Source organism: Balaenoptera physalus, assembly GCF_965194825.1.
Source record: "Balaenoptera physalus genome assembly, chromosome: 21".
Taxonomy (NCBI): Eukaryota; Metazoa; Chordata; class Mammalia; order Artiodactyla; family Balaenopteridae; genus Balaenoptera; species Balaenoptera physalus.
Window position 1 is genome coordinate 27,292,114 of NC_138902.1, and position 245,106 is coordinate 27,537,219.

Here is a 245,106-nt window from a genome sequence, read left to right on the forward strand (position 1 = left end):
CATCCAATTGGAAACATAAACATAAAATTAGATTTGTAATTTGTGATACCAAAACTAAAAAATGATAGATGGATTTAAAGACTAAACAGGGGCTTCCTTGGTGGCGCAGTGGTTGAGAATCTGCCTACTAATGCAGGGGACACGGGTTCGAGCCCTGGTCTGGGAAGATCCCACATACCGCAGAGCAGCTAGGCCCATGAGCCACAATTACTGAGCCTGCGCGTCTGGAGCCTGTGCTCCGCAACAAGAGAGGCCGCGACAGTTAGAGGCCCGTGTACAGCGATGAAGAGTGGCCCCCGCTTGCCGCAACTAGAGAAAGCCCTCGCACAGAAACAAAGATCCAACACAGCCATAAATAAATAAATTAATAAATAAATAAATAAATAAATTTAAAGACTAAACAGACCAACAAAATTATAAAAGTTTTAGATGAAAATATAAAACACGTAATTTGCTGATTTGAGGCAGAGAAGGTCCATCTAAGGGGATATAAAACCCAGATGCCATGAAAAAAATTACTGAAAAATGTACTTGCTAAACATTTGTTGTATTTCTTAAAGAAAGGCACCATTAGCAAAACTAAAACACAAGCAAAGGATTAGAAGAAAATGTCTGCAGTATGTATAACACCCGAGAGCTTATTATCCAGAACATATTAAGATTCTACTATAGTAAGACAATAAGAAAAAGAACTCAATTTTCAAATACAGATGGCTAATAAAAACATTAGATGCCCATCCTCAATAGTAATAAAAAGAATAGGAATTGAAAGAGCATAATGAGATCCCCCCTCCCAGGTTGTAAAAATTGAATAGATTAGTCACATCCAGGACTGGTGGGTGGGAAGAAATGCGTAGGCTCATGGGCTCCCAAAGAAAGTAGAATTGGCTATAAATAGGAACAGCTTTGTTGAATTGGCAGCATTAATCAAAATTGCTAAATATCATGGCCTTTGGCTGAATAATTTCACTTTTATCTATGTATCTGTGTTATAGAAATACTCATGGGCACAAAGCTATTTGGATAAGGACAGTTATTGCAGCATTTTTTTGTAAAGGAGTTTTTTAAAACAACCAAAGTATCTATAAACAGGAGCAAAATTTAAACTATGGTGCATCTTTACTATGAAATACTTTATAGCTAGAAGGGTCGGGGACATGAAAGGGTATTTTTATTATTTTTATCATTCCCTGTCCTATATAATTCTGTGGTGGTTTAAAATATTTTTTAATGGATTAATTAATTTTGAAAAAAGTTCTTCTTGAAATAAAAGAAAACACAGGTGGAGTAGCTGAGTGCAACCCTCATTAATGTCAACTCTCTTCACATGTGTTGCCTTTCGGTCTCTTTTTCTCTAGTAAACAACCAGCAGACGCTTGTGGGAAAGAGCTGCTGAAGGATTCTGGGCTCTCCTTGTGTCTGAGGCTCCCAAGGATTCGAAATGTTCACGCCAGCCTGCATTCAGCTTTTAAGGACTCATTACCACTTTAGCTGTTTTCTTTTCATGGCTACTTCTACGGCAGCCACCTCCTCCTCCCGACTCCTTCAAAGGGTAGAACAGACCGTGTGTTCCCTCTCTCCGTGGAATGGGTTGCAACTCCGTCCATCTGGTTGTCTTGCCATCTTAGCTGTCTGTTATCAAGCCTATCAGGTAAGTCACAAAGTACTTGCCTCCAGTCTTGGGAGTTTCTGAGGAGTGACTTTATGGTCAAGAGGGCCCTGTCGGAAAGCTTTCACTTCTAGTGATTTCAACAGCTCATTTTAACTGGTAGCGAGCGTGAGGGTTCGACCCAGAGACAAGGGTGTCAGACAAAACCTGGATTAAGACTTCCCACCAGGGTTCGACCCAGAGACAAGGGTGTCAGACAAAACCTGGATTAAGACTTCCTACCAGTTTGCCTTTGGGCCGCCTCATCGATAAAATGGGGCCGAAACTAACCACACAGCCTCCCTTGTAGGTTTGATGTTGATACAAGGAACAAGAAACGCATGTTGAGGGTTTTATGCTCTGTGTGGAACACGGTAAGTTCCTAATTAGTATTACTTTCCAGAAACTGGTGGTAGAATGCAAAATTTAATAAGACGCATTTTTTGCCCTTGAACTCAGGAGAGTGCAGGAGAAAGACACACAACCAGATTCACCGCTAAGTCCTGCATTTTGTCGTAGCTGCTACCATGAAGTGTTTGTACTAGGGAAGCGCTTAGTCCAGCCCGGAGCAGGCGAGGTCTGAGCTGAGCCTTGTAGGGTGAGCTCGGCCAGGGGTTGGGGGTGGCGAGAGGGCAGGCAGGTGGTGGAAGGGGAAGGGGACTCTTGGCGGCTGAGGGGCCAGCGGGAGCAGCGGACCCCCGCGGTCGCTGGGCCGAGGGCGCAGGGAGCGTGCTGTTGGCGTGAAGGGCCGGAGGGCGAGCAGGTGGTGGGGCTGTAGATGCCTCCACCCCCCAACCCCGGGGCCGGAGAACTCTGGAGCAGGAGCCTTGCTGGAGAGCCTGTGAAGGGTTTTTAGTTGGGTTAGAGTTTTTTGACAGTTGCATTTGAAGATCAGTCTAATAGCTGGAGAAAGAATGGGTTGAGGCGCAAGAAGGAGGGGCAGGGAGACCAAGCAGGAGGCTGTGGCCCCTTGCTGATGACAGCCGGTAACATCGTGAGCGGAGCAGGGAGGGAGGGACGTTGGCAACGTGCGGCGACCTTGACGCAGAGGTGGCAGGGAGAGCCCGCAGGACGTGGGGGCGTGTGGAGTGAGGCAGAGGAGGTGTAGACGGAACGCCAGGCCCCAGCGCAAGAGCGAAAGCCAAGGTGTCAGTTTCTCGGAGTCCGGAGGGGCCCCTGATGCTGTTACTTGGATGTGTTTTCTGGTACAGTCCCTGCTGAACGCTTAATTGAGTCGTATGTAGGGCAATGGGACTTCTGAATAAAAGAGGAAGGAGAAATTTCTCCAAGACCTCCGCCAGGCACCGGGGAAGGAGCTGGCCTGCCGTGGGCCTCTCTGAAGGCAGAGCAGCTCCTTCCCCGGTGAAGCCCCAGGGCTCTCACGTCTCAGCTGCAAGAGAGACGCCGTGTCCAGCAGGTACAGGGCTGGCTGCAGAGCCGGGACAACCGAGGGCAGTGGTCTTGTTAGTGAGAGCAAGTGAGAGACCTGCTGGGAATGGAGAGAAACACTTAGGGGGCGCTTTTTACAGAGCATTATGGCTGTACTTGAGCTGGTGGGGAGAGCGCTGGTGACATTTGGGCAGCTACAGTTAAATGTGACCCCATCAGTACCTGCAGGATTGCGCGGGGCCTGCTTGAAGTTGGTAAATTGCGTGAAACGCCGAGCGTTGGGGGAACTCGATGAGGGGCTGCTATAATTGACATTTCACCCTCAGCCCTCGCGCTCGGCGCCGGGAAAAAGCGCAGCGCTTCACGGCTCCGCCAGGGGGCAGGAGAGGTTACATTACACAGAATTTAAAAAAAAAAGAAAAATCCCCAAACTTTCCCCCCAAATCTGTTCTTCCTCGTGAAACCGAATCCTCCAGCTGCGGCGTCCCAGGCGCCCGCCCCTCGCCCGCCGCCTCCCCCGGCGCCCCTGCCCTCGCCCGGCGCTTTCCGCGCGCCTCGGACCTGCTGTGCCCCGCACCTCTGCCCCACCCCTTGCCCTGAAGATGAAGGTCTGGCTGCTGCTGAGTCTTCTGCTGGTGCACGAAGCGCTGGAGGACGGTGAGTTACTCTGCGTGGGGGGGCCTACCCGGCTTGTGCCCTGACTTGATCCCGGACCCCCCCCCCCCCCCCAGCCCTCGTCGTCCTCCAGGTCTTCTTCTAACTTTAGACCTTCCGAGGCCCAGCCCTGGAGCCGCTCCCTACTCCGTGCACCTGCCCCCCGCCCCCGGAGGGTCTCCTTACCTCCCTCTCTCCACCTCCCCTGGGAGCCCCTGGGACGGTGGCAGCTGCTCTGACCCTTAGGATCCCCACCAGAAGCGTTCCTGCGCTCCTGGAAAGCTCTCGGCTGCCGGCAAACGGAACAACCCCAGGCAGCCCCTGGTCCAGCCCCCAGTGTCAACGTGTCGGTCTGGGAGGTGGCGCAGGGCGGCGGATCGTTGCCACCCCCGCGCGGCGTTCGCCCCGGGTCCGCTCGTGGGGGCGGGTGCCACCTAAACTGAGCCTTTTGCGAGATTCGAAGAGTCCTCTTCCCCATCTGCGGTCCTAGATTCGTTTCGTAAACCAGCGTGGGCTTGAATCCTGCGAGATGTGCCTATCTGGTCTAAGTCTTAGGCCAGATATTTCTGGGTATCAAACCTTCTCCAAACGACTCAAAACCCCACAGCTGTTACACTTCTTATCTGATTGGAGGGGGGAAGATGAAGGACATGGACTTTTGTGCACCATATGGGCCCTTGTGCCGCTGAACTTTTTTGAATGTGTGCCTGTCCTGGGCCCACCCTGTTGTGTAGACTCACAACCACAGGGCCAGACTTTATTGTGTGTGTGTGTGTGTGTGTGTGTGCATATTGTTGTATTTCTCTGTCTATTATCTATATTTCTGTTGGCATTTAACTGTTTGGTTGGCTCTATTATTTTTCGATTGGTGTTATTCGTGCAGTATATTTTGCATCTGTTACATCCTGCTATCCTGAAATCTCCCTTGGAATTCTGCTCTACAGTCACTATTTTTGCTGGTTTTGGTTGAAAAGCAGCTTTTGCTGTTACGCAACCTCCCGCTGGAGCCAGCTCCCCCTGGCTCACATCTTTTATCCACTACTCAGTCCTGACCAGTTCCTTCCTTCTTTCCCATGAAACTAGAAGCATTTGCCAGAAAAAGACCACATTCTGGTTTGCAAAGTCCAAAATGGTTGTGGGACTTCAAGTTGAATGTGAGGCTCCTTAAGCCTAGAGCCTTGCTGGATGAAGTGTAGTCAGTGCTTCTCCTGGGGAGGGGCGGGGAGGAACAGGTCCTCTTTGCCTAGAGAACAGTTGGCGTGAGTTGACGGTGTAAAATACAATAGTAAATTGCTCCTGGCAAGTCCTCGTATGTGATCGCTGAAGTGATGGAAATGTAGTATTTGGTATCACTTTTTGAATAGGGCAAGAGACGGTCAGACAAAATAATTTCAAGTGACCCATTCGCTTGGTTACACAGTTCACCCAAGATGCCTGCCGCAGGGGCTCGGGAGGCGGCCTCAGCCTCTGCCTCCTGAATCTCTCCCAGCTAATGTGTGCCCAGACCACGATTACAAACAGCTGCCTGAGTCAATTAGCATCTGTTTGTCAAATGTCATTTATACAAACAGTATAGATTTATGAGACAATCAGAAAGTTGAACACAGACTGAATATTTTTTTTTCAGACTGAATATTTTATAAGAAATAATTGATAAATTTTAGATGTGATAATAGCACTGTGGCTTTGTTTTTAAAAGTTAAAAAAGTAAAATATATAGTATAAACTATTTGTGAATAAAATATTGAACACGTAATTAGAAAAGTAAATCTGCTTCAGTAAAGTATATAAGTTTTTCTAAACCTATTAAGAATGTTTTCTCGGGTTTGAGTTATATCATGTGGCTGGCTGGGACCAGGAACTGAGAGTGGCTTAGGTGGGGTGCCCTTTCAGTGCCAGCCTCTGATTAACAAGTCGGAATATGGTGCATTCCTGGGTCATCCCAAAGCACGAACTGCAGACACCGGCCCGTGACTCAACTTCTCCCACTGCCTTTCCATCTTTCTGATCACTTCTAGGAGAGGCTTTCTAACAGTAAAAGAATTCCCTGTAAGCATATACTGGGTGTACATCTGCTCTAACCCAGCAAAGTTTGCCTGGCTTCATTCTAAAATGCTTTAAATTTTTAGAAGTAATGTTATTTCTTCTCATGAAGAGTGGGAGTTGGAAGGGCACGCCACTCTTGTGGCATGAAAGTGAGGCATGAAAACAGTTAATAAAAGGTCCAAGATGCCACTTAGAGCCAGACGTGGCTCATGGCACCTGATTTTCAGCATGTGTATGGAATACATGCCACTGTGTTTGTTGATACGGTGCTGCTATTTTTACATAAAAGAGTGTGCAACATCACAGGTCCTTACCAGCTTTTGTTATCTACATATTTTTACCCAGTGTTGAGAGCAAATGATGAAGTATAAATATTGATTTGTTACTGCTGTTTTGTCAATCTCACGCCAGACCCTTGATCAATACTAATTTGATCTTCAGTCTAACGTGGGCTTATTTTCGGTCCTGTGAAGGTTCCCTTTCTGGGGAGACTAAAGAGATTCATTATGATGTGAGGGCAAAACAGCCTGATCTCTAAGAAGGTAAGGGGAGTGACACTGAAAATGAGTCTCTAACCAGTACTCTGTGTCACTATTGTGACTCAGTTTATTCCTTGGAAAAAGGATAAAAATTAGTTCCGAAAACCTTATAATGAAAAAATTGTAAAAACTCTCATTGTTCACACATGCAAATAAATGAATGTTTTGAAGCATTTAGGATCTTGGTCTGTGTGTTTGACATACAAAATCATCTCTGATCCTTAGAGCTGAAAAAGAGGAAAGTTTAGGGGCAACAGAGAGACTGGCAGCGTGCCAGCCAGAGCAGTGAGAGAAGTTCTGAGGATTGATGGCTGCCCCTGAACAAGGTTGTAAAGCCCTGCCCTTGCGGTGCTCATAGTCTAATGGAGAGGACAGGTAACAAGTACAGATAGCATTTCAGGAACTGATAAGCGGCATGAAAAATCAATAATCAGGATGTATTAGTTTCCTAGAACTGCTGTAACCAAGCACAAACTAAGATACTACAAGTTCTTAGTTCTTGCACAGTTCTGGCGGATAGGAGTCAAATCAAGGTGTCAGCAGAGCCATGCTGCTGCTGGGACCCTGGGCCGAGTCCCTCCTTGCCTCTTTCTAGCTTTGGCTGGCGGCCGGCGATTCTTAGTGTTCCTTGGCTTACAGCTGTATCTCCCCAATCTCTGCCTCTGTTGTCACTTGGCCATCTTCTCCCTCTGTGTGTGTCTTCATCTGGCATTTTCCTCTGTGTGTGGGTCTCCGTATAAGGACACTGGCTTATTGGATTAGAGCCCATCCTAATGACCCCATCTTTTTTTTTTTTTAATTTTTATTGGAGTATAGTGTTTCTACTGTACAGCAGAGTGAATCAGCTATACATGTACATATATCCCCCCTTTTTTGGATTTCCTTTCCATTTAGGTCACCACAGAGCATTGAGTAGAGTTCCCTGTGCTATACAGTAGGTTCTCATTAGTTATCTATTTTATACATAGTATCAATAGTGTATATATGTCAATCCCAATCTCCCAATTCATCCCACCCCCCCTTTCCCCCTTGGTATCCATACCTAATGACCTCATCTTAACTTGATTATGTCTGCAAAGATCCTATTTCCAGATAAGGTTACATTCACCAGTTGCAGGGGTTAGGACTTCAATGTATCTTTTTGGAGACACAGCTGAACCTATGAGATAGGGTAAGAGGATGGAGAGGGCTGCCGAGGGCAGTGTGCGTGGGGTTTGGATAGGAGAGTCAGGGGCCAGCTGAGGGGGAGGAAGCAGGTGCTGCTTGTCTGAAAGAAGAGCCACGAAGCCAAGGGCATGAGCTTCAAGGTGTCCTGGTGGTCACTGTGGCTGAAGGAGCATGAGAAGTGAGACGGGAGTTGGCAATGCCCTGTCGGGTGTGGGAAGACTTCGGACTTTACTCTAAATTAGATGAAAGTCACTGGAGGGTCTCCAGCGGAGGAGTGCCCATGGTCTAATTTATATTTTCAAAGGTAGGTGTGCTTAGGTAGAAGCCAGGAGCCTGCATAGGGAGCTCTTTTAATAGTCTAGGTGAAAGTGGTTGCAGCAGATGTAGGGAGTAGAGCCTGGGTTCGGGGTCTGTTTTGAGGGCAAAGCCAAGAGGGTTTGCTGCTGGATTGGACGTGGCTTTGGAAAGAAAGAAGAGAATCCTGTGTGACTCAGAGGTTTATGTTCTGAGCAACTGGGTGAATAGAGTTGCCATTTGCCGATAAAGGGACACCGGGGAAGGAGCTGATTTGAAAGGGCATCTAGAGTTCAGTGTGGACGCGTCCAATTTGAGATGCCTCCTAGCCTTCCAAGTGGCAGTGCTGAGTAAGCGACAGAATATTCAGATCTGGATTTAGAGGCAAAGTGAGGACAGGAACAAGGCAGGTCTCAGCATATAAATGCTGTTAGTGCCAAGGGGACTGGCGAGGCCGCTTAGAGACGGAGAGGAGTTGCGAGGATTCAGCCCTTTGGACTCAGGCAGGAAAGGAAGATGAGGAAGGCTGCCAAACGGACCGAGAACTGAGACAGTGCCATGTCCTGGAAGCCAAGCGAATAAAGTGTTTCAAGAGAGCGTGGTCATTTTGCAGTATATATAAATATGGGATCATTATGTCGTTCACCTGAAACTAATATGTTAGTTGAGCTGTCAATTACATCTCAAAAAGCGTGATGAACTGTGTTCTGACGGACGCTTTGAAAAAAAAAAAATGTATCAATCTAAGGTCTTTATCCTGAAATAGAAGTATAATCTTAGAAGTTGCTCTTTTAAGAAAATGATACTTTAAGCAATGATATTGAGGGTATTTTGGAGTGGGGTTCCAGAGGGGGTAGGGAAAAGAGGCTCTCATCATTCTACATTTTTACCTCCCTACTGTCATTGCTTTCTCAACTTCTCATGTTTGTTCTTGGAAAAGTATATGTGTTCCTATGGGGTGTTTCATGAGGAATGGAAAAACGAGAGTGAGGTGTCCCAGTTTATACAACTGGTTAGGGGAACCCCTGAGCTACCCAGCAAATTTCTAGTGTGGATATTTAGATGATGCTGCTCTCAGGTCAGATCTTTCCCCTTAACTGCCCACGGAGAGAAAAAAGCGAACAGCTTCAGGTCTTTGATGTGAATGGCTGTGTTTACAGGGAATCCGCATCTAAGCAGCTGTCGGTGATTCTTCTAATGGATTTATTTTCTCCTCCCACACAGTCTGATCGAATTAGAGTGGTTAATAGTCAGGTCATCTTTATTGAATAAGCTTTGATTGCAATCGATCCCCAGCTGATGCTGGAGAATTACAGTCCTTTGCCCTATGTGCTTCTGGCTGTGCAACATTTACTCATTCATTTTGGAGATGTTTTTTGACCAGCATCTCTTCACTTGGGGATTGTAATGTATGCCTTGGAAAAGCATCTCCAGCCCTTCCAGGAAGGTTGTGCCCTCATCCCGGGCATCAAGTTCTGTTTGACTTGGAACTCCTTGTCAAAGCCCGTGACCTACCAAACAAAGAAACCACTTAGATAATGGTGCTGTGCCTGAGATTCATGCAAATAAAGTGAAATGCTGATCTTGAGTGAATTGAAAGCAGCAAGACGAACCAGAAAAGACTCTAGATCTGATTTTTCACTGCCGCCTTAGTAACCTTGGGTGAGCTACTTGGCATCTGTGGTCTCAATTTTCCACCTGTAAATTAGGAAAAATAATGAGCTGCTTTACCTCCATCACGAGTTGATCATGCAGATCACCTTGAGACATTACGAGACAACCCCAAAAACAAGCAGCACCTCGCTCGCGCTTACTTACTGTGGGTCAGACACTGGTCTCAGCATTTTAAACATATTAACTCGTTTAATCCCCACAGCAATCCATGAGATAGTCATTATTACCATATAATTCTCAATCTACAGATGAGGAAAGTAAGAGAGAGGGTAACTTCCCAAGGTCACACAGTTAGTAAGTCAACAATGACTTCAGGACCTAAAGTCTGTAACGACATTCAATGGTTTGTGAATTTTATCGTTTACTTCTCTATAAAATATGCTGTGCCGTAATCTCAAAAATGCAATGGTAATGGACTTTCACTTTTGTATATCTACATTGTAAATTCTTGTATTTTTTTAGGCCTTTGGAAAATAACTAATTTACTTAGCCCGAAGAGTCATTCTTTTAAAAAGATAGACATGGGATTTGGGAGTCGCTCAGTCCTAGGACTTGCCCGTGGGACCGCTGGTCTGGCTCCTTGAACTTTGTGTCATCACTGTCCAACCATGGACCAGTTCCATGGTCAGGCAGCTGGACCGACTGATGGGCCTATTCGGTCAAAAGGTCAAATGATTTTTCAGGAATAATAACACATATTGGAAGGCGTTAAATCCATAACTAGTCAATCGAATGTTCCTGAGTGGCATTGCCCCACGGGATCTGAGAGCTTAGAATCAGGCAAACTGCGTGGGCTGCCTAAATTCCCTAGGATTTACAAACAGTTGTTGTCATTTCCGATAGCCTGAATTCCTGTTCATGATGAAGAAAAAACACCAAATTAGACATCAATCCAGAGGTCCATGACTCTCACAGGCATAGTTTGACCGAAATGCTTGCAGGGCACAGATGACTTGGACAGCATCATGGTAGGCTTTTAATTTCTGCCTTAAGAAAAAGACAGTGACTTTTACCTGTTGTAACAATGAGGCTCATGCTTCACAATTGATGTTGCTGGATTAGAATATTTCTTTGGGTCTAATATGTTCCCAACGATTACAATGCTTTTCCTTCTGGGAGGTTGCGGAAATGTGTGCATGGGCACCCCTGCCCACCCCCATCTGTCATTAGAACCCTGGGTGTAAATAAACCAAATGTGCAGGGTCTGGGGAAGTCTTGACAAACAGCAGGTATTGGGACTCGCCTTGGAGACTAGGGCTCAAGGGCACAGCCCTGCTCCCTGGAAGGACTGAGAAAGCTCAGCAGGGCCCGTGACCCAGAGGAACCAGAGTAGAGGAAGGATGGGAGATAAGAAGAGACTCCGACCCCGGGAAAGGAGAGGTCACAAATGGACCTGGAGTCATGGAAACGCTCGCGGGGCTCAGGAGCGACGCAGCCACACCCAAAGAAGGCCGAGCGCCAAGGACTTGGTGTTGATACTGAGCTCACAGTGGGGTTGGTTCCAGAGTCTGGGCAGGGCTGAACCAAGAGTGGAGGCCAAATGGCTCCTGTTTCAAAGCGCAACACGCAAAAGAAGCCAAGTTCATCATTACACAGTTGAGTCCACGTCAGCTGAGTTTTTGGTACAGATCATCAGACTACGGCTCCATGAAACGCTCGCCAACTGCACACATACCATGTGAACAGCCCAGATCAAGACAGAACGGTCCTGGCAGTCCCTCTCCCGTCCCCTCCTGGGTCATCCCCATCCCTCGTAGGAAAACCACCGCCTGACTCCTCACCTCAGAGATTCAGACCTGAAGTTTCTAAAAAATCAAGTTTCTAACATTTATAAATCAGGAAACCTGCGCTTCTGCCATCCTGTGAGAAATCAGATCCTGTAACCCTGGACACTCGCTCGCTCCAGGCAGCTGTCCCTTTGGGAGGGCGTGGCCTCTCCAGGCCCACCTGGCTCACCTCATTTTGTCACCAGCCTGGCCTGCTGATGTAAGAGCTTGCAACACTTGCCTTTTTCTGTCTCTTGATCCCAATTTCAGTGTCTCTGTACTCTTGACCACCCGAGCCCTTTATACACCAAGGTAACATTAGGTAAATAAATACGAACATCAAAGAGGGAAAAAAATTTTCTCCTGATTTATCACATTTCCCCATTTTATACAAATGCCCTGTAATTCCCTCAACTGGCCAAGACTTGTGTAGTTATCTATTCAAAATATCTACAGGCTGTTGATCTGCATGTAGTGAAATGGGGGTCAGGAGACCTGAGTTTTACTTTCACATCCTGTCACTAGCCAGCTTTGTGCAATTTAACTTTTAAGGCCTCCTTTATTATTTTTTAAAATGTATAACATGAGGACCTTAAATGATCTCTCAGGATCCTGTAAGTCTGGACGTTTTATAATTCTGTGGGCTTATATCAGGGTCACCTTGGAGCTGATGCAGACAGTGGAGCAAATGAATTGCCAAGTCTCCTCCTCTTTGCTGGGTGGACACAGCATATGGCCATGTGGGCTGGGTGGACAGCTGAGATTTCTGGAACCCAGAGGTATTCCAAGGGCAGGGCAGCATCGTCTGTAGAGAAGGGAAAAACAGCAGTAAGAAAATGGACTTAAAGGTCATCAGTTCTTACCACCATTTGCCAGCAATTCTCAACAGTGTTGGTGATAAAATACTCCTCCCCCCAATGTATTTTGTTGGCTAAATTCTAAACCTTTGCTGAAGTTACCATTGAGTTGTAATAATGTATATGTATGCTTTAAATGCACACAGGGTTAGTACTTGTTTCTTCCTAAGCCTTGTATCCTGCATGGATGTTGTCCGCCCTGACACACACAGGCGCCACAGTACGTACTCATCTGGGAGAAAGTTTGTGATGGTTTGAAATCTTCTGAGTGTGCTTGCAGTGTAGTCTGTGTCTCCACTCCCTGGGGACTACATATTCCTGGGTTTAAACAATTGGTTCAAAATGAACAATGACAGCACTGAGATGGCAAGAACCAGAAACAGACCTTGAGAGGCTTCAGGTCCACCATTCTGGGTACCACCTTAGAGCTGGTGAGACTGAGTGTGAACCACAAGAAAAAGTTGTTTTGTTTGGGAAGTGCGAATGTTAGCTCATACGTGAGATATTTTGCTGAGTTTGAACAAAATCTTGGAAGCTGAAATTGATTCCCTTTCAGTTACTAATTGGTTTAAAGCTAAAGAATGAACCAAGAAAATAATGATCATTCCTGAAAATAACTTTGACATAGGAGGAGAGGGATATTAAAAACGATCTGTTTCAGGGGTTGAAGACTCTGGGTATGTTAACCACCAAAGCCCATTGTTCTCTCATGTTTGTACCAGTTGCTGGTCAACATCCTCCCAAGAACAAGCATCCAAAGGAGCCCGGAGAGAACAGAATCAAGCCTACCAACAAAAAGGTGAAACCCAAAATACATAAAATAAAGGACAGACACTCCGCTGATTCAACACCAAAGACGCAGTCTATAATGATGCAAATGATGGATAAAGGTCGCCTTCAGAAACCCGCTGCAACCCTGAGCCTGATGGCAGGGCAAACTCTAGAGCTTCGTTGTAAAGGGAATAAAATCAGATGGAGCTATCCCGCATACCTTGACACCTTAAAGGACACCCGCCTCAGGTAAGCCTTTTCTTTTACTTGTGTTGGGTCAAGGATTTGGTTTCATACCCTTGCTTAATATCACATTGTGTCTGACATCTACCATTTTACTTTAGCAGATTATAAAAATGGAAGCTCATTGAGCAAAAGCCATTGGTTTTATTGCTTCACGCAGTTAAAAAAAATTATTGCAAATCCTACCAACATTGTTTAAACAGTGAACTGTTAAAGGAAGCCGTATGACAGATAATTAAAACTGTGATGTATAGAGGTAGAGATTTAAGAATTCATACTGTAAAAAATAATGGACTCGATGCTTTATGTCATTTTTTAAGTAATTGTAATGAAAACTGACTAATGGGAGATTCCTATGAGCAACTTGACCAGAGATGAATTGCTTTTGACCTTTTCAACTTCTTCTGGATTTATTTTTACTTTTCCAAGTATATGGCTTTTATATTCAAAGGCATCCGTTGGTAAGAAGGCTAAAGATTCCTCATGTTTGAATGAGTACCTTCAGGAAAAGTGGTTAAGATGATGATTATGTAAACTATGAAAGGCAAGAAAGCAGAGCATGTTTTAGAGGGTGCCAGAAAGGGCCTATGGCGTTAGGGGGTGTTTTCCTGCGTATCTTTGGGGAAGCCCCCTAAACGCCCTCCCTCAGTTTCCTCTGGCAAAGAATGAAGGGGGTTGGTCTATGTGCTTCCTAAGATTCTTTCTAGACCTTTCTTCCTATGAAAGGTCAGGATATCCCGCATACGATTCTGGACAGAGAAACAGAGGAGATGGTCTGTTTGGGATGATTGGAACGGGGAGGAGAAAGAACGTGGATCTCAGGCATCCAGCCCAAATGCTGCATGTTCAAAAGAGAGTCATACTTCCACGCACACTCCACCTCCTTGGATCGTCATCTCCCTCAAGGACACCACCACCCACTCAGCTGCTCAGCCTGAAAACCGGGAGCATCCTTGCCTTCTCCCTCTCTCCCTCACTCCCCACATCCAATTGGTCACCAAGTTCAGTCACTTCAACTTCCTGTCCTCCCATTTTTATTGAAGTAGAGTTGATTTACAAGGTTGTGCCACTCTCTGCTGTACAGCAGATTGACTCAGTTATACACATAGAGACATTCTTTTTAAAAATTCTTTTCCGTTATGGTTTATCCCAAGAGATTGGATATAGTTGCCTGTGCTATACAGTAGGACCTTGTTGTTTATCCATTCTAAACGGAATAGTTTGCACCTACCAACCCCACACTCCCAGTGCATCCCTCTCTCTCCCCCCTCCCTCTTGGCAACCCTAAGTCTGATCTCTATATCTGTGAGTCTGTTTGTTTTGTAGATAGGTTCATTTGTGCCATATTTTAGATTCCACATATAAGTGATATCATATGGTATTTGTCTTTCTCTTTCTGACTTACTTCACTTAGTATGATGATCTCTAGTTGCATCCATGTTGCTGCAAATGGCATTATTTCTTTTTTTTATGGCTGAGTAGTATTCCATGGTATGTATTGTACCACATCTTCTTTATCCATTCATCTGTCGATGAGCATTTAGGTTGTTTCCATGTTTTGACTATTGTGAATAGTGCTGCTATGAACATAGGGGTGCATGTATCTTTTTGAATTGTAGTTTTGTCCGCATACATGCCCTGGAGTGGGATTGCTGGATCATATGGTAATTCTATTTTTAGTTTTCTGAGGAACCTCCATACTGTTTTCCATAGTGGCTGTACTAACATTCCCACCAACAGTGTAGGAGGGTTCCCTTTTCTCCAAGCACCCTCCAGCATTTGTTATTTGTAGACTTTTTAATGATAGCCATTCTGACCGGTGTGAGGTGATACCCCATTGTAGTTTTTTTTTTTTTTTTTTTTATAACATCTTTATTGGAGTATAATTGCTTTACAATGGTGTTGTTAGTTTCTGCTTTATAACAAAGTGAATCAGCTATACATATACATATATCCCCATATCTCCTCCCTCTTGTGTCTCCCTTCCACCCTCCCTATCCCACCCCTCTAGGTGGTCACAAAGCACTGAGCTGATCTCCCTGTGCTATGCAGCTGCTTCCCACTAGCTATCTATTTTACATTTGGTAGTATATATAAGTTCATGCCCATTGTAGTTTTGATTTGCATTTCCCTAATAGTGATGTTGAGCATCTTTTCATGTGCCTACTGGCCATCTTTATGTCTTCTTTGGAGAAATGTCTACTGTCTTCTGCCCATTTTTCAATTGGGTTGTTTGGTTTTTTTGCTGTTGAGTTGTGTGACCTGCTTGTATATTTTGGAGATTAAGCCCTTGTCAGTCACATCATTTGCAAATATTTTCTTCCATTCTGTAGGTTGGCTTTTCATTTTTTTTTTTTTTTTTTTAATGATTTCCTTTGCTGTGCAAAAGCTCATAAGTTTGATTAGGTCCCTTTTGTTCTTTTTATTTCTATTGCCTTGGGAGGCTGACCTAAGAAAACATTTGTACAATTTACATCAGAGAATGTTTTGCCTATGCTCTCTTCTAGGAGTTTTATGGTGTCATCTTATGTTTAAGTGTTTATGCCATTTTGAGTTTATTTTTCTGCATGGTGTGAAGGTGTGTTCTAACTTAATTGATATACATGCAGCTGTCCAACTTTCCCAGCACCACTTGCTGAAGAGACTATCTTTTTCCCATTTTATACTCTTGCCTCCTTTGCTGAAGATTAATTGACCATACGTGTGTGGGGTTTTTTCTGGGCTCTCTATTCTTTTCCATTGATCTGTATGTCTGTTTTTGTACCAGTACCACACTGTTTTGATTACTGTAGCTTTGTAGTATTGTCTGAAGTCTGGGAGACTTATGCCTCCTGCTTTGTTTTTTCCCTTAAGATTGTTTTGTCAATTCTGGATCTTTTATGATTCCATATAAATTTTTGGATTATTTGTTCTAGTTCTGTGAAAAATGCATGGGTAATTTGATGGGGATCACATTAAATCTGTAGATTGCTTTGGGTAGTATTGCTATTTTACCAATATCAATTCTTCTAATCCAAGAGAATGGGATATCTTTCCATTTCTTTGAATCCTCTTTAATTTCCTTTATTAATGTCTTATAATTCTCAGTGTATAAGTCTTTCACCTCCTTGGTCAGGTTTATTCCTACGTATTTTATTTTTGTGTGTGTGTGATTTTAAAAGGTATTGTTTTTTTACATTCCCTTTCTGATATTTCATAGTTAGTGTAAAGAAATGCAACCGATTTCTGAATGTTAATCTTGTATCCTAATACTTTGCTGAATTCATTTATTAGGTCTAGCAGTTTTTGTGTGGAGTCCTTAGGTTTTTCTGTGTATAGTATCATGTCATCTGCATATGGTGACAATTTTACCTCTTCCCTTCCAATTTGGATAACTTTTATTTCTTTTTCTTGTCTGATTGTTGTGTTGAATAGAAGTGGTGAGAGTGGGCATCCTTGTCTTGTTCCAGATTTTAGCAGGAAGGCTTTCAGCTTTTCACCATTGAGTATTATATTGGCTATGGGTTTGTCATAAATGGCTTTTATTATGTTGAGATATGTTTCCTCTATACCCACTTTGGTGAGAGATTTTTTTTTATCAAGAATAGATGTTGAATTTTGTCAAATGGTTTTTCTGCATCTATTGAGACAATCATGTGGTTTTTGACTTTTCTTTTGTTAATATGGTGTATTACATCGATTGATTTGTGTATGTTGAACCATCCTTGTGAACTTGGGATGAATCCCACTTGGTTGTGATGTATGATCTTTTCTATGTGTTGTTGGATTTGATTTGCTAATATTTTGTTGAGAATTTTTGCATCTATATTCATCAAAGATATTGACCTGTAATTTTCTTTTTTGGTGGTATCTTTATCTGATTTTGGTATCAGGGTGATGATAGCTTCAAAAATGTCTTTGGGAGTGTTCCATCCTCTTCAGTCTTTTGGAAGAGTTTGAGAAGAATTGGGATAAGTTCTTTGTATTTTTTTTTTTTTTTGTATATTTTGTAGAATTCACCTGTGAAGCCATCTAGTCCTGGACTTTTGTATGTAGGGAGGTTTTTTTTACTATTATTACACATTCCATTTCACTTACAGTGATTGCTCTGTTCAAATTATCTATTTCTTTTTGATTAAATTTTGGTGGGCTGTATATTTCTAGGAAGTTGTCCATTTCTTCTAGGTTGTCAAATTTGTTGGCATATAATTGTTCATAGTATTCTCTTAAGGTTTTTTGTATTTCTGCAGTATCAGTTGAGATTTCTCCTTTTTCATTTCTGATTTTGTTTATTTGGGTTCTCTCTCTTTTCTTCTTGGTGAGCCTGGCCAGAGGTTTGTCAATTTTGTTTACCCTTTCAAAAAACCAGCTCTTGTTTTTATTGATTTTTTTCTATTTTTTTTAATCTCTATTTTGTTTATTTCCTCCCTGTTCTTTATTATTTCTTTCCTTCTGCTGACTTTAGGTTTTGTTTGTTCTTTTTCTAACTCTTTTAAGTGGTAGGTTAGGTTGTTTATTTGAGATTTTTCTTGTTTTTTGAAGGCCTGTGTCACTGTGAACTTCCCTCTACGAACTGCTTTTGCTGCATCCATAGATTTTTTTTTTAAGATTTATTTTATTATTTATTTATTTATTTAATTTTTTTTTGGCTGTGCTGGGTCTCAGTTGTGGCACGTGAGATCTTTCATTGAGGTTTGAGGGCTCTTCGTTGCAGCATATGGGCTTCTCTCTAGTTGTGGCATGCAGGTTTTTCTCTTCTCTAGTTGTGGCAAGCAGGCTCCATGGCATGTGGGCTCTGTAGTTGTGGCACGTGGGTTCCAGAGTGCATGGGCTCTGTAGTTTGCGGCATGTGGGCTCTCAAGTTGAGGCACGCGAGCTCAGTAGTTGTGGCACGTGGGCTTAGTTGCCCTGCGGCATGTGGGATCTTAGTTCCCTGACCAGGGATCGAACCTGCATCCCCTGCACTGTGAGGCGGATTCTTTATCACTGGACCACCAGGGAAGTCCCATGTCTCAAGGTATTTTTTAATTTCCTTTTTGATTTCCTTGTTGACCCATTGGTTTTTTAGTAGCATGTTGTTTAGCCTCCAGGTAATCGTTTTTTTCTCATTTATTTTCCTGTTGTTGATTTCTAGTTTCATGCCATTGTGGTCAGAGAAGATTCTTGAAATACTTCAACTTTCTTTAGAGCCATAAACCTGTCCTCTTTCCATTGCTGGTGTTGCTATGCCAGTCCCAGGCACGTTACCCCTCATCACCACCAGTACTGCAGTAACCACACCCAGGCTTGTCCTCCTCCATCCTCCTCAATGAAGCTAGAGTGACGCTTAAAAAAGGCAGGTCTGATTGTGTCAATCCCCTGCTTAACACTCAGTGGGTCTCCATTGGTAAGGAAGTTCAACATCCTCACGCGACTCTTTGAGACTCTCCCTGATCACCCCTGGTGTCTAGATTAGTGTGTCTGCTTTCATTGGCCTGGGTTCCTGTGACATCGTCAAATGCACCAAGCTCTTGGAGCCTTAAAACTTGCTGCTTTCATGGTCTAGAGCACTCTGGGCCCCTCTTCAGCTGGCTGACTTCAGCCTCAGGGTCACTTTCTCTGGGAAGCTCGTGTCAGGCCTCCCTAGATTTGCATCCTCATGGCCCCTGGTGCATCCTTTTTTGAGCACTCTACATATTTGTAACTCCTTTTTTTTTTTTTTTTAATCTGTATTTTTCACCAGGACTTAGCTGAATGCTTCACATTTAGCTTTATCTACTGAATAACTGAATAACAGTCTTCCCCTTCTTGCTCACACATACCTTGGAGAATACATAATATATGCGTATAAGAAATATCTCTCTGTCTATCTAACCTCTTGTATTAAATCCTCTTTCACATTTTATTCTGAAGATACCCTTCTGGTTTCATGTGTTGTGACAGTGTATAGTTTTTTGCTGAAGGGTTATTGGGTTGGATGAGGAGTGGAAGGTGAGAGAATATGATAGTTTTTCCCATTTTCATCTCCATACTTGACGTGTATATGTGTATACGTGTGTGTAGCTATTGCTTGGAACAAATCTGGCAAGATTTACTACTGTTATCCTTTTAAATGACTTAATTTACCAAAGTCAACTTTACACACTTTTGTTTTTAAATGAGAATTGAGCTGATTTAACTTACTCTGAACAGTTAGTCTTTGACTTACACAAACTATCCTAAACCTAGATGATTTAGCCCTTGAATATTTCATATTTTCTAGGAGTATTTTCAAAGTTATATTAGCCAGAATCTGTTTGAAAATATCTTAAGGACTCAAAGTGAAGTAAATATGAATCTGAATCGAAGAGAAATATCCTGGAGCTGAAAAAAACAGTTTTGACTTAGCATTAAATAGGGATTCATTTCAAAGCACAGTTAGGGCTTTATAAGAAAGTAAAGACAGATGTGGGCCCCCAAGGACTTTATGGAAAAATGTGAAAAAAGATCTAGTCATAACTCTATATCAAACAACAACAACAAAAATCACAATTTCTTTGACACCAGAGATTCGACTAATTGGTTCTTGACATCTTTCCCGGAATGTGGTGCCTTTGGATAGAGAGGGATTCATCCTGTGTTTTCTTTTCCCATGGAATGAGTTCTTTCCAGTGCGCTGATGGGGTTCTGAAAGCCTGGTCATGTTAACCAATCCGGGTAGCTTTCTGGAACTAAGTTCGTATGCCTACCACGTTTGTCCACATGTAATCTTCTGACCAGAAGAGGGAGCATGTTATGGAACAGACAGGTTAGGCTGAGGCACAGCTAGGTTGGAATCCTAACCTGCAAAGTAGGTCTTTGATGAATAATTACCCTCGAACCCAGTGTCCTTGTCTGGAATATGGAAATAATATCATCTTTGGTAAATGCTGTCTGGCCGATGGTAAATGTTCAATAAATTGAACCTAATTGTTACTAGGCAGTGCATATTTCTCAAGTACAGTAATCCAAGTGATCTTTGGGGACAGTTCGTTCTGACCAGGACTCACATAAATCAGGGAACTGTGCACAGCCAACAGGGCTTCTGATATAGAGGAGCCAAGAAAGTTTGCACGTCCCTTTCCCACTTTCATTTAATTGAGCAATTCTTTGAAATCTGGGCCTGTGTTCCTCTTCTCCCATGAACGCATAAGCCCGTTGAGGGTAAATACCACATCTGATGGGTTCATCAGATTCCTAGCACCTAGAACAGTGCCGGACATGTACCAGAAATCAGGAAATATCGTTTGGTTTCCCCAGGGGCTTAGTGAGGATGACAGAGGTCGGTTTCCAGTCATGCTGGAACATTAAGATTGTTACACTTAGTGCCGACGTGTGTCCTGTTATGTGTGCACTGTCCTGGGTAGGTAGCGACAAAGCATGAGTATATTTTATATTGAGGATGCCAAGCCACTGGGATCCAGCCCGGTTACCTCAGGGCATTTGTTGCATGTTGACCTCAGGAGTCATTAGTCAGTTTTCCCCCTCTATCTTCTCCCTCTTTATCCACCCTGCCCCCTCTGTCTTTGCTTCTCTCTTTATCTTAGAATCCAGAGCCTGTCATGTCTACTAAACTCTTGAGTGCGTCCTAAGTAAGTTATTTTGCCCTCTGTTTTTCCTTCACTCCCAGTTGGAAACTTCCAACCGCAGACAAACCTGTTCACCTCCCTTCCCTTGTCGACACGTGGACCCAGAGCACAGCTGGAGGAAACCACACAGCTGGCCCGACGGGTGCCGTCAGTCTCTGGTCCCCTCATACGTGCCTGGCAAAGCTGAATCTGTTTCTCTAGTGAGCTCATGTTTTCTCTCTTCCTAAACCTCTGATCTTCTCCACCTCTCTCACTTCCAGTTAGTGCAGTTCTCACGCAATTCACTGAGAAATTGGAGCCCTAGAATTGCCTTAATGTCCTCATCACATTTCCTCCTTCCCTGCACTTATAGTTATAGTGGGGAAGGCTCTCTCCTCTTGATGAAGGCCAAAGCTGCATCTGTGCCCTGGATCTCATCCTTATAAGCCTTCCAGGAGCCTTAAGACATCCATTATTGCCTCCTTGTTCTGAGTCTTCAACCCCGCTTCTCGAAGAGTTCCTTTCCCTAAGCCTCCACATGAAGAAGGCCCGCCTTGGCCCCCACGTACCCTCCGGCCACCCTCCTCTCTCTTCTTACCTTCGCAGCCAAACCTCCTGGAGGGGCCTTTCTCTACACAACTGTCTCCACTTTCTTCTCCTGTTCACTCTTCAACCACTCCACCTGACTCCTGCGGAGGACTCCACGTGCATTTTATCACCAAGGTCAAGGTCGCTCAGTCCAGAGTCCTCCTTTCAACCCCCATGTGGCTGGCCCACCATGTCCATCCAGCAGAAGAGAATGCCCTCCTCTTGGCTTCCTCAACGCCATATTCTGCCCATTTTCTTTCACGTCACGGGCCCCTCCTTGGGGTTTCCTTCTCCGGCTCTGCATCCTCTCTTCTTCCAGACATTCGAAGTTGGTGCTGTGCCTCTTCTCCCCGCGTGCTGCCAGATCCCCCCATTTATCATAGATTAGGTTGCATGTTTTCTTCCGAGCTCTGGGTCCCCAACTGCCTGCTCACCTGCCTGGATCTTTCCTGAGGCTTCCTTGAAACATAACCGCCTATAACTGAGCTCCTGATCTTTCTCCACACCTGGCCATCTTCCTGTGTCCTTCAGTTCAGTGAACAGCATGAATTCCATCCCGTTGCCCTTGACCAGAGGCCTAGGAATCACCTTGGACGCTTCCCTTTTACTTCCGCATCCAACCAGTTCCCGTGCCCTAATGGTGCTACTGTTTCATTATTTCTGGAATCTTCCCGCCGCAGCAGCATCACCCCCAAGGCTCTCACTCACAGCAGGAATCACACAACTTGCCTTTGTGTACCCAATCTTGAACTTGACCTCAGTCTTACACATGGCAGTCAGATCTTTCGCAGAAGCACATCCGGCCACGTTGCTTTCCTACTTCAAGCCCTTCGGGAGAGCGATTCTGTTGCTCTTAGAATAAAGATGAAACTCCTGACACGGCCCACAAGCCTGTGCATAATCTGGCCCCTGCTTTTCCCTCTGCTTCCCTCCCCTTTCACTTCGCTCTCTTTTTGTCCACACTCCAGGCTCCACGGACTTTTTCTGATTCCCAGTTGTGCAAACACCTTCCTCCCTGGGGCCTTGGCCCATTTGGGTCCTTCTGCCTGTAATGCACGCACTGGATTAGCTGCTTACCATCCTTCAGATCCAGGCCTGTCACTTCCTCAGGGAGCCTTCCTTGCTCTCAGCCCCTGCCACTAGGCCCCAGTTACACATCCTCACTGGAGCCCTTATCACCAGCGGTGCAGTTACCATTTCCCTGACCATTTGATTTATGTTTGTGTCCCTTGCGAGGCTGTAAACTTGGCAAGGGCCGTGTCTGTTTATTTGCTGGTGCTTCCCTAGCAGCCAGTTCAGGGCCTGGCACCCTGTAACTCCTCCACAAGTATTTCAGTGAGACACTGAAGCCTAGAGGGGTGTGCCTAGGGGGTGTGTGGACACTGAGCCTAGAGTGGGTGTCAAGTCAGGCCCCTGTGATCGCGAGACCTGCGACTCTGGGGACAAGCTCTGAACTTTAGAGCCGAAAGGGACCTTAGCGGTTATCATGCTTAAGCCTCATCTTTGTAACAAATGAGGAAACGGACAAAGATGATAGATGGCTGGTCCAGAGCAACAAAGTGGTGGATGGCAGTGTGAGTCTAAACCCTGGCCTCTCGGTTCCCGAGGTTGAACTGCTGCCCTGCTCAAGTGCGCCAAGGCACGTCTGGTGGTAGCACTTAGACCGAAGGACACTCGTGGTTTAATGAAGTAGTAGCTTCAGAGAAGATAGATTTGTTGTCTACTTTTCTTTTTCTTCCTCCCTCCCTCCCTCCCTCCCTCCCTCCCTCCCTTCCTTCCTTCCTTCCTTCCTTTTTTAGCTCTTTGGATACTAGATTAACACATCTGATTTACAAAGTTAAGATTCAAAACAGAAACGAAAAGGATACACTTTTTCAGAGTGGTGCATTGATTTCTTGCTGGGATAGCTTCGAATTGAAAGTGATTGAAATTTCACATTGATTTAGGATAACTTTTTGGATATCAGAATGTTAAAACATTACACTGGGCTACTTAGAAAGGAGAACTCTGTCAGAGAACCACAGATCACGCCTCATCCTAAAAGGCGGACTTTGATCCCCCCAGAGGGTGGATGTGTGTTCCTCTGGGTCTCCTATTCTGCAGTGATTCCTTAGGATTGGCAAACGCAGGTCACTGGAAGGTCCACTAGATGGCAGCTTTGAGCTGTGCTACAATTGTCTTCCTTTCACCAGTAAAAGAAACATCTCAAATGTGGACCGATTGGTTAAAATAATTGCACACGTTGTGCTTTCACACAAGTTCTTTCATCCTTTTAGGCAACTCAGCAGTCACAGTTTCAAGTTATATCTTAAACAATAAAGAATTCAGTTTTCCAACAAACAAATAAAAAGAGGGGTGGGCATTTGTAATTATATGCCCACACCAGGATAAATGCATTGACTCTAAGTCCATCTGAGTTTGAGGAATGTGCTGAAGATTCTGTATTTCCAGGTGCTGAAACTGATTCAGATTTTAATTCCTGACTCAGTCCATCCCAATCACATAGATCTCCACTCTCTTTTGAGATCAGAAACAGCAAAGTTTTTTTTTGACAATAGTTGTTACCATTTTGCTCTGTTTTCTGACTCTTCTGCCTCACCCCTTCCTGCTCTCCTGCTTTCCATCCATCCTCCCACCTCTGTCCTCCCTTAATTAATTCTGTTCCTCTCTTCCAACAATTTTTTTTTTTTTTTGCATCTATGATGTTCAAGGTCCTGTGCTAGGTAGAAGCTGGAGATATGATAGTGAGCAAGATAGATACAACCGCTATACCCACAGAGCTTTTACTTTTTTGAGAAGACAGACTATTAAATAAGCAATTTTAATATGCAGCTGTGTGAGTGCCTTGCTAGCAGAAGTACAGGATCCAGGAGGAAAAAACTCAGGCTGATATGTGAGAGCTGAGAGTTAACCAGGTAACGAAGGAGCTAGGAAAGGAATATCAGAAAGTTCCAGAAGGAGGGGCCGGCACAAGGAGCTTCCTCTAGCTGAGAAAGAGTACAGCCCCTGGAGCACTGAGGGTGTGGAGTGGGGAAACAGGGTAGCTCTGGGCAGGGGAGGAGAAAGGAGGTGAGCAAGGAGAGAGGTTGCTGGAAGGTTAGCAGGAGTCAGACCAGGGAGGGCCTTGTCAGCCATACTGAGGAATTTAGAGTGAAATCTAAGGGCACTTGTGAGCCGTTGACTTAAAGCCTTTATAAATGGCACACTTAGAAAGTACAGAGGGCTACACTGCACAGTGTGAGGGCTACTACTCCTCACCGTCTTTAGGAAAAGACAGCATCACTTCCCAGCCTCAGGTGGACCCAATCTCCCTCCAAACACCCTGTACCTGTTTTCTACAAACTGGGTTCTACAGACATATCCTTGGACCTAACAATTTTTTCACCATATATATATATATATTTTCATTTTTGCTTTCATTTTGTTGATAGTATAAAAAACATTCATAGAAGAATGTTCTGGACTATATGATCAAACCTCTGGTTGAGCGATCAGCACCATCCATTTCCATCTTCTCTGGAAACATTTTGCTTCTTCAGTCTCAGCAGAACACACTCGCAGAGTTTAGAGCCGGGGAATTCTTGGCACAATATTGAGCCAAGGAAGAAAAGAAGAAGCAACTTAGAATCAGCGGCCTGGATGACGGCTGAAGTATAAATCAGTGCTGGGTAAGAACAGGGAGGCGCTGGAGATTTAAGCTAGACAGTCAGCAGTGTCACAGCAGTGAGAACAAGCTGGCTGATGTGCTCATAAAGACAGCCCGGGCTGCTCTCTGGAAAATCAGGTCCAGGCGTCGTCTTTCAGGATGTTTCTGTGGTGTCTGGTCGGACGTTAGCATTTTTCAATCAAGAGCTGGAAGTTCGGAGGAGGTGCACAGGAGATCTCTTTGACGGCTGGTTCCTCTGAAAACAATAAATAGCTTCTAGAGAGAAGGGAGGGCATCTGGGTGTCCGTTTGGCCGCAGTTGGCAGTGGTTTATCCACCCACAGACAGCACAAAGGGAGGGTGGGCTGAGGAAGCAGACAGTGGGCTCCAGGCCAATCTAGTCCTGCCTCCGGGAGGGGTGGTCTGGGGGCATTTCAAAAGAAAAAGAGAATGATGTTAGGAAGTGTTTGTAAACAGAAAAATCCCACTGTCAAGAAAGAATCTGCACAGACTTTGGTAAATACTGTCCTTCGTACTCCGGTGCTGTACTAAGGAAGAGGTCTTTATTTTTTTTCCTTCAATTTATTTTATTTTAGTTTGGTTTTTTTCCTTCAATTTATTTAATTTTATTATTCTACATTTGCCAAACATAATTTGATGTTTATGTTTGGTAAACACAAACTCTACCACTTTAACCATTTTTAAGTGTACCGTTCAGGGGCAGTGTGTACGTTCATATTGTTGTGCAGGTGTCTTTTTAATTCAAACTCACTTTCCTTCAAAGCTCATTTCACTTCATTTTCTGAGCAGGACAAACAAAGATGATGAGGTCCCATGAAAATCTTGGCACCCTCCCTTTGCTTTCCTACTTACCTGGAGGTGCCCTTTGGGTCCAATTTGCTGTGGGAGATTGAAAGTCTACCGCTTCAGCCAAACTCTGATATTTACCTTCAGATGGATGTCTACCCCCAGAAAACAGTGGGGTTCAAAATAAATGACTTATCCTGCCCTGAAGGTAGATCTCTCTCTTCCCAGACTCGGTGGCACCAGTGCCAGGCACGGCAACATCTCCCCAGAGATGGATTGGTGGGCATGGCAGGATGCAGGACGTCTCCAGGTGTACTAGATGTTCCGACAGTGTTCAGGTTGCAGAAAAACACGGCCTGTTCCATCCAGACATGAGTGGTGGGAGTGGGAGCAATTGTAGAACCAGACTTGTAGTTGTCAGGATAGAATGAGGTCATGCAAGTAAAGCATTGGCACACGCACTAAGCCATCTCAATAAAGGTGAGTTTTTTCAATCTCATGCAAACTCTAGACGTCCATGATGCCACGGAGTGCGTACTCGTATCCAGACGCGTGGTCCTGTGATACTCCAGCTGTCCTCAGTTTACTAGTCATCAAGGTGGGGAAATGGGTTGAAGTACATTATTCAGTTTGGGGGGGAAGTGTTTTCTGATCTTATTTTAAAAGAAACCAAAACATTCAATTTCTTGAGCGTTCTGGTTAAGTCCAGGTTTGATTATCCCAGATGTGCTGCACTGCATTAAAATACAGTAAGATGATGATTGTAAAGTCAAGTTAATGCATCAAACCGAAAACACTACAGGAATACCACAAATTATATGTGATGGTAATTTTGGAGACTGTTGCAAAATGCAACATTGTTTACAGTATACCATGAAGTGATTGCATGTATTTTATGAGTGAAACCCTGCCTTAAAAAACGTGTATAGATGTGAGTGAGGTCTGGGGTTTAACACGCAAAAGTGAAAATGGAAGTTGCCGTAGCATGATAATTTTCTGCCAAGTATCTAAATGGGCAAAATGTAAATAAAACCATTTTGTGAGGTATGTCAGAGGAGGAGGCAAGCAAAGAGGAATAAAGGATAAGATATGGGAAGTTTTATGTCCCCTGGTATACAGCTGTAGAGGGTGGTACTTTATAAGGAAAAGAAAAAAAACAGCAAAACTAAGATGTCAGAGCTTGGCCTCTAGTCTCTGGGCTTGGCTGCCTTAACAGAGACAACCACCCACAGAGGCAGGTGTGAAGTTGCTGCCCTTGGGAATCTGCAAGGTACATCCCACATTCCCGACCTGTTCGCTCTGCCCTGGGGCCTCAGGATCCTGCTATCTCCTCTTGTTTGATGCTTTAGTGATCAGATCCTCTGTTCAGATTGCCTTTGGTACTGGATCCTAATTTTGCCCTGAACTGTGCCTTTCAGAGCACGTGCTACTTACTGCCGGAAGCCCGGCTCGTAACCCCACCCACCGCTTAGCGCTCAGCTTCAATCCGGTGGCCCACCTGCCGCAAAGGGGAGATCACACAGCGCAAACTCACCCTTCCCTGTAACAGCCCTGCTCTTCTTTATGAACTTGACTTAGTCACTAGGACAAGGCAGGGGTGATGGACCCTGGGTACCAACCAAAGCTGATACAGGAGAACATGCTCTCGTGCACTTAGTTTACAGAGGTGGCTCACGGAATGGCCTGTGATGTGGCATCGGCTGCTGGGCATCGTGGAGGAAGAGGTTGAGGACAGGACGTATCTGTATAAAAGCGGATGGGGTGGCTGCAGGGTGTGTCACAACTTGAGATTAATAGGCCGAGTTATAGTTAGCCTAGTTTACACATAAAGACAGTCCACGAAGTCAGGAAGGTGTATGTGAAAAGAAAACCAGAAGTGGCCCTGACCACAAGCAGCTTATGAACTAGTGGAATAAATGACGTACATACCAGATACAGTTACAGCCTGTGGTCAAGTGTGAGTGTGCGGGGACGACGGGAGGGGAGAAGGCAGCTGTCAGCATGGGCTGGACAGGCAGGTTGATTCACTGAGTGATCGGTTACCTAACTGCAGGAGCCCAGGCCTTGAAGATAAGATGAGGAGATGCAGAAACAAGAGCCAAGGAGAAGAGCATAGACCTCCCCAAGGGCTGGTGCCACGCAGCCAGCTTGGGGACCAGCGATCTGGCCTGGACCCCGCATTTTATAAGGGATTAGGTTAGACCCCCCCAGAGGCTAGGGGCTTTCTCAAGTTTGTACAGCTTTTAGTGAAAGTAAATTAGACTTGAACTTAATTCCCAAGACCCCTCTAGTCTTTACACCAAGAAAGCTGTCTATTTCTTACGTTTCTGATGTTTGCTCAGAAGATATGCCATCCGAGTGGCCTCAGGATGAGTGGGCGCCTTGAATACATTGACAAGGTGGGAGATTTGGTGCATCACTCTCTGGGCTGTGAATCCACTGTGCCAGGTACGAATGAGGTCGGCCCACAGCCTCTGCATTCACTATTATAACTTGGCCACAATGCGCTCATTGTGGCCGAATGCCAGCCCATTAGTAACCCACAGCTTGTTTTCCTGACAAGGGTGGTGGAGGCTTGCTCCATTGTCTCCGGTCTCTCCTCTTCCTGGGCCTATTCTTCCCTGAAGGTGTGGCCGTGAGCATTCAGCTCAGCAGAGCTGGAAGATCTTTTTTCATGTGACCTCCTGCCAAAGAAGTGCTGATGGGCTTATTCTACACAGTGAAATTAGAATTACCAGAAATGTAATAATGGAAGTTGTTCACATAAATAACCCCTATACACAGAATCATATGGGGGCCAGGTTTAAATTTGACCTCACCAAAATTACATGACAACAGTGCTTTGCTTGTTATTTCTATGAGTTCTCTACATGGAGCTCACACCTCTGCTAAGTTATCTTTTGCCATCACCGCACACTTCCTCTACGTCACTCATTTGGTCAGGATTTGGCTATGTATTTGAAATAATAGACACATGCTTCCTTTCCAATGCACAGTGGGAAGCATGGCAGATTCTTTTCCAGGACTTCCCAAGGATTCCATTCCCAGCTCTGACTACTGGCTCTGTGACCTTGGGTGAGTCACTGGATCTCTGTGAAATGAGGGATTCAACCAGATGATCTCTAAGGTCCCTTCTGGTTCCAAAATGACCCTTGGAACTTGTACTTAATCTAACGTGAGTTAGATGATATGGGGGCCAAGGAGTTAGGACCCTTGGACAAGAATTCAACCCATGTGAATTCTATTCTATTCTGCACATGGTCACCTGTAACTGCTGTCTGCATCACATCATGCCATGTGAGTGACACAGGCAAGCGTGAGACGTGTTCCTGATTCCTGCTTAAGAAGGATCATTTCACTAGAGAAATATAATAGGAAGTTGAAAAGGTTACATACTAAGCAGTGTGTGTGTGTGTGTGTGTGTATACACACGCATATAGTGATAAAGGGATCAAGTGCAGAGTGAGAAGAAGCTTAGATCGGGGTGTACTAGGGCAACCCCAAAAGCACCTAAAATTTGTGAGCACGTATTCTGTGCCAGCATCTTTCCAGGATCTTGTACACTTATTAACTAACTTAATTCTCATAACAACCCTGGAAGGTAAGGACGATTAATCTCCCTGCCTCAGATGAGGAAACTGAGCACAGTAAAGTTAAATAACGTGTTCATGGTCACAGAGCCGGTAAGTAGTGGAGGCAGGATCGAACCAAGGAAATCTGACTCAGTGTATGCTCTTAACCACCATTTTACAAATACCACCAACCATAAAAGGTCTTCCCAAGAATAGAACTTGAAAGAATAATGAGGTTTAGGTCAGATGGAAAAAGAAGAGAGCCTTTCAGAGGTAAAGAGATGGCTGGAGGGCTGGGATGGAAACGAACGGACGTGTCTGGGTGGGTGAGGAGTTGGGCTGGATGGAGAGGAGGGTCCACGATGGAGGTGTTGGGAGAGCATAGGAGCCTTGGATTCCAGGCAAAGACGGTGGCATTCGATTCTGTGCACACTGGGAGCTGCTCGTGTTGTAAAGCTGGAGGAGATAATAAAATGCTTCTTAGGAAAGTAATCTGATGGTTTTGTAGAGCATCTGAAACATTCTTCTAGAAGGATCGATTAATAGGCTCATAGAACGTAAGGAATGGAAAAGAGACGTAGAGTCGATGTTGACATCAAGATCTAGATAAAACTGGAACATTCCCCACTTAGAGTGTTGACAGTGTGTCTTGAGATTTTCAGTGACCTCTTCCTTTTTTTTTTTTTTAACTGATCCATGGGGTTTCTAACTTTCTAAATTAAATGAGCACATATTACTTTGTCATAAGAGAAGAAAAATTGTAAGAAAAGCAAAACAAGTTAAACTGCTTAAAAAACTGCAGAATGGATGCTCTGCAAATGTATAATCAGGGATGGCTCATTGGTACTTTAAAAATCTGGAGGTGAGTTTTATATTGTGTTGCCTTTATAGCATGTGGCTATGCACATAATTCTCGGCGGCCTGACAGGGTTTTCTGTTTGGTTAACCTCTGGTATATCAGGCCTGGTGTGGGCTTGTGGTGTCAAAGGGATATCCACGCCTTGTTTTCTTAAGATCTGGGAAATCTCTGAAGGAGGAAGAGGAACTGTTCCTTTGTAAAGAAGCCAGATGGGTTGGCAAGAGAGGCAAAAAGGAGAGATGCCGCCAGCAGGCTGGAAGAGGTGGGGTGAGAAGAGAAAGGGAACATTCCAGTACAGTGGTCAGAGTGGGGTGGGTGTCCAGGAAAGGACATGGGGAATGAGAGAGAGGCTGGCAGGGCTGGAGGGACATCACGAATGTGAGCTCCTGTGAAGCAGTTGAAAAAGGCCTGCTATAACTTCTTTTTAAATAGCACAGAGGAATCTGGCATAAGTCATTGTAATAGAAAAGACCCAAGGCACATTTCATATACATTCACATAAGCTGTTGTTGGGATAGAAATACTGTAGTTATATTGCCCGGGTTTTGAGTAGGTCCTTGGATAGGATTCAGATATGCAGATAGATAGATAGATAGATAGATAGATAGATAGATAGATAGATAGATGTATTTCAGCTTAATTTCTGATATTGGAACTATATTCACTTTGAAGTTCCTCAGTTTACATATTTGGCTCTCTACTAGTTCCTCATACATATTTCTTTTCATCTTTTTTTTTTTTGGTCATAAACTGTGGAGCTTTGATATATTTTACCCAGGATTTGTACTCTGTTGATGTGGCTCCACTCCCAGCATATGGTGGAGCAATTATTTTCTGACACATTCTTAAAAGGAGCCTTTAGAGTAAACACAGGCCCTGTACACACACTTGAAACATGACAAGCAAATACTCACTAATCTTTATCTCCCTTGATGCTTGGCACCATTCCTTGTATGTAGTAGAAGCTAATAAATAATTTATGATTCTGAAATGAATGTTATTTGAATAAGGAGGATATTTGATTACATCTTTTTTTTTTGAAGCCATCTTTATTTTTTTAACATCTTTATTGGACTATAATTGCTTTACAATGGTGTGTTAGTTTCTGCTTTATAACAAAGTGAATCAGTTATACATATGTCCCCATATCTCTTCCCTCTTGCATCTCCCTCCCTCCCACCCTCCCTATCCCACCCCTCTAGGTGGTCACAAAGCACCGAGCTGATCTCCCTGTGCTATGCGACTGCTTCCCACTAGCTATCTATTTTACGTTTGGTAGTGTATATATGTCCATGCCACTGTCTCACTTTGTCCCAGCTTACCCTTCCCCCTCCCCATGTCCTCAAGTCCATTCTCTAGTAGGTCTGCATCTTTATTCCCGTCTTGCCTCTAGGTTCTTCTGACCATTTTTTTTCTTTTCTTTTCTTTTTTTTTTTAGATTCCATATATATGTGTTAATATATGGTATTTGTTTTTCTGACTTACTTCACTCTGTATGACAGTCTCTAGGTTTGATTACATCTTTTCACCTTCCTCCTTACCTTTCTGTTTTATGCAATGAAGTCATCACAGAGTCTCCCAAGGCAGAACATCTGGGATCATATAGTTGGGTGGCCCTAGGAAAGTCATTTAAATTGACCTTCAACTACTCCTCCTGGGACTCCAACACTGACTTGGGAAAGTTACCTAACCTCAGTTTGCTCACCTACGATGATGGGTATAATAATAGCACCTAACTCTCAGGGCTGTTCTGAGGATGAAATCAGTCCAAATGTGCAAAGGGCTTAAAACAGTACTTACCACGTGTTAAGCACTACTTAGATTTTAATTATGAGTCATAGTTTCGTCATCACCATCCCATGGGATTGAGAAAGAGTAACGTGTACCTTGGGTGCTGTCAGTTATAATGGTAATAACTGGTTGTTTTGCTGCCCTTGTTTCCTTCAACAACTTGCTGAATGGCTAATTGTCCATTTAAATAGAAAATGGGGTATCATGAATAATACTGAGCTAATTTAATCAGATCTTCCAGGTTTGAGGAGGTTTTTTGGGGGTGTGTGTGTGTGACAATATTTAACAAGATTTACAAGCTAGATAGAGGCACCATTTCTCAGTCAAAATTCCTTCCATTCATTTCATTTCGGTAGGATGGAAATCCGTGTCCTTTTCATTTACAAACATTCGTAACCTGAGTCTATATGACACTAGATTAGAAGCTCTACCACTTAGAGTTGGGAGACTTTGGATAAAGTACTTTGTAAGTTTCAGTGTCTTCATCATAAAAGGGGGAAAATAGTACCTCCATCCTAATGTGGTCGTGAGGCCTGTCACAGTAACAACATCTAAAATATATTGAGCTCTTACTCTGTGCCAGGCTGTGATCTAAGTCTTGAACGAACTTGAAGAGCTTAGCCTGATGCCCTCCATCAGTGTTAGGTTTTATTGTTGTTGTCACTAGGAGTCTGTAGGTGTAGCCAGACTGGAAGGCATGCACTCTAGATAAGGAGTCTGAAGGTCATGGTGGAGCTGGGATTTGAATCCTGTCAGTGTGGCTCCAAAGTCCATGATCTTATACCTCATGTGACTGCTGACTGTCACCACGGTCCTCTGGCCACCTGCCTTCCAGCCCAACCCTCTTTGTTACGAATTGAACCTGCCTTTGGTCTCCTTTCAGGAACCTCCTTCCCGGGGAACACACACCCTCTATTTGGTGCAGGTTGAAACTCTCTGTCTTGAAGCTTGTCCTGCTCACCCTCCTTGGAATGCCCAGGGCACTTTGCATGAAGGAACTTGAGAGCACGGAACTCTTCAGACATCATTGTGTCCCTGCCTCTCTCCTCCCGATACTCCCATTTCATTTGCACTAATTCACTATTTAGGGAACCAATGAACTGATTATCTTGGAACCCAGGGCTCACCTCCCACGCTTGTCTTATAGAGTCTGGGGGAAGGACAGGAGCGTGGATGACCCCAGCATTGTCACCTGGTCACTTCCCCAGGTGAGACGCACAGTGGGCCCTGACTTTGGCAGCCATCAGTCCCCTCCTCTGTGCCATCCCATGACATGGACCCCTCCAGAAAAGAGCAGGCTGGGCTACATACACGAAGTTTCCAGCCTCCACCGATGGGAACGGACGCTGTGTATGTGAAGGTCAGGGTAGCCCATTGGAAGACACACATACACACAGTTCTAAATTTTGGACAAATACTCTTTGAAACCTGGACTTGTCCATCAGAGTTCACTGTGGGTCAGGTCTGGAAGTGCTGGTTTGGAATAAAAATGTCTGGGGTCAGCTGATGTGCTGGGGTGTTCAGAGCTGCCTCCAATTAATGTAAATTCTGCTTAACTTTACTTTTTTGGGGGGGGCAATTTGTTGCAGCACCTCTTTTTATTTTATTTTTTTCAGAGTGATTCTCTAGTTTTTTTTTAATCTATTGAAGTATAGTTGGTTTACAATGTTGTGTTAATTTCTTCTGTATAGCAAGGTGACTCAGTTATACATATATATATATATTCTTTTTCATATTCTTTTCCATTATGGTTTATTCCAGGATATTGAATATAGTTCCCTGTGCTATACAGTAGGACCTTGTTGTTTATCCATTCTATGTATAATAGTTTGCCTCTGCTAATCCCAAACTCCCAATCCTTCCCTCTCCTACCCAGCCCCCCCTTGGCAACCACAAGTCTGTCCTCTATGTCTGTGAGTCTGTTTTTGTTGCAGCACCTTTTTTTTTCAAAGCTCCACTCAAACTTCACATCTTGCACTTCTTCCATCCCCAGGGATCTGTGAAGTAGTTACAGGAGGAGGGAGGGTCTACGGTTGAAGCATCTTGGGACCGGGCTCTGCAGGGCTCAGTGAATCCCCGTCTTCACCTCGTGGTGGAGACTCTACCCCCAGAGGCCTGAGGTCACGTCCCAACCCCTTGGGTAGCCTGCTGCTTGGACTATGTGAGCCCATTAGTAGAAATGGACATTTTAAATCCAGGCATTTAAACTGTAATCCTGCTAAATAATTTGTTTCCTGTTTTACATTGTTTACAGAGAAGAGGGGGTGGAAAAATCCAGAAATGTTTTCCAGTGCTTTTCCTTCCTTCCACCCCCAATCCTGCTAAAGATACAGCATGGTGGTGGGGTTAGCCCCAAGTGCTACATTTTTATGTGCGCAGTTTCTTTCCTGGTAGGAATGGCATCTTACAATTTCTATCACCACCGTGCTAGTACATGCTGGGCCCACAGAAGGTGCTCAATACATTTATTGATCACTTAATGATTTTGCACCCTGGGGTCTGAGCTCTATAGGGGATGTGGCCGGATGTTATGGTCCACCTGGGAAGACTTTCACCTTCATTTTCTGTCTACCTTTTCATCTTTTATCTGCTGAAATCAAGCTCCATCCTCACAACTGAAATTACTATTTTGGTTGCCAAAGACTTTCATTCTGCCAGATGAAGTGTGTGGGTATATGGTCATGAATCTCTCTGAAAGGCATTAACCATCAATTTCTTGAATCTTTCTCCTTGATGATCCCCTTTCCTGATTCTTCTTTCATTGCTGATTCTACTTTTCCCCTCCACCTACCTCTTCTTTTCCTATGCGCCCCCTGATTTGGCTCTAGATTTTGTCCTCAGCCTTCTCTTTCTTCTCTACACTTTTCCTTGTTGAGTTCATTCATTCCTTCAGCTCCTGCTTGTACCCACTGTAGACGATTCCCCCAGATACAAATCTAGAGCTGTTTTACCTCCTCTGTGCCCAGCCTGTATTTCCAATGACACCACACGACGTCCACACTTACTTGACCCACATTTTATCACAAATTCAAACTCTCCAGTAGTGAATCTGTTATTTGGTCACCCGCATCTCCTTTCTCTTCTCAGCTATTCCATCTTAGTCAGTTAAACCTCATTCTTTCCATCGCATGGAAACACAAGTCAAGTGGTCATTCTTCATGTGTCTTTCTTCCACCTCTTATACCCAGTCTGTCGTAAATCTTCCCCAAGAAAACAAGCCTTGTATTCACTTCCATTCCACCGCCAACACCCAGCCGGGCCCCAGTGCTTGCTGTTCACCCCAGTAACGGCCTCTCCCTCTTCCTCCTCCTCCTCCTGCCTCCCCCATGCCTGTTCTCTCCACTCGTACCCTGGCTAAGGTGGGCCTGGCGCTTCCCACCTCCAAAACCGAGGGCGGTCCCTGCTGCCTGGTGAGTAAAATGTGTACCCCTCTCGCCGTTCTCAACCACATGCCCTGTGACTCCGACCCCCTCCCTCCATCTCCTTCTGTAATTAATGGATTAAATCCCCAAATCATCACTGAGTGCCTTCTACCCACCATGCACTGGGGACACGGCAGTGACAGGAACAGAGCAGGTCCCTCCCAGCCCCGTGGGGCTGTGTGCTCCGGAGCCAGCAAGCTCGCTGTCTCTCAGCCCCTGCTGTCCCCCCACCTCCACCTTTCCAAGTCCAGCTTGTCCTGCCGCCGCCTCTAAGCTGCCTTCCACCTCTTCCACCCGTGGTGATGCACCCCTTCTCAGAGTTCCTCCTGCTCTTGCTCTGAGCATACTCTCTGATCTTTTCATGTATTTTAGTTTTAGCTCCCCAGCTGGATTGTAATATCCTTGAGGGCTACTGGGTTTTTGTTTTTTTTTTAATTATTTATTTTTGGCCGCATTGGGTCTTCGTTGCTGTGCGCGGGCTTTCTCTAGTTGCAGCGAGCAGGGGCTACTCTTCGTTGAAGTGCATGGGCTTCTCACTGCGGTGGCTTCTCTTGCGGAGCACGGGCTCTAGGTGCGCGGGCTTCAGTAGTTGTGGCTCATGGGCTCAGTAGTTGTGGCTCGTGGGCTCAGTAGTTGTGGCTCTCGGGCTCTAGAGCACAGGCTCAGTAGTTGTGGCGCACGGGCTTAGCTGCTCCACATGTGCGATCTTCCCGAACCAGGGCTCGAACCCGTGTCGCCTGCACTGGCAGGCGGATTCTTAACCACTGTGCCACCAGGGAAGTCCTGGGCTACTGGTTTTTATTTGCAGTGCTAGCCATCCCCAATGTTGGCTGTGCATATTTTTCATTGTTGTAGCAGTATTCACAATAACTACTACTAACCTGCAGTTATATGTAATTAAGATATAATTAGGAAAATACAGTGAACCAGGCATGGCATGAAGTACTTTGTATGCATTTTATCATCTAATGAATGCGTATTGGGTACACACTTAATTGAGTTAAGGAAGACAGTTTTGTTCAGCTGTTCTCCAGCTGTGGGTCTCAGGGGAGTCCCTTCTGCTTTCTGACACTCAGTTTCCTCATATGCAAAATTGGGAGCTGGATTCCTGCTTTTTAAGGTTCTTTCCAGTTCCAACACTGATGTTCAATTTCATTTCAGTCCCCTTGTTTCTAGAGAAACTTTATACTGTGCACAGATTTGTTGCTTAGAGAATATAAAACAAATAGGGCACTATTCCTGCCCCCAAAGTTTTCACCATCCATTGTAATAACAGGAAGCCAGAGGTATCAGAGGGGTGAGAGGACAGAGCCAATTACATCACTGGGAGAAAGCAGGGAGATTTCTGAGTTGGTTCTCATTAGAAGCTTCCTGAAGGAGGAGAGATTTCCGTTCATTTGAAAGGAGGCAGTGGAGGGAGTGGGAGTACAGAGCAACTCCTGGCAGAACTGGTGGGCAAAGCAGCTACTCAGCAGAGACCAGAACAGGCTGTGTTGATAGACCCACCAGCGAGCCACTCTGCTGTGTGCTAAATTTAAAGTGGTGACCGTGCTGGCGTTACTGCAACCCGTCACAGGAGGATCTCACCCACATCAGAAAAGTATGTGGATCCCAGAGGGGATCTGAGGTGCATCCTCAGGTTGAAACCATTTATTTTGGCATCCTCACACGCCAAGGCCACGGTCGTGGGGGTGGGGGGGGACATCCATCCCGAGGATGACACATCTGGGTTCCTCACATAATATAATACAATTAATTACCATGACAGTCGGCTAATACTAGTGTTTAATAATAATAAATATTTATCTCTCCTCATTTCAAAAAGGACCTGAAGGGGTTTGCAAATATATTCACATGCAACAAGATAAAAATACAAGAGATTAAAAAATGAGAAATTAAAAGTAGAAATAATAGTGTGAGGCCAGAGGAGACGTGCCCCAAAGCTCTAAATACTTGACCAGAGGTGGGTGCATGATAGGGGCTGCGCATCTCAGCAACCAATGCACTTTTTCCTGAAAGGGAAGTTTTTATTTTTCATAATGTAGCATCTCAAAGATTCCAAGCTTGTATTCAGAGCCTTATTCTTATTGATCAAAGAGGTTTTGCATCCTGGATAGTGCTATGTGCTTTCATTCCTGTTGACTGCTATTTAAATAAACTCATGAGAAACAAAAGCTGAAAGCAAGACGCCTGCCCAAGGCTTTGTGGCTGAACTTGTGAGGCTGCGTTGCAATGCACCAGTGATTTTACTTAAGGAAACCCCAGTCCTGAGGTTGAAGAGAATGTCTTCTCCTTAGAAAACGTGACTTCCTTCTAGGAAAGGCCTTTCTCTCTGCCTCCGCCATCTACCCCCGCCCCAACACACTTTTCCCCAAATACACTCTTTTATTAGTCAGGGCCATCTGAGAAAGGGCGCTCTGCCTGGAGCCGCTGGGGCTTTATCTGCGAGGATGATGGAGCAGGGAGAGATGGGCGCGAGGCCCCAGCCCCATCGCGACCCGGCTTTGCTCTTGTTGACAGTGTGAAGCAGCACGAACGCTACGGCCAGCTGACCCTGGTCAACTCCACTGCGGCCGACACGGGTGAATTCAGCTGCTGGGGGCAGCTCTGCAACGGCTACATCTGCAGGAGGGACGAGGCCAAAACGGGCTCCACCTACATCATTTTTACAGGTAAAAGGTTGGCTGCGTTAGTGGAACTCTTCAGACCTCTGGACTTAGGTCCATATTAAAGGTTCCCATTGTCTGCTGATCATCAAATAAGTACAATCAGAGCGCTCACTGTTTGCCAGGCTCTGGGCTCAATGCTTTACATCAATTATTTCATGTAAGTCTCACAAGAACCCTGAAGGGTCAGTACTAATATCATTTTTTTTTTTTCCCCCAGTGGGAAAGTTGAGGTTTAGAGAGATTAAGTAAGTCCTTCAGGTCAGACTGCAAGTAAGTGGCTGAACCAGGATTTGCACCCAGAACTGTCTGGTTCCAGAGTCTGTACCGCATTGTCCAATATGGTAGCCACTAGACATGTGTGAATTTAAATGTAAATGGGGATTAGTTAACATTAAAGCTAAAAGCTCAGTTCCTCGGTGGCACTTGCCACGCTTCAAGTGCTCCACTGGCACATGTGGCTGTAGCTGTCCTAATGGACAGTGGGGACAGAGGACCACCCATCATCACAGAAAGCTCTATTGCACAGCGTTGCTGTAGACTTTCGGTCACTGTGCTCTCAGAATCTCCGATGAGCTCCTTTCTGGAAGCTCCGTAGTCATAGGGTGCCTGGCTAAAGGCCTCCTCGCGTTTGTCTTTGTGAGTGCTATGAGCTGAGGTTTGGGGCAGTGTTCCCAACACCTGCAGCCTGTGTGGCTCCAATCCTGATGCCTGAATCCAAGTGAGGTGCCTGAAAATATGCAGACGTTCTCCCCTGCAGGGTCAGATCTGGGTTTGCCAGGTGGAACTTGCACTTGGAGAAACGGGCCCTGCAGAGTAGCTTGCCAGCCTCCTTCCTCTGCTGAGATCTCTAAATTTTAAACTTTGGAGGAAGACGTTCTCCAGCAAGGCTCAGAGGTCAGGAACAGCTTTCAGGAATCTTTCAAACGCTATGCCCTAGTGCCGCTGTTGTCCAAGGCATTTCAGGTGAAGCCAGGAGGCTTTCTTAGTGTCTGGGCAGGGGCTGCCGCAGTGACTTAGGTCTACAACTCAGATGACCTTAGGCTCTGGCCATTAATGAATGCTTTAGCAAAATCTCATACATTCTCCCCTCCTACCCAAAGAGCTCCCCTCTGGCAAGCAGGTGAGTGCTCTGCAATCCTGGAAACCCATGCCTCTCATTTCATTTCCACAATACCATGAGGAAGTAAGTAGGAACTACTTAATTATCTGTTTTAGAAATAATAATGCTGATGCTGAGACGCAACAGGGCAAGGTGATTTGTTCCACATTCCATGACTTCAGGTGGCAGAGTAAAGAGTCAAACCCCGTTTTTCTGATCCAGGATCCAATGTTCTTACTGCCTTAACCCACTTTTAAGACAAGGTGATGGACAGATTGACAGGCACACACGAGCTAGCATAAATGGTGTTGTCAGAATTGCTGACAGTTGTTCATGGGCCATCACTTCTGAGCCTCATTCTGGAATGTGCCACCCAGAAGTGCCCATGTGCCCTTAGTATGATACGACACCAGGAAGCAGCAGTGGAAAAGGCAACTAATGAAGACTAACAGAGCCTGTTGTTCTGGACAAGGACTGATACCATATTTCAAATTGCAGAATGAAAATTCTTTGCCGTGATTAGCACTGTCATGTCTTCCCCAAATAGTGGTTTTTGGAGCTGAGGTTTTGAACTGAAGACCTGCCTCGAGCAGACTATCTCACTAGGGTCATAGGTTCTCTGAGTTCTGGAGGTAGATCCTCTTTCTTAACTTACGGAAGCCCTTTTATGCATCAAAGGAAGGCTGAACAAAATCAATATTTATTTCAACCTTCAAGAAACCTGGATCAGGGACGTGACCTAAAGCGTTGTATCGTTTTCTTATTCCTCAGCGCTAGGAGTCCAGTTGGATTTTCGGTATAAGGTTTAGTGGTGTGTCTTTTCAGGCATTGGGTGGGTTTGGAAAACCAAGATGGGCTGTAATGGAGGCTATTGGCTCTGGAGTCTTTCAGAACATATGCTTCCCTACCACCCGCACAGAGAAACGTCTGGCATTCATTATGTTTTTATGTTTCCCAGGGTTTGATTGCAAACACTGTGAAGCTTCTTTTGACTGTGGTTAATTTGTGCAATTTTTGATTAAGCAACTGCCACATGTTATATTTAATCTGCATCCAGGAGGCTCTCAGAGGGTTTTTTCCCCCCTCTCTAACTTTATATTGAAGTATAATGTATACAAAGGGAAATACACACATCATGACTCTACAGCTCAGTGCATGATCCTCAAGGGAACTGCACATATGTAACCACTACCCAGATCAAGGAGGAGGAGATTACCAGCAGTAGGGCTTCTTCATAGTAAAAGGCATGGGCTCCAGTTTACAAATGTAGTGAAACCACATTAACAAGCGCTTTACCAAATGTGGAGTTTGTTATCATTTGGATTTTAGCTTATAGCCTATTAACTAATTTTTTTGAGTGGGGGGGGCATATGTGATCTATAATTTTAAATATAAACTTGAACATACCTTTTTTTGGTAGATGGAATCTACTGATGGCAAATATTTTTTTTATTTTAAAGGAAATTCAGTATTATTATTTTTCAAGTTACAATAATCAAATGAATTAATATTTTATGTAGTACATGCTTAATAAATGTCAAGTGATGAATAAATGAAAATTTGACAGATTTAATTTATAGATAATAATTTGTTTACTCATTCATATATTCTTCCTGCAGCCTTGCTTACTCCATTCACTTGGCAAAATACATATTTTTTTCTGTTTGTTAAAGCAACTGCTGTGGTCACTTCTTTCAAAGCATGGATTATAGTACAGGAAGTAAGACCTCATTTTTGTGTTCCGAAGTTCAGATTGTTCACTTCTTCTACTGGCTTTGCTCGTTGGTTCAGATTCCTCCATAAAACCTTAAAACAAAAGTTGTTTCTGAACCTGACAATCATACATTCCTTAAACGTGTTTGCTAAAAAGAGATCTTTAATACTATCTGCTCCAGATTCTCCTCTTTACAAATGGGGATGTTGAAGCACAGAGAGATGAAGTGACACATTCAAGGCCACACGGACTTATTCTGTGTGAACACAGGGCTGTTAGGTACGACGTTGATCAAGGTGCCCTTGCCTGAGCCTGAAAGTCAGTTTATCATGAAGTGGCACAAGTCACCCAGACTGATGGAAAGTCTTGCAAAAGATGGAGACTCAGGAAGCCATGATTCCATGTTACAGAAGCTGGCACTCAGAGCCAAAGAGCTCTTGGCCCGTGACGACATTTGCTACTGTGTCCAGGAATTCTGTCCCCAACCTAAAAAACAAACAAATCATACAACTGGGGCACAAAGGCTAGTGAAGAAAGCCAAGAATAATTGTTTCGGGAATATTGTAGGAAAACATGGGAGACAATTTAATACATGTTGAGGTGTGATTCAGGTCAAAGATTTCTCTTAGATATTAGTGTAATCTCTCACAGAATGATCCAGAAAACAAAGTATTTAATGTGCCGTGCCCAAAACAAAAAACAAAACCCCCCAAACCCAATCCAGAGTCCCTTGACTGTCCTGAGGAACGTATGGATAAACCAGTCCTCAGTTCTGTAAGATAAAAATGCCATCATCTAGAGCTTAAAGAACATGCAGAGTGATTTCAAAGGCAACAGGAGGAGTGTAAGCAAATGGCTGAAGGTCTGCAGCCGAGTGGCAGCCAAGCAGAGCCCAGAGCCTGAGACCAGCGGGTTCCTCATCTGTCCCTGCTTGATTCCCTTTCCACTGACCTTGCCAGGAACGAGTCCTCTGGGCTGTGAGGACACCAGCACCCTCACTGGGCCCATCTCAGAGAGGTTCTGCTGAGCCAGGAAATTCCTCCCAATGGGCAGATACTAAGCAAGGACTGTGGGGCTGACTTCTCTAGACACACGGCAGATTGTTCACAGGTGTTAAAACTGCTCTTAACACAAGGAAATCGGCCTCCTTCCCTGCTTCCTCAGTGGGACGATCCAATGGGCCTGATTTGGGCTTGAACTAATACCTATTTTGTTTCCTTTAAGAAGATGGGAGTAACATCCTTCTTCCAAAAAAGGAAAAAGCATTTTTAAAAATAGCCTTTTCAATTCAGAAGGACTCCACGATCCGAGTATATTGCCAATCCGCCCTCATCTTTGTGCCCTGAATATAAGAATCCCTTTAAGTGCTCTTACCTTGTTTCTCCAGAATAAATGAGCCTGTGTCTTTCCCTTTGCAGAGAAAGGAGAACTCTTTGTACCTTCTCCCAGTTACTTTGATGTCGTCTACTTGAACCCGGACAGACAGGCTGTGGTTCCTTGTCGAGTGACTGTCCTATCGGCCAAAGTCACGCTCCACAGGGAGTTTCCGGCCAAGGAGATCCAGGCCAACGGAACAGACATCGTTTACGATATGAAGAGAGGCTTTGTGTATCTGCAACCTCACTCCGACCACCAGGGGGTGGTCTACTGCAAGGCGGAGGTCAGGGGCAAGTCTCAGATCTCTGTCAAGTACCAGCTGCTCTATGCAGAAGGTAAGCCCGCTCCCCTCCGGGGCCGAGATTTGAGTCACTTCCAGCTGGTCAGCATCAGGTTCTGCTCTTCCCAATTATGGAGGGAAATTAGGCACAGAATGCTGTTCTTAAAGGCTCCTCTGCAGCAGCGCCATTTCTAGAACGTTCTACCTCCTTGCCCGTGACCCCAACCCAACTCCCCCCAACTCCCTTCTCTTCAAGTCCTTGCAACATTCACTCTGGTCCTGCCTCCGTGTGATTGATCATGGGGATCCCAGATCCCCATGTCACCCTCCTGTGCTCTCCAGCCTGAGCTTCGGGCACACGGTCAGCCAGCGAGCAGCTCTCCTACTACAGCACCACACGTCACCTCCCCTTCCTTGACAAGTGGTTCTCTCGGGCCTCCCTCCCCCGACTTGCAGGAGAGAAAGCACCCCCACCAGCCCTGTGAGGGAGGAGAGGAGGTAGCTCCTCTTCCTGCACTCTGGTCCCTCACTGATGACTGTTCCCGCTCTGAGGAACTCTGACATGAGCCCGGTGAGTGGTCTGCGTGTGGGGTGGAGTGGTCCTGCTCAGGGACCCTGTGATGGGGTGAGTGGCCCCAGAGCTAGCTGCTCTCTGAGATGAGAATTTAGGCTCCTTCATGCCCCTTGTTCTCAGCCGTGAGACTTATTCACAAGGCCACCATCTCCAACATTCTGCTACCAAATAACCCTCTCAGCCCTCCATTCACCACCCTCCACTGCAGCCATCTCTCTCCTCCATCACAGCCAAACTCCCTGAAAGAGCCCTCCCAGTCCCCATCCGTCCTCTTCCCTCCCACATGCTCCTCAGCTTTCTCCCCTAAGCTCCACCAAAGCAGCCTTGGCTAAAGGCCCTCCCAGGGCATTAAGTCCAGCAGACAAGTTTCTGTCGTTGTCCTTCTAGATTCTACTTCGCCTACATGAAACCCTCTCTCCCCGGTCCCATTTTTTTCCCCTGCTTTCCCCACGGCCTTCTCATTCTGCTTTGCCAGCTCTTTAATTTTTAAAAAAAAATTTTTATTGGAGTATAGTTGATTGACAATGTTGTATTAGTTTCAGGTGTACAGCAAAGTGAATCAGTTATACATATACATATATCCACTCTTTTTAAGATTCTTTTCCCATATAGGCCATTACAGAGTCCTGAGTAGAGTTCCCTGTGCTATACAGTAGATACTTATTAGTTATCTGTTTTATATATAGTAGTGTATATATCTCAATCCCAATCTCCCAATTTATCCCTCCCCTTGCTTTTCCCCTGGTAACCATAGGTTTGTTTTTTACATCTATGATTCTATTTCTGTTTTGTAAATAAGTTCATTTGTGCCCAGTTTTTAGATTCCACATATATAAGCGCTATCATATGATATTTGTCTTATCTGTGTCTGACTTACTTCACTCAGTATGACAATCTCTAGGTCCATCCATGTTGCTGCAAATGGCATTATTTTATTCTTTTTAATGGCTGAGTAACATTCCATTATATATATATGTGTATCACATCTTCTTTATCCATTCTTCTGTCGATGGACACTTATGTTGCTTCCATGTCTTGGCTATTGTAAATAGTGCTGCAATGAACATCAGGGTGCGTGTATCTTTTTGAATTATGGTTTTCTCTGGATATGTGCCCAGAAGTGCGATTGCTGGGTCATACAGTAGGTCTATAGTTTTTTAAGGAACCTCCACACTGTTCTCCATAGTGGTTGTACCAATTTACATTCCCACCAACAGTGTAGGAGGGTTTCTGTTTCTCCACACCCTCTCCAGCGTTTATTGTTTGTAGACTTTTTCATGATGGCCATTCTGACTGGTGTGAGGTGATACCTCATGGTAGTTTTGATTTGCATTTCTCTGATAATTAGTGATGTTGAGCATCTTTTTATGTGCTTTTTGGCCATCAGAATGTCTTCTTTGGAGAAATGTCTATTTAGATCTTCTGACCATTTTTTGATTGGGTTCTTTGTTTTTTGATATTGAGCTGCATGAGCTGTTTGTATATTTTGGAGATTAATCCCTTATCGGTCAATTCATTTACAAATATTTTCTCCCATTCTGTGGGTTGTTTTTTCATTTTGTTTATGATTTCCTTTGCTGCGCAAAAGCTTTGAAGTTTCATTAAGTCCCATTTATTTATTTTTGTTTTTATTTTTATTACTCTAGGAGGTGAATCAGAAAAGATCTTGCTGTGATTTATGTGAGAGTGTTCTGCCTATGCTCTCCTCTAAGAGTTATATAGTATCTGGCCTTACATTTAGGTCTCTAATCCATTTTGAGTTTATTTTTGTGTATGGTGTTAGGGAGTTTTCTAATTTCATTCTTTTACATGCACCTGTCCAGTTTTCCCAGCACCACTTATTGAAGAGACTGTCTTTTCTCCATTGCATATCCTTGCCTCCTTTGTCATAGATTAGGTTACCACAGGTGCTTCGGTTTATCTCTGGACCTTCTATCCTGTTCCATTGATCTATATTTCTGTTTTTTGTGCCAGTACCATATTGTTTTGATTACTGTAGCTTTCTATAGTCTGAAGTCAGGGAGCCTGATTCCTCCAGCTCCATTTTTCTTTCTCAAGATTGCTTTGGCTATTTGGGGTCTTTTGTGTTTCCATGCAGACTGTAAAATTTTTTTGTTCTAATTCTGTGAAAAATGCCATTGGTAATTTGATAGGGATTGCACTGAATCTGTAGATTGCTTTGGGTAGTATAATCATTTTGACAATGACGTGGTATATCTCTCCATCTGTTTGTGTCATCTTTGATTTCTTTCATCAGCATCTTACAGTTTTTTGAGTACAGGTCTTTGGCCTCCTTAGGTAGGTTTATTCCTAGGTATTTTATTCTTTTTGATGTGATGGTAAATGGGATTGTTTCCTTAATTTCTCTTTCTGATCTTTTGTTGTTAGTGTATAGGAAAGCAAGAGATTTCTGTGTATTAAATTTTGTACCCTGCAACTTTACCAAATTTACTGATGAGCTCTAGTAGTTTTCTGGTAGCGTCTTTAGGATTTTCTGCATATAGTATCATGTCATCTGCAAACAGTGATAGTTTTACTTCTTCTTTTCCAATTTGTATTCCTTTTATTTCTTTTTCTTTGATTGCCATGGCTAGGACTTCCAAAACTGTGCTGAATAAATGTGGCAAGAGTGGACATCCTTAACTTGTACCTGATCTTAGAGGAAATGCTTTCAGCTTTTCACTGTTGAGAATGATGTTAGCTGTGGGTTTGTCATATATGGCCTTTATTACATTGCAGTAGGTTCCCTCTATGCCCACTTTCTGGAGAGTTTATCATAAATGGGTGTTGAATTTTGTCAAAAGCTTTTTCTGCATCTGTTGAGATGATCATATCGTTTTTACTCTTCAGTTTGTTAATGTGGTGTATCATATCACATTGATTGCTTTGCATATATTGAAGAATCCTCACATCCCTGGGATAAATCCCATTTGATCATGGTGTATGATCCTCTTAATGTGTTGTTGGATTCGGTTTGCTAGTATTTTGTTGAGGATTTTTGCATCTATGTTCATCAGTGATATTGGCCTGTAATTTTCTTTTTTTGTGGTATCTTTGTCTGGTTTTGGTACCAGGGTGATGGTGGCCTCATAGAATGAGCTGAGCTGCCTCTCCCAGGTTTTAAATGTTGGGAGTTCCCCAAGGCACCTTCTTTGTCTGTCCTCATCCTCTTCCTGGGTGGTCTCAACCATAGCCATGCTCTGCTGCATATCTATTCACTAATCACTCCCAGGGGGATGTATGTGGCCCGGATCTGGGAGTGCCAGCTTCGTGTATCCAATTCTCTCCCTAACATCTGTGCTGAGATGCTTCACAGGCCCTTCCCTGAACTCTGGGCCTTCCTCCCAGGTCTGGTTCTCCAGCTTTCCTCACCCCAGTGATGGCACTGCAGTTCCAGGGTGCAGGAGCCCGAAACACTCCCGGCTCCTCCCAGTCCTTTTGACTTATTCCATCAAATCCCCCAAATTCTGCTGTTTCTCTCCATCCTACTGCAAAGAGTTCAACTATCATCATCTCTTCCTTGGGCCAATATGAATACCTTTCCATCTGGTCTTTTCTGTGCCCATGCTTTGTCCATCTTCCACACTGTAGCTGATTATAGCTCCAGTTAAAACAATTCAGTGGGTTTCTGCTTTTCCTAGAACCAAAGTCAAAACCTTCCACGTGGCCTGAAAGGTCTTCTTGCATGGCCGGCCTCTGCCCTCTCCCAGGCTTCCCCCACCTCCCCTCCGGGCCTGTCTGCTGGTGCCTCCCCTTTTTCCTTCAGATTTTAGTTCACACATCCCTTAAGGAAGCCTTTCCTGCTTCTCAGACCATCCTGAACCCCCCCAGCACTCTGGGCTTCTCCTTCAAGTTCTTGCCACAACTCAGGTTCTAAACCAACCACACAGTGACCTGCTGAGTGTCTGCCTCTCCCACTAGAATAGAGGCCCCGGGGCTCAGAGACCACGTCTGTCTGGTTCGCTGCCATAGCCTCCACTCCCAGCACGTTGCCTTGCTCAACGCTGCTGTCAAACTTACTCGAGTGGACTGAGCCTAATGAAGAATTTTGTCTCTGAAATGCTGTGAAGTAGAAACATCACGCGCCCTTCCTACAAATGTCTCTCCCTTTGGTAGATTCAGACTCTCTCCTCTACTTCCTGAGGCCGCACACCGTCCATCTTCACCCATCAGTGGCTCTCCCTCCAGGCTGCCTTCTCTCCCTTCTACTTGCTCTGCCCCCAATCCCCTTCTCCCTCTGCCTTTTTATTCCCTTCTTCTCCCTCTACCTTTTTATTCCCTTCTTCTCCCTCTACCTTTTTATTCCCTTCTTCTCCCTCTACCTTTTTATTCCCTTCTTCTCCCTCTACCTTTTTATTCCCTTCTTCTCCCTCTACCTTTTTATTCCCTTCACGTGAGCTCCTGGCAGACCTTCTGGGCTCTTCTCCTCATTACAAGTGTAATGCCTGGACCTGGGGACTTCTGGATGACCACCCCGTTCTGGACCCCCAAGGTAGAGAAAGAGGAGGTGTCAGAGGAAACCAGAAGTGGTGGAGAGGTTAGGCCCGATGCTAGCTGGGGAGCTGAAGAAAGGCAGGAATGTTCCATACCTGCCCAAAGAAGAGAACACGTCTGTTGGTTTGTCTCTGCCATGCCCCATGGATTTCATCTCATGTCCCCTGTCCCCTGCTCACTTCCAGTTCCCAGTGGTCCTCCATCAACAACCATCTTGGCATCTGCGAACAAAGTGAAGGGTGGGGATGACATCAGCATCCTCTGCACGGTCCTCGGGGAGCCGGATGTGGAGGTGGAATTCAGGTGGATCTACCCAGGGCAGAAGGTAAGCATACCCCCGCCTCAGCCAGCCGCCTTACTTGTTTTGTTCCCTACCCTCCCCCAACTCACTGATATGGACCATAACTTAAGACGTATGAGAGACGTGTGCAGCTATGGTAGGGCTAAGGCTCACTTGTTTTCTCCTAAGATGTTTCAGTATATTTACAAATGGCTTTTTTTTAAGTACAGGAAAAAAGTTACTGGGTTCCCTTAGGCAATTCAGTCAATGTACTCCATGTTATTTTTCTTCATGACCCTTAAGGAAGGGGACAGGGCATGAACAGGAAAGGAGGGCCTCCTTCCTTCACCCGCAACCTCAATCTTCAATCTTAATTCTGGGTCGACTGGAGGCCAGTCTAACCTCCTTCTGGAATCCTTCAGTATTCTCCCCTATAAAAGCTGGGCCCCAGGGCAAGGAGCTCTAAACAGACAACCACCAAGTTGGCATATAAACCCAGGCCTTCAAAAAGGTGCTGTGAGGCCGAGATAATCTTAAAATAGACTTCCCATAAAAACAACTCCAGCACATGTAGCCTCTGGGCCTGTTCTGCTCACAAAAATAAACAGCTTTGCTACCAACATGGAATAATCCCTTTGTTGCCAGAAGAGATTTGGCCTCCTAAGATGTACTCGGTAGCCAATACACTTCTGGTTTAAGGGCTGTGATTGGTGGAAAATAACTCCCCCTGGAGAATGGTACTTTTCTAGTACTAGGTACTTGTTTTTAAGAAGTGTTGTTCCATTTAGAAGACATTAATAATTTTCATTAGAGGTGGGTTTTTTTTACGTTGCTAATTATTAGCAGAAAGGGTATTAATTTAGTAATACTATAAATATTACAATTATTTTAAACTAATCCAGAAAACACTACTTATCACCAAAGTTGGATGAAGCATCTCAAAAGTGACCATCTCACTTTCTAGAAAGACGAAGTTAAGTCACCTAGGGTATCACGTTATCCATCCTCGGTACAACTTCTCTCCCACTGTAGTCCTACGGCACATTTGACTAATCTTATGTCTCCCTCTCCCAGTCTGAACAATTAGGAGCTCGTATTCATTTACACGGTGAGTGCTTCGGGCTTCTTTTTGACTTTAAGTTCTGTGAATAAGAACCCCTGCGCGAAAGGGTGAACGTGGGGAGTGTCAACAGGAGAGCAGCGGAAAGTTTTATCTGTATTCTTATGCCTAATACCAGTCCCACATTCTTGGAGTTCCAAAAGAATAAAATTTATATTAAGTAGAAACATTGATGAAAAGGGCAGAAAGAGAAAGCCAAACAGCATAATGAAATTCAAGACTCTGCTTGGAAAAAATGCAGCCTAAACTGACTAGACAGTGTGTCAGAGCTCCCATGAGCTGCGCATACCAAATAGTCTTTTTAGAAGCATGTGTTTTGCACTTTGAAAGGGATACTCAACAGTGGAGGATGAATGGGAGCTGTTTACAGCAGCTTGTGGTTTGTGCTTCAGCCCCCGCGGGTGTCGTTCAACAGGATGAAAGGCCCGTGACGATTCAAGACACTTGGCGGCTGATCCAGAGAGGACTGGGCCACACCACGAGGATCTCCCAGAGCGTTCTGATCCTTGAAGACTTTGAGACGGTTGACGCAGGTTATTACATTTGCACCTCTCAGAATCTCCGAGGACAGACCTCAGTAGCTACCACTGTGGAGTTTTCCTGACTTGGAAGACGAAGTATAAATGAATTGATGGAAAGCCCACTTGTGTACACAACCAGCTCCAGGGTTCTTTTGACGAGTGCTTTGCCAGAGGCTGATGTCAAGCGCCAAACCCCAGGCCCTGCCTTGTGAGTCAGACCCAGACCTCCAAACTAAAAGGAAGTCACCCGGTCTAATTATAGAAGTGTTAATTCTAACAGAAAGCATGTATTCTGACTGCTGACCTACGTATATGGGTTTCTAGTGTTTATACTAAGAAGGCCTATATGTAAACAACTTTATATAATCATTTCTATTAAACGAGCAAGTTTTTGTAAAAAACAAAAAATGGGCTAAGTGCTCGTTTTTTAAGTTGGCTTGAAGTACATCCAGAAGGATTTTTTTGGCAGCAATGTCTGAGTCAATACCTAATATTCTCTTTGATATAACAACCACAAAATATGAGAATCTAAAAACGGAGTAATATATAGTTCAACTATACATGAACTCTATTGTATGATATGAAGGTATCAAAAAATATGTAAACCTTTTAACTGCTGCACTCAAAAGTACTAGTTCTAGATAAGACATTCCATAAGAACCACAGCATGTGTTTTTAAAAGTTTAACTTTTGATGTAAAATAGATGCACAGATCAAGGAAGATTCAACTTCATTTAGGCTTTTTTTTTTTTTTTTACCATCTTCAAAAATATTTAGACTGTAGCTGTTCCAATTTTCTTACGTTATACAGCAGAACTTATTATTAAAACCAGTAAAAGTTTATTTCTCAAATACACATAGCTTTGAATATAGAAAAGAAAAGCTCTAAGTCTAGCTCTGTGAGCCAAATTTCAGCCCATGACCAATTTTGTGGTTGCACTGGAAATTCCTGGAAAATAGGTTAAGAGGAGACACGATGTCAATTCCTATGCTGCTATAAACTGGGTAACACCTTGGAGAGTGAAGTATGTCAGAGGATTCAATTCTTCTATTGAATATTCCAGCATTATTTATTCGATCAAAGTAAGATACTTTCCATCACTACAAACTGAGCACAACTACAGTTGTTTACACATCCGTATTTTTATGACGTGCCAACATTTTGCATCCTAAGTGATCACATTTGGTTTGAAGATAATTTTACAGTTCCGTGTTTTGTTTCCTATCTTCTCTCCTGTTGTCTCCCATTCTCTGAAGACATTTTACATTAATTGTGTAAGGATCATTTCCCCAGACACGTAAATGGCACGGAGCACAGCAGCGAACAGCACGAGGGTTACCACGTGCAGGGAATGGATGGCAAACCCAACTTTGGCTAAGGACATTGAGAACAACTTGGAAATGCGGGCAGAGAGATTCCAGGAGGTGGCAGTGAACCTACGTTCCCATTTATCAGAAACAAACATGGAAGGGTACACACATAATCAACGGTTGGAGGTTAAAAACTTCAGACACGATCACTAGTAAAACAAAAACAAAAACAAAACATGCATCATGAATATCAGTCTGCTTTGTAGTGTATATGTAAATGTCAACTCAAAGGTCCACCTCTAGTAGCCTGAATCTGTTCTTACTATAGGGCTTATTTGTACAGCCATCGAACGTCAGTAATGCTGATTAGTAAATACTGACAGCACAAGCTTGACACATGCAGGGAGACAAGAGAAAAAAGCCACAGTTCTTCCTTCCACCTCCCCCAAAGTATTAGAAGTGGGGGAGGTCATAAGTGAAGTTTCGAAAAGAAATTGAAATGCAAATTGGAGAAGAATTGTACAAGCCACATTCTTCTCTCATCAGCTGGTCATTCTGCTACCTTCCCAAGGACAGAAGGATTCCTCAAAGGTACGTGGAAGTCTAGCATTATCTCCAGAGACTGTTTTGTTCTATTATCAAGGTGCTCCTATTCATCCATAAGCACTGCGTCCTAGCTTTCTTAGTTCTGCTAGCCAATGACTCTTTTTCATTCTTTAATCTCTCTAGGATTTCCCAAAATTTGTACTATCGGATCCAGGCCTTGGTTTATTTGGAAAGTGGTTCAGCACCTTGAAGATGAGCTGGCTCTGGAAAAGCATATTCCTTGTCCCAGAGAAAAGTAGGAAGGAGGTAGAAGGTTTGCTTTTGTGGCTCTGGATGGGGGAGAAAGGAGAGGGGGGAATGGGGATAGTGGGAGAGAAGCAGCCAGTTGAAATCACTGAGGATAGCTCAGATCAAGATAAAAATAAGGCAGAAAGCAATCCATTGGTACTGCCCTTTCCTTATACAGATTTCTTTTTAAGCAAAATTAGGGTTCTACATTTGCTCCTAGCCTGAGAAAATGGATTGTAGTATTTTACGTCCACATGGGTAAGTTTAAAAAATCTAGCTAGTTTCAGGTGACATGGCTGAACACTGAAAGGCTGCCAACAAGTTACTCCAAAAGGATGCAAAGCATGAACAGAAGCGGGCAAGTCAGAGCTCTTTCTGTCTCTCCCTCTCCCCCCACGGCAAAGGGCTGAGCGGGGTTGGTGGTAAAGAATCCTAGTTCTAGCAACTATTGCTCGCTCTTCTATGGCTTTGGCAGAGATGCATACGCTGACTATTGTTCGATTAGCACATCTCCAGACAGACTCAGCATCAGACACGTGACACTCGGTTACATCCACTTCATTCACACATCCCCAGTCAGACCACAATGTAAATCACAAGAAGGTGTCTGTGGTGAAGAACGTTACAAAGGTTATATAAATCTTTATCATCTTAACAGGCCCCTGAGAGTTTTCCCCTTTACGCGTAGGTGAAAAAGGCAACGAACAAGATCTTCTCGTTCCGTAAGTGCTTTGTGCAACGGCGTCCACGGAGATCCATTCCGACCGCATCGCTGGGGGAGGGGTCTCCCGGACCGAGTCGGAAGCCTTCCTCCAGAGTTCTGGTCTTGTCTGGAAGGGGCCGGTTCGGGCCATGACTTTCCAGTTCTAGGGCAGGCTGTGCGTGTCAGCGAAGGTGGCTTCAGCCCCCCACTGCCACGATTGTGGGTGGGTCAGTACTGCAGAAACGCAGTCTGTCTCCAGCTCCCAGGAAGGTCATCTGGGCGAGATGCTGGGGCTGGGGAAGGAGCCGGAGTTCCGTGGCGACTGGAAGGGGATGGCGGGTGACGTGGGGGACCTCTTGGGGCTGCACAGGTCCCCGTTGTGCAGCTTCCACAGCAGCTCCTCGTTCTCCATGGAGAGGCGCTTGTTGACTTTGGACTCCTTCTCCAGCGACTCTTGCAAGACGGCCTGCTCCGTGGAAAGTTGCCTGGAAGACAAAAAAAAAAAAAAAAGCCAGAAATCCTGTGACTCTGAATTGCTTTTTTCTTTTTTTTTTAAAGGCTGAAAAAAATCTTACTATTTTAAATTTGAGAGCCCCAAATGATCTCTTTGGAATAAAAGGAGCTACCATGCGTGGGTACTGGGCTGGCAGAGAAACCCGGGAATTGTGACCTAGAGCCAAAGAGAAAGCTGCACTTTGGGGCAATTTCATAGTAGGGTGAGTGACGCTCCCACAGCTATGCTGCATGTCTTAAGACCCTCGTACGTGTTGGTGTGTTTCCTGTTTGGCCTTGTGGTGCTCTTTCTCTGAAAGGGAAGGGAAGGCTTGCCCGCTGAGGACTCAGCCTTTGGTCCAGGCCACTGTGGTAAAGGCACTAAATGCTACAATCGTATTTTTCCGGATAGAAATCAGAACCTCATTAACTACCCGCTTCTGTTGCATTTCCAGGAGGGGCATGGGTGGAGTGTGGTGAGACAGTAACACTCGATGTTCGAGGAAGGGAGGAGCTCGGGGAAAACAGGACCGTTTTATTTTTTACCTTGAAATTGCCATGTGCTTGTCCATCCGCGCTTTTAGTTCTTCATTCTCCTGCTGGAACCGCTTCAGTTTGTCCACCAGTGCTGCGTTGTTGTCCACCTTGGTGTCAACACGAGGACCAACATTTACACATTATAGATTACATAAAGCCCCTTGTTTCCCTAAGGTACCTTCCTGACACCAGCACGCACTGGAGAGACTTAATTCGGGAAAGTTGAATAGTATGTTGACTGGCTCTACACTGACGCGCAGCAAAACAGAGCACGTGGATCTCACTTTTTAAAGGTCTGCCAGGCCACGTGAAAATGGACAAACCCAGGGGGTTAGTGATTTGTTCAAGTTCACATGGTTTTAGAATTCCCAAGAATTGGTGCCCTGCCTTTGGCAACCCTGGGGGCTGTGCCTCTTTCAGTTTCAAGGTGATAAACACTGGCTGCCTAGCGGCCGTTTTCTTTATCAGAGGCACTACAGCTTCTTGTGGTAAATTCTGAAAGGAAAAAAGAATCCCACATTTGATGAAAATTCAGTTCGTGGCAATGTTTAATATGACTTTAATCATGGTCTCCCGGTTACTCTTCAGCGTTTACCTCCGAGTGGCCACATAAAGCAATCCACAAAGCTCTATAGAGCCTTAAAATAAACAAGTGACACCACAGAAAGCATTCCTCTTTAGTTGAACTAAAGATACGTTTGTTTGCCTATGGCTTGCCCAGGCTAAACTTTCAAACTGATCAGTTGACAGATTGAAGGATAAAAGCCCAGAAGACATTGAATCAGTTGATGAATTGCCAGTTACATCCCTGCTTACTTTCTAAAGGTAAGATTTTATTACTTGCTCGGAGGCAACATCACAGCTCTGTCAGAATTCATTCTAAGTCCCTGTCACTGCTGCCCGTGACTAAGCTACTGTCACTCTGGCTCTTAGTTTGCAGTCCTACTGTTCTTAACATCTTATTATCCAGAAAAAGCTTAGGCCAAGCCAACCAAATGAAATATCCAAAAAAAAAAATGTGACTAGCGTGTAAGAAAAAGGGGGCATTGGAATTTCCAGGAAGTATAAAGGAATTCAAGATAAAAACATGAGGTGGGAAAATCTGGAATTAAAGACTGTGGGTAGGAATTAGCCTTAAAATATTAATCTCATCCAATTCCTCATTTTACTGGAGAGGAAACTAGCCCTGGAAGTTCGCTCTTAGAGCTAATTATCAGCAGGGCTAGTTTTTACACTGAGAAAGCCTCCTTGCTTTCTAAGTGTCTTATTTTCAACAAAGGCCTGGAGCTTACAAATAAGGTAACAGTGGGTTTACCTGTCGCTGTATTAACCCCTTCTTCTGCATATACACCATGCCATGCTGACTAATCTCTTGGGCATGGCAAGGGACAGAAATACTTGTGGATCAACAAAGGTCAAGACATATGAGTAATTTTACAGCAGAGTCTGTTCTTACTGCACCTGATGGTTTGAAGAGTTTTGATGTGTGCATGGCATACGGGGCGCAACCAATTATTAACAGGATTATCTGAGTCACTGTTGATGGCCACATTGGCAGTCACGAGACCTGATACAACAGGATGACCTTCGGCAGGAACTGGTGTATATACTAGGTTGGGCCCATTAATAGACCATGAGTTCTTTCCTTCCTTTACAAAAACAAAACTTCCTGGTCATTCAAAGTGCCCATCTATCCACATGGGGGCTTAGCTCTTACCTCCCTTGATAGGTAATAGTCTCTAGAAGAAAACCAAACACCAAAACCCAAACAAACAAACTAATGATGAGTGACTTCCATGCCCCCCTACTGTCCAGGGCTGGTTTGGGTTTGAATTGAGGTACTTACTCAACACTGAGTCGCCCAGAATTAGGGGGAGAAGGGACAAGCAGTGCGAGGGGCCTGGCACTGTCACAAGTGGTGCACAAAGTACAGCAGTGGCTGGGAACACCTGTGCTGCCGCGGCAAACCCTGCAGGCTTGGCTAGACTTCCTGGCTCTCAGCAGTCGTGTTCCAGGGCTGGACCAAGGCTCACACAGCACTGGGCTCGCTGCTCACACACGCAGTCCTGGATGGACTCGTCACATGCTAACGTCTGCTAACGTCAGTTCTGTCCTAGAGGCCGCAAACTAAACTTTATTCATATTTTGCATAGTGCTGGCTACTTGTACAACCGGATTAATTTTATAAAAGGGCAATTCTTTTATCACAGTCTAATTCACACGAAGCAAGATGAAGAATTTAGATAGCAAGATTCAATTGCTCTGATGGAATTAATTTATGTACTCAACAGTTTTGAGCAAAAGAAACCCACCCAGAGGTGGTGGTATATTAAAGGACAGCTTTTACATTATTTAAAAATTCTTCTTATGCAGGTGGATATTCCCAGACTGCTGAAATGGGAGACACTTGCGTGTTGTCATTTTTCCAAACACTGAATGCTACCTTACACGTTCCTTGAAAAAAATGTTCTAGAAGGTAGCAATGAATAAGCCTTAAGCTGACATGGAAAAGAAAGTTTAACCTCTTCTACCTCTCCTGTGTTTCCTATCTTTAAATAGCAATTAAGACAATTCCACAGGTCTAGTTCAGAGGCCAGTTCCTGTGCCTCAGGTATTACCCCGTTTAAGGTTCTGAATGAAATGTACCAGTTTCTCCATTTTCATTAACTTGATGTCCTGTTGGTGCAGCTTCTCATTCTTGATCTCTAAAACAGCTTTCAGGCTTTCTAACTCTTGCTCCAGATACATGATCTGAGGGTTTTTCTGGAAAACACACAGCAGAATATGGCTGTGACTGATCATTTAACACAGTCACATGGTTCAAACTCTTAATATAAAGACATTTGATTAGATTTAGAAATTAAAGTAGCAAGAGACATCAACCTTCTTACAGCAGTTTCAAAGAAAGGTGAAAAGAAGGGTTAAGATATTTTTAACTTCAAAGTCTTTGGTCTTAAGAATGAAATAAAACATTTCACATTTGAAAACAAACATTTCACTGACTTATCAGTAACTTAATATGGAAAAAACATTGGTAGCACCAAATATTTTATTGGAAGTAAGATAAAAACCACAGCTTACAATACAAAACAGAACTCTGGCTAGAGAGTATGCAATTCCAAGTCTTGGACAGGTGTCTGGGGGGAGAAAGGGAACAATAGTTCTCTCTATCCAAAGTCAGTAACTCATGAGGAATGAACGGGCAGTGCGCTTACTGGGCTCTCTGGAAAACAAGAGGAATGGCAATCACGTGCTGAGTCTTTTGGACGTTCGCTACGATGGGACAAGGTTGGCCTGGCCATACTTCTAGAGCAGGATTAACACCCCATCATTTTGTGACACCCGAACACCTCCATGGCACAGAGCACGTGCACTACGAAAAGTCTATGCAAGATAAACACTATGTAAGGGGAGATCATCCTCTGAGAGCACGAGACCAGGGTGGATTTCCCAACTCCTTGCTTTAATTACTGAAATTCAAGTGAACCTTCCAAAATGCATGACACAAGCTAAAGGCACAAAATCTATTGATCTGGGGTTCAGCGAGGGAATTTCTCAGACAAGAGTCAGTGGTGTCGATCATCAAAACTATCCTCCCGGACAGTGGTTAACGCTCTGGAGCAACCCTCAGGGAGAATCCGGGAAGGTGCCCTTGGGGATCACTTAACCCTCTCACTTGGCAGAAGGAGACAGAATTCCACAGCTCAAGTGACCTACCTGCTCAGGGCCCGAAAGTGCTGGGGTGGCCACCAACTCCAGGGCTCTTCCAAAAACTTCCTACATCTCATATACTGTGATCCTTTTACATATGAATTTTTTAAACCATAAGAGAGCAAATTCCATCTTGCTGATTTTTAAAGTCAGAGCGCATGCAGCCTCCCTCCCACTGCACCTTTTCCTACTTCTCTGCCCACCTGGCCCTTTCTCCCTCACTCTCATACACGCTCTTTTCCCACAACCTGGGCAGGCTTAGGTGGGGTAAGGCATGAGCTAGTCCTGCTTTCCTCAACCTGTTTCCCTTCTGAACTTTTTCAGGAGCTTCTGCAGGATCAGGAAGCTCTTTAAAAGCTTTCCCTGAACCAAGATTTACACCCTGCATGGGAAGTCTATAGATTTCTTTTGCAATCGAATTTTTCTAAGAATCTTCCAGAATAGATAGATTTGAAATTTCATTGAATAGGAACCTCATCCAATTGCATTCAAATGTCTAGAGGGTCTCTCAATGACATATCAGCAAAAGAGCTCACTGAGGGACGCAGGTACTTCGAGAGTTGCGACAGGTCTTAAATGGCACAAAAGCTCTGCTTCTGCAGCCCCAGACACAAATACATGGAATGAAAAGACAGAAGCAGCACCCACCCCCCCCGCCAAAAAAAGTTGGGGGGATGCAGAGGAGTAAGGATACAAGTTGCAAGAGAAAGTTGAGTTTACCAGAGAAATTTGTCGTTTTCAAAAGTGAGGACTGGACTTCCCTGGTGGCACAGTGGTTAAGAATCCGCCTTCCAATGCAGGGGACACGGGTTCGAGCCCTGGTCCAGGAAGATCCCACATGCCACAGAGCAATTAAGCCCATGTGCCACAACTACTGAGCCTGCTTTAGAGCCTGCGAGCCACAACTACTGAAGCCCACGTGCCACAACTACTGAGCCCGCGCGCCTAGAGCCCGTGCTCCACAACAAGAGAAGCCACCTCCATGAGAAGCCCGCGCACCACAACGAAGAGTAGCCCCCGCTCGCCGCAGCTAGAGAAAGCCCATGCACAGCAACGAAGACCCAACACAGCCAAAAATAAACCAGTTTTTTAAAAAGTGAGGATTATTCATACAATGAAATATTGTTCAGCCATAAAAAGGAATGAAATGTCTGTACCTGCTACAATATGCACGAACCTTGAGAACATAAGCTGAGGCAAAGAAGCTGACACAAAAAGCCGCATATAGCACAATTTCATGTCAATGAAATCTCTAGAACAGGTACATGGATAGAAACAGAAGGGAGACTGGTGATCCCGTAGGGTTAGGGAGTTTGGGGGGGAAATGGGGAATGACCGCTAAAGGGTGCAGGGTGTCTTTTGGGGGAGGGGTGATAAAAGTGTTCTGTAATTAGATCCTGGTGACCAAGGTATAACCTGTGAACTGCTGAATTGTATATTTTACAAGGGTGAATATCGTGGTATGTAAATTATATCTCAATATAGCAAGTTAATTAAAAAATGAAGTCTTTACATAAACCCTTGACCCTAATTGATAGTTTTCCTGTCTTCCTGTAGGTATTAGCTTAGATCACTTGCAATATATTGGATTTCAGCTGTTATGTCAGTTTTTAGAATTAAAAAAAAAGACACCAGTAGCAGCCACTTTATATGGTTTAAAAATCATACTGCAAGATATGAAAAAGATTCCAAACCCATACTATTTCTCTAGCTACTGAACACTTAACTGACTCTAAAAGACAGCTAAGCAGAAGAAAAATTCATTAGTGATGGGGGAGCATACACAACTTACTAAATTTGCTTTCTCTCTTGATATTCTTTTTTGTTCTTCTGATTTCAACTTTTCATTTAAAGTGTCATTTTCACTCTTCAAACCATTGATTTGTTTCTAAAACACAAACAGTGAAATGTGGAACATAAGTAAACAAGCGGGCACCAGAAACATTGCAAATGTGCACAGAAACGTACCAAAACCACACAAGCCTCGAGAATGATGATGGGGGGGTGGGCAGGAGGGGTGGTGGTGATTGAGATTTACCTACCTCTAGTGATTCCTGCTTCTCGTAAAGCAAATCCTCAAGTGACTTCTTTTCCATTTCATGGCTTTTCTTGATCTCTGGAAGTGATATTTTTTTGAGTCAATAACATCCAACAAGATCACTGTATTCTACAGTCATTAAAGCACATGGATTCAACAGTTGATTATGAGGCACTGAGCCTACGTTACTTTATATTTGTATGGTACTTTTGTACAAATTAAACTACTTGTTCTCAAATTAGCCCATGAGGTGAGTAGGGCAGATAATTCCCATTTTATGAATGAGAACATAGAGGCCCAGAGAGGCCAAAAGACCTCAGGGAACAAAGAGCACGCCTGGGGGGAATGGGGATGGGGGCGGTCAGACACTGGCCTTCAGACTCCTGGGCAGGAGGCCCTGTGCTCTGTTCCAGTTGCCCTTCACGAACCAAATAGAAGTCTCAAATTAAACCCATCTCCAGCAGGAAGGAAGAAAAACAACGTTTACCCAACATCTACCCTGGGCCAGTCACTTTTACATGTTCTCATCTCTGACCTCACACAACAAGTCTGTTTTTCTGATGAGAAGGCCCTTGACAAAGTTCACAGGGTCAGTTCTCACCACATGTCCATATGTTTCTCTGTAGATGCAATGGGTTCGGTGTAACAACTTCAGCTACATGGGCACTTATCTTCTGTAAAAAATGGCTTCTTATTCTTTTATTTCAACCCTTCCAATCATGATGAAATAATAAAACACATCTTTTTATTCAACACATGCCATCTACATTTCACAGCAGTGCTGGTATGCAGAAGTGCCTGGCACGGATCCTTCACCATGGTCAGGGTATAAACTGACACTTTCAACTTCCCAGGATCTGAAGTGGTCAAGCACAACTATTACCAGAAGGGCCTTAAAGTTCCTTAAAAGTTCATTCTATTCCCTAAAAGGGGGACTTCCCTGGTGGCACGATGGTTAAGAATCTGCCTGCCAATGCAGGGGACACGGGTTCAAGCCCTGGTCCAGGAAGATCCCAAATGCCACAGAGCAACTGAGCCCGTGTGCCACAACTACTGAGCCTGTGCTCTAGAGCCCGCGAGCCACAACTACTGAGCCCACGTGCCACAACTACTGGAGCCCGTGCGCCTAGAGCCCGTGCTCCGCAACAAGAGAAGCCACCGCAATGAGAAGCCCACACACTGCAACAAAGAGTAGCCCCTGCTCACCACAACTAGAGAAAGCCCACGTGCAGCAATGAAGACCCAACACAGCCAAAAAATACATTAAAAAAAAAACAAAACAAAACTATATTTCCTAAAAGGCTGGCATTTGTAACAAACTATTATTTGCATCCTTAGGGGAAAGGGGATCTCCTCACAATGAACAATGCAAAAAGAAACCAAAAAACACTCCAAACTGAATACCACAGGGTATTCTCCAGAGGGGAAAGTTATGAATCATTTCCGTTTTAAAACATATCACGCTGTTCCACTAGCTCTTATTCTATTTCAATAGAAAAAAGCATTCTTGCCTGAAAGGGAGGTTTCATAGGCCTTCTTTAGCAAGTCTATTTTCTCTGAGTGGCTTGCTTCAATTTCCAACTTTGAGGTTTCATGGGCAGCACTTAAGTTGTCAAACTATAAGAAAAAAACCAAAACAAGACAATAGTTTACCAGTAAAAAGTCCTAAGGTGAATAATAAGCAGCAGCATTAGGAAATCCGACACATGAGCTTGCATTCAAGTCTAAGGCTACCAGACACACGTAAAGAACAACCCATTGGGGTCTGCCAGCCCCCATGCCCCACTCCACCCTGCCTCAGGAACACGACACGCAGCTCTCCAGGGTTCATAGGTGGAAAGGGCTGAGTCCACCATACGCAACGAGGATACGCTCCACGGTGACGGGACCATATAAGCTCTACGCCTGTCATGCTGGCCTCTACATTCTCGGTCCCTAGCACATGCCTGGCGTACAGTCGGCACTGTGTAAACATCAGCTAAATGAAAAACTGATTTTAAATGGGAACAAGGAAATTAAAGAGAGGTTTAGGATATACTATCAAGTGAAAAATACGAGTTATTAAACAAGAGCCATTTTCAAAAAGAAGAAGAAATGCAAGCCAATGTTTTAGCAGCACCAGAATGTTTGCAAAGGGATTATTTCTAGGTAGTAGGATAAAAGGATGTTTTATTTTATTTTTTAAAATATATCCGAAAAGAAACAAAAACGCTAATTTGAAAAGATACATGCACCCCAATGTTCATAGCATTATTTATAATTGTCAACATATGGAAGCAACCTAAATGTCCATCAACAGATGAACGGATAAAGAAAATGTGGTACACTATATATATATGGACCACTACTCAGCCATAAAAAAGAATGACATTTTCCATTTGCAGCAAAATGGATAGACTTGGAGAGCCATTATGCTAAGTGAAATAAAACGGAGAAAGACAAATACTGTATGATATCACTTATACGTGGAATTTAAAAAATACAACAAACCAGTGAACATAACAAAAAAGAAGCAGACTCACAGATATAGAGAACAAACTAGTGGTTACCAGTGTGGAGAGGGAAAGGGGAGGGGCAAGATAGGGGTAGAGGAGTAAGAGGTACAAACTATTAGGTATAAAACAAGCTACAAGGATAGTGTACAACATGGGGAGCACAGCCAATATTTTATAATAACTATAAATAGAGTTATAATCTTTAAAAACTGTGAATCACTATATCATACACCTGTAACATATAATCTGGTACAGCTATACTTCAATTAAAAAAATTTTTTTAAAGGGTTTTAAATTTTATCTTTTTTTCTTCTGATCTTTCGCTCAACGGATGGACATTGCTTTGATCATAAAAAAATTTAATTTAAACTTTTCATTTATTTAAATTTTAAAGAAGTTCATCAAGGGATGTCCAACAAAGAAAAGGTCATCAAAGGAAGGCCATCATCAGACAACTGTTAGAATTCAAATGAATAGCCATGGCCAAGCACATGCTCAGGTTCTGAAAGCACAGACCTGCTCCTGTAACTGAGTTTTGTACTTCTCTGCTTCTTCGATGTAGATATTCTGAAGCTTTTCACACTCCCCGGTGTAAAATTCTTTAAGCCGATTCTCCAGCTCTGTTATATCAGTCTGGTGCTGCTGGTTTAGCTTCTGGACAAATCCTTCATAAGCTATTTGCAACTCATTCCTGGCTTTTTCTAACTTCTCGCAGGTGGTTGAAGCAGTGACTGAAAAGAGATGGAAAAAGAAAAGGGAAAATGACACTTAACCTGCTAAATGTCCTAAATTCATAACATTCACACACAGATGTGATGACTCTGGAAGCATAAACACAGGGCTCTCAGAGTACTCGATTCTCTTAGGACCAGATTTTCAAACATAATAGTATAGACGTGAACGATAAAGGGGAATGAGAGGAAATGGTCTCTGGCAGCAAAAAGCCAATTGTCTATCAAGCATGAGAGAAGTCCTTGAGCAGAGCCAGGTTCCCAAGTGAAGAGCACCTTTTCACACGGTGACCAATCAGTGCAGCGGCTGTAACGAGAGGAGGCTCTGATTGGCCGAGGCATCTCTAAGGCGGGCCAGCCACTAGAGGAGGCAGCTGAGATGTAGAAGGAACGGGTAAGACCAGAGAGAAGCAATAAATAGACTTTAAGCTTGTACGCAGTTGGAGCGAATTTAGACTCGTTACTTCAAAAATACAGTAATAAAAACAAAATACTAGAATATATTGAACACAAATCACCAGAACATAAAAACTTTAGGAAAAGTACATTGAGGAGCTACAATATAATGTAAATACATTGAAAGGTTAACATTTTTAAAAGGCAAAGTAATTTGATAAACATACAATCAGAGCATCCTAACTCTTCAGTACCACTACCAAAAACAGAAGTACTAACAATACCTTGCAGAACTTGCACATAAACACATACCCACACACACTATAATAAATCCTGAAAGAAATGGGACAAAATATATGCAAATGAAGCAACCGACAAGGGATTAATCTCCAAAATATACAAACAGCTCATGCAGCTCAATATCAAAAGTACCCAAATAACCCAATCAAAAAATGGGCAGAAGGGGACTTCCCTGGTGGCGCAGTGGTTAAGAATCCACCTGCCAATGCAGGGGACACGGGTTTGAGCCCTGGTCTGGGAAGATCCCACATGCTTTGGAGCAACTAAGCCTGTGAGCCACAACTACTGAGCTTGCGCTCTAGAGCCCGTAAGCCACAACTACTGAGCAACTACTGAAGCCCATGCGCCTAGAGCCCAGTCTCTGCCACAAGAGAAGCCACTGCAATGAGAAGCACGCACAGCGCAACAAAGAGTAGCCCCCGCTCACCACAACTAAAGAAAGCCCACACGCAGCAACGAAGACCCAAGGCAGCCAAAAATAAAATAAATAATTAAAAAAAAAAAAACTAAATATAGAACTACCATATGACCCAGTAACCCCACTCCTGGGCATATACCTGGAGAAAACCACCATTCAAAAAGATACATGCACCCCAATGTTCATTGCAGCACTATTTACAATAGCCAAGACATGGAAGCAACCTAAGTGTCCATCAACAGAGGAATGGATAAAGAAGATGTGGTACATATATACAATGGAATATTACTCAGCAATAAGAAAGAATGACATAATGCCATCTGCAGCAACATGGATGGACCTAGAGATTGTCATACTGAGTGAAGTAAGTCAGACACAGAAAGATAAATATCATATGATATCACTTATATGTGGAATGTTAAAAAGAAAATGGGTACAAATGAACTTACAAAACGGAAGTAGAGTCACAGATGTAGAAAAAAAATCTATGGTTATCGGGATGGTGGGGGAAGGATAAATTGGGAGATTGGGACTGACATATACACACTACTATATGTAAAATAGATAACTAGTAAGAACCTGCTGTATAGCACAGGGGACTCTACCCAATACTCTGGAATGGCCTACATGGGAAAATAATCTAAAAAAGAGAGGATATATGTATATATATAACTGATTCACTCTGCTGTACACCGGAAACTAACACAACATTGTAAATCAACTATATGCCAATAAAAATTTTTTTAAAATCCTGAAAGAGCTCTATCATTTCTTGGGAAGCCTGACTTTGGACTTTTGCAGCCTTCCTGTACTGATGTTAGATATGGGGGAAAGGAGTGCTACTCTGTCTGTAAGGAGGATGCATGTTCTCAACACCCCAGAGTGCCCATGGGTTCATGCAAAATGGGTACTGGTAAGTCTGTTTATTATAAAGTAATCCTTATGTCTCGTTTGGTAAGGAATATGTATTTCTGGAGTAGTGGAAGGAAAAAGATTGTTTTAGGGAGGAGAAGAGGATAGTTTAGATCAATGATTATTCTGACCTAAGTAGTGGGAAATTGGCTGGCTCCTGGGATGAATTTCGGGCAATGACGTAGACTTGTTTTCTTGGGAATATGCCACATGGCAGTAGAAATACCAGCCCACACTTGTCCCATATCAGTATTCCTTCAGAAGTAAAATAAGTCATATTGAAATAATGACAAGCATAGTGTCTGCTAAAGAGAACCCTTAAAATTCAAATAAACCCACAAATGTTTACTGAACTAACAGTAAAGGCAAAAACAAAGCAAGAACTACTACCCTGATATCGAGGGTAAGAACTGTATTCCACGATGAGCAATGGGGAGCCGGCACAGTGCACCTTGGGAACTAGAACATTCCCAAGGCAGAAAAGTTGGGGAGAAGACTCAACAAGGCAGATGTAGGCGAGATTATAGAGATCATCAACATCACCGACAGCTCAGGCCTTTGGGACTCTGTTTGGGAAGTTATTTTTTTCTTTAAAAGAATTTATTAAAAGATGATGGCCAGGCCGATTGCTACAGAATACCCTCCTCATATCACTACTTATTTATCAAAGGAGGAAACAGTGATTCACGAAGGCAAATGTTAGCCAAAGAAGTAAACGTATTCGCTTCCACTGCCTTTCCAAAATAATACAAATAAAATTATAGGGCCACAAGCCTCCTTGTGCGAATTCCATGTTACAGCTCTATATGAAAGAAGGCAGTAGAAAACTATTTGCGAGCAGTCAATAAAGGAATCAAAATAGCTTTTCTAGTCAGAGAAATCTTGATTTCACACAGGTTTCTGACTTAATTCCCTCAGGATTTCAGATAACAGCAAAGTAAAAAACAAAACAAACAAAAAATTCTAGCTCATCTGAATGCTCATATTTGAGATAAAATGTCTAAGTGAACCAAAAACTAGAAGAGCTTCCGTGTGGAAGTTAGCAGTACGCTACACCTGCTGGATTTCAACACATCTTCTTATAATCAAAGACTGTCAGTCTGAATGTGTAACTGTATAACTTTAAAATCAAAAAGGATAGATGGAAATCCTCTCACATTGGCGGCCGGACAAGGTGTTTCCTCTTTTTTTTTTTTTTTTAAAGAAGCTTAAATAGTGTTTGATTTTGTTGGCCACTGTGCGGAGGTAAAGGGAGGACAGGAGGGAAGGAAGGGTACAGGGAAAAAAAAATGGGTCGGACGGGGGAGCAGTGGTTACTGCTGTTAGGACAACAGTCCCAGGGCAGGCCCGGCCCCAGGTGGTGACATCAGCCTGCAGCTGTGCAGGAACAGCTGGGCTGAAGTGATCCCTCACACAAATGGCTCTACTTTGAGTTAACGGGCCTGGGCTCCTGCGGAAGCACTTATCTGGCATAAAGACTCATGAAATACTTTTCTAAGGGACACACATGTCAACGCTGTATCAAGGGTTCTCAGTACCCCTGTTGGCTGGACACACTCGTGGGGAGAATCAGGGACGCCAGCCCGGGGCTGCAGTCCTGGACTTTTCCTTGTACTTATTTCAATTTAGGAGCGATTTCTATATCACCTGGGCTCTTACTCCTGTTCTCAGTTTTGTCTCTTCCTTGCTTATTCTCCAGAATTCCACTCACTCTCAGTCAATTAATCAAACACCCAAGACAGCCAAAATCAAACACGAATCTTTCAGAATTCGGACTAAGCAAGGAGTTTTCGCACAGTGTTAGGCGATACTGTTTTCATGAAGTTAGGGCACAGATGCAAAATCCACAGAGTACAAAGTAGTCTTTTGTCCTTGCTGTTGTAATCATTCTATTAGGCAATTTTTAAAAGCATGTCTGTGATAAAGGACACCAAAGAGACCACTGCCTGCAGAAAAATTGATGGATTATCATTTTTGTGCCCATATTGGTAAAATGCAGAAGCCCTCTCCAGCAATCTATTAATTAAAATGAGAAACAGAGTTTTCAGAATTAAGAAGCAAAAGAAAGAAACCAACTCATTTACAAGATCAGCCCTAAAACATAAGGCCACATTACAAGCTGGAAGTTGACATTTCAACCTGAGATGAACCAGGCCTTAGAAGAATTCGAGGCCAAGGACAGAACAGGAAAAACAGAGGGACACTCCCCTGACAATTTAAAACATGGATAAATAAGCAAGGGAAAAATATTTCAGAAGTGGTGAAATGCTTGAAATTTTTCCTTTTTGATTATTTGGATGACATCTACAGAAGGCCCAATGCCAGAATCAAATGTAACCTTGAGAAGAGAACTGGCTTCGTCCTGGGTCCTTCAGCAGTTTTCCCCAGGAGTGAAGTACAGCCATTACCTAATTGGTCCTGGTGGCCTTTCCTAAGAGGAAGAGGTCAGATTTTTATTATTTCCATCTCATGGAGACCAATTTCCCTTTGGTGACTGATAAATGTACTGTTTACAATGAAAAACATTACACAACCATGGCCCTAAATTGTTAGTATTCTTTTGAAACGATACACGGCTTTCTTAATTTTTATATCTGAGTAGCAGGTTTCATCATGAGACAACTGGAAATACTTTAATTCTCAGGAACATAAATAAATGTCTTAACAGAATAGAGCTAAATACTTAGTTTCAAATCTCAGCCACACCACTTACCTGCTATGTGATTTGAGCAAATGACTTAAGCTTTCTAAGCCTGAACTTCCTTATTTTTTTTTTTTTTTAAATTAATAGACTTTTACTTTTTTTTTAAGTATTTGTTTTTTTTTTTATTTATTTATGGCTGTGTTGGGTCTTCGTTTCTGTGCGAGGGCTTTCTCTAGTTGCGGCGAGCGGGGGCCACTCTTCATCGCGGTGCGCGGGCCTCTCACTATCGCGGCCTCTCCTTGCGGAGCACAGGCTCCAGACGCGCAGGCTCAGTAATTGTGGCTCACGGGTCCAGCTGCTCCGCGGCACGTGGGATCTTCCCAGACCAGGGCTCGAACCCGTGTCCCCTGCATTGGCAGGCAGACTCTCAACCACTGCGCCACCAGGGAAGCCCCCTTATTTTTAAAATGGTGCTAATATTAGTGCCTTCCCTGCAGGATTAAATAGAATATATGTGAAGTGCTTGGCCGGTGCCTGACCAGAGTTAAGTATGCAACAAATGTTACTGTTATTATTGCTAGCTTTGCCAAAGTCCACCTTCAAATGTGTCCGAAGAGTCCTAAAAGTCATGCTTGGGGGGAGGGGTGTCCATGACACAATGTGACAGTTACAAAGATGCACTGCTCGTCTGGTATTCAAAGAAGGTAAACACACACACACACACACACACACACACACACACACACACACACACACGGATAGGGTACACATCCACCCCAAAGCTTCACTTTCTAATACTACTGTTCTTGACATTATATGCAATAGAATTTCCCCAACTTTTAGGTAATTTTATCTAAATTGGACATAAAATATGAAAAGAGAAAAAAGAAAAAGAAAACTAGGGAGGTAAGGTCACTCAGAAGATCATGCAAAGTTTCACGATGCCATACAAGAGTTCATGACCGAAAGAAGAGACAAACAGGAAAGCAAGATGACTTCATTCCCCAGCTGTACACCCACACTCTCCCTAGACGCTTCCAGCAGGCCTGCTGTGGGTGCCAGCCCTTCCTTGAGCAGGGTTCCCTTCTCCGCACTATCCAGGAGGGCAATGAGGTGTCTGGTCCAGCCTCTCCTGCCTCCTCTGGGTCTCTCTCAGTCTCTCTCTCTGGCCACCTCACCTGCTTTTACTTCTGGGCACCCCTCCACTCCTTTCTTTAACAGCACACACTTGTCAGGGCAGACATGCTTTTTTAAAATCAACTTATAATTATGGAATAATTTTAGATTGATAGCAAAGGTACAAAGAGACAGTACCAAGAGTTCCTGTATACCCTTCACCTAGGTTCCCCAGATGTTACCATCTTATGTAAAGCCAGGACATTTGTCAATACGAAGGTTTTAACGTTGAAGCAATACTATTAACTCTACTACAGACTTTATTCCAATTTCACCAGTTTTTCTATTAATGCCCCCCCCTTTTTTAAGAATAAACTTTTTTAGAATAATTTTAGATTTTCATAAAACTCGTAAGGATAGAATAGTTCCCAGATACCTCTCTCCCAGTTTCCCCTAATGCTGATACCATATATTATGACAGGACATTTGTCGAAACTAAGAAATAATTTTACTGGCACATTATTATTAACTAAACTCCAAGCTTTGTCCTTTCTTTCTGTTCTAGGCTCCAACCCAAGATAGCGACCTGCATTTACTCATCACATTTCCTTCGTCTTCTCTAATCAGTGAATGTGTCTTTCCTTGCTTTTCATCATCTTGACAGTTTTGAAGTCAGGCATTTTACACAATGTCCCTCAACTTGGGTTTGTCTGACATTTTCTCTGCCTACTCCTCTGACCCAGAAATTCCACTGTTAAGAATATATGTGTGGGACATACTCCCACACATATAAAATGAGGGACATACGAAGCTATTCACTAGAGCATTTTTTGTAAGAGCAAAACATTACAAACAACCGAATGTCCACCATGAAGAAACTGGTTAAATTAATTATGGTATATCTATATAATGGAATAGTTTCCAAAAAATAATTTTACAGCTGTTTAAAAAAATATTGAGGAAGTTCTTTGTGTATTGATCTTTAAGAAATGCTAAGCAGAAAACAAGGTGCAGAACAGCATGTATAATACTCTGCCACCTGTGTATAAAAAGGAAGGGGAAACAAATATCTCTCTTACGTTACTTCTCCTGTACCCCAGCCCCAGAACCATAAATGGGGACATAACCTTCTATCATAGTAGCACGATTATTTCATAGTATTATTCTCTGAAGGGAAATCTGCTGGTGACACACTTCCAGGGCAAGAGATACCATGTTGGTTACTCTCTTAAACTGGGGTCTAATCTGCTACAAATTGGAGATAATACACCTGAACAAAGTAACCAAGAAGCCCTTTTTAAAAAGTAAAATGCTACTTTGTGGAGAGGCTGGTGCCCAAAGAACAACAGACGGGCAGGGACCTAGATTATCAACAACAAGCATTTCCAGCTTCTGCAGATCAGTTTCCTGATGCGCCAGGTAGGACTAAATACCACCTGCTCTGCTAACCTTCCAGTTTGGTGAGGATGAAGTGAAAGAGTGCTCTGTTATGTAGAGTGAGTCTTCACAGACGGTCTGTGGAATGATCATCTACTCAGAAAAGCCCCAGGTTTTGCTCCCCAAAGGTACTGCTTTTTCACAAGACCAAGAAATTTGGCAGACATGCGCGAGAGACAAAGGTCTCTTTCTGAATTTCGAAATTAGCTACAAATGGCTTTCAGATTGCTCTTGGGCATTATATGAATTGACAAGAACTGATTTCAAAAGGCTTCCACTAATCACAACTTACTAGGAATTTACTTTCACAAACCTCCAGCACCGTCAAATCCATTCTCCCATAAATAATACCACCTTCCCTTTAAAACTCAGTTCATACTTTACAAAGTGCTCTCATACTTATTATTCCATGTAATAGAATATAGTCATGTCTTGAGTTAATAACATAGGTATTATCTTAAATCTCACTTTACTAGACTATAGAGGGAACGGACGTGGCAGAACTGGGTCTAGAACTCAATCCGCTCAGCCCTTTTCAGTGCAGGTTCTATAGCACAGAACACGGAACCGGATCCGAGTGGCTGTTTTCTCAACTTGAGATGCATTAAGAGAGAAGTTCATGCATTCATACAATGGATGCCTCAGAATAATAGGGCTTAATTCTCTTGTGCAAGCTAGAGAGACTGCAAAGTAAGGCAGGTAAAAGAATGACCTTTTTTCTCCCTACACTGATTAGTCCTGATGAAATCTTATTCACATGTGGGATGACGGTCTGGTCCAGTCACAGATCTTAGTACAAAGGTGCCAGCTGGGCCTCCACAGAGCCCCGGGTTCTCCCTGCCAATAAAAGTCTGCAAAGGCTTTGCTGTTTTTCAGCTTAGTCACTGGCCAACAACATGCTGCAAAACAGATGCTCTCATAGTCACAACAGCAAACGTTCCATGGACCAATCAAAACACTTAGGCTGGAAAGTGGATCTGAGTCAAAAGCCTGGCTGAATAACCGGCATAAATGTTCTAAGCTTCAGGCCTGAGGAAAGCAAGTTAAGACTTTAAGGAAATCACATTTCAATCAAAAAAATAAATTTAATATTAATGAACAGGTGAGTCTGATACTATTCTGTGTCTCCTCCCTGATGATTCATTTTTAGGGGGCAAGGTTCAAAAGGGAAGGTCAAAGTTACAGGTAGGCAGGGACCTCCCTGGTGGTGCAGTGGTTAAGACTCCACGCTCCCAACGCAGGGGGCCCCAGTTTGATCCGTCCAGGAACTAGATCCCACACGCATGCCACAAGAGTTTGCATGCCACAACTAAGGAGCCGGCAAGCTGCAACTAAGGAGCCGGTGAGCCACAACTAAGGAGCCCTAGAGCTGCAACTGAGACCTGATGCAACCAAATTAATTAATTAATTAAAAAAACCCACCTGGGATTTATAAAAAACAAAACAAACAACAACAAAAAAAACCCAAAGTTACTGGTATGCCTATGATTTGGATGCCTATGTACAAGAATGGACTCAGTTCAGTTAGAGCTATTTGGTATTATTCTCTTACTCTGCTCACTTAAGTCTTAATGTATTTTTTACAATAAATGAACAACATTCTGGACAGCTAGTGTGCTGCCGAAGTGTGGCCCAGGCAGCACCTGCATCCGAGTCACCTGGATGATCATTACGAGTGGACTCCTCCATCCCAAGCCACCCGAGTCAGAACCGGGGATCTGCAGCTTTAATCTGGCCTATTTTATTACACAGTGAAGTCTAAGAACCACCGTTCTAGACAAATTACATTAAATCAGGAAAAACCGAACATATCAAAACTGGACACGGACAAGTGAGGAAAAAGACCAGGACAAGGAAGAAGACTCAACAGGCTTTCAGAACAGACACGCTTGGTAATATTGTGCATCTGTACAGGTGAAAGAACCCAACCTTTCACTTATAGAGACAGCCAGCCAAAGTCTAAATTTAGGACAGACAGGCAAGGATAGAAAAAGAACAAGCCAAGTTTAAGACGGAATCAACTCCATCTTTAATCAACTCAGTGAGATGAAGAATTGTTTTGGCATACGGTTGGTTTTCATTACATATTAATAGATTTTTCATTAAAGCCCACTTCAAAAATCACTTCTGGAATTCTGCAACTCAAAAGTGGCTTAACTGTAAAGAGTTTTAAAATTACTCTAAATATACAACCTTGTTAAACCACAACTGTACACAAAACTAGTGAAAGAATTAACACATTCCATAAAGGTGTGAAGGGAGGTTAGTTCACAGACACAGTCAAGTGTTGATTAGACAATGTGTACGCTGCTTTAGGCAGAGCCAAGTCACTTTTTCCGAGTACATAATAACAAGATATTTTAATCTAATAATACTTCTTGAACTCTTGACTTGAATAAAAAGATCCCAAAAGTAGTTATCAATGCAAACTAGTGTTCATATCAAATGATTCCCCCATCTTTCCAACAGTTTCACCACGGTTTCTTTTTTCATAATTAACAGGAGTTTGGTGGTCTGGCCATCCTAGGTTTTTATCCAGGTGCTTTGCTTTTCTAGCCTATTGACCTTAAGAAAGTTACATAACTTTTAAGCCTCAATTCTTCCCTCCCTCCCTCCCTTCCTATACAATGCAAACCAGTAGACTTAGAGATGAACACTGATGTTAGGAAAGAGTAGGCACCCAATAAATGTTGCTGCCATACCCATCATTTTTACATACAGAGGGCAAAATCGACTAGTCTTTTGAATCATTATTATGGGAATTCCAGGAATTTTTAGTGAATAAAGGGTTAAAATCTCATTTGTATCATGACATAGGAACAATCAGGACAAATGTATAAAAAGATGTGAGTTAGCTATTAACTCTGATGGCTAGAAAATAATTGTGAAATACAAACTACCTTTTTCTTTGTTAATTTAGACGAAAAAATGATTCCAATGATTAAGATTAATAAAAAAATACAGTAGGAACCCTAAAAGATCATAATTATGGCTCTCCATTACACCAACATGACCCTAAGAAAGAATCAGAATGACACATTTATTCCATATCTCAGAGGTCAAATGTTTGCTGTGGATTATGTAGAACATTAAATTGAACTGTCATTTATTCTGAGGGCTGACATTTTCAAAATGACCTGATTAACTGCGATTGTCAGGCACAATGTAAAATGTCTTCAAGAGAATTATAGCTCATCTTACTTTATTACTTATTTTTAACAGTTTATAGGAAAATATCTGTACAGAAACCATCAAGTAGAAGCACATTATAAGGGTAAAACCAACTTTCCCTAGCTACCATCCTCAGCAGTAAAATCATTCATTCATTCTCTGAAGTACTAAGCATCAGAAGTACTAACTGCCAGGCCCAAGGTACTAGCTGGTAGAGCTACAAAGATGAAGGACATACTGGCCTTGCCCTTGAAGTGCTCACAGCTCTGCACTGTGAAAAGAGGTCTATAAACAAATACCTATAAGAGCAAGGTACTTGAAGGGTATAGTAGAAGGTGCAGTTCACTTGTCTGAAGGATTTGGGTGAAACTGAATTGAAGACAAGGTATTTTAGCTAAGACTTTAAAAATAAGTAATGAGAAGAAGAAGGAGTTTGAGAGGCAAAAATAGAAAGATAGTGGGAAGAGGAGACAGCCTTTCAAACAGAGAGGAGGTACAAACGAGGCATGAATGAGCCTTTGCCTGGGACCTTGGGAGGGAAAAGGAGGTGTGCAGAGAGGGGAACGAGGGTCAGACACCATGAAGCTACACCAGAAGGTTACAGACACATCATACACGGTGCCTTTAGTATGCTTGGACTTCTTCCCAAAGCCAAAATGGAGTCACTTATGTTTGTTAAAGGTGTCCAGTAGAGGACACACATGAGATTTATTACATGTATAGTCCTGGTAGCACTTGGAGAAGAGAGAAGCAGGCCTGGAGGCAAGGTGACCTGTTGGGTGGCCACTGGGATATACTGCAGGTGAGAAATCACAGGACTTAAATTAGGACAGTAGCAGCCAGAATGCTGAAGAGAGATGGATCTGGGAGACATTCAGAACACAGACTGGTATCACGTGGAGGATGGAGGAAGAGGGTTATGACCTTAGTTGGCAGCCTGGGTGGGAAGTGAATAATAATCCAGTGCAGAAGGTGATGAACAGACTTTGAGGAATAGGTCTGAATGAGGAGACACTGCAGAGTATTCCGGAAGCAAGGGGCTAGGGAGTCAGGAAGGTCTCATTACACTGGACTGGCTCATCCAGAGGCAGCTCTTCACTGGGAAAAAAAGTATTTACAGCTTGGGAAGGAGGGGACTAGAAAAATAAATCTGTGAGTTGTCACCCTGTAGGTTGTAGTTGAAACCATGGGAATGGGTAAGGAAAACAGCCGACGATGAAAGCCTTACGATGACATTATTTAAGGGGTAAGTGAAATTATGCTACATCCACTCAAAAGGCATTACCATGATCATTAAACACGAGCGTATGAAGACCATGAGGCAAAATGGGAAAGTGCTTGACATAAGTTTAAAAATCAGAGTATCTACAATAAAATGGAAGGATCTCAAAAACATTATGTGTGAAAGAAGCCAGACACAAAGAGAATTTATTGTGTGTTTCCATTTACATGAAACTCTATTATAGAATGGACAAAACTAACCTCGAGTGATAAAAATAAGGTCAGTGTTTGCTTCTAGGGGAAGAGGGTCTACTGGAAACGTAACCTAAAGGTGTAGGTTACATGAGTGTGTGTGTTTGTCAAACTGATGGAACAATAAGCATCCCGCTGCATGTAAGTTATACCTTAATAATAATAATAATAATAATAAAAGAGTGCAAAGTGGTATATATTCATATAAACAAAGGAATATGCCAAAATATGGAGCTATGGGCTATTTACCCCTCACTCCACAATTTTCGTTAATTTTCACACATTGTTCTTCAATAAAAAGAAACTTTAGGGAATTCCCTGGCGGTCCAGTGGTTAGGACCCCATGCTTTCACTGCCGGGGGCCCAGGTTCGATTCCTGGTGGGGGAACTAAGATCCCACAAGCCACGTGGCACAGCCAAGAAAAAGAAAAGAAACTTTAAAACCTAAAATGCCCATAAATATTTATCAATTACCCGTGAAAATGGAAAGCATATATATATTTTTTCAGAGGAAGCAGGAATGGATCTCTGCAATTAAAGAGTTTACTGTCTGGGGACTTCCCTGGTGGTGCAGTGGTTAAGAATCCGCCTGCCAATGCAGGGGACATGGGTTCGAGTCCTGGTCCGGGAAGATCCCACATGCCGCGGAGCAACTAAGCCAGTGCACCACAACTACTGAGCCCACGTGCCACAGCTACTGAAGCCTGTGTGCCTAGAGCCTGTGCTCCGCAACAAGAGAAGCCACCGCAATGAGAAGCCCGCGCACCGCAACGAAGGGTAGCCCCCGCTTGCCGCAATTAGCGAAAGCCGGTGCACAGCAACAAAGACCCCCCCCCCAAAAAAAGAGAGTTTACTGTCTGAAGACAATAGGAAAACACAAGATATAGTATATACACAAATGCAAAATATCAAGGGCTCTCTGGAGCAAAGGGAGCCTCATGCTTTGGTTCTGAGGAGACTGAGAGGGGGTTTTTAAAGAGTTTTGTGCAGAAGCAAATGGTACGTTGTTCCACAAAGCAGGCGTGGCTCAGATGCAGATACACACAGGCTGTGCTGGAGGTAATAAGCTGGGTTAACCTGGGAGCAGAGGGCACCTGTCAGGAAACAAGTGAGACCACAGTGGGCAGGTCAGTCAGGGGAGGAGATCATCGGAGGCAGTGAGGTCTGACGATCAGAAGTGCAGACTCTACTTGGGTTTCAGTGCCCCTGAGCTGATGAGTTGTCCTTTATTCTTTGCAGTTCTTAGCAGTTTGGGAACCTTGCCTCAATTTTCATAGAGGAGGTAAAGAAAACTACTCAGTGGGAAAGCGACACCAACGATGTCCCATTATGTCAGAGGGGAAAGGTGGGTACTTTGATGGCACTGATGGTGGCGGCTCTCTTTTCTTGAGTTGCCTGTGATGGACCAATCACTATGCCAGTCACTTCACAGGTACTATCATCTTACTCAAACTCCAAAACAATCCAGCAAAATGCATATTAACTTCCTATCACCGGTGAGGAAACTGTGCTCAAAGAAGTCAGGTAACTGCTAACCAGGAGTGGAAGGGCAAAAACCCAGACGGTGGACTCCGCACCCCAAGCGCTTCTAACATATCAGGAAGGGATCCATCACGTCTCACCTTTCCATTTGTACGTGAAGAGCAAAAATAACCTGTCCTAAGGCATTTCTAATAATATTTAGTCGAATTACTACTCCTTTCTGCGGCAGAGTCTCTGCCCTCGCAAAATAGCAAATGCAGTTACTACACAGCTGTCGACTGCATGCATCTTAATAACTACTATTTAATAGCAGTTAATACTTGGTGGTAGACGCTTTGCAACAAGTCACCTCATGTAATCCTCGTGGCCACCCTTGAGGCAGACACTGCCGCCATTTTACAAAGAATGAAGTTGGGACAGAAGGCATGTGCTCTGTCACCCCTGCCCGAGGTCACCCAGCTACCTAAGATCTGAACCTGGACAGTATGACCACACGGTCTAACCGCTTTGTACCACTGCCTCACATTTTTAAACTGAGCTGTAAACTTTGCGGTGTGAACTTATTTCTATTGCAGCTCATGCACAATCAATCAAACCGGCAGCTCTGAGAACATTCTTCCCGGACTGTTCCATCAGAAGAAGGCTTCTCTCCCTTCCCCTCATGGAACCAAAAACCTTCCCCCAAATGCTCTACGCTGTTACGTGAACAATTAGATCTGATTCACCAGCAGTAATGCCACACTTCCTGAGAGTGTAGCCTTGGGTGACCGGATGATATGGCCGGGCCAACCACTTCATCCTGACACTCCGAGAGCAGCAGTGAAGCCACACCGGGGCACCGGCTCCTTATCACAGATGGGAAGGTGAGAGCGGGTGCAAACGGCTACAGCTATTTCCTGTCGGGCTAAGTAACCAACGGGAGGTGCTGAGTCCCTGGGTCCCGTTGAGATCACTGAATCGCGCTATCCACGGAAAGGTGGACAGAGGACTCCCCCATTCAAACTGACTGAATGAGCAAAGTGTTCCCTTGGCGTGTCTGCCTCGTCCTGGGGGGGCGGTGCTGAAACGTGAATCCCCAGGGAGGCTCCTCTCCACCTCTACCGGCTTAGAGCGAACCCTGAAACACACAAAGGAGACCTCTCTCCCGATCTGCTAACCCTATATCCATTACATTGCTTAAGGCGCAGACAAAAGCGAGTTAAGTTGGTCATCCGGGTAACCGAAAGGACACCAGTCACGTTCAGTAACCTGGCAGAGAGCCTTAAATGTCCCTGGGAGCCAGGCTGTTTCTTATCTGTGGTTTCCTTGAACTGTTTTCCTAGAACTCTCAAGTCTTTGGGGTCCTGAAGTTCCATCTGTCTTACAATTACTCTTCCCCAAAGAGTCCTTCCTAAGATCAGGAGAAAATGATGCCCAGGGCGAGGTATTAGGGCAAGTCAGGAGTCTGGCACTGCCCTGCATCGGGGAGTGAAAAGAGAAGAGGAATACAGAGGGAAGTCTTCACCCCACGTTCATGGCTACTTGATCTTTGCCCTGGCGTGGCAGGGGAGGGGGACTTAAGAGGGTTCAAGTCCAGCAAATTATACTGACAGTATTTAAACTCTGCTGTTGTCCAAAGAAAAACGAGCAGTTTGTCCTGGAACTAGACGAACATAATTTTCAACTCTGGCCGTTGCCTTTGCATTATTTATACAAGTACCTACACACGCTTTCAGCACACACAGAAAACCGCAAAGGGCAAGGAAGGCAGCCTTGCAATGAACTGCTCCAGACCTGGCTGAAGCTACAGCAGGAAGCTGACTGTCTAGGGCCGTGAAGCCTACACCGCATGGGGCTCCCAAGGCAGTCAGCTGACTCCAACACGCCAGGCTGAGGTAGGAAAGGCAGCATTGTCTCTGCTGCACGAACCCAGGGCTCTTCCAGGAAAGACAAGAACTAGAAGAGAGTTCGGCCTGGAAACAGCAGCCCTGGGGGGTGAGCGCCACAGACAGGAGAGACACCTGGCTTCCTGTGGAGCTGGGCCCTTACTCACTGCCAGACCAGCTGGAAGATTAGCACAGAGTGTGCCTTCTAATGCCATACCCACTACTCACAGACCCCCCCCCCCCCAAGGAAGTGTAATATAATCACTGCCACTGGAGAGGGAATTTTCTCACCACTCTTTCATATGAAAGATGGTTCCGGAAAGAAAAAAACCTGACGGGATTATCTAACAGGAATCCACACAATTACAAAAACCATTCTGTCCTTCTCTTCGGGAAAAGAAATGTTTTGGTCATCAGAAACTCTGCTAGGCTTAGTCAGATCAGTGCCCAGAACTCTGTGAACTTGAGGTCAAACTGCCAAGATTCAACAGCAACGTCGATAGTCAGTGTTTGCGCAGATACTGGAGTGAGTGGCTAACACTGCCGGCATGCAGCCCCAGGCACCACGCAGAGAGGAAACCAACGTTGACAATTCTCCCCTCCACCACCGGAAAAACTTGGAAGAAGGGGGGGAAAAAAAAAAAAAAAAAAGCTCTTACCTAGCTCTCCCCGGAGGTTAACAAGCTCTTGAGACAGGGTTTTGTGTTGTTTCAGGGCTTCCTCCCGCTGTGGAAAACACACATCAAGTTACTAATGTTTTCAAGAGGGTCCCTTTCAGTAAAGCACACATTTGTTATCACCAGGAAAATGAGACTCAGAATCGAGAAGCCAAGATATGAATCATTTAGGCTAACAGTTCGTGTTGTTAAAAAACACAGATGTCCCTTAGTTGTTAAGGAAATCCACATTTCAAAAATCTGTATTTTCTCAGGTCCTCGTGAAACATTCATTTGAGGCACTGAATGGCCCGTTTAAAAATATTTACTTTGAGCCATGCTTCACTACTGATCCCAGAACCTTTCAGCTAAGGCATACTTAAGACGTCATGCATTCTCCTCCTCCAAGGGCAATAAAGGCCTAATCAGTCTAAGATAAACGTTTAATGTTCTAAACACATGCACGTATATGAACTTTGTCCTATATTTGCAAATAGAAAAGTTTCCTTAGGAGACTAATCCTTCTAAAAGGAAGACGCGAAAGTCTCTTACAAAGCCACGGCGAAAAAAATAATCTTTTAAAAACAAAATGAAATTAATTTTACTCGGCTACACGTTATTTTCTAAGGATGATAATATGTTGGAGCAGCTATCATTCTAAGGAGAGGTTAGAGAAATGAATCAAAGACAATCAGGCAGCTGTTTCAGCATCAAAAAAGCAATTATCAGTCTTGCCAAGAACCATTTCCAAGTTACCCGCAACTCATCCGCAAGCACAGAGACACACATGCTTGTACAAACACAGCAATTAGATACAGTTTCTTACGAGGCAGTTTCCCTCCCACCAGCGTGTAAGGAAGGAAAAGGCAGAATTCAAAGCTCTCTGGAAATGCCCTCCCTGGGATCGCCCCGGACAGAGCTCCCACCGCAGCTGGGTCGCAGCGTTGCGGACGGCAGATCATGAGACCGGCCTTTGCAGGCGAGAGTTGCTTGTCATTCAGAGCGTTTCCCCCTCACGCCAGACCACCTCTGCCTTCGCCCCTGGCGTTCTTCCAGAAAAGCACTAGAAACAAATGCTAATTACCCTCGTTGCTGCACATGGAGAATAGAGGCACACTTTGCTGCCGGAGCAGCCCATTTTCCAGCTTCTGTCTCCAAGTCCCCCCCCTCCCGCCCCCGTGCAGGTGGCCACGCCAGCCACCAGTCCGGTCGGTCTACACTCAAAGCTCCACCAGGAGGAGCGCCATTGGTCCTCGGTTGGCCTCACTTCGCGTCCCGCAGGTTAGCGTGTGCCTGGGACGCCTCCCTCCTCACAGGAGCTGAGGCTGCAGCTTCTGCCTTTGGCACAGGCTGCCTGCGACTGCTTAAAGCCACAGCCCTTCATTTATGAAAAACGAGAGCCAGCGCTTAGACTGATCGATTGCCACTTACTTTCAAATATCAGCTGGTACAGGGGAAAGAAAAACCGGCCGCCTCCGCGTGGATAATGGAGTTATTTTTAGACTTGTGAACCTTTTTATTCCCTTCTCTAATTAGGGGTCATTAGATGAGCATACTTGCTAACAGAAAAAGGAAATTTATTCTCTCAAACCTGTGTGCTAAGTGAGTTATGAACGAGGTGAGGAACGGTGAAAAGTGTGTGTTGTGACGTAGAATTTAACATGACATTATAAAATGAATGATGTTTTCCGGAAAAATTCATTTGAATGCTTACAACGTGGTTCCCTGGCATTTTAAGAAGTGTGACCTGCTGAATTGAGAGTTGGAGATCAGATATATGTTATGGTTTTTACCTTCTACTTTGTAATAGTCCCTCACGAAAGAGCTAGGGAAGTTAACGATACACGAGCACTGTCCTGGACATTTAACAGTGAGTGGAATTTAAGGAACACTTCCTCAATGAGTACATTTTAGCCCTAATGATATTCTAAATGCTTGATTTTTAAAACGCAGTATTAGGTTGTTCTGAAATCACAAATCAGTAAGTCCAGTTTTTTTAAGTGAACAAGCAATGAGTTTTCTAATGTAGAAATTAAAGTTTGAGGAAAACCAACCCGGATAAAATTGGGAAAAAAAGCGAATAAAAATATATATACTCTATACTTCTCTTAATCTCAAATGTAAGCCTTTGTGATCTAGTTCAAGTTAAGTATCAGCAAGTTTTGTCACTCGAGTGACAAGAGACCCAGAAGACTGCTTTGCTAGATACACGCAAGCAGTCCTGTAACACATTCGGTGACCTTGCTTAAAATTCACTCTTTTCTAAGAGCTAAATCCTTAATAGAAGGAAAAGCTGGCAAGGAGTTAAGTCACTTTTCAAATTTACAGAAATCCTTAAATATGGAAAATTGAAAAATTAAGTTGGTATAAAGTTTCCAGGAGAGATTCTGTGAACTTTTACATCCTATCACAAGTATCTACAAGGCAGTCTTTTTGCTTATTAAAGGGACTTTGCGGACAAGCAATTTCAGTACAGTTGAAATCCAAGGTTGGTTGAATCCCTGATGTGGAACCTGGGATGTGGGCGTGGAGGACCAACTGTATTCCGTCACTTTATATGAGGGCCTTGAGCATCCACAGATTCTGGTACCTGCTGTTGGGGCGGGGGGCGTCCTGGAATCAGTCCCCACAGGTACCAAGGGCCAACTGTATGCATGGGGACACTGCCCCCAGCTCCACTGCACTCAGCCTTCCTCAGTGCCCAGAAGCCATCGATGTCTTCCAACCTCTGTCAATCCTAGTGGCAGCGACAGGAAAACCATGGGATCGTTTTGGACTCTGCCTTGTCTAATGGGTTGTGCCACAGTCGATCAGTTCTTCCCTCCTAACGTGTCTTGAATCCACTGCACTTTTTCTATTAGTGATGCCTCCACCCTAGTCCTCATCCTCGCCAACCCCATTCCTGAACTATGGAAAGCCTCCCTCCACACTATTTTGCAGAGGATTGGTAGATTTTTATCCCATATTCTGGGTACAGATAAATGCCCTCATTCTCGCCAACCCCATTCCTGAACTATGAAAAGCCTCCCTCCACACTATCTTGCAGAGGATTGGTAGATTTTTATCCCACATTCTGGGTACAAATAAATGCCCTTGCTCAACAAGAGTCTTCCATTGAGTGCATAGAAAATAAACTTCCAAGAACCTCAATCACCCAGCTCCTGTTTAGACACCCTACTCCTCTTCTGTCCAAGTCATGCTTGCCATGCATGTCCCACCTCCACAAGCCGGAATACTTGGTCTTCTGTACCTGACCCATTCTATAAGCCTTCAGGGACTACTAACTGTCAATCATAGATACTACTCCCTTCCCCCACACACCTAGAGAGGACATTTATCCTTCGGAATTGGTTGGCAAGTTATTACTCAGTACCAGCTTACCAAGTACCATTCCAGATGCTGGGGAAAATATGGAAAAAATTTAAGACATGGTTCCTGCTTCAAGAAGCTTGGGACCTAGGTAGGACTAAGACATCCAGGCCCAATAACTCAAGGCAGATGACCTCATCTGAGGGGAAGCAGTACAGGATAATGGAAAAACCAAGGGCTTTAAATATGATCCTATGTGAAATGCCGACCACAGCGCCCATATCATAATAGGCACATACTCAGTGTTACTTTCTACCTGACTCTCCTGGCAGCTTGCCCTTTAAGACATTTACCCTTTCTCTGTAGATGACAAAATGCATTTTGTCACTTAGATACCGTCTGTTTCTTTTTATTTAGCTGCTCCTGTATCAGTGTTTCTGTCTTAGATGATAAACTCTTTATGGTCCAGATAACAAGTTTATTTAATTTTCTTTGTATTGTAACATGCAGAGTTCCACACAATGAGAAGAAAAAAAAAAAGAGGGAGGTGGGAATCTGGTTGGGAAAAATGCTTTTATACTCATACATTAAATATATGAAGTGCTCCAAGAAAAAAATGGACTCACCATAATTTAATTAGGAGTCCCTGGGACACAGGCACTTAGTCTCTGGCTGTCATCCCATCGGTGAGCCTCAATGTGCTAGCTTGGGAGAGTGTCAGAAGCACAGGGGATTTTGCAGGAAAGAGCCACATCGGATGGCTCAGATGTATGCTCTCTCTGACCTCCTCCATCCCCACTACCACACGATGAATCGTGTCCACTTTTTTTTGGTCTGAGACATTTTTATTTATAGACTGCTAGTGTCACTCAAAATTCATCTGTGTTTAGATGCTACTTTAGGTTAGATTCCACTATCAAAAACAGAATTGGAGGCACACTGAATAACTGGTCAGAGGCTGGGGTGGGGTACGCAGAAACTTTCACGAAGAAACTGGGATCACTACCACCAACACCGTCTGGCACTCGGTCTGCATGCACAGAACACTGTACAGCTATGCAAGGATAAACCAACAATCAGAACTAAAAGTAACAAGAGCGCGTCCTCTGAGAAAGAGAAAGTGTGGTATTGGTTTCCAGATTCATGAGACATGCGTTAGAACTTCTGCTCTGTAATGAATGATGTCTACCACTAAAGTGGTAAAGTTGTAGTTATTAAATAGACTTGCAACAAAAGGATAAGTGACAGTTCCAGGATTCCCTATAATCAATGATTTTTACCTAAAATTTAATGCTCTGAAACGGTTTAGGAAAAATTAGCAATAACGAGATATATATGTATATATAGATCAGTATAGATCTACAATCTATATCTACCTATCTATATATCAATCACTTCTATAATGGGTATGAGAGAACCAAAGGGTTAAGTAAAAATTTTGAAAAAATTGCTTAACTTTTCCCTTGGGTATATCTTTCCTTTCCAACTGTTTTTTTAACAGTGTGCCCTGTACACATTAGGCAATCAGTAAATATTTGCTGATTGATTATAAAGAGCTAGAAAAGAGCAAAGAACATTTACATAAAGACTTTATATGTTCATCTTACATCTGGGATTCCGTCCTCTTTATTGATCCATTTGTTCATTCAGATACACACTGCGTGTCTATTATGTACAAGGCACTGCCATAGCAGCTGGGGTGGTTTCCTTAGAAAGCACCAGAAACAGATCCAGCTCTCAGTGAGCTGACTGTCTTAAAAAGTAAAAACAACTTTGAAATGGTTACCTATCAGGTAGAGAGTGACAGAGAAATATAGGTGCTCCTAGAATCCAGAGAGTAGATAAAACAGAGAGCTAGAAGGACCAGGAAAGTTTTCGTAAAAGAGGGCGTTTTTGAGCTGATCTAAATTGGGTGTAAGATGAAACTCACATGCGATACAAGAATCCATGAAACTCATTAAGAGTCTGCCCTGCCAGTGGACTGAAGCATCTCTCAGTGTGCCCGACCCAGTGAAATATTTTCTCTAGTGTTGGACCTAATCTTTCTCCAATTGATCATTTGATAAAATGTTTAGTGGCCAAGTCGTATGGAAGGAAAGTATCTTTAAACACTAGGACCACATGGAGCGCGGAAGGGTCATGCCACACGGGGTACCGAGGGACTGAGAATACAGCTGAAGCAAGACTCCTATTGTCCACCTCACATCCACTCCTGGGCCTTTGCTCACTGACAGGCATGGAAGGCAGGACGGCCTCATCTATTTAATTTGCATTTTTAACTTTGGTGGTTTGTATAATGAATCCAAGTAAATTAAATCCAGGTAGTAATGTGATGCTAATATAAGAAAGATCTGAACACGTAGGTATTAGGGAGAAGGGTGGTAGCCCAATAATGGTATTTGAGCAAAAGATGAAAAAGTACAGGAAGTTTATAGGGGATTCTGAGTTCATAGTGTCCTAGACCTGGGTTCAAATCCTGGTCCTCCTCTTATCAGCTATCTGATGATAGTCAAGTACTTAACAGCTCTATGCCTCAATTTTCTTATTTGTGAACTCCAACTTGCGTTTTGGAGAGGATTTTATTAAGTAAGAACGTCTGGTACTTAGTAAATATTCAACAAATGTTAAACCCCTCTTGCTTCTCCTTTACCTTCCTGATTATACAGCTGGAGCATACCGGCAGTGAGGGGAAGGTTAAAAGGGGCAGTGGGTGCCAGATTACAGAGTCTTATATTCCAAGTTACACACCAGAGTCATCCAAGAGAAATATAATGTGAGCCATGTATGTAATTTTAATTTCCAAGTAGCCACATTTTTTAAAGATTAAATTAATTTGACAATATATTTTATTTAACCCAGTATGTCCAAATCATCATTTCAACATACAGTCAATAGAAAAGTTATTAATGAGATATTTCACATTCTCTTTTCATACCGTCTTCGAAATCTGTGTGTATTCTACACTTACCGCATATCTCAGTTCAGCCTAGCTACACTTCAAATGCTCAATAGCTTCAGAAGGCTAGTGGCTACCATACTGGGCAAATTGGCTGTAGACAATGGACAACCACTGAAGGTAATCAGTACAGTGGAATGCTTTGGGATGCAGTGATTGGGATGGATTACAGAGGAGAGAGTGCAAGCCTCAAGACTGGTTAAGAAGTTATTAACATAATCCAGGAGGCAGTTATCCAGGGCTTGAACAAGTTTGGCATCAGTAGAGACGGAAAAGAGGAGATGAAGGAAGGGGAGAAACACTGTGGGATGAGAACTCACCAGACTTGATTGTTTTCATGTGGGAGATAAAGGAGAGAAAAGAGTTGAACATGGGGTTGTTAGGCTAGATATAGTAAAATAAATAATTGGTTTATCACTAAATAGACAAACTAATTGTTCCCTACATTTGACGTTATGTAGTTTCCAATTTAGCTTACTTGGTTACATAAACCAACTCTCAAAATTCCTTTCTTATATAATAAAGAAAAACAAAAATACTGTATGCTACTGTAATTTAAAAACTAGGTAAATGTCTGCATCTCCCCCTCAAAAAAGTTCATTCGAACAAAGCTGTAAAATGGTCACCAAATACTGATTTAAACTGTCTACTAGCTTAGCAGCTCGTCGAAGGCACAGACCAAGTCTCATTCACCTGCATCTCCCTTTGCCCCAGACGGGCAACCATATTAGAGCAGCCTCTGTAAGAAATGAGTATAGGTTTGTTGGATTGAACTGAACTACAGAACAAGCAGATTGAACAGTATTCTTCTTGAGATGTCAGGTATCCTCATCTTTAAAACAGTGATTTAAAAATATCTAGAGAGCTCAAGCTACATTCTCAACCCAGTATTTCCCCTTAAATAATTATACTTTTTGTTGCTATGCCAGTAGCATACGTTCATAGAAACTTGGTTTTCTCAATGAATTTTAACTAATTCCTGAATTAACGTCCTTGTAGAATATCAGGGAAGAGTAATAAGTAAGCAAAGAAAATCTGTTTCATGTTTGTTGTACCACAAACTATTTTAGGAATGGATGGAAATTCTGAAGACTCCCTAGACCACTCCTGGGAGTTATCTCAAAAGTGTTCTTTGACCCATAAATATAATCAACCTCATTTTTCAAAGCATTAAGTTCAGTGTGATATGGAAAACTACACATAGATAAAAAAATTAAGTGAAAAAAAGTTAATGCTGTGAAATAAAATTCATATTTTATGGCAAGAAAAATTTAAACATAAAAATATTTTCTCTGCCCTTTGGCCTCCTCTCTCCCTTCTACTGTGCATTGTGTATCTGCAGTATACATTGACCAGACCTCCCCCATCAGGAGAAATACCTACTCAACCATAAAGAACAACATTCTCCTAGCACCAAGCCAACTCCTTAAAGATAACATTCCCTCTAGATCTTGTAAGGGGTCACATGACCAACCACTTTGTACTTGCAGATCTGGATTGTGTAAACTGTTAATAATGTGTCGCCCCCGTCCCAAAAAACTTATACATAACTGTGCCTTGACTTCTAAGGGGTGGAGCAATTCTCAGAGCTTTCTGAGATGCTGTTCCCAGGTTAAAATCCTCAATTTGGCTCAAATAAAATTTTGCATTTCTTTCTTAGATCGACTGATTAATTTTGTTTAATTGGCAATGCTAATATAGTCTAGAGGTATATAGAAGTTTAACAGGCAACTACGTTTTCACTGTCGTTGGTCTAACAGACCCCAGAGGAGAAAAAGAAGTACTAAGAAACGTTTCAATCCCAGATTTCTAGAGAGTGACTCAGGTATCAAGTGAGTTGACAAAAGCATAACTGGGTGAATTAGATGTGATCTTACCAATCATTAACTTAAAGATATTCACAAGACAGGAGCACGAGCATTGCCCATCCCCCCGCCTGCCCCTACCTTAGTGAGAAGGCTGTTTAGAGGGTACACATCCTTACCTCAGACAGTAGGTGCTGAATCACAACTGTTAATGCTTCAAACTTGGTATTACCACGGGAAAGAAGCTGCTTGAGCTGAAGGATAAATCCACTTTGGTTTTCACATTTTGTTTTATACTGAGCCAACTCAAGTGTTTTTTCTGAGGAGAGCACATCTGGAGATGTCTGGGTCTGGATACATAAACTTCTGGGACTCTTCTGTCTGCCCTTTTCAACTGCAAAAGGAATGAATATAGGTAGGAAAATATGTGACTTTTTTTTATAACTACCACCATCTGGCTTCACAAACAACTAGAGAAGCCACAGAAATGCACTTAAGTTATGTTTACATAAGGAAAGCATATGGATGAGAACAGGGATTAATCAAATATCAAGATTTCTGGAACTCAGAAACACAGACGACGGCTTTAATTCTGACATAAGTTATATATGGGGCAGAGAACTAGGGGGCATGAAACAAACAGATTTACCAATCCAGAAACATGAAAATTGCGTGCAAAATAACGTTGATTACATAGTTTCTAATTTTTCAGGTAAATTGGTACAGAAATCTGTCTGTGACAAGAACCCTGACTGTCCGTTCTGATCACACGGGCTGAAAAAAAACACACGAACGACTGGACTTTAAATGCCTTTCCCTCTTCTTATACGTTTCGTACCAACTTCCTGTCCTCTCCCTGCTGATGGCCTGGTCCTTACAAAGATTTACACTCTAAATGAATCACTTCCTAATTCCTGATAAATCACCACATATACACTGAAAATCTACTCCTATTTAACCCCTGATCTTTAAATTCATTGCTAAGAGTATTATACTCTTTTTAAAAAATTTTTATTTTATATTAGACTAGAGTTGATTTACAATGTTGTGTCAGTTTCAGGTGTACAGCAAAGTGATTCAGTAAGAGTATTATACTCTTGACTACACTCTGCCATTTTCTATCAAATACAAGCTTTGTTGTTTCTTTTCCCCCTTCAAGCGGTAATATGGCTTAAAAATTTTTTATTTTAAAGCACACACTAATACTCCAAATCCATTTAAGATGCCATGCTAAGTGATTTCTCACTTTCTGTCATGGTGCCCTGGGAATTACTCTACTCTATTTTACATGAAAAAAACTGTTCCATTTTGGAACCATTCCAAATGTCTCAGTCACTTTAAATGTCAAACAGAATTGGAAAAACAGGAAACAAGCTGCTTAGCTTCCTAAAATAAGTAGGCTGAATAACCAAGACAAATCTAAATCTAGGGGAAAAAAAGACAAGAAACTAAAAAAATAAATGTTTCCTTATTCTCAAAGTCATTCCCTATGGCATCCACATTCTATGGTGACAAACAAACTTAAGACAATTTTATAAACAGTAATTATTTTCTCTAATTTTTTAGAGGGAAGAAAACAGCAATTTCTTGAAGGAGAATGAAACCTCAGTATTCATGCTCCAAGAAGCAATGGCAAAATACACTCAATATATTCTTTAAGTTAAAAAAACAAACAAACAAAAACAAACAAAAAAAACAGGAAAAGGGCTCTCATTTTCTATGGTAGCTTTCCATGGTTAAACAACTCAATATTTGTATTAATATTTGATAATTCTCAGTTCTAAAATGACTAAAATATTTATTGTGTTTCAAAAATACTTAAAGAGAAGGGAAAGTATGCATTAGTCTTTGTTAGTAATCATTATTCACTGCTTAGCAATAATTGCCACTTCCAAAGCAGACAGAGACAGTAACCAATTTCACAGTCATAACATTAAAGTCCTGAAAGGAGAACTTTATAGAGTCACATATTGATGAAAAATAATCTAAATATTTTACAATTTATCCAAATATCTGAGATTAGTATTCCTCTATGTCATTTTCTAAAATTTAAAATGTTCCCAAGGACTTCACTGGCAGTCCAGTGGTCAAGACTCTGCGCTTTGGGCTTCCCTGGTGGCACAGTGGTTAAGAATCCGCCTGCCAATGCAGGGGACATGGGTTCGAGCCCTGGTCTGGGAAGATCCCACATGCCACGGAGCAACTAAGTCCGTGCGCCACAACTACTGAGCCTGTGCTCTAGAGCCCGTGTGCCACAACTACTGAGCCCATGAGCCGCAACTACTGAAGCCCGTGCGCCTAGAGCCTGTGCTCCGTAACAAGAGAAGCCACCGCAATGAGAAGCCCGTGTACTGTAACGAAGAGTAGCCCCCGCTCACCGCAACTAGAGAAAGCCTGCGCACAGCAACGAAGACCCAACACAGCCAAAAATAAATAAATAAATAAATAAATAAAATAAATTATTAAAAAAAAAGACTCTGCGCTTCCACTGCAGAGGGTGCGGGTTCGATCTCTGATCAGGGAATTAAGATCCCACATGCCACACAGCGCGGCCAAAAAATAAAAATAAATAAACAAACAAATAAATAACAAATAAAATGTTCCCAGAAATTATATTTGTCATATAACATATAATAATTATACTGTTTTATTATATACTGTTTTACTGTTTATAGTGTTTTCTCACTTTCCCTCTCTGTGGTCCTCCCAGTAACCCTCCGTAAGGAAGGTGAAGTTCAAGGATGTGAAGGGCCTCGCCCGGGGAATAGACAGCTTCTATAGGACAGACTCCAAGTCAGAACCTAGGCTTCTGTTCCCACCCATTCTGGAAAGTGGAGATGGGGTGGGGATGTAATATATTACATAATTAAAAATAAACATTTATGCAATAATCTTAACAAAATGTTACTTTAATTCATCCAAGCCCATTATCTGCTAACTATTCATTTCAGTAATGAATATTATTGGATATTTACTGATAAATTTTTACGGATAAACGCTTAACAACAGTTACAGATAAATACCTACCTTTTATATAGTGTTTTATATGATTTTATACAAACAGAAGAGCAAAAAACAACTTTTAACTCTTTGACCATCTAGAATTTCCTGCAACATATGTAGTAGATACAGGTTCACTTTCCTGACCGATATCACTGCTATATGTCCTACCAATACTTATTGAAATATGTATTCATTTATTATTCATTGCTCTGAAGTTACCATTTCTTGAATCCTTAACAATGTTCCATTCTCTTCCTAGAATTTCTATGTTAATCAATTTTATTATTTACCACAGTATCAGTTTTTAAACTGTTATGTTATAATTTACAAAATCTGAGAAATGAATCTTCTATATTAACATTTTTAGAGAAAACATTCTTTAAGTTTCTTGCCTACTTAGTCTCTCAGATGAATTTTAGTATTAACTAGTCATGTTCTAATAAGTTATTTCTAAGGAAATATATTAAATTAAATGTAAATTAACTTATTAAGCATTGTTTTTTACACTCACATTCAGAATATAGGTACTCTTTTTGTAACACCAAAATTTTTTTTCCTTAAAATTATCTCTTATGCCAAAGTCGGGCAGCAGCTAAGTATTTATGTTTGGTTCCTTTATAAACTAAAATTTTTTCACTGGATTATCAAGCCTTTTTGAATTTACAAGTCTACGGAAATTATTTGCTTAGTAATATTGTTTGGCTAAACTCCTTGATTATATGTATATAATATACCTTCCTTTATCTGTTTTTCTTACTGAATGGTTAATTCCACCTCTAACGTTATTTTAAAGATAAGTCTCTCTATCTTTTCTTGGTTTAAAGAGATTAACTCTAGTGTTTCTCCATGGACATAAAGTCGATTTTAAAATAATATACTTACATAATGTTAAGAATCTGTCAATACTTTTTGAAAAAGTGTATAAAAAATTGTAAAAAGTAAGCGTTGAATTAGTCCTCTGAAACCATTATGATGGTTTTTATTTTACTTCAGTAAATTTAGTTAAAGGCTCTCCTTATGCAATTGTGGCTTCAAATTCCCGAGACAAACTTTTTTTTTTTTACCATCTGAAATGTAATTTGACATGTTTTTATTGAGGTATAACTGACATATAACATTATATTAGTTTCAGGTGTGCAACACAATTCACTATTTGTATATACTGCGAAATGAGCGCAATAAGTCTAGTTAACATCTGTCACCATACATAGTTACAAAATTTTATTCTTGTGATGAGAACAAGATATACTCTCTTAGCTACTTTGAAATATGCAATACAGAATTATCAACTTTAGTCACCATGCTGTACATTACATCCCCATGACTTATTTATTTTATAACTAGAAGTTCGTACCTTTTGACCCCCTTCCCCCACTTCATGCCTTGTCCCCCAGGCCCAACCAACACTTAGTTTTTTTCAAATCTGTCAGTGTAACAGTGTAAGCTACTCCCCAGTTTGCTGCTGAGAATTCAGATGGCTTAGATCCACAAGTGAGTTAGTATCTATACATTTCCTTTATTACATTTTGGTTGCTTTAGCTTTTGGTAACAAAATGGCATTTGTGCTTATAAAAGTCCTATTCTCCACATTTTGTAACTGTTAACTGTGTCAAGGCATATCTACTTTTTGAAAGTTTAGAAAATTCTCTAGGACCTAATACTATATTAGGAACGCTGCTAAGGTCACTCGAGAATGAACTTAAGCAGTTTTTTGCTAAGGTACACCCTGGAAAACATCAACTGTCCAAGTCTGATTGCATTCCAATCATGCATGTCTCCTGGTTCTTAGCTGCTTTCTCATTTGTGCTTTGACCGGTTAGTTTCACCATCATTTGCAGTTAAGTGTTAGGGTGTGAACTCCATCTAACTAGAGAAGTAGGGGAGAAAAAGCTATTGCTTCAGGAAGAGTCAAGCTGTCCAGAAGACTCAAGACGGTACCACCTTCTTTTTCTCTCAGGCTTTCTTAATAGCTGGAGAACTGGAATCTCACACATCAACATCAGTTCCTAAGTGTCCAGCCATGGAAACCCCAAACACACCTAGAACTCAAACACCGCTCTGCCTCAGCAAGTAATAGAAATCATCTGAAATCATCATGTACATCACGATGCAGTTTTCAATGCTACCCACGGAGAATCTCATTCAAACATTTAAAACAATTCTGATGTCTGTCTGTCTGCATAGTGTCATATACCCAAATTGATGTTTAAGAACATAAAATTTGGTGATAAGCCTTCTCTAACACACCCTCACACAAACTGTTGGACTCACAGCTGGTAAGCAAGAATTTATTCTATCATGAATCCTACACAGGAGTAAATTAACACCTATAGAAGGGGTTTCATTGCAAAGTTGTTTGCAAAGAAAAGATCAAAAAACAACCTAAATGTCCATTAGTAGAGGTCTGGTTAAATAAATGTATGGTACATTTATATAGTGAAATGTCACAGCTGTAACAGAACTAGGAAGCTCTCTGTGGTAAATAAAAAACATAGTGAAGAACAATGTAGATGATGTGCCCCATTGTGTCAAGATGATGGGAATATAAACATTTTTTTTGCTTATAAATTCATAACAAAACTATCGTATAATACATATGAAAGTACTAACAATGTTTACCTTTTCAGAGAAGGAAATAAGAACCAGATAGACATAAGGTGTTCTAATGCATTTTTAAATTTTTTTTAACCACAGGGTAAATACATTACCTATTCAAAATTAGAACGTAACATTTTTTAAAGATGGTTAAAATGAATTGTGAGCTTCAATCTTTAACACTTAACCATCAAGCAAACATAAGTCAATCCATGTTTCTTCCATGGGGAATCTGGACAGAAATCTAAATAACGCAGCTTCTGTTGAATGTGAATTCTTAAAATAGATTTAGATGTCTTCAAATTTCAACCTAAGGGCAAATAAGCAAACAGCCTGCACTCTACCTAGAGCTGGAAAAGCACACTGTGACCTCAATCTTCCGCTCCACATACCGGGCTCCCTGAGGACAAAACTGGACCACATTGTAGCTGATGACCACATGGTAGCTGATGACCCAGTCTGAGCATCTTTCCCTTCCTCCTCACTCCTGGCCCAGCGGAAGAACAGAGATGATGCAAAAATCTCCAGTGACGTTCAAAGCCCTAATGCTCATAAACAGAGTACCTCATAATGCCAAAAAAGCAAGTTTCCCTTAAATTCTACAAAATTCATTACTTGTAGGAAATTAGCTTAATATGAACCAAACTTTGCCCTTGTGTTCCATTTATTAACATGTGACTGTTTTGATAATGCAGCTGTATTTAAAACTATAAAATATTTTGTTTATTATACCTATTAACAGGCTGTCTAATTTCAAAGAATCAACTTACTCAGAAACCTTAAAATTAAATGTTAACTTCTACATAGATTCGGATGCGTGTTGACAAGATAATTACCACTGCCATGTCTGGTCTGACCTTCCTGAGGTTCATTCCAATGAAACTGAAACCTCCATCAGGAAAGTAAAAGTCCTGAATCCAAGACATTTGCTCACTTGAAAACTAGCTGGATAGCACTGTTTACTGTCTTTGTTCTTTCTACTCAGAAACCTCAATTTAATAAAATTTAAAACTAGACTAATGAAGTTATTTATCATCTTCTTAAAGAAAATAGTTGGGGAAAGAAGAATAAGCCCATGTTTCAGGCTCAAGTCACTCAGGCATACAGATCCCCACCTCAAGGCTAAACACAATTTTTGTGGGAGAGACTTAACAATTCAGACAGGGACTAACCTATTAGCTGCTGAGGACACAAAACTACACATAGCATTCAGTAACTAATGTTTGCCTAGTGTTTTATGTACCGATTGACTTATTATTCATTCACTCGCCAAATATTTATCAAAATCTACCACGTGGCTTTGCTGTGGGGCAGGTGGACCAGACTCGTGTCTTGGGGGCGGTGGAGACACGTAGAAGAAGGTGGTGTTCTACAAGGATGCATGAAGACACCTTGCTTCTACGGTATTAACCTCTTCCTGTTCGACTCTCACATATTCACCTATCTGTGAAGGTGACAGTCATTGGCTCTTATATGCTTTCTACTACATACTGCATTGAAAACTAATGCTTGTGGGTTAATAAAATGTAAGTAATGAGCTAATGGGCTCTACCAGCAGCCTGGACAGACAACTGATTCCCGTCTTTCTGCCTTAATCTGAACCTACGCATCTAAAGCCCTTCCGAGGGACACCTATCTTTACACAAGTTCTTTCCGTCAGTGTTTCCTCAGGATTTGATGGGTATTTATGGGATGCCCATGGGATATTCCATGACAAGAAAGCCTTAAACATGAGCTACCAGGAAATATGTGCTCTGATAAGAGAGAGTATCCAGTTATGAAACAATCACCCACATGACCACTGTACACTCAGTAAACGTCTGTTGGATGTGCTTCTAACACATTGCTTCTTGTTCTCAAGGAACTTCTTTTATGCAGCAGAGACCGAAACAGGCCATCACCAATGGCCATATGATTTGATAACTGGGTAACAGAATTATGTACACAGTGTGGTGAGAGTACAGGTGGAGAAACACCTAGATCTGGGGCTGTCAAGAAAGGGTTCTAGAGACAGAGTTTGGATGGACATTTGCATGTCTGGCAGACAGATAAACAGAAAAGGCCAGAAAACACCAAAGCATAGAGGTATGGGAGGCCCCGGAGGCCCTGGTATTCAGTGCTGACAGCAAAGCTCTCCTGAAATTAAAGTAAGATGACGTGGCTGGAAGCATAAACAGGGGCAAGACGTGTGTGCTGTACAAGGTTTTCTCTCTCTCGTAGGAGATACAGAATGGTGCCAAGCAGGGGTCTGGAGACACAGTGAAAGAAGATCTGAACTGGTGAGCAGAGTGGTCAAGAGGGAGGCCCAGGGCGGGGAACTGGTGGTCGGGGCAGTGAGAACAGGCAGGAGATGATGAATGTTTATGAGGCAGAACAGGAAGACTTCTGGACCAGTTGGATCAAGACTTATCAAGGATAAGTCGCAGTTTCCAGCTTGGAGATAGCACGAAGAGAAGCAGATGAGCACGTGAGAATGAGAGAGAGGGCAGAGGGAGGCGGCGTGTGGCGTGGGACCCGCGGGGAAGTGTACTGACATTCTCTAACACTCTGCTCCTTATTCTCCAAACAGACTCTATTCTATCCTCACCTGCTCCATCATGCTCTCCAAACTGAATCGTCTGCAGGGGCATTTTCCTGGGGAGCAAATCAGCTCTTTATTTCCCATTGTCCTGAATGCAGCCCCTAACACAAGCCTATTAACACACTTTCCCAGCTTGATCAATTGAACTGCACACCCACAGAAATCTAGACAATCTTACCAAGATCTTTTTTTGAATTATTATTCAGTGTTGTATGAAAGGAGAAAGCACTCCCCTTGACAAGGATGGAAGAGGCCCTCAGGCCTGACAACAGGCACACAGTTAAGGCACTGAGAACTACTTCATGGCATCTAACCATCATTTTAAACAAACAAACGAACATGTTCGTGTTATCAATTATTAGCTTAAATTTATATAAACCTTTTCAGGGTTCCTTTCATTATGTGTTTGCTCTAGAAAAATTAATAGTCATAATTAGGAGCCACATATAATATTTTTCTTTTTCTGGGTAAGTATGGCATTTGCTGACTATGGAACATTTCAAGCTCAGCAAAGCACAGTGTTTAGACTTTTAACATTACCCAAGCTAATTCTTTTGGAGGTGGCTGGGGAGGGCTACTTTAGGACACCTATTAAAATTTTACAGTATTGTATTTTTGGAAGTGCTGCAATGATTTGTATTATATATAAAGTGGTTTTACTTTCTTAATTTCAAAAGCAGATTACAGAATAGAAGGCATATTCATATTAAATATACCTATTTCAGATAACTATTGCTTAGACAATTTTTCCTGCAAAACAATCCAAAATTGACCATAGACATTTTCCATGTGGCTGGCAGGGAATAAAGCAGATCACTTATGTTCTTAAAATGGACTACTAACTGTAAAGAAAAGTTAATAGAAATTCATTACATTCAGAAATACTTTTAAGAAGGTATCACATCTGCCAATTTGTTGGCTTTCTAAATAATCTAAAAGTCCACCTTAATGTGCTAAAAGTTTACGGATTTGTGGGACTTCCCTGGTGGCACAATGCTTAAGAATCTGCCTGCCAATGCAGGGGACATGGGTTCGAGCCCTGGTCCAGGAAGATGCCACATGCTGTGGTCCACAACTAAGCCCGTGTGCCACAACTACTGAGCCTGCACTCTAGAGCCCAAGAGCCACAACTACTGAGTCCCCACGCCACAACTACTGAAGCCCTCGCGCCTAGAGCCCATGCTCCACAACAAGAGAAGCCACCACAAAGAGAAGCCCGCGTACTGCAACAAAGAGTAGCCCCCGCTCACCACAACTAGAGAAAGCCCACGTGCAGCAGTGAAGACCTAACACAGCCAAAGATAAATAAATAAATTAAAAAAAAAAAAAGGATTAGAGCAAAAAAAAAAAAAAAAACAGTTTATGGATTTGTTTCCGGACTAAAAGAACATACTATAAAAATGTGCAAGTAATGCAATTTCATGCCTGTATCATTAAAAATTCTGCAGATGTCAAATGAAAATATTTTTATTTTAATCATCTAACAAGCAAAACTTTCATTATTTTAGTAGAGAAAAAAGATCTGAATTTTTATTTCAACTTAAAATAGGAAAAAGTAGCTTTTGTTATACTTGTTCACACTGTATATGAACAAATTGGATAGGTCTTTTCTCAGAGCATAAGGAAAGGGATAAAATATATACCCACCGGGGCTTCCCTGGTGGCGCAGTGGTTAAGAATCCGCCTGCCAATGCAGGGGACACGGGTTCGAGTCCTGGTCCAGGAAGATCCCACATGCCATGGAGCAACTAAGCCCGTGTGCCACAACTACTGAGCCTGTACTCTAGAGCCCGTGAGCCACAACTACTGAAGCCCGCACGACTAGAGCCCATGCTCCGCAACAAGAGAAGGCCCTGCTCGCCACAACTAGAGAAAGCCTGGGCGCAGCAATGAAGACCCAATGCAGCCAAAAATTTAAAAAAAAAAAAAAAAAATATATATATATATATATACACACACACCCACCAAGTTCACGGATGTGACTGAGGTGCTGTTTCACAAGACAGCAGCCCTGGAACTGGCTTTTTCCCCTTTGTTATTAAGCAAGTTACCTAAAATATTAAATGCTAGCCTTCATGTGGACTTTCATATTTTTGTTTTTGCCTTAACAATCATTTTGAATTAACCAATTTAATAGGTACCTAAAAAGATGCCTGGCATCACAAAGCCAAGCAGTGTTTTTGATTTCAGTGATGATGACATACACCAAGATGTCCCTTTTAATTTACCACGTGGAAGAACACAGTACCAAGAATAACATTCTGTCACCACTAGGAACCAATTCCAAAACAAAAACAAAAAGTCTACAAGGCCCTTCTTGCAGTATCTACTTCGAGCACATGTACCATTTTAGAATTTTAAAAGCTGTTTTTTCTGGACTTTTCCACCATGGGCTAGCCAGCTCAGGGGATGTCACCATTGTGCCAGCGAGGCCAGGCCCTGTGGGTCAGTGCTCCACAGCCACAGGTGGTGTCCCTAACCATCGCAGCCATGTGCAATCACATGCTCTTTGTCAAGCAGGGCCCCCAGCAAAGCAGCATGGCTGAAACAAGGCATGTGAAGACAAAAGACCTGGGGGAGGGGGGAGTCCCCAAAATGCACCAAAGCGGGTCAAAAATGTCCTTATTGCAAATTTAAGACAATAGACTATCTTTAATAGACAGTAGAAACAAAAATTAGAATAGCCAATTAAAACATTCAACATTAGGAATTTCTATAACACAAACAATAAATAAAAAGAGAATGTCATTCTCAAAACATTAACCAGTTAAGGAAAAGCAATTTGAGTGAGAGATGCCTAAAACTCAGGCCAACAGGGAACAATAGGAAAAAGCCTAGTCTCTCACCCCAAAGGCAGCTCTATTAGTCTTAATTTTCCCCAGAGCTATATAATTGATGCTTTTTATAAAGGACCCTCATGTACTAAAATAATCCAAAGTATCACCTAAGCCAAATACAGAAAAGTGATGTTCAATTTTACGTACATTTAAAACCACACCTATTGTCTTTTTACCTAACAGTAATATGCATATACTATTAATAAAATACTATTTTTAGCTCTAAAACATGCTTTAGAGCTAATAAAAAGAATCGTAACCTATATTATTTCATGTATAGGGTGATTCTCTACTATCCAAAACTCCGTTAACCCGAATATTTCAGTGGTTCTAATTAAATAAGCATTTACTATATATGTTTTACTTGCCTTATGCCTCCATTTTCTCCTCATGAAAAACACTGCTACACTTCCCGTCCTGAATCCAACTCCAGGCTACAATGTATGCTTTATTTTCCACGTTTGTGTGAAAATAGACACTACATTAAAACACAATTTAGCACACTAAGACTAGCTATGTGAAACTTGTGAGATTAAGATACACTAACTTTCTCTTTCAACATCTAACTTTTAAAGACTTATCAAAAATATTATCCATTATGAGTGAAAATTCATTTAACACATAACTGTTCTCTTAAATAGACTGCTATAACTATGAAAGGGCACATTTTAATGTCATAGCAAAGCTGAAGCTGTAAGACTGCCATCGCTACATGAGCTCAGTATCAACATTTTTAGCATAATGCCATTCACGACACCAGTTCTTAGTAAACGTTTATCAGTGTGGCAAGAGGCCAGAGAAACTTTCAAGACTGCTTTCAAGGAAGCTAAAAAGAAGAATGTGGATTCACAGTGAGATAACAAAGGGGTGGTTGAAGGCCGCATCTCTCAGCTGTTGTTCTTGAATTTGGTCCTTTTGATGTCTTTTGCATTCTACAAATGACTGAATATTTTTAAACTTTTCACCAAAAAATTCTAATATATATAGTTTTTTATGAAAGCTTTCTAAAATGCTTTCACTGGCTTCTATATTTTGCAATGTGAGAAACACAAGAGAAATTAAGGTTTATTTAGCATCACATTAATTAATGCACGACTAGGATCCCCACCATAAATGCACTGCTAATATTCATCTCTTGTTAACACATTTAAAATATATACAAACCACATAAGGTTGAGAACATTCTTTCTCAGTATAAGCATTATTTTGTAACTAAAAAGTAATTCAAGAGATCCAAATCAAATATTAACCTCTATGTCCAAACCACAAAATGACTTTAAAGTGTTTAATTGACACATTTACAAAATAGGTAATCATTACCAAAAAACATTCATATCGGGCTTCCCTGGTGGCGCGGTGGTTGAGAATCTGCCTGCCAATGCAGGGGACACGGGTTCGAGCCCTGGTCTGGGAAGATCCCACATGCCGCGGAGCAACTAGGCCCGTGAGCCACAACTACTGAGCCTGCACTCTAGAGCCTGTGCTCCGCAACAAGAGAGGCCGCGATAGTGAGAGGCCCGCGCACCGCGATGAAGAGTGGTTCCCGCTTGCCACAACTAGAGAAAGCCCTCGCGCAGAAACGAAGACCGAACACAGACAAAAAAAAAAAAAAAAAAAAATTCATATCATAAAAGAGAACAATGAGGTCTGTTGCAAGATTCAACTTGTTAACTGATATACTTCCCTTATTTATAAGCTGCCAGTATTAGCTTTTGAGAAATAACCGTTTTGCCTCCTCTGTGGCAGTCTCTATAATAGGGCTCTAATCCCTCTTATACCTGCATGTACTACAGCGATTGGAGAAGTCAAACACTCAATTTCCCAGCTTCCCTTGAAGGTAGAAACAGCCATGTGACTGAGATTTAGCCAATGAGATGTAAGCACCACCCCTTCCCTGGGTCTTGTTTTTCCTGCCTGCAGCAGGCATTGTGAGATCATGAGGCAACAGTCACGAGGAAAAGGCCAAGAAAATAGCACAGGTGTTGATCCTGACATTACTGAGCCTCTGAACGTCAGAGCTGCTGCTTTCTAAGAGAGACAAATAAGCTCCTCCTGAGTTAAACTGTCTGAAACTGCAGCTAAAAGCAGTTCTACTTGACAGTCTGAAAAATGAATACCAAACATAAGCAGTAACTTGGTGATTTTCATTCTAATTAAACAAACGTATTTGCATTCTGCCTCACTCTTACCAAATATCTAGGCAAAATGGTTCTCTTTAGCGCAGCTTCAAGTAAATGAAAATATTTTGTTCTATTAATAATACTTCTCCTGCCTTTCCTCAAAATATATGTACATACACCCCTCTCCTTTGCTAGAGTAATTGCTTTTAATCTTACTAGCCCAGCAAAAAGAATTCTCTTAGTGCAGTGAATTGCCTTCACTTGAATCAATGAGAATATTAACCCTGAGGTTCAAAATGGCAGTTTTCATAATAATTAATACAAGTATCTCATCTCCAGCTTCATAGAAAACCTGAATTCCAATAAACCTGGAGGCAAGGAATAGTTCTACGTGGAAGATTCTTTTCCCTCCACTGACTCATAAAATTGAAACGAATAGGTTCCAAAATATGAGGCAGAATTCTGAACTAGACTGAACTGAAAGCTTTGGTAAGTCAGTGAGATCACTTCTGGACTTCTTAGAAGATGTAGCACTCTTCTGATGCTGAGATCTTCATTCATGCCTGACATGCTGCTACATTACCCAAAACCCTGACAAAGTCACTCTCTTTCCTTGCCCCTATTTACAGAGGAAATTACATCCTGGACGGGACAACACCCTTTGTCAATATACTACAGCGCACAGTGTCCTGTGCAAGGGCTGGTCAAAGGGCCTGTTCTGTCTGGGTCCATATAACCACCATCCTATTGCTGGCACCTCTCTCTCCACATTCTATGCTCGGACACATTAAAATTCTTTTGTTTCCTTAAAGGAGCCAAACTCTCCCTCACCTCCAGGCTTTCGCATGCTGTTTTCTCTGCCTGGAACGCTTTTTGTTTCTTGGCTACTTCCTCCTATCCCGGGGTCCCAGCTTAAATGGTGCTTCTGGAGGACCTGGATAAAGCCAGCCTCACCTGCTGGGCGCTGCCTGTGTACCTAGTCCGTGCCCTACCACGACTGCCTCATGTTCTCTGCTTGTCTCCCTGGTAAACTGTGGGCTGCGCAGGGGAGTTCCCTGGTGGTCGTGGGTTAGGATTAGGCGCTATCACTGCTGTGGCCCAGGTTCAATCCCTGGTTGGGGAACTAAGACCCCACCAGCCATGTGGTATGGCCAAAATTTAAAAATTGTGGGCTGTGTGAAGGCAGGAGGCCACGTGTGACTCAGTCCTGGCTACATTTTCAGCATCTAGCACTGCATCTGCCACACAGTACATGTCTAATACATATCTGTTTATGAAACGAATGACTTAATCCTGCAATGTGAAAGACAGTTTGGAAGCAAGGGAAAGACTGGTTGGTGGCCAAGACCAAAAATATAAAATCCTTCAAAAAGTCCCAAAGTATTAGATTGGGTGATATGAAACTGTCAATATTTGACCATTTTCTACCTCTAAGAAGAGCATTTTCAAATTCTTCAATCTAAAAATAAAGCCTAAACTACAGTAGGCAGAGGGTAAAAACAATAGTGATTTCAAAGGATAGAGTCTTAGATTCTTGCAACCAATGAATTGTGGATAAATGAGGAAGAACAATGATTCAAAGGGTACTGAGGTGTGAGGACAGAATAGGGGGCAAACAGTGGTGTTGTGAAGAGAAAGAAATCAGGAGTATTCACTGAGTTTGGGAAATAAGAAGAGAATTAGTTTAGATAAGAAGAATTTTCAGTAACACATCCAGGATTTTTAAATCTGTAGCCAGAAAATTCACAGAATTTGAGGTTGAAGAGACCTCGGAAATCATCTCATCTGATTCCTTTATTTTGTAGCCTTGTTTGGTTATGCGATCAAGGTCGATGACTTGGTTTCTAGCAGAACCAAGGCTACAACCCCGGGCTCTCGGTATCCAGGCCGACTCCACTGCCACTGCAGCCACCAACACCACTTCTTTTATTAAGAACACAAACACAAGCTATTGCTCACAGCCCATGCGGATAAGAAGAAATGCGATGACTTCAATATCTATTTTATTGGAAGATTCCTCAGACCCTCAAGTTATGTAATATGGATAAGCTCACAAAAGATTCTTACTGGGGTAAGTAGAATTATATTCTTCACATAATTTTAAAATGCTTCCCACACACAAAACTCTTTTTTTCCATCACTGCTATTCACTAGATCTAACAAAATTACAGCAAAATTCACAGCTGGAAAAATCTAAAAAAAAAACAAAAATTCTTAACAGCGGTTCCAGGTCTTAGTTCCATCCCTGCCACTGACTGTGTGCCCCTGGGCAAGTTAATTCACTTCTCTGGGCCTCCGACTTCCTGGTGTAAAATCAGGTAAACTGGAGCACCTCTAAGTACACTCTAGCTCTAAAAATTATAACTGCAATCAAATGAATGTTTCAAAATATTTTTATGTAAATTTAAAAAATAAAGTGTACCCCAAATATCACGATTAGTTAGTCAAACTCTGGTAATAAAAGCCTTGTGCCTTTTGCTTAAGTTGCCTTGGAAAGCTATCTGCTTCACAAAAATGGTACAAACAACCTAAAATGTTCACTAATGGAAGACTGGTTAAATAAACCGTGGCTCATCCAACAACGGGATGTTGTAAGACTACTGAAAAGAATGTGGTAGATAAGTGTGTTAACCTGAAAATCGAAGATATATTAATGTTTAAAAGTAAGCTATAGAAGAGTATATATGGTAAGCTTCCATTTCTGTAAAACAAAAAGGGATATAGAAAAACCTGCATAGGCTTATATATGACTAGAAAGTTACCGGAAGGATAAACAAGCACCCATGAGAGTGGAAGGGTGCTTCCTCTGTGGAAGGGTGCAGGGCCTGGGTAAGAAAGAGGCTCACTTGGAATTGTACAACCTTCTGTACTGTTTGATTCTCTTTTTAACTTGAAGTGTGGATTGAGTTTTTTTCTTAAGTTAAAATTAAAAGCCATGACAAAATGCTGGACAACTTTGTATGAATATTTTAAAGTGCCGTGGGTCAAGAACCACCAGAGGCGTCTCCATTATTCTATTTAAACAAAAAAAAATCTTACATGTCTTGCAAGATTTTTTAAATTCTTGTTAATGGAAAACAAATATATGAATATAAAATCTAACTGAATGTGTTACTGGTTTTGATTAAAACATAGAAATATAATTTTTAAAGTCAAAAAAAGTTAAAAGCCATTTGGAGCTATTTTAGATTACACAAATTATTGCAAATATAGGGCACCCTTTTATTTTTATTTTTCACCTTTTTATTCTTTAAGGTTGAAAAAGTGACAGTGGCATTTAGGCTGGGAGAGACAGAGCCACTGTTTCCCTCCTGACTTACTCCATTTACCTTCAGCTGTCAGCTCAGATCGAGAGGGAAAGGCTGGCAGACTCCCAGTGACAGGTCAAGGGGAGTTATGAAACATGAAGAAGAGTTATCCCACAGAGCAGGGAGATGCCCCTGGGAAAACTAAAAGCAGTCAGCTGGAAAAAATCACCGGGGACAGAGATGGAAAACAAGACCCAGAAGGGCTGGCATTCACAGGAAACAATAAATCATCTATTTACATACCCAAGATCCTAGCACAGATACCACTAACCAGCCCGAATTCAATATAATAGCACTCCAGTTTTTATAGCATAAAATCAACTTAATTTACCACAGTTGCAATTATATCTAAACAAGAGGTAGCAACAGTAGGCAAATGAATCCTCTAAAAGTGGGCACGCAGGTTTACACGTGCCTAAAATATACCCTACATTTATTTCCATCTCAGGCACAGAAGATAAAAAGCAGATACAAGCATTAAGATCAGAGGCAGTCTTTTGTGACTGCAAATGTTTCCACCGTGAAGCTTGGAAAACTTAATTTGTGGTTCATTTCCTACCTCTCCACGGCCATTACGATGTTTTATTTCAGAAATGTTTAGAACGTGGAAATCTTTTAGCATACCAAACCAGCCTTGCCCAATCTCAGTGAGGAACTATGTAATGAAAACCTACAGAAACCCTCTCATTTCATCTCCTTCTTTAAAGGAAAGAGAACTGTTTGTCTTAGTTTACCTATGTCCTATTTCCAAAATCATGGGAAGTAAAATGTAATTGAACAGGTGTTGATTTTTCCAGATTCGGCTGGTGTCAGAGCAAAGAGCTGGGAGCCCCCAGGCAACAGTTCTGCTTTCAACAAACAAACCGAGCACACAGCAGCTTGCAGACAGTAAAAGTACTATACACATGTGTTGAAGCATAAGAGAAAACCGCTTATTCTTACAAATTACGCCTCGTTCTCTCATTAGAGCTTTCTGTCGCCAGTTATCTATCCCCTTAGAAAATTTCTGATAAACACCTGCAGGTTAATCAAGATGCCCCCCGCGTAACGGTAAAGAGAGATCTGCGCGAGACAAACCTGCGTGGAAAATGACAGTGCTTCTCCTAAACCCTGAAGGGAGTCGAAGATTTCGCAGCAATCCTTTGGCAGTGAGTCGAACGTGAATGGTGGACAAAGAGAACTTGGGAGACAACAACATGTCTTCAGAGCAGGTGGGAAGATTTCACAGAAGAACCAGCTCCGTGGATTCTCACATACTGTCTTTTTAAACTCAGCACCCTTCTTCGAGGCCAAGAAATACAGCGAGAGGAAACATGCCTACATGCCAGACGTCACTCCACCGTACACGCACAAAAGAAAAACCCCAGAGCTATCCAAGTGCTTCTGGCTTCCGTTTCTACTCCCAGATGTTGCCAAAACAATGCTCTTCCTCTGAATAAAATCTCCTCCTAGCAGACCCAGCAGTCAGCAGCCTCCGAATGACATCACACCAAATGTGCTTATGGGGTTGTTATGGTTTTCATCAGAGATGGTGAAGGGGAGGAGAAAGTGGGTGGTCTTAGGCGCTTTATATAACAACCAATAATGTCACAGGTTCTGTAATGACTTGGAGGATCCTTAAGGCGAAATAACTACTTCGAGGAGTGCCTAATATTTATGTAGTAATTAGAAAAAATGAAGACTTCATTACTGTGTTCCGATTTTTTAAATTGTAATTATATTCACGCTACTAGTGTGAATATGCCCAGTAGCACTGGGCATTTTTTTCAGATATTTTACATGTAAACCTATATATAAACCTGATACCCTGGACAAAAAATTTTTTAATGGCTTCAAGCAATAAATGTTCTCAATTACAATTTTAAATAAAATTCTTACTATAACACCTGGAACTAACATAGTGTTGTAGGTCAATTATACTTCAAAAAAATGTTTTTACTATAATATACTAATGACAGATTGATAAAAGGTTAAAGTTCAACTCTTAACACTCATATTCTGAGGACTTCACTAATAGCCAGCAATAAAGGGTTAATGCAATTTCTCTACCAGATGTAATATAACAGTTCCAGAGGAATAAAAATTAGTTAGTATTCTAAGGACTCCACTTATTGCTTGACTAATTGCATTTATAGAAAATCAGGTGACCTCTCAAGATAGTAATGTTTTGAGACTAGGAACATCAGGAAGGTGTGATTTTTGTTTATCAGTAAGAACTGAGATCTGGTAAATGTTTGAGTAGAGTCCTTTGTAAAAGCACATTAAAATATGGTGGCAAAAAAACCAAAAGAGGTTGAAAAGATAAAGGCATGGACATAAGAAAACTGCACCTGCAAAATGATCGCTTAAGTAAAGCTAATATTATTAAACCAGGAAGAGTCCAACTCTTTTAATTTTAAAAAGCACAAGAAAACAATGTGTGAAAAATGATCGATGTGTGTTTCCAAGACTCAGTAACAGAAATGAATGTAGTTAACTGTTAACCATAAATAACTATTAAATGCTATGAGAATGTGCAGGAAACAGTTACTCTTCAAGAAATTCTGTAGAGCATTTAGGGTGTGAAGAGGGAAGGAGACAGGCAGGAAAGGAAATTTTGAGTAATTCCTTCTCCCTTTTCACTCACCCTACAGCCTGCCACTTTAGACGTTGTCGAGAGACCAAGCCAATAACCTGCCAGGGGTTAGCTGTGGGAAAATTACAACCTGTTCCTACACAGACAAGGTGTTTTGTAAATATTGCACCCATGGCCACGAAAGCACAAATAATCAAGGAATTGAAGTCTAGAAAAGCTACATTTAGGTGGTGCCTTTTCACTCTATCACAATTTGTTATTATTAAACAGCAACCTTTTTTCTGGATTCCGCAAATTAATTTGCCATAAACCACCTCTCCTCCCCGCCCGCACCAAGAAAAGAAAAAAAGCTTGTAAAAACTAAGATGAACACAACACTGTAAAACAACTACACCCCCATAAAAAGTTTTAAAAAACTAAGATAAAAATCAGCATTAAAATTATAAATAGAAGACTAAACACTGATATTATTAAAGATAGAACACCACCCCCTGTAGGATGTTTTCTGTTTTGTTAAGTTTTTTTGTTTGTTTAGTTTTGTTAGTTAAGTAACAGTAAACTCTAACGTATTGTGGTTAAAGGGGAAATCCTTTAGCCTAGACTACCCAAAAGAAGAAATTAGCAACATGCCACCAATTCTTCATACTCATTAGAAAGTCTACTTGAACTACCCTAAGCTACACCACACAGAGTAACAGTAATGTCGCTAAGGATCTCTGTAAACAGCACAGCAAGGCTCCCTGCTTCTCCCTGTGAGTGACCCTGCGTGGCCCTGTGTGGCTGTGGCCTGCAGTGTCTCCCATCCTCTGGGGAACTCTTCCTTCAAAGGCAAAAAACAAAGAAAAACAAAACAAAACAAAAAACAGCACAGCAAGGAACTACAAGACTAAAGACAAGCAGTGCCAGTCAGAAGGAAAAGTCAAAAGTCAGAGGAGTAGTTCTTATTTGTACAGCAAAGTGTACACACACGCGCGCGCGCGCGCACACACACACACACACACACACACACACACACACACACACACGGGAAAAGATGTCTGAGATGAAAGACTAAGAACAGCTCAAGCTGGGTTTCCATTCTTTCCCAAACACAGTCTGCCCCCTGGTGGCAGTTGAGCACAAGTGCACCAAAGCAAAAGGGGCCTTAACAGCCAACTCATACAATATACTACATACCAAGCACACTCCTGAACATTTTATATGTATGTATTCTTTTAAATAATCGAATAAGCAATTATTGTATAGTTCCAATTACTTTTATAATATATATACTTCAGGGGCTTGGGGAAGCACAGATTTTAAAACTGGCTCAAAACGTTTCCTTGATTACTTATTTGATCAGCTGTTACCACTTGTGCGCACACTGTAGTTTCTTTAGTTATACTAAATACAGAAGTACCCAAATTTAAGAAAGTGTTCATCTTTGTTATTATACAAAGTCTTAATTTGAATTAAGAGAACATAAGGATCACCAAGGACAGTAAGGAAAAATTTAAGGAACTTTTGGTACCTAAGAGAAAAATGTAATTACAGTTACTAAATATTAGGAATAAGATGCATTTTTATGAAGTACAGCAAAGCCTGTGTTAGGATGTCAAGTGGGAAAATAAAACCATGATTTAAATTTGTATGTGTATTAGGATGTCAACTTTAAACAAAAAGGATAACAAATACTGGAGCAAATATACCAAAATATCAGCAGTACTCTGGGAGTTGAGGTAGGCATATGTTTAATTCCCTTGCTTTATGTTTCTGTATTTTCCCAATTTTTTTTAAACAGAGATCACAGAGTCAGAAAAATAAAGTTTTTAAAAAGTTTAAGTGACAGAATACCTTTCTTAAAAGCACATGATATGGACTGAGTTTCTATTAATGATACAAACAAAAACAATGAATAAATAATTGTATAAGGTCTTTGGTAAGGCTTAAAAAACTAAAGAAGGTATGTTATGGATGATATAAGTGTTTGGCAGGTCAATGTGTTATAATATCACAATAGGTTCAAACAAGAATCACAGATCCCATTGCAGTCTGTGTAGAAATGTGTGCATTTCATTAGTGACTGGACTTTAGAAAACAATGATGTTATGATTCTAGCATATGCTGTGCAGGGTTGCTTAGATGCTAGGAAATACATCCAACTAGGACAGATTTATTTGTTGTTGTTAATGATCTTCAAGAATCTGGAGATTAATATTTAAACCAGGGATTCAAGCATCTCTATCCAACCAATCTTCCCCAGAACTCCAACATGGAGTATCAGTCTTAACGTTTACCTCCTTCCTCTGCCTAACACAACACTAATTGCCACATTTTCTTCATTTTTATGCATCATAATTTTTAAGTTCAAATCTCTATTCCAATGGTAGAAACTTCAACTCAAGAGTCCAATTTTTCCATAATGTTCTCTTCCTTAGTAGGGAAAAGAATGTCTAAGATATATTGTGAATAACTGTCCAAAAATTCACATAAAACAATTAGAAAAAATTTCAACCTCCACCCACCCTTAAGATTATAAGTTTTTCAAGTTCAGTGGCACTGCCTTCTATTTCTTTGGTCTCCCAAAATAAGAGCAGTAATGTTTTATCCATGTACAATGTTTGTTTTTAAAAACTAAGAAAAAAAACATGTTCAATGTATAATTTAAAAAAAAATAAAAGTTAAATTAGGGGCTTCCTTGGTGGCACAGTGGTTAAGAATCCGCCTGCCAATGCAGGGGACACGGGTTTGATCCCTGGCCTGGAAGATCCCACATGTCACGGAGCAACTAAGCCCGTGCACCACAACTACTGAGCCTGCGCTGTAGAGCCCGCAAGCCACAACTACTGAGCCCGTGTGCCACAACTACTGAAACCTGCATGCCTAGAGCCCGTGCTCTGCAACAAGAGAAGCCACCACAATGAGAAGCCCGCTCAGCGCAACGAAGAGTAGCCCCCGCTCGCCACAACTAGAGAAAGCCCCCACACAGCAACGAGGACCCAACACAGCCAAAAATAAAAACAAATTTAAAAAATTATTAAAAAAAAAAGTTAAATTACCTGTACATCATAGTGCTCTGTAACCAGTTTTCTTAAACTTAAAAATTTCACATTTATCTTTCCATGGCATTAAATAATCCTCTATGTTGTTATTTTAATGGCTTCAAAAATGTCGGTGAACATAAACAACACCTGTTGTTTAAACCATTCATACTGTTTCCAATTTTCCCCCTTCTAAACATTTCTGAAAAGCAATAAATAAGTCAATCAGCTATTTTCCTAGAATCAATTCTGATAAATGGAATTCCAGGGTAGAAGGCTTTCGTTACATGTCACCGAAGCGTCTCTGTCCAGAAAGACTGTAGTAATTCATAGCCCTTCAGCGGCATGTATGAGGCGCCTGATCCTCACGCATTCACCGATAGTGGGTATTACTCTTAAAAATAGACAAGAACTGACAGCACGTTATTTTAATTGACGTTCGTAAACTTTGTTCATGTGTCTTAGTCCCTCATATTTCTTTTTTTGTGTCTAATTTTTTCTTTTCCCACCTTTTAATGAAGTATAGTTGATTTGCAATGTTATGTTAGTTTCAAGTGTACAAAATACGATTTCATATTTTATAAACTCCATTTAAAATTATTATAAAATATTGGCTATACTCCCTGTGCTGTACATTACATCCTTGTATCTTATCTTATACCTGATAGTTTGTACTTCTTAATCCCCTTCTATGATACTGTCCCTCTTCCCTACCCTCTCCCCACTGGTAACCACTGGTTTGTTATCTGTGAGTCTGTTTCTGTTTTGTTATATTCATTCATTCTATCTTTTAGATTCCACAGTATTTGTCTTTTTTTGATTCCATACAAGCATAGCCTCGTTTTATTGCACTTCATTGATATTGTATTTTTACAAATTGAAGGTTTGTGGCAATCTTGCGTTGATTAAGACTATTGGCACCATTTTTCCAACAGCATTTGGTCACTTCATGTGTCTATGTCACATTTTGGTAATTCTTGCAATATTTCAAACGTTTTCATTATTATTATATTTGTTATGGTGATTAGTGGTCTTTGATGTTACTACTGTAATTGTTTTTTGTTTTGTATTTTTAAAATTAAGATATGTACCTTTTTTAGACATAATGCTATTATTGCACAGTTAATAGACTACACTATAGTGGAAACATAACTATTATATGTACTGGGAAACCAAAAATTCATGTGACTCGCTTTACTGTGGTGGTCTGGAACTGAACCCACAGTATCTCTGACGTATGCCTGTATTTCTCTATTGTGAAATGATCACCACAACAAGTCTAGTTATAGTTAACACCCATCACCATGCTTAGAATGTTTTTGACAAACGGGAGGTCTAAAACTTTTGTTGTCATAATTAGTAACCCATTCTTTCATTGTGACATTCGTGGAAAGGCCTTTTCTATACAAGTCTATATATACTCTTAGTGGTCTTATCATTCTAATTTTTGTTTAAAACTTCAGTCTGGAATATATTTGCATGTAGTATATGAAGTAGGACTCTAGCTCCTGATAAAAAGATAGTCCTTGTTCCAACAAGATTTACTAAACAATCCATACCTTCCCCTGATTTGAACACTAAATTTAACACATGCCAAAACAGCATTTGGTTTTTAAGTGTGAGAGGAGAGTTATAATCATAAACCAACACAGAGAGACAGCCTCACCCCTACTCTCCCCAGAGAAAGCGCTGGTCACACCGGTATTACATCTTCAGAGCAGGTGTGCAACTCTCAACCATCTCCCAACACTTGGAAGAGGGGGTACAGAAAGCAACCCTATCCTCCTGTGCTGGATTTAGTGCTGGGGAAGGAAGGAGCAGTGCATTTCCTACTTTCCAGGGCAGACACCACAGCACCTGAGACTGATGATCTTGTGTAAAAGAATCAAGGGGCAGGGTAAATACAACTCTGGTGCTCTGGTATTCCTAAGAGCTTTCATGTGTGGTACAACCATGGCAATAATAGTAATGGTATAGTGTGGCATCTTCCTTATAAACAGTAAGCCAAGTTTTATTTAGAGCCAATGTTGGCTAGACTCTTACAGCACCATAATCTTTAAATAAATTACAACAGCTAGACCCCATGAGGATGGTTCTTGACTTTCACTGGTTTTTCCTGCTTGAAAGATTTAAAATAATTCAGCCTCCTGGAAAAGAGCACCAGAAGTAAAGCCACTGGAACCATAAGCACAATGAAAAGGATTATCCTCATCACTGCCCCCAGTAGCAGAAGCAGCTATCATTGGAGAGCTTTTTATATAACAACTCTGTGACGTCAAAATTACTTCTATACTGGGATTTTTTCCCAAAATATTCTCACGTTTCCAAATGAGAAATCTGAGGCTTTGGAGAGGCTTAGCAGCTAGCCCAAGGTCAGGACACAAGTGGAATGCGGCAATCCCAAGATTTCAACCAAGAGTCAATGCCCGAAAAGTTCATTCTCTTTCTGTTCCTCTTCATTGTCTTACGAGATAATGGAACTGTCTTTGCAATTACTGATTAAAGGTTAAAACTAAAACAATGATACAGAATTTTCAACTATTAAACTAGTCAAATTAAAAAAATAATAATACCCAACGTCAACCAGAGTATGGTGATGCCAGCACTCTTTTATGTTGTCAGTCATTGTATAAGTGGATCTGAAGCTTTGGGAAAGCAATTTGGTTGAATGAAGTGGCTATAAATATGCATATGTTTTGATTTGTTTATACTACTTTTAAGAATCTATCACAAAAAAACTTCCCTAAACTTTGAAGGTGATAACTGTAAAGATGTTCATCAGAGAATCATTTGTGAATGTGATACAGAAGCACCCCAAATATTACAGAGGAGTAGTTAAATGCTGCTGCATATGCTAAATGCAATAGTCATTAAAGAGTGATTACTTATGTTAAGTGACAACAGGATATAAAGTTATCTGAATTTTATTTAAAATCACAAATTAAAAAAAACTAAAGGGTGATTTCTAAACCTCTACATGCTAAACTTTTTAGAACTTAGCAAATCGCTAAAAAGTGATTATTGTACTCTAATGAAAACATATGAAGTTGGTCAACTTTAATCTCCACCAGTTTGTTGCTTAAAAAAAAAAAAAAAAAACCTATCTGAAAGCCACAAAATTTAATGCTCAGAGGAACATGTTTGTATGTGGAGGCAACGTCTTCTGTACCATCTAAAAGATGACCATTGCAAGCAGAATATAAAGAAAGTCAAGGTGCTTTGCAGTCATGGGCTATCAGAGCGGGGAGAAACCTTAGTGATCAATCATTTCAATTACACAGAAAAGAAAGCTAATATTAAGAGGTTACATGACCCACCCAAAGTCACTGGCTGTTTGGACACCACTTCTTAGCAACCAAGCTGTTCCTCCAAAGGGCAACACACTGTGACTTTTCTTCAGTGGGCTCATCATAATACTAGGTTAGTCTTAAGTAATGATAACTCACCATCAACTAGAAGTTTATGATTTTTGGAAAATACATGTTCATACCCCGTAATCTAGATTAAATCACCATGCTGACCCCCTTAAAATACATCTTTTTCCACTGCAATTATTAGAGCATTGATTACTCAGGGTGAATTGAAGGAAGGCATTCTCAAACTCTGTCATATGCCCCATTTCTACTCCATGGTTAGAGGCTTTGCCAAGCAAAGTCACAGCGAGATTCATACTGTTCATTTCTTTTCTCAATTAGTTGCTAATTTGCCATTCTGGTAACCTTACCTATCAAGGGTCACTGATATGTTGAGGGTCAGTGATGGGCTTTGGAAACAAGATATCATGTCAGTCCCACAAGGTGCCAAAGGAAAATACCTAATGCTAATAGTTTTTCTGTGTGTAGAAAGAAGATATATATTGGAGATTATTTGTACTATGCCTGTGAAAACAAATATCCTTTACAATATTTCATATAATCATACACTTGAGACATGTATTAAGACTGCCTTTCCAAGTTTCATAAAACAGGCATATTAGACTAATTTAACCAGCCCCTTTACTGTGACCAATATCAATGGCAGTTTCCAAAGCACAGAAATGTCACAGACAAATACTTCCCCCCAAAACTGCAAAACTTGTATTTTGAAAACTACAAAAAAATTGTTGCAAGAAATTAAAGGAGACCTAACTAAAAAGGAAGCCATCCTATACTCATGAATCAAAATACTTCATATTGTAAAGATGGCAATACTCCAGAAATTCATCTACAGATTCAATGCAATCTCTATCAAACTCCTAGCTGACTTTTTTATGGAAATTGAAAAGTTGACCCTAAAGTTCACATGGAAATTCAAGGGACTCAGAATAGCCAAAACAATCTTGAAAAAGAAGAACAAGTTAGAGGACTCACACTTCCTGATTTCAGAACTTATTACACCACAGTAATCAAAACAATGTGGCATTGACACATAGATCCATGAAAAGAGAGTCCAGAAACACAGCCTCACATTTACAGCCAACTGTTTTTAACAAAGGTGACAAGACGTTCCAATGGATGAAAGAATAGTGTTTTCAACAAATGGTACTGGGACAGCAGGAAATCTACATGCAGAAGAATTAAGTTGGATCCCTACTTCACATCAAATGCAAAAATTAACTCAAAAATGGATCAAAGACCCAAGTGTAAGAGCTAAAAGTATAAAACTCTTAGAAGAAAACATAGGCATAAGTCTTTATGACCTTGTATCTAAGCAATGGCTTCTCAGATATAATGCCAAATAGATACACAACATAAGAAAAAAATAGATAAACTGGATCTCATGAAAATTAAAAATATGCCTTAAAGGGTACTATCAGGAAGCGAAAAGACAGCCTACAGAATGGGAGAAAATTATTTGCAAATCATATCTGATAAGGGCCTAATATTCAGAATATATAAAGAACTCCTAAAATTCAACAATAATAATACAAATAATTTTAAAATAGGCAAAGGATTTGAATAAATGTTTCCCCAAAGAAGGTATACAAATGGCCAATAAGCTTCTGAAAGGTGCTCAACATCTGATGAGACATCAGAGAAATGCAAACTGAAACCACAATGAGATACCACTTCATACCCATTAGAATGGCCATAATAAAAAAGGCAGACAAAAGCAAGTGTTGACAAGGATGTGGAGAAACTAGACCCCTCATACATTGCTGGTGGAAATGTAAAATGGTGCAGCCACTTTGGAAAACACTCTGGAAGTTTCTCAGTTAAACACAGAATTATCATATCATCTAGCTTTCAGATAAAGGTTATCTGATTTTCTAACATATAGTCGTTTATAGCATACTAGCTATCCTTTTCTCCTAAATATTAGGATGTGCTGGAAATTTAAAATGAAAGAAAATGAAAATCTCAGTGTGCAGAATAGTTCTTTTGGCTTTTAAAATTAGTTTGGTAAATATATATGTTCAAACTCAGGCTCTTGGGAACCTTTAGAATTTAAATCGCTCTGCATGGCTGGGCCCTCTCTAGCTTTAAGAGCCTATAATAGGTCACACTTCCCTGCCTTATTAAGCTAAGGAAACCAAACATGTCTTGGGAGCCTCAAGGATATTAATTATTCCATATTTAAGGTTACCCACCCCATTTTCTTTAATTACTATCTATATACAGGGGGTCACAAATTTATACTTCCTGCCCAGGCTTCCCTCACTAGATCATAGCCTTTAACCAGGCCTCTCATAGGAACAAGTAACCCTCCTTCCTAAAACTTATTGCAATTGTGATTTTATATTTGTTTGTGCAGTCCTTTGACTTTCCTGTAAGCTTTCTGAGACAAGGTCCTTGCTCGTTTTGGGCAAACCTTTATATCCTTAGCAGCCAACACTGTCACGATGCACGATAATCTGTAGTCAGTGTGTTATAATAATACCCTTCTCCCCTTTGATTTGCTGTTCTAATCCTCAGTGGACTTAGAAGCCGTACAACTGTCCTATAACCGCATATTAAAGAAGAGAATTCAAGTAGTGGATGGGGACCTAATCAGCTATAGAGAAAATATAGAAACTTCTATATTTTAATGAATCTTCTATGGCTTCTCAAGAGACAGAGTTTTTTGATTTCCAGTTGATGTTCAAAGGTTCAGTGAGTGAGGCTGCAGGCTGTCTTAAGAGATGGATGTGACTTTGTTCAATAGAAGTATAAAAAAGAAAAGAAAAATGTTAAATGGCTGAACTATTAAAGGTGTTAAAACCCGATCTTGAGATTATTTAGCAATTAAAGACTATCCAATTTTTAAATAGCCTATTTCTTGTAAAAAAAAAAAAAAAGTATATTCTCTGCATCTCCACATTTTAACTATTAAATATGCTCCACATCTGAAAAAACATCATTATTTAAAAAACAAATTATCTGTGATTAATAAAACGTCCTTCTGCATCAGATGGCTTGGCAATTGTGCCCACCAAGTTTTAACCCTATGCTGATCAAGGTCATAAGCAGTTATGTTTATGCCACAAACCTGAAATTATATTTATAAGCACACTAGTGAAAAAATCACTGCAAATACACTTGAATACTTGTAATGATAATATAACTTTACAAAAAGATTCTTTTTCTCCATCCATATTTAAGGTGTCACTTACCCGCATTCAAAGCTGTATATAGACCTTTTCTTGAAGGACCTAAAATAGAAATATTTATGTTTTACAGAAAATATCATACAAAAATAAACCATTTAAAAACTAAGGTTTTTTTTTTTCCAAAAACAATCCATTAACACCTAAATTTTAGGTTCCAGATGGGAAATTCCACAGAGATTTAATCAACTTTATTGAGTTTATACTTAGAATATCTAAGGATAAAATATGCCAAATAACATCAAAATAGTAGTTTAAGGGTGATATTATTCATTGTCAAAATTAAATATGCTAGGACAAACTACAGTATTTTTTCAGCTCAAGAACTGCTGAAATTCAAATTTTAACAGTACTAAATTTATACATGTATTACACACTTAATGCTATTCCACTGCTGACAGAGCAAAAAGGCCCAGACTACAAAACACAGCTACTAGGGTGTGATTTCTAAAATTGCCAAGTATTAAATCCAGTTCTCTTGCTATTCAGCTATGAAGGAAAACATACTTAAGCTTTTCCTCCAAACTGATACAATATAAAATACAACCAGGGGAATTCTTTCACAATGTATATGTGTATTAAATCAAATATAATTTTAATTGTCAATTATATATCAATAAAGCTGAAAAATAAATTCAACCAGGAGTGGTAACAGGTACAGAGCTACAAAGATAAGTCACTAGAAGACTATGAGCACATCTTCCTGACGTGACAGAGTCATTTCTAGGGCAAGTCACCTGCAGATTATTTAGTTAGAACAGCTGCCACATTCTGTGGAATTTTACAGAGATGACAATCTCTTAAAATACGTGGCTGTTATAAATGGACAGCATTGATTCCCAGTCGAGTAAAACCTCTGTGATACAAAAGCTTACAAATTCAATGGCAAGACATTTTAGAATACTGGGGTTCTCTGTTCTGCAAACGTATCAGAGAAATCATGCCGTTCTAACTCTCTGAAAGTTATCTTAGTATCAAAGTTCGACATTTCTTTCCAGTTACTGGTGTATGTGTATCATCATCAATAAAAACCATAGATTCATATACTGATGTCATCCCACCAAGGGGTAATTTGATGCATCAGAAATTTGTTTAAAACCCTGGAAGATGAGAACCTGCTGGTACCCAGAAGAATCTTTTTGCCAGTATCTATGCCTATTCTCTCTTGAATTCAGTAGAAAAGAAAGTGTTGATAAACATTCACTAGGTAATTAACCTCAAGTTACCACATGATCCTTTACATACATATGTAACACACACACACACACACACACACAAATGTTGAGAAGGACACAGAGCAACAGACACACACTGCTTTGAGAGACTAACATATTTCTGGAAAGTTATTTAGTAATATGATAACAATTTCACAAAGATTCACACAGTTTAACCCAGTGGTTCCTCTTTTAGGAATACCCCACGGAAGTAACTAGAACCTGAAGCAATGAACAGTATTCACATTCAAAGATGTTCATCTCAGTATCACGTGCCATAGTGAAAGTCAGATATTGTCCAGGAATCAGGGAATTGGAAAACAGGAGACTATTTCATAGCCATTTAAAATGAAGACACTCTCATGATATACTATTAAATTAATAAAAAGCAAGACACAAGAGAATGTACGTATTATGCCCTGAGTTTTCTTGAAACAAAAACAAAGCTATTATATATGCAGAGGGAAAGAAAAGGAGGAAAGGCAACAGTTATTCATGGTTGATGGGATGAAGAAGGACGCTGTAGGTTTCTGTGCTTTTTAAACCCTCTAATATAAATATGCATCACATATTACAGCTCAAGCTTCTCATTCACAATTATTCTTTCAGTTAAGCAATCTTTCAATTCACTAAGCGACAACTGCTAATGTGCTTCAGCTCCACTGTGATAAAGCTGCATGAAAACATTCCATATGAAGTATATACCACATATGTTGTAAACTTGAAAGTTAACCTTCATAGCTGTAGCAATCACGAAGTGAGCGATACAGAGAAGAAGAGATAAAGAACATGGGGGTGGGGCACGGGGGGACATGGTTGGACCCAAAGTGTGAAGTAAACCATGCGTTTCTATCTCATTATTCTAGATCACCACCTTCGCATAATTTAACTCCAGAAGTTTCATTTATTTTCACCTTATACCTTTGCTCTATCTGCTGATTTATATGTATCAAGTTTTAGCTATAGGACCTACAGACTCTCAGAACAAGAATAGCTCCATCAGTGTAAAAATGTATTATGTCTTTATTCACCAGACTTTTTGTAAATAAATATTCAATATACCATGAACCTAAATGCCAAAATTTAACCTCCTATAAACCAAGGACTTAAAAAGCCTTGCCTTACTCTTCTCTCCACAGTGAGGTCCATACCTTTTGGAGGAGTTTTTAGTAAGTGCGCATGAGCTCTGGGTACCAAAGGCTTCAAATATAAGGATCCTGAGGAACCATTCTGAAATGCTGGTTTTGGAGGTTTTTCCTCATATTTGATGACAGCGTTATTACCAGCTGGAATAAAACAGAAAAGTACATTTTATTTTACAGATAAACACAGTATGAGTCTTCCACGACCTCTCTTTCCTCTTTGAATCAACAAGTGCTCACTAAGCACCTACCACGTGCCAGTCGTTACTGTATGTTGGGAATACAAAGACGGATAATCGGTAGTTCCCGTCCTCAGGGATGCAGGGTGAACGGTAACCATGGCGACCGTACATCCTGGCACAGCCCAAGTTTATGCCTCTTGTCCAGGGCAGCTTCCATCCCAGATAAAAGTTGGGAGATATTTTGGTACCCTTGCGGGTCCTGGAACCAATCCCCTGTGGGTACCAAGGGACGACTATAATGTACAAGCTCCTTGGTAGCTGAAAGATGAGATCTGGTTCTGATCCTTCTCTGCCACTGCAAGAAGCTGAAACTCCAACATCTGCCCTAGAACAAAGGCACCTAAGCCCCAAAGCTAAAATATAAAAGGGAATTCCACCTAAATAATAAAAACCATCTTTTATATTACACATAAACCTTTCCTCTCTCACTCACACGGGAATCATCTCTGGGGTGGGGGGGGAAGTTTCCAGGCACTAAAAGAACTGAAGAAAGGACTTTTGGAGAAAGTTTGAGGCACTAGCCAATTGTGCTTTAGGCTGCGGTATAATTCTGAGTCTACGACAGTTAACTAGGCAAAGGGGGCTCCCACAGAAGCAGACCTACACTATTTCCTGGGAAAAGGTCAGAGTGAAGGTGAGCAAGTACCATATTTTAGGTATAATATGTCAACGGGTCCTGGAAAGGGCATCTGCTATTTTGCTAGTCTCTGATTTTGCTTCTCTTTCCTCACTGGGAATCTAAAGACAATCCTAGCATATCAAAAGACAGTGACACTTTGAAATAAAGAACACAGCTTTAAAAAAATAGTGATAATTTGTAACTTGTTGATTTTCTACCAGAAGGAAAATCTGAAACCACAGAGAAACATTTAGACAAAGCCTTCTGTAGATGTCTTGCTTACTCTTGTTTCTTCTTTTGCCCAATAATGACTGAAGCCCTTGGCATCAAAAAACTCAGTATCTTTCAGTTGCATAAGACAACTATGTAGACTACATAAAGCTATATATGTTTATATAGGTTCTTTGTAAACTGCGAATTTCCTCTTTACATTTATGGCTTCTCACTGGATTAAAAAATAATAATAACCCAATTCTTCTACTGTATCCTTAAGATTTGTATGGGGCAGGGGAAAGGCAGAGGGAAAAGAAAGAGCAGGGCCTGTGTCCTGCGCTCTGAATTCAAAACGAGAATGCATTTTCACATTATATTTTTGCTAAAGGTGTGTTGGGTCCATAACAAGGTCCTATGAAATAGAGTTCCCGGTTCTGGTACAGTTGAGAGGATTCTGTATTGGGAATTTAACCAGCATCACCATCACTTATTGCACTGTTTTCGGCTGAGGGTATCTACATTTTAAAATCTCCTAAGGGTCCAAAACCTTAAACGAAAGGCTTGAAAAGAAAAAAATAGTACCCGCATGTAAAGATAACAACATAGAAAGCTGTTTCAAATTTTATTAAGTGGTAACAAAAAAGGAGGGTGAGGAGAGCAGCAGCAGTGATCTAATTAAAGACTTAAAAAATCAGTATTTCCTTATCATTCTAAACGTCTCCTTTTAGTTCTCCATAATTGAGTAATCTTTGAAAAAGTACAGTGTCCAGAAGCTTAGCTCCTACGAGGAATTTTAACAGCACTGCTTGGTTCTTCCTAAGAGATTATCATGTTATACACAACACTCAAGAGTGTAAACACAGCACTTTGCCCTTTTCTCTCCATAACTTGGGAGGAAAAAATCCTAACAAAAATACTTTGAAAGTTTTATGGTTCTCTATTCCCATAAAAGTTAACCTTTTTATGTATCTCCCCTTGCTAACCACACAAACCACTAGTATGTTTATGTCACCATATACTTACTGGGCCAGAGCGAAATCTGGAGGTTCATTCATTCTCACTACCTGGTTTCCAGGCTTAATTTCCCCTCCACCAACCCAGACTGGATTTTTTATAATTTTTTTCTAAATAATCTTCAACACCCAATTCTAACCATCCAATTCCATTCTAACAATCAACACTGATAATCACAAATTTCTTTATTACCAACCTTGATCCCTTTCTTCACCTCACATTTCTAGGAAGGGGTGAGTTGTCAACATTATTTACAAATATTTATAAATTTGAAGACAGCTAGAAATTTTTCTCTAGGCTAAACTGTCCCAACTCCTACAGCAGTGCTTACAGATGTCACATTTAAACCTTGTAAAGACACGCTGTCATTCTCCCCCGATCTACGTCAAGTCCCCCTACAAGGGGCCACCTACTAGTTCTTCCTGTGCCAGATAACACTTCCAATATTAGGCCAAATCCACACAGAGCCTTCCCTCCTGCTGACAAGTTTCTACCAATTTCCTATCCTACTTTCCAATTCCCTCTTTCCCCAGAACCTGGAAACTTGGTTTCTCCCAAGTTGACAGGGAGCTAACATAAATGATAAATACTGAAGATACTACTACTACAAAATTCAACATAACTTTTTAAAGGATGGATGGGGAATGACTTCAGAGTCTTAAAGAAATGGAACCAAAATGTCACAGAGCAGGTTTTTTAGATTTTCATTTAAAATGGTAGTGGGTTTCAATCAACATCTCAACTTATGCTAAATCAAAATCCAAGAAAGGAAGTACATGATGTTATTAGTCTCAACCATGTATTATAACAATCTGGGGAATTCCCTGGTGGCTCAGAGGTTAAGAATCCACCTGCCAATGCAGGGGACACAGGTTCAAGCCCTGGTCTGGGAAGATCCCACATGCCGCGGAGCAACTAAGCCCGTGAGCCACAATTACTGAGCCTGTGCTCTAGAGCCCGCGAGTCACAACTACTGAGCCTGCGTGCCTAGAGCCTGGGCTCCGCAACAAGAGAAGCCACAGCAATGAGAAGCCCACGCACCGCAACTAAGAGTAGCCCCCGCTCACCACAACTAGAGAAAGTCCGTGCGCAGCAACTAAGACCCAACGCAGCCAAAAATAATAAATAAATAAATAAATAAATTTATTTTTAAAAACTTATAAATAAAATAACAGTCTGGATTTGAGTCTTACTTTTCTTGACATATTTTAAAAATTATACTCAGCAGCAAATAAGTCACCTACATAGATTCTGAAAAACTGAAATGAGTTTAATTTACAGACCTATTATGAATCTGTATGATCCTAAATCCACGCTTTTCATTTCTAAGCTTTAAACACAAAGACCTTCAGTTTCCAAAGGACTCAGTGAAAGGATTTCTCGCTAAGGCAAAAGACACATTTCTCACGAGGCACAATATTCCTGTCTTGTTGGCTCTGTCACACTCAGAACGGAGGTGCTGTCCTGGAAACAAACTGTCTCACTGCCGCCCTTCTCGCATCAATTTGTTACACGCGAGGGTCAAAATCCATATTTCAAGGATAAAATGAGTTTGACCCAGGGTACAAACACACACACACATTTGCATTTATATGTGACATATATACACATATATATACACACATATGCACACGCTCATATAAACACACACACACACTCTCTCTCTGATCATCTACTATACACACTTCCCCCTTCATTCTTCCCCGCTTTACCAATGGTGGAGACAAAGTGTGCTGAGCAGCACACAGTTTTATGACCAACACTCCCACATCCTTCGGTTTCTAAAGGCTCTGCTCTAGGCTGACCCTAACTTGAAGGAGGTACTTTACTACGAGGCGTGGTGCCCTTCAAGTATTTCTCCTGCCCTCTACTTCAGTTCCTAATGGGGCAGCCGGCTGGGGATCCTGACAATATCTAAATGTTCTCTCTTCTAGAGTTATTATATGCAAATGATAAACTCTTCAGTGGCACAAGCTCCAATATAATAAGAGAAGCACGTTAGTTTCAAGGAATGGAATGGAACCTATAATATGTGAGTTCTGGTCCTGACTGGGCCACTGCCTAGCTGTGCTGAATCACTTCACCTCTCTATGCATGAGAGGGTTTGAACACCAAGTGTGGAAACAGACAGCGCATACGGAGTCACAGGGTCCCCACTCACTGATTATGGTGCTCGGTCCCACTGAGGCCGAACACACCCTCAGAATTCTCCTAAACCCAGTGGTCCAGGAGGTACAACCACTCCGTGATGGCTGGTTTGTACAATCAATGTGTGAAATCCCACAAGCAGTTGCCCACGTCTCAGCCAGTTCTAACATACAGTTTTAAAACTGCCCCCATGCTGTTGTCCTCCTCGGTCCTAGCTGCCTCGATTAAGTCAGAATAATAGATGCTCTGGAATCCTTCTTTTTCATTTCCCCACGGTCAAAGCGCGGTTCAAGTGAAATGACAGATGACTGAGTCCACAGAGAAAATGAAGAGAGATGCTCAGAGCAGCCCAAGCAGGAGAAAAGATTTTCCTGTTAGAGAAAGGCTTCTCGCTGTTCCAGACTTTTATTTGCAAACTAACACTTCACACTACACTCTAGCACCTAGTCAACACTGGTTTTTGTTTTGTTTAACAAATATGTGTATACACACACACGGAGCCAACGTTCTGCTCATTTCCTGAACTTTCCGTGAATCAGCTTAACACTCCCCACTCTGCCAGATCATCTGCCACCTGGCTTAAAATCAAATCACTGCTTAAGTCTAAGCTTTCAAATTCCAAAAGCAAAATTACCCAACCCTGTAATAACAAGAATGTCTCATATCTATCCTAGAAAAACATTAAAAGAATGAAAACGAAATTAATACCAGTCTGGATAATAGTATTTTCTTATTAAATAGTCCATTCAGACGTGCGTAAGTACTGAGCATGTTTTGCAATATGGGGTCAGAATAGGTACCGCCTGTCTTTCACCCCTTCCTCACCCCCTGCAGGCCTCACTAGTCAAGCACACATTTTTGCTCTGAACCTGGAAGCAGCCAGAAAACCTTTCAACACTGTTCTCCAGGTGATTCTCACCAACTGACCGGTGTTGACAGGCGACACAATACCTACTTGCCATCCTGCGATGAGGACGGGACTGAAGGTGAATAAGACTAATCCGTCTATCACCTTGATCCCTTTGACTCAACACACCCTCCTTCCAAACTGTTAGGCACCAACTTATTGTTGTGAAGAAAATAAAGGTGGTCAGAAACCTTTGCTGCTGCAAGGATTTTGAAGATGATCTAAGCCTCCCTGCCCGTTCACCAGATGAGAACACTGAGGCTGAGAGAGCGTAAGATTGTCCAACGTCAGTGACTTAGTAAGACTGGCTAGGACTGAGTCCGAGTTGAACACCTTTTCTATTGTATCACACTGTTGATGCCAGGGCTGGCCGTGAAGGTGAGGGAAGAGAAAGCTCCGTTTCTTCAGTTAACCTCCGCCTGTTCTATCTCTCAGACGGTGCAAGGAGCTTTGGTGTGCATCCTTTTATTTCCCCTCACCACCTGTCTCTCAAAAATAAATATGCTTACGTTTTTGTGGCCAAACTGGTAGGAATAGGCAGTGCTTGGACTTCCTATTTGCTAATACGGCAAAATTACAAGCTCTCCTGAGACCTTCTTCTACACTCACACAAAGGTCCTCAAACCTTCAACTCTTTTCAAGACACACACACACACACACACACACACACACACACATATATATATATATATATATATATAAATAAAATTTTTATCCAATGATCTTAAAGACTGGACCTTAGCTATCTGAGTCTGGAAGAGCTTACAACAATTAACCTCTAAAAATGAGCACATTTGATATAGAAACTACTGTGCAATGTTTCATGCTAATATTAAAAAAAATCAATACTGTAACTTTAAAATTTTCTATGCTGAAAAGAACACACACAAAGAACCTGCTGAAACCCCCAAATAAGAAAGATTTATTGTCTTATATATCTTGATTCAGTCACTTTAAAACTTGGTCATGTTATTTCTATAGCATCCCTAAGCACGGAGAACCAGATGCTAATTTTACAACAGCACTCTGCAGTCTCAAAAGTGATTACACCGACAGCATCGCGTCACAAAGAAAGCAATGGACAAAGCAAGAAAACATGCTTTAAAATCGTTCAAAGGCTTAACCCAATATGAATGTAAAACACTGATCAAAAGAGTAAGTTATTTCCTAACAGGACCCATCATTATCAGAAATAGGGAAACTGCAGCTCAAAATGATTTTTTTCATGTTTTAAGGTAACCTTTAAAAAGTGCACGTTTTAAATATTTTTAGATATAATGTGAGTAAAATAAAATGTGATGTTTTCATTTTAATTCTAGGAAAGCATTCTTCCATCCTCGTACAACGATTAGGTACACACACAAAAACAACCAGTTATTTAATCAAAAATGAGACCATTAACTAGTCTTTTATCAAATAATTTCATGTGCAACGAACTTCGACAACGCTGCTGAATTATATTTAGTCCGAGTCTCAAAACACATAAAACACACAATAAATTGGTAGACAGAATCATTCACAACTTAAATATAAACATGCCCAAGAAATACAATTAACAAATGACAAGTTATAAAGATAGCAATCAAGAGATGCTAAATCAATTTATTGAATAAAATTTAAACATGCTTACAAAGAAAGAATCAAACCAGAAATCGTCGACCTACTTCTTTTCCCAGTAAACGTGGCTAACAAAGGAACTATACAAAGGCTGTAGGATCCCAGAACCAGCAGTGTCAATAAGGTAGCATCATAGTGCCTCTCCGAGCCAGTCGGTGGGGTGAGTGTAGAATTGATAAATATTTTCAAAGAAGTATCCGTTTCTGTACAACTGCGAAATCCTCCTGGTATAGTCATTTAAAAGGATCGAAGCAAGCTTAGGCAGGAAAAACTGCAGCCATGTTCACTCTCCTATCCCTCATGCTTGCTCTCAGTGAATTAGAATGGAGAAGGAAAAAAATCTGTAAGCTCCAAGGCACTACACAGAACAGATTAAACCAGCTAGCAAATCCAACTAAGAAAGAGACATTGATTTGAATGCTTCATCTGCGACAGAGACGCACAGCCCCTAGACAGGCTCTGTGGGTACAAGGGAAGCCTCTTTGTTAAAAGACAAAAAGGAATGGACAAAAGCATTTGACACCCTCCTTAGGAGTGTCAGACACGGTCCTGAATGGGGCCACCGCAACATGGCCGTTGGCAGGGACGCTGGGCAGTGGCTCCACGGGACGTGCCTCCTGCCAGGGCCACGAGTGCCAGCGCTACACAGCCCTCCAGCCCCCGAGAGCACCTTGGTGCTTCCGTCTTGGCAGAATGTTTTCAAAACTTCCCATTACAAACAGGGAACGCTGCAAGTGAAATGACCTTAAAAGAATACACGTGTGAATTACCTTTTCAAATCATCAAGAATCAACGGATACATGCAAACCCTTCTGATCTTATGCCACAACTTCAAAATTCAAATCATAAGCGGATAACAGTCCCGTTTAATTTCAAGTAACAAATTTCAGTGCTCCTAAAGGTCCCGTATACAGCTGACTCTCAGAGGAGACCAGCTTCTGCTGCTAAGTGCCCTCTCGGAAACGTGCTCATTAATCTGGTCATTAATTCAGTGCCTTACCCTCCACAAACACATCCTCAATTCTGTCACATGCTGGCTGAGTGCCCTTGGATGAGCGACAACCTCTCTGGGCCTCAATTACCTTGCATATAGAATGAGGGTAACAGAAGTTATTTGCGAGGAAACGAAAGAAAGAATGTATGGTAACCTTACACAGTGCCCCACACCCAGAAGGTTCATAACCATGACTCCACTTTGCCCCTGCCCCCTCACCGGAAGGAAGAAACCGATCCCCCCTTAAAGCAGAGAGAACTCCCCTCCTCCCCACCACTCCCTTATATCTTGTTTTATCTGATATTCTAGTTATCCATGTAAATATCTTCTTTCTCAACTACCTTTTAGAATAGGGACCATTTCTTTGATATCTCATACCCTTCACAGCATCTACAGTGGTGCCTGTACACAGCAGACACTCCAAAATTGTTCAAATTAGTTAATCCATAAATTTTGTGAAAGAAATTAAAAAGGAAATGAGCAAATAAAGACTAAGGCCAAATACATCTTTTGAACAAAAGGGATAACTCAATTCACTCATTTTATACACAGCAAACTGAATTCACACTAACTGAAAACCCCCAAAATATACTCCGTTTAAATTACTTAAAACTAGGCTTGAAGTTATAATATACTACTCTTTTTTTTTTAATTCATTCATTCATTTAAATTTATTTAAATTTATTTATTTATTTATTGGCTGTGTTGGGTCTTCGTTTCTGTGCGAGGGCTTTCTCCAGTTGCCGCTAGCGGGGGCCACTCTTCATCGCGGTGCGCGGGCCTCTCACTATCGTGGCCTCTCTTGTTGCGGAGCACAGGCTCCAGACGCGCAGGCTCAGTAGTTGTGGCTCACGGGCCTAGTTGCTCTGCGGCATGTGGGATCTTCCCAGACCAGGGCTCGAACCCGTGTCCCCTGCATTGGCAGGCAGATTCTCAACCACTGCGCCACAAGGGAAGCCCTATACTACTCTTAATACACTGAATCTAGCATCCAAAGTTTAAGATTAGAAAAAACACATGTACAAAATACAGCCGCTTACAAAATAAACGAAATTGAAGTTATCTTTTTTTCTGACTTCCAGTTGGGTTCCAATAGCCCCTAGATTGCTTTCTTTCCTTAAACAAGCCAAAAAAACCCACCATCTTCAAATTATACACTTAAGAATCCTTCATGCAAAAAAATACCAGGTGCCTTCAACAGACAAATATTTCTGTGTTTCATAGCACATTCATCAAAAGAGAATGTCGTTGAAAGAATTTGTTTTTCCTGCCGAACTTTTAGAGCAATTCCAAGGGAGAAGCAAGACGCATATCTTCCCCTAAATCACAGAACCAAAAATTCTGATAATTTGTAGCGCATTAGATTTCTCTTACAACTACAGTTTCAACAAGCCCCAAAGTCTGACATAAGACTGACTTACAGTTATTGCTGTAAGTGCTCAGATCAGTGTGGGTGCTGGCAACAGAGGAGGTGCTTCCCGTCCTCCACAGCGCAGAACTTTTCAGAGATGCTTTGGATTTAGGAAGTGGTCTAGGCAAATTCACCCAAGACGGCGGTGCAGTTTTCAAGGATGCAGGTTTTCCTTGGGGGTTAAAAAAAAAAAAAAAAAAAAAGTTTCCACTGCTATTCACTCCAAAAGCTTTAAGCTTGTAAACCTGAACTCCTACATGAACAAGTGAGTCAAAACGTAAAATGAATATTCAGAATCCCGGAGCAGGGGTTCCTGTAATCCTGAAGTAATTAACTCACATCTTCTGTGACACAGAGACCAGAAGAGCCATTTGAGACAGAAGCTTTTAGCAAAGTTGAAATCAAGGAATAAACAAACTGACATGACTTCCCCCCATATCATTGATTAAAAAGTAAACACATCAGTGCATTCACACACCAGGCTACCATATGAAAAATAGGTGAAAATTAAAAAACAACCAAAACAGGAAGGAAGAAAAAGTTAATTTGAGAAAAACAATTTTAAAATGCCTAATGTCTAACAGCAGGTGCTGCTATATTATTAGCATCTTTTTCATCTTACCTTCTCATCTTTACTCTTTATTTGCCAAACTTAAATGGTCCTCACTCAAACTCCCAACTCTTGCTTGCAGCAAAAGTGTTTCCACTTAACAGCAAAACACGTATGGACGCGTTCCCTTCCCTGGCATCTTTGAAACCACACCATTCTGACGCTCACGCCTGAACATGGGCATTTCGCACGTCCATGCCTTTGCTCCAACTTTCTTCATATCCATCTCTCCAGGAGAGTCCATTTTATCTACTTTACTCTTAACCATTGCCTTATATGGATGAATCCCAAATTCTCATCTGCAGCTCTGTCTTCCTGAATCCCAATGCCACTCACATTTTCAATTTCTTGTTGAACATTTCCAACTCGGACAATTAGACAACCTCCTACCTACTTCTGCTAACCATAATTAAATTTTCCTTTTTCCCAGCCCCAGAACATTGGAATCATCTTTCTTCCCCCATCAGAGTCTCATTTAATCTAACGTTAAGTTTCTCAATGCTACCTGGATCATATAACTGAAGAATATCAAGAGTTGAAAAGGACCTTACCTGCAAATGATAGTGTCACATATTACTAATGGCACCATAAGGGAGTAAAGTAGGTTTTCCAAAAAGTAAAGCTCACTGCTTTGTCCCAGTTATTTCATTTATAAAAATCTCATCTTAATAGAGAAAAAGAGCTGAAGTGCCTCAGGCCTGGCATCTAAAGTTCTCCTGTCTGCAGCCTCACCCTGTACTGGATCTTGTACATCAGTGTGAGCCCTGGTCCAATCACCCATTCTCTCTTTTTCTCCCCGACACCAGGATGTGCTACTCCAATTCACAAGGTACATCGTTTCTTTTCAAAGAGGTGTTCCTCCCCTCAATTCAAATGCTACCAATCCTTATTCACCCTCTTACACGTTGCCTGAATAACTGTATTAGACCCCAAAGTTCTTTCTTTCGATCCTTTCCAGCTCCATCATGTTGATCTGAATGTGAAAACTAAGGTCATGACCCAATCTGTAATCTGTGATTCCCCATTATCTGCAGGATGACATTATTTTTAAGCCTCTTAATCAATATTTAATTTTAAAGACATAAAAGGCAGCCCTAGGGTTGGTTGATTCCTACCCAATTCTTCCCCCTTATACTTCGCCATGCCCCTACCTCTCTGTGCGTACACACACACACACACACACACACACACACACACACACCCCTTCTTTTTATTTTTCCAGGATGTTTTACTCTATTCTTCTGCTCTGCCCAACCCTGTGAATGCAATGGACTTCTTTCCCTCCAGTCCTCAAACTCTGCCCAGTGAGTACAAAGTGAGTTGATGATTCTCTTTTAAGTCCTTGCTGCATCACCCCAGGTTTACTGAATCACAGTCTCCCTTTTAACAAGATCCCCTGGTAATTTAAATACACATTAAGTCTGAGAATTACAGTTGAGAATCCCAACCTCTTTTTGTAAAGCCTTTCCTTCCAGGACATTCCCTGCTGAGTGCCATGGACCATACCTTCTTTTATGCTCGGACCCATACTTCCTTCTGTCACAGCATCTGTTTCAATATGCCTCTCAGACTAGTCTCTACAGCCCCTGAGAACAGGAAGAGAACCTGATTCAATTCCATCCCTGAGGACCTAGCAAAGTGTCTAGCATGGTGTGAGACTTAATGTTTGCTGAATGAATTAATTTTTCTTTTGAGGCCAAAAGTAGGATGGGGCAAATAAGGAGAGGTTGGAAAAGGGTATAGACTGTCAGCTCTCAGATGCATAAGGTCTGAGGATAATGTAAGACACGGGAACTAGAGGTGATACACAGCGTTATCACTGTATTGAAATTTGCTATGAGAGTAGAACTTAAATGTTCTTACATACACACGATAAATATGTGAGGTGATGATGTGTTTATTAACTAGATGGTGTAAATCCTTTCACAATATATATGTAAATAAATCAAATATCTTACAATTGTCAATTATACCTCAATGAAACCAAAAACTATACACAGAATTATAATAACAGTAACAGAGCTATTTAAAAAATTTTAAAGCCCAAGAGTGAAGGACAAATTTTGATAATGTTTTCTCTCATCATCTACATTGAAGCATTCAACACTTAACCAAATTTTACAAGCTTATTTGTCCTTTGTTAATAGACTCTTCAGTCTATCAATTAAAGGGAGACATTTTTCTTTACATTCCTTATAATAATTAGCAAATATAACCAATATTCAAGTAGCCATTTGATATTTTAATTTATATTTGGCCACTGGTTTTACCTGCTCTTGGAGGGATAAACAGATTTTTAGAATTTAAATTTACCAAATTGCTGCTCCTTTGGCAAAAACATTCTGATGAGTCGTCGTCATTGGAAACAATGAGCAAGGCTGGGCAAGGGACGGATGAAAATTTGTGTGTCAGAGCCACAAGGCAGCCAAGGCTCAGTACGTTCGGAAAATTAACTTTTTTTCAGAAAGGGATATCTCATAGCTTTGTTTCTGAAAGCATCGTAGGTTTAGAGACATTTCTCAGCGTGCCTCAGAATTACTACACACCTGTATCCTCTCTGATTCCAACACACAGCCTGGCACCGGAAGCAAGCTTACCCCAAACCCAATTATCATTCCCCTGAACTGGCCCTTCCCATTTTCACAAGTCTCACTGTCACCCCCATCCAGCCCCACCCCTTCCATCTAATGGCAATTTGTGTCCCAGCCAAAGTCTTCCCTGTTCTACCATCACTCTTGACGAGCGGTCACTGAGGACACAGAATGATGCCCACTTCACCAAAGGATTACTCCTTTGAAACGGAGAAGAATCTTAACAGTGCATTACTATTACCATCCCCACTTTACAGATGAGCAACCTACGTAAGTGGTTAAACGGCTTACTTAGGTCGCACACCTATAACCAGTGACAGAGGGCCTAGAATGCAGGCAACTTACCACCTGCCCACTGTTCCCTCTACTGTGCCGTGGACAGACATGCCAGGCTTGGGGGCCAGCCTGAACCCCTCTTGCTAGGAAGGTGTTCCTGTAGTGAATGCTAAAACTGTGGGACCACAACAAAGGTACTTAGCTGCTTCACCAACGGTCCTCATGTTTAACTTCGTAGCAGAGTTGACCTAAAGTACCTGTGACTGGACTTTATATAAAGAAGCAGTAAAACATACACATCATAAGCAGTATTAAAAGTAAGACATTGCAACCCTGGGCTGAGCATCTCTGAGAAACCTAAACACAAAATTCTTCAACAATGAAATCAATACAGGACTGCTCTTACAAGTTCTGAAAAGATGACATTTACCAGTTTACTTCACACCATGTAACTTATCCCAGATGTGAATCATAACCGTTTAAGATCTACCTGCAGAGATAGTATTGACCTTAGTGGTTTATTTTAAGCTCATGCTGTTAGCATAACCCTACATACAGACAACGCATTTGTTCTGATTCTGTAATTATAATCATCTTTTGTCTAGGGAAAAATCTGGAAAGAATAACATCTTCACTTTGCCTTATATAGTGTAACACAGAGATTCTACTGGATTTGAAGCATACCTTCATCAAACAAACCATTTACTCAGAAAACCACCTTGGAAAATCCAATTAAATGCAGTTATTCAACAACAAAAAATCATTAAGGAATACCTTACAAAACTGAAAATCCATAAGAAAGATTAAGTCAAAAAAAAAAAGGACAATGTTAATATTACCCTATCTCTTTAAGTTTATACTTATCTATATATTGAAAAATTCCAGAAGGATATAGCAAATTTTTTATGGGCCTCTTATAGCATAGAGCACAGTGGGACATGGGGGAAAAGAGAAGGAAAGGGACAGAAAGGGGGAATTTTCCCTTCATACTTTATACACTCCATGTGAATTTTTTTTTAACGATAAGCCTATTTTTATAATAAAATCTAAAAAATATTATTAAAGTCAATGTGGTCAAACATTTAATCAGATAAAAGATACTCAAGACAAAACAGATTAAAAAACTAAAAACAGATAAATTGGATCAATAATTAAAGTAAGTAGATTCTAATATTCTTATTCCTATACATCTGTAAGCATTAGGTATTCTTTAATTCTTTTAATTTTACTAAGAAAAAGAAAAAAGAAGTCAATGCCTTAAATTGATACTTTTATAGGCCATGATGAAAAGTCACTTTACTGCTGGAAAATTCTTCATGATACCATAATGGGATGTTTCCTTGCACTGGAAATTAAAGCCAAAGAATGAACTCATTTGCACCAGCTTGGTTATATTAATTGCTTTGATGTTTGGGTTCCACATAAGTGAAAAAAACCTTCTTGACCGTATTTCCACAGGTGAGTCTCTACTTAAACGTAACGAAAATGTTCCGTTTTTAAAACAAATCGTGGGGCCTCCCTGGTGGCGCAGTGGTTAAGAATCCGCCTGCCAATGCAGGGGACATTGGTTCAATCCCTGGTCTGGGAAGATCCCGCATGCTGCAGAGCAACTAAGCCCGTGCGCCACAGCTACTGAGCCTGCGCTCTAGAGCCCGTGGGCCACAACTACTGAAACTTGCACGCCTAGAGCCCGGGCTCCGCAACAAGAGAAGCCACCGCACTAAGAAGCCCGCGCACCGCAACGAAGAGTAGCCCCCGCTCGCTGCAAATAGAGAAAGCCCACGTGCAGCAATGAAGACCCAACACAGCCAAAAATAAATAAATAAATTTATTTTAAAAATAAATAAAACAAATTGTGACAAGTGATGAAAAGTGGATACTGTGCAATAATGTGGAACGGAAGAGATCGTGGGGCAAGAGAAATGTACCACCACCAATCACACCAAAGGCTGGTCTTCATCCAAAGAAGGTGATATTGTGTATACGGTGGGATTGGAAGGGAGTCCTCTATTATGAGCTCCTTCCAGAAAACCAAATGATTAATTCCAACAAGTACTGCTCCCAGTTAGGCCAACTGAAAACAGCACTCGATGAAAAGCATCCAGAATCAGTCAACAGAAAACGCATAATCTTCCATAAGGATAATGCAAGACTGCATGTTTCTTTGATGACCAGGCAAAAACTGTTACAACTTGGGAAGTTCCGATTCATCTGCTGTGTTCATCAGACATTGCATCTTCGGATTTCCATTTATTTAGGTCTTTACAAAATTCTCTTAATGGAAAAAATTTCAATTCCCTGGAAGACCATAAAAGGCACCTGGGACAGTTCTTTGCTCATAAAGATAAGAAGTTTGGGGAAGATGGAATTATGAAGTTGCCTGAAAAATGGCAGAAGGTAGTGGAACAAAAGGGTGAATACATCGTTTAATAAAGTTCTTGGTGAAAACGAAAAATGTGTCTTTTATTTTTACTTAAAAACTGAAAAGGCACTTTTTGGCCAACCCAATATAATTATAACTCTTTAAATACAGCTATATAGAGGAAGTGACCTTTGGAGTAATTATCTATGGTAACTACGAATTATTATTATGAAATGAAAATAAAGCTACCCAAAGGGATAAAAATATCAACAATAAGTTACGGGAGAAACAAATCATACACATGTGAAACTGTGGCTGCAAATTCACTCTCAACCTGGAAGGACCAAATTCTCTCGTTAACACTAATGTAGATGTTTAAAAATTTTGCTTTAATGGTAGAGTACTGTTGTCTAAAAATTATTTAAATAGACCTGATAAGCTGCTTACAAAATAAGTACTGTGCAACAATCGACAGCTTTCTGATGGACCAGGAAAAAAAAGGAAAAATATCCTTTGCTTTAGCAACAAAAAGTAGTTGCACACACAGACATGTACATGCACACACACTATTTCTATGGATAAATGTATCAAATAGTGCTAGTATGATGAAAAATTACAAAAATGGGGGCATAAAAGATTTGAATAAGTGGGACGTACATGTTCATTCTTCCCTGAATTAACATATTAATTGATTACTATTCCTATCTAAATCATATGTGATTATTTTTAAAGGGGAAATTGGGAGAGTTTTTTTAAAAAACAATTTAAACTAGTCAAGAATAAGTAAGAATAGTCAAAAAATTTTAGAACATAAAAATGAGGATTATAACTCAACACCAAGAGCAACAACAAAAAATGATTTAAAAATGGGCAAAGGGGCTTCCCTGGCGGTCCAGTGGTTAAGACTTTGCCTTCCAATGCAAGGGGTGCGGGTTCGATCCCTGGTCAGGGAGCTAAGATCCCACATGCCTCAGGGCCAAAAAGCCAAAACATAAAACAGAAACAATAGTGTAACAAATTCAATAAAGACTTAAAAAAAAAAAAAATGGGCAAAGGACCTGAATAGACCTTTCTCCAAAGAAGATATACAATGGCCAAGAAGCACATGAAAAATTTCTCCAAATCATTAGTCATTAGGGAAATGCAAATCAAAATCACAATAAGGTACCACTTCACATCTATTAGGATGGCTATTATAAAAACAAGACAGAAAATAATTAAATGTCAGCAAGAACGTGAAGAAATTAGAACCCTGTGCATTGGTGCGAGAATAGTAAAATGGTGTAGCTGCTGTGGAAAATGGTATGTTGGGTTCCTCAAAAAATTAAAAATAGAACTACCTTATGATCCAGCAATTCAACTTCCGGGTATTCACCCCAAAAAATTGAAAGCAGGATCTTCAAGAGATATCTGAATACCAGGTTCACAGCAGCATTATTCATAATAGCCAAAGGGTGGAAGCAATCGAAGTGCCCATCAGTAGATGCCTGGATAAACAAAACGTGGCATATACATACCATGAAATATTTATTCAGCCTTTAAAAAAGGAAATTCTGACACAGGTTACGACATAGATGGACCTAAAGACATTATGCTAAGTGAAATAAGCCGGTCACAAAAGGACAAATATTGTATGACTCCTCTTATATAGGTTACCTACAGTAGTCAAATTCATAGAAACAGAAGAATAGAATGGTGGTTGTCAGGAGTTGAGGGAAGGGGACAATAAGGAGTCCGTGTTCAGTGGACAGTTTCAGGTGGAGAAGATGGAAAGTTCTGGATATGGGAGGGTGGCATGGGCTGTACAACAATGGGAATGGACTTCATACCACTGAATTGTACGCTTAAGTTGTTGAAAGGGTAAATTTTATGTAATATATATTTTACTACAATTTTTTAAAGTTTAAAAAGTTAGAAGGAGTTTGTGCTACTAGTTATTATAGTATATTATAAAATAGTAAAACAGTCTATTATTGGTAAAAAATTATATTGACAGATTAATAAACTGGTATATATCAATCTCAGAAACACAAAAATTCAGAATAAGATAGTGGAGGTATTTCAAATCAGTGAAGACATTTATTTGTGATAAGACATCTGAATTTTTAAAAAATTAAAATGTGAGAAGCAGCATGGTGTAGCAGTTAAAAGTCAACAATCTAGAGCCAGACTGCCTAGGTTTAAACCCAGCTCCGCCAACACAGGCTGGAGGCAGCCTTCTTTTTTTTTTTTTGAAAGGATTCTATTTATTCTTTTTTTTTTTTTTTAAACATCTTTATTGGAGTATAATTTTTTTACAATGATGTGTTAGTTTCTGCTTTATAACAAAGTGAATCAGTTATACATATACATATGTTCCCATATCTCTTCCCTCTTGCGTCTCCCTCCCTCCCACCCTCCCTATCCCACCCCTCTAGGTGGTCACAAAGCACCGAGCTGATCCCCCTGTGCTATGCGGCTGCTTCCCACTAGCTATCTATTCTACATTTGGTAGTGTATATATGTCCATGCCACTCTCTCACTTCGTCCCAGCTTACCCTTCCCCCTCCCCGTATCCTCAAGTCCATTCTCTAGTAGGTTTGTGTCTTTATTCCCGTCTTGCCCCTAGGTTCTTCATGACCTTTTTTTTTCTTTTGTCCTCATATGTAAGAATGGGGGTGATTATAGTGGTACTTACTTCATAGGTGCATGTGAGAGTTAAATGAGTGTATTTTTAAATGCTTAGAACAGCACCTGGCACATAGTAAGTGACATATAAATATTAGCTACTAGTTCTCATCATACACCAAGAAGATATTAAAATTGGATTAAAAAGGAAACCAAAACCATACAAATTAAGCATAATAAAATACAGATCAATCTTCTCTTTTAGTAGAGGTTTTGTGAATCATAAAAATATAGGAAAACTTAAAAGATGCATATGACTATAAAAATGGAAAAATTTTTAAATCACTGTATACAAAATAAAAAGTCATACAGTAAAACACAGGACAAAGGACAACAGATAATATCAAATCAATAACGAAGAATCATATACCCCAACAGTATAAGTAAGCAAAAGCTCTAAACAAGAATAAATTAAAATAGTCAATACAATTTTTTTTCAATTTAGCCTTATCGTGGCTCACATCTTTCCTGGCTCCCCAACTGTCACTCCTAATCCCCATTTCCCTTGCTCACATCCTATAGAAGGGTTTAAAAAGCCAAATACTTGCGGTCCTAACCTTTCTTCCAATTAGGGGTGTGATCCAGTTTGTGCCAATAAGACTTAAAGATAAGGGTGCCAGAGGGTAAGGTGCTGAGTAAGACTTTCCCTCCCTGATAAAGGTAGGCAGGCATGTCAGGAGAAAGGTCCTTCGCTCCCAGCCTCTGTGCACAGCAGCAGGACTTAGCACTTGGAACTCTTAGCGACCATACTTTAACTGAAAAGTCACAGACAAAAGCAGGACGAGTGCTGAGGCAGGATGAGTGGAAGGACAGAAAGATGACATAATTGAACCACCAACCCAGGAACTGCCTCCCTCTAGCTTCCTGTTAAGTAAACGCACAGCCTTCTGGTTTAAAACAATCTGGGTCTTACACACATGCTCCTGTCCACAGCATTTGGTGCAGTTGACTCCTCCTCTCTCCTTAAGAGGCTTTCTTTACTTGGCCTCCAGGACACCACTCTCCACTGACTTCCCTCCTACCTTCCTGGCTGTTCCTTCTTGGTCTCCTTTGTGATTCTTCCCCCACTCTCTAGCCCTTTAAAGCTGAAGAGGACCCCAGAGGTACTTCAGAGACTACATGCAATTCCCCAAAGGTGCCCTTGACCTGTCCTCTTTCTACACGTCCTCTCTGGGCAATCTCATCCAGTCTAGTGGCTTTACATACCAGCTAACTGGTGATGAATCCCAAACTGATCTCCCTCTACCAGACTTCTCCTGTGCACTCTAGACTTGTAAATCCAACTTTCTACTCTACACCTTCACGTGTGTACCTATTATTTTTCTCAACGTGATGTCGGTACAACTGAGATCCCGATACCCACCTCCCAACGTCCGTGTCTCCATCATCCTTCCCCATCTCAGTTCACGGCGGCAGCATCCTGCCACGGCTCACACCGAAATGCTGAGGGTTATCTCTGATTCCTCTCTTTTACTCTCAACCCTCATTCCAACAGCAAATCGTGTTGTCTTTATTTTCAACACGTATATCTAAACCTGGCCCCCCTCTCATCCCCCCACCCAACCCTTCCACAACCCTGTGGAGCCACAGCCTCCTGCCATGATTATAGCCATGCTTCCTCTTGGATGTTTCTGCTGAGTCTTTCACTCCCACTCAGTGTATTCTCTACACAGCTGTAACAGTGATTCTGTTAAAATTAGTCACTTTGGTTAAGAGCCGAAGTCCTTATGATTTTTAAGACTGTATATGATCTGGCTCTCCACTACCTGTCAAACCTCATCTCCTATTTCACTTTTCCTTACTTCATTCCTTGCTACTCCTAAGAGCTGTCAGTTAAGTTCCACCTCAGGGTCTTTCCACTTGCTCTTTCCTCTGACTGGTGTGATTTTCTTCCAGATGTTCATACAGCTGGCTCCCCGCAGGCCTTTACTCAAAAGCTACCTCTCTCTCTCTCTCCCATGCCCACACATCCCAACATTTCACACCCCCCATTCTGCATTAGTATCTTTTCTCTCTTTAGTACTGTACGCTGTCAAACATCCTTTATACTTTACTTACTTATGAATAGCCTGTCTCTCCCACCAGAATGTAACTTCACAGAGGGCACGTTTTGATCTTGCATTCACTTCTGTACCTCAGCACTGTGACCCTTACATCTACATTTATCCAACAAATATTTGAGTGCCAAGCATATTCCAATTAAAATGAGATACCATTTTGCACTTTCCTAAACAGTGAATATTTGGCAAGAGTGTTAGAAATGTCAACGCGGGGAATATAGCCAATATTTTATAAAAACTATAAATGGAGTATAACCTTTAAAAATTGTGAATCATTATATTATACACCTGTAACTTATATAATATTGTACAGCAACTATACTTCAATAAAAAAAAGAAATTAGGGCTTCCCTGGTAGCACAGTGGTTGAGAATCTGCCTGCCAATGCAGGGGACACGGGTTCGAGCCCTGGTGTGGGAAGATCCCACATGCCGCGGAGCAACTAGGCCTGTGAGCCACAATTACTGAGCCTGCGCGTCTGGAGCCTGTGCTCCGCAACAAGGCCGCGATAATGAAAGGCCCGCGCACCGCGATGAAGAGTGGCCCCCACTTGCCGCAACTAGAGAAAACCCTTGCACAGAAACGAAGACCCAACACAGCCATAAAAAATAAATAAATAAATAAATAAATAAATAAATAATAAATAAATAATAAATAAACAAACCCAAAGTTAAAAAAAAAAAAAGAAATTAAAATATACACATTGGCTAGGGTGTTGGGAAACACGCTTATATACTCGGAGTAGGAGCACAGACTTGCACACTATTTTTGAAGAGCAACTTGGCAACGTGTATCAGAAGTCTTAAAATTGCTCACACCCTCTGATTCCACCTAAAGGAATGTATCTCAGTAATTTACCTGACCAGCGTAAGTACTGATATACAAAGTTCTTCAGTGTAGAGTTGTTTAACATACTGAAAAACACTGGAAACAACCTAATGTTCAAGAAGTCTGAAGAAATAAATCACAGCACATTGAGATGATGACTACAGTCCTTTTAAACCATATTTTTAAAGAATATTTAAAAATTTAAGAATCTAGGAAAATAGGCACCACACCTTTTAAAATGAAAAAGAAAATTCAATCAACTAAGGAAGTGCCTACTGACTGTTAGGTATGGGGTTTTTAAAACAGTAGGAACTGTTTGTCCCCATTAGAAATATGTAAGCATATGTGCATGAGAATAGGCAAAAAGAAAAGGCATTGAATAGCTATCAATTGTGAAGTTAGAGACTATTGGGCATTGACGAGATTACGGATGTTCTCTCCCCCGCTACCCCTTCCCACTTCTAAAGTGCTATACTTTTTAAATAGCCTGCTGGGAAGGGGACATTGGAAACCTGATGTGACATTCAAATTAACTGGTTAAATTCAAGATAAGAGAGGGGCAGAGTAAGGTTCCCCTTGCTTGGGACAACGCCTCCCACATTCCTTTCTTGACACGGACAGACCTGGGCTCTGTTGGAACCTCTTCTCTTTGCTCACTGCCTGCACACCAGTGCATCACATCCTACTTGCCCACCTGCCCTCCTCCGTACATCCGTACATCCTGTACTGACTGTCCTCAGTCTTTATATGCCAGACTCTGAACCCCAACTGTGCCTTCATTTCTACTTCCTAGTGTACCAGCCAAGCCCTGAAAAACACCTCAATCCACATGTATTCTTCTTATTTTTAATTCTGGGGTTTCAGTGTCAAAAATTAAACAGCAGAGAGCATCAATACTAAACCAAGACTGGCTCTTCTGTAATATAAAGGTGTGCCTCTACTATATTACAGAATTACCTACATTATTAGTCCAAGGAAGAATTTCAACGAAATTTGATATTTGTAATCTTACCCTCTTCTGAAATCCTACAGCTCTTTTTTTATAGTACTATAAGGACAGATGTGATGAGGGATGAACTTGCCATTGCCCCATCTTGGCTGGTACCTTGAGGCCACGAATCATGTCTTACTTATCCCACGATTCCTCAGGCTCTGGAGTATGGCTTGCACAGTTTACACTTTCAGTCTGCTAAGGGAACAAATTACCTTCCAAAATGCAGAATTCCAGTAGTATATATTCTACGTTTATATATTGCAAAATGTGACTTCAGTCACATTCTTGAGTTAGCTAAGGCAATATTGTATCAGTAGGGTACAAGAAACTGTACTCTGCATAACCATCACCATTTGCTTAGATTCAAGAGTAAACTCAAAAGATAAAGTCATGGCAGTACAGGTGAGTCACAAGAGAAACACAGCAAGTCTCTCTTAAGAGGGCAGTAATTTGACAGAGAAAAAAGAGCATCCCACAAAACAAGGTTGTCATGATGACTCGAATTACACAGAAGCATAGTGTTCATGGTGATACTGTCAGTACCTGTTTCTACAAATATGTTCACAAGGTGTCTGCTGCTTCAGGTGGAGATTAAACAAAAATAACTTCCTGAGTCACGGGCCTGGGAACATGTGTCCCGCAACTAAGGGTGTAGTAAGTCAAAGGCTTAGATAGGTTGCATCCTTTCCCAGGTACCACGAAGATGAGCAAGGTTCTTCACATGTTCATCAGCAAATGTACTGACCTGGTCGTGAGTGAGCTCACCTGGCACTCACACTGAAAACTCCTAATATGAACCGAGGTGGGCACCTGGAGAGCCTCCAGTAACGAGCCTCCAGTCTCATTAGAAGCCAAGGTTCATGAACAGAGCTACTTTGAACAACGAGGTCATTGAGACTCAAAACTGAACACTGTCTTCAGTTTATTTCCCTTTCTAAGGCTACAAAAATAAATCAATAAAATCTGCACAAACTCCCCTGAAAGAAATCACCCAACCTCATAAAAATGAGCCAGAAAATCTGAAAGAGGAAGCTGTCCATTCTCCACAGGTGCTAGTCTGAATCTGCACTCTTAACTCCCACTATTTAATCTCCAAATGGATTTATATCTGCACCCTCTGCACCCCCGTGTCTGTTTCAGAGACTACCTTGCCTGTGCCCTGGGCACACTCGATGCCCCATCGCCCGGCTGCCACTCATCCGCCTCCTTCATCTCTTTACCAGCTCTTTTCCCACAGGCTTCCTCACCCTCCACGTGTTTTACAGTCTTAAGCCTCAAACATGCACACACGCCTTTGAGGTGCTTTCTCAAGTCTTCAGTCTCTTCAAGTTCAACATGCCCCAAATTATCCCATCATTCTCTTTCCAACAACTTCCTCTTGCTGCTCTAGTTCCTATTTCACGCCATGGCCACCCAGACAAGAAAGCTGAGGAGACACTTGGGACTGTTCACCACCAGCGAAGCTGACCAGACCCTTGTCCTCCAAAACATTTTTAATATTTTCACTCTGCTTTTTTTCTTTTTTAAAAATATTTATTTATTTATTTGGGTGCGTCTGGTCTTAGTTGCAGCAGGTGAGCTCTGTAGTTGTGGCTCGCCAGCTCTTTAGTCGTGGCATGCTAACTCTTAGTTGTGGCATGCGTGTGGGATCTAGTTCCCAGACCAGGGATCGAACCTGGGCCCCCCCGCACTGGGAGTGCGGAGTCTTAACCACTGTGCCACCAGGGAAGTCCCTCACTCTACTTTCTATTACCAAATACTGGTGTAACTCTTACAAGTTTGTGCCTAAACTATTAGAACTAATCTGCCTCGACCTTCCTTGGGGTTCACCCATCACTTACCCCAACACACAGCCTACTCAAGGCATGTTGACCCTGCCCTCCACCATGTTCCCCAAACACTCCAGGTCTTTCATAAGGCTACATTTGCACCCCAGGGAAAGCCAGCAACCTTCCATGCCTGGCAAACCCCTGGGGGCACATTCCAAGGCCAGTTCAATGTCACCACCCTTCTCCAGCCTTCCTTTGGGCTGAGTTAGTGGTGTTCCCTTTACTGTGGACACATAGTACTTCATACAAGTTTCCATTCAAATCAAGCCAGACAACATTTTACACCTGTTGTGTAAGAGGTACGCTGTGCTGAGAGCTGGAAAATATAAAAATAACTAAGACCTGGGCTCCATCCTTATGGATATCTTCCAGATATGGAAGGAAATAATTATAGCACAGTGTAATAAATGCAAAGTATCACAGAGAACAGGACAGTTCAGCTGGGGTTTGAAGAATGAAGAGGTTGCCCTCCAATGGTTTTCCGAAGCCACCCGCCTTCCACCTCACCCTCCAACTAGTGAGCTCATTAAAAGGGCCTATAAGTCACGTGTATGTTCTCAGGATCTAGTAGGCTGCCCAGCACACAGCAGGCACTCAAAGCATTTCTTGAATGGACAAATAAGACAGACCGCACAGTTTATGAGTCATTCCATATCTGGTACAGTCTTCTCAGAATTACTTGCCAAGTGAGAATTGTGTGGAATGCCTGCAAAACGATCAAGAATTCACAGTGACGATGTTAATGAGGAAGAAGAGAGAAGACGCTTGTCTCCCAGGTGCCTCTAAGACCCTCCGTGGTTGGCCTCATGCCCAGTCCCTGGCCCGCCCCCCCCCAACACACAGGGCAGCTCACTGGTCCTCAGGTTCCACCCCCCACTGCCTCACCTTGATCTTCGCACTTGCTGTTCCCTCCACCTGAGAGCCAAATATTGCCCTCCTTCACCTCCCTCATGTGTTGGCTCAAATGTCACCCTATTTAAAGATCTAACTCCCTTCCCTGCTTTGTTTTTCTCCTTAGCACTTATCTTACACACTAAACACTTTATCCACGTGTTTGATTTTCCGACCAGAATTTAAGCTCCACAAGGGCAAGAATTTGTCTCTTTTGTGCACCTCTTCATGCCCAGCACTTAGAACAGTTCCCAGCACAAGCAGGCACTCAATAGATCCTTGTTAAATGATGAAGTGAGTGTGTCAGAACTACTGCGTGTACGCAATGGACGGAGGTCAGAAGCATAGACCCTGGGACCAGGCTGTCGGGCCTGTTCCCTGTCTCCACCGATTATTAACTTTGTAACTTTGGGCAAGTTGCTTAAACTTTCAAAACCTCAAAATCCTCATTTGTAGAATGGGAATAATCACAGTACGTATACTTCTTGAGTTGTGAGAATTATACATTCAGAAAGCTTAGAACAGCTTTCATTAGCATTCAAAACACCTTACTAGTATTACTTTTTTTATGGCAAGAAACATTGAGATACATGCTTTAAAACGTGGTTTAACTACATATAAATACAGAAACATCTATAAGCAACACACTAAAGTTGGCTTTTAGAAATAGTTGTTAGATGATCATTTCTGGGTTTTAATAATTAACTTCTGCAAGCGTGAATGCATTTCTCATAATTTTGCTTGCTATCTCTCAAACTCTTGCCTAGAAAGGCCAAAATGATACAAAAGTAAATGGAAATGATTTTAAAATCAATCTAACACTAAATAAACAAGAAATCAGTTACAAAAACAACTGAGCAGGAAAGAAGAGAAACCTATAAGGGTAGGCAAGTCATTACAGGTTTGGGATGTACTCCTGGTTGGAGAGGAATTTATTTTACTAACCCACAATAAAGTGAATTAACACGAAGGTTTACCCTTTTGAAATGGTCTTCAGTTTTCTTCTAGAGAAACATCTCTTTCATGAGGCCTTTCTTCAGGCTCTGCTATGATCAGATGGGCCCCTGAACATTCTTTTCCTCCAAATCCTAAAGCGCTTAAGGGCCTTTTCCACACCCCTTACAGATCCCTTTGTGCTGTTCTTCGGTTGCTGCAGGAACATGCATTCACCCTCCCCAGGCAGTTTAAAGGAGCCCCAGGGCGGGGGGTATATTTTGTTCTATTTCCGTAATCCTACCTGGCTCAGGCTGGTCACTGGCAGGTCAATCACATGTGTGCATGAAGGAACACACACATTTATAATCTAAAACCTGGTAAGAACTGGTATTACCTCTGAAAGAGGGTGGCAGGCGCTCTCTGCAGGTGCCTGACTGGATCTCCAAGTATTTCCTAAGCAGTTATTTATTCAGCAGCATTAATCTGCAATGACCATGTAAAATCATTTACATCATGGTAAATTGATATCGAATGTTAAGCCAAGAGCCCGACAAAGAGAAATGCCACAGTTTCTGAAGCATCCATCTGAGCATAAGAATTTGAATTTTTCCAAAACTCACGGTCAGACTGAAAGTGTTTTCTTTAGACTAATAACGTGAAGGTTACGAGCATGGACTCCAGAGTCCTGTTACCTGGTCTGAATGTACTTACCTCTGCCACTTTCTAGCTGCATAACCTTGACAAATTATTTAACCTCACTGTGATGGCTTCCTCTTCTATAAAATGCAGATAAGCCTCACAGAACTCTTATGAGATTAAATGAATTTATAGGTGAAATGATAAAGACAAAGCCTGGAACTTGGTAAGCATTTAATAAGTGTGAGCTTCTATCACTGGCATTATAATTATTATTAGAAATAGTTTTCCTTGCTTATCTCATCTTATTTAATTAAGTGGTTGAAACACATACATACTCCAAAGAAACAAAGAGAGTTTAGATCTGGTTTGTTATAATCACTTATAATCTGGTTTCAGATACACTTCCAGATTTTTTTAAGTTACTTTTTTATTTCCAGTTTTAATGAGATGATTGACATACATCATTGTGTAAGTTTAAGGTGTACAGCATGATGATTTGACTTAACGTGTATTGTGAAGTGGATTACCCCAGTAAGTTTAGTTAACATCTATCACCTCATTTAGATGCAATTAGAAAACTTTTTTTTCCCTCATAATGAGATTTACTCTTAGGATCTACTCTCTTAACAACTTTCCTATATATTACACAGCAGAGGTAACTACAGTCATCATGCTGTACACTAGAACTGCCAGACTTTGACAAGTGAAATGGAAAAGTGCCACTGGGTTTAATTACAATTCTTTCTCATATTCATTTCAAAGCTTCAAGAAAATGGCAATTTCAACTCCAGGTCTGGTTTTCTACTTAGTTCTCTGAAAGGATTTATTGAAAACCCCAAGTTGGCTGGAACATTCCTGCTGGTTACCTTTCAGGAGACTAACTTTGTGTGAGCACAGAGGATATCCATTTGGTTTCAATTTTCTAAGACACAAACACTTCATTGTACAGTAAATGGCAATATGCGCTCAATGATCCAAAAGCACATTGTTTTTGCTTCTTGATTTTCTGTTCTACTTTTAACTCTGTGACGATTAAGTTTCCTGTTCTCCACGACAAAACACCTCTCAATCTATTGTGAGCGTCCAAACAAGTTAGTTGCTATTAATATTTTAAAAACATAACACAGCATAATCAAGTTAGTCTTCCAACCATTAAAATAAAAAAACTCAAATGCAAATCCACAAAATTTCTGGTTACACTGATTTTTTTTCCATTTATATATGGAAAATCACCAGGTAAGAGATAATTTAGTTTTTAACTTGGATTGAAAACTCTGAATGCATAGCTTAGTTATTAAGCTTATTTACACAAGTTAATAAAAGCTCAATAAATTTCCTGTCTTTTCATTAAGACGAAGCAGACCTAGTTTCCCCTCTTTAAGGCATGGCATTATGTAGCATACAGTAAAGGGACTTCAAAACTGTGTCACTCCTTGGTGGGATCACCTACATAAAAGAATCCCATCATTTACAATACATCCTGGGTACTGGCCTAATTTCTTAAAAGTGTGCGCTTCAGGGTTTCTGGGATTCGAGCACCATGTGGTCCAGAGAATCACACTAGTAGCAGCCACTGCTCAGGAAATTAGGTGAGCTCCAAACTGCCCCTAGAAAGATAAGGACTGCAAAAGCTGATGGAGCCTGACATTCTCCAACCCTCCTACTTCACAGAAGCCCAGGGAGCGGAAACGACTAGCTCGTGCACCTCCCTGGGGCCATGGTGGTGCTAGAACGCAGAACTCCTAACAACAGGCCAGGATGCCAGCGGCCAGGGCCCTCTGGGCCGCCAAGCCACAGGTGCTGCTGACACCCAAGCAGGAAGGGGCTCCCCGTCATCTGGAAAATCCATAAGCCTTTTACGGCTGCGACAGTAAGAACCGAAGCTTTGATCTCACTTATGCCCCAACTCCCCAAACTGTGGCAACATCCAAAATAAGGATTGTTGCTTCTCCCGATGTCTTTAGCATCTCTTCTGTTTTCCTCCCAAAGGATGAACACTTGGAGCTGACAAATTCCTTCTTCCCACTCAGCTCCTCTGGGGATAGAAATGGAAATGCGTGCAAATCCCTCTTCCACCAGCCATACCTCTTCCTGGGTTTGCTCCTCAGGACCCTAAAGACCTTGATGCACAAGGCCTGATTTATTTAGGCCTGAACCTAAGTAAATCACCCTTAAGACACGTCTGAGTGTTATAAGCTTCTCACACGACAGCTTCATAACAGGATTGGAAAATAAAACCTAAAAATACTAAGGTGTAGACAGGTAAAGAGATCCCCTGAGGATTTAGTTGGTTTCGTTAGTTTCTGCAAAATGTTCTCACATGTGTGAACACATAAGTCTTGAGGCACTTTTTTTTTCCCCAGACCATTCAACAGCAGTCACTATTTTTATAAGGGAACTTACTTCTAAATCTGTCTGACATGCCTTTCATTCGCTCAGTGTTGTACCTGCTCAAGTGAGGGGCATTCCCTGCAGAGTGCTCTTGCTCAACTGGAATGGCCAGCAGGCTTTTTGTCTTAGTCCCTGTGAAAAGGGCTGCCTTTCCCATTTCCTGTTCTTATTTTAACAGAGAGAAACGCAAACCTCTGCCAATTTAGGAAGACACTTAACAGCTACTTTGGAAGCTCTCAAATTTTATAAATCGAACATGACTTTACTACTTCTAATATACAAACCAACATAAATCAAAGTTCGTATTAGAAAAGTTTAACTTTTTAGTCACCCTCACATCCCTGAAGATTTTATAATACACCTTTCCGTAAAATTCAAGAAAAAAACTAGTCTCCTCAAACATGATGAGGGCACATTATGAAACTAGTAGTATATCACACCAGTATTATTAAGCAATTAACCATCTGTAAAACATTTAAAAGTGAAATGACAGGGCTTCCCTGGTGGCGCAGTGGTTGAGAATCTGCCTGCCAATGCAGGGGACACGGGTTCGAGCCCTGGTCTGGGAAGATCCCACATGCCGCGGAGCAACTGGGCCCGTGAGCCACAACTACTGAGCCTGCGCGTCTGGAGCCTGTGCTCCGCAACAAGAGAGGCCACGATAGTGAGAGGCCCGCGCACCGCGATGAAGAGTGGCCCCCGCTCGCCACAACTAGAGAAAGCCCTGGCGCAGAAACGAAGACCCAACACAGCCAAAAATAAATAAATAAATAAATATTTTTTTAAAAAGTGAAATGATAGACATTACATGAAATTTCTAAAAATCTTATATGTTCTGGTATAATGTTATAAGTCATAATTCTAGTTATTACTTTAAAATGTATATCTCAGAAATAACTTAAAAAAAAAAAAAGTGAAATGACTCATATATAACCAGTGCCCAATTGTGTGTGTGTGTGTGTGTGTGTGTGTGTATGCATGCATGCATGCATGCTTCTGAATAGCTTTCACGTTGCTTTATGCACATCTCTCTCCCCCCAACAAGCCTTTACGTCACTCAAGGATCAGGGCTGTGTCTTAGACTTCTTTTTCAGTCTTCCCTGTGCAAGATGTTGGTCCACAAAAGGCTAAATGCTTTAGTGACACAATGCATTAGAGTTCTATAACCAAAACCTGTCTCTCTGCTTCCTGATAGGACTAATTTTACATTCAAATAATTCATAAGCTGCTATAAAACACAACTGAGTTATTTTATGCTTACCAGAACTGGACACACGCCTTATCCTCTGGGGAGATACGGCTCGATCAGAGTTGAGATTTCTACTGTCACTATTCCGCCTCAAACAAGAAACAGAAGGCCCCACTTTGGCTTTCGGACCAGGTGTTTTCCTCAAAATGGAGCAGTTGGGCTTGGCTAGACTCCTACCTGAGATGGTTGCAGTTTTCGAAGCAGAACCCTGTGGAAAAAATAATGAAGGTTTCAGTCCAGATCATACCTTCCCCACACCACTTCCTGGTGGCGTCAGGTACGCAGAAAGGCACAATTTCTGCCTAAGCAGATACGCCAGATGGACATTTAATTCTCATTTTTACCATAAAGAAATTTAAACTCTTCATAGTTTACTCTTCGATTCGTCATGATCTGCCTTTTGTCCCCATCAGGGAAACTGTTCCCAAGGTGACTGATGCCACAAATTAAATTCAAGCTACAGCTTTCAGTCCTTTTCCTAGAGGCCCTCTACATGGTCTCCAACGCCGATGATTCCATCATCGTTCTTTGGTTTCTCCCACAGAGCTCTCTCCTGCTTTCCCTTCTACCTGCCTGGTTATTCCATTTCTGGGTCCTGCTCTTCTGTGCCCTCAAAAGCTGGTCATCACAAGGGTCCTTAACTTGGCCCTGTAAGCCTTCTCACCATATACTCTCCCCACGTGATCCTGTCCACTCTTTCCACCGCCACCTAAACACCGCTGTATCCCAAGTCCTCATGTCCAGGCCAACACTCTCTCCCGAGTTCCCCATATATTCAGTTTCTTTCTTCCTCTGCTTCACTTAGCGTCCACCAGGCACCTCGACCTAACAATGCTGACAGTAATATTATTGTTGTTTTTACTGATCAACATACAGCCCTTACAGAATGAAAAATAAGTTCGAAATGCACGTATCAATTCATTTAATCCTAATAACCCTACCAGGTTGATACTTTCATCATACCGCATTTCACAGCAGAAGAACGTGAAGCAGTTTCTAAAAAATCAGATTAATTTTACCCGTCCATCTCAAAACTCAGCTCTTCTCATATTCGCCACCATGTGCCCAGGCACCCAACTTACACAATGAAAGCTATTTCTAGGGGCTTCCTTTCTTACCTCCTAAGCCCCTCTGGATGTCATTCTCGCCCTTCTCCATCTGCCTTAGTACAGGCTGCGTCATTTCTGGGATGCCTGGAACCATAGCCAATTCACCTCCCAGCCCACTGCTAAGGCGATCTCTCTAAAGTCCAAACTGGGCTAGGAGGCTTCCCTCCGTCCCCCAGATAAAGTCGACTCTTCCAAATAAGGCCTTTTGGATGTGGCCGCCCTGCCACCCTCTTCACCTTGCTCCTTACTGTTCATGGTTCTGCACCCCCAGCTCCCATGATACTCACTACCCCACGTCCCCTAAATGAGAATGTTTCTTCATCTTTGTACATGTTATTCCTTCCACCTAGAATACCCTTCCGTTCATCCTTGATCTTTAAGCTTCAGCTAGTGACTAACATGCTCTCTCCCCTAGAAGCCTTCCTTTCCTTGACAACTCTCCCCATCGCCACCACCCTACTCTGCCATGAGCAGGACAGGGAGTCTATACACACTCCCAACTGAGGACTTAACAGTCCCTTTTTGTTCACCTTCTAATACTACCCACTGTACTAGGCACTAGGTTTGGCCAGGGGCTGTGTCTTTCCGTCTCTAAATCCCAACAATCACCGTCATATAGAGCACAAAGTCAGCACCCAATAAAGGTTCTCATTCTACATGTAGGAAATGAGAGCCTGAGATTTGCTCAAAGAACAAAGTTCAACACCATAAGCTATAATTTGTACTCTCCCATGAAAGAAAAATTGAGCCTCACAGAGACTAAGTAACTTGCCTGAGGTCATTTTGCCAGTGAATGGATGGAGCTACAATGTGAAACCATATCAAACTCCAAAATTGATGTTCCTAACCTATACGTTGCCTATTGCCCACCAGGACCATTCTTTCTTTGCTTAATAAGTCATAAGTGCAGGACTTCCCTGGTGGCGCAGTGGTTAAGAATCCGCCTGCCGATGCAGGGGACACAGGTTCGAACCCTGGTCCGGGAAGATTCCACATGCCGCGGAGCAATGAAGCCCGTGCACCACAACTACTGCTCTAGAGCCCACAAGCCACAACTACTGAGCCCACATGCCACAACTACTGAGCCCACATGCCACAACTACTGAGGCCCGCGTGCCTAGAGCCCATGCTCTACAACAAGAGAAGCCACTTGAAGGAGAAGCCCGTGCACCACAACAAAGAGCAGCCCTGGCTCTCCGCAACTAGAGAAAAGACCACGTGCGGCAACGAAGACCCAATGTAGCCAAAAATAAATAAATAAATTTATTTTTTAAAAAAGTCATAAGTGGATAATTTCCCCTAGAGATACGTAAAGCCCCATGTTGATGACATACACTAGGTGGATTAAAAACTAAATTAAATAGGGCAATATCCTAAGAGAACACTGGAAAGCAACCTAAAATTGGCCAAAAAAAGCAGGCGATGGACACAAAGATCTTCTCCCTCTACCATAAAACCGGCTAAGGTAATCCCCCAGAAAAACCTTTGAAAAAGTAAACCAAACTTTTAACCAACTTACAAAGTGAATCTTTAACAAATTAGATTTGTTCTGCCTTTCAGAACCAACATTCCATAGAATTTTGAAAGCCTGCGGTGTGTGGAGCAGGAAGGGCCAGGATTCAAGTCAGAGGACCTGAGTTTGAATCTCAATTTGACAACTTACCAGCTATGTGTGTGTGCTAAGTAACCACTTATGAAGCTTTAAACTGTAGCTAACAAATTTCCCATTGTTACTGGCAAGAGTAAATGACAGTGTATAAAGCACCTGAACATTTCGAGAAAATTAAACGACATAATATACATAAAGCACCTGAGCAAAGGGTTTGGCCCAGAGAAGTCAACGAAAAAAATATCAATTTCTTTCCATTTAGATAAGTCACCATTCCTTTTATCTAACATACTATCACCAATATATAACCTCTATAACGGGGAGCTATACTCAACCTGCATGAAATTAAAGTCAAATTCCTTCTCCAACAGAAGAAGCTTTCTGAAGTTTCAGGTAAACCCCAACCAAACAGCTGGGAGGTTGCAGGCAACATAAGGATTCAGTGAACTCAAGGCCTAATTTGTGTCAAGACCAACAGAGCACATTGAAAATGCACATTTCTCCAGCACTGTCTCATCACAGAACGAGGCAGATTCAGAGCCTTTGGGTGCTGCTGAAATGACTAAGAAACATAGGGGTTTGCCTACAACACGACGCAAAGGCTCACTCATTCAACCCTCTACAATAAACACAAAGCCTGTGGCCAGTGACGGTTTGCTGGGCCCCTTCCCCATGATACACGGAAATGTGTTAAGAGGTGAATAGTGATATTAGAGGGAATTGCACATGAAACATTATCACGGGGAAAAATGAGTTTTTAATACTCATCAACAAGTAAAAGTGTCAGTACTGAAAAGATGGAAATCCTAACTGCAAGATTCCTAAGATGAAAAGTGCTTCTTCTCCAGTACTGGGATCCACTTCAACGTGATGATTCTAATTCTATCACCTTACTTCAGCATCACACCATAAGCCTGAAAGACAGGCTTCCATTCCGCACATGGGAAATAGAAAGCTAAGACTTACTCTCAATGCACATATCAGAAAAACTTTTAATTTCAAAATTACACAGCCAATTTATATGCAAGGCAAGTGTTATTTAAAGAAACTTTATGCTAGGTTTTCTGGCAGTTGGAGATCAGTGCACAATAAAAGTCTCCCATAAATCAAGGAGGAATAAATGTATTCTTTTCATGTATATGTATCTATAAACACCAAACTAAGAATGTTGCTTAGAATTACCAGAAGTTGTCATTTAATTTAACAAAGTAGCTAATTAAAAATTGTATAAAATGAGTTTCCTAAGTCTGACTTCAAAAGGACTTAAAAATAAAAATCTGAGTTTTGAAATAATGGACAGTCTCAGTAGCTTAGACATCATTGCGGTGGACCATTCTTCCTAAAAAGAAGATTTACTATAAACGCCAAAGCATCTCTAAACTGAACTAGCTCAAGAATATCTTCCTAAAAGGACCTAACAATTCCCTATGCACCCTCAAAACACTTAAAACAGCCCTTTAACACTTCACCAAACTATACGTTTCGTTCCTCTCAGACATGAGCCCTCCACACAGATGACTTCCATCTGCCTTCCCACCCTGGCACCGGCCTCCACTCCTGGCCCAGAGGACAGACGCCCAGGAAAAGCCTATGTGGGGCTAGAGATGCATGCACACCCCCACTGCCGAAACAGCACTGGGGATGAACACACAAAGCCCAGAGTAGCCTCCCAAATGCTTCCAACGCTCAGAAAGCTAGTTTCTTCATGCTAGAGTCAAAGCTATATCCATGCTGGAAAAAAAAAAAAAAAACATTTGAACTGCATGTGAATTCTTATTTAAATGGAACCCCCAAATATCTGCCAGGTACTGTATAAAACATACTGCCTTTTCACTATACGTGAATAACATGGGTTTTATTTTAGTACCGGGAATCAATACATTAGGACTGCAAGAGACCTCAGACATCTACTGGCCCAATCCTTTCACCTCTGCGTCTCAAAAGGTTACTTGCCCAGAGTCACCTTAGCTAATCAGAGGCAGAACCCAGAATCCTCTTGTTCACAGGACAGGGCTCCTCTACCTGGAGCAGCTTCCTCAACAGGAGACCAGGAATTATTTTTACGTTGATACTGTTTACCAGCACTGCCTAGCCATTTCTCACATGTGGCCCAATACATTTGTTAAATTCATAAACAAAACGTTTATTTTTTCATAAATATAAAATATAATCAGATATTTAACTTTAAATAACTAATTACACTAAAATATTCAAGTAACCTGTTCTTTCAGCTTACCATTAAAAGGAATGTTGATACTCAATACAAAATACTGGACTTGAGGGTTTTGGTTTTTTTCCCCAATATGCAGGTAACCAATTAACACTCTAAAATGTACTGACTGACAAGACAAAGAATTACTGAATAACACAGCAATACCTGAAAGCAAATCTGCACACCTAGTTCAGCAATATTATTGACTATCGGTGGATAAGCAATTGCTAATACATCTCTCCGTTTCCACCACCATTTCCTGAAGCGGGCAAAAATTTCACTTACCAAAAACAAAGAACCATAGTCAAAGGTCTCATTCATAATTTCCTTTTTTAGCTCTTGTTTTGCCATCAGTGTTCCATTTTCCTTTTCACCCTTGTTTTCAGGGCTAATCCTATCGATGTTGGAAGTATAGGACATTTGCAAACATTCTGTGCTTTCCATTTTAATAGGGAGTTCACCTTTGATCTTCTGAAAAACTGCAGCCACGGACCCAGTCTCACACGCTGAATTGGAAGAACTTGCTTTGTCAACATCTTCCTGATTCGATTTCATGGCAGATGTTGTTCTTAGAACTTTGTGTGAAGCATTTTTAGAGTGAGTTGTAACATGCACAGCCTGGCTCGTAATGAGTTTATTAAATTGCTGCTTATGTGTCTTGTTAATTAGGATTTCTGCTTTTGTGTCTGCATTCAAGTCAGATGTTGGTGTTTTTCTCAAAGCTGTCAACGGTCTTGAGGAAGACACGGATGAGGGTGGTGAGGCCCCAGTTAACTGAGGCCGGGGTGCAGCCTTTGATAGAGCAGGGTCCTTGGACTGTAGCACTGGTCTGGATACAACTTTTGCTTTGACATTCTTGAAGTTTGGTCTTGGGTAACTTATAATTTCAGTTTTTCTAACTTTGCTGCCTAGGGGGCTATTCGTTTTGGTGGTTGATTTTCCTAGATTAGGTTTAGACATGTTCATCGGTGCCCCCTTCAAGTTTGGTAAACGTCTAAGCTCTCGATTACTCTTCTGCACTTTACTCCATTTCTCCGTCCCTTCAATAGGTGAGATAGAAAAGGTTGCGTTTGTGGGTTCTAGGACTGGCGTGGACATGCAAACTATGTTATTTGTACTAATGACCATATCATCTGCATCCCAAGTCAGTTCAAATGATGAAGCCACCTTTTGTCCTGGCGGGCTATTCGGTATCAATTCTACAGTATGATTTCGGGTTCCCAAATCCTTTTCATTAGAGGCAACTGGTGTGTCTTTAGCCACAGTGACTTGATGTTCTGGGTCCAGCACTTGGGTTTTGCTTTTATCAAAAGCTGGCACCAGTAAAGGGCATTCATCATCTACAAGACAATTGGACACTGTTTCTCTTACATTTTGGCCCACTTCCTTTTGCCCATATGAGCTCTGTGAATGTCTCTCACTATTTGGTTCATCTTTAGACGAACAAAAGAACTCTTGTAATACAGACCCATTGGGAACGTCCATACCATGAGAAACTGGTGTTAGAGCTTGTATCTCCTTTTCTCCGCCTAATCTTTGCTGTGCCCCATCTGGGTACTCACTGGTGACCTTTCCCGAAGAACAGTGACAGTGATTTGCAGTATCTGGAAGAACAACATCAGTTTGCATCACCATGTCAGAAAACGCTGTGTAAGTTGTGTCTTGGGCCTGTGATGCTGTAGCTTGAGGGTTTTCGAAGCTGTCTCTATCATAACTCATTTCTCTCACATATATCTTATCAGAATGGGAAGATGGAGGAATGGAACAGGATGAAGATGTATTTCTACTTCTCACGCTGGTTGGCTGCAGGCTTGCAGTGGTAGGCAAAGACTGACTCTTTCCGGTGCTGTCATGTGTTATGAAGGTACAGTTACAATTATCCACTTTCATGTCAAATGTCTGGTTTAGCGCCAAGGCAGTAGGGTTTTCTGTACAGTTCAAATCATCATCGTTAGGATTCCACACAAAAGGCAGAGATGTCTCAATGCTCTGGTCCTGAAATGATTCTAGGGAATGACAACTGCTATGCAAATCTTTGGGTTCCTCTGTATTTACAACATGTGCAAAAGACAGACATGTGGAATCCTTGTGCATATCTAACATCTCCTTACTAACAAAATCACCTGAAGACTTTTGGTGTTCAAGTACTTCAACACACTGAGGGTTTAAAGAAATATTTTCACCAATGACCACAGCAGAGTTGGTTTCATAATCAACCACCATGTCATCTGGGTTGGCAGAATTCCAACTCACATTATTGGTTGAAGAGTTTTGGGTACATGGTGATTTTTGGTTGTATGCGTATGTGTTTCCATTTTTATCACTGATAAATAAGGACTGCAGTTCCTCTTCTGTTTTGTCATCTGAATTATCATCATTCATCCTGAAATATTAACTTTAAACCTCTGCCATTTTATTTCTTCTTTAAAACCCTTCAAATGAGAGGGAAGAAAAATTTGTCCATCTCCTAAGTTTTTCAGCACAGTTGAAAGTTTCTTAGTCTAAGATGTCTTGAACTTGAAATGATTTGTTGTTCCCTGGAAGAAATAAAATGTTTCACTCAAGTAAATATTAGAAAATTAACAAGTCATCACTTGATTAATTTCAATTGCTTTCTTTTTACATTTAAAGAACCTACAACTATGGACAGGGGTGATTAAGATATTAGCTAAAGAATCACCCTCTTTTCAAACATACTTTTTCATTTGAGGAAATGGGCAGAATGGGCTGCTAAAACTGCCCCCTCCCATCTGAGATGCCTCTGCCCTTACTCACCATAATAGAGAAGGAAGCCAAATCTGACAATAGCCTTTCCTTCTTTTTGGTTGACAGAGTGACTTTTGGTCCTAATTTGCCTAGGACGGTCCCAATTTATGCCTGTTGTCCCAACATAATTAGAAATAATGCCCTTTTTATTTTCAGAAGAGTCCCCTATTGTTTCCATGAAGAATGACTTCCAGACAGATTAAGCAGGCACAGCACATAAGCTAAAGATCAATGAAGATTTAGGGCACTAGCGTTTCTCTTTCCCGTTTTCATTGCCTTTCTCAAACACACTCCATTTCAAAGTTGAAAAAAAGAAAAGCTGTTGCTTCTTCATAGTTAAAGTGGTATTCTATTGAAAGTACCTAAAAATGTTGAGCACAGTTCCTGTACGACACAGCAATTCTCCTCTTAGGTATCTACTAAAACGAAAGGAATACGTCCAAAAACTTGTACACAAATGTACATGGTTCGGTCTCCCTACGGGTCACCAAGAAAAAAAAAAGTGTACATGATGTGTAATAGAAGCATTATTCATAACAGCTCAAAAGTGGAAGCAACCCAAATGTCCATTAACTGGTAAACAGATAACAAAATGTTGTGTACCCATACAACGGAATATATTTTTCAGCAAGAGAAACAAATGGAGTATTGATGCATGCTACAACATGGATACAATGTTATGACTTAAAATATAAATAAAAGAATATTATGAGCAAAAGTAAAAAAAATATATAAGTAAAAGAAGCCACTCACAAAAGACTACATATTATGGGATACTATTTACATGAAATGTCCAGAATAGGCAAATCTATAGAAAGTAGATGAGTGGTTCTCTAGGGCTGAGAAGGGGCGCGAGGGAAGGGAGCGAGGAGTGGCTGCTGATTGGAATGTGTTTATTTTGAGGGTAATAAAAATGCTCTAAGGGTTATGATTATGGTGATGGTTGCACAGAGCTATAAATATACTAAAATTATTGAATTGTACACTTTTAAAAAATCATTAAAAACAACCCATGAAAGCTTTCAAATCCAAGGATTTTTGCAAAAAACTAAAATTTTATTATGCTTTTGATTATACTGAAGTGCTTAAGAAAGGCCCAAATATTCAAGCTAGGACTGCAAATACCTCATGTAGATATACATTCGCTTGAACTGACTTTCTAATCTTGATATTTAATGTCAACCAGGTATCATGGTTCTGTTCTGAAGAAATAAAATATCCATGAGGAAAAAAATGACATTCTGTAACCTAGAAATTTGTAAGTTAAGAGTAGATCTCATTTTTCTATTTTGCAATCTTTTCTCTGTATTCAAACATACTTCAGTGACCTAAATACAATGAGGAGAAGAGGAGCGATGGAAGAACTCAAAGGATCAGTATCTTTGCTAACAGTGCTCTGGACTTCCAGCCATGCATCCTGAAACCAGCTTGTACCAGGGGCAAGAAGAAAGGCTGCAATGTTTATGTCAACAGCACGCAGGCACACGCATACAAGAGATTCTGATCCCAAAATAAGTGCTATAGGATTTATATGCTGGTAGAAAATTTAAATTAGTCTCTTTTTCCCCACCATAGCTCTTTAGGTAATAAAGAAATAACTGAAATAACAGATTTTGGCTAGCACCTTAATAAAAGTTTTTATGAAACACAAATTATATTTTTAATCCTTGGGTATAAAACAGGTTAGAGCTAAATGTTTAAATCAGAGAGTCCATATATTCATTTTTTAGAGTTACGTGCGGGGTGGGTATAATTTCACAAAGCACGAAATATGCTACACCTTTATGCTTCCATAAGGCCAATATTCATTTACGAGATCCTGGTATAAGCAGACAGGAGCACTGCAAACAGGCGCATTTAACATAAATCGTAGAAGTTGTTTGCCTGTATAAAGAGAGTCATTAAATTCAATTGATGGAGCTTTACTTCCTGAGCTCACTCTTTCAAAGTATACAAAATATGATTTTAAAAAAACTGAAAAAAAGTAAAGAAAATTGTTTGTATGTCAAAGCATCTCAAGTTATTTTTTAAATAAATGTATAATAGGATAATTTATACCACCAGTTCCATGTCCTTCTTTGTTTAGGTTGTTTCTAGATTTATTATTAAATATTATTTATTTATAAACAGCACTGCACTAAATATCTTTGCAATCTTTGACTACCTCTGATTGTTGCCTTTGGAAAAACTTCCTGGAAATAAAAGCATTACTGAGTCAAATGATGATTTTTGAAGGCTCTTAATATAGTCTGTCAAATCATTAATAGAATAAAAAGGCAGGATTATTAACAATGTATATATTAATAAACGTATACAACCTGAGTTTTCTTTTAAAGCTTGTGCATTTTGTTCAGCATTGTCCCCCAAGAACTTTCCCAAGCTACTGTAATACAAAAACATTTCTAACAACTGTGAAATTCCACTAAAGTTAAGGTTAAATGTTTTAGATTTATAAGTCAGTAGATTGGGACTTCCCTGGTGGTCCAGTTAAGAATCCGCCTTCCAATGCAGGGGATGCGGGTTCGACCCCTGGTCCGGGAACTAAGATCCCACATGCCACGGGGCAAACTAAGCCCGCACACCACAACTAAAGAGCCCGTGTGCTGCAACTAAGACCCGATGCAGCCAAATAAATAAAAATAAATATTAAAAAAAAAATTAAAAATAATTCAGTAGATTACAAAGAGTGATAGGAAAGTAAAGAAACCATCAACCTTCACATGACTGCTTAGCACACTTGGGTTTATAATTTCTTTTAATTCACACATCCAAGAAAAAAAAAAATCCCAAACTTGATGAGCAAAGCTATCAAAAAAAAAAATAATAATAATACCACAGGGAGTTCCCTAGCAGTCCAGTGGTTAGGACTTGGGGCTTTCACTGCCGGGCCCCAGGGTTCAATCCCTCGTCCGGGTCCTAAGATCCCGCAAGCCACGCAGCTCGGCCAACAACAACAAACAAAAACCCACACACAAAAATGTATTCTGAAGAAATACTTAAGGAGAATTTTGGTATGAAATAAATTTACTGAAGTCTCTTCTACTTTTGTAGATAAGAGTAAAGAATTAGAGGTACAGAGATTTGGATACCAAACAAATTCTGAAGTTAAGCTTATCGGTTCCAGGATTAGTTGGAAGATCAACCTCAACATTCACTAAGGAAAAAAAATAGCTTCAAGTCTCCATCTCATCACTACAGACATAAAGCCATGGGCAGGAAAGGGATGACCAGCTTTCCCTCAGGAATTCTGTCAAAAAAAAAATTAAAATTTAGCCTTGTTTTCTTATGGTCAATCTCACTCCTTTCCTCATATAAGAATAGTACCTACATTTCTACCACGTGCTGGACTCATATTCTTTGACTTAATCTCACCTGACCCATGACGCGATGTCTTTATATTTCTACGATTACAATGTAATTTGTAAAGCCTTCAAAGTTACTATCTTGGGAACGTTTTTTACTAAAGCAAAATCAAAGATGTTTAAAGAAGAGAAAAAGAGAGAAGGTTGGACTAAATCATTCTCACCCAAAGGGTTAATGTCTCAAGTTGTCGTTCAGTAGCATCATCTATCAGAACAAAGTAGAATGATTAAATTTCCTTTTTTAAGAGAGCCATTTGGGAAAATAAAGAGATCTTTTTCAGAGAACAATTTGTACGAGAGAACAATTTCCCTACTTATTAAGATTTGAGAATATGAGAGGGTAGCTCCTCTTGAATAAAAAGATTAGCAGAATATGTATTTCAATAATGATTTCTAAGGTTAAAAACTGATAGGTATGTACTAAAAGAAATGGTCAATGAAAAGCACTACTAGTGCAAGATTTGAGCTATTTCAACACCTTTGGGAAAAAATAAGGTTAGTTTCTAAATCTTAGCTTAAGAAGAATGATTGTTCCCCACAGATAAAAATCCATTATCATATAAGTGAATTCATTAACATTGTCATTAATACTGAAAGACATTTTAGAGATCCAATTCAAATTTCCTCATTTGTAAAATGAGGAAACCACTTCTAAGAAATAAACTCCATGGCTGGACCAAATTAGTTGCTAATGGCAGCTTACTGTTAGATTATACAATAGTTATGTGCCTTATTTGTCAACTGAACTATAAACCCAGTAGAGGCTTATACATCAGTAGGTATTTTCTACATCTTCCTATTACATGTAATGTCTAACCCAATAATTTGAACTTAACACAGCTAAACTTGCTATCCCATATGATAATTATGAAATAAAAGAATTTGTTTCCACAAGTCACATTTCTCTGAAGCCATAAACAACTTTAATTTTACTGCTTATTTATGTCAATATATGGCATACCAGTTGTTTAATACAATCATGACTTACAGCTTTAAATCACAGAATCATGTCAGTCGTCTTAAGTTTTTAAGAACTCACTAATCACAACTGTAGTTCAGCTCTCGAGGCTTTAAAACCCAAAATATTACCTAATCTTCAATGTACTGTAAAACAAAAAGACACATGCACAATACCTAAACTACAAATTTTATTCTAAAGTCAAAAACAAAGCAGTTGAACAAAAAGTCACCTGCATGTGTTACTAATAAATTCATAAAGCTCTACCTCCTGTTAAAACCATTCAAGGTGGCTAATAATTTTACCCCTAAGCCTCATCATATTACTTTTTTCACAATTCAGGGTTAAAGCCCTAAATTAGCTCCTGCAACCTACCTTTTGACAAACTCAACTTCCTCAAGCACTGAGCTTAGTAAAGTACATCTTACACCTAGGAACAAAGTACTGGTACAAGCATACCTAGTCGTTGGTTTCCTAAGAGCATAACGATTTCCAGTGAAGCCATTTAAGTAGGGGGAAATCTAGAGTCGGTTTAATGAATTTATAAATGAAGGCTACGGACGTTCCACAACAAAGTTGAACTTTAAATAATTTACAAAACAAGTATAAATCAACTGGCTGCTTCTGAAAAAATGCAGATTGAGTCAGTAGGTCATGGGTGGGGCCTGAGATTCTGCATTTCTATCCAGCTCCCTGGTGATGGTGAAGCTTTTGGCCCATGGACCATCCCTGGAGTAGCAAGGATGTAGCAGGGAGCTCTGGGAAAAGATCGCCCACCTGGCCAACCAGATCAACAGAACAACTGTACTGTCAGAGCTAGTTACCCTCACATCCAACTTTATAATATGTTCTCTAACTGGAAACGGACGTTCCTTACTTTTGAAGCCTTAATTTATGCTTTTGCACTTTCCTCTCAGATAGCTAATACTCCCTCTATGGAAAATAACTGAAAAATTTTTATAGTCGTGGAAAATGTTGCTTCTAAATCCTACTTGAGTTTATTCCTTCCATGTGGAGGGAGTTCAGTGAGTGTAACATTCCTGCCGTTTTTCTGTCCTTTTACTCACTCCATCCAGAAGCAAGAAAGTGACTTAAATGGATTCTGTAAATTCAGGAAGAACTAGCTGGGCAAGAACTAGGATGAGGTGAGGGTACCATCTGCCGTGGGCACTAAATATAAGACAGTCTCAGTAACAGTCCCCCTGGAGCCTGAGGCAAGGGAAAAGTCAGTAATACTGACCCTGTCTTTCCTTTAAATTTTTGAGATTTTATTCATCGTGGATATTTTTTAACATGAATTCTGATTTTTAAAAATAGCGATCGAGATAAACAACATTTAATGCACTAAGGTTTTGCTGGCCTCACTCTCTTCACCCTAGCCCCAGCCCCGCTGCCCACAGACAACACAAGCTCTCTTCTGTTCCCCGCCCCTACCAGGAACAGGCCCCGCCCCTACAGTGGAAAGGGGGCAGTGAGGGTGGGAGGCCTGCCCTGTCATCTGCGCCGTAGTGACCCGGGGGAAGTGTCTCTCAAACGCAGTTCTGTCCCTCAAACTCACTTTCATCTGTAACTAATCTATAATTACAGATGAAATTCTATAATTATAGTCTGTAATTATAATTCGTCTATAATCATCTATCCACCTTGCTGTGTTTCTTATTCCTTGAATGGTTCATAACCAGAGAGAGGAGGAAGGCAAGGATAATACCCAAGAATCAACAGCCAACCCTGACCACGTGTTGGACACACTCCGGAACAAAGTCCAGGAGGCCGGGCCCCTGAGAGCCAGACATTTACCTTCAGTTGCTGAATGGGGGGTGGGGGGGGAACCACAGAATCCCCCAGGAAGGGCTACCGTTGCTGCGGCAACCCAAGGAAGCTCACGGGGCTTTGGGCTGCGGCTCTGCGCCAGCCCCTGCAGGAGGCCGTGCGTACGGTAACCCCCAGCTCAGCCGCTCTGAAGAGCAGTCGCGGAAACAAGGTATTCTCTATTGGGCCCTCTCAAAACCGCAAATGTGTTACACTAGGCAACAAACCATGAGAAACAAACGAGGGGTACAGTGTGCAGGAACAAAACACAATGTGGGGTAACTGCGGCTTCTACCGCGGCCAAGGTGGACGTGCTTAGGTTCAAGGCATCGGCCAGAGGTTCTAGCGCACTGGCGGCTCCCTTTTTCAGCTGGGACGTTGGTTTTAAAATAACACAGAGCGGGCGACAGGCTTTAAGCCTGAGACCATACATTCTCTTGACCTGAGTGAGAAACTCCAGCTCACAGCAGCGCTGTCCTTGGGTGGGTGACTGTCTCCACGGAAGGGGGCTGCCCAGGTCCGCAACCTGGGGAAAACAAGGCCTGGGACGCACATCCGACACAAAGCCGCCTGAGTCCCGGCACCAGGGCAGGCTGTTAGCAGGCCGCCCCCCCGTGCAAGGCACACAGCTGCACCTTGAACCACCCCTGGCAGGCGTGTGTGGAAAGCAGAGGCTTCGGAGGGCACAGCACGGCAGCAGCGAGCCGCCCGGCAGCTCGGGTGAGGCTCAACCACAACCGCGGGGAAGAGAGTCGCGACAGGCCCTGTCAGACACCGGTGGTCTACGGAATACATTCACGGCGTTAGAATGGCAAAGCAGAAGGTTTCTGTGCGTTCCTGTGTTCCTAGAATGTTTCCAGCTTTCAACTATTAACAACAGATGTGGTCGGTAATGCTAGACAAATTATCCCGAATGCCACTCTGTATTCAAAGACCAGGGGGGGAAAGTGGATGGGGTTAGCTGGAATCCACGTGGCTTTTCCACAGTCTCAAGTCACACACGCCCCCAAACAAAGTGCTTCCAATTAGCACTAGATTGGATAATTAAATACTAGGGGTAAGTCTTCCCTAAGACTCAGGCTTCTTAGATTTAAGTAAATCCAGAGAAAGAGACAGTAGAAATAGCTCTATGGCACAAACGTGAAAATGACTGCTTAGAAGAGAGGGAAAGGTGTGTCCTAGACGGGGCTCTCCTGGTGCAGCACGATGACCTTCGGAAACACCAAAAACTGTTTTAGAAACTATTGCTCAGATATAACACTCCCTGCATGACTATTTCAGGGTTAGGGGATTGGGCTGTTTTCAAAATGTGGTAGTTTGGGAAGAGCGGGGTTGGGGGCGGGGGGGAGGGAACAAGATAGTTCTGTGCCCGCCAGTGTGTTCGTCACACACTGGCTGCTGAACTAGCACAATTTTGCAGTAATGACACCTCTTCCCGTGAAGCGGCCCAGACTGTGGCCGCCGAGAGAACATGAACTCCATCTAGGTTTCAAGACCACTCTAGCCTGATAGGACCAGACTAAGATACCAGTAAGGATGCTTATTGAAATTTAACTCTGGCCTTTTAACTCAAAGTCTGCAGAAAGTCAGCTCCAGAAGGGCAGGATTTTTTTCCCCCCTCTGGTCTGGTTTATTTCCCTTTAAATATCTCCAACACTTGGAAGAGTACACAGAGTCGTTTTTTAATAAACAGTTGTTGAATTAATGAATGTATGAAAGGGCCAAGAGAATTTGATTTTGGACTTTAACTTCTTTAACATATTTGGATTTTAACTTGCAAGGTTAGGCAGTCCTACAATTTTCCCCTGGGAACATGACAGTGGTAGAGGTTTATATTCATATTTAGGCATCACTATGTTACTGGCAACTTAACTTTGCCATTGGATCTCACTGTACTTTGTGGGACAACATGGCTGTATATCATCTGAGATCACAATGAGGAAAGTAAAATTAAGCCCTGGGCACAGAGTGGCCAGAGTTAATATAATTAACGCACCCGTCAGAGCCTTCAAACTGTCACCTGCCCAGAGGTGCTAGAAAAGTACCCAAAGGGGGCTTCCCTGGTGGCGCAGTGGTGAAGAATCCGCCTGCCAATGCAGGGGACATGGGTTCGAGCCCTGGTCCGGGAAGATCCCACATGCTGTGGAGCAACTGAGCCTGTGAGCCACAACTACTGAGCCTGCGCTCTTGAGCCCGCGAGCCACAACTACTGAGCCTGAGCGCCACAACTACTGAAGCCCACATGCCTAGAGCCCATGCCCTGCAACAAGAGAAGCCACCACAATGAGAAGCCCGCGCACCGCAACGAAGAGTAGCCTCCGCTCGCAGCAACTAGAGAAAGCCCACGTGCAGCAATGAAGACCCGACGCAGCCAAAAAATACATAAATAAACAAATAAATAAATTAAAAAAGAAAAAAAAAGACTAGTTGACACTGGGTGCCCATTTAGTGAATTTTTGTCAACAAGTTCAACTTTGACATAGCTGTCAAGACAATAAATCTGAAAGCACATTCTATTAGTCAAAACAAATCCTATCAGTGTCAATGCAATTTTAAGGGCAAGATCAGAAATCTGGTAATTCAATGTCCACAGAGTACCACCACCATCCTTGATTAGACTCTGAAGAAATGGGAAAGTGCATCAATCCCACCCATCCCAAAGGCCACGTACTAGTCCCATCCCTTCACTAGGTCTCTTCCTGTTGCTCCAGCCTTTCCTGGGCTCCTGTGTCTATAACTACTACTTACAGTAGGTGCTTACCCGCTATTCATCCTGCCCTTCTTCCCTGCCAGCAGAACCCTCAGCTTGTACTGACATCCACCTTGCCCCATATAACTTAGGAAAAGATGCCATCCCAGCTCAGGGGCAAATTCTGACAGGTCTAAGCCAGTCACAGAGGCCCTGATTTTCCATGGAATCTAAGAACATCCATAGGTGACCTGGGTCCTTAGGATTTATTGTGTTTGCATGGTAACTAGACTTACCGTGGTGATCATTTTGAAATGTATAGGAAAACTGAATCACTATGTTGTGTAACAGGAACTAACACAGTCATAGAAGAAAATGAGAACGACAACAAAAATTCACTATTATGTGACACTTTAATCACAAACCTCAATATCTGAAGGCAGAACCGACTTACTAGAGCACAGAGAGGTGAAACAAGGTTTCAGAGAACATACCGCAGGGTGCAGGGCAGGACAGGCTGCAGAAGCCCAGAGTGACCCAGGAATTAGACACACAAACAACAGAAGGGAGCTGGGGGGGGGCCTCGTAATTCTCTGTAAGGATCCACTAAACACCTCCTTCCCCCAGGTACCTACCTGAACCCTATACATTTAGACAACTATCCCGACTCTGGAAACAGCCATATAATCTTAGAAGAAACTGGTGACACACTCCAAATTTAGAGCTAGCAGACCCAGAAGAAGTTGCGGGTGAGGCATGTGGGTGCAAACAGTGAAATTCTTCCAATTGAGTGGTGGGACTGCCAGCCCACTTCCTGGGCTCAGCTCCATAAGAAGCTTATAATCACCAGGCTTAGAGGCCCCATGCAAACAATGATAGGATCTTTCTTTGCAGAAACAAAGTCCAGAGACAAGACCTACAGAAACTGACACTAGAGGTCTCACATTACCATGCCGCCCACTGGGGGGTAAACCCTACCCCCAACACAGAGTTTCCTTAGAATTTTAGATGCTCAACCTTAAAAAGGAAGCCAAGCATCAACCCAATATTTGAAGACATTCTCTGATATAAAAGAAAAACAAATAAGAAAAAAAAATTCTCAGAGGAAATTGAGGCAATGCAGGCAAGAGAAGAAAAGTTAGAAAATCAGTAATTAATAGCCTGAAATATACATCATACTCATGCAAAAAATGTGATATTTAAAAAAATATAAGCAGGATATAAGAATGCTCAGAAATTAATGTGAAAGCCATAATTAAAATCTTTAGAAGAAAAAGTTTAAGAAACTAGCTCAGAAATTTAAGCAAAAGACACGCACAAAAGTGAAAAAGGATTTTTTTTTTTTTTAAATTAAGGATTCATCCAGGCGATTCAGTATTCAACTCATAGTGTTATCAGAAAGGGAAAAGAAAAAATTTTGTAATAAAATATAATCAAAGAAATAATACAAGTTCTTCCTACAGCTGACAGACTAAAGCCTCGAGACTGAAGAGGTGCATTGTTTGTTCTACACAGTAAATGAACAAGATTTGACCACTGTTATGTCAATGACAGTTTAGAAAAGCTAGATTATAGTGACGAATAGCAGCCAATATACAACTGTTACACACAAAGAGCTGTTCTAAGCGATTTACATGACTTCTTGTACAATCCACAAACAAGCATTCAGAGGCATAAAGTACGATTATCCTCATTTCACACATGAAGAAACTGAGGCACAGAGAGTTAAAAAACTTGCTGTGGTCATGTAGTTAGAAGGTAGCAACGCTAAGCAGTCTGGTGTTGTGCCCACCTTTTCACTCCTACGCGAAGAAAAGGACTTACAAAAGACCAGGTATCAGAATGACAGACTTTACTATATTAAAACTGAGAGCTAGAAGACAAGTGAAGCGATATCTTCAAATTTCTGAGAGAAATTTTCAAACTGGAATTCCAATCCTGCCAAACCACGAATCAAACATGAGTGTGGATAAAGGGGTTCTTAGGCACAGAAAGCATCACACTTACCTCTCCTACATGCTTTCTTGGGAATCTATGAACACTGCCAATGTGAGGAAAGAAACCAAGGAGGATTATTATCTAGGAAACAGAGAATCCAATAGGAGAAAAGAGAAAGGAATCCCCAGAAATGCCTGGGTGACAGCTGTGTCCTACACCTGGATGGCAGGAGGAAGTCAGAGGTCCAACAAGGATGTCTCCAGGAAAACACACAGAGCTAATCAATACTGGGAAGTTTTAACCAATTGAAAAACTGAACTGAGAGAAATCTGAGAGTGCTTTTGAAGGATGTGAGCTGTTTCTGCCAGATATTAAAAAAAAAAAAAAAGTAAACAGAAAAAAATAGTTGTACAAGAAAGAAACTTCATCATAACACACCACTTGGATCACAGAGATATTATTCATAGTCATATTTTGATTTAAAAGATGGAAGTAAATAAAAGAAATAGTGAAGAAGGAAGAAACATGATTGCCTCTGAGAAAAGAGTGGGCTGTTCTTTCATATAATCCTTTTAGCACTACTTATCTTCTTAAACTCTGAACATATGATAAAAATTAAGGAATTATGTAAAAGGATTACTTTGAACCTTTTCTATTTATCTTGTTTTCTCCTTCCATTAAGAAGCCTCTTATCAAATGAGGCTGTTGTCTTAGTTCCTTTTAAAACCCTCAACAGCTTAGCTCTTCTGAGGCTGAGCCCTGGGAGAAGCCAGTAAGACTACAGACAGGCTTCACGAAGAAACACAAACTTGAGCTGCAAGGGGCCTTTTCCTGAACCTAAAACTAGTGACTTATTCAGCTGCTGCTCTATCCTGGTAGTGACCCTGCCCACTTTAAACCAGTATTCATGCTTCAACATTTTCCTGCTAACACTAGCCACTGCGAAGGATACCTATGGACCAAGGTCAAATGTCAAATTCTGCTCTAATTACATGTCAAAGCTAAGAGGCTGTCTTGTAAAACACATGCTTGTATCAGAAACATTAAAATGTGAAAACGTGTGTCTTACAAATGATGAAATACCATAATTTATTAAAGCAAAGCTCAACACTTCAAAGTCACTGACTCTCAGGGTTAGAAGAGACCTCAAAAGTGATCTATGGAATCTCAACACTAATCTGACATTTAAATCGTCGCAGACTGTAATCAACCAAATCCCTGCCCCTCCAGAGAAAGTACAATGGTTCTTGGCAGTTCCTACCTCCCCCGTCTAAACACTCCCTGTCCAAAGCCATAAAGTATATGATAGTATTTGGAATTCAAAACTCTAGCCACAGGAGACAGAAAACCTCAGATAAGTGGCAAAAGACAAGTTTATTTCTGTCTCATGCAAAAGTCTGGGTTGTTCAGGATTAAGGGATCCAGCTCTCAGGGACCTGGGCTCCACCTTTCTCGTTCCTTTGCTGTGCAAGACCTCAACCTATGGCCCAAAATGGCATTATCTGTGTTTCCTTGAACAGGGTAGAAGGGTCAAGAGGCGACAAAGAGGGAAGCCACCTCCATATAATATAACGCACCACACTGATGCCTGATCACACAGCCACACCTGCCTACAAGGCAGGCTGGGACATGGACACCAATACAGGCTACCCACACCTGACTAAAAATCCTATAAACAGAGAAGAGGGGAGAAGTAGAGAGTTAGGGACAAAGAGCCACCTCTGCCACACTTAACCACAGACCCAGTGCTCCACTCCACAGGGTACTGCTTTCACTAGCAAGAGAACAGGTCTGTACTTAGACCTCCGTGTGTTCTAGAAGCCCGGAGGCCTTAAACTCAGGTCCTTTCTGAAAGTACCTTGCTAGGCTCAGGGGGAGAAGATCTTGGAGAGAGATGGTCCCTTCACCGTTATGACACAGATGTGATAGTTCTGACAGCTATGGAGGTGGGCTCGGAGACCTTAAGGAAAGTTTGTGGATCACTTTGAAGTATTCTGATATAACTGAAAATTTTAGTTTCTTTTCATAAAGATGGTCTATCAAGCTAACTTTCGGTCTGGTTTTGCTTTTCAACGAATCAAACCCCTTGCATGGTCCACTTCTTAATTGTGATTCATGGCAGTTGTGCTTTTGGATCTTGGACTAAAATCTGTATTCAATCAAAAGTTGTAGACTACTAAAATCACAAAATGAATACAATTAGGGTTACTATTTGAAATATGCATTTCCTGTCTACCATGTGCTGGCACAGTTAGGTTCCAGGGCTGCTATAGACTGGATTAGGGGAACCTGTGTAGGATATGAGACGTAACAATGAGATAAGTGCCTTCCTAGAGAAAAGATCAATATACAACAGAAGTAATGAAGAGACCACAGTGGAGAGATTCGTTTGCAAAGTCAGGAGAAAGTATCAAGTAGAAATGGAAAGACAGGCAATGCAGCCAGAAGGAATCCCACTGGCTCTAAAGTGTGAAGGGTTTGGAATGACTACAAAGAGTAAGAAGCTCAAAGTGGCCACAGACGGGGTAAAGGGCAGCCCCCGGGGACGCTCAGAGTTTGGACTCTATTCTGGGAACAGTGCAAGTCTGCCAAAGCTGTTAAGAGGATACTAACATACTGGTTTGGCTGGAGTGTGGAAGATGCCCCAGCGAGGAAAGACAGACAGCAGGAAATTATCAGGATGGATCTGAACTAACACAGCGGTGTCAAGATGGAAAGGAGACGAAAAGCCAGATGAGGCTTTAAAAAGTACATCTCTCTGTTTTCTGCACCGAGCAACAGAGAGCTTGGCACACAATAAATGCCCAACATGTGACTCTAGAAATAAACGTTATTTTAAAAGGCTACTTCATTTATATTCATATTTTAAGATGGAAGCTACAGCAAATAGTATAGAAAAGCTGCACAAATAATCACGTACTGTGTAGCTATGAAAAAAGATCTAAGCTTCTAGTATAAATTATAAGAGTTTTATAATATTCTTTCTCTTTTTTCTTTAAATAAACTAATATATGAGTTTAGGATGCTTATTCTGGGTGCAATAAGTGTTAAAAGGCTTTTTAACCATTCCAAGCAACAAATAAAGGAGAGATTCAAAGAATGAATAAAAGATCTAAGTTAAAATGAATAATATTAAGCATAGAGCCATACTGTTTAATCACCCAAGGAAAAGTAATTCACTTCTTTCTTTAAAAACACCCCAACTTTAGAGTTTTTAAGTGAAAATACTACTCAACAATAAATGCTATCAGAGAAACTTTGTTTATGCCATGATAAAACAATTAAAAAGATCTCAACAAAAATATATCACCTCTATTCCCCACCCATGCCCAAAACCACATGAAGTTTGCATTTAAAATACTTTTAAGACCCTGTATTTCACTGATTAGGATATGTTTATAGGAATAATCTAGTATTCCCAAGTGTCCTAAAAGAAGACCCCCTCAAATAACCCGTTAAAGACTATCAGCAGGTGACAGCAGTGGTGGACAGATGACATCCCAAAGTACACAAAACTGACGTAAAACACACCAGAAACATAAAAGAAGCATCGTAAGGAAAAAAACCATTTTTACACTAATAAATAAAGACTAAACAATTAACTGATATTCTGTTTGAGCCTCGTGGTTAAATAATTTTAAACCTATGGTCGCATTTTAATGAGAATTGACATTTGAAAACTGACTTATTCTATACTTATTATTATAACAGTACTGTCAGCCCTCCATATCTGTGGGTTCTAAATCCATGGAGTCAATCAACAGCAGATAAAAAATATTGGAAAAAATTCCAGAAAGTTCCAAAAAAGCAAAACTTGAATGTGCTGCACACCAGCAACTTTTTACATAGAATTAATATTCTATTTACAACTATTTACAAAGCATTTACATTGTATTAGGTATTATACATAATCTAGAGATGATCTGAAGTATATGGGAGCATGTGCATAGGTTATATGCAAACACTACACCATTTTATATAAGAGACTTGAGCATCCGTGGATTTTGATATCTGCAGGGTCCCGAAACCAATCCCTCATGGATATGAAGGGACCATGGCATAGTTAGTCTTCTTTAGAAAAAAATCACACTTGCAATTAAAAGCCTTTCGGGGGGCAGAGAGAGTGAAGCCCTGGCTGATTAGAATAAGGACACCACCACTGAGGAAGAAGATGCTAGAAGATGTGACACAAAAGCCCATTAACAACCTCCTGAGCTTCAAGAATTCAGATCCCTGGACTTTATTCCAAAAATATACATTTATCCCAAGACCTTCTGGCTTAAGAATTTCCTAAAACCTCAAAACCAGCATGTGGAAGACCCCACACGCTCACAAACTCTTAAAACCTCATTCCTGAAAGCTTAGTCAGTAATTCCACTAAGTAAAATGTTTTAATGTTTTCCTTTTACAAATAACTATGTTTCAGGACATCCTATATTCTTTAAACATATCATAAAACAGCATAAATAACAAAGCTGTGCTCCCACAATTCTCCTATCTTGTCGCTAAGATAGTGTGAAAGTCAAATTGCCAGGTTAAACATGCTCAGAGCATTTTAAATCATAAATATTCCAGTAGTTCTAGCTTTCTTCCACCCCTTCCTTCCTCCCTCCCTCCCACCCTTCTTTGTTTACACACACGGGCTCAGAGCTATAACCAGAATCACAATGCAAAGTTGACTAAATAACCAAGGATCTAGGCACTTCAGATTACAATGTATATATGGAATCATTTCCTACCATACTCTATGCTATTGTAGGTGTAGAAAACCCATAAAATGACCATGTGTGACAACATAGAAAATTTACAATATATAATATTATATACATTATATTAAAAAAACTGACTAGGCAACACGTGAAATTTTTACTTAACAACTTAAAAGCAAAACACAGCACCACACTGATCTCTTTTCCTCTCTAAAAAGTGGTCAGAGTATATTCACATTTGTTCATAATAATCTTTCCATTTTCACACATTCTAGAATTTATCCTGAAGTAAGGGTATTTTAATACAATAAATCTCACAAATATAAGGAGATGAAAACGTGTATACGACTTAAAAAGCAGCTTTTTTTTAAAAGTACCACTTCTAAAACATAATTAACTCTAGCATTTTTGCTTAACTTAATGCCCCAAATCAATTATGTCAAGGTAACTTACCTACATTTCTCAGAAATCAAAATTTACAGCTATCAATATAAGCAAGTGATGTCTTATTCAAGTTACTTGTCAAAAACAAACAAACAAACAAAAACATACTTGGTTGTGCCTTAGGGATTGTCTTCTTCATACAGCAATGCAGAAACTACAACCAGACTAAAAGAAATCCAAACACCAGACCGTACAATGAATCCTCTCAAGAGACCGTGGTTATTCAAAGACCAGCTTGGCCTTGCAGCAATAATACGGCTAAGTGTAATGACTTTATTTTTTTCCAAAGTAAAGAATTTCCCTTGGACTCTCTGCCAACAAAACATCAAGGATCTTTCTAAGTCTTACAGACGGAAAACTTGTGTGTTTCTTGGTTATACTGTACATCACTAACAGTAAGACTTAAAAACAAAACAAAAATGAAATGTTCTGTAAAGTAAGCAACTTCCTGGTCTATCCAGACCATCTCTGAAAACAGGAGTTACTTTCACTTGTCAGATTAAATCAGCATTCACCGTTGCTGGGTGACTGCTTCTGGATTAAAGAAACCAAAATATTCCAGTGACTTGGATAAAAAAAATTTTGAAGTAAAGATGGTAAGTATCTATACCACAATAGGAAAACTAAGATTTAAAGTATAATCTTTATTAATCTATCTACAATTTTACTTCTCATTTCCTACACTAATAAATTCTTAGGCATTTCATATCCTTTAAACTTAAGAAAGTGAATATTCAGAAATTCTCAACTTAGTAACATTTGTGTAAGAGAAAGTTCTAGAAAGATAAGTACCATACCATTACAATAGTTCATTACCATCCCCTTAGGTTGGGGCAGGGGGTGTAGAAGAGATCTCCACATTATACATTTGCGTTATACATTTCTTTTATTATTTAAATATTTATAATTACTTTTGGAATCTTATTTAAATACCAACATATTCAATATTAAAGACATATTTATGCTCCAGTGGAATAAAACACATTCTTTACAGACTGTATTTTTTTTAATTTATTTATTTATTTTTAGCTGTGTTAGGTCTTCGTTGCTGTGCGTGGTCTTTCTCTAGTTGCAGTGAGCGGGCTTCTCCATTGCAGTGGCTTCTCTTGTTGCGGAGCATGGGCTCTAGGCTTGTGGGCTTCAATAGTTGTGGCACGTGGGCTCAGTAGTGTGGCCTGCGGGCTCAGCGCAGACTCAGTAGTTGTGGCACACGGGCTTAGCTGTTCCATGGCATGTGGGGTCTTCCCAGACCAGGGATCAAACCCGTGTCCCCTGCATTGGCAGGCGGATTCTTAACCTCTGCGTCACCAGGGAAGCCCCAGACTACTTCTTTGATCAACATTTCATAGAAACTTAAATTAAAAGATTTGGAGGTCATTTATTCAGAATCTTGGGCCAGCATATCTGCTCTTTGCAACATGAATAACTAGTGTCATTAAAGCTGTTATAGATCTTCCTTGACTTATGATGGAGTTACGTCCTAATAGACCCATCACAAATTGAAAACAGCATAAGCTGAAAATGCACTTAATACACCCAACCTACCAAACATCATAGTTTACCTAGCCTACCTTAAACTGCTCAGAACACTTCCGTTAGCCTGCAGTTGAGCAAAATCATCTAACACAAAACCTAGCTTATAATAAAGTGATAACTCATGTAAATGGCCGAATACTGTACTGAAAGTGAAAAACAGAATGGTTGCCTGGGTACAGAAAGGCTGCGAGTGTTCCGGTTGTTTCCCCTCGTGATCACGTGGTTGATGGGACCTGCGGCTGCCGCTGCCCAGCGTCATGAGAGAGGAGCGCATCCCGGGGAAAAGTTCCAAATTCAAAATACGGTTTCTGCTGAAAGCGTAACACTTTACTGCACCATCAAGTCGAACCACTGTAAGTCAAGGAACATCTGTACTTTACAAAACAGTCAATGTAGTCCCTAAATAAATGTCTTTCAAATTCCAACAACAGACCGTCCAATTCAGACAACTGAAACACTTCCCAAGAAGTCTGTCGCAGGCAGTCTACACATGAAGCCAAACACTACAACAGATGAACTTCTCTTGAAATAAAACAGTACTCTTATTAACAAAGATAATTTTACTATTCTCCTGTAAACAGGGCCCATTCATGGAAGAGGGGCTGACTAACACTAATGATTGGCTCAAGTATCCGAGTTCACTGAATCCAATCTACTTATTCTATATGTAAGAAGACTGTGGTCTAGAGAGAATAAGTTATGGCTTCTAGTGGTGTCTCTATTGCATGACTTTAAGGGTCACCATTCACACCATATTCTGTGAAAAAGAAACCCTAGGGGTACCAGTTACATTAATGATGATGGTAATGGAGCCGCGAGAATCATGCAAGGAGGCAGCCCTGACGACTTCCAAGTTCATACAACTATTTAGAGACAAAATCAAGATTAGATACTCTTGGGACTTCCCTGGTGGCACAATAGTGAAGACTCCACACTCCCAATGCAGGGGGCTGGGTTCGATCCCTGGTCAGGGAACTAGATCCCACATGCCTGCTGCAACTAAGAGTTCGCATGCCACAACTAAGGAGCCGGTGAGCCACAACTAAGGAGCCCTCCTGCCGCAACTAAGACCTGGTGCAACCAAATAAATAAATATTAAAAAAAAGATTAGATACTCTTATCTCTAGACCCTTTGGCTCACCACCATCCTGCCTCATAAAAGTATGGGCAGGGGGGTGGAGGGGTGGGAGGAAAATTTAATGGTGTATTTAGGATAAAACCCTATCCTAAATTTTTATCCTCTTTAACACTATGCATTTAACCACCTTAGGGGAAATAGCATGAGTACCACAAACTAATCCTGCATTAAGAACATCAAACACACTTCAAAGAAAAAAAAAGCCTGCGGAAACTAGACACCAGCCTAAAGAATAAAACAATTTTTTAAAAATATTAAAGAGGGTCTACACCAGTGTAACATATTAAATAAATAGTCTGTGTCCTAAAGCTACAGGTGAAAGCAAGAGTAAATATTTCACTTGTATTATCCAAACCTGAATCCCTATCATTCTCAGTCTCCCACTGACTACAGAGAGGAGATGAATAGAGAGTCTTAATTACGACTGTCATGCACATCTGCTAAAACAAAATTATCTGGTCCTGCTTCCTAGTACAAGAGGCCAGCTTCATCTGTACTGATGTCATACCAAGGAAGTACTTTTGGCTACAACTGTTGATGCCAATTAAGATAAGAAAACCAGTACATTTAGTACTGTTCTCAAAACAGATTAAATTTTTCTACAAAGAGAAACTAGGCCAAAAACTAAACACCATACGTTCAACCTTTTTTGTAATCCAGTATCACTCAATGATAAAGAAGATCTAGGCCCTAAGTAAAAACATTTCAGATCATTATTTACTGAATAACCAGAGTAGTTCTTCCAATTTCTGAAACTACACAACTACCTGTGATGCATCACAAAGAAACAGAGGGATAAGAGGTAGGGAGAAATGAAATGGACACAAGTCTCTGAAGAAGTAGTGGCTTAGGAACTTCGTGAAGATTATATAAAAGACTATTTAATCCATATAAGAGAATCAATCAAAAAGAGATTAAACCTCCCAAGATATGTTCCTAAGAAAGAGAAAACTACCTACTAGAAACTAAATCATCCTGTCAGTTTCAAAGCATGTGCAACAAACATGCGCACATAATTTTCCCTCCTTTCCCCTACTTGATTTGAAAAATTTACTTAGGCTGAGAACTAGTTCTTTTTATTTTCTGAGACGCCAGTAAGGCTCCAAGAGGAATAAAGATATACAGTTATAGGGGAACAAAATTTACCACCCCAAAATATCTCTTTGGCATGCAGATTATTTCAAGCTGAAAACAATCAAAGCCCAAAAGACTCAGGAAGAAACTTGGACCTTCCCCCCCACCAACTGTCTAAAGAATGTAGATAGAGGACCTGTTCCAGGAAGGGAGCGTCACCATAGATAACCTAGTACGAACCAGGTGTGTAGACAGGGAGGAACCTAGGAAAGTCTGCTTGTAAAATTCCTCTCTGTGTCCCACTGTCTCTGCAGGGCCCAGCAAACGTTTATTTACCAAACATTCACTTTTCCATCTTCATGCCAATTGCCTTCCTCCCCTTTGAGGTCCCAAACCATTACTCCCAACATCCTTTTTTGTCTTTAGCTGAAGATGGTGTTTAAGGTGAGGATTTCAGCTATTTTGGTGAGTTACTCAGTTTTCCTGGGTCCCTCCCATTCATACATGTTATTAAACTTCTGCATGATTTTCTCCTGTTAATCTGTCTCATGTCAATTTAATGCTTAGAACAGCCAGAAGAATGTAGAAGGGTAGAAGAAAATTTATTCCTCCTTGCAAATTATACAGAAAGACTAGAAATCAGATCCCAAGGGGAAAAATAATGGCTTAAACATCACTGGAAATTAATGTCTCTGAGTCAAACTTTCAAAACATTTTGTGATGCCTCAGACCACTAAACTCAAGTGTGGCCGTGGAGAAGAGTCTGCAAGAGCCATGCCAGCACACGGTCAGTAGAGACAGAGATACTCTGGAGTTGCTGGAAGCCATTCAGAAAGTCCAGGGTGGCCTCTGTGCACAAAGGAGACTTAGGATAAGATGCTGCACTTTGATGTAATATCAAAACCCAGCAGGTGGGACTTCCCTGGTGGCGCGGTGGTTAAGAATCTGCCTGCCAATACAGGGGACACGGGTTCGAGCCCTGGTCCGGGAAGATCCCACATGCCGCGGAGCAACTAAGCCCATGTGCCACAACTACTGAGCCCGTGTGCCACAACTACTGAAGCCCGCACACCTAAAGCCTGTGCTCTGCAGCAAGAGAAGCCACCTGAATGAGAAGCCCATGCACCACAACGAAGAGTAGCCCCCGCTCACAGCAACTAGGGGAAGCCCACACACAGCAACGAGGACCCAACACAGCCAAAAATAAATTAATTAATTAAGGAGCAGAAAATTTAATTCAAAGTGTAATGCCATGTAAGCAAAGGACTTGGAAGAGGCATTTCTCCAAAGAAGATATGCAAATGACCAATGAAAAGATGCTTAACATTATTAGTCTTTGGGGAAACACAAATCAAAACCATGAAATATCACATCATACCCACTGGCATGGCCATTATCAAAATGTTGGCAAGGATGTGAAGAAATTAGAACCCCCTTGCACTGCTTGGGGGTATGTAAAATGCTGCAACGGTTGTGGAAAACAGTTTGGTGGTTCTTCAAAAAGTTAAACACAGAATTATCTTGCGTTCCACCCTTAGATATATACTCAAAAGGACCAAAAGCAGGGACTTGAACAGAGATTTGTACACCCTTGTTCACATCAGTATTATTCATAGTAACCAAAAGGTGGAAGCAACCCAAGGATCCAGCAATAGATAAATGGGTAAACTAAATGTGGTAGATAAACACAATGGAATATTATTAGGCTGTAAAAAGAAATGAAAGTTTAATAGTGCTGCAAATAGACGGACCTTGAAAACATGCTATATGAGAAAAACAGACAGAAAAGGACAAATATGTATGATTCCTCTTACATGAGGCACGTAGAATAGGCAAATTCATTGAGACAGAAGGTAGAACAGAGGTTACCAGGGGCTGGTGAAAAAACTGAATGGGAAATTATTCCTTAATGACTTCAAAGTTTCTGTTAGGGATGATGAATTCTGGAACTAGAGAGTGATGATGGTTACACAATATTGTGAATGCACTTCGTGCCACCGAATCGTATACTTAAGAACGGTTAAAATGGTAAATTGTTATGTATATTTTACCACAATAATTAAAAAAAAAAAAAAAGACAAGACCACAAACTAGAAGAACTAGAACTAACGGCTTAATTTCACTGCTATCTCAACCTTCCCAATCTACAAAATAGGAGAAAAATACTATACCGCGTATCTCAGAACGCTGGGCTGCCTCATGAACATCTGAGATCTCAAACGTTCAATCCACAATGCGAAGGGTCTACACTACAGCACCATACGGACCACTGTGGCACCACACAGCTACCAGGTAGAAGCTCTTCTGAGCTAGACAGTCACATAGAAAGAATCCGTTTGTACAATCCATTTGAACAGACACCCGTAAGTGTGCAAGTTTTGTTGTTAAAATCTTCATTTAAATTCTCACTCTATCAACATAAGAGTCATAAAAGAGATACATGATTTCGGAGAAGAGTAAAATTATGATAGCAACCAGGGCACGTTTGCTGACAAAGATCTTTAGACGAGGTCATCGGAGATTAGGAGGCACTTGGATGAGCATCTGGACCTGCGGCCAATACACGGGGCTGGTCGCTGGGGGGCTTGGGTGGGGACCCCAGGAGAAGCAGCATGGTCAGCCTAGGGGACTCCAGCCAGGGCCTCAAGCTCAAAGTGAGCACAAGACACACACCCCAGCACCGATCACACAGCTTAGGAACAGGCTTCTAGGCAGGCATCTCAGAGTTCAAGCGAGGTGCTTAGCTTCTTACCGAGCCTCCAAACCATTCAGCACCACTGTTTTTTGTGGGGTTTTTTTTGTTTTGGTTTTGTTTTGCCAGCCCCACGAAGCTTGTGGGATCTTAGTTCCCCGACCAGGGATGGAACCCGGGCCCATGGCAGTGAAAGCGTGGATTCTTAACCACTGGACCACCAGGGAATTCCCAGCACCACTGTTGATATCATTTCTAGACCGAGGCTGACACAACTACCGTTACATGGAACAGTCCCATTCAAGGCCCACTTAATAAGAAACTCCTTTTCCAGGGTTTAAACAAATCTCAACTTGATTGCACGGTTCAGAGAATAAGCGCTTCCAATAAATTACTCGTATTTTACAGATGTCTCAGGCACAATGCTTACATAAAGTAAGCATTCAATAAAGGTTGACTGTAAATCAGATTTTGTTAGCTATCCATTACACATCTCTCACAGGTAACGGATCAAAACTAAGAAGTGGTAAACAACTATTTTTAATATCTAAACACAAATACAAAACAATAGATACATACAATAACCCCCCACTAACCCCCTCCTCTTTTAAGACCTAATTGTTATTGCTCTTTTGGAAAGCAACTTCAACAGTCATAAAAATGACTTGTATGTAATCTTACGTGAAATGGAAAACTTTGAGGGTGGGCTCAGGTCACAACAACCCCCCTTCTCTGCCAACAGCCCCTTTACTCCCGAGGTGGCTCCACTAGATGAACTAGCCCTGGTGTAGACAGCTACATCAAATGAGGTCAGATTCTCTCTTCTGAACAAGCACTTGGATTTGAAAGAAACAGTCAGGCAGACTGTGTCCATGGAATTCCCTAGAACTGAAAATCCTATCAATCCAAGCCCTGTAGAGGTAACCCCCTTCTTCCACGTGCCCAGAAGTGGAGGAAGCAAGCGTCTCCAGAAAAAGGCAGCTACCAATGTCCCAAGAGAAGCAGAAGTGAAAACAATGAGGCGAAATGACTGACCTGACTTGGTTCCTAACAACTTCCTTGACACTTGGGTTCTGAGCAATTTTCTGTACCCTTATAACGCCTATCTGGTTTTTGCCCCAGTTCGCTCGGATTGATTTCTATCACTTCTAAATTAAGAGTCTTAAGTAAACTGTGGCCAAGAATTTGTCACAGGAGAGACTTGAGGCTTTTTGGCGTATTTTCTACAACTGGCTTAGAAAACAATCTAAATGTGACCAACAAGGGACTGATTAGAAAATTACAGTAGAGTAACAATGAAATACAACCATATAAAACTATGCGTACAAAACAACTAGGAAAAATGTTTGTGTTTTATGATTACAATCATGAAAAATATATAGTAAAAGAACACGAGAAAATGAATACATTAGATGTGAAAGGGGATACAGGGCTATGGGCTATTGATGCTGGTTTAATATCCCGTCTGTGTTATTAATTAAAACCAGGAAGAAAAATCTAATAATTTCCCCAAACTAGAAGTAAACACAAATGTCCATCATTAGTGGATGAATAAAAAATTTGCAATACATCCATGTAATGAAATAGCACTCAGCAATAAAAAGGTAAACCACTGATTCAAACAATAGAAAGGGGACTTCCCTGGTGGCGCAGTGGTTAAGAATCCGCCTGCCAATGCAGGGGACATGGGTTTGAGCCCTGGTCCGGGAAGATCCCACATGCCCTGGGGCAACTAAGCCCATGCACCACAACTACTGAGCATGCACTCTAGAGCCTGCGAGCCACAACTACTGAAGCAACAAGAGAAGCCACTGCAATGAGAAGCCCACGCACCGCAACGAAGAGCAGCCCCGGCTCGCTGCAACTAGAGAAAGCCCAAGTGCAGCCACGAAGACCCAACGCAGCCAAAAATAAATTAATCAATTAATTTAAAAAATAACAAATAATAGAAAGGTATCTCAAACACATATGCTAAATGGAAAGACGCCAGACCCAAAAGGTATATAAATCCATTTATATACTATCTGGAAGGCAAAACCATGAGGACAGGACTGAGGTCAGTGTTTGCCTGAGAGTAAGGGGAAAGCACTGAAAGGGGTATAAGGAAACTTTGGGGGATAATGGAAATTTCTATTTTTTGTTAACTGTGGTTGGTGGTTATACAACTCTACGTTTATCCCAATTCAATGAACTATCCACTAAAAAAGGCAAAGTATGCTGTATATAAACTATACCTCAGTAAGTCTAACTTTAAAATAAAGAAGACACTGAGCTTGGAAACCAAAGCTATGGAGGCACCTCTAAGAGATCTGTTTTCTAAACGACATTCACTCGTCCAATTTGTCGGGTGCCTGCTGTACACCAAACGTGCTACTAGGTGTTACTATAGGGTGAACAAAGTAGACCAAAAAATAAATAACACAACTGTCCAAACAGAAATTGTAGTCAATGAAGAAAGGCAGGGGCATTCTGGTTGCTATTACAGGAGTGGGGGGTCTCTGAGCAAGTCACATGTGCAGCTGGGACCTGAAAAGTATTATAAGTAGCAGGTAAGGAGGCGAAGAACAGAAAGGTTTTAAATGTAGTGTTTTATAAGCAGTCAGCAGCAACTCAACTGTTTAAGTATATCAAGTGTGGCTATATTTTAATGTGATGTGGAATGGGGTCTCTGAAGTAAGAGCCCAGACAAACCAAGGTCTTAAAACAGCACTAGGGGCAGTGGCCAGATATAAAGAAGTGTTTTTGGACCTCAGGGGCCCTCAAAGAGCATTACGGTTCCTCCATTGACTGTCAATATTTCAAAAATGATTAACAGAATGTATACATTTCTCTGAAATGAGGTTGCCTAAGGGTAACTAAATCTCACATTCTGGTGTTTTAAAGAAATCTGTTGTACTTGTTTTTACCTTTGGCTGAATTCTACCATGCTTTCCTCAGGCTTATCAAAGATTCTAAATGACAGCTACACACACACACACACACACACTTACCAAAAGGTGAACAAAAGTGTTCTCTGTCTGGTAAACAAAACTCTTCACCCACCCTACAGGGTTCAAGTCCAAGACACCTCCTTCACATGGCTTCAGAGGCACTACTCTATCTTTATCCTCTGAAACTCATAGGCTGCTTCCTGGCAAACGCCTCTGCTGGATTTTTCTCTGACCAACCTTCCAATGTTGGGAGTAAGGCGGGGCTCAGCCGCTCTTCCTAACGCGTGGTTTTATTACAAATACATTCTGTTGGAATAACAACTCCCACGAGCATATCTCTAGCCCTGATCTTTCCCTAAAGCTCCAGATTTTAATGCCCAACTGTCCAGTCAACACCTACATTTGCTTGTCTAATAGGTATCTCACACTTCCTGCATCTAAAAGAGAACTCTGGGCTTCTAGACACCCCCAGCTTCCTTCTTGCCCCAGTGTTCCTTATTCTCCCTGAAAGAGAATACCTATACTACCAGGTACCCAAGTTGATCATGCCGAAAACCCAGTTGTCAGCCTTCATTCCTCTCTTTCCCTCTTACCCCAACAGCCACTCCTAAATAGGGGCTATCTTCAAAATACATCCCAAACGCAGCCATTTCTCACCTTCACCATTACCCCAGGTCCAAGCCACTACTGTCTCTCTCCTGAAGAACTGAGCAAATCATTAGCCTCCTGTCTCCTTACAATATATTCTCCACACAGCGACCAGAATGATCTTTCTGAATTTGTGAGCTCATGCAAATCCCCTCCCAAAGCCCTCTGTGGTCTCTCATCACACTTTTGAGAAAAAAAAGACCCACTGATCTAGAACACCAATGAGCAACAGATTAGCCTTTGTGCTAAAGGTGACAAGAAATATCTTCAAAGGCAAGGGAGTCCTCGCTGCGGCCCCCCAAACCAGATGATATTCCTTAAACTTAATAGTCAACGCTAAGATACAGTGGAAGAATCCTTGAAAATAAACGACCATCCATTCCTAAATCAATAGGTATGTGTTCAAACAAAATACTCTCCACCTCTTCGCCACTCAGACCTCCACAATTACCTGAAGGCTGGGAGGGAAAAGGGTGTTTTTGGCCTTCTGACCACTGATTAAGTTTCTAAAGTGATCTGGTTTCACCTTAAATAACAAAAAAAAAGTCTCTAAAATAAATATGAAGTTTTGAATGTTATACCCAAACAAAAACAGCCACCTTTCTGAAAAGATTCTTTTGTGTCTCACTTTGAGACTGAAGTTTCTTCAAGCCCACGTCATAAAACGTGCACCATATGTATCCAAAAGAGTTATGAGTAAGTGTGCTGAATAATCCTCCCAGAAAATTCAATTTAAAATGTATAGGTCTTTGTTTAAATGACCTGTTGTCTGCAAGTTTTCAAACAATGCTTCGCTTTGTGTTCCCAGGCAGTATAGGAAACAAGGCATGTTACTGTTTCCACTCCTCAAACATACTGTGACTAACATGAAATACAAAATATTTTCTTGCAAATTAGAAACATCTAGAAATACATCTCACCAAGCCCAGCCTCATAAAAAGAATAACCTCCAATATTTACTTTTATTTTTTCTGGGGTTTTTAAAAAGTCAATCACTAAAACTGTTACCTCCCCTGACACAAGCCAGGAAGAAAACACTCCTCTCCCCTACACTTTTCACACTTGTCTTCAGACACACAGCCTCCCCACTTGACTGCCTCCTTTCCGGGTCATCTTCTGGCAGCAGGAAGGCAGCAGTGGCTCTGTGCCATCAGGCCCTCCTCCTAAACTGTGACTATTTTTAGGCCAGCAGCCCCTCTCTGATTCTGAACTTGGCCCTAGATCATCATGTCCTTAGAGAGAAACTCTTCAGAAGCCACGCAAGTCTCAGTAGGATTAGCTACACTCCTCTGCTAACACAGCAAGAATCTCTTAAGGGCTGCAAAGGCGAATGTCCTCCAAGGATAGCAGGGTCATGACCTTTATAGCCCAACTCCCCCCCCCCACACACACACACTGCCCTCAGTTGGCCTGACCAAGGCTGTGCTCCCATTCCAAACATGCAACCCGTAGTGCCCATGATTTCATCAGGGTTAAAAAAAAAAAAGGCTGAAAGATTTCCTACTCTTGTGAGAATTTTAACCCATGTGCCAGGAAATTTTAAACAACTCAGTGATGAGTTTTTTTTCCCTGAAGTATCATGTCCAGCAGCAACCTTGAGATTTCAGATTTGTGTAACAGCCTTGGGAAGAGGTAGGTATTGATAAAAATATTCAAAGAAAATTTTAGTCACCTTCCAAAAAAAGAATAGCACACCAAGACGGCATAATAAGTTAAATATCCCCTTGCGCTGTTTATAAAAATAACCATATACTATAACTTCTGCAATTGGAACAGGCCTACCAGAAACACTAAATATATCTGATGTTAAAAGTCTGCACCATCTATTGCTACACCTCTATAGAAGACAGCTATAGTAACATGAATGTCAAGTTAAATGTTTGCTTTTTCCATCTCACTGCTAAAATGAAGCATAAGAACCTCAAATTAGGTTTGAATGTTTTAACAACTGAAATTTCAAGGGAGAACATACAAAAAAAATAGGGAAAAATACATTTATGTATTTCACCTTGTACCTCTCCTTCAAGGACATCATGCCATATCAAAATTTATCTCTTTCATTCATCCCCAACTTGGATGTTACAAAGAATTGTACATGTTTTCTGAACCCACAAGTTTACAGTGTCAAATATTTGCTCTCCAGACTTCTACTGACAACATTAAATGGAGACCTCATGAAAACGTTAAGAACAACACATAGGCTCTAGTATTTGAGAAGAAGACAGGTAGGCTTGACCCAGAGCCGCAGATCCAAGGACTAAAGAAGTTTCACTCACTGGTCCTGGCTGTGGCATTTAGCATCTTATTGGGGGTCTCCAGCCCTGAAGGTGAGTATCCCTCTGTCAGGTATCCTCCCCTCCATGTACTCCGGAGTTCCAGGACAGCTAAATATAGAAATGTGCCAGGAGAACAAAGGAATACAACATGGACCTCAGGAAGTGAGAAACCCAGCCACGTCTCCTCCTTTACCCTCATAAGCAGGACAAAAGGTCATTGCTCCAAAATTGGCTACTTTTTGCATTTCTCAAATAGGGGTGTAGGAAGAATAAGCCTATGGGATCTTAGACTCTGTCCTCCAGAGACTTGGAGGCATGGACAGTGAAATTAAAAAAAAAAAAGACTTTGAATATGCAGATTGTTGTGCTATAGAAGAACTTGGAAATTCACAAGCTGGACTCTGTTTACCTTTATATTTCTTTTTTTTTTAAAATTAATTAATTTATTTATTTATGGCTGTGTTGCGTCTTCGTTTCTGTGCGAGGGCTTTCTCTAGTTGTGGCAAGCGGGGGCCACTCTTCATCGCGGTGCGCGGGCCTCTCACTATCGTGGCCTCTCTTGTTGCGGAGCACAGGCTCCAGACGCGCAGGCTCAGTAGTTGTGGCTCACGGGCCTAGCTGCTCTGCGGCATGTGGGATCCTCCCAGACCAGGGCTCGAACCCGTGTCCCCTGCATTGGCAGGCAGATTCTCAACCACTGCGCTACCAGGAAAGCCCTGGCTTTATATTTCTAAAGTGAACGTGTTTAATGCCAAGTTTTTAGCTCCGTGAAAATGGTCCAAATCTGGCTCCCCATCGAATGACAGCCTGACTGTGACAGCCTTTAAAATCATTGGTACATGAAAGTCAATTGAGACAGAAACCTCTAAATAATTACCCTCAGCAATAAATTCTCAGCAGAAATAATTCAATAATAAGACTCCAGCCTCAACGCCAACCTGCAGCACAGTTGTGGTCAACAAATTCCAAACTGACTGAGGCCAGGACCACTGCTTCCCTTTACACAGACCTGTGGCCCTGATGGCAAAGGCAGGCCGGCTTGGAGTTTAAAAGCAGAGATGGATGCAATGAAGACTTGTACTTAAAAACAGGAGAGGACTGTTTCACAAAATAATTTGTGAAATTCAATAGCCTAGTTTTTTTTTTTTAAGTGAAGAATTCCAGTATCCACTCATGCCTTTCTCCGCATGGCTGTAACCCCTGTACAAAATATTTTAATCAGAATATATAAAATAACACCATTCTTTTAGGATACTAACTTCCTAGCTTAGCTGTTATAAGCAAGAGGGCAGTGTGGTTTAACTTAATCCACATTTACAGTTGAGAATAACTCTGTTCCCCACCAACATATAAATGTAAGATGTTTTAGTTAGCCATCTAAGCCTTACCAACTTCCTTAGAACTATTCTCCTAATTCTAGAGACTTTCAAGGCATGAAATAATCCTTATGTGATTTTTATTATATTCAAAGCTTCCAATTAGCTACAAAAAACAAAAAACAAAAAACCCATACAAGAGCACTAGAACAGTCCCAAGAAGCTAAGTGAGGGTCAGTTACTTCACACACCACCCTGCCTGTTTCCTCATCCCTGCTATAAAGTGCCCTTTTACTAAAAGAGCTGTCATTCATTCATTCAACAAAATTCATTACTCACCTACCATGTGCCAGCAGCTCTGCTAGGGACACAATGGTGAAGACAGTCCCTGTTTTCAAAGAGCCTGTAGTTCAGTTAAGACAAGAAAGTACAAATAAATAATTACAAAAACTGCAAAAGTAGAAGCGACAGGGACTTCCCTAGTGGCGCAATGGTTAAGACTCGCGCTCCCAATGCAGGGGGCTCAGGTTCGATCCCTGGTCAGAGAACTAGATCCCACGTGCATGCCGCAACTAAAGAGTTGCGTACCACAACTAAGGAGCCCGCGTGCCGCAACTAAGGAGCCCTCAAGCCACAATTAAAACCCGGCGCAACCCAAAAAAATTAATTAATTAAATAAATATTAAAAAAAAAAAAAGTAGAAGTGGCACAGCCTAAGGGAACCCAGAGGATGGACTCCACTGTTGCAGGTCTGGAGGGCGTGATTAAGCATGGCTCCCTGGAGAAGATGACGCTCGGGCTGAAGACGAGCAATAGGCCAATGAGTGCTTCTCAGCCTTTCGGATTTTATAGACAGGTAAAATTTCCCCTCCAAAAATCTAGAGAGACAACCTGGGGAAGCCAGCTTTTAATTTTGTCACTAAAGATACTTCAGACAAAATAACTTTTTACTACTACCAACATATTATAAAAGGGCATTTTAACACAGAAATGAAAGGAGTACATAATTGCAGAGTAAAGAACATTCTTTCAGTTTAGATTATATAAATTAGCTTGATGAAAATCTTAGTACATTGCATTTTTTTTCCACTTCAGTATATCACGGTAGACATTTTGTCACCAAGTACACCTGGTTCATAATCTCTCGCAAGGAACCTCTGAGTCAGGTGAAAAGGGCAGTGAGGAAGAGGAGGGCGGGCAGGGTAGCGAGGATGCCGGCTGGGCTACAGGGAGCTACTTCCCACTCTCCAGGAAGGTCGAAGAGGGGGGCCAGAAAGACCCACACAAAAGGAAGTGCTGAGACGGCCAATGGGTCAGAAAGGCCCTGGACCCCTCACGGAAGGGTCAGCGTATGCTCTACCCCTCCACTGGAAGCCAAGACAGAGGCCAAGAAGCCAGCACACAAAAAAGCCCCATGGGGGCTTCCCTAGTGGCGCAGTGGTTGGGAATCCACCTGCTAATGCGGGGACATGGGTTCGGGCCCTGGTCGGGAGGATCCCACGTGCCGCGGATCAGCTGGGCCCGTGCGCCACAACTGCTGAGCCTGAGCTCTAGAGCCCGTGAGCCACAACTATTGAGCCCGCGAGCCACAACTACTGAGCCCATGAGCCTCAACTACTGGGGCCCTTGTGCCTGGAGCCCGTGCTCCGCAACAAGAGAAGCTACCGCAGTGAGAAGCCCGCGCACCACAACGAAGAGTAGCCCGCGCACCGCAACGAAGAGTAGCCCGCGCTCGCCACAGCTGGAGAAAGGCCACGCGCAGCAACAAAGACCCAACGCAGCCATAAATAAATAAATAAATTTATTTTAAAAAGAAAAAAAAATTAAAAACCCCATGGGATACACATGGACAGAGGCTTCTAAAGACCAACCCTGAGGAGCTGCCTCTGCAGAGGCCAAGAGCTTGAAAGGCAGCACCTGGACCAGACAACCCTCAGCCGTTGCTGCGATGTTATGACGCTATAACGCTCCTCCAGGACTGAGAACCATCCCAGGAGTGGGTGTACTGGGCGGGGAAACAATCCTTAAGAGAACAGCCTTGAAGAGGATGTTTGCACGGACCAAATTTAAGTCCTGAAGTTAAGGGCTATGTTTAATCACTGGCATTTAAACACATGATGGGAAGGGCTCATCTTCAGGAATACGGAAGCACGCACCAGAGAATCTGTTCAGGCCAGAACACATCCTGCAGTTCTTCGGATTACTTAGGGATTCACCCACCTCAAACCAACGCATACTGTTTTGTACCAAGGGTATACTTTTCAGAAAGAAAATCAAAATAGAATTCTCTTTAAAGACCCTTTCCAAATAAAATGACAAGTACTGTGGAGTGAGGCTGACCTAATAGCTGAAAAACTGTCTGAGGCTTTTGAATGTCAGAAAGATCTGAGACAGAAGACGCTGTGTAAACACAGTATTCATGGCACCGAGAAACCGACAAGTGGGAACTGCCTCTCCCTGACACACTGTCAAGTCCTACTTGTCTGTCCACAGTCAGCCAGTGTGTGAGGCCAGCACCGGGGAGCAGGCAGCTACCTCTTCCACGGGTAACGACAGTGACAGGGGCGTGTAGCACTTGAAAGTCCTCAAAGTGTTCTCACAGTCACCCTCTCAGCTGATAGTCCAGTGGGACAGACAGGTCCCATGACAGTCACCTCCTTCCCATCCCTCCACCCCTTCTGGATGCTAAACCTGATGTTTCCAGACAGTTAGTACCTTGCCCAAGAGACACAGTTAATAAATAGCAATGGATATTAAAGTCAGTTCAAATATGTACTCTTGATCTCTTTCCGAACTCGCCTTTTCACAGAAATAAAATCAACTAACATTTGGTAGCTCTATACAGCTACAGACCCATAGCTGCCTAGACACGGAGGGCAGGCATCACTCACAGAGAGTTCCCACATTTACTCGGTAACTGGGTTACCCACCTTGATCAAGCCAAAAATAATCTTGGCCTCATTTTCCTCATCTGTAAAAACTGATATGACAGTAACATTCCATCCCATAGGATTAAGAGTTACATGAAAGTTTTGGAAACTTTCTAACTCACACACAATTGTTATTTGCTACTGTTATAATGGCAACAACCTTGTAAAGCAAGCGTTATTATAATCCTCACTTTACTGATGACCGAAGCTTAGCAACTTGTTCGCATGGTTGAAAGCACTTTCTGGGAGTGATGGACATGTTCTATACCTCGATTACTGTGTTGGTTCCACACGTGCATATTTGTCAAAACTCATAATTGTGCACTTAAGCTAAGCATATTTCAGGTTACTTAATTTTACTTCAATTAAAAAATTTTTTTTCCACAGATCACATGGCTAATAAACAGCACTATGTATTCCAGAACACATCCATTAATTCAGGTTGGAACAATAAAGATGTTTTTCCTGGTTCTTGTTCTACAATCCACTTTCCAACTAATCCTTCCTACTCAACTGAAAACCTGAATGCTGACTACGCCCACTACCATTTTTGTCTGATCTCATGGACATCAAACCTGCTCTACTTATGCAGCTACATGTAAAAAAAAAAAAAAAATGAAATTAGAACATTCTTTAACACCATACACAAAAATGAACTCAAAATGGATTAAAGACCTAAATGTAAGACTGGACACTATAAAACTCTTAGAGGAAAACATAGGCAGAACACTCTCTGACATAAATTGCAGCAAGATCTTTTTTGATCCACTTCCTAGAGTAATGGAAATAAAAACAAAAATAAGCAAATGGGGCCTAATTAAACTCAAAAGCTTTTGCACAGCAAAGGAAACTATAAACAAAATGAAAAGACAACCCACAGAACGGAAGAAAATATTTGCAAACGATGAGACCGACAAGGGATTAGTCTCCAAATCTACAAACATCTCATGCAGCTCAATATCAAAAAAGCAAACAACCCAATCAAAAAATGGGCAGAAGACCTAAAGAGACATTTCTCCAAATAAGACATACAGATGGCCAAGAGGCACGTGAAAAGATGCTCAACATCACTAATTATTAGAGAAATGCAAATCAAAACTATAATGAGATATTACCTCACACCAGTCAGAATGGCCGTCATCAAAAAATCTACGAATGTTGGAGAGGGTGTGGAGAAGAGGGAACCCTCCTACACTGTTGGTGGGAATGTAAACTGATACAGCCACTATGGAGAACAGTATGGAGGTTCCTTAAAAATCTAAAAATAGAGCTACCATATGATCCAGCAATCCCACTCTTGGCATATATCCAGAGAAAGAGAAAAACATGGTTTGAAAGGATACATGCACCCCAATGTTCATTGCAGCACTGTTTACAATAGCCAAGACATGGAAGCAACCTAAATGTCCACTGACAGATGAATGGATAAAGAAGATATGGTATACAACAGAATACTACTCAGCCATTAAAAAGAATTAAATAATGTCATTTGCAGCAACATGGATGGACCTGGAGATCATCATACTAAGTGAAGTAAGTCGGACAGAGAAAGACAAATATCATATGATATCACTCATATGTGGAATCTAAAAAAAAAAAAAATATGATACAAATGACTTTACAAAACAGAAACAGATTCAGACTTAGAGAATGAACTTATGGTTACCAGGGGGGAAGGGTGGAGGGAGGGATAGACTGGGAGTTTGGGATTGACATGTACTCACTGCTATATTTAAAATAAAATGCCTTTCCGTGGGGCTGCGGGGGGAGATGTTTTTCCTGGTTCTTGTTCTATAATCTACATTCCAACTAACCCTTCCTACCCAACTGAAACCTTGAAGGCTGACTACGCCCACCACCATCTTTGATCTTATGGACATCAAACCTGCTCTACTTATGGAGATTTTTACATTTACTGTAACATATTCACCTTGACCCTCCTAGAGGAGTAAGTCTCTGGCCATGACCCTATAGGGCACTATAGCTTCAGACCTAAACAGTCTCCTTGAACAGCGGGTCAGCAGGACCATGTACCAGGTGCTTATAACCCAAACCAACAGACCCCCAAGAATCTAAAATATTCTCTCTCAGTCTAAGTCAGCATTTCGTCAACATTTTTTGGGTCAACTAAATATAAAGCACTCTTCTAAGTATTCCTGATAAGGGAGGTGAACAAAATTAAATTCTTACTTTTGTGGATATTACATCACGGTGTAGATAATTTTCAGAATCCCATCAAAAAGTAAGCCTTTTCATGAAAATCAGTAAAAAGAATGAGTTAAAACAGTAAGCCAAAGTTTCAGGATAGTATTGAGCCAACACAGAAGGGACTGTCTCTATGAAAGTAAAATAACTAAAACCTAACCACCATTTACACATAGTGTCTATCAAAGGCCACTGTCAAGCTTTGTACAACTGGGCTAAAGAAATGATTTGATGTAAAAACTGTGCATCATTTTCATTTCTGAATTATGTACAGCTATTTAAAGAAATTACCCAAAAAATAGCCCAGGCTGTTTGAAGGAAACAAGCATAGACCAGGTGCGCAGGGTAGAGTTCAAAGCTAAAATAAAATCTTTTCCTGAAAGTGTTAAATGATCATGAACAGGGACATGTTTAGACTCTTTCAGACACTTGCCATATCCTTTCAAAGTCCACTTGGCGAAAAGGAAATAATTTTCCATTTGAATCACTCCAAGACCAATTGAAAAATGTCACTGTGTGTGTGTGTGTGTGTCATTTGTGTGGGTGCAGTTACACAAGTCAGCACCTCACATTTTATCTCGCAAACTTCATTAAACATCGACTTCCTGTAGCCTTTACTTGAGAATGATTATCTGTGTTGGGCTTTCCACTAGCAAATATGAGTGCCTAAACAGAAGGTCAATGTATGTACACATGTAACTCACAGGGGCAGCCCAAGGAAGAGCCAACCTCCCTGAAGGGGCCTCCTTTCCAAGTCCTAACAGCAGACATTCCTTAGAAGTCACTTTGGTAATAAGAACTGTTGACCTTTAGGGCTAGAAACCAAGGTTGATACCCAAGGCGTAACTGTGGTTTTATGGGACATTCTCTTCCCAGTTCTGATTGACAACAGGCCTCACCTCCTAGTTAAATTTCTACCTGGGGTTAACTCCATCTGCCCAAGAATTACCTGCCTCTATGTAGCTTAAAATAAGGAAATAGGATTCAAAACTTCCATAGGAAAAAAAAATGTTTCAGAAAAACAAATATTAGTCGCTATTCAACATGCATGACCTTGCATTACTATCTGTAAAATGGGTATACTTTACAATGTATTGTTCTATAATCAAATGATTCAGATGATCGTTCAAAGGAATCTAATTAGGTTCTTTTTGAAAAAGCAGTCTGAAAACTATAAATTCTTATAGAAATGTAAGATACTGTTGTAATGATCTGTAACTGTCAATTTTCCATTTCTGCTACTAATCATAATGGCTTACAAGATTTAACATTCTGTTTTATGTTCTGTGGCTAGAAAATGGAAAAACAACAAACCATAATTCTAAGCTATGTCATCTGAAATTTTACATTTCCAAACTACCATGTTCCTTTGATCCCACTGCAGCAGCAATGTGAAGAAAATCCTAGCAACAGTAATTTATTACTTCTTATGGCATTAGAAGTAGTCAAGTAACAGTATCCTATTTGGAGTGGGGAATGGACCAGGAGGGAAGATCTGGGTCCTAGTCCTGGTTCCATAACTTACTCATCATAATACAAAACATTTATCCAAAGAGTTCTGCTTCTCAGTTTCCCCATGTATAAAACAGAACTCTCACAACCTGCCCTGTTTACCTCATAGGGTTGATGTGATAATTGAATGAAAACGTCCTTAATGTCGTACTTACAAGTTACTTTCCAAAAACATATGGTGCTGTTTTATTTCACTTTGTCCAAAAGATGAAAATTCAGCATTACCTCAATAATTATATATATTAATGGTAACATTTTAAAACCAAAACTCTCAAATATGAATGTTGTTGGACTAAGTTACAGGTTAAAAATTAGAACAGAGGATGGCAGTACTTTAAAATCCACAAGCGCTTTACTGATTCAAAGTGATGATTCAATTCTGAGTGCTTTTAGAATGTGCTGACAGCAAACTGGCAACATAATTTACAGACTTTAGCAAAGATGAAAGTATCTACTTTAATTTAAAAAAAAATACAGCTCAAATATAAAAAAAATCAGCAACTCCACTAAACACAAACTTCCAAGAAAACCAAGAGGTAACAAAGGTGGAGTTGAAGAATAAATAATGAATAATCTCAACTGGTACTGGTATAAACCAATTCTTTTTAAGGAAGAGGGAAAGTTATCAGGCTCCTGTTTCTGGAATTTAATTCCCTACAGACAGCACCAGAGGATCCAAGCAACACCCCCAAAATTGCGTGGAGAAAATTAATGAAACTTCCTATCCATGAATCAGAAGAGGTTTAAAACAAGAAACAAAGGAAAATTATTAGCATTTATACCTTTCATATATTGGGCAGTGTGGTAGAATAACTCCAGAAGACAGGTATTATCCCCACTGTCCTGAGGAGGCAACTGGGCGCAAAGGCATTGAATTAACTTATCCAAAGCCTCGAAGCTAACACTGAAGAGCTCAGACACGAATCCTGTTTGGTCTAACTTCAAAGTCTGTGCGCTCTCTAGTACATCCTTGTGCCAAATGTTCTGGATACCCGTAACATTTTTTCCAGTTCTATAACATAGTATGCCCCCAAGGTTTCATAATGGACATCAGGGTGAGCAAAATCTAGCTCAAGGTTGAAATACCTCTATTTGTTTTATTATTCCAATTTTAATAAAAACAAGAGCAAGCAGAGACAAAAAAACAATAACCAGCCCTGGAGGCTTCCACATATACCATATAAGTAGAAAACAATTTTCATTTGATTATGTACCTATACGGTTATAAATTTTAAATGTTCAGCGTAACAAGATGTAACCAACATTTTCTAACATAATAGTCACAACTAAGAGAAAAAACAGTCACATCTGCAATATAAAATCATTTAAAGTTTTTTTTATAAAAAGAGAAATGCAGGATTTTTCCTATCTCCATTCCCTTTTCATTGACTGGACCCATTCTTCTTATACTGGCATTAAAATGAATTAGTAACTCACTCTGCATAGTTGTCATTTAATATTTCCATAAAGCAACACCAGAAATTTTTAAGCGTTAAACACAAAATTCAATACTTGAGAGTACTACATCAAATTCAATAACCAGCAATTCTAGTGAATCATCAAAAAGTTCTACAGAAACGCAAAACTACTCTGAAACAAATCTTATTAAAGGTATTAAGAGAAACAATCCCAGACTGAAAATTCATCTAAATCCCTCTTTAAAATGTAAATACATATTTCCCCAGACAAGAAACAGCCCAAGTCTCTATTCACGAGAAACTGTCAACTTGTGACTGTCTGCCTAAATGGAGAATGGAATAAAATGATCACAAGTGGAATTAATTCTGTACAAGTATTTGCACATGGGTATGCCAGATGTTCTGAGAATGGCACTTCATAATAAAACAGAATTATAACTCCGAAGGAACAGGAGCCTCATGCCTTCCAGCTCTATGGGACCCTAACTCCTAACGGTACAGTCTTCCAGAGGGACATGAAGTGACAGGATGAGCTGCTTGCTGAGTACATCACAGTGGATGGAGGGGAGGGAGCACCAGGAGACGACAAGGAGGGAAGTCGAGAAAAGCAGGGAGGAAATTAACATCTCAGGCTTAAAAGACCTCTAGTAGCTGTGACTAACTGAAGAAAGAATTTCAAACTTCCATGCCATCAGAGCTCAGAGCTCTAGACGATTTATTCCAGGCTACATCTGGTACAAATAATTATTCAAAGTACAATCTTACCCAGCATCATCAGGTTCAGACCCTATCCTCAAGAAGCTCATAAGAAGTAATAAAAAGATCTGGGAAAAAGTCACTAAAAAGCTTATCCAGAGAAAGGAAGTGAAACCACAGACCGTAGTGCTAAGTATCTTTTGGTGAGAAGGAAAAGAATAAGAGTGATTAAGGATCAGGAGTCTTTAGATAACCAAAAATGTCAAAAAAACTTTATGTCTACCTAAATTTGGTCAATGTAGTAAGCAGAATTTCCAATGTATGACACAATGGTAACGACTCAAGAGAATATGTCTAGTAACCTGAACTCACTTACTAACTGTCCAAAACTGCCCTGTTCCCAATGGTGGAGGCTTTTCTGGCTGACTCCTCTGAGAACTGGAGCAGTTTTCCTTTTTTTTCCCCATATCTACCCTGCACAGTCTTTGGCCCGTAGAAAGTGCTCAATACATGGTTTGAGGCGGATGAAAATCAAACTTAAGATTCCAACAGCAAGGATTGTTACTCATGCCTTTTATTCATCACTTAACATAAAAACATAATCCTAACTGTACACTATGTATAAGTGGCCTGGTTCTGCATATAGTGTCTAGATTGAAGACCCAACAAAACAAGCGCATTTTTCTTGGTAAATAAAAAAATTTACCCTTGTAACCCATTTCTCCCATCTTTCTTACTCTCTCACCACCAAGACATCCGAAATCCTCATCTGAATTATAGACTATTAGGTTAGGTTAGTAGAAGTGTGCAAACATGGTTCAACTCTATAATCTGCCTAGGAATAAGATGACTAGAGTGTAGCAGTTTACTGCACAAGAAAAAAGACTTCTTATAGCAGAGGGAGATTTAACTGGTAGCTAGTCTGGTAAATACAACCCAATCAACTTGACACAGAGGTTGGGAAAAGGGGGTGAGTTCATGTGTGGATGTCATATCTTAGACTGCTTATATCTATACTGGCTTCTATTTTTGTTCCATGAAGCTAGCCAAGGGAACTATGTTTTTAAAAGATGCAGTTTCAACTTGAAATCATTAATTGTTACAAACCATCAAGACAATCTACAAGATAAATATAAAAGGGAATTTCTCATTTGTCACTGAACACTGCTGAACACATTATATGACCTGCTTATCTGAAATAAGATGAAGAAATATTGACTTTTCCTTCAGAATTGTGGTGTACGTAAATAATGCCCAAGTTAAATATTACCAAGTTTCCAATGCAGAAAAAGCATAGAAGATGAGTTAACAACCAACAGTCAAACGTGAACATTGCCGTAAACATTAGTTAAGCTATATGTTTATTCACACAAGAATATATTTTTTCACCTCTCCTTCCTACTCTTTTGATAAGTGTGACTCTCTCCTAGAGGGGTTCCATCCTCAGTGCCAACTGAGGACACAAAATGTCCTGAAATGTTTTGGTTAACTGCAGAAGATCAGGGTAATTATGAATGATTCGCCCTCAAACTAAACACTGATTTTCTCTTCTTTGCATTGAACTTAAATATAAATTGACAAGGCACGAATTAAAAGAATGATAAGGTAATTTAAGGGCTTTAAAACCCTCTCTCCATGGCACCTTACCTAGAAGACCGATTCGTTCCCAGCTGTTTTCTTCCTAGTCTCGGCTCTTCCTCTTGCTGTGTGCACACAGTAGGGGGCTGGCCAGGCCTGCCCTTCAGCTCAGCACAGCTCTTACTGAAACATGAAATCAGTACAATTTCAAACGAAAGGACAATACTTGGAAGAAATTTCCTCACGACCACTCTGCCCTTTCCAGCTAGCTTGAGAAACTTATGACCCACTCTTCATCTTCCTTCACTGCTCAAGAAGAATCTATTCAACCCTACTAAAGAAGTAAACGTTTCCTTAAAAGAAACCTTAACTGCCTTTAAAACTATCTATAGTTTTACAACTTCAAAATGAAATAAAAGTTTTAGGTTAGACTATAGGTAGGATGTGTGGTTTTTCTTTTACTCATGTAAGTAATGTGTACACAAAAACATTTATTAATTTAGATCTGGGCCTACTCGCAAGACCTAAATACAGTTTATCTTTAAGTAAATACATTTTTACTTCTCTTCAGTATGGGACTTAAACACAAGGCTAAGGAAAACCTACTAGCTTTAATGAACAAACAAGGCTGTTTGGGAATCAGATTTGTATGCAAGTATGTACTTCTAAAATGCTTGAAAGCTATTTACCGAAGTAAAATACCACTAGGTTCAACCTTGTTTACACTCTAAATTTGTGGAGCAAACCATTTTTTCCTTGATTGTGTAAAAGTTAGACATCAGGGCAATCACAAATTGCAAATTTACTTATGGTATATGAAAATGAAGTATTATTGTATCTATCTACACAGTAAAGATTAGTCCCCAAATCTGTCATCCCCAAAATGGAAACGTCTTTTTCATCTGGAGCCAAGTGAACAAGAAAAAGTCATGCATTAATATCATGAATAACCACCCACACAGAAGAGTAATAACTGCTGATTTCAAAGAACACTGAAGTCATTTTAAAAAGGAAACTACCAGGCACTTCCCTAGCAGTCCAGCGGTCTCCCGCTTCCACTGCAGGGGGCACGGATTTGATCCCTGGTCGGGGAACTAAGATCGCGAATGCTGCATGGTGCGGCCAAAAAAGAGGAAACTACCATTAGGGCAATCTTTTATAAAACTTGTTTAGAAGTAAATTGTTAGAAGTTGGCAAACTCAGTTCCTAGTTATATTGCACTGTCCCAAGCCAAGTTTGGAGAACCCTGATCAAGGCAGGCTTTTCTGAACCACATTTCAGGCTGGCTAATGTCATACCAAACCATTTAATCCTTCTTTTCCTGCAGGGTAGGATCACTCATTCTTGGTCACTCTTTATCTCCTGCGGCGGCCACAAGCCACTGCTGCCCAAGTACCTGCCAGCTAAGTGGTGATGGTCACTTCCTCCTAGGTTCACCTACCTCCAGAGAGTCTGGGCCCATTTCTAAGTACCTCCAAACGCACACCACATACCAACCACATCCTCACAGCTCATATATGGGCCTATGGCTTATTGTTAGGCTAGAAAAGATGGGGAGTGAAAGGCAGGAACTCAGGCTCCTATGGACAGCACTCTTAGTGAGGTCTTTAAACATCCTCAGGGTATACTTCAGCTTCCATCGTATGGAGAGATACCCCAAGTCTGAGAAATCTGGAAGGCTTTTTTTTTTTCCCCTCTCCAAATCAACAGTTTATGAGTAGTGTTAAAAATTAATTTGGAAAACATTTTAAATTACATATATATCTTATCAAACATCAAGAAAAGACTCATACTGGTTCCTTAAAAAACTAAAAATAGAATTACCATATGATCCAGCAATCCCACTACTGGGCACATACCCTGAGAAAACCGTAATTCAAAAAGAGACATCTACCACAATGTTCATTGCAGCACTATTTACAACAGCCAGGTCATGGAAGCAACCTAAATGCCCATCGACACATGAATGGATAAAGAAGATGTGGCACATATACACAATGGAATATTACTCAACCACAAAAAGGAACGATTGGGTCATCTGTAGAGACATGGATGGATCTAGAGACTATCATACAGAGTGACGTAAGTCAGAAAGAGAAAAACAAATATCATATATTAACGCATATATGTGGAACCTAGAAAAATGGTACAGATGAACCGGTTTGCAGGGCAGAAACAGAGACACAGATGTAGAGAACAAACGTATGGACACCAAGAGGGGAAAGTGGGGGGGGTGTGATGAACTGAGAGATTGGGATTGACATATATACACTAATATGTATAAAATGGATAACTAATAAGAACCTGCTGTATACAAAAATAAGTAAAATAAAATTCAAAAATTCAAAAAAAAAAAAAAAAAAAACAGAACTACCATACAGGGCTTCCCTGGTGGCACAGTGGTTAAGAATCCGCCTGCCAATGCAGGGGACACGGGTTCGAGCTCTGGTCCGGGAGGATTCCACATGCTGCAGAGCAACTAAGCCCGTGTGCCACAACTACTGAGTCTGCGCTCTAGAGCCCGCGAGCCACAACTACTGAGGCCCGTGCGCCTGGAGCCCTACTCTGCAACAAGAGAAGCCACCACAACAAGAAGCCCGCACACTGCAAACAAGAGTGGCCCCCGCTCGCCGCAACTAGAGAAAGCCTTTGCACAACAACAAAGACCCAACGCAGCCAAAAATAAATAAATAAAATAAATAAATTTATTAAAAAAAAAAAAAATAAAGAACTACCATACGACCCAGCAATCCCTCTACTGGGCATATACCCTGAGAAAACCATAATTCAAAAGGAGTCATCTACCACAATGTTCATTGCAGCACTATTTACAATAGCCAGGACGTGGAAGCAACCTAAGTGTCCATCAACAGATGAGTGGATAAAGATGTGGCACATATATACAATGGAATATTACTCAGCCATAAAAGGAAACGAAATTGAGTTATTTGTAGTGAGGTGGATGGACCTAGAGTCTGTCATACAGAATGAAATAAGTCAGAAAGAGAAAAACAAATATCATATGCTAACACAAATATATGGAATCTGAAAAAAAAAAAAAGGTTCTGAAGAACCTAGGGGCAGGACAGGAATAAAGATGCAGATGTAGAGAATGGACTTGAGGACACGGGGAGGGGGAAGGGTAAGCTGGGACGAAGTGAGAGAGTGGCATGGACATATATACACTACAGAATGTAAAATAGATAGCTAGTGGGAAGCAGCCACATAGCACAGGGAGATCAGCTCCGTGCTTTGTGACCACCTAGAGGGGTGGGATAGGGAGGGTGGGAGGGAGACGCAACAAGGAGGAGATATGGGGATGTATGTATATGTATAGCTGATTCACTTTTTTATAAAGCAGAAACTAACACACCCTCGTAAAGCAATTATACTCCAATAAAGATGTTAAAAAAAAAATAGAGATGAGGATGGGTAAGGAAAAGAAAACGAAAGGTGTAGGAGTAACTCTGGTTACTTAAGAATATAGTTATCCTGTGTATAAATACAGATAGTGAGTCTTTTGGTATCACTGGTTTGAATCAGCTGAAGACTGTTTTCTTCTTTTTCTTGAATGTCTATGTTGTGGTTGTTCAAAGGGGGGGACATGTGAAATAAACAGTCATAATTCACAAAAAAAAAAAAAGAAAAGAAAAAAAAAAGACTCATATCAACAATTCAGTATGGGGTTTCCCTGCTGGAGCAGTGGCTACTGCTAGAAAAATGGTACAGATGAACTGGTTTGCAGGGCAGAAGTTGAGACACAGATGTAGAGAACAAACGTATGGACACCAAGGGGGGAAAACCACGGTGGGGTGGGGGGTGGTGTGCTGAATTGGGCGATTGGGATTGACATGTATACACTGATGGGTATAAAACTGATGACTAATAAGAACCTGCAGTATAAAAAAAAAACAAAAAAAACCAACTAATACTAAACTTTCTTTGGGTTATTTGTATGGAAATATGTTAATATAAATGTTTCAGACATTACATGAAATTTCTAAAAATCTTATATGTTCTGGTATAATAAGTCATAATTCTAGTTATTACTTTAAAATGTATATCTCAGAAATAACTAAATTTCCTTGTCAATTGCATTATTATGAACTTTCAACAAAACTTTAACCCTGGTCATTTTTAAGTCTTTTGTCATTTACAGACACTTCTGGGTGTACTCTGATGCTTTTGCAAAAATGTTCCTATAAAAGGGTTTCATCTTCAAGGAATTCATGGAAAAGACTCTGACAAGTACAGGTTTCTGGTAACTGACTATACTGCTGAACTGAATAAGCATTTTCAGAACTCTAATGGAAATCTGATGAATTCATAAAAGTGCTAACAAAAGATCAAGATGAAAAAAAAATTAATTACATGGGACTGAGTGAACTGATGAGGATGATTATAATTTTTGTGACTTTCTGTTTGAATAAAAAAAAAAATCCCACAAGGACTCAGAGGCAAAAAATATACAAATCAATTTTCACTGCAAAGTAAAGGAGCTGTTACAGTGGAGGATTACTGGACTGAATTATGACATAGTAAGAGTATGTTTCGTGTTTGGTAATTGCAATCATTGTTGCTTTTGTTGTGGTCATCCATTTACAATGCTTGGTGTCAGTTAATTTATCTCTTGTAAAAATAAAATACAGTGTGTGTGTGTGTGAAAAAAAAAAAAAAAAAAAGAATCCGCCTGCCAACGCAGGGGACACGGGTTTGAGCCCTGGTCCAGGAAGATCCCACATGCCGCGGAGCAGCTAAGCCCGTGTGCCACAACTACTGAGCCTGCGCTCTAGAGCCTGTGAGCCACAACTACTGAGCCTGCGTGCTGCAACTACTGAAGCCCACGCGCCTAGAGCCCATGCTGCCCCAAGAGAAGCCCCCGCAATGAGAAGCCCACGCACCTCAACGAAGAGCAGCCCTGGCTCGCCGCAACGAGAGAAAGCCCGCACGCAGCAACGAAGACCCAACACAGCCAAAAAATAAAAAATAAAATAAATTCTTTAAAAAGTGTTAACATTAAAAAAAAACAATTCAGTATGAAACTACAATAATGAATATAAAAAGAAGAATTGTGACAAGATAATACTATAAATGAACTATTGACGATAAATGGATTGTGAAACCAGTTTACATAATCACAGAACAGATCTGAAAGGCTCATTCCCTGGGATTTAAAACTTTCTTCTCAGATTTCAAAGAATGCTATTCCTAATGTTACATACCATGCACAACTATCTCTCATCAACAGAGCAATCTGTTTTGCAACAGTCTCTACTCCAAGACATGGAGATTCTCCTAATGGATTTGAAAAAAATGTAATTCAGAATTCCGGAGAATTCTTTTAAAAGTTATCTTGTGCCACGGTCATACATCATTCTTGGGCTATGATTCAGAAGAGTTAAAATTTTTGTTTTTGAGAAAGTCAACAGATTTGGCTACATTAAGATACAGAACTTCTATAAGTCAAAACTACTATAAACATGAGCTAAGTGTTTGTCTTTATAAGACAAAGACAAAATTGGGGTGGGGGGGAATACCTGCATGACAAAAGGCAAAAGTTTACTATCGAAGGCTCTTATGAATTACTAGAAAAATACTAGTATCTCCAGGAGAAAAACTGGGCACTACATTCAATTAAAAGGGAATAAAAATGGAAAATAACTAGAGATTTTTTATATTCAACATCATTTGGAATCAAAGAAATGAAATTTAAATAGTGAGATAGCACTGTTCACCTATAAGGCTGGCAATAATTATTTTTCCTTTGCAGGATGAGTCTCAGTATTAACAAAAATACAGTAACACAAGTACTCTCATAGAGTGGGAACTGGTGGGAACAAACTTTGGTAAAACATTTTTTTTTAGAAAGCAGTGGTCACTCTGTATCGATAGATCTTTGAGCCATCAGCTGTATTCCACAGGACTCCATCCTAAGGAAATATAGGAGATATATAAAGTTTTATAAAGGATATTTGTTGCATCAGTATATATTTAATAATAGTAATTGGAAATAAATGAAAAGTTCAGCTATAAGGAAACGGTTAAATAAATTGTTACATCTATACAGTGTAGTATTATGTAGTCACTAATATTATGTAGAACTGTAATGACATGGGAAGTTTCTCATGATATGTTAAGCAGAAAAGAAAACATCATGCAACAGTATTAACTACAGTTATACAGTTTTATATAAACTATATATTGTAATAAGTAAATCTGCTATAGGTTAGCAAGTATAAAGAAAATACTGTGGGATTTCCCTGGTGGCGCAGTGGTTAAGAATGCACCTGCCAATGCAGGGGACACGGGTTCGAGCCCTGGTCCGGGAAGATCCCACATGCTGTGGAGCAACTAAGCCTGTGCGCCACAACTACTGAGCCTGCACTCTAGAGCCTAACTTTCCTTAGGGAATTTTGTACTTGAGGGGAGGAAAAAAAAAAATCAATAAAAGCACTTTATACATTGTAAAGCACTATACAAACAGGACATCATTGGTTCAATTTAAATTGCCCATCATTTCCTGCCCTAATTATCCCTGAAAAATAGGTTTGCCTACAGAACTGCAATTCCAACTATGCAATTCCTTTCAGGGTTAACCACACACTGTTATCTGAGTGAATCTAAACTCCCTAAGGAGGTCATAGGTTCCCAGGAAGGACCTACTCTCATTTTTTAAAATTCCCCTGCCTCCTAGATGGTCTGCCTCCTTCCCTCCATGCCTAATACGCTCACCCTCCAGCCCAAGGGCTCAAGGTTTCATGTGAAGACGATTGAATTCCTATCACCTGGCAAAACACAAATGCTTTCATCTCCCCTGTTTCGCCTAAGACCTTATTCAAACAAAGAAAACAAAACACACTGGATTTCTTTTCTTAGTACACTGACTACTTGAAACAAACAGTAGTTAATGGGGCATGTAAAACTTCTGCAGGCTAAATGAAGAATTAATCTCTCCATTCTTACTCCAAAATAAATTAGTCCAAGTCAGAATCAATAAATAACTTAGCAGAAAAGAGTTTACGTCTGAAAAAAAAAAAAAGGACAAAAATTTATTTAAGGTAGGTAAACACCTAAGTCCACTAATTACTGTAGTCAATCAGGTGATCTTAGTTAAGAGTGGATTTTTCTAAAGAGCTAGAAAAGCACATGTGAACCGCAGGAAGTAATAAGACACAGGCGAGAGGACCTTGGGAATTACAGCAACCTCATTAATGCCATCTTTTCAGCCCTGGTTGCTTATGCTGAGAATGGGCCCAAGCGAACCGCCCAGCAGGAAGGCTGAGTGCCAGGCCCAGGGGGGTCCGGACGGGCCCAGGCGGGTCAAGTGTCTGGTAGGCGGCTTCCGGCTGCGAGCTTGTCAGTCTGCGTAACTAACTCTAAAGTAAATGCCTTCGGTCACTTTCAAGGTGACAGCTACGTGATCCGCATCCGTCCCTTCCGCACGAGCTGCGCTGCCCGCCCCCACCCCCACCCCCCACCCCCCACCCCGTGAGACCAGCCCTCCGCAGCCTCCCCACCTTTCCCCCAACTTTGGCACCCAAGGTCCCAGAATACCCACCCCCTCCCTCGGAGCCAGTCCGGCACCCTGTGACGGTCGCGTTCAGGGGGTCCGCTCTCCACCCTCGCCCGCGATCCCCACTGCGCACCGGCTGGGCAGCGGCAATCGACGCAACTCCGCACTTACCTGCAGCGCCTCGAGCCAACCCCGAGCCCCCCGGGGAGCCGGGAGACCAGCACTCCGAGCCCGGGCGCCCTTTGGACCCTCGGCGAAGTCGCGCCAGGCCCACCCGGGAGGCCCGGGTGCCACCAGTGCCCAGCGGGCAGCGCCTGCACCTGGGGACACACGGCTTGTCGCCAACTCCCGCCCCCGTCCGCCGCTGCAACTGCCAGGCGGGAACCCGGAGTCCGGGGCGCCCCAACCTCCCAGCCTCTCCGGCCGCGAGGGGTGGAGCCAGGGCGGGGAGCTCGGGAAACTTGTAAATAGCAAAACGCGGCCCCCTCTGCCCCCCTCGCCCGCCGCCGCCTCGCAGCTGGAGACAAAGGCCAGGCGGCAGCCAAGGGCGCTGCGCCCCAAGAAACTTGAAAGACGCGCGGGGCTGTACCTCGAGACACCGGCCCTGGAGGCTCCCGCCGCGCTCCGCTCCACTCCGCTCAGCTCGGCTCCGCTCCGCAGGTAGGCGGGCCTGGCCCGCCCGCCAGCTCCCTCCCTCCTCTCGCGCTCCCGGGTCCCAATACCCGGAGCCGCGCGCGCTCCCGGCCTAAGTGCCGACCCGCCCCACGCCTGCGGCGTCTGTTCCGGGCTGCGATGCACCTGTTGCCACGCGCGACGCGGCGCCCCGGGCTGCTGCCTGCGCACCTGGTAGAAGCGCAGGTCGGAGACCACACAGGCCCGAGACCTCACAGGTCCGAAACCACGCAGGTCCCCGCGGGCGACCGGGGCTCAGCCGTGCCCGGAGCTGGGGCCCCAAACCTGGCCTGCTGCCGAGTGGATCTTGCCTCCTACTCCCCCTCTTGCCACCTGTGTTTTCCGTGCGAGCTCCCGCGCTTCCCGCTAGCCGTGGGGCAGGGCCGCGAGGGCGGGACGGGGTGGGGATAGGGAGTGGGAAGGTGGCAGAATTATCTGGGCGGAGGTTTGCAAGGAACCAGCAGAGATTGTCTCTTCAGAGTGCCCGACTCCCGCTGTGTCTTATCTTCGCGCTTCTAAGAGGTTTACCGGCAAACACCTATTAAAGTTTAAAGCCATGAGCTCCAGCTGTTAGATCTTCGAATAAAAAGTGGAAAGGAGACTAGCACACCAGGGGCAGAAACGAGGCCGGACCCACTTTTCTCTAAACACAAATTACGTCCTTTTTGCTAAACTGAACAAATTTCAACCATAGCTGTCTATTAGGCCCATAGAATATTTTCATCTATCGGCATATTTTTAATACAAAGATTTTCCAAAGGGGCTAGTCCACCTACGAGGGATGTGACATTATTGAACCATTAAATGTCGGGCAACTTGAGTCGAAATTTTTTTGAGATGTTTAATTACCTGGTTGGGATTTGCCAAAAGATTTTTAAGAGAAGTAAGTTTTTCTCTGAGAATTAAGCTGAGGATACTGTAATTGACCAAGTTTTCTATACTATCACTATCAGATCAACTAACAGATGTATTGCCATTTACTGTTATAAAGCCTTTTCATGCGCACAGTGTTCCATTAGTTCTTCAGCAAGAGCCAGTGGTATATAGGTCAGATTATTACCTCCATTTTTCAAGTGAGGAAATGGAAGCTCAGAAAGGTGAAGCGATTTGCTCAAGGTCACACAGCTAGTGAGGGGCAAGCACAAACCCAGCTAACCTAACTCCTGATCTTTTTATTCCATTACATGTTGACAGTCCTTTTTGATTATTTTTAAAGAGGTACAGCATTAAACACCGTTGAATTGTTCTCCCTTATGCAAAAGCACCAAAAAACAAACCAAAATAAAACAAAGCACTAACATTGTTTCTGCAAGTCACCAGGCAAATATGCTAATTAGCAACATGCCTCCTCCCTAAGCAGAATACTCCAGGGTTAAACGTACCATTTAATCTTTATAACCCTCATGTGACCCAGGTGACTTGGTCCAACCCCCCACAAGTTCTATTGTGTGGCTTAGTTATATCTATAAATATAGAACCTGTTTTACTTCATTTTTCCATGGTATAGATTGAAGGGAAAAAACAAAAACAAAACAAAACTTTCTCCTAAGTATTTAGAATCAGCCTTTGGGGCCATTGGGGAATCTGAAACTTAGCTTCTAATTGCATCCACATAAAAACAGAAGTTACCTTCTAGGGACATCATCTGGGACTCTGTCAAGGCAAATATGCTTGAAATGGGGCCTGCTGACTTTTTTTTCCATCTTGGTTCTGGGCATGTTGCCATGTTCTTGATCTCTGAACTCTAATGTTGACCTGCTACAGACTCCAGGAACAATACTAAGGGTGATAATAACCCCACATAACTTTGTGGTCCTTTGTCCTAAAAAAAAAAAAAAAAAAAAAGCATTTTTTTTCTCCATTAGAAAACTGCAAATTAAAACTATACTGAGAAACCATTTTTTCACTGCTCAGATTGACAAAGATTAGAAAGCTTGATAACCACTGTGTGTTGGCAGAAGTGTGGAGAAACAAGCAGTCACAATGCAGATTATGAATGTAAATTAGAATGATCTCCATCAAGGGCAATTCACAATACCTCACAAAGTTATAAAGGCACATATCCTTTGAGCCAGTAAGTCTACCTATAAGAATTTATCTTACAACACACGTGAGAAATGGCAGGTAAGCTTGTCCATTTCAGCATTTTTAATAACAAAAGACTTTTTTAAAAGTTCATTCATTAATAAAAGACTGGTAAATTATGATATAGCCAGAAAATGACATCCTATGAAGGCTTAAAAAAAAAAGAATGAGAAAGCTCTTTGAACTTTCATGAAATGATCTCCAAGATACATTATGTGCACAAATTTTTAAATGCAAAACAATTATGTAATAGTATGTTATTTTCTATTAAAAAGGGGAAATTGTATACAGTTGTTTGTTTGTAGAAGCATAATATGTCTCTGAAAAGATATACCAGAACCTGATAAGATTGGTTGCTTCTTGGGAAGGGAGCTAGACAACTGGAAGGCAGCGTTTGAAGATAAACTGAACTAGATATAATTTTGTATTTTTTGAATTTTGAGCCATGTAAATAATAGTACCCATTCTAAAACTTAAAATTTTTCACCACCTCAAGTTCTGCTGTCAGGAATAGCTCATATTCCCTCCCTACTAATTTCACTTATAGATAAAATAAATGATCAAATTTCTCATGCATTAATGGGGGAAAAAAACAAAATGCTCAATAGATGCTTTCAAACTATTTGTTCTCTAGTTTATCTAAAAAGGAAAACTTTAGTACACAAAATTCTAACATGCTGTGATTATAGTGAAAATGATGAGTTAGCAAATACCTTAGAATTTTATAAACATTGACGTCTCCCTGGGGTAGAGCTTCCAGCTAATTTTCCCAAAGTCACATTCAATCAGAAATGGAAAAAGGATTCCAGCCTTAATTCCCAAGAGGGAAACTCTAGTACCATTGATTTGAGTAGGGAGGAAGTAATTCCATGGGAATTCCATGGAGTCATTTATTTTATTCCCAAACTTGATCTCTTTTTTTTTTTTTTTTCCAAACTTGATCTCTTTAAAAATTTGGTATTAATTTATATTTACTTATACCACCACTGCATTGAACAAGGGATTTGAACAACTCACAAAGACAGGCACAGTAAAATTTTTAAATAAATATTTATAAGTATAAAATAGAATCTAAGGAAAAGCACACAGGTAAGAGTAAACGTGCCACTGAGTAACAAATTAAACCAGTGAGCTTCTTGGTAGCCAAGTGCCCCAGCCAGTTACATAATCACCATTTTTCAAAAGGGACTGATAGTTCCTCAGTGGAAGCAAAGCTTTTCCTAGCACTGAATTCAAAGAAAAATTTTTCTCACTCATGTTTCCAATCAAGACTACTGAATGGAAAACAACAATATATTGTTGATAATACTGTAAGGAACTTTATATGGTTATTTTTTTATAGTGACTTTGAATAAAACCCAAAGTATAATAAAACTCAACTTAAAGGTATTTACCCAATCAGGGACTAGGCCAATGTCAATCAAACCTTATAACAACCTAGTGCGATCAAGGATTGACTGTAAATAGATGTGCATGGATAGCAGTTCCTTCCTATATGCTTCAGAAAATCAAATATGCTCATGGTCAAATTCTAACATCTCCACACATCCCTCACCTCAGAGATAGACATAGTTGCTTTATACAACATTCCAGAAATTTTCTAGTTGGCCACTTGATAAAGAATTATTAGAAGTGATAGAGACCCAGAATGCTGGAATTCTGTGATATTGTAGATGACTTTTTTCCTCTTTTTGTTAAGAGAAAAATGTACATTACAAATTGCCACATGACTGTTGTTACTTGTATCCCAAGATGATGACACACGCATGGTCAAATATGTACACTGACCAGCTGTAGCAGTGATTGCACAACAAGAAAACAGCATCAGAGCAGTGAATGGTCTTGATTTATTTATAAATAATTCTTGGGTTCCTAATTATCCATTTTTCTTCTTAATGGACTTGGAGATTCACGTGGACTCTTCTCTCAATGTTCCAGAAGGGTGACTCTCAGAGTAGGGATGTTCTTGGGTAGAAGTCTGCAGATTAACAAGTTAAGTATCTCAAGAAAGAAAAGAGTTTCTTGTTAAGTCCAGAGCAGTAGCAATAACAAGGAAATATAGCTTTCTCTTATCAAAATGATGTGAGAACATCCGAGAAATTTTCCATCCTCCCATAACATGGAAGGCATCTTCAACAGTCCTTTTATTCCATTTATAGACTCTGCAGAAGGAATCATTCTTATAGCATGATGCTAAAATTATTTTAGCTCACACACAAACAAGTTGTTCTGTAATTCTGCTTTTGACCACTTCATGTTAGGAAGAAATTAAAAAATATATAGCACCATCAGTTTGTTATGAAACCACTTTGAAAATGTTTACTTTGACTGCTTAAAATGTCATGACTAAAGAAACTACTGTTCTTCATAATCCGCTCTTGACAATCATAACTGTGTCACACTTGGACTTGGTTAGCCTTTGCTCTGATCTGACAGAGTCTTCCCTTAAAAAGTGGATGTATTTTCAATTTCAAAGTATTTACTGCTTCATGACAAATATAATAACAAGTGTGTAGCTCTGAAGTCTCACGTCTTTGAGACTATCACAGTCTACTTGGACTTTTTGAATTTGCTTTTAATTTATGCCTCTGGCCTTATGCTCTTGGCCAAATGCAAACCCTTAGAGAGCTGGGGGCAGCCTTCCAACTCACCGCCCTTTCCCTTGGGCCTTTCTAATTGATCAGTGATCACCTAAAAAGAGTGCAAAGGGTGCAAACCATGGAGCTTAATGGGTTCAGTGTTGCTTCATTGTGACCGATACCCTGTGTCCAGGCCTCATCTACTGATTGATTTTTGGTTCAATTCTTTTGCACCTTTTGGTCTTGATTCAGAGTTGCTGATCCATACTTGACACTGAAATCTCCCTCCTTGCAAATGATATGCAGTCAAGTGGGCCTAGTGCTCTAAGTTCTAACAAATGTTTGAAAATCATAATGATGTAGGAAGAGCCCTGTACTAAATGAACAACGGACATTAGCCCTCATGCTGTTACATAAGCGTTCCTCAAAATATAATCACCTTTCTAAGCATAGGCTGGCAATTCAGGAAAGAGCCACTGGAAATATTGTCATCATTATTTTATCCATACAGTGAGTAGCACTAGCATTATGTGGGCCTAAGTCGCATTGCCCTGCGCCAACATTGTCAAGTCAGCCCCTGGTTAGTTACCAGGAAGGAAGACAATCTTAACTTTGGGTTTCTAGAACATTGAGAAGTCAGGTTGATAATCCAGGGTGGTAATTTAACACCACCAAAGATTTATCTATTTTGGATAAGTATACTTCTGATCTCTTTTTGAGTACCTACAAAATTATGGTTAATTTCCCCTAATTTACAATCCAATTATCATATATATATGTATATATATATATACACACACACATATATATGTGTTTGTTATTTGTTGTTTATCCCAGGGGAAAAAAAAATTTTATTGTCTGCAAATCTTAAATAGGAGAATAAATCTACTACAAACAACAAAAAATACCACTGGGACTTTCGTGGCTGTTCAGTGATTAAGACTCTGTGCTTCCACTGCAGGGAACACTGGTTCAATCCCTGGTCAGGGAACTGAGCTCCCACACGCCATGAGGCATGGACAAAAAATAAAAATAAAAAATAAAAATACCACTATCCCTCCAAAACCGAGGACAAAACTGGACTTAGTTTTGATACCTAGATATGTTTTAATTGATTTGACCTGTTGAGATCTGTGTCTCTTCTATAAAATTAGTTCCTTAGATCTCATGGGGTTGTTGTGAGGACAAAATATAGGATATTATTATTCATGTACTTATGATTATTGTGTGAGCTCATGTTTGGAATTGCTGATATCACTCATTTCCCTTCCCATTGGCCTGTGAACTTGAGGCTAAGGAAAGACTTACCTTCCCCAACACCATTCCTTGTTTAAATGATGTTTATTTTATACCGAGTATGCATGCCTAACATTTATTTATTTATAAATTATATATAGCATTAGAGTACTGATATATACGCAATAAACTACACACAAAAGTAGAAAAGGATAAGATTTAAAAATAGACAAGATAGATCCCAGTCTGAAAAGATGTCCTTACATATACAATAAAGAAATCAAAATGTTTTCTTTCAAAAAAAAAAAATAGACAGATAGCTAGATAAAAGTTCTCATGTTTTCTTTCCATACCCCACCAAGTACCCTCTGGTGCCAAGAAACAACCCCATTCCTCTTAATGGTCTTTAGTGTGGAGGAATTTTCCATTGCTGACAAGTTAAAAGGCAAAACTAAGTGCCACTTTTACTGTAAATACCCAGAGTTGCCTCTTTTAACAGTTTGGCATTCTAGGTAAACTCCAACAGGTTTCCATTAAATTGAATGTACCTGGAAGAAACCCTTTAAATATGAATTTAACTAGTTCAAAGCTTGTGTCCAGAAAGATACGGGTGAATTTGTTTAACCTTCTCCAATGTATTTTTTCCAACAAAAGCAATTTAATTCTCAGCGAACACTGACTGGGTGTCTTACAAATTTAACTCAATTCTTCGATAGTATCAGATCCCACAGTTTAAGGGTTCAGTCTCAACAAGACTTCCCCACTTCAGATGCCAGACTCAAGTCCAGGTTGTTACCTGTGCTTCTGACCAGCTGCCTATAAACTGGAGGTTCCCATGACCCCCTCCTTGGGTTTGATTAATTTGCTAGAGAGGTTCACAGAACTCAGAAAAACACTGACTTACATTTATCAGTTTATTATAAAGGATATTGTAAAGAACAGGAAGAATAGCCAGATGAAGAGGTACATAGAGTGAGGTCCAGAAGGATCCAGAGCACAGGAATTTCTGCCCCCGTGGAAGTGGGATGCACCAACCTCCCAGGACCTGGATGCATTCACCAACCTTATGAATGACGGAAGGTATTCCTATCTGAGAAATTCCAAGAGTTTTAAGGAGCTTTGTGCCAGGATCCAGATCAAAGACCTAATCCAATTCTTATTACACCACAGTCTAATTGTAAAATATAACAGACACAGAAAACCGCATGAAACAAATTCATAACAATACATTTTATAAAATACACATCATTTAAACCACTACCTCGGTCAAGAAATAAATGGAGGGGGACGGGGAGGGGGAATTGGATGAAGGTAATTAAAAAGTACAAATTTCCAGTTGTAAGATAAATAAATACGAGGGATGTAATGTCCAACATGATAAATATAATTAACACTGCTGTACGTTATATATGAATGTTAAGAGAGTGAATCCTGAGTTCTCATCACAAGCAAAAATAATTTTTTTCTTCTATTTTGTATCTAAATGGGATGATGGATGTTCACTAACTTATTGTGATAATCATTTCATAATATATGTAAGTCAAATCATTATGTGTAAATACATCTTAAACTTACACAGTGCTGTATGTAATTATATCTCAATAAAACTGGAAGGAAAAAAAATTAGGTTTTAGATTGTTACCAAAAAAAAAAAAAAAGGAAGTAAATAGAATGTTGCCAAGCACCCATCCTAATCATGACCCCTCCTTCAGCCCTAATGGTAAACACATTTTGATTTTTATGATAGTCACTTCCTTGCTTTTCTTTGTAATTTTATCATCTATTTTTCTATTCTGAAACAGTAAAGTTTAGTTTTGCCTGTTCTTTTAAATATTTATTTTAATCTGCATGTTCTCTTTCTCTCTCTCTCCCTCCCGCTCCCCCATTCTCTTTGCAATATATTCGCTGAAGAAATGGGATCATTTGACTTGTACAATTCCCCACCGTCTGGATTTTGCTGATGCACCCCTGTTCCTTTGTTCTATCTCCACGTGGTTGGGCCTATAGGCTTGATCAGATTCAGGTTTGATCATGGTTGAGGGAAGAATACCTCATTGATGGTATTGTGTTCTTTCACCAGGAGGCGTAAAATGACTGGTTGACTCACTTCTTGTGATGTTAGCAACCATGGATGATCAATGCCTTCATCCATTAATTCATTAGAGGTTGCAAAAGCAAATGATATTCTAATTCAATTGTTCCATCCTCACATATTGGCTGGAATATTTCTACAAAAAGAAACATAATTCTCCACTAATATTTCATTACCCAGTGAAATATGTCATATAGGAAAAATGGAGGAAAATACTCAGTTCTTTCCCTATATTTACCACCTTTAATAAAACAATGAGCTATTTCCCTGGAATCCTACAAACGTAACCATATAGGTCTCTGTTTTTGTTTTCATTATAAACTCTTATGTTTCAGTCCATTACAGTTATTATCAAATTTTCTCATCTTTGGCCTTTGGGAGCATCTTAAAGTTAGCTGAGGCCTTGTCACATGATATTAGAAACCTTTGAGAACTTCCTTGCTATGTGATAAAACAATAATTTCCAGGATTATCTTGTATATTTCCTAGCCCAGACTTGGAATTAGTCATTTCTCTAAGAAGCTGGTTTCTCTTAGTGGTAAGGGGTATTCCTAGATCACAATCTGGGTGCTGAGGAAGTTCATTGATGCTGGGTTAGTCACTATTTCTAGGACAGAGCTAGGCAATATTCTATATATATAGCTGTTATCTATTGTCTCTATCTATACCTAGACCAAATATAAATTTTCCACACTGAGAATCTTGATTTACAAGGACAAAGGAGATCATAGAACTAGAATGTTATGTAATTATTTATTTACTTAATCACACAGTATACACACACCACACAATGGCCCCAGAACACAATATCATTAACACCAACTCCAATGAGATTACTGCAAACAACTAAAATTTTTTTTTTAATTTTTGAATTTTATTTTATTTACTTTTTTATACAGCAGGTTCTTATTAGTCATCAATTTTATACACATCAGGGTATACATGTCAATCCCAATCGCCCAGTTCATCACACCACCATCCCCACCCCCCGCAGCTTTCCCCCCTTGGTGTCCATACGTTTGTTCTCTACATCTGTGTCTCAACTACTGCCCTGCAAACTGGTTCATCTGTACCATTTTTCTAGGTTCCACATACATGCGTTAATATACGATATTTGTTTTTCTCTTTCTGACTTACTTCACTCTGTATGACAGTCTCTAGATCCATCCACATCTCAACAAATGACCTAATTTCGTTCATTTTTATGGCTGAGTAATATTCCATTGTATATATGTACCACATCTTTATCCATTCATCTGTCGATGGGCATTTAGGTTGCCTCCATGAGCTGGCTATTGTAAATAGTGCTGCAATGAACATTGGGGTGCATGTGTCTTTTTGAATTATGGTTTTCTCTGGGTATATGCCCAGCAGTGGGATTGCTGGATCATACGGTAATTCTATTTTTAGTTTTTTAAGGAACCTCCACACTGTTCTCCATAGTGGCTGTATCAATTTACATTCCCATCAACAGTGCAAGAGAGTTCCCTTTTCTCCACACCCTCTCCAGCATTTGTTGTTTGTAGATTTTCTGATGATGCCCATTCTAACTGGTGTGAGGTGATACCTCATTGTAGTTTTGATTTGCATTTCTCTAATAATTAGTGATGTTGAGCATCTTTTCATGTGCTTTGTGGCCATCTGTATGTCTTCTTTGGAGAAATGTCTATTTAGGTCTTCTGCCCATTTTTGGATTGGGGTGTTTCTTTCTTTAATATTGAGCTGCATGAGCTGTTTATATATTTTGGAGGTTAATCCTTTGTACGTTGATTCCTTTGCAAATATTTTCTCCCATTCTGAGGGTTGTCTTTTCGTCTTGTTTATGGTTTCCTTTGCTGTGCAAAAGCTTTGAAGTTTCATTAGGTCCGATTTGTTTATTTTTGTTTTTATTTCCATTACTCTAGGAGGTGGATCAAAAAAGATCTTGCTGTGATTTATGTCAAAGAGTGTTCTTCCTATGTTTTCCTCTAAGAGTTTTATAGTGTCCAGTCTTACATTTAGGTCTCTAATCCATTTTGAGTTTATTTTTGTGTTTGGTGTTAGAGAGTGTTCTAATTTCATTCTTTTACATGTAGCTGTCCAGTTTTCCAAGCACCACTTATTGAAGAGACTGTCTTTTCTCCATTGTACATCCTTGCCTCCCTTGTCATTGATTAGTTGACCATAGGTGTGTGGGTTTATCTCTGGGCTTTCTATCTTGTTCCATTGATCTATGTTTCTGTTTTTGTGCCAGTACCATATTGTCTTGATTACTGTAGCTTTGTAGTATAGTCTGAAGTCAGGGAGTCTGATTCCTCCAGCTCTGTTTTTTTCCCTCAAGTCTGCTTTGGCTATTCGGGGTCTTTTGTGTCTCCAGACAAGTTTTAAGATTTTTTGTTCTAGTTCTGTAAAAAATGCCATTGGTAATTTGATAGGGATTGCATTGAATCTGTAGATTGCTTTGGGTAGTAGAGTCATTTTCACAATATTGATTCTTCCAGTCCAAGAACATGGTATATCTCTCCATCTGTTGGTATCATCTTTAATTTCTTTCATCAGTGTCTTATAGTTTTCGGCATACAGGTCTTTTGTCTCCCTAGGTAGGTTTATTCATAGGTATTTTATTCTCTTTGTTGCAATGGCAAATGGGAGTGTTTCCTTAATTTCTCTGTCAGATTTTTCATCATTAGTGTATAGGAATGCAAGAGATTTCTGTGCATTAATTTTGTATCCTGAAATTTTACCAGATTCATTGATTAGCTCTAGTAGTTTTCTGGTGGCATCTTTAGGATTCTCTATGTATAGTATCATGTCATCTGCAAACAGTGACAGTTTTACTTTTTCTTTTCCAATTTGTATTCCTTTTATTTCTTTTTCTTCTCTGATTGCCGTGGCTAGGACTTCCAAAACTATGTTGAATAATAGTGGTGAGAGTGGACATCCTTGTCTCGTTCCTGATCTTAGAGGAAATGCTTTCAGTTTTTCACCATTGAGAATGATGTTTGCTGTGGGTTTGTTGTATATGGCCTTTATTATGTTGAGGTAGGTTCCCTCTATGCCCACTTTCTGGAGAGTTTTTATCATAAATGGGTGTTGAATTTTGTCAAAAGCTTTTTCTGCATCTATTGAGATGATCATATGGTTTTTATTCTTCAATATGTTAATATGGTGTATCACATTGATTGATTTGCGTGTATTGAAGAATCCTTGCATCCCTGGGATAAATCCCACTTGATCATGGTGTATCATCCATTTAATGTGTTGTTGGATTCTGTTGGCTAGTATTTTGTTGAGGATTTTTGCATATATATTCATCAGTGATATTGGTCTGTAATTTTCTTTTTTTGTAATATCTTGGTCTGGTTTTGGTATCAGGGTGTGGTGGCCTCATAGAATGAGTTTGGGAGTGTTCCTTCCTCTGCTATATTTTGGAAGAGTTTGAGAAGGATGGGTGTTAGCTCTTCTCTAAATGTTTGATAGAATTCACCCGTGAAGCCATCTGGTCCTGGACTTTTGTTCATTGGAAGATTTTTTTTTTTAATTTTTATTTATTTATTTATTTATCCATTTATTCATGGCTGTGTTGGGTCTTCGTTTCTGTGTGAGGGCTTTCTCTAGTTGCGGCAAGTGGCGGCCACTCTTCATCGCGGTGCGCGGGCCTCTCATTATCGCTGCCTCTCTTGTTGCGGACCACAGGCTCCAGACGCGCAGGCTCAGTAATTGTGGCTCGTGGGCCTAGTTGCTCTGTGGCATGTGGGATCTTCCCAGACCAGGGCTCGAACCCGTGTCCCCTGCATTGGCAGGCAGATTCTCAACCACTGCGCCACCAGGGAAGCCCCTGTTGGAAGATTTTTAATCACAGTTTCAATTTCATTACTTGTGATTGGTCTGTTCATATTTTCTATTTCTTCCTGGTTCAGTCTTCGAAGGTTATACCTTTCTAAGAATTTGTCCATTTCTTCCAGGTTGTCCATTTTATTGGCATAGAGTTGCTTGTAGTAATCTCTTAGGATGCTCTGTATTTCTGCTCTGTCTGTTGTAACTTCTCCTTTTTCATTTCTAATTTTATTGATTTGAGTCCTCTCCCTCTTTTTCTTGATGAGTCTGGCTAATGGTTTATCAATTTTGTTTATCTTCTCACAGAACCAGCTTTTAGTTTTATTGATCTTTGCTATTGTTTTCTTTGTTTCTATTTCATTTATTTCTGCTCTGATCTTTATGATTTCTTTCCCTCTGCTAACTTTGGGTTTTGTTTGTTCTTCTTTCTCTAGTTCCTTTAAGTGTAAGGTTAGATTGTTTATTTGAGACATTTCTTGTTTCTTGAGGTAGGCTTGTATAGCTATAAACTTCCCTGTTAGAACTGCTTTTGCTGCATCCCATAGGTTTTGGATCGTCGTGTTTTCATTACCATTTGTCTCTAGGTATTTTTTGATTTCTTCTTTGATTTCTTCAGTGATCTCTTGGTTATTTAGTAACGTATTGTTTAGCCTCCACGTGTTTGTGTTTTTTACATTTTTTTCCCTGTAATTCATTTGTAATCTCATAGTGTTGTGGTCAGAAAAGATGCTTGATATGATTTCAATGTTCTTAAATTTGTGACCCAAGATGCGATCTATCCTGGAAAATGTTCTGTGCGCACTTGAGAAGAAAGTGTAACCTGCTGTTTCTGGATGGAATGTCCTATAAATATCAATTAAATCTATCCGGTCTCTTGTGTCATTTAAAGCTTCTGTTTCCTTATTTATTTTCATTTTGGATGATCTGTCCATTGGTGTAAGTGAGGTGTTAAAGTCCCCCACTATTATTGTGTTACTGTCAATTTCCTCTTTTATAGCTGTTAGCAGTTGCCTTATGTATTGAGGTGCTCCTATGTTGGGTGCATACATATTTATAATTGTTATATCTTCTTGGATTGATCCCTTGATCATTATGTAGTGTCCTTCCTTGTCTCTTGTAACATTCTTTATTTTAAAGTCTATTTTATCTGATATGAGTATTGCTACTCCAGCTTTCTTTTGATTTCCATTTCCATGGAATATCTTTTTCCATCCCCTCACTTTCAGTCTGTGTGTGTCCCTAGGTCTGAAGTGGGTCTCTTGTAGACAGCATATAGATGGGTCTTGTTTTTGTATCCATTCAGCAAGCCTGTGTCTTTTGGTTGGGGCATTTAATCCATTCACGTTTAAGGTAATTATCGATACGTATGTTCCTATGACCATTTTCTTAATTGTTTTGGGTTTGTTTTTGTAGGTCCTTTTCTTCTCTTGTGTTTCCCACTTAGAGAAGTTCCTTTAGCATTTGTTGTAGAGCTGGTTTGGTGGTGCTGAATTCTCTTAGCTTTTGCTTATCTGTAACGCTTTTGATTTCTCCATCGAATCTGAATGAGATCCTTGCCAGGTAGAGTAATCTTGGTTGTAGGTTCTTCCCTTTCATCACTTTAAGTATATCATGCCACTCCCTTCTGGCTTGTAGAGTTTCTGCTGAGAAATCAGCTGTTAACCTTATGGGAGTTCCCTTGTATGTTATTTGTCGCTTTTCCCTTGCTGCTTTCAATAATTTTTCTTTGTCTTTATTTTTTGCCAGTTTGATTACTATGTGTCTTGGCATGTTTCTCCTTGGGTTTATCCTGTATGGGACTCTCTGCATTTCCTGGACTTGGGTGGCTATTTCCTTTCCCATGTTAGGGAAGTTTTCGACTATAATCTCTTCAAATATTTTCTGTGGTCCTTTCTCTCTCTCTTCTCCTTCTGGGACCCCTATAATGCAAATGTTGTTTCATTTAATGTTGTCCCACAAGTCTCTTAGGCTGTCTTCATTTCTTTTCATTCTTTTTTCTTTATTCTGTTCCTTAGCAGTGAATTCCACCATTCTGTCTTCCAGGTCACTTATCCGTTCTTCTGCCTCAGTTATTCTGCTATTGATTCCTTCTAGTGTAGTTTTCATTTCAGTTATTGTATTGTTCATCTCTGTTTGTTGGTTCTTTAATTCTTCTAGGTCTTTGTTAAACATTTCTTGCATCTTCTCGATCTTTGCTTCCATTCTTTTTCCGAGGTCCTGGATCATCTTCACTATCATTATTTTGAATTCTTTTTCTGGAAGGTTGCCTATCTCCAGTTCATTTAGTTGTTTTTCTGGGGTTTTATTTTGTTCCTTCATCTGGTACATAGCCCTCTGCCTTTTCATCTTGTCTCTATTTCTGTGAATGTGGTTTTGGTTCCACAGGTTGCAGGATTGTAGTTCTTCTTGCTTCTGCTGTCTGCCCTCTGGTGGATGAGGATATCTAAGAGGCTTGTGTAATTTTCCTGATGGGAGGGACTGGTGATGGGTAGAGCTGACTGTTGCTCTGGTGGGCAGAGCTCAGTAAAACTTTAATCTGCTTGACTGTTGATGGGTGGGGCTGGGTTCCCTCCCTGTTGGTTGTTTGGCCTGAGGAAACCCAACACTGAGGCCTACCTGGGCTCTTTGGTGGGGCCAATGACAGACTCCGGGAGGGCTCACGCCAAGAAGCACCACCAGAACCTCTGCCACCAGTGTCCTCGTCCCCACGGTGAGCCACAGCCACCCCCCGCCTCCGCAGGAGACCCTCCAACACTAGAAGGTAGGTCTGGCTCAGTCTCCCCTGGGGCCACTGCTCCTTCCCCGGGGTCCTGCTGCACACACTACTTTGTGTGTGCCCTCCAAGAGTGGAGTCTCTGTTTCCCCCAGTCCTGTCGAAGTCCTGCAATCAAATCCCACTAGACTTCAAAGTCTGATTCTCTAGGAATTCCTCCTCCCGTTGCCGGACCCCCAGGTTGGGAAGCCTGACGTGGGGCTCGGAGCCTTCACTCCAGTGAGTGGAGTTCTGTGGTATAAGTGTTCTCCAGTCTGTGAGTCACCCACCCAGCAGTTATGGGATTTGATTTTACTGTTATTGCACCCCTCCTACTGTCTCATTGTGGCTTCTCCTTTGTCTTTGGATGTGGGGTACCCTTTCTGGTGATCTCCAGTGTCCTCCTGTCGATGATTGTCCAGCAGCTAGCCGTGACTCTGGCGTTCTCACAAGAGGGAGTGAGAGCACGTCCTTCTACTCTGCCATCTTGGTTCCTTCTAAAATTTTTTCGTATTTGCTATCCCCACTATCTTTTCATGTTTTATAGCTGTATTTTATCTACATTGTCAAGTGTATTGCCATTGCAGATTGTAGCCTCACACATCCTTATTTAGTCTTATTTGTGCTAGCATAGGTACAAATACACATATACATACATACATATATATGCATATGTGTATGTGTGTATTTAATGCTTACCCCAGTCCATATGCCAACGTCTCTTGTCATTATGGTTGTCTGAAGCTGGTTCTCACATAGATTCCTTAGGACGTGCTCCTGGGAACAACATTCCCTGAGTTTTGCACCACAGTGATAACATTTTGTATGCAGCCTTTATGCTTAAGAGCCCTTGATTCACATTTGATTACTTTAAATATCTTAAGTATGTTATACCATTTGGTTCTGTCTAAATCACTGCTGTCGAAAAGTTTGATGACAAATCTGATTTTTTTCCTTTATAAGTGGACTTTCTGCCTGGATGCCCAAAAGAATGTTGTTCTTTTTTCTCTTTTTTTCTTTGCCATGCCACAGAGCATGTGGGATCCTAGTTCACCGACCAGGGATCGAACCCATGCCCCTTGCATTGGAAGCACGGAGTCTTAACCACTGGACTTCCAGGGAAGTCCATAAGAATATTGTTCTTTAAAATATAGTAATTTTACTATAATATGTATTGACTTTGCTAGTTCTGGGTCAATTTTTACAGGTATATAGTATAACTTTTCAATATGTAGTTTCAAATATGTATATTTTTAAATTTAAGGAAGTGTCCTTGATTATGTTTTCTTGTAGTTATTCTGTCCCTTGCTTTGGTTTTCTTCTTTAGGGACTCCCATTAAACATTTGTTATAGCTTCTTCGCCTATTTCTAAATTTGTCTCTTTCAAATTCTTTCAGTATCTTTCCTTCAATTCTTTTTTTTCTTGTAATTTTTTTCTCTTTCATCTTCTATTTTTCTTAAGTCACACCTCTTGTGTTTACTAATTCTTTTTTTTATTAATTTATTTATTTGGCTGCATTGGGTCTTAGTTGTGGCACGCGGGATCTTTTGTTGCGGCACACAGGCTCTTCATTGCAACATGCGGGTTTCTCTAGTTGTGGTGCACGGGCTTCCCTCTATTTGAAGCACGTGAGCTCTAGAGCATGTAGGCTCAGTAGTTGTGGCACGCAGGCTTAGTTTCTCTGTAGAATGTGGGATCTTAGTTCCCCAACCAAGGATCGAACTCACATCCCCTACATTGGAAGGCGGATTCTTAACCACTGGACCACCAGGGAAGTCCTGTTTGTGTTTACTAATTCTTCAGTTACTTTTAGTTTAGTCTTCATTTCTGAATTGATTTTGTTTCTATTTCTAACTTTTTCCCGAGATTTATCACCTCATTTCTGAGGTTTTCTAGTTCTCATTTTTGTTATTGTCCCATATCTTGTACAATGTCTTTTTATTATTGTTTAATTTAAAAACTATTTAAAATTTTTTATTTTTTATATTCTTCCAGTTTTATTAGGATATAATTGACATACAGCACTGTATAAGTTTAAGGTGGACAGCGTAAAGATTTAAGTTACATACATCATGAAATGATTACCACAATAAGTTTAGTGAACATCCATAATCTTATATAGATACAAAATTAAAGAAATGGAAAAAAAAATCTATTTTTTCCCTGTGATGAGAACTCTTAGGTGTGACTCTCTTAACAACTGTCTTATATAACATACAGCAGTGTTAATTATATTTATCATGTTGCACATACATGTATTTATTAAATAAGATAAATGTATTTTTCTTGTAAACAGAATTTTATAACTTTTGACCCCCTTCATCTAATTCCCACTCTCACTAACCCCCACCTCTGGTAACCACAAATCTGATCTTTTTTTCTGTGAGTTTATGTGTTTGTTTGTTTTTGAAGTATCTTGTATGATTTCTTTAATGTTTTTAGCTCATATTGAAAAAGTAGGTAATGGTTTTCTCTTTTTGGTAGGTAGGCATTTTTGTTATTGTCTGTAGGGATGTTATTCAGTTTCATATTTTCTTTTTTCTTACAGTGATTTTATACAGAATTTAACCTTGATAATTTTTTTTGCTCATTTTATGTTTTCCTGAACTTTTAGAAGGAGGCCAGGATTTGAGATAGCTTTTCCAATTTCACAGCTCTGTAACTCTCTTTTTTGTTGTTTTGTGTAATGTTTAAAAATACAGCAGCTTACTTTCTGAGATCTTTTAGCTGTTCTCCTTCCTCACTTATTGGACTTTCTCTTTTCTTTGTCTCTATTGTCCCTGTTATACTCAGCATTATTTTCCCAGAAGTTTCTCTTCTGTGCTGTGCTTGTCCTGGAGTGGAAATTTGTCTGATTATTTTTGAACATTCATTGAGCCCCTCCAGACACTTTGCACACCCCTGCCATCAGCGTGGGCAAAATTTCTTCCAGTTTTAGCTACGATCCTCAAAATGAACCAGCAAGCTTTCTAGTAAGCATTTTTTGGCTGTTTTGAGACTCTCAGATCTATGAATGCCTCACTGTTTCCCTCTGCTTTTACTGTACAGCTGCAGATACCACCCAGTTCCTGTGGCTGTACCTTTCCTCAATTACTCATATCTTGGGGTTCATGCAAATACCTTATCACCTATAACAAACCTGTTATAGGTGCTCTGCATGGGTTTTGATCTTGCTATCCGTGGTCTGCTGTTTTTATGGGGAGATTGATGACCCTCCATCTTGCATATACAGTGACTATCAAATAGAAGCTCTTGGTCACCACAAACCCTGTATGGTGGACACTTCTTGACAGCACAGAGAATGAAATGTTCAGACAGGTTGGCAGAAGCCCCTGTGGATGCTAAAAGGGATCCATAGAGAAATCAAAGGGAAAGAGTAGAAGGCAACCGGCTTTTACTTGAAGTCTACTATGTGCCAGGCATTTTGCTAGTAGTTTCCACATCTGTTATTTCCATTTGCTTTAATCTAATCATCACCACGATCTTCTGAAATACAATTTAAACCCAGGTCTTCATAAGCCCCATGTTCATTTCACTTGTAATTATGAGAAATGTAATCTCTGTGAAGGAATAGGAATTGATTAATATGCAACAGTAGAGGTAGCTGCTTCAGCATGAGAGAACCTTGGAGGATCCTTTTGTTTTAGTCAAAACTGTGTTGTTTGGTTGGAATCGTGAAGTAAGGTTATGAAAATCTTTTAAATGCAAAGGATGACATAACTAAAATTAAAATGCATAGGAAAAATATGTTTACTAAGATGTAAAAGGAGTGGATTTAATAACAGAGATGCTACTATCAAAGCAGGCAATTCAGAAAATATAGAAAAGTTGGCACAGCATTGTAAACCAACTATACTTCAATAAAAAATTAAAAAAGAAAATATAGAGACATACACTTGAGAAGTTACTGATTAAACAGCAGTAAAATGGTAGCTTGATAGGTAGCATGGATTCAAGAACTTCTTGGTTAAAATTCGGAGTCATTAAGATTAATTATGATTATAAAAATAATAATACCAAACCTTGATTGTGTGCCATGCACTGTTATAGGCATTTTATAGTTTACATATGTTATTTAATTACTCACAGCAACCCTATTAAGTAGGTATTATTTTACCCATTTTATAAATGAAAAATTGAAACCCAGTTTGGTTAGAAATACGCCCAGTGTCACATAGCTAATAAATAACAGGTTTAGGATGGAAACCCAGGTCAATCTGACCTCCAAGCACCAAACAACTGTACTTTATAACTCTTCATAATTCTCCATTAGATTTACTTTTGTGCTCTAACCCCAGATCTATAGCTCAAAAATAATACACAACTTAAAACTAAATGTAAGTTTTAAATGAAAGGATCAGAAATAATTGTATAATCTGTTGTTAAAGATCTCTTAGTGAGGAAACACTAGAGTCAGGTCACACCTTAGTCAATTTACTTAAAAAACAGAAACATAATGAGGTAATTCTGTTACCACATCACTAAACAGAGAGTGTAAACAAATATACATTTGCATATTGCATGGCTGCATGCTTAAAATTTCAATGGAGTCAAATAAAAATTAGTTATTATACACAACTAGAAAACAGAATTCATCATATCAACAAATGCATTAGATACCTGGAAGTAATTTAATTGCAACATTTTTTTTATGCTTAAATCCTAATGGGAAAAAAATTAAAAACATAACTAAAGAATTGGGCCATGTGTTTTTTCAGAGAGACTAAATAAAGACATCAATATTTTTTATTTTAATATATAGATTTTTTGCAGTAAAAGTGAAATTCCTGAGAGAACTAATAGTGAAAAATAAATGAATGACAATATCAACATTTTCACAGGTAATAATGGTGGATTCAGCCTAGCAGATTTGGAAAACTGAACTCACTGCCGCAGTGATCAAAATCATATGGTATTGAATTAATGTAGTTTGAAATATGAACCTGACCTATAACAGAGACAAAGCGAATATTGGGCAAGGGATAACCTCTTAATACATTGTCTTTCAAATAGTTGGCTAACAAGTTGGAAAGAATCAACTTAAATAAACGCATGAGACCCAAACACTACAATAAATTCCAGCTGTATCAAAGAGTAAAAGAATTTTTTAAAAACTTTATCCCAGATGTGGAGAGAACATATACTTCTAATCACTGGAAAAATGAAGGTTGTTACCAGGAATAAAATAGATTAATTGAATATGCTTTTAAAACTTTTAATTTTCATGTAACAAAATATAAAATTAAAGTATAAGAGAAAATTTCTAATATAGAATAGATATGTTATAAACATAACCTGATTATAGATTTCTCCCAAAAATATATGAGGAAATAAATGATTATGTAAGTCAATAACTACTTTCCACTTGATAAATGGTCAAAAAGTATACAGTCAAGAAAATGTAGACTAAATCATCATGTTTTTTTAAAAAATCACAGTTGTATTAAAAGTGAAAAAGAAAAGGCAAATCCAGCCAACTTCATGTCTCCCTTACAGACATATTAAACTGGAAGAAATTTAAAAATTGCAAAACCCTATCTTGACTAGTCTCTGGGGAGAGGCAGAAGGTATACTTTATACATTAATGGTAGAAATGCGTGGTAAAATGGTTAGATCCTTCTGGAGGATAATCTGTAACATGCTATTTGACCCATTATGCATTCTTTCTCTTCGAGGGAGGAAAACTAACTTACGTTAAAATTGTCAGGGAGGCATTACCTACAATAGGGAAAATTAGCATCAGTTCAAATGCCCCAAAATATTTAAATAAGTAAGTAAACCGTGATATATTGTCATATACAAATTAAAATGACAAGTGGAGGATGTAATAGTGAATACGTTTACATGAAATAAAGTAAAACAACTTGAACCCATGATTATATTACAAAATTATATAGAAATGTAGGAATATAATTGATCTAGATCAGAAAAGGACTTTGACTGATATAAATGGCACAAGATGGTTCATTAGATTTCTTTTTTTTTTAAAGAAAATGCAATTATAATAATGATGTGTAACATTTGTAGAATACTTGCTATGTGCTAGGCATTGTTCTAAGTATTTTCCCATGTAATAATTTTATTTTATTTTTTATTTTTTATTTTTTTAAATTATTATTTATTTATTTATCCACCTCCTTGGCTCTGTCGGGTCTTCGTTTCTGTGCCAGGGCCTCCTCTAGCTGCGGCAAGCAGGGGCCACTCCTCATCGCGGTGCGCGGGCCTCTCACTATCATGGCCTCTCTTGTTGCGGAGCACAGGCTCCAGACACGCAGGCTCAGTAGTTGTGGCTCACGGGCCTAGTTGCTCCGCGGCACGTGGGATCCTCCCAGACCAGGGCTCGAACCCGTGTCCCCTGCATTAGCAGGCAGACTCTCAACCACTGCGCCACCAGGGAAGCCCGTAATAATTTTATTTGATCTTTGCAACAACCCTATGTGCTTGGTACTATTTTTAAGTTCCATTTTATGGATGAAGAATTTGAGGCACAGAGTGGTGAAATAATTTACTCTAGGTTATACAGCTTTGCTTAGTTGTTCCAAAATGACAGTGTCTTAAGAAGAGCTTATATGACTTCTATTAGCTGATTGCTTTAACTTGCCCCCAAATTTTGGGCCTTCCATCTCTTGTCAATAACCCCATTCATTAAGAACTGAAAATCTCAAGACTATTCCAGTAAGTCGAAACAATGAATTTTTGAATATAGAACTGGAAAGGAGAAAATAGAACCATATCCCAAAAGAGTTTATTTAGGGAGATAAAAATAAAAATGATATAGTAAACATATTCTGGGATTCAAAAGAGAGGCTTTTCTATAGCCACTTCCCCACCACACACACACAGACACACACACACACACACACACAGTCATCTCCCTCTTCATTCTCTGACTCAATAACTTGCACAGACACACCCAATGGACCTCAACAATTCTAAGGCTTTGAGAAAATCAAGTGGCTCCCTCTGAGAAAAAGTTTAGTACCTCCAGAAAAAAAATCCTCATGGAATAAAAGGACTGGCCATTTCATCTCTCTGGAAATGGACTAACAAATCCATCACTTTAAAAGGGGGAAATTTTCCCAATTAGTTTGATTTCAAACCTTCTTGTAGGTTGACTCTTCCCGGGTAAGCCTGACCTGTCAGACATCTTTGTTGCTGCTTAATGGAATTATTCCTTATCTTTGAGAGACCAAGGTGAACCGGAAACTAAGAGATCTTTGAAATGGCTTTTTAAAAACATTGTAGACTGTTGACATATCTTCTGTTTTATCAGGTAAAAATGCTAAGCCAAGGAAAAGGAATAGGTAAATTCAATCTTAAGTTCATGGACCCACTGTAGATAATTAAAAGGATGAACTATCTGTATGCATGTGGTAAAGCTCTGTGGACCATGAAAGTAGGATTTATAACAGACTCATGACTAGTATTTCAGGACAACAGCCATAAAGCAAAGACTTAAAAGTTTCATCATTAGACTAATTGTAATTCACTTGATCCTCCAGTGTAACAATATCCTTCTATCCAAGGCATTATTCCTTCCATTCAGCATATTGGTTTATCTATCATTAAATATTCATTTTCTACAGCACTTTTTGGAAGGCAAACAAAGCAGTCACTTTACTGCTTTATATTGATTCCTGCCTGGGTTGTCCTTAGGAAAAGCTTTCAGTAGGTTCAATAGTTTTGAAAGATATTTAGGTTTACTCCGTGATTGGCAAATATATTTCTTTCTTCTTACTTCAAAAATGGAATCTGAGAACTTAGATCTTTATTTTTTCATCTTGTCTATACTCTCATTATTAATGAAGACCTTAAATGATACTGAACTGTAAATGAACTCTATCTACTTACGAAAATATTAAAGTAGGAAACAGGACCACTTTGCATGCTTCCAGACATGATTTCAATTGTTTTAAAAGGAAGTTATACAAACAGTGAAGAATGGAGCCTTCAGAGAGCCCTGAAGTTAAAGGCTTCAGGTACATTTTTTACTTCTTTGGGGAAGAACTAAATAGTTTTATTTAATTGAGAAGGCCCTTTATCAAGATTTACTTAAAACTGGTTTAAATCTGAGCTTGTGATTTATAAAATCCTTCCAAGCAGCCTCAGTGCCTTTTTACAGGATACTTATCACATATTTATCCAGGTTCTTATGAGACCCCTCTTTGGTTTGAGTGTACGATGTCTTATCTTCCATAAAGTGGATTTAAATAAAATAGTTTTATTTTATGTTCATTATATATTTGACGTGGTAAATATTTAAGAGGGGCCAATTATAATGGAAAAAATACATGGATACATATAATAGTTATTTTCTTTTCTTTTCCCTAGCTTTATTGAGATATAATTGATATAATGTTTGTAACTTTATGGTGTTTCATTTGCTTTTTATTATAGCTAATCCAAAAATATTTACTAAATGGATGTTATGTTCTCTGTGTGCTTTACCATGTGCAGATACTCTAAAATATCCACTGTACAAAGTATAAAACAAAGTATAAAATGTAGTTTCTGACCTAAAATATAAAATTATAGTAATCAAGTAATCAAGATGTATAATACTGGCAACAGAATAGACACATAGATCAATGGAACAGAATAAAGAGCAGAAATAGGCCAACACCTATATGTTTATTTCATTTTGGGCAAAGATGCCAACTCACAGAAATAGAAGAAACAATCCTAAAATTTCTATGGAACCACAAAAGACCTGGAAAAACAAAAGCAATCCTAAGATAAAACAGCAAAGCTGGAGTAACCACACTTCCGGATTTCAAACAAAGGTAACAAAGGTACCAAAGCAATTCAATGAGGAAACAAAAGTCTTTAATAAATTATGCTGGAAAACTGGATATTCATGTGGAAACAAAAGAACTGTGACCTCTACCTCATTAATTCAAGACAAATCATAGACCTAAATGTAAAGGCTAAAACTCTAGAGAGTCTAAAGGAAAAATATCAGTATACTGTCAAAACCTGGGAAAAGGCAAAGATTTCTTAGATAGAACAGAGAGAGAAACAACCATAGAAGAAAAAAATTGATAAATTAAACTTCCTCAAAATTAAAAAACTTCTCATCAAAAGTCACTTAAGAAAGTGAATAGGAAACCACAGACTGGAAAATGGACTTGTACCCAGAATGAAAAAATAACTGCTGTAACTCAGTAATAAAAGATACAAATCCAAGAAGAAAAGGTGATAAAAAACTTTGAGACACATGGCAAAAGAAGCTTTATGAACGTCCAATAAGCATACGATAAAGAACTCAGTATTATTAGTCAACAGGGAAACACAAATTAAAACTACAATGAGGGAATTCCCTGGCAGTCCAGTGATTAGGACACAGTGTTCTCACTGCTGTGGGCCCGGTTCGATCCCTGGTCAAGGAACTAAGATCCCGCAAGCCGTGCAGCCAAAAAAAAAAAAAACTATGATGAGATACTACTCCATAACCAACTAGAATGGCTAAAATGAAAAATACTGAAAATACCAAATATTGGCCAAGAGGTGGAAGAAATGAAACTCCCATACATTGCGGCAATTTCTTATGAAGTTAAACATACATCTACCTTATGACTCAGAAATTCTACTCCTAAATATTTACCAAAGAGGAAAGAAAATATACATCCACAAAAACGCATGAGAACATTCACAGGCATCAAAAACTGAAAACAACCCAAATGCTCATTAACAGGTGAATGGAAAAGCAAACTGTGGTATATTCAAACAGTGGGAAATTATCCAGAAGGAAAGAACTACTGATACTTCCCATACCAGGGATGAATCTCAGACATTATGCTGAGTGAAAGAAAGAAGGTAGACACAAAGTATGAGACCACACTGATATATATGAAAGAAAAAAAGGAAGAAAGAGAAAAAGGAAATGCTTTCTACTGTGCCAACTAATAAATATTGAGGGAATGGTGGAATTAGAAAATCATCATGCTGTGAATGAAAGTGTGGCGAGAAAAGGATACTTACAGAGTCTCCAAGTTTCTCCCCACAACTTTCTTATTCATTTAAGAGGCGAAAAAAATAATAACTTGACTGTGGAGAAACCTCCTATACATAACCCTAAGCAGGTGATCAAAATGATCATCACCAACATTGAGATAAACTGACATCAAAGTACTCCTGATTTGATGCCCTGAGATGCACTTTTTGATGTACTTTGTGCCATGTGTCTCGCAAGCATGCAAAACTGAACTAGAAAGAAACCTCAGACAAACCCAGTCTGAGGGATATTCTACACAATAATTAATCTGCACTCTTCAGAAGTGTCAAAGACTGGGAAGACAAAGAAAGGCTGAGGAACTGCACAGGAAAGAAGTCTAAAAAGATATGACACCTAAATGCAATGAGTGTTACTGGATTGGATCCTTGACTGGCAGAAAACAATAGCGATAATAAGATATTTGGGGGACAATTGTCAACATTTGAATATGGATTTTGGGGTTAGATGATTTTATCAAAGTTTAAATTTTTTTTTGAAATTAATACTGTGGTTATGCAAGAGAATATCTGTATTTTTAGGAAATATACATGAGTATTTGGGGTAAAGAGAAAATATGTCTCCAACTCTCTCAAATTTTTCAGAAATCTAGTGTGTGTGTGTGTAGAGAGAGAGAGGGAGAGCATGTGTGTAAATGGTGCAAAGTGTAACTGGTGAACGTGGGTAAAGGATTACAGAAGTTTCTTGTATTATTCTTGCCAATATTCTATAAGTTCAGAATTAGATCAAAATAAAACATTATGCAAAAAGTGGTCATCTAAATTTATGTAACCCTTGGGCCCATGTATCTTGGTCTTAGAGCTGGAACATAGGCAAGACTTCACAAAAGCTATAACTAAGATTTAAAAGGCAGGGACTTGTAACTTGAAAGAGATGAAGACTAATTACTGTACTGCAGGCCTCAAAAGGGAAATTTGTAACATAGATTACATAGGGTTTTATAACCGTATATACTCATTTCAATACCTATAATCTTTATTCAGCATTTTTATTCACCATATCAATCTCCTCTTTATGTCAGCAGAAGAACATACAGCTTTGAATTATTTGAAATGCAAACTTTTTTCTTTGATTTCATCATTCTGTTGATTGTATTAGTTTTCTGTTGCTGCTGTAACAAATTATCACAAACTGAAGGGCTTAAAACAACACAAATTTATTCTCTAACAGTCTGAAGGGCAGAAGTGCAAAATAAGTCTTAAGGAGCTAAAGTCAATGTGTCAGCGGGGCTGGTTCCATCTGGAGGCTCCAGGAGAGATTCCTTTCCATGCCTGCATTCCTCATGTCCTTGCCCCATCACTCTAATCTCAGTGGCATGGACTTCTCCTCCACTGAAGTTCAACGTTCCTCTGCCTCCTTCTTGTAAGGACTCTTGCAGTTGCATTTAGGGCCTATTGGGATAATTCAAGGTAATTTCCTCATCCCCAAATCCGTACCTCAATCACATCTGCAAAATTTCTTCCTATATAAGGTAAATTCATATGTTCTGAGGATTACAACATGGACATCTTGGGGGCCCATTATTAAACCTAAAATATTGATTAACTATTCCATCTCTGTCCACCACAAAATTAAATGAAATACTTGGAATTTTAATAATTTAGGAATTTAATTTGGGAATATTTATATAATTTAGGAATAATTTGGAATTATAATAATTTAGGCCTATGCTTTTACTCTTAATGTGAATTAATTTATTTCTTATAAATTAAAATCTTTAAGAAAATTGTCAAAGCTAAATTTATAATGATCACTTTTATAATATTAATCTTATTTTTTCCATTAATTCAGTTCTCTCTACACTTAAGGTTATAAAGAGTAGTTTATCATGAAAAATAATAAACATGAACCCATTTTAGAAGATAGCATATCTTATTCTAATTACCTATTGATTTGTTGAACAAATATTTATTGAGTGCCATGTACAGTACTGTTGTAGACATTGGCCAGAGGAGAAGAGTCTTTTTCCATCTGCGTTTATCTTCTGTTGCAGATTGTGTTTCCCAAGATAGTTACAACAAAATTTCCAACCCTACCTGCTCATCTTACAGTGTAAAGTTGTCACTCTTCCCATTATATTCCCTTGTTCTGAGTCTAGGCAGGCCTGTGAGTGCAGTAGTTTTGCTATGTGACCTCTGAGGTTAGGTCATAAAAGTCAATACAGAATCTGCCCCATTCTCTTGGGAAGATCACTCTTGGAAACCAGCTCCCATAATATGAGGAAGCTCAGGCACATGGAGAGGATCATGTGTTCCATCATGCCGGTATTCCAGGCAAAAGCCCAGCGATACGGGCAGGCAAAAGACTAAGGAAGCTTTAAAGAATAATTCCATTCTTCCAACCAACCCCCAGAATCATGAGGAATAGAAACAAAATAACAGAGTTGTTTTAAGCCACTGAGTTTTAGAGTAATTTGTTATACAGAGACATAACATGAACATCTTTTATCTACTCATTTTGTGAACATAGATAATATTTATACTTACATTTCACTATACAATATATGAAAATTAGAATGAAATCTGCTTCTTATCAATTTTACCAAGCTAAATGATACTGTGTATGTCATTCTTTAAAATCAATGAAAAAAATAACCAAGTAAACTCAAAATGCTTTGTTATGTGCTTCTCATTGTTGGGAAAAAAAGAATAAAAGGAAATAATTAAAGCAAGAATAGATTTAAAATTCTGAAGCATCATGACCTGCTGGACCAAAATCACTATTCTTTTTTTTTTTTTTTTTCTGTCTCATTTTTAGGGCATTTTAACCTTCAAAATTCCTCCACAATCTGGTCTTCTTCTAGAATTTCCTGTCTCCATGTCTATCATTCTTATCCACTCAGTTGCTTAAGCCAGAAGCTTGGGCATTATCCTTGACCTCTCCTTCAGCACCCATATCCAGTCAAGCACTAAGTCCTGACCATTTCTTACCAAATAGCTTCTGAATTTTCACTCTTCTTTCCATCTCCTCTGACCCTATCTCAATTCAACAGAAGTCTACTTAGAAGTTCTCCCCAAATCTCCCAAATCTCTAGGCCCCACCAAATCTTTTCACAGTGTGCCCTGAGGGGAATTCAGGATGAAGAAAAGCAGGATATTGGCCCTAGATAGTTAAGACACATATCAAAGGAATAATTTCAATGAGCCCAGACTCTTGCATCTTCCTATGAAATAATGTCATTTGCAGCAACATGGATGGACCTAGAGACTGTCATACTGAGTGATCAGTCAGACAGAGAAAGAGAAGTACCCTATGATATTGCTTATATGTGGGATCTGAAAAAAAAAAAGTTTTGAACTTATTTACAAAACAGAAACAGACTCACAGACTTAGAGAACAAACTTGTAGTTACCAGGGGGGGAAGGATGGGAGGAGGGATAGTTAGGGAGTTTGGGACTGACATGTACACACTGCTATATTTGAAATGGATAACCAACAAAGACCTACTGTATAGCACAGGGAACTCTGCTCAATATTATTTAACAACCTCACTGGGAAAAGAATTTGAAAAAGAATAGACACATGTATATGTATAACTGAATCACTTTGCTGTATATCTGGAACTAACACAACATTGTTAATCAACTGTACTCCAATATAAAATAAAAAGTTAAAAAGAAAAGCACTAAAATCATTGACTTGAGATGTCTGTTTTTTGTGATTAGCATTAGTCTTTTGATGTTCAACTACATGTGTTGTAGGTTTTAAGGGTTGTTTTTGTTTTTGTTTTTCTTTGCTTTTAGCAAAAGCTCCTATATATCCTGGCTCTTCCCTTACTTCTTTGGAACAGTTCCTCAGAGCTATATGAGAGGCTGCCTTCCCAGGCTATAGTCCTCAGTAATGTCCTTGAATAAAATATAATTCTCAACTTTCAGGTTGTGCTTTTTTTTTTTTTCCAGTCAGCACCTCCTTTTCTTGGTTAATGCTTATTTAACAGTCTGGTCTCAGCTTAATAGGTCCCTTTCTCAAAGAGTTCTGCCTTAATCCCTCAGCCTAGGTCAAGTTCTCTGCACTTTTACATTTGCATGACTGTGGAAAGGAAAAAAAAATGTACAAAAATCTATTCATGAGATTTTTTTCTACCATTATCACTGAAATCTCTTGCCAGAAGCTAACTTCATTTGTACTGAGGATAGACTAGATGGAAAAAGAGAGAGGGTGGGAGGCCAAGAAGCTAGGAGATTTTCAAGCTGAGGGTCAGGAAGAAATTTGGGAAAATCAATTTTGGTCAGGTACTAGTGGCTGGGTGCCATATTGAGAATTTAAGATAAAGGAAATAAAAGATATTTTATTGTGCAATAAGAATGGACTCACCCTTGGGTATTTTCTGCAGAGTCTGCAATAAAGCTTTGAGTTGCTTTTATTTAATATGTTCTGCTAGACTCACCAAGATGGTGGCTGGTTTATACGGGTTACACATATTGAATATTAACTTAACAACTCTCTCCTCTCCTCACCCCCACTTGCATACAAACTTTATAAGGTCAGTGGCCTTATGTGTTTTGCTCATTGTTTTAGCCCTGGTGTTTGCACAATTAGTAGCAAATGCTGAATCAATATTGATTGAACTAATGTGTGATTTGAGGCAATTTGCTTAGCCTCTCCAGGCGTTAACTAGCATTGCAATTTATGCTTCACGACTTTTTCAATAGATAGCATCAACTGCAGAAGAGAAAAAAAAGAAAGAAATTACCCCTAGAAGTTTGGGGTAGCCTGAAGCATCCAATTATAGTTCTGATATATCTCTGAAGATTCTTTGAAGTTTTGAAACCAAGCAGGACCCTGAGGGGCCCTCCCAGGTACAAAAGCCCTTCCATGTCTCCCACTTCTTGTTTGTAGAAAGAGGCTTTAGTTTCCTAGGCCTTCCCTGAGTTCCAAAGAACAGACTCAAACAGTTACTAATTAGGGAAGTGAAGAAATGCAGAAACAAAGGAAAAGTAGTTAAGCAAGAAAAGTAATGTTAGCTTAAACAATAGTCAGCAGCTAAAACAGAGTTCTAGCCCCTCCTCAAGGGATAATACATAACAATATGACACTCATCTTTGAGTTGTTCTGCAGAAACTAAGACCACCCCCCCCTCCAGGTGGCGAATGGTGACTACATGCTGAAAACAAGCATGTAGACCCCAGACTGGATAGAACCAAAAGGTTGATGATTAAGATTCCTGAAACACCACCTTGTTGCCTCACCAGAAACCAATCAGAAGAAAGTCCATGAGCTGCAACCCTCACTCCAAATGTTGCCTTTTAAAAACCCTCCCATAAAAGCCATTGCCAGGATTTCCCTGGCAGTCCAGTGGTTGAGATTCCACACTTCCACTGCAGGGGGCACAGGTTTGATCCCTGGTTGGGGAACTAGGACCCTGCATGCTGCGTGGTGTGGCAAAAAAAAAAAAAAAAAAAATCATACATATATATATATTTATATATCTATATATATGTGCCATGAAGGAGTTTGGGTCTTTTGTGCATGAGCAGCCCATTCTCCTTGCTTGGTGGCCTGCAAATAAGTGCTGTACTTTCCTTTGCCACAATCTGGTGTTGGTAGATTGCCTTTGCTGTGCAGCAGGCAAGCAAACCCAAGTTTGGTTTCGCAGTTTCATGTTTCATCCTTTTTTTTTTTTTTTTTGGCCACACGGCCTGTGGGATCAGGGATTGAACCCATGCCCCCTGCATTGGAAGCATAGAGTCTTAACCACTGGACCACCAGGGAAGTCCCTCATGTTTCATCTTAAAAACTTGTTTCATGTTTCATCTTAAAAACTTTTTTCATGTTTCATTTAAAACATGTTTAAATTTTACAATCTACACCATTATATATCAGCACTTATTTAAAACTAAAGTAACTTTTATCTCAACTCTTCTAATGAAGATGAATGGCATTGTACCTATTACCTGCTGGGCTATACAAACCTCAAACCTTCTGAGAAACACAAGTACTCATTTTTTAAAAATATATTTATTTATCTATTTATTTTTATTTAGTTGCATCAGGTCTTGGTTGTGGAAGGCGGGCTCCTTAGTTGCAGCATGTGGGCTCTTTTAGTGGTGGCAGGCAGCAGGTGGACTCCTTAGTTGTGGTTCAGGGGCTCCTTAGTTGTGGCAGGCAGGCTCCTTAGTTGAGGCATGCATGTGGGCTCTAGTTCTTTGACCAGGGGTCAAACCTGGGCCCTTGGCATTGCAAGTGCAGAATCTTAACCACTGTGCAACCAGGGAAGTCCCAAGAGACACAAGCACTCATTAAGTGGTCTATAAGGCTCTCTTTTTGTTCAAAGTTTTATGATTCTCTAATTGTAACTCATCAAACAACGAATATTTACTGAGTTCCTTTCCTGTTCAAGTCACAGGGGGAGAATACAAGAAACAGATAAACCATCCGCTTTTTTTTTTTTTTTTTTTTAATTTTTGGCTGTGTTGGGTCTTCGTTTCTGTGCGAGGGCTTTCCCCAGTTGCGGCGAGTGGGGGCCACTCTTCATCACGGTGCGCGGGCCTCTCACTGTCGCGGCCTCTCCCGTTGCGGAGCACAGGCTCCAGATGCGCAGGCTCAGCAGTTGTGGCTCACGGGCTTAGTTGCTCCGCGGCTTGTGGGATCTTCCCAGACCAGGGCTCGAACCCGTGTCCCCTGCATTGGCAGGCAGATTCTTAACCACTGCGCCACCAGGGAAGCCCCTAAACCATCTGCTTTTAAGGAGGTTAGGCTGTCATAACAAGTCATACACATGTAAAAAGATAACATTAGGAGGTAGTAAAGAGTGAGTGCCAAGTGAGTGGAGAATCTTGTTAGTGCAGAATAGTTCAGAAGAAGGATTAAGCCCTCTAAGCCTCAATTTCCTCATTTGTAACACGGGGTAACAATGCTCACACCTTTTTTTTTTTTTTTAAAATTTTATTTATTTATTTATTTATTTATGGCTGTGTTGGGTCTTTGTTTCTGTGCGAGGGCTTTCTCCAGCTGCGGCAAGTGGGGGCCACTCTTCATCGCGGTGTGCGGGCCTCTCACCATCGCGGCCTCTCCCGTTGCGGAGCACAGGCTCCAGACATGCAGGCTCAGTAATTGTGGCTCACGGGCCCAGTTGCTCCGCGGCATGTGGGATCTTCCCAGACCAGGGCTCGAACCTGTGTCCCCTGCATTGGCAGGCAGATTCTCAACCACTGTGCCACCAGGGAAGCCCGATGCTCACACCTTTTATCTCAGAGGGCAGTTGTAAAGTTCAAGAAGATAAACTATGCCCACTTACAAATAAGAAATAGCATCATTAAGATATCAGGGCAGGGGACTTCCCTAGTGGCTCAGTGGTTAAGAATCCGCCTGCCAACGGGTTCGAGCCCTGGTCCGGGAATATCCCACATGCCACGGAGCAACGAAGCCCATGCGTCACAACTACTGAGCCTGCGCTCTAGAGCCCGCGAGCCACAACAACTGAGGCTGCACGCCACAGCTACTGAAGCCCACATGCCTAGAGCCCGTGCTCCACAACAAGAGAAGCCACCGCAATGAGAAGCCCGCGCACCGCAACGAAGAGTAGCCCTGGCTCGCCGCAACTAGAGAAAGCCTGCATGCAGCAACGAAGACCCAACACAGCCAAAAAAAGATAAATAAATAAGTAAATTTATTTTTAAAAAAAGAGTTCAAGGCATCTCAGTGGCATGGTGAAACCTTGATATATGGGTTGCAAACAAAATGCTAGCATGGGTAATGGCCTTCATGAGGTCATGGAAGGAGAAATACACCACAAAGATACAGGAAACTAAAAACAACATAATCTATTGAGCTGAAAGCTCAATTAAGGGAGATATCTCTGAAAAAAAGCAGACTATTGCAGGCCATGAATTCTAAGTTAGGGAATTTAGAATCACTCCTGTAAAACTTTATTTTAAAAAGATAAGCCCCTTGGTATAATTTGGTTCATATTTTGAGACAGCTGGGAACGTTTTGGCACAGACCAAAGGGCTATTGTAAATGTTTCAACTCCTTTAAAGAATATTAAAAGGAGAATTGAAGAAACCAGATAATTGTTTGCAGAGATCAAGTGTCAGGATTGCAATATTGCTAAAAGAATAAAGAAGGAGAATATGGCTGTGTCTTTCAGCCGAAAGTGAGCTGACATCATGCCAAGTGTGGGAGAACAGAATACAAGTAAATTCAAAAAGGAGTTTCAATATAACCCTTGATGGGAGGCTAAAAGCAAGTGGCCTCCAGGATGATTTGGAATACATTTCTGCATTATTGAATGAATAACACATGGTTCAAATCTTAATCTGAAAACCCGATCAGCTACATGTGATGAAACCTTGATATTTGTAGAGGGCTGAGCTTCGGGGGCATGACGTAAGCGAAACAGTACCTGGTGACGATGATGACTTTATTTGGTCAATTAAATGGGGTATTTGAAAATCAAGTAAAAAGAAAACATGTGGTTAGTACACAGCATTAGAATTTTTTAAATGGAAGCATTTAAATGCAAAACAAATCCCTACTTTAAGAACTTTCTATAAAGCATACCTTCTTTTGCAAAACTTGGAAAAGGCCATAAAACTTAATGTTGGAGTCATATACATTGAGTACATTTGAACGACTAGGGTGTGCCACATTTTGTATAGAAAAAAAAGTGAAAAAAGAATACACCTATTAGCTGGTATATGTATAAAATAACCCTGGAAGGATACGAAACAAACTGTTAATCTTGCTTTGCATCCAGGACACAGGAGTAAAGGGGAGAAATTTCTTTGTACGCCATGTTGTGTATTAAAAAATTTTTTTGTTGTCTAATTTTTTTTTTTTCTTAGTTTCTTTTTGGCTGTGTTGGGTCTTCATTGCTGCGCGTAGGCTTTCTCTAGTTGCGGCGAGCGGGGGCTGCTCTTCGTTGCGGTGCGCGGGCTTCTCATTGCGGTGGCTTCTCTTGTTGCTGAGCCCAGGCTCAAGGCACGTGGGCTTTAGCAGTTGTAGCAAATGGATTCAGCAGCTGCGGCACGCGGGCCCTAGAGCGAAGGCCCAGTAGTTGTGGCACACAGGCTTAGTTGCTCCTCGGCATGTGGGATCCTCCCGGATCAGGGATCAAACCCATGTCCCCTACATTGGCAGGTGGATTCCCAGCCACAGCGCCACCAGGGAAGTCCCTGTGTTTTAAAATTTTGATTCATGTTCATTATGTAGTCCAATAAGCAGACAGACAAACAAATCGAATGACTGCAAATAAAATGTTTATCTTTGACATGGTTTCTGGAGATTTGATGTTCAACATATTAATAAATAAATCAACTTACATCATATAGTCAGACAGGTAAGACAGTAATCCTTGTGCAGCATATTTTCCCCAAACTTTAGCATGCATCAGAATACCTTTGCTAAATATGGAATTGACATGGTAATATTACACTTTACCCATCGCATTGTATGCAATGCCTCAGTGGAACATTTGGGGAGAATATTGAATAACTAACATGCAATGAATATGCCTTCTGTTGAGTAATGCTTGCCTCTGATTGCTTTGAATTTGTGAGTCAGAATCTGGAGGAGGAGGGAGTGGAATCATTCTCTCCCTTTTCTCCCACACGGCGCCCCTTACTGACCACAAATTCTTGGCTTTGACTCTTATTAGGGGTTTTCTGTCAGATTTTATGGTTTTCCACATTCTAAAATACAAGTTGTATAAATAAATGACACATGCTTCAGGCCCACAGATGCCTTTAGATGTTTTTGAGATTCCCTGTGGGCTAGTTCTCCACCTTCCTTCATAATGTAACACAGATTGGGCGTTTGGACTCGAATTAGCAGGCAACAACTAGATCTTTACTCTGGACTTTCATTTGCCCATTGCTGCAGTTGCTCTGGGTCGGGTTTGATTAGGATACAGCCCACAGGATTTCAATTAACAAACTCTTAAAAATTGCTTGAAAGGTCCCATCTACCAAAGTAAAAATTTTGTGATGTCTCTATGAATATTGACAATACGTTGGTGTATCATGTGCTTCATTCTGTGAAGTTAACCTGTAACATATCAAAGGCAACTGGTTAAGATAAGACTCGGTCAGCTCCTACCCTCAGGTTCAAGGATACATCCTGCCAGGTAGGCAGAGCCCAGAAGCTGAAGTTTCTGCATAGCAGCGTGGGTTAAGGCATAATAAGGCATATTTGTAAGCTCTTCCCCCACTCAAATCTAACTGTATCAAATTAGGGGGAGAGAAATTTCTAGGATCCAGAGAAAGGACTGAGCATTAGGTAATCCTGGCCTATAGCATCGGGTGCAGATGAATGCTTCCATGGTGGAACATCATTTTGAAATTGTAAATATTCTTCCACTGCTCACCTCCATCAACCAGGTGAAAGACATAGTATTTTCTAATTGCTCTGAGTCTGAGGGTGCCTGAATCCTCCTTCAGCCTGCCCGAGTCTGGGCTTTGATACAGAAACAACGATTGAAAAGACTTGCTTTCTTCCCTTTGTGCCTGCAGATGGTTGCAAAGGGGATCCTTTCCAGCTTTTATCATTGGGGGGTTAGGTCAGATCCATAGGCACAAATGCCATGTAGCTAAAAGACATTCAAAAGTCAGTTTGTGAAAATGATTTCTAACGAAGAGAGTTAGAAATGTATTAAGAAAATATTTCCATTTTTCCTAATTTTATTTATTTATTTTTGGCTATGTTGGGTCTTCGTTGCTGCCCGCGGGCTTCCTCTAGTTGGGGTGAGCGGGGGCTACTCTTCGTTGCGGTGTGCTGGCTTCTCGCTGCGGTGGCTTCTTTTCCTGCAGAGCGTGGGCTCCAGTAGTTGTGACACGCAGGCTCAGTAGCTGTGGCTCACGGGCTCTAGAGCGCAGGCTCAGTAGTTGTGGCGCATGGGCTTAGCTGCTCCACGGCGTGTGGGATCTTCCCGGACCAGGGCTCAAACCCGTGTCCCCTGCATTGGCAGGCGGATTCCCAACCACTGCGCCACCAGGGAAGTCACCATTTTTCCTAATTTTAGATTAAAAATTCATGTATAATGATTACTTAACCTTGTTTTTAAAAGTATAATTTAGAGAATTGAAATTGTTAGTTCATTTTTCCTTAGTTGTTTTCTTTACAGTCTTACTTCTTTTCTCTATGACTCATTTCTTTCTCCTGAGCTTAGAGACATAGGTGTTAGATGTTAAGAGTGTGAATTCTAGAGCTAGGGCGCTCGGGTTCAAATCCCAGCTCATTGCCTGCTAGCTGTGTGATCTTAGGCATTATTACTTAACCTCTCTGTGTCTATGTTTCTTCATTCATCAAAAGGGAATAATTTTTATAAAGCCTAGCTCAGAGGGCTGTTGAGAGGATTAATAAGCAGAGATGAAGCACCAAGATCAGCATCTGGCACTTGCTTAAACACCACGTTAAGTGTCAGCTTTACTCCTGTTCTTGCTGAGGGATTTTCTTGTACCTTTTGCCCCATGATTTGCCTCTTCCTGATGCTTCTTCTCTCCTAGTCTTAACTCTAGCCTTCGCTCTACATTAACACGCTGACTTCATTTGTTTGTTTATTTCTTGGTGTAGATTTCCCCCAGTGGTTTTGAATCATAAGATTCCCCGGGTGGTAGAGAATGACCTTTATTATTAACTACCAAGAGCTTGGTATAAATGTAAAGACTGTCACTTGCTAAGTGATTCATTTATTACCCACTACTGTCATGCACTGGTCATAAGACAATCGAAAGGCACAGATTAAAAGAACACTCATCTACTTTAATTGTTATGTTTTGGAAATAATGTGTAACATTAAAACCACAACTCCAAATCATAAAACCTAAGATTTGGGAGAGACCAAAAAGACCACTCAGTTTACTACCCAGCTGATGCTTGTGTGCATTCGCAATATTCTCCACAAAAATTCCAGCTTCAATTAAATCCTGTGATGATCATCTTATCAACTCGAGAGGCAGCTTATATTATCTTTTAGGTAGCTTTGAATCTTGGGAGATTCTTCCTAACTTTAGTCAAAATTAGCATACTCGCATTTATTTATTTTACTCTTTTGAGTTCTTAGGGAATAAATATAACACATATTTCCATAAAAATATTTCAGATATTTGCCGACTGTTCACATGTTTCTCCTGGGGTTCTCTCTGGGTATTCCCTGTTGAGCTAAATATTACTAATTTTGTTCACTGTAGACAGTCTTTTCTGAATGAACTTATAGTTTCTTAATATCCTTTTAATTTTGGTCCCAAATTGAACCCAATATTCCATATATAGCTGGGTAAGTCCAAAGTAGTTATTACCTATATTTACTATTTTACATTCTAGATGTTATACTTCTACTAATGGACCCCAAGATCATATTAGCTTAATTTTGGTAGCTACATCACGCTTGTGAATAATATTGTATTAATTCTGTCCAACTGACTGTCCCAATACAGATCTAATTAGCAACTCATTCTTTGGAGGTTCCATAGCATTTTCTATAGACTTCTATTATAAGACACAGTGCAAAGGTATTCTAATTATTTTATTGTTTTGATTTTAATTTCTTCTAATTATTTTATTGTGTTCTTGCATTTGACTATGAACTCAACATAGGTGAATTTTTCATCATTTTGTTGTAGTGACTAATAACTTATCTGTTACTTAAAACATGTTTATTGAATAAATGTTGCATAATCCCTTTATAGTGCTTTTTAAAGGTAACTGCAGTTAACAAAGATCACTGTACCATAAAGTCACATGAAAATTTTGATAGAAGAGGCCCACAGAGATTAATAAATCCATCTCCCTTCCTAGAGGCCTGCAGACCAAACCAACTAGATGAAGAGTTATATAACCTAAATCTAACGAACATCAGGAAAAGGGATTATTAAACCTAACAGCTTAGCCAAGTGTATGTCCTATGTATGCCTCCAACTGTACAGCCATTGGAAACATCATGTAAGATATGAACGGGTTACCATGCAGAGTCAGCACCCACCATGGCAAAGTAATCAGCTTTAGAAGACTGAAGCCATGAGCAAACCTGTTCCAAGGAAACCTGATGCTGGAAAATTCCAGTGAATTCTGCTGCCTTGGCAGTTACATGACATCCAACGACCTGCATGCCTTTCAGGAGATCGCAATGACTCTGACCTTAAACTAAACATAGGAGCCTGGAAGATTAGGGTTCTATTTCTGCTGTTTGGGTTTTTAATATGTCCTTCATATCCTTTCTTATTTGGTCTTTGGTTAATACACATTCTTTGGTAACAGCTGCTATACTGAACACAGAGGAACAGCTACCCCAAGACTGTAAATTCTCTTGGATTTTGCAAACTTGATATACAATTTCCAGATTAGCATTGATAGCAATGCTTCCAAGTGATAATTCATAGAAAATGATGAAGCAAGTTCTCCTGACAGTGAGGTCCTGCGTGCACTGAGCCGATGTGGAACGCTAAAAAAGTAGGTGTCCATGTCTTTGAGGTGATTCAGGGTGCATCCAGTCACAGCTCCCTTCCTTTCTGTCCAGAAATTCCCATCAGAAAAGTTACACCCAAAGTAAATAAAGCTGTTGTTTGATTACTGAAGGGCCTTTCCATTACCTGAGAAGAAGGGAAGATATTCTAGCCCTTCTTTATTAGCATCTTAGGAGGCACTGGTGAAGCAACACCTGAGAAGATACAAGTGATAACATACGTGAGGGACAATCAGTTCCCAGGGACTGAGTTTGTCCCCAGGCCCAGGCACAGAGCCTCTCTGAAGACCCTGAGCAGCCTAAGGCAGAAAATGCCGAGCAGCAGCAGTGAGGTGTGAAGGCCTCGGCCAGCCAACGTCTAGGGAGTCCACTGGGCTGCTTCCTTAGGGAGGAAGGACTAAAGACAGGAGAGGAGAAAGCCTGGATTCACCTAGGATCTGATCTGCAAAGAAAACTGTCTCTGGGTGGCATCCTTTGCCACTGTCACCTTGCAGGGTAAGCAAGCTGCACTCTGGGAAGCCCGCCTGGGAAGCCGCAGCAGCAGACCTGCAACACCGCCTGGGAGCACTTACACAGGCAGTCACTCTGTTAGAGCCGCTCTGTGTAGGCGGGGAGGCCAGGCCCACACTGCGGGCGATTCTGCGTTCAGGGCTCACGGCGTCTCACCGAGACGACAGAACCCAGAGCACAGACACCCCGTGAAGGGCCTCAGGTCCGGTACACCCTTCCCGCCAAATTCATAAACACCAGAGCTAGAAAAAGCTAACAAGAGTGTCTCCATACCCCACCACCGTTTCAATTAAGCACTTCACAAAATTCCCTCCTATGTTTTCTTTCTGTTACTTTGGGAAATTTGAACAAAACATTTTTTCAGATAAAGTATCCAAGTATTTATTGCAAAATATTTAAATTTTTATACTTTAAAGCATTCTCTGGCCCAGAAAGCATTCTGTCCTGAGGACTTGTCACATCTTAGAATGGAAGGCTCTGTTTTGGTGGGTTTTATTTATGGATATAGGAAAAAAAAAAAAAAGGGTAACTGAAACTGGTCACATAGTCTGCCCCACACTTTAAAAAAAAAAAAAAAGTTTTTTTTTGGTTCTGGGCTTATGTCCAGCATGGAAAAGTTTTAGTCTCTAAATAGACTCTTTCAGGAAGTTTTGGATGATGGTGAAGGATGGTATAAAGAGAAGTGTGACACCCTAACTTTGTCCTTGATGAATATTTTCTTATGCAAAAACTACAGTGACCATTGGGCTCCAGGGATCAGTCTTTCATTAAATTATGAAACGAGGAGAGAGACAGCTGTCACTCAGGCCCCTCGGCCGGTAGTCTGGTCCAGGCTTGCTGACTGAAGGAATGAGTGTGGAGCGCTCACCAGCTGTCTAAGCACCCTGGCTGGGGGCATCCGATCCTCCAGGGGGTCCCTGAAGGATTTGGGGAGCACGCCTGATAGCTATCTGCATGCTGTAATCATCACTGAGGTGCTGCTTTCTTGCACTGTTTCAGAAAACTGTATGAGACTATAGATCTGAACTTTTCACATAAACTTTTATCACATTGGGGTTCAATCTGGAAGACTGTCCTTGAACTAAAACTAAGATGTCAAACACCTCAGCTTCTCTGAATGAGAAGAGTGTTGAGGAGTGACACCAAGGATCTTTAAACTTTGGGGCGAATCAGATTTGTTTATGCACCTTGTTAAAAAGTAAGTGGCCCAGGCTGACAGCTTGATATTAAAAATAGCCTTGAAAGTACAACACATAGTCCTTCCAAACTCCTAGTTCCTCTGAGTTACACATCCTACTACATGCTGACTCATACACAAACAAGATGCAGATGTTGTTTGAACCTAGGCTACCAAGATCCCTATTTAGAAAAATTTCTTAATCATATTCACCAAATTACTTACATATTCTGAGAGTTTTCAGAACCATTCTTTTTCTGGTCCTACTGGTCTCTGAGGCAACATGGAACTCCATTTAGGATTTCATTTTAATTTGAAATTGTTTTGCGTAATCATTTTTTTTAAGTATGTGATTTCCTGCCTCTTCAACATGAGTGAATACATGAGGATATAATACTCTTTCAAACCACAATTATTAGAATAGGACAAAAGTTGCAAGGGAATGATGATTTTCCACCCATGAGCTACTTAGTGCTGTTTCAGATTTAACTTTCTCATAACAAGGGAAACGTAAGTTGTTTTTAATCTTTAAAAAAAAACAAAAAACAAAAAAAAAAAACCTCGGGCTTCCCTGGTGGCGCAGTGGTTGAGAATCTGTCTGCCAATGCAGGGGACACGGGTTCGAGCCCTGGTCTGGGAAGATCCCACATGCCGCCGAGCAACTAGGCCCGTGAGCCACAACTACTGAGCCTGCGCGTCTGGAGCCTGTGCTCCGCAACAAGAGAGGCAGCGATAGTGAGAGGCCCGCGCACCGCGATGAAGAGTGGCCCGCGCTTGCCACAACTAGAGAAAGCCCTCGCACAGAAACGAAGACTCAACACAGTCATAAATAAATAAATAAAAGAACGTGAATTTCTTTAAAAAAAAAAGAAAAAAGAAACGAAGACCCAACACAGCCAAAAATAAATTAATTAATTAATTAATTAGAATAAAAAAAACTGGTGATGAAAAAGCTGGTATCTCTAGAAGACCTTCTTTGAAGAGTATGGGATTTCTAAGAGTCTCAGTTAGTTAGCTGGTCACCAGAAAAGGACAGAGAAGCCTTTATAACTAGCTGAGTTTTCTGAGGTTTCAGTTTACATTTCAAGAGCTCTGTGTTCCAATATCACTCAACTGAAAAGAGATAGAGTAGGTGTAACTAAAGGACAAGAGTGAAAGAGATGAAACAGCTGGCATGTTAGCCACCTTTAAGAGCTCCCAAACTACCTGTTATTCCAAAGAATTATGACGTGCACAATAATTCCTAAGGGTTTAATCATTCCTTCTGGGAGAGAAGCCACAGCAGAAACCAGAGAGTGAGCTAGTATCCAACAAATGGGTATCTGTTTAGCACCCTGAAAAAAACAAAATCAAATTACCCCTAAATCTAAACTGCGTGAGGTCATCTTCCAATGAACTAAAAAACCTAGTACTTCTAAAATATACTCCTGGCCTCATTCCAATTGCTATACGACCTTGGAGAAACTTCTTTTGAAGTTTTCTGTGTCTGTAAAACCTGGATAATAGTACTATCTGTCCCAGATGGTTGGAATTGTATGAATTAATTAGTTCAAGCTGGAAAGGTCTTTGATAATGTTAAGTGCTGAATATTGTTATTGTTAGCGGTGCAGGTGGAGGCAATGTTACATAGCACATCTATAATTAGAAAGGCCTAGAAACTGCAAATGGTGCCAATGTCCCGGGAGTTGAGACAATACCCTGTGTCAAGTCGGCTTGTTATGAGAGAACGCCTAATTCGCTCTTTTATCCTCTTGCAAAGGTTGCAGCTTGTCATGAACTTGTCCACCATACAGTATGGTTTTTACTGGGTATATAGGCTTTTGAAGGCACTGTTCTAAATGAAGTGCTGATATTCATTGGAACACAGGGTACAGTCTTGGGATTACAATGCTTGTTAATTCATTTGAGTCGAGGGAGTAACAAAGTCCTTCCCCAGAAATACCTGTCCTCTGCAAAATGCAGAAAATTTCTTCATCTGAAAAAATGAAGGAAGAGGTCTAAACCTTCTTTTAGAGATGATAAGCATTCTTTTTTTCCAAACAAACAAAACCCCATAACACATAGCAGTGTTATGTGGAACCCAAATACAGAAAATAGATAAAAACAGCTGTGTCGAATGAAAAAAAAAAAGAGGAAAACTTCCTGTTACCTACAGTGACCCTGAGGCACGTTATCAAAATTAAAGGCTCCCCCGAGCCCATTTTAGAGACCACTGGACCAGATGGTCTGTAAATCAGGTTTCATTCTCTAATTTTTTAGTTATTTTTTTTTTTGTGGCCGCACTGCGTGGCATGCAGGATCTTGGTTCCCTGACCAGGGATTGAACCCACGCCCCCTGCAGTGGAAGCACGGAGTCTTAACCACTGGACCGCCAGGGAAGTCCCTAATTTTTTAGTATTTTAAATTCCAGTAATATGAAGAACCTGGATTGCGGGGCTCTTACAGCTTGTCCAGAGAAAATACAGCTTATCCAGAGTCATAATTCATTTTATCTGCTACCTTGTCTGGAAAACCTTCTCTGACCATCTCTCTTCTCACACCTTCAACTCTTGGTGAAGGTCACACAGCACTCCAATTCACCATTACCACATTCCTTTTTTATCTTCCTCATCTTCAATAGCACCACCACTGTCATCGTAGTAAATATTTATGGAGCACTTAGTATGTGCCAAGCACAGTATATCTCATTTAATCCTCACAACACTACTATAGGGTAACTAGATTATTATTCATATTTTAGAGATGAGAACACTCAGCACAAAGATGTAAAGTAATTTGTCAGAGATAAAAAGGCAAAGATAAAATTTAAACCTCAGTTAGACTGCAACCTTCTTGGGCAATAGCTAAACATTAAACCATCTCATTTATCGCTTGGAGCAGACTAACTGCCTATATGTTGACCTGTCTTTCTCCCCAACTAATTTCGTGTTGACCAAACAATAGATTATAGGCTGTAAGGAAGGATCTTGTTTTTATGATTTGCATCCTTTCTGAAACTGTAGATCTTGGGCAAATTTGTGAAGTTGGTACTTGCAGGGACACCTCCCCACCGCCTTTTGTTAAA

At 40.9% G+C, this 245,106-nt stretch overlaps 3 protein-coding genes and 2 long non-coding RNA genes across 9 annotated transcripts; 2 read left to right on the top strand and 3 right to left on the bottom strand.

The window, feature by feature from the left end:
• Nucleotides 1-1,842: 1,842 nt before the first annotated feature.
• Nucleotides 1,843-5,304, bottom strand: LOC309651645 (uncharacterized protein). Of its 3 annotated transcripts, none has more exons than XR_014258271.1 (2): nt 3,878-5,304; nt 1,843-3,134 (listed from the first exon to the last, which is right to left on the bottom strand). XR_014258271.1 is itself a non-coding variant. In XM_082444544.1 (2 exons), the coding sequence occupies exons 1-2, from the start codon at nt 4,167-4,169 to the stop codon at nt 2,171-2,173; spliced, it is 609 nt and encodes a 202-aa protein (XP_082300670.1). In that variant the 5' UTR covers nt 4,170-5,304; the 3' UTR covers nt 1,843-2,170. The 3 variants fall into 3 exon arrangements, 1 of the variants encoding a protein (XP_082300670.1); XR_014258272.1 differs by having other exon boundaries at nt 1,843-3,137; XM_082444544.1 differs by having other exon boundaries at nt 1,843-2,487.
• PDGFRL (platelet derived growth factor receptor like) lies at nt 3,314-49,812 on the top strand. Its single transcript, XM_082444528.1, has 6 exons — nt 3,314-3,694; nt 12,757-13,054; nt 37,797-37,948; nt 42,177-42,470; nt 47,669-47,808; nt 49,299-49,812. The coding sequence occupies exons 1-6, from the start codon at nt 3,640-3,642 to the stop codon at nt 49,485-49,487; spliced, it is 1,128 nt and encodes a 375-aa protein (XP_082300654.1). The 5' UTR covers nt 3,314-3,639; the 3' UTR covers nt 49,488-49,812.
• On the bottom strand, nt 7,903-47,668 carry LOC309651660. Of its 2 annotated transcripts, none has more exons than XR_014258285.1 (3): nt 24,658-25,852; nt 9,351-11,982; nt 7,903-9,248 (listed from the first exon to the last, which is right to left on the bottom strand). It is a non-coding gene; the product is annotated as an uncharacterized lncRNA (long non-coding RNA). The 2 variants fall into 2 exon arrangements; XR_014258286.1 differs by lacking the exon at nt 7,903-9,248 and adding an exon at nt 47,579-47,668 and having other exon boundaries at nt 9,262-11,982; nt 24,658-25,248.
• Nucleotides 49,813-50,447: 635 nt separating the features above from the next.
• MTUS1 (microtubule associated scaffold protein 1) lies at nt 50,448-202,013 on the bottom strand. The gene is given in 17 exon segments (XM_082444492.1): nt 50,448-52,627; nt 52,629-52,737; nt 53,291-53,388; nt 55,928-56,044; nt 58,785-58,880; nt 59,035-59,108; nt 60,542-60,647; nt 62,042-62,256; nt 78,130-78,196; nt 86,376-86,590; nt 114,807-114,845; nt 117,166-117,300; nt 126,332-126,493; nt 146,657-146,852; nt 151,860-154,111; nt 194,268-194,381; nt 201,883-202,013. Coding segments are annotated over 15 exon segments (3,873 nt in total). The 5' UTR covers nt 153,957-154,111; nt 194,268-194,381; nt 201,883-202,013; the 3' UTR covers nt 50,448-52,480.
• On the top strand, nt 52,744-57,864 carry LOC309651659. Of its 2 annotated transcripts, none has more exons than XR_014258283.1 (3): nt 52,744-52,968; nt 53,456-54,106; nt 57,317-57,864. It is a non-coding gene; the product is annotated as an uncharacterized lncRNA (long non-coding RNA). The 2 variants fall into 2 exon arrangements; XR_014258284.1 differs by having other exon boundaries at nt 57,738-57,864.
• Nucleotides 202,014-245,106: the final 43,093 nt, after the last annotated feature.

Excerpts from the sequence above, each read along its gene's own strand:
- PDGFRL (XM_082444528.1), top strand. The coding sequence starts at position 3,640 with ATGAAGGTCTGGCTGCTGCTGAGTCTTCTGCTGGTGCACGAAGCGCTG. Across the intron at positions 13,055-37,796 it reads TTAAAGGACACCCGCCTCAG|TGTGAAGCAGCACGAACGCT; the intron begins GTAAGCCTTTTC and ends TCTTGTTGACAG. Across the intron at positions 47,809-49,298 it reads GGATCTACCCAGGGCAGAAG|GATGAAAGGCCCGTGACGAT; the intron begins GTAAGCATACCC and ends GTCGTTCAACAG.
- LOC309651645 (XM_082444544.1), bottom strand. The coding sequence starts at position 4,169 with ATGGGGAAGAGGACTCTTCGAATCTCGCAAAAGGCTCAGTTTAGGTGG. Across the intron at positions 2,488-3,877 it reads GGGGAGGTGGAGAGAGGGAG|GCTCTCCAGCAAGGCTCCTG; the intron begins GTAAGGAGACCC and ends AACCCTTCACAG.